Consider the following 288358-nt stretch of genomic DNA (forward strand, 5'->3'; position numbering starts at 1 on the left):
ACACAGTGAATGGATGGTTACACAGGCAGAAGAAATACATCAAAGCAGCGCTTCGCATCGGTCCTGCACTAATAATAAAGTGGATTTTTATTGAAACACAGATGAGATACTTTGTGTGAAAACTGTGTGTGAGACGGCCATACAAGGCCAAGTTATTATACAACCAAGTAAACAGATCAGAAATGCCGTGCAAGGCACAGCGAACAGAGGACGTTGGTTCATTCTGCATAAAAGTATGAAGATTGTTTTTGAGGGTATAAAGTCAACAGGTGAGCAGCACCGCCATTCTGCAGTCATCCAACCGGAAAAATGTAAACAGGATGTTAACACACTGTTAACATGTCATCACTGTATGTTTAACTGAGCTACCAGGAAAAATGGATCATCAGACGCGACACGCATGAGGAGGCGCTGAATCAAAACCTTTAGACGGGGGTTCAAACGTGGTGGGACCAAAAAAGGCTTCAGCATCCAGACAATGCTGAACTACTCACAAACACTCGTTCTGTGTGTGTGTGTGTGTGTGTCCAGTAAGTGTATAGCTGAGTCATTCCAGTCATACTGTACATACACCAACTGTTTTTCTGTAGTCAGCTGCAGCTTCACCCATTCATGTCCTGGGTAAAGGTTCATTTTTACAAAGCTATGCTGTAAAAGTGTAGCTCCTTACTCAACATAACAACCAAGGCACCAAATGTCACTCACAAGTGCTACAGAGAGGAAACGTGGGAATTTGTATAGAACAACATCAGAGACAGGTTTGTAGAAAATGTTGCTGATGGCAGGAACCACAGTACCTGTGCTAAATCTAACTCCTGTCTATGCAGAGAGACAGGACAAGCCCCGTGTGTCCCGAACACATGATTGAGCAGCAGTGGCATACAGTCGTGCCCAGATGTTCTGTTTGACACTTCAGCTTTTCTTCAGAACGTGTTTGTATGATATAGTGAAGAATACTAAAGTGCACCCTGAGGCAACATGTGTTGTGATTTGGTGCTACAGACGTCAAATTCAACTGAATAAGCTCAAAAAGTGTTATTGGCAAAGATGCTGGCACTGCTAAAACCTTTGATCACATCGAAATTTTCTATGTCTGAAAGGGTTTTTATGCTTTGTTGCATATCAGATCTTCTTTTCTGCATTCATAACTCCATCGATTTTGACGAGATCCCCGACACCACTGACTGAAACACAGCCCCAAACCATGACAGAGCCTCCGCCGTGTTTCACTGGCAGCTGTAGACACTCACTGCTGTGCCGCTCTCATGACCTCCCAGGTTGGATAGACGGGGACCTCCCAGGTTGTACGGAGTGGTGTTACTGTAAGCTGTCCTGCAGAAACAGCACTGTGCAATAACAACCGTGTTAATCAAACCCGCACAAATATCATTGCTCAACGCTCAGTTGTTTTAAAAAGAAAGCGGGACATGCGTTCACTGCTGGTAAAGCGGTTCAGAGGAACGGAAGAGGCGAGCCCGATTGTCATAATCAAGTAGAAAGATGAGGCTGGAATTGCAACACATGCCTCGAGCACATTTTCATTCTTCCCTCACTGACTTCAAAAGTCATTCCTTTTCTTTGCAAGCTCCTTTGACTCATTCCTTAACAGCAGAGTCGCGTTAGTACAGAAGAAGTCTGTAATAACAAAGACTTGATTATGCAAGCTTAGTACCAGTAAACCGTAGCACTTTCAAAACTTCACACGGCCAGCATGCTAACGCTGCAAAATGGCTTCAATTCTACTTTAAGCTGGAACAGGTCGAAAACAGCAAATCAAAGGCGTCTTGGTCTAGGTTACAGTTAAAGGTGCCAAAACGTCTACAGCAGCTAAGAATAAGATGTGTGACAGAAAGTCTGACGGCACCATGTTTCACAGCAGCTGGTGACAGTGGTCTTTATTCTGCAGCCTTCATGAAGCAGCTCTCCATCTGCTCCCGGGTCTGGTTAGAGTAGCCCCATGTCACAGTGTATCTGCAATTTAGGGATAGCTCAGTAGGTACAGTGGTCGGGGGGTCGAATCCACTGAGCACGGGGGTCAAATGCAGATTAAATTACATTATGTGTAAAAATTACCACCAGCTCAGGTCTAAGATCCTGGACGTTGGTCGTCCCTGAGCAGCACACGTGAGGTCAATACTGAGTCAGTATTTAAATGTAAATAAGTCTTTGATAAACTCTCCGTCGGCTTACTGTTTTGTGTTTTGTTCTTTTTTTTCTTGTTGGAAACTCTAGTAAAACTTTGTTTATGTATGTACACATATGCACTATAAATGCTGTTATGACCCAGTGATGTGTTTGTTGGTATTGTGCCTCCCACCGGAGGATGGTTGGTGGTATTTTCCCTTTTCTTTTTTTTCCCCCTCTCCTAGAAGGTGGACACCTAGGCGTGGCTGCTAAGTATCCGGGTGGAGTCTTTACCTATCCTCGGACTGGATAATTGATGGACCACCTCCAGTACTTAATGTCCGGATGACAGTCACCTGGCAGCGCTTTTGGGGAACCCCGTTGACTCGATCACGGAGTTGTGTGTTGTGTTATTGTAGTGCAGGCTGGAGTATTCACGTGTACCTCTAGCCTTGCCATGTAAATAATTGTAAATAGGTTAACAAGTGGCGGTCACTTTTTTGTTCCTTTGCTGTATGACTTTCACTGTCGCAGCCTAGTAGGCGTGAGAAGCCGTTTTCTTTTGTTGAACAAGTTTTCTCCTGTTTTTCGTTAGATAGTTAGGTAAGTGACTTGTCTTTTGTTTTTCTTTTTCTTTTTTTTGTAGGGAAGTGTAGGGAGTGGGTTTTAGGGGGTTTTGTTTATTGTTTTGGCATTGCTCACTGCCGATGAAAATAAATGGCTGCTTAAATACTTGAAAAAGGTGTCTTTGTTGGGGTTTGTGCGTGGGTGGGAGGTGAGTGGGGCAAAACTTTTGTTGCGTTTGATTACTTGCCGGGACCAGAACGTAACAATGCATTAAGACAGATGTGAGCTCACTGGGCCCAAAAATACATTTACATTATAAAAAAGACAGAGTGACGCAGAATAGAGAGATTTAACTAAATCGGAGGCCTTTTCACTGTTTTATGGAAAGCAGAATTTGAATGGCCATAACGAGGTTAAACACACATAGAAATATGAGAACTTGACTGATGCACCGCAGGAACAGACAACTGAACCTCTGCAAAGCTACAAAAGCAACGCGAGTCCCCACCAAGAGCCCGAAAAGCAGTAAGCCACTGTCTGATGATTCATCGCAGAATATTCAGTGAACTCTGTGGTCCTAACATGCCCTAAGAAATACAGCTACAGTCCAAACCTTCCTCCTCAGCTAGGACATTTATGGCCTGAGTCCTGCAGCATGCACTCAGGATAAAGCAGTGATTTATTAAGACATCAGATTAATGACTGAGTGCAGTTTATTGGTGTGGCCATAACTGTCCCAGTTTCTGGCCCACTGGGAAAATTAACCACACACCCCTGACATGGTATACTGTGCATAATTCAGATCTCAATTTCCAGTATTACCTTTTGCTGCTGGTAGTTAATGAGTGTTGTTTATAAAGAAACCTGTGTAGTTGCATCATCACTGCTGTAGCAGGAAGGTGTGAGTCAGATTTTTATAATGAAACAGAAAGACATGCTGGGAATGCTGAGCCACAGAAACTCAACAATCTCACCGACTTCATGCCTCATTGCTTTGTTCAAATTCAAAGGCAGAATTACTCTGTATAAAGCAGAGAAGACAATGAAGTTTACTTAAAAAGTTAATTGTAATCAGTGGAGCGTGTGTGTGTGTGTGTCTGTGTGTGTGTGTGTGTGTCTGTGTGTGTCAATTATATGTCTCTTCAAAATTTAACATACTTTCATTTTGTTAAAAGTTAAAGATGAATGAAAGGAAGCTTTGATGTCCACTCTCAGACCTAAACTTCACCTTTGACCACAGTGACAGTGGCATTCAAACACAGCCTGACCTCATCACACTGGACCTGCATCAGGGTCCAAGGCTGCTCCGGATGTTTCAGAAGAAAATAAACTTGTAAGAATCAAGTTCTGTAAAATTGTACAACCTTGGAGGCAAATTTTTTTACTTTGAGATAAAAAAGGTGGCAACAAGTCACTATGTCTGATATTCAACAGTGAACATGGAAAACAGCTGGGCCATTATTATAAATTATAATTTAATTCTATCTGGAATATGAAACATCAGTGCACAAAGACACACTGTGGATTTACTGCACCCTTTCTGTCACACAGTGTGACAGGATGACATCAGTCACACAGCTTTATCTGATGGAGACTTGAAGATCTCATATCTACTATCATATCTACTCATTTCAGCAGACAGCAGTCCCAGTGCAGAGCAGATGACAGCGATTCTCACAGGTGCCGTCATCGTTTTACGTGAAAGCAAGCTGAGGTCATCTCCTCAGCCTGTAAACTCCTTCGGCGAGCTCGACCGTGCACGTGAAGTTTTGGGCCCTTTCAAAGTGTCTTTGGAGAAACCTGCTCACCCTTCACAAGGTCTCAGCTACTAATCATCTGAGAATCACATCCATGGCTATGGCCAGCTATACTGCGTTTTTGTTTATCACAAACTTTATCTACAGTAAACGATTTGTGTTTGGGACGCCATAAACCTGTCTCAAAGTCGCTAGCATCTGCACGTCTAACGTTTTCATGGATACATACGTGATCCATGTCACTGCACACTAGTCACTATCACCTGCCAGGGGACAAAGGTCCATTCCCTTTCTGTGCCTGTTATGTGTCAAGGGAAGTGTGGCCCGTGAGTCAGTGGATTGGTATCCCTGTTAGCCCTGCCCTTGTTTGTTAAAGGTTAAAGCTGTGACCCCACCAGCACCCACGTGCTCTATCTTCTGTAGTCGGAGGAATGACTGTATAAGAACAAAGTTTCCATGAGGCTGGTAAAGCAGGTGACCCCACCTAAACAACATTTACAGACTTCTGTCTCTGCCAGTGCTCCAGCTGTGCTGCTTTACATCACCAAGCCCATGTAGTTCTGGTGGTTGACTTCTGCACGTGCTTGGCATGAGAAATAAAAATCCGTCTATTACTTACTGCCAATCTCTCTTGGGAAAAATCGAGCCTCGACATTTATGTTTCTTTTTTCCATAAACCTTGTTATGGAAGTCAGCTATTGGGGGATATTTTCCATGTTTGTCTGCAGAGGCAGTTGGGCAGGGCTCAGGCACTCTGGCACACAACATGGAAAACCTTTCAAAAGAGGCCAACATAAACGCTCCGTCCCAGAGCGAACTGATTACTATTATATTAGCTGCCAGTCTGAGAACGAACCCCAGAGAACCCATTTGGTTTTATCCCCACAGCATCACTGTCTCTGCATACTCATGGCCAACAAATTTAAGATGCTTCAGTTGCCACAGATAGAACTGGATGACATTTACGCTAACATCACCCTTATATCAGTACATCAGAGTGTAACAGTACAGTACATCACAGCAGGCTGTCTGCCCTGTCAGACATATTACAGTTATAGATTATCAGTACTGCAAACACTCACCATCACTCTGTGAGCAGTAGTGAAAGTGTGAGAAGTCGAACACAAATGGGAAACAATGAGTGTCTGCAACCTGCTAGCGACCAAAGCCAAACTGACAGCAACTATTCACCCACTACACTGGGAATACACATTTTTCCCCCAACATCCAGTGGTTGCCAACCAGTCTGTAGGCTCTGCAACCCGACTAATGCTGCAACAACTCATGCTCACAGACATCTTTGGAGGCAGGCTCCACCACACTGACTGTGTCATGTGCAACACTGGTGTGGGCGCTGAGGCCACGGTACATAATGACAGGTGTCGCACCTTTAAGGAAAATTACCACATCAGTGGTGGTAAAGGTGGAAAAGTTGAAACTAGAAACAAAACACATCCTGAAAGTTGCATCTTTTCAAGGTGCTGCAGCATCTGCATTATAATGTGGGAATCTCTGGGCTCCTGCACTGATGTATCACTGAAAAGGTGGGAAAACTGACAGAATCACACATCTGCGTCTTCAACCTGGCCTAGCCAGCCGCAGCACCTGGTTACAAAAGCTGTGAGATGGACAACCAGCTGAACTGTGCCAGTGGATGGAAGGTCACTTTTGGCTTGTACAGCCATCTCCAGGGCAACAACAGCAGGTGTAGTGGGCTCATTAGCCCCGTTTAGGCCACACTCTTACCTTTTAATCATTTATTTAAATTAGTTTACTTAATGTTTAAGGAATTCACTGTATAAGATGATTATAATAGTGCCAAAGATAATCATGAAGCAGCTTTAGATGTTCACTTTGTAAACTTTGCTCCATGTGGTTGGGATTGAGAGCGGGCCTACATTGTGACCTTCATCTTAGTTTGCTCCTAAAGCTTCTCAGGCAGATTCATCCATGGCCTGCAGAGTTGTGATAGTTTTGTATTTTCTCATTTTTTATTTTTAGTTCAGTTGTTATTCGTTCCCGTGTTTTAGTCTATGTGGAGGGCATATATCTGGGGCAGAAGGAGGAGCATCAGCACAGGCACCTATTACATATAAAAAGTATATCATATGCAGTATGATAACAGCCACATGGTGCAGGACAGTGATTACAACGTTTCTATTGCCGAGGGAGTTTGGGGCTCGCTGCTGCCATCTGGTGCAACGCTAAAAATGTCCGCAGGGCGCTTTAAACCTACGACAGACGTTACTGAAGCTCCTAATATCACATCTTTGTCGTAGCTTCTCACACTCAAGTGGTTATAACCGAGTGATAATCAGTGTGTTTAGAGACAAAGCGCCGTTTAATATCTCTCTGCTTATTGCTAAGCTAACGTATGCTAAAGTGTCCAACCAGACATGTTGTCCCAACAGCAAACGCTGAGTAGCACGAATGGTTCCGGCCCTGCAGAGTGAGATGTTCAGGGTCTAACGCAACGGTCCCCAACCCCCGGGCCTCGGACCGGTACCGGTCGGTGAGTCGTTTGGTACCGGGCCGCGAGAGTTGAGGCTCAGGTGTGAAATGTATAGTTTTCAGGGTTTTTATCGGTTATCAGCGTTATTTTGTTATCGTTTTTATCGTTAATTCGATTTTCCTGGGTCTTTTCACTGTGTTATGAATAAATCTTCTTTTTTTCGGTACCGGTACTAGTTTTATTTTGTTGTATTTATCCGCGACACCTTAAAGGCCGGTCCGTGAAAATATTGTCGGACATGAACCGGTCCGTGGTGCAAAAAAGGTTGGAGACCGCTGGTCTAACGGACACACCGCCGTCGGAGGCTGTTCTCCGGGGGACCATCATCAGCTGAAAGCTTCCTCTTCAGTGTCGCTTGTCTCTTCGGTTTCTCTGAAAACCCACTGGAGGGTTGGAGTTCTCCGCTTTCACTCATTTTAAATCAAATAAGCTGGGACTTTAGTTTATGTCTTATTGAAATAGAAGAATAACAAAATAATAAATATTAATAATAAAAATCGAGCTTTATAATCAAGAGTGTGATTTTGAGCCCCATAAGTCCTAATATACTGAAATAAATGAATGTTTAAAACATACCCGTGTATGACTTAGACACTGAAATATCCTTGAATCTAATTTTGAATCAGAAAGTATTCAGATCAGACATTTGTTTTTCAGTGATTTCATTCATCTGGATTATAATTATAATCAGAGGTCATTACATGTATTTTCTTAAACAATGGGCTCCTTATTATTAATATTATGATTATCATTACAAATAAAAAATATCCGTTTAACACTAAAACAGTTTCTTGCTTCAGTTTAGAATTCGTCTTATAAACACGAGGGGCTTGTGTAGGTGTCAGACCCCAAAGTGTAATAAAATCCCTCAGATTCAATGTTCTCCTCACCCTGCTCCACTGTGGGTTTGGTGTCCTCCTATCTTTTCTTTGAATTTGTACAGCCCACACTGAGGGTTGGGGTTCCTCACCTGAGACGTGCTTTACTCTCTTCTTCTTCACAAAGGTTAACACTATGAAAAAAAGGAGTTGGCCAGTCTGATTGTAGTTTGGTGCAGAAGCGCAGTCTTCTTGAGTTTTCAGTCATATTTCAGTCACATTCTCATAAAAAAATCAACTTTGGACCCCCACTGTGAAAATAAACAGAAGCTTGTTTTTTCTTGTGTTCTTTACCTTTATTACTTTTACATTGTTGCTCAAACTTCATTTACAGTACATATAAACATCAGCATTGGTGATTATAGTCCTGATCCCAGTAAACAATACTGTACTTAGCACTTACCTCTAAAGCTTTGAAAAATACTTAAAACTGACTGTATTCATGTATTCATGTGTTAAGCTATATATATATATATATGTACACCGATAATGTATCCGACTCGGCTCCAGCCATCCCATCCAAAGGGTAATCCAAGTAATCTTGGACTCCCAGCACCCTCTAGTGGTAGCTTGAAGAACTGCAACGTTGATCAGCTGTAGAAAGGTCAAATTCTGACGTAGGCGAAGCTGATTTATTAGCGACAGACTCATAATATCAATGGGGATGTAATCCACGAGCGTCCTCCAAGCTTTCTGGGTTCTTGTCTTCTTTCTTTGACGACTCACAGACGCAGTGATCCACAGTTTTATAACCGATTTCAAATGGTGCTAGAAGGCTTCAGCGGGCTCTAAGCACCAGAAGAAATCAGTTATCTTTTAGTGGCAACAGAAGAAGAGGAGGAGAGGAAGACGAGGCACTCGTGTACTGTCCTCCTAACACTCACCCACTGCTGCTGTCCTGCTCTCCCCAAGAACACTGATTTCAAATGGTGCTAGACAAGAGCAGCACACATCTAAACCACCACGTGAAACCAGCTTCTTGGAGAAGACGTTTGGTCACCACAGCTGCAGCGGTGAGATGAACTGCAGATCTCCGCCCTGATCTGTGCTTCGCCACTACATGCACCAACAAAGAGAGATAACTGCAGCTGATAGCATGGTTTATACACAAACAGGAAGCTAACCACAACGTTTGTTGCCACTGAAGGTTAACAGCTAGTAGTTATATAATATTTGAATGTAGGCAATTTTATTCAGACATGTTATAAAGCAAAGCCAATACAACTGTAGGAAAGTCCCAACACTTACCTCTCAGGACAGATCAGAAGCACTGACCATAATATTTAGAAATTTCTTGGGTCACAAGTAAGTAGTGATTTATACATATATATCGTCATGTTGTAGGAACATGAAAAAACCAACTCATTCACCTCCCAATAGAAAGACGATCAAAAGATCAATAAGTCAGATGTTGATCCAGAGTGCAGTGTTGTGTCGGACTGCTTCACGTGGACAAAACGACTCGATGATTAAATCAGATTCATTTGAAACCAAAGGTTGGTGGGAGAACAATGTCACCTTATTCTGCTTTAAAACTGCAGTTTAGAGATTTTAGAGATTAAAGTTTGGTTTCAGCACTTCTTCTTTGTGAAATAGTTCAACATTAAACCAAGGTGTGCTTTGCACTAGACTGAGTCAGGAATTTGACTCCAGCCTGGGATGCTCTGCACAGCAAATTCCTAATGTTCTAGACTAAACCATATTTACTGTCACAATATTACATTTTCACCCCACAACTATGAGCAACAACAAAGGAAATGTAAAGGTATCATTATCAAATCCACAGAAGCAAGGGAACTACACTGAACATCCTGTAACCACGTACAAAAAGAACAACTACATAGCTTTTTATTTATATTATTTCATTTTAAAATATTATTGCTATCAAAGCATATATCATACCTCTAGCACAGAAACCTGTCTACTCTTGTAATCCTGATTACAGATGCTAACATTTAGGAAAGGCAGGCGTGTCTGACGTCTGTGTGGATACCTGCAAACATTCACCTGCAACCATCAGCTTTCACTGCATGTGAACATGAGCTATAATCCACACAGGAAGTCAGCGAGCTGTCGTGCTCTGAAGCTGACGATTGGTTGCTAGCGGACATTCCAGGCTCCAGTTGCCTAGGTGACCCTGTAACATATTTACCAACCAGTCATATATCAGTCACCTGTATCCTGCACTCTCATTGGTAGTTGGTTCAAATGCTCACCTTGAAGCTGAGACAAGTTTTCAGTGCGTTTGTTTTTCACCTGTAGGTGCTTGCAGATAAACACAAGTTAGCTCCCAAAAGCCCAAACCAGGGTCAGCTATTATTCCAGCAAGGAAATACAAACCAGTTAGTCCAGCCTACTAAAAACCACTATTATAACACACACACACACACATCTGCTCATCAGGGTTATCTCTGCTGTTGCCATGCCAGTCCAGCATCATGAGCAGCTGGCACCTGAATACTTGCTTCCAGCAACGAAGATGAATTCAAACAGAACAGACGTCACATGAAAAGTGAGGCTGACAGCATAAGACAGGGACGCCTGCCACAGGAGCAATGCATAGAGCCTGCTGTGAACAGCGTTTGGAAGCACGGTGCTCGCAAACACAATGACGAGCGCTCGCTCCAGTCTACGTCAGCCTACGCTCACGACCTGCCACCTTCCACAGACACTACAGGAAGACAGAACCACATGACGTCAGAGAGGAAAACCAACGTGAATGGATGGATACGAGTATGCTCAACGTCAACTTTACAGAGCCAAATCTATGTGACACATCAGCTCCATCAGTACAGACGGACACATGGGTACCTCTACACACATTCATTGTTGTGGGTCCACAGCAGAAGCATTTCCAGGCTGTTGCCACAGAGACAGAGCGTGTGAAGAGAAGCTGGTAAATGTGAGTCTGCTTTAGGGTCACGAAATCTTTGGATTAAATCGAGGTTACACAGAGGATCACTATAGCACTTATTAGTCAAAGTACTGTGCCTGTCGCACACATGACATCTCAACATACAGACTGGAGGAGTTGTGAAGCTAACAGCCAATCAGAGAAAGTGTGGCCAAGCTCAAGAAATCAGCAAAAATCCAAGAAAACCAGCGAGCTCACTTCAGTTTTGGAGGGAACTGAGACAAATTTGCTGAATTACTGGAAAGAAACTGTGCCACCCAAATTCTTGACGTTAGACTGCAACAAAGTATCTGCCCCGAGTCGGCCACAGGCCTCACCTTAAGCACACGTGCTGCTGGCACAGGGTTACGGCTCATCGCTGAGGGTTAAATGGCTCGTTGTAGACACTGCAGGGTGACACGTGAGCAGCTGGAGGGACGTACAAACTGTGACCGTGTGCGTGGTTTCTAGTGTCACAGCACAGAGATCTGCGTGCACCACTGTTTGTGGGAACCAGAGCCCAGTGCTTACATAACCAACAAGGTCGTCATGACAACAAATCTAACAGTACATCATTGTCCCAGCGGCCCTCCAGGTGTTTGAAAGATGGGTGTCAGATGATCAGAGGTGTGTCCAGGCTACAAAGTCTTTACGCTGTCGGCGCTGCAGAAAGGTGGGGGCTTTGGAGGGCGGAGTCAACTAACAGCTGCCCACATCTGATGTTAGTGCTGACGTTCACCAGACAGTGTTTTGCATATTATTTAAAAACTCAGCCTGAATCCTGCAATTTTAAATTCACACACAAGAGGGCGACATTACATCTATAACACCCGTGCGGGTCCTCAAAGGGAGGGCTCAGCTTTGATGCACTTGTGTTGGTTAGAGAAGTCAAAGGGCAGAAGTAAATCCACAGTAGGGACCGAAATGCGAACATTTTTAATTTCATTTTTGCGTCGCAGTCATCTTCCCATCCTTTAAACACAGACTCACCAGAGCCTGCCAGCGCCTGAACCACAGCGCGTCCTGTCTGAGTTCAGGATTTGTGTAAAAACGATTCAAGTAGCAGGACGTGTGCCTGCTTTGTATGCCTGCACAGTGATGAATAGTACAAAGATGCTGTGTACGCACTAAGCAGGTTGCATTTGAGTCGCTCAGTTGGATGCAGCGTTTTAGAGCATGAAGACAAACAAGTAGAACAACACGTCTACTCATTAGCAGCTCTGAATCAGCCACGTTAGCACCTTAACACAGACATGAATCATCACAAAGCCTCATGATTAAAAAAGAAAACCAAAGCTCACGACGAGCTGGCATTTCAACAAAGCTTACTAACTTATTTCAGCCATTATCTTAAGAGAACACTTCAACAGGAAGAGAAGCTCTTCGATCTTCCTGATGACTCGCTGCAGTTTCTGAGCCGCAGCCACGTCCCTGCATTTTACAACAGTAACACAATATCAACAAATAGCCATATGAATAACTGTTGATCTGGTAACATGAGTGGATATTGAGGGTTTAACTGAGGGCTCTGTGCAGACTGAGTCAAACTGGACTTTTCCTGTTGGAGCCTTTTGGAGTTAAACAGAGTTACCTGACAAATATCTGAGGCTTACACCATTCAGCAAAAGGACTGATCAGAAATTATGGATGGAGCCCTGCAAGCTACACATGCAGCTAACCAATTTTCACTCTACCCTTTTGTCCAATATGGGAAAGCTCCAGCATAGATGCAGAGTGTGGCACCGGCCAAGGGACCGAGCCTCACCCCGACCCAGAGTCCAACACCATCAGGTGACGTCACAGTGGCCTCCACGTTTGTAAATCCACCCTCCTCCAAACACTGCTGACCCAGGGCAGCAAAATAAAGCCTGCAGAGGCACAGCTTACTGCATCTGTACCCATAAAGTCACCACTCTGACTTATTTTAACTACCGTTGACGTGTAAAATAACAAGCTCTTCAAAGGATTTGTTGCAAAAGGCTCAGACCTGAGCTCAAAGGAAATGAAAACAATCAGGGCTTACACAAATTCTGAGCCAGCACCAGCCCTCTGCGCGATGAATGCAGGAGTGAGCGAGGGACACAAGCGGACACACATTTTGCTCTCGGGGGAAAAAGGCTTCCTTGTGGAGGTGAGGGGAGCGCTCGTTGTCGGCTCTCGCGCTGGCTTCCTGTTCTATTCTCTCCCAGGAAGTGACACCAAGAATGACAGGCCCAGGCTCCCACGGGTAACAGTGATGTCATCCTCGTTCTGTCCGTCTGCTCCCATCTGCGCCTGCAAATATAGACAGGAATGATGTGAAGTGGTGACGATTATTTTATGTAAGCTTATATTCTTGTGCTACGTGTCACTCTTGCTGAGTCACGTAGAACACTCCACTTTGCTGATCAGTGGGCTTTCTTCTGAGTCGTGTGGTATTTCACATGACCTGTGGTTAACTTGGAGACAGGGACGTATAATTGGATGGACAGCCGGAGGGAGGGATGGAAGGCGAGCACAGGAAGGAGGAAGATTCATCAAACAGATGCACAGGATGTTCACGCCATTTAGCAACAACTATTAGTCACACTGCGGCACCGCTGTGTGCACCACCTGCCACAAGCTGCATCACCACACACCTTTAGGTGAGAACTGGAGAGTGAGCGCGTATGTGTGGGTGAGTCGCCGATAAAGAGATGGAGATGTGTTTGTTCTGCGGCCTCAGATTCGCTGAAAAGCAAAATAGCATCCACTCGTGCGGTGCGCGTATGAAAGCAGCTTCACCTTGAGAGATTGCAGCGACATCTTGCAGCCTCTTAGAGAAATGAGCTGATGCTGACTGTGGCGTCTGCTTTTACTTCACATGCAGATAAACAACCAAATGCAAACAACGCCCTCGCATAAGCACATCAACCTTCATGGCTTTTACAGTGCAGTTCACCAGCCAGCTGCATAATGTGCAACAATCAAAGCACCACATTCACATATAGAAACCAAGGCTGCGCTCTTTCCTCAGTCATGAAACTTGAAACTGGGAGTCAAAGGGCAGATGTTGTCCGTGCACATGCCCCACAGGTTGGATCAACTTCTGGAGGAGGTTCAGTGATGTGGCCCCGGGGCAGAGTAGTGACTGGAGCACACTTAAACGGACATGTTGGTGAGGGGGACAGTCAAGTCAAATTCATTTATAGCACATTAAAAACAACCACTGATGACCAACGTGCTGCACACTTAAGATAATCAAAAGTCTCTGATTTAAAAGCTGAGGAGTAAAAGAGAGTTTTTAGATTTTGAAAGTGTCCCATGTTGGTCCTGATGTGAAGGAGCAGTCACAGCTACAGGGGTAATGAGGAGGTGTTGGATAGGAATGCTGTTATGGAGAGAAATACAGAAGGACAGACGATACTGGAATTTGCAAATGGCTGTGATGAACTAGGAGGAACATAAGGTGGCACAAGAGAGATGAGCAAGTCGCTAAGAGGTGGACTGCATGCTATGCAACCTGGGAGCAATATCAGGCCATGAAAACTTTGGAAATCAAGAAGATGCAAGTGAAGGCAGAGGCATTAACTGGTTGAAGTTGAAGAAGGAAGAATTCCAGTGGAGATGAGACGAGACAGGATAGTAGGGAAGAATTACCAGATGACTGGGAAAGTACAGCAGTAGTACTGGAAGTGCAGGATTAGTACGGAGGAAGTGAAGTATCAAGAGAATGAAGAGTGGACCTGTGGAAGTGTGGAGATGTGCAGGAGACAGGGCAGTGGACTTTCTAACAGATGAGGAGTGTATGAGGGAAGCAGAAAAGGTTTAATGGTACCTACTTTCAAGAACAAGGGTGAAGTGCAGAAGTGAAGCAACCACAGAGGTTCATGAGCCACACCGTGAAGCTACGGGAAAGCAAGGTTAAGAAGAGAGGTGGCGATCAGTGAGCAGTGGTATGGCTTCATGCGTGAAAGACCTCCACAGATGTGATGTTTACGTTGAGAGTGTTGAGGGACGAGTACAGAGAACATCAGAGTGGCTCTGTGTCTTTGTGGATGGGACTGGTACTTATGGAGCACTGTTCTAAATACGTTAAGCACTCTTAACTACACGCCTCATTCACCCATTCACACACATGCCTAAGCACTTTTAACGTAACACTCTCACGCGTATGTGCCCAAGGATACTTGGATAGATGGATGTACAGGACACAGGGATCGAACCACCGACCCACTTCACTGGGAGTGACCCGGATGGACAGGATCAGAAATACGGATATCAGAGGCAGTGTTGGTCAAGGAACTTGAAAAAAGTAATCAGTAACTAATTACTGATTATTTCCCCCCAAAAGTAATCCCGTTACTTTACTGATTACTTATTTTCAAAAGTAATTAGTTACTTAGTTACTTAGTTACTTTTTAAAAACACGATTTCCAACCTGAATAGGTAACAAAGCGATAGATCTTTCAGCCCAATTCTACTTTTTCTGCATAATCCATCATACAAAATGTAATCAAATGGAAAAGTCTCTTTTTAAAACTTGTTTTATTAGTTTTAATCTTTTAACTTTATGCATCAAGCAAAAATTTAATTATATGCACCATTCTCTGACTGGAAGAAATTAGTTTAACATTTAAACCAATTTTCTGCACATTCCAGCACATAAAATAAAATATTTTTTGTGTTTACACTCAGTCTTTCAAATAGATGCAAGTAAAACACAGCAGAAAATAAATAAAGTCACAGACTCAGCGGTCCTGTTGCTCTATTTTCACCTGTAAAGCAGGAGTGGGTTAGGCGGAGGTTTACCCTGGTGCAGGTGTGCCGTGGCGGTCAGTTGAAGAATCCGCGAGTTTCTCTGTGAATTTCCCATTACGTCGTAGCTACTCGGTGCTTGCTTGGAAGTTTAGGGGTTTTTTCGCTGTAAAAGAAGTTTTCTTCCCACGCACAACGGACGCTAATGTTTTTGTCACTTTTTATGGAATCAAACTTAAAGTAAGGTCAGTACTTCCACGCTTTAAACGCTGCACGCTCATACTCTCTCCCACAATCGATATATGATCCATTGTTGATCTGCACACAGCTGTTGCCACGAACGTCGCGCTCGCTTACGTCACTGTCATGAGACACTCTCGCAAAAAAATCACAGTTTTAGTAACGCAGTAACGCAGCGTTCCTACGGGAAAGTAACGGTAATCTAATTACCTTTTTTGCAATAGTAATCCCTTACTTTACTTGTTACTCAAAAAAAGGAATCGGATTACAGTAACGCTGCCCATCTCTGATCAGAGGGCGCGCTCACGTTGAGCAGTTTGGGGACAAAGTTATAATTTCTCCAAATGATGAAATATGTTAATTACTCACATTTCATCTCAATTAAGAATCCAGTTACATTAACACAGATTTGGAAATTCCAACAAAAACCAAACAGTGTCTATAAACTATTAGTAGATGTTAGGAAACACAATCTAGCAGCCGCGCTGCGAGCGCTTTACACCAGCCGTCCCCAACCCCTGGGCCATGGACCGGTATTGGTCCGTGAGTCGTTTGGTATCTGTTTCCTGAAGGAGGTATGCAGTGTAGTTGTATTGAATGAAACCCCTCAATTATTCCTGCAACAGAGAATAACTACATAGTTCGACATGTGGTATTGAAAACCATTAATCACCCTCTGCTTTTGTGTCTGCTTGAAACTCTCCCAGCGGCCTACTCCTCTAGCAGGCAGCCTGTCAGACAGATCCAGTACCTCAGAACCGCCGACCCGACACTGATCTTCCCTTCCCGTCAACAATCCTCCCCCCTGTGAGCCATCTTACTGTTCAACTGTTTCCAGGAAAATTAGCGTGGTCTGACACTGACACGAACAGGCAAAGGCCAGCAGATTCAGTGTATGCATTTACAGGCGATGAATCACTGCACAGTCACTGTTTAACTGCCATTATTGATTAGCCCAATAATACTATCCAGGAGCGATTCCCTGAAGAGCACTAACATGCTGCCTTTATGAGTTTTTTCTTTTGTTTCCTGTAAGTTGCAAGTGAAACATTCAGCAGGGGGAGAAAAAACCACAATGTAAAGATCTCATGTGGTTTTAGCGCGCTAGCTAGCACGTTAGCTAGCACATTAGCTAGGGCACAAACTTTCTGACTGTGTCACCAATCCTCAGGAACGATGGAGGCCTCCACAGCTAATTACTGACAACATCCATAGTCCACCATAGATGGTTACTGACTGCATTCAAACCAAATATGAACCACTGTTTGCAACAATAGTTTACTCACTATTTGGTTCAACTTTATCATCATCAGAAAAGCCTCTTCCACAAAGAAACAATAGAAAAAAAGTAGATTTTTAGTCTAAGGTCAGTATCATGTCTGCCATCTTCAATGCAAACTATACAACAATATGACAAACGCAAAACTTATCATACCGCCAAGACTGTGAGAAATAACCTGAAGGCCTCCAGGAAATGTAACGGCTTATCTTTGGCACACTGATGATGGGTACGGGCCCTTTACTGCTGTTACACAACATCTGAATTAATGGATAGATGTCAGGGCACAGCCATTTCTCTCACCAATGACATTACCATAAAGCAGTTCATGCTGTATGGAGCGTAGCCCCGGGTTACCGTGTGTATTAATGTGCGTCAGTGGCGCGGTTCAGGTGGGGGTCGTGCAGAGTAAAAGCCCAGAGGGATGTGGGCACGAGCCCCAGTGAGGAGAGCTACTCTGATGGAGGTGATGGTGATGGAGTGTTGGAGCATCAATCTCAGGGGAGGAGCGTAGTGTGGCTCACAGTACCACACACAGACCAGTCTGTTTTACTGGAGCCTCAGGTGACTCTATCCTGGGACTTTATGAACAGGTTTTCAATTTCAATCCATGTTGTAAATCCAGAGGACAAACATGTGACAGCTGAGTTTGTAAGACGGTATACTGATTTTTTTGCAACAGGAGACTTCCTGTTTTTTTCCTGAGAGTGTCAGCTGATCGGCAGGTATAAATTAAAAATGAAATGAAATAAATTACTATTAGCCCAACCCCCAGAGTCCACTGAAGTTAGCTGGAGTGCATTGCATCGTGATGTTGGCTCCCGGAGATGTTGTCATTAGCTACAGTGGAGACAAACTCAAAGGTGTCATAACTGCTTGTCTTAGCCCTTTAAGACCTACCATAGAACCAAGGCCGCCAGAGCTTACTTTATATTTTTACACGTTGTAGAGCCATTTTAGGGAGCATTTCAAGTTGCTATACATCAATACAACCAATATAGCCCACATTTTAATAATATGTATGCATTAAGTCCATAGTAACGACATAAATTGCAAAAAAGTGCAATAAACTACAAAAAATTAGAAAATCGTTTTTGGTTTTTTTTTACATATATTTCTACTTGGAGAAATTTAAGAGGTTTATCCCTCAAAACTTTAAATACAAAAAAGTTGCAAAAAATAGTTTACAACAACAGGAAATTTATTTTGAGTGTCTTCATAGTTTTATTTTGGAGATACACCAATTTTTATATACTGCAGGAAAAACGAAAAACAATCCTATGATGCAAATTTGCAAAGAAAACAGCAGGTGCATCAAAATAAACTATTTCCAGCAGTGCAATTCAAGTTCTAAGCACCCCAGCAACTATTCAGAAAAGCATAAAGTCAGACATGACTTATAAAAACACCAGTATGGGCTTTTAAGGCCTACAAGTAAAAAACTACATTTTCCGTGAAAATGACATCACTTCCAGTTTCGGGCAGGAAATGGCGGACATGCGATCGTTAGCGCTGACATCTATTTCAATGTGGGAAGTGTTACGAACAGCTGATCGGATCGGCAAAGCGTGTTTCTGGAATATTATGTTTTTGTTCCTGCAAGCGCTTTTTATGCAGTTTTTGCAAAGCTTTATGTGGAAGGAAACCGTGACCGAGGACAAGCTGATGGCATAAGATGTAAGTACAACTCCTCCGGTTTCATATGCAAAAAAAATTATTGCGCTAGCTTACGTGGTTCCGGTTCTACAGGGATTTAAAAATAGTTACGCAAAACGGAGCGTGCTGCTCTGACCAGCTTTAAAGGGTCAATGCTGCACCAGTCAGAGCTTCTATATATGATAGATGGAAAACTGCAGCTTCCAGTTTGGAACAACCAGCTGATTGGAGCAGGGTCACCCACAGCATCAATGAGTAGATAACACATGTGAGGAAAATCTGTTTGTTTCATGTATCTGAGAGAAAGAAATCATCCAATATGATGACACTGGTGCAAAGTTAAAGAGTCCAGACTCCCATGGATGTTACCCTCAGCAGATTCTGTTGAAGCCCACATCATAAGAGAAACCTCGAAGTTCCTGCACTCAACCCATTTTCCATTCTGGAAGGGAGACGGGACAAAACAATAACTTCTCCTTCTAGAGAATTTCTAACAGCTGGCTTTGGTTGGACGTAGTTCTGGGAAGGGATCACTGCTTCAGACCACTCCCAGCGCCGTGGCCGCCAGCCGGGCTGTCCTGGCATGGAGGCCTTCCTCCCAGGACACAGATAAACAATCCTAACAGGCCAGTTTAAAGGGGGGTAAAAATAGCAGCAAGCTCATAGACGTGGCCTTTTTAAGCTTCCAGGAAGAAAGCAAGCATGAAGGAAGTGATGTCAGAGCCTCATATCAGATGGATGTACAGAAGCACGGAGAGGCTGATGTGGTATCGAATCGGGAAAATAATCTGATGTCTGTGTTTAAAAGAACGGCTTTCAGTCCTCAGAGAGCGGGCGCGGGGAGGGGCTGGTGGGGCTGACTGTGGAAAACAGCACCGACTCATCCCTGTTCACACACACACGTCGGGTGTTGCTGTCCTTGTGGGGACATCTCACTGACATAATGCTTTCCCTAACCACAGCCCAATTGTAACCCTGACACTAAAACCACAGTCTGAAATCTCCGTCCCACGGGAGCTGTTTGTCCCCACCAGTATAGTAAGACCCCGTACACACACACACACACACACACACACACACACACACAATGGCGATGTGGTGCCAAGAGCGGCTCATGACGCAGCTCGAACACTCGGGCCTCGCTGCCCGGCAGACACACAGCAGCTGTGTGATGGATGTTCTCAGGCTGCGGACGCTCACACACTGAATTAGTCAGCAAAAGCTCTAACCAGCACTTCAAAGTTCCCTGGCTCTGGTCCAGGGTAGCTTCCTAAAAACGAGCGTCACGTTTACAGTAAGAGCTCGTACATTCCCGGAATCCCCCGCCTGCCGACACATCGCCTTTTCCAAAAGCTCCTCATCTGAAACTAAATATCCCGTGCTTTCACATGCACCTCCTCATATCTGTTTGTGGCTGTTCTGTTAGAAACTGTAGGTGAACTGACAGCTAGTGAAAGATTCACGCCAAGGTCTGCTGGCAAGAGTGCAAACAGTCTGTGTGCAAATGAAGAGTCCTTTTTCAAAAAGAGTTGGCAGAAGTTCAGCGCTCGATATCTCTCTTTATACAGACTGGGATCTGTGAATGCATTATTAGTATTATTAATTCGCCTGGATTTCCAACTCTGCTTGTAAACAGGTTATGGAAAGTTTTTAATAAGCTGTCACTGAACCTTAGAAAAGTGTGATAGATGGGTCCACACCTACATGCTTCCTTTTTTTCCTGAGACCAGCTAAGATGAGGGGCAGATCTGTCCAAACTGCCCTGTTGAGACTTGTTTAGATTTCTTTATTCAGATTTCCATGAACTGAGGTTCTGTTGGCTTTTAGATGCCATCACTTGACTTTTCATAGAGTCACTTCCTGCGGTTTCCTTTGATTATCTACTGACAAAATGAGAGCTGTTGGAATTTGGCTGCCTTAAACAAACAAGGAAGCAAAGCTCCGCCTCCTACATACTCTAAAACCATTCACAACATGTTTGGACTTCAAGCACCACGTGTACATTGACCTCACTATAGTATTACTCTACAACTCGATTGCGGATGTTGATTTTAGCTGGAGAGAGGAGCTACAAGGACATTGTGCAAAGTCACATGGGATTAAAAAGTCATTAATATTTAGATGATCAGACAGGCTGTAAAAGCAAACACAGGTTTGTGGAGGTTGTCTAAACCAAACGCCGGTGGGGCTGAGATGTTACTGCATGGGAGGAAACAGCAGCCGGTCAAAGGAGTCCTCTGACAAACTACACTGCTCACAAAAATAAAGGGAACACTTAGACAAAACAATGTAAGTCAAACTGTCCACTTAGGAAGCAACAATCAGTGTCACATGATGTTGTGCAAATGGAACAGACAACAGGTGGAAATTATAGGCAATTAGCAGGACATCCCTAATAAAGGAGTGGTTCTGCGGGTGGTGACCACAGACCGCTTCTCAGTATCTCAGCTTTCTGGCCGATGTTTGAATGCTGGCAGTGATTTCTCTCTAGCGGTAGCGTTAGACAGAGTCTACAACCCACACAAGTGGCTCAGGTAGTGCAGCTCATCCAGGATGGCACATCAATGCGAGCTCTGGCAAGAAGGTTTGCTTTGTCTGTCAGTGTCCAGGGCATGAAGGCACTACCAGGAGACAGGCCAGTACATCAGAAGACGTGGAGGAGGCTGTTGGAGGGCAACAACCCAGCAGCAGGACCGCTACCTCCACCTATGTGCAAGGAGGAACAGAAGGAGCCAGAGCTCTCCAAAATGACCTCCAGCAGGCCACAAATGTGCATGTGTCTGCTCAAACGGTCAAAACAGACTCCATGAGGGTGGCCTGAGGGCCCGACGGCCACAGGTGGCGGTTGTGCTTACAGCCCAACACCATGCAGGATGTTTGGCATTTGCCAGAGAACACCAAGATGTTGGTGCATGACCGGTTTGGCAGCGGGTCAGTAATGGCGTGGTGTGGCATTTCTGCGCCCGCCAGAGAGCCTGACTGCCATTAGATACCAAGATGAGGTCCTCAGACCCCTCGTGGGACCATATGCTGGTGCGGTTGGCCCTGAGTTCCTCCTAATACAAGACAATGCCAGACCTCATGTAGCTGGATACTATGGACTGGCTCGCCCGTTCCCCAGACCTGAATCCAGCTGAGCATATCTGGGACATCATGTCTCGCTCCATCCACCACATTGCACCACAGACTGTCCAGGAGTTGGCGGATGATTTAGTCCAGATCTGGGAGGAGATCCCTCAGGAGGCCATCTGCTACGTCATCAGGAGCATGCCCAGGTGTTGTAGGGAGGTCATACAGGCACGTGGAGGCCACACACACTACTGAGCCTCATTTTGATGTGTTTTAAGGACATTACATCAAAGCTGGATCAGCCTGTCGTGTGTTTTTCCACTTTGATTTTGAGTGTGATCCAAACCTCCATGGGTTGCTGCATTTGACTTCCATTGATAATTGTTGGGCGGTTGGTTAGCATTGGTGGTTAGCACCATTGCCTCACAGCAAGAAGGTCCTGAGTTCAATTCCACCATCAGGCCGGGGTCTTTCTGTGTGGAGTTTGCATGTTCTCCCCGTGTTTGCGTGGTTCTCCCCGGGTACTCCAGCTCACGTGTGGTGTCAGTTTGAGACTCCTACATCGCCTTGTTCTCGAGTTATCATATACACAAGAGTTTTAGAAAGCTTGATCTCAAACTCATCAGAGACTTTTGCTGATACAGCGATGTTATCAATTTCAAACTTTATCGCATTCAAAGCCTGCGTGTCCATGAGGCCCTCCCGCCTGCAGGGTGAGGACAACACTGATAAAACTAGAACTTCCCTTTAGCCAGCACACTCAGTAAACACATCCTGAGCTGTGTGCTGTCCCTGTGAAAGCAGTGTTACAGTGGTAGGAAAATGTGTTTGCCCCTTTCAGAGTTCCTGTTTCTTTGTATGTTTGTTGCACTTAAATGTTTCCAATCAAAAAAAAAGAAAAAGAAAGAATCAATCAAAAATCGGCCGATAGATTTGACTTAAATCACCAAATACTGGTATCAGTTTAAAACAGATCTCTTAGGCTCTGATTGAGAACTTGAAACCTCTTCACAGTCCTTCAGATCACTTCCGTCAAACATCACCCTCCCAGTGACATGTATTCTGTTCTGACTGAACTATTTTTGCAGTTTTAGACTCTTTCAGCTCATGAGTTGGGTTTTGGACCCATGCACTGGGTTTCCAGCTGCGCTTTCAGATGTACCACCACTTCCAGCAGCAAACGGCACACGAACAACGTCTGCAGTTTTGTTTGTGTGGTGGAACATTCAGCAGCTAAAGAAACAGAAATGTTTCTCAGAGACAGCACACCACTCCCATGAGCAGCACTGCCAACTACGCCTGCATTTTAATAACTGTTGGACTCACATCAATAAGGACGGGATGTCGTTTATGTCAGAATTCATCATGTGAGAATCAGGCCAGAGCAAAGTTCTGTTCCAAAGGCCCGATCGTGAGGAGCGGGCAGCGTTCAGCACATATTCATTAATAGATAACAAACGGCTGCACAACACGCTGTGCTTCAAAGAATTTCAAATTGTATATAATATTTCGCAGTTACTATTCCTACATGATTAGGACTGAAACAGTGAACTGACAACTGTTCAGGCTACTGTAGGGGTTAAAAACAGACATACGGCTCAGTGATCACCAATAAGTGATCCATCAACCAACAACTGCGGGCATGTAGAAACCCATTATTTAGTGCAAAACGCTGATGATGAGCGCATACACAGTCATGCGTATAAAAGATGTTTTAAGAACACAAGTGGTGCTGTGTGTGTGGATGTGAACAGACAATATGCATGACTGTGTTCACCATCTTCAGTGCTGAGTGCTCTCACTGTCAGGACTCTCAGATTTGACTTGGAAATGAAGCGTAATCAAGGCCCACTCAGAGTTTCACTTGAGAAGCTATTTTACATTCTGGTACCTTTTCGATTAGTCTGGTGTGACCTGGACTGTACCGGCCAATGGGCAATCACTATCATGGTAACACCTTTATTTGAACCTGACACAAAGCGTCCTGTGCAATTACAAGGAGCAGCCAAGGATACATGACAGTCCAGACTGTGGTGAACAAAGTGTGCGCTGGCAGCAGGTGGAATCGTAGCACCATGTCTCCATTACTCCGGTTGCTTCTTACAAATAATGCCCCCACAGCTCCATCACATTCAGATTCCCCCCACAGCAGGAAGCAGTGGTATGCTTTCCATTACCATTTACATTATCATGTCATTACTCATCATAGATGAAGCTAGTTAAGGGTCACCATAACTATCCAATGAAAAAACTGTTACTATTTAGTCAGTGCAAACAACAAATCTAGAAAAACACTGTTTTAGTTTCTATACTGATTGGTTCAATTGTGTTTTTTATGTTGTAGAAGATGTCAAAACCAGCTGTTAACATTTAAGTGTAGGCCTGAACAATGCTAAAGCACACCAATGAACATAATGCGTCCCTTTTTAACCGGCGTTTATGCAGTCAATGGAGCATGTAGGCAAAAATTAAGCATTAGAAGTTGACACAGTGACTGCATTCTCATCTCCGTGTATGTGTCTGACTACTGAAGAGCCTGAATGTTTCTGAAGGCTTTTGGAAGGTCACAGTCCATGCACTTCACTTAGACAGCTCGCTGGCAAACACATGCAAACTCGTGTGAAATTATTCCTATAAATGGCTGAATAATACTGAAAGTGTGAAATTACTGGATGACTGACATGCTTAGCCCTAATAATGAAACTAGAACAAAGCACGGAGAAAGACACCAGGAGACAGAGTTATATTGAGAAATCTTTGTAGGCGTTCTGCCAGCAACAAACTGTACATCTGTCATGCTGACTCAGAAAAATTACACATGCATTAGGCTGTAGCTTCATTTCACTTTCTTGCAAACGTGTATTTGAGGAAGCATCAGGCTGTGGCTAATTTAAGACACAAAGGGTGTGTAAATAAAAGAAGAAGGACTTGTGTTCTAGCGAAGAAGGAACCATGAGCCTGGAGCCTATCCCGGCTGTGTTAGGGTGAGAGGCAGGGCTGACACAGACAACCATCCACACTCCCCCGTGCTGCACTTCTAATTTATGTTAATAAATATTAGTGTTGTGTTGGTGTGGCGTTTGTATGTTCTCCCTGTGTCTCTGTAGCACTGCTGCTTTCTTCATTTTCTTTTTCCCTGTTTTTTTGTAAATATAGCACCAATGAGTCAGATCAAGGTGCTTCACTGTAACGTAAAAACAATAATACAAAGAAAAGCCCCAAATAATCAGACCACCTCCTAAGAGCAAGCATTTGGCGAGAGTGGGAAGGAAAAAATCCCTTTTGACAGGAAGAAACCTCCAGTAATACAAAGGCTGAGGACTGTGAGGGGAGGGGAGTACGCTGCTTGGTAAGAGATGCCTAAGAAAAGCCTAGCTAGAACTTTAAAGTGCAGCTGAAACTAATTTGATGACTCAAAGGTTTCTATGATTCTAAACACTTTGGCAAACAAGACTCACACTAAAGAGGAATATGGCTGCGATCAATAAATAAACAAAGAAGATAAACGAGGAATAAGTAGAATCATTAACAGCACTGAAGTATTGTACGACAGCTCTGCTGTCTGAGACCAAGGACAGTTCGTGTACATCGTGTTTATATATTTACCGTCAACCTGAGAGAGAGCTCAGCGTTATGCAACAAATATACAGTGTGCTGTATCAGAAACATTATATAACTTACTGAGCCCAATGCTGTAGTTACATCACAGCCTCTCTGCTCTGGTCTTCTTCAGCTTCTGCCAGGGTAGAAAAACAGAGTCAATACACCTGCCACAGAAAGTGTCATTGCAGAGATGAAGAAGTAGGGCTGTGGTGCGATATGACCAAAATCTCATCTCCCGATATTAAGACATCTATCATCCGATAACGATATAAATCACAAAAATGTAACATTTTCTGTAAATTCTGTGAATCTCGGGCAGCTCGACTTGCATGAAGTGTTTCCAGCTGGGCGTCGTGTAGCTGGAGTCGAGTGTTTTAACTGATGCATGAAACGATACATTTTTAGACATAAGTTATAACGGCGCCGTTTTCTTTGTGAGTATTTATTACACGGCGTGCTGCGGGGAGAAGCCTGTTCTAACGGTTGAGTCTAAGCTTTATTTTTTAGCACCTGGCGGCTCTTTTTTACTTCTCATCCAAATAATCTGCTCTTTCACGTGATTCCGTTTATTTTGAAAGGTCTCAACAGGATCTTGAGCTTTATTGTGAAAGGTTTATGTGGAACTTAAACAAGCGGACACGCGATGGTGCTACCGTCGTTGTTGCTAACGACAACGCATGAAAACAGGCGCTTGTGCGTCCGTAGTGTGGTTATATTAAATATAAGAGAAAGAAGAAATTAATATAGCCACTACAGTGACCATCAGAACCATGAAAAAATATTGCTGTAAACAGTTTATTTTGCGACACCACGAAACAAACGATAGCGTAAAATGAAACGATAGACGTTTTTGTATCGTCATCGATATATATCGTTATATCGAGCAGCTCTATGAAGAAGAGTAAGAAACACTGCAGATCACAAGTTATTCATCTGCTTTTGACTGTGACACATACTCGCGTCTGATCTAAGGGACGGCCCGTGGCCATTAGTCAGGCTGCTTACAGGACTGGCCTGTGGACAAGCAAAACAGGACATGAGCAAGGAGCCGCACAAGAACCAGCGAAACGGTTCCATGTTCCTCATCAACCACTTGAAAAGCGTTTTGACCCAAAGCACCACCAGGACCACACATGAGTACAGCAGGATGAGATCACAGCTACAGACTATCAGACGCTTGACCAGCACAGAGACACGCCCCTCTGTGACACAGCCTCTCAGCTGATACTTCCAAGTCAAACAAAGCGCTCGGTCGCTGCCGGTCCCCGCCCAGCAGGAAATGATGAAAGGCCGCCTCGTGTCACACCTCTGGCTCCTGTCTTAGGGCGCTCCTTTGAACCAAATGAATGGTCAGGTGTCAGATTTTGCTGTGGTTGGTGAAAACAAGCGGTGATTTCTCACTTTTATCAGGCTAAGCAGGTAAAGTGAGAGGAGGCTGGGCAGATAAAACATCAGAGAGCTATGAGGTCACTCAGCTGACAAGTGGAAATTCCCTCATTAATTGAATGACATGGAAGGACAATAGCACTGCTTCCATCCAAGTTTCATTCATTTGACACCCAAGAATTGAAGTTACTGCTCAGAAATGACACCTGAGTTGTTGTGTCTTTAGGGTTTGTACATAGGATTATATTACAAGAAAGTCAGAATTCAAGATTTATGGTTGTGATGTCACAGATTTAGAAGAAAAACGGTTAGATTCACGTACAACAAGATGTCAGTCTAACTCTCCAAAAGCATGTGTTAGCAGCTCCGATGGACTCGTCCCAGAAGGAGGAAAAAGACACACCAGGACACGTCTGACTCCCTACCTGCGTTTCTCATCAAGACTCCTGGACTTTCACTTCTCCGCTCTACCCGACACGCACGCTGACACACACGCTGACACACACACACTAACACAACCCTGCTCGACAGCCTCTCTCCCTGTGCTGCCTACCTGGCATTGACAGCAGAGCATTACAGAGACGTGGCGGGTTAATTGTTTATGGCTGGGCTGGGTCATAGCAGTGGATCCTGTTACTTTCCACTGACGTGAGTTCATGGAGGAAGGCACGCAGGCAGGTAAACAAACCCAGGCGAGGTGAGTGCATGGGGCAGTGGAGCGCGCTCACACACACCCACCTCCACGGGCACTCCTGTGAAGAAGCCGAGCATTAATGACATCAAATCAGCATCAAGCTGCTGTAGTGCAGGTCACTCACCATCTCTTCTGCGTGTACAGCAGGTGACCCTTTAGTGTTTAGTTACAAGCCTCCTTTTTCTTCAGAATGCGGTAACCGCCTCCTTTAAATCCCCAAAACACCCACACTGTGTGTGCTGGCCCCATGTGACGCCATCCTCTAACTGAGCAGCTTCAAGTGTGATTCCTGGCTCTCGCTGTGTCCTGATAGTGACGGATTTACAGTTCCCGCTACTCTCTCCTTCTGTGTGTGTCTCTTGTCCTACAAAAATGGGTGTATCTCCCTGAAAAGAGTGAGACAAATGTGAGTAAGAAGCACACCCACATGAAAAGCTCACTTTCCCTCCCTCCCTCCCTTTCAGTCTGGCTGTCAGCATTTCCTCCAGGATGCACACTATGACTGTGATTTATAGTGTGTTATATACTTGTGTTCTCTATCCAAGCAGCTGGACAGAATCCCAGCAATGCTGGGGAATAACAGGAGAGATGGCTTCCCCCTCACATACTGTATGGGACTGCACGGGGAACTGAAGCCATGATCCCGGCAGCGTTGGCGGCGTGCTCAGCCTGTAGAGCTACACACAGCGGGACCACACACAAACCCCCTTTAGCTCTGTAGTAGTCAAATAACTCCCAGTTCCTCTTGTGCTCCGTTAGTCTCCAACATATGAACTGAATGGTAAACAGCAGGAGAATGAAAGCAGTCGAGGGACTCCATGAAAAGAGTCGCCGTCTCCATGGCAATGCCAGAGGCAAAGAGCGCCCCCCCCCGAATCGCCGCAATCCTTTCTGTACACATAGGGAATTGTGGGAAAGCGGATATGGGCCACATAACCTCTCTGTCGGGTACCAGGCACATCTCCACTCACATCACTACACTTTGACTACATGCAGGTCAGAGGTCATGGTCAGGACACCAGTTTGACTTGGTATGAACTGTTACAGACACAAATCCCACTTCTACAGCTGATTCTGACCCGACACCTTACCACTGTCCAAGGGTTTCAGTGTTGCAGGCAAATATCAATGAAACAGACACAAAATCCAATATATCACCTTAAGTGTTTTTTGTTTGTTTGTTTTTGCCTTTTCTCATGGAAATAGTGAAATTCAGCCAGAACTACATCCACAGCATTGCTCAAAAACACAACTGCAACCAACAGGTCCTTCTATCTCTCCAAAGTAATCTAGCTGTCGCTCTGCAAACAGCAACCTGGCAAGTTCCCCATCTTTGCTAAACAAATACTTGTCTTTTGATGTAGGAGAGTCTAATTCTAATGTAATGTAGTCACCAGGTTAGTGCCTAAAATGACCTTCTCTTTCTCTTATCACGTTCCTTTAACCTCGATGGAAAATGTCCCGAGGAAAGGCGCCAAGGAGAACTCACAAGACAACTGCAGCTCTTACAGGACACTGGGCTATTGGATGGTGTGATGGTGGTGACATGGGTCGTGCTCATGGCAGCAACACGCAGCACAGACCATAACTCCAAACTTATAGTTGGAGCTGCTGTGGCTCTGGTGGAGCAGAAGAGGATCAATCCCTGATACAAAGTCCGGTCTGGATGCCGAAATATCCTTGAGTCTGGACCCAGGCTGTATCCACTAAAGTGTGTGTGTGTGTGTGTGTGTTTGTGTGTGTGGGACTGGGTGAATGAGACTTGTAGTTGGAGGTTGTAGTGTAACTCCTGACTTTGTGAAGACTTTCTGTGACTGAAGTAAGTTACAGATCATCCTGAGAACACAGCAACTGATGGTGTGCTTATCCTGAACTCACTTTGATATACGCCGCTCCCTCGCTATTCACACACTGGTTCACCTTTGCGGCCTCGCTGTTTTGCTGATTTTTTTTGTGCAGTTTTGCATGTTTTTATTCCCAGCACATTGTGTTCTGCGTCCTGATTGGCTGTAGACCACCGTCAGTCTCGTGCCGTGTCTGCTGTACAGTACAGAAGCGTTCAGCTTGTGTAATTTACATAAATCTTCGATCCTAGCAGTGTGACTCTGAAGTGCTGCACTGCATGTTTGTAAGTTTTCTCCCCAACAAACAACAGTGTCGACGAAACATCGTCACCTGCGGGTTCCTTTGGTTTCTTTCTGTAATACTGGACTCATTTTCTACAAGGTTTGAACTTTGAGAGTTTAAACAAGACAGAAAAGTGTGAAAATGTTCATGCCTGTCTGACAAAAGTGTGTAAAGTGTGTCGTGAGGGGTTTTACAGCCTTAAAACATCTATAATAATTGTAAAAAATAAAGTTGGCTACTTTGCGGATTTCACTTATCGCGGGTTGTTTTTAGAACGTAACTCCTGCGATAAACGAGCGGCCGCTGTAACTCATAACAGCTTTTATGGATTTGTTTTTTGTCCCACACAGCAACCACTTCATACAGAGCACATGTTATTACAAAAGGGTAATGTTCACAGTTCACCTATAAAGTGACTTTAAGGTATGGGTCATGGCATGCAATGAAAAAACATTTCCATGATCTGCATCCCTTGTTGGTCATGCTTATGTTTATGGAAACAGTCAAAGAGTGTGTTGCTGTGAATTGTGGTTCAGCATTATCCGTCCAACCTGCTAAAGAAGGTAAGAAGGAAATAATAATAATAATACATTTTATTGAAGAGTGTCTTTCTAAGGTCACCTTACAAAGAGAAAAAGAAACTGTAGATTACAATAGATTAAAATTGACAACAAGTAAAATCTGTATTAAAGTGAGTAAGCCAGTTTAAACAAATGGTAAATGGCCTGTATTTGTATAGCGCTTTACTAGTCCCTAAGGACCCCAAAGCACTTTACACATCCAGTCATCCACACACTGGTGATGGCAGCTACATTGTAGCCACAGCCACCCTGGGGCGCACTGACAGAGGTGAGGCTGCCGGACACTGGCGCCACCAGGCCCTCTGACCACCACCAGTAGGCAACGGGTGAAGTGTCTTGCCCAAGGACACAACGACTGAGACTGTCCAAGCCGGGGCTTGAACCGGCAACCTTCCGATTACAAGACAAACTCCCAACTCTTGAGCCACGATCACCCTAGTCACAGCTCCAAACAAGTAGGTTTGGAGCTGTGACTTAAATAAGGGAAATGAATCTATATTTCTGATGACTGGATGAAGTGAGTTCCAGAGCCGAGGAGCAGAGCGACTGAGAGCCCCACAGTGGCAAGACGAGCAGAAGGAAACAACAAGATGAAGATCTGAGCGAGCGGGAAACTGTGGTGATACGAAGCAGATCACAGATAAGGAGGGGCAAGGTTATGGACGCACTTAAACGTGAGAGCTAAGATTTTAAAGTTTATCCTGGCTTCTATGGGAAACCAGTGTAGCTGCTGAAGAATTGGGGTGATCTGGTCTCTTAAGGGAGTCCGAGCTATGACCCGAGCTGCAGGATCCTGAAGAAGCTGAAGTTTATGGACGGACTTACTGGGGAGACCAAATACGAGGGAGTTGCAATAATCAATCCAGGAAGTAATAAGACTGGACGAGGATGGCAGCAGCATGGGGAGTAAAGAAGGGACGAAGTCGGCTAATGTTATGTAAGTGATGCAGACCGGGTTATGTAATTAATGTGAGACTGGAATGAGAGAGTACTGTCAAATATGACAATATTAATGCAGAAACTGTGAGATCTGGTTATGGTAGAGGCCGTGCCAACGAGTAAGACTTCTGCCTTATTACTGTTAAGTTTGAGAAAGAACCAAGATCTGATCTCCATAAGACAGTTAGAGAGGGAGGTAGGTGGGAGGGATGAATTAGGTTTGGAGGAAATGTAGAGCTGGGTGTCATCAGCATAACAATGACAATTGATATTATATTTCTGGAATATATGACCAAGAGGGAGCATGTAGATAACGAATAAAAGAGGCCCTGATACTGAACCCTGGGGCACACCAGCAGAAACAGGATAGAGACTTGAAGAGTGTGACTGAAGTTGGATAAACTGGGTGCGGTCTGAGAGATATAAGGTGAACCAGGCAAGGGGTGTGTGACTAATGCCAGTGGATGCTAATCTGCTCGGGAGGGTGTTATGAATATCAAACGCTAAGATCAAGCAGGATGAGGTCATTAGTAATCCTTAACAAAGCAGTTTCTGTTCTGTGATCGGGGCGGAAACTGTTGGTAGAGATTATTCACTGAGGTATGAGTGAAGCTGGGAGGCAACAACTTTCTCAAGGATTTTCAAAATAAAGGGGAGGGTTGATATTCAAAATGATTGGGATCTGCAGCAGGCTTTTTGAGAACTGGAGTGACAGAAGGAACAATTCCAGTGTTAGGGGCAGAGTGGATAATACTGATGATGAGGGAAGACCAGCTTTAGCTAACAGAAGCACAGAAACACTTTTTGTTACATGTTCACTCAGTTGGGTCTCGTGCCTGACATCCAGTTCCAAATGTGTGTCCCAGCCACAGCTTTCTGTCTCCAGGAGTATCTGGGCCACAGCAGTAAACATAAACACAGCTGGTAGCTGGTGCAAGGAGAAGGTGAGAGCAGGAGCACATATGCTGTGTCTCCAATTAGAGAGCATGATCCATGACTACAAACACACACGGCTGGGTCAGACCTCAATAAGAGTGTGTGTCTGAAACAGAGGGAAGAGAGCGCGTGCACACGCGTGGCCTGAGCGATGAGCGGGTTTCTCACTAATGAGGCTGAACTCTGCTTTAACTCCCGCAGAGATTCACCTTCTGATGGAATGAGGCTGTGTCCACACATGCACACGTACCGGAGAGCACAAACAAAATGGAAGAACAGGATGAAGACGTAAAGCTGCCAATCGCCTTCCCCCTGTAGGCGGGGATAAAGTTCCCCTGAATGGGATGTTGTTGCACTGCAGGGCAAAGACACAGCAGTGCCACACCCAGTCATTCACAGACCCCAGGCTCCAGGAGGGGAGAGAAAATGCCGCGAGACGTAAGGAGGTGGAATGAAACGGCGCAAAATAGGCAGAACTTCTTCACTGCACTGCCGACTACACGCACACGACCTCCACAAGGAAAACCGGATCTCAGTTTGAAACGGAAAAACTTCCAGAACAGCCATTTAGCTGTTTCATCCTCCACTTATGTACAAAACAAGCATCGTCCCCAAATTTGGTTTCAATCAGTTACATTACAAAGCATTGGTTTAGCTCACCGGGATGAGCGGGCCATATGGCTGAGAGTGAGGGCAAAAGTTCAAATCTGAGCCATGTCTCTGCTTTCCTTTAGAAGAAAGACAAGTGGATGATGTTTGAAGGCAACTCTTTAACATGAATGAAATGCGTGACTGGAGATCAGCATAAGAACCTGCAGAAGGTGCTGCTGGGGTGGATGGTGGGTGCACAAAACACTGAAGCCTTCTGCGGCTCGGTACATTAATGCAGCCCGTACCATACTCTGTCTGCCTCCAGAGTGTTTCTGTTAATGAACCACAATCTTTGTATAAAGAGTTAGCGAGTGTGATCCATCATGTGATGGTGTCACAACAGCCTGGACATCAGGGCTGCCACAAACGATTATTTTGATAGTCGACTAATCAGATCATTGGACGTGAAGCGCAGCGCTTCTTGCACCAGCAGCATCTGCTCTTATATAACTATCATTAGCTTACAGCTTGAAGTGTTTAAGGTGCTAACTAAAAATAAGGACAAGATGATAGTTTATTAAACTTTTAATGAAATTTGCAGATTGTTTCGGTGAAGTTTAATAAACTCCTTGCTATCTAAAATATAACAGGACACCGGAGTAAATTCTGGAGCATCTCACACTTCTGATAATCAGTTGTCTGCTTGATGTTTATTCAGCTGTGTAAAAACTATAACTTTAATCTCAGCCAAACTGATTTACTCAGGAACAAATAAAATACTAAAAAAAAGCCAAACAATAACATTTTTAAGTTATCTAAGTGACTTATATATCATGTTTAACCTGAGTAGCCAAAGACCACGGGGGTCAGAAAACCACATGCCAGGAGTTCGCTGTTCTCGCCGGCTCTAGAGACCCTCGAGCTCCCGGCTCGCTATCGAGCTAGTGGGTAACAGACGTCTCCGAAAAGGTCGGAGCGCTTTTGCAAATATATGATGTCTTGATAAACCGAGCAGATATTTGAAGTTTGCACAGCTACATTCTCGCCTGAAAATATGTTAAAAGTTTATTTTGTGACCCAGAAAGAATAATAAGAGTAATATTAAAACAAGTAGCTGCCGCCATTGTTGGAAACTGAGCTGGGCTGCGCTATGAATTCTGGGATAGGAAAACATCAGACGTTTACAGTGTGAAAGACGAGACTTCAAACTGGGAGTCCTGGGTCGGAGGAAACTGATCCCAACTGCGTGACTCAATCCGGCCTAAGCCAAACACACTGTACTCATGGCCTATTTTTCAGTAGCTCCCCCTGGAGTGGGTGTGTCCACATACAATCAAGGTGTAATAATACCTCAGTCACAGCTTAAGTGATGAACGTGTGACTTGATCAACAACTGTAATAAAACATACACAAATGTGAAAGGGGGTCATTCTACATATCAGCCATTATTTTGGTGTCTTTTGATGGTGATAATACTAGAACATATTTTTAGGATATGATGTTACTCCAAGTACTTGATCCACACAGGGAAAGAAAGTTAATCAGAATTTAGAGTCTTCAGTGGCCTAATTACATAAAAACAAGCTGTGTAAACCTGGAAAGTACAGACAGAACAATAAGTCATACACAGCGCCAACACTCACACTGCGTCCACGCTCCGCTCACTCCTCTCCCCTTCAGCCTCTCTGGCTCTACGGTGCCTCATGCCTGTGTGCTATCATTCATAGTGCAACACTACTCAAAGTGTCATCATACTATCTGTGACTCAACAGGCTAACCCCCACCTATGCCTTCCATCCATCTTATCTATCTGCACTCGGGATTTTAGAGTGTTTGTATGAGAGAGCTCTAAGCCAGCCACACTGCAGACAAATGCTGCGTCCTCAAATAACAGAACACTACACGAAGCATTAGAAGCATGCCTGTGGTTCACCCTCACACAGCGTGGGCTGCTGCGTGTGTGCGACCCAGTGTGTGTGTGTGGCAGGTGGGAGTACACAGAAGGAAGTGACTTGGAGATCCGGAATTCCATCGGAATTCAGTTTCGATGGTGGGAAGTCGTAAATTGCATGACGCAGACTCGATATAATCATCACCACACACCACAGCTGACCCTTTGTGTGTGTACACAGAACATACGTGTGTGTTTGTCCAGCCAGCCGTGCGCTCACGTTGAACCTTTACCCACTTTTGTGTCACTCCATCATAGTTCGGCTTCCATGATTTTCCTGACTCTTACACTGAAATGAAAAGCGCTCCGAGGTGTTAGCCGACTGATGTGTCGGGCACGCTCAAATAGAAATTCAGGTGAACGGTGATGCTTACGATAATTTCACGCTGGCACTATGGAAAACAGTGGATCAGACCACACCATCGCATTATTGCAATGATGTCCATGGAACGTGTGATTTCATTACCTGTGAAGTAACTATTTCAAAGACGTGCACCGGCTGGGTCTGTGACCTCTCACTGTCAGCAACCAGCTTCAAAGCGACGTTGGTGCATCGAGATGCTGATGAGATACCGATAAGGCCGAATCCGTCTGTTTGCTGCCGGTTAGCAGTAAAATACAATCCAGTCGGCATTAACGTGAAATCCGTTTGTGATAATACAGCGATTAGCTGCAATCAGTTATGTAAAAAAACAACACTGCATACACAGAAACTCAATTAAACTGAAATTCACATCAACTTCTCACATTCTCAGGCCGGCCTCACAGGTCTGAAGCACAAACAGTTACAAAAAGACACTCAGCACAAAGTCAGCTTACTTTTTTATATATAATCAGAACAAAACCAACTGGCAATCTGCTGAGACAAGAACGCCATCGCAAAGACGACGAGTTGAGCTCATTAGCACAGATCAGTTCAGATCTGTAAATGTTCAAACAGCAGCCATGGGTGTGGTTAGGTCTATAGGTGATTTTGAAAAGTTACAGAAGGGGTGGTTAGGGTGGGGGTGTCACACAGTTTGCATGTATGATTTCAATATTCTCCTCCTTATATTTTCACCTTGAGAAAGGAACTCATTTACACAAATACATATGCAACTAATCTCTGTCTCTCTTCCACAGCATGTCTTTATCCTGTCTTCCTTCTCTCACCCCAACCAATCACAGCAGATGGCCCCACCCCTCCCTGAGCCTGGTTCTGCCGGAGGTTTCTTCCTGTTAAAAGGGAGTTTTTCACACTGTTGTTGTGATTTGGCTGTATAAATAAAACTGAATTGAACTGAAAATCTTACATAATCTTGTAAATACTGGCAGTACTTTTATCCACGCCAAAACAGTTTCTGCGAGTCCAACACATTAGTAAATCTTAGTACAATCAGTTTTTAGGGGCTTTTTTTCTACCAGCTGAAATGAGCATTTTATATAAAAACAGTAAATTATTCATTAATTTCTCAGACCTGATGGATGGGTCCATCTTTCATACCGTCTACTTTGAACACATACTGTTCATGAATACAATCCCAAATAGTGTTAGCAGCTACAGCTAATATCTGCTGATCACTGTCAGCCCAGGTTGCTTCTGTTCAATGTGCTAATTTAGCATTAGCATCAGCCTCATATAGCGTTTATCATCCTTACTGTCACTGTTAGCAGAGTCAGCGCCTTAACGTTTACACCTGAAACTACCTGAAAGGCTCAACCCTGTGGTGAAAGGGTATATTACAATAGATGGACTATATATTTTCTAGCAGTTCTAAATGCTGTCTCTCATTATACAAATATAATCTCTAGGATTAAGCCATGAAACACCAGCTTGCACTTGTCAGATTATTCAGGTGGAGTGAGCTGTGGAATGCATCAAGAATAGTTTATAGATGATTTGGAGCATGTTTAAAACTGTGTATCTAATATATATGCATATTTGTGTTGTTCCTAATAATCACCATAATAACGCTGGTCCACGATCAACACTGTAACGTTGTGATGTCATAGCGTTGGAATTTGTAGGAAACCTTTGTTGATATAAAAGTCTCTTCTGGAACAAATAATGAGACTTTCGGGTGTTTTCTTTATTAATCTATGAGCTATAACTAATATATTATAATCCTGGGTTTCATGTTAGCCAAATTTAGGTTACTCCAGCTGGTTTTCTTGTGATGTTTTAAGAGCATTAGCTAACTTCCTGGCTAAAGCTAACAGATGACATCAGCTCCAGTGTTGATTCTGGACAAACACTCTGGTGATGCCACAGGAACAAAGTCGACACGGGGATCAGATGGCGTGATTGAAACCCTCTATATGTTTAACCACAAATCTGAAACAGCTCTCAGCTGTGATATACTGCGACCAGCATGCAGGGGAACAAACTGCAGTGCAACAGATGAGATATTTGTGCTTTTCTCCTGGCTGGTGAGGATCACTCGCTGCTGCTTTTGCAACACGCTGCCTGCTCTGTCTTGTCAGTGTCGACGTTACCACGTATGAATTTGTTCTTTTCACTGTGCGAGAAAATAAATGTGTGGCACTGAGGACGTGTGAATAGTGCCAACTGTGTGAGCTCTGTTTCAGTTTGCAAGAAACCCCACACCTATGTTTTACTGCAGAAAGGACCTACATACCCAGCTAGTATATGTCACTTCACCAACAGCTCAAGATAAATTTTAAAGCTTCAAACACTTTGATGTACTTCCTTTCTTTCACTTTATCTGTTCCGATCAGAGTAAACACCCACTAAACCAAGCCCTCAACACAATAGATTTGATGCTCCTCATTTCCTCCTGTCACTCATCTCCCTCAATTTATCTCTCAACATTCTCATCTTCCTGTCCAGCTCACGTGATGCATGCTGGCAAACACACACACCCAAAACTAAGCTGTAAAGGCCACGCAGTGTGGTAAGGAGGCAAAGTTCACAGTGTGAGGGAGTGGCATGCTGTGTAAGGGCCACGGGAACACATACACACAGTTTCACAACAGGTGGGATCACGCTGTTCGCCCACACACACATTCTTTTCGTTGCACAGCCAGGTAAACATCTTGGTCCAGAGAGGAGAAGCACAAAGACGTAACACACGTCAGGTTGAACCATGAAATGCATTTTCATCCTGGTGTTTAATGAACTGGAGATATGATTACAAGACGCGTATCGTACAAAGACGCTCAAACACACACGGACCTTTTAGCCAGGGGTGCGTCATTCCAGTGCCATTTGCTGATTTGAAGCCCAAAAGGCGTCTGCAGCATGCATTTGCCTCCAGCAGAGCCTGCAGAAAGAGAGAGAGACCACACGGTTACATAAGAAGTCGCTGTGAAACAGCATCTTTGTAGTGATCAGCAGTCAGTCAGCCTCGCTGAAAACGATGCAGACGTTACATAAACGCCATTCAACATAAATAAACAGACAGGGCAAGAACTGAAGCCATGAATTACACATAATGCAATCAGATTAAGAGAATCATATATCGGCTTCTCTCTTCAGATGGGATTTTCATGACACAGCTCTCCTCTACATCTCGACAGAATCACCAACTCGGACCTTTAACCTCCTCCCTGCTGCTTGGTCGTATATCCATTAAAGCACATGATGCAAATTGTTTAGGATGGGGACGTGGAAGATGGAAATGTGATGAGATGAAGCATGACTCATCGGAGTGTAACGTGTGGCTCGGGGGACCTTTGGACAGGCTTAATAAAGATTTAGCTTAAGCTAGCAGGTGAAGAGCAAAGAGCGACTTCCACTGAGAACACGTGTGAAGCTTAAACTAAGCTGTTCTCCAGTTTGAGCTTTTTTTGCACAACTTCATTCTAAAGGCAGAACAGCCTGGTTCTGTAAACTGACCGCAGCCTTATAACTCTGTGAGCTCACGATAGCACGACACTAAACCTAACCTTATGGTAGGGACGCTACAATAATAAAAAGAAAACCCCAACAATAAGAACACCCCCTGTGAGCAACAGGAAGATCCAAACTCAGCAAATTAGCACGAGTATGTTTCTGTGCACTCAAAGGGTTTAGGAATGGCACTAGCTAGCATAGCCTCAGCAGTAAGTCTGGCTCCAGGAAACACGATGGCGGCTGCTACACAGAGTCCAGAATCGATGAAATCACTCGAGCCCAGCTTTGCAAAAATGTTGTAATCTTTAACACGTGTTAGCATGATGTATAAACCTACAAATACAAAACAAAGTTTAAGAAATATTCATTAGGTTAGCTAACCATTCAATGGTTAGCTAGCAAGTGTTGTAAACCGGCAACCATGGCAATCTGATAGCAACTGAAGCAACTGCAATGAAGATTTGGTGCAAACAAAGCCCTCTTTGCAGGCAGTTTCACGCAGGGGCAGCAACAAGTCATCACCCACTTGGGGAATACACATTTTTCCTTAGCGACTGGAGATTGCCAGGGGTCACCAACTCGTCTCTAGGCCCATGTGACTGAAGCCTTAGTTTATCCAGAGGTCGAGGGAGCGTGCAAGGCTGTAAGACTGTAACGTCATTACAATGTTTCACTTTCTGCACAACTGAATTTTTAATTTCAAATGAAAGATGAAATCCTGTGACCAACAGCTGACACTTGAGCTGCTGACTGCTGGTTTCCCACACCAAGGGGACAAACCTGCAGAGTGTGATGGACTGAGGGAGAAGGCACACAGCCCTGGTTGCAGAGCAGCACAGAGGTAGCATTGTTCTCGTTGCCCTTGGACTCACAGACATTTATCCCCAGGGTTTGACAGAGAGGAATATCAGCCATGCACGAGAGTGAAATGTAGAGCAGCCCGCTGGCTCAGGGACGTGCCGCAGCTTCAGTGACTTTTGAGCATTAATGTAATGCAGTGTTAACATGAGCACAGCCAGGAGGGCATAGTCAGCATATCACTGGCTGGAGGGAGACGTCAATCACCACCAGTGCTAAATAAGGCAATGCTATGACAATCCTCCTTTTCCTCCCAGCCCTCTCGGAGCTGTGGTTAGGTGTGTGTGGCTGTGTGTGTGTGTGTGTGTGTGTGTGTGTGTGTGTGTGTGTGTGTGTGTGTGTGTGTGTGTGTGTGTGTGTGTGTGTGTGTGTGGTTTAATCTCAGGGCGTTCTGCTGCATCATGTTCTTGAGGTGCATCTGACAGATGCTCTGGAAGCTGCCAGGAATGTGCTTTTTGGCATCAGCGTGAAACTTTGACTGCACTCAGCACACACACACAGCCACACACACACACACACACACACACACACACACAGCCACACACACACACACACACTGACATGCAGGGCTTTTCTCTCAATCTTCTCACTGTGCCTGCCTTTTCACTTACGTGGCTATTTATCTCAGCACACAGCAACCCTTCACAAGCCCCACCTCGGACACCCATCTGTTGTTCCCTGTATTAAAAGTGAACAGTGCTGTATAACATAAACCTGCATCACATTTCTCATATTTCACTGTTAAAACTCCAACAGCTGCACTAAAATGAAGGGAAAACACCTCATTTCAATTCTGAAAGTCCACGACTTTCACAAGCAGTTACAGGTTCACAAGTTGAATTCATGTCTGAGGTTTGCTATGAAGGTTATTTTAATGTTTAAATATATAAGAATCCTTTCAGATCAAGTCAAAGACGACACATTCGATTCAGTCCTGCTAATTCATCTGGATAAATGTAAAAGTGAGTACAGTGAACACAACACATCCTCCTCGCCCAAACTGAAAGATGCTGCTATCAAACATCAGAGCAGAAACATCGAGAGAAAAATGAGGAATTAAATATTGGTTCCAGTAATTCTGATGAATCCTCTTTCAGATTTCTAGTCAGACATAATCCACCTACCTTGCTGCAGCATGACATTGCCGGCATGTGAAGCAAAAGAAATGAAACTTTCATCCAAAGAAAGCTTCAAGTATTTGACTGTTGAGGACAGCTTGCCGTGACAGACAAGTCCATCAGCATCTCACAATCAGTCACTGCGGTTACTTGCTCCACCTAAGGCATATCCTCACCCAAACTAGTGCCCGCATTTGCACTGCAGCTCCAAAGCTCGTTTCGCTAATCTGCAGAGTGAGGTCGTCAAAAACTCCCAAACTATAGCAAATATTTAAACGATTGGATGATGATTAAGATTGTTTGAGCAGAGCTCTTTAATAGTATTTCCCATTAAATGCAGTCAGGTAAAAGTCCCCCACTGGGGTATTTTTCTTGACTAAATAAGTACGCTTCGATACTGTGGTCAGTTGTGCTTTCTGACTAATTCTCTACATCGTCTATTTTCATGAAGACATGAAAGTACTGGCTGAGGTGAGCGCTGCCAACACTGCATGTGTTACTGAAATATTTGATGAATGAAACTGCGAGTGTGTGCGTAGTTCCACATCATCACTCGTTACTACTCTCAGGTGAAAACCCCACAGCAGGCTGTCGAACGGTCATTAAAACCATCGGCGCACCGGCAGTTTGAGTCATAGCCAAACAGACCAACGCTGACACTCATTACAATAGTTCTCTCTTGGTTATCTCAGAGTTTGTGTGCCTTCCTCCCACTGTAAGGACTAACCTGCTGAAAGCACGTCGAGAGGAAAAAAGAGAGAGAGAGACTTCTCATTTTCATTTCAGGGTGGAACGGAAACGAGACAGATGTGTATCAAGTGAGCCTGAGACATATTTGGGTTTTGTTGCACAAAGTGCAATTAGGACTGCGCTGCTCAACTATTTAAATGTGTGATTTCAAGTAACTAGTAGTAACTAGTAATTACTAAAGAGTGACAGTCAACCTGGCAACACTCCAATATTTATTTATTCAAACATGGAACAGTTCATTTCATCCAGAAAACGAATACGTGTAAGACTCAACCCTGTTTCAGAAACAACTTCATAAACTTAATAAACAGTAAAAGAGCAAATCTAGACCAGTTTCATGAGGATTTATGTGCAAATTGTCATGACCATCGCCACGACCCCTCCTCGGTTCAGAACCTACTGATGCATCCCTGCTAGATTTCATCCCTGGGGTTTATAAAGAAAGGCCTGAAAAACGAATGGATCCATCCTGCCTTGTATTAACGGTTCAGGCTGATAGTGGTGGTGTAATGGTGTGGGAGATACTTTCTTCCACTAATACCAAGTGAGCATGACAGCCTACCTGCTATCGTTGCTGACCGTGTCATTCAATCTATGGCCGACAGCTGCCTTTGGCCGAACAGCGTGTCACAAAGCTCAAATCATCTCAAACTGGTTTCTTGGACGTGAATGAGCTCACTGTATTCAAATGGCCTCCACAGTCACCAGATCCCAACCCAGCAGAGCGTCTTTGGGGTCTGCTGGAACGGGAGATTCATGTTGTCACGCAGTAACCATGTGACTCCCTATGAATCAAAATGTATCCATCTACACAACGAATTGAGGCACTTCTGAAACTACAAGGGGTCCAACTAGTAAAAGTGTATATAAAATGAAATCGAATAGAAACGGCTTGATTATATTTTCACATACTGAGGAAATCTTATAGACAGAGTTCTTGGTAAAAACACTCGATGTGGAAACTTACAGCATTATGTTCAGGTTTTCTCGCTGCTGCGACCTCAGTGATCGTACTCGCTTCCGCCCACATCGCAGCTTCGCCTACACCAATAAATGGACATCTTCCTGAAGTGACACCTTTGGGTATGAAAATGAGCTTCAGATCAAAGTGAAATAAAAACATTCTTCAAATTCAGTGACCAGTAGCGATAGATTTAACGCAGGAACAGTGAATACCAGTGAAAGTTTTGTTTCAGAAGCTTCATTTTCCTAACAAGGGGACAAGCTGCAGTTTATTGACTGACCCTCGAGACTGCGATACATTTGACCTCTGTTGGTATTAAAAAATATATATATTGCAAGTTCAAAAGATCTCTTTTGGGGACAATGGACCAAATTTATGCACGCACAATATACAAGAACATGAGAGCTCATGGTGTGACTGTATGTTTTATTTGTTACGTATCGGAAATAAAATCCACTAAGCAGAACCTCTGTAACCACTATCTACTAAAAAAACCACTGCGAATGACCTCTTCTCTGCTGCAGCTTATTGAAAAGTACAACAACCACATGAGCTCCTCTCAAACAAAGTGGAACAAATTTGTGTGAGGCAAATCGAGTCGCTGAGCAGGGCTTAGAAGTCAAAGGCAATGAGCATGACCTGAGATCATGCACAGATACATGATGTAAAACTCTGCTGTTCTCAGAGGATGCATCCTACAAACACGTGTGCACTTTGACCCCAGACCCTGCTGCCACGCTGCCTCGGTGGGACAGAAAAACAGTCCAGCAGCGAACACGATACTTTGATCTTTAAATAAGAGCCGGCAGGCAGACAAAACAACCTTGATCCAGGAATACTCACAGCTGGAATTTGGATCTTCTCATTTTTACTCTCCTCTCCTGGTTGATTTTGACATCACAGGAGCACTCGCGCTGCCTGGCATGATCATCAATGAAAAGAGGAGCATGAGTCAGAGGTAGCAGCCCACTCAACAACCACAAACGCACACGCAGAGAGTTCTAAGTAACCGACCATGCTTACGTATATGTATCTATATCTGTGTGTGCACAGTGTTCCTTTGAAGTGTTCACCTGGGTTACTAGATGAATCATAGCAACAAGGCAGATAAGGATAAGAGGTTATGGTCTCTGGCTTTGAACACAAACATAAATGCACATATTTTGTGTATAGGGGAGAAACATAATTACCGTCATCACTCTGGCAGACTGACGTCAAAAGCAAAAGATGTTTTTGAAAAAAAGAAAATGACAACGTGAAACTGAGCCATCGATCAGCCTCATCTGCATAACCTGAACCTGAGCTGGAAAGTCCCACACACAGTCAAAGTTTCTTAGAACAAGTGCTGAGAGCATCCTCTGAAGACACACTACGAAGAATATCAGCAGCCGCAGCCACAGATCTAACCCAGGAGAACCAATGAGCAGCAGGCAGGGTGCACTCTTGGTGCGCTGTCAGTAATATTACCCAACGTCTTGTTCCTGCAGATTGGTGGTGCAATCTGGTTTTATTAGCATCAAAACAGCAGGTTACACAGCAGCTCAGGGGTGAAAGCATGAAAATACCTGTCACTGCATTCAGGCCAAGTGGTCAAGCTCCAAAGCAAAGAATAAAACTGAATGAAGAGGTTATAATAATGAAGAGCTCCAGCAGTTTGAGAGATGATAGAAAGCAAGGGCAGAGAGAGACGGGCAAAACACGACAGATCCAGGACGTCAACAACAGGCATCACATTTCATGGTTCACACCCTAAAAATCAAGTTCCAATAGCTTAATGTGCTCAGTCACAAGGCAAAGATGTCGCTGCATATCTGAGTAGCAGAGTAACAAAGTGACAGAGTCAGTAACAGACTGAGTTACAGATCTGAGTTAACTGAGTCGCAAAGTAACTGATCGGCTAAAGTCACCAATTCATTGGCACATACTGTGTGTCATTTAAACCGAAGCTAGATTTACAGCATCCACACATTTTATGCGTTCACAAATTTGGACAATTTGGATTTCTCCTTTCTGTTTGGAAACGTTAGAAAACGCCGAATCCTTGAGCTAGTTTATCGAGCGCTGGCACGCCATGTGCCGATGAGCCGGTTCGTCTACAAGACTCGCCGAGCTGACGTAGCCCATAACGGACTTGACCGCAGAGATCTGCAGCTGTGTTCGGATTACTTGCATCTTCACAGAAGCACACTTCCTGCCACATATTTTCTGAAGATATTTTGATCCTATCACATTGAACAACTTGTCTTTGGCATCTCACGCAAGTTTCAAACCACTGCAAGATGACTTTCAGGACATTTCTACAAAAATCAGTGCAGTGCCTGACAGTTTCTTTTTAAATTGTGAAATATGCAAAGCCTCTGGAATCCTTTGAAGTGTATGTAGTGATGCAACTCACATGTGAAAATGCTGGATTTCCAAAATAAAAGCACTAAACGAGTAAGAATTCCCTTTAAAGGTCTTAAATGCAATTTCAATTCTTTTTAAAAAGTGGGTAAAAAAACAAAACAAAATGATGAGCTGACTTTCCTCTTCATGCATTCTTCTCCTGATTACACGTTTATGAAACAGCAAAAACGTAATGACTTGCACTCTGCATCAACGGCTCTTGAGCAGCGTGTGCTCGGCATCTTAACTGAACGACATCACCAGCTAAAAGCCGCATCAAAAGCATCGTAACTGTCCGTGTCAGCAGTGAGGTCATATCTCGATCCCATTCTGAGTATTTCTGATTGTTCCCCAAACACAAAGTAGGCATACAACAAAAAAGAGCTTACAGGAAAGGGCCCGAGGTTTGTCAGGTCTTTGATACTGATACACATTTCCAACTGGACGTCTCTCGGATTTTGTTCCCGTCTTACAGATGCTCCTCTTCTCCCCACTTAGTTCTCATCTCTTTGTCTGAAACTTTGAATAGTTTTTATTGATTGCTACAGTGCTGTCAGGTCATCAGTGTTCATTCAGGGTGCAGTGTTCAGGGTACTTGGTATTAACATGCGGGTGTAAGTGCATGAAATAATATGCATTAGGAACTGGAGAGTAACTGGAAGGAAAAAGGAGAACACGAGAACAATGGTGCACCGTGTCTTCATAAGCCAGTGATCAACCTGTTTGACCCTCATTCTCCATCATTCAGCAGTTTCATTCGTTATGGTCTATACTTATGTTTTTTAATAAACCTGAATATAATGCTGTGCCACGAAATTCAGATTTGGAATTTCAGGGATGGCAAATATGTCAACTAAAGCTGGGCGTCCTCACCTGCTCTACCAGCCTGTTAAACACGGTGATATTATAAATAATGCTGAATAATAAACACTTTAAAAAATGCCAGAAATCCATATGAATTCATGATATATCAGTATTGAAGCTCAGATATTCATAGCTTATATAGATGTTGACTTCCACCACAACAGCCAGGATGAACGGACCAGCCCACGGTGGGGAAACTGAGGCCTTCACACCTCACAGGTGTGGAAATTATAATAAAGGGTTTAGAAATCAGGATATTGTTCAGTGTCTGTGTTCCTATATGGAAAAGATATATATAAATCTTATAAAGTTTGTATCTGTCTTGTGTGAAACTTGTATGAAAAGCATATAAGAGTGAAAACACATATAAGATCCCTTGAAAGATTATATAAATGAAACTTGTATGTTTTGGATACTTACTAAAACAATATATGAAAATAATGAGAAAGTGGCCACTTTCATGAGTTAAATCATATAAATTTTTACTATTTCTTTTCCATATGGGTTACTTTAGCACTCAAGACACTTAAACAGAAACTCGACAATCGCCTGTTTGTCATTCGATTGCACATTGTGACCGATATCAGAAGTTTCAGTTTCAGAAAGCAGAGCTGGTGATGGTCTGTTACTTCTGCCGTACCAGGAGCTCAGCTATTTCTGTCTTTCAGCCAGCAGAGTTTCTGGTGTGGTTTAACCGGTAATTAACGGCTCCTTGAGGCAAACCCAGTCAACGGTTACAGATTTTCTGAGGTCAAGTATCAAATTGACTGCAATGTGAGGAAACCCTTTCAGAGCATATAACAGAGCTGCTTTCTTCTATGCGTTTACATGGTGTGTTTACATGTGTGCGCCCCGTAAACTTTAGAAATGTCTTCATTTCATAATTTCATTAATGAGATGTGCTGACTCGACTACATCTGCAGAGGCAATGATAGATTACTCCCCACTGGGCACGTCACAATAGTTCACCAACTTAATATGTCTAGCCTGATGGATGTGATCACATGTGCGGTCACATACAACACTTGAGCAATAATGAAAACTAAATTACATTTACCAAAATACAAAGACACCACCAACAGACAGAAAGCAGGATTTTGGTTTAGTGTCAGTTTCCTAGTACAGGATGTTCCCGTTTGCCAGGCAGTCTCCGTGCTTTGCTTTATAAGCGCTCTCTTTTTTGATCCTGGTCATGTTTTCAGATTTTGCCGCAGCTGGTCCCTCTGTCATCTGCTGGCGTAGCTCCATCATTTGATTACAGTCTTGTAGGGATTAATGGAGCATTTCGGTTGAAGTCGGTATTTCTGAGTTCCTAGTTGGAATTTTCAAGTGGAACTGGGAAAGTCGGAGTCACCCCACCAAACTTTGCCTTCCATTCTGCTAGCAACCATAAGGAGGTCTGCAGTCTTAAGAAATGCTCTGTTAGGGTAATATGCGGTCTTTAAGACACAGCAGGATGTTTAGAGATTCGGATGTGCAGGGAAGGATTTTAAATGCAGAGAAGCTAATGTGAGAGAAATGTGCTCTCTCTTTCCAGTCAGGACTCTTCCTGCAGCGTTTTGGATCAACTGAAGGGGTTTCATGGACCTTTCAGAGCAACCTTATAATATTAAATTAGAATAAGCTTAGAAGTAATAAATGTATGCTCTAGTTTTTTGACAGGATGAGTCTAATTTTCATTCAGATGAATAAAGGCAGTTCTGCACATTTGTTTAGTGTATGCTGAATGCTCCTGGTCAGAACAGTTTCTTGCAGGGTCACTAAAGAGCAACGTAATGAAATCTAAAGTCAGTGTTTGGACAGACGCCATGATTCTTTACAATAACCTCAGTTTGATCTGAATTCAGAAGTAGGAAGTCCTCTGCGTCTTCATGTCTGAAGTTTAACTAGTTTATTTGCACCATCCAGCTTCATGCACAGATAAAGCTGGGCATCATCTGCAAAGCAGTGCAAATATATGTAATGTTTCATAATAATATTTCCCGAGGGAAGCGGCGCGTATATAAAAAAGCCTGGGAAAAAAGCTCGTAACACTTCATGTTTTATAAATGTGTACGACTTCAAGAATATATTACACAACACTAGTAAATAACGAGTATGAACGATATATGTGGAATCATTTTTATAATACTTGTGTCCATGATCACTGACACTCGTGGACACAGAAATCAGCAGCTACTAATTATCAGCGGTGACTGTTTGTTCCATAGCTGTGGAAACAGCTTTTACTGGGTTTCTGTAACACGGAGGAAATTCTTTAACTCCGAGGCTTCCAAGGCAAGTTCTGAAAAAAATCATAATAACAAGGAGCTCACATTAGTCCTAAGAAAAAGGAAACATTGTTTCTTAGTCAATTAAGTAAATTTAATTTTGTACAATGTCTAAAATATAAAATGTGCTTATGTTGCAGCTGTAGCACTGTGCACAAAGCAGACACTATCACGTGCACGATGACTTGTTTGCATCTATCTGTGTGGGTTGTAGAATTCACCCACAAGAATTGAATTAATAGCTGCACCCATAAAATGAACGTATGACGTATGTCCAAAATGTCATAGCAGAGTAAGAGACGCAAAGATGTCCCCACGTTTAATAGAGTGAAGGCACAGTGGCTGACCGAACCTCACGAATGCAAAAACCGTCTGGTTCTTATAACCCCTCTACCTAAAAGTGCTGTATACAACTTCCATCCATCCATTCACTTCCGCTTCTCCTTTTCAGGGTCGCGGGGGGCGCTGGAGCCTATCCCAGCTGTTATAGGGCGAGAGGCGGGGTACACCCTGGGCAGGTCGCCAGTCTATCGCAGGGCCAACACAGGGACAGACAACCATTCGCACTCACATTCATTCGCACATTCACACCTAGTGACAATTTGGATTATCCAGTTATGTATACAACTTGCCTCTGTTAATACAAGCACGTATTCCTATGATTAAATGCTTTGCATCCAAAATGCTAATGATGCATCATAGATGCAATGTGGGGTTAACATTTTGCCCAAGGACATTTGGCATTCTGCGCGGGATCGAACCACCAACCTTCCCATTACAGACACCTTGGTTCTAAGTGTTGACTTGCTAGTTAGCTGTTAGGAATCCAGCTAACTCTGCTGGAGACTGGACAAAAAACACTTTTATTCAAGAATTATACCACTGCTTCACGTCTAACCACAGAAAACCACAGCTCTCATGTCCTCATGCAGATGGACCAACAGAATGTGATTGAAACAACTGATAAAAAAGTAGAATTACTAAAGGAAAAACCCGCATAAATTATCTGTAGAAGCTGCTGAGCAACAATGTGCCAACAGAGCAGCTCGGGTGCTCCTTGAGACTGATTTACATGGATCTGGAATGCTGGTGGACGTGTGGAATACCACTCTTCAAAAAGACATTGTTTGGTGTTGTGATGATCACTGTTGTCAGCTCTGTTTAATGGTTAAACTGTGGTCAAAGTGACGGTGATCATCCTCATCACTGTGCCCTATGAACAGGTCCTTACCATCCTGGAATAGAGCACTACCATCGGCAAATAACAGAATAATGACCAATGGAACCGAGGGGACGTGAAGTGAAGCCACACCATACTGCAAAATGTCCCTGACTCATAAAAAACCACCAGGTCCCATCAGTGTAGGGTTTTTCTTCCCCTTTCATTTAAGTCCAAATTTAATTGAAGTGTTCTTACACAAGTTTCAGTTTACTAAATTCCAAAGCTCTCTGTAATAAACACCAATAAATATGCTGAGATCATTTCCAGGAACTCCCTTCAGTGCTTCCCTTTAGTTTAGTTAATCCTGTGTGGAATTCAAGAAAGATCTATTTAGTGGGCCTTGCCCAAATTGACCGATCAATGCATCTACTGGGTTTTTATCTGTTTGTTTGTTTTAAATCAAGCTGGACTGTAGCTATGGTGGACCTTCAAGGAGGCTGGTGCTGGAAGCCACAGAGACACATAAAAGATGAACGCTGAAGTCTTTAATGAAAATGTTTTTTCTGGATGAGTCACCTGTGCTCATGTCGACTAATAAAGCAACTAACAATTCATAGCGGGAACACTGTTACAGAACAAAATGTCCTCGTGGTCCTGGAAAAGCTGCCACTTTTGTTTGTTCTGAAAGTACTGTTATGAGCAGGAGACTGAAAACAAAAGTAAAACTGTTTTGTGTAACTGAAATGAATCTCCCAGTCAGAAATCCATGCATTAAGCACTTTCTGGTTTCAGGTTCATTCTTGAAGACTCAGCATTTGCTTCCCTGCGTCACCAAAAAAAGAAACTTAATTTAATTCAGCAAAACTGAAGAACAAATCGTTCAGACTTTTGAATAGAAACATTATCTCCTTTACAGTTACTGTGGTCCACTGTGGCCAAAGTCGTTGTTTGGACCAGATTTTAAAGTTGTAATGTTATAAGTTGGAGATTTTAATATGGGACTCTATGGGGATTAATGGTTTTGGAGCCAGTCTCAAGTGGCCGATAAAGGAACTGCCTCCTGTGTTGGCTTCATTATTGAGTTCTGGAGGCTGAGGAAAAATGTTGAAGAAGGACAACTGATTATGTATGTCTGCGTATATATATAGTCAACAATTGAGCTCTAAACTCAGAGTGTTTGCTTGTGTCAGATGAGCATGCTAACAAACAGCCGTCAGGTTCAGGATGTGACTCTAGTCTATATGCATATTTTACGTCAAATTTAGGCTTGAGAAAATCCAAAGTGTTGGACAAATGTTGCAGTGAGTGGATGAGTAAAGACTTTTATGTAGTCACAAACATTTCTGTTGTGCAGATTTTCGACTTTGTTCCAATCATTTGCTGAAAAACATACTTGAAAGGAATCATCTGATATCCAGTATGAAAAGCAGGAATGATTATTGCTGGAAATCATGAGATCATGAAATCATAAGATTCCAGTTTTTCTATTCAATAGAAAAACTGGAAAAGAAAGAAGCTTGCCAATACATTCACCTTGTGTATTTATGAAGCACCTGCACTTCATAAACGCATGGCACAACATAAAAGAGCCACCTCCATGTGACTCGGCTGTCCATCTGCATCTGACCTCAGGAAATCACATGATAGGGTGGGGCTAGGTTTCACGATGAGCTCACCTAAAACCCTGGCTGATTGTGACCCACACCCATTTTCACACCTTGGCTTGTGTCATTAGGTGGAGGATCAATAGGTGGTCCATGACCCTCTTGGGGGGACACTCCCACAGGACTTAAATCTGGGACTCGCCACCATTTGACCCTAGAACTGAAGAAGCTTCTCGGATGAAACATCTTCAAGCAACTTAAAGAAGTCCAGACGCTTTTCTTTCCAAGCTCCTAAGGCTACGTCCACACTAGCCCAGATAAATGTGAAAACGGCGTTTTCATCTGAAAACGCCCCGCGTCCACACCAGCGTTTTCAGTCGTTTTCACAGAGTTGTGCGTCCACATTGAAACGGCCATAAACGCTTACGTTCCAGTCCTGCGCATGTGTGAAACGCAAGACAATTTGACCTGCCTCATTTCCGTCCGTTATTTACTTTCTAGGTCTTTGAAACGTTGCGGCAAAATGTTGAGGAAAAGCACCGAGTTTTTTTAAATGGACTCACAATGAGGTGGAGTTGTTGCTGCGAGTAACACAAAAGTATAAAAAAAAGTATAAAGTTGCAAAAGCGAGTGAGAATTAAAGAATTTGAAGAAAAGCTCTCTGGAGCATGTACAGACTGATATTAATCTTTAACAGGGCTGTCAAACAAAAGAACTGCTGTATAATGCCCTCCGCTACCTTAGTTTAATTGGTCACATGACTGCATCACATGACTAAAATGTGTCATCGTTTTCAAAAGTCTGCGTTTTCGCGTTTTCATTATAGACTGTGTCTGAGGCTTTGAGCTGTGCTGTTAATGACTGAAGAAGTTCTCGATTATTCTAATGGCATTTAGAAATGACTGAGTGGACAATCCCTGCCTTAAGCACAGATTCTGACCTTTACCGGGTATTTTTAATACTAAATACAGGAAGTACCAGTAGCTTTCTGTCACACACTACGTGTGTGTGTGTGTGTGTGTGTGTGTGTGTGTGTGTGTGCGTGCGTGTGTTTTCTAGTGTTTTTCCCAGTAACAATATGATAGACGACACATTGAAACAAGATTTACTGGCAAAATGATGGCAAAACTGGTAATGAAATACAGTCTGGTTAAAACCGTAAATGTGTTTAATTTTACTGAGTGTTTAGAAGCAAATTAAAGTGTCTCAAATGTCCTTTGTCTATAGTTTGCAAACTAAAACAGTTAGGACCATATACAGTGTGTATGGTTGGACACAGCTTCTGGAATGTAATCCACTAGTTTCTGAAGTCCGTTTTGAAGCCTTGGGATTAGTGATTTCATCGCCATCATCTTAGTTTAAAAACACCAGATGTGCCAAAAATGGGAATGTCTGACTGTGAAGTAACATGCTAGCCAATGAGCACACCATGGATAATCCTCCATTTGAACTACAGAATGAACGAGATGTAACACAATTAATTTTTTATTGAAAAAAATAATGAGTGACTGAGTCTATGGATACATTAGGAGATCATGACACAAAGGCATTTTCCTGTTGATTACTATCCGGTCTTTAAGTCTGACGTCATTAGCTGTTTCCAGGTCCAAACTCCGCTTCAGGTCCCAAAGTCAAACGATCACTGTGGCAAAACTGAGAGTTACAAAGTGTCTAAATTCTTTCATCTTTAATAAAATGATCAGCGTTGCTGCTTTACCAAGTGTAACAATTAAGTTTAACATCCAATTAGCAGAAGTTAGCAGGAAGTTAGCTCGCTAGCTTCCACCTAAACATGATATAGCATGTTCTGACTGAGAGATTTCTGAAAAATTAAAACGTACAGCTCTGCTATCACTTCCAACATAAATGAAGACAGAAAACTAAACAGCAGTGATGTTTGCAGGGTTACTGAAGTTGGGCTAGCTGGTATATAATGATGTGCTACGTGATCGCTAGCGACACAGCTATGTTAGCATAACATAAACAGTGAACCTGGAGGATGAACGCTAACTTTTTCCCACTCCAGCAGCAAAAGAAGATCCAAACTACGCTTCACATAAACATCGTCATGACTTTTGTATTTCAAGAACAGTTTCCCGTCTAAAAATCAGTTTTCTGCATTATTCGCTTGCTTGTTATGCACAAGTCTACCGTTGTTTACAGGCTATCGGCCGCTGTTTTTTTCCTTTTACTTACTTCCGAAAAGAAAACCTAATTTCTGCCGTTCAACAGGCTTCTGAACAAATTTAAACTTTTTAAAATTATGCAAAATGCAAAACGCTGTCTGTAACTTCAGAGGTAATGTTCATATGTCAATTAATGGTTTTCTTTCGTTTTTTGATGTACTGCAGAATATTTTTATAAAATTCCAGGCCAGGAAAATCACCTTCATGTTTTTCTGTGTTTTATCTTCAGCTACTTTGACACAAAGGCCTCTGCTGTGATGCTCACACCTTTGATAAAGACTTGCGAGGGTCAGCTTCCTTTTTATAGATACAAAAATATGTAAATGTACTGATCTGAATTATAATATTTCTGACTGTCAGAGGCAAAATTTCCCCGATTCGAATCGAACCGAATCGAACTGAATCGATTCTAGAAATCAGTGACGATACCCAGCCCTATTCAGAGGCTTAGCAGATCCTACCAACATAACGTTTTTTAAAAAGATGATCCATCAGCCAACTCTTTGTTTTATTAGTTTTCTTATCAACTGCATTATATTATGCTGTACTACCAGCTGATTAACTGACACCCACAGAAAAATAATCTGTAACCGAAGGAAAGCAGCTCATTTGGACTGTGATTTAAACCATTTCCAATATTTAGACTAAGATCAATATATGTGTCAACTTGTTTTGGATACTTATATTTTGTTTATTTAACAAATATTGTTATAGATTCAAAAAGCAAACTTTGCGTCTTCCTTGTTTTGTTTTGTTTTCAAATGTAAGTTTGATCCACACAGCTGGTTCATGTCATGTTATCCACACTTTGCTATCACTTGCATGCATTTAAGGTCTGCAGGCACAGGGGTCAAGGACCGGGCAACACTCAAACTTGGACAAAGTGTATGCAACATGAAACAGAGAGTAGACGCTCGTCCTGCATGAGTTCTACCTTCAAACATGCCTCACAGTCACCGTTTTTCATGCTTTAGGCTTTTATACAGTAAACAGAAGCACAACAAAAGCCAGTTTATTGGGAAATGGCTCCTGTGTGCTTCACCAGCGCCTGACCTCCTCATGCTGTTACTATGGAAACATGCCATAAGAGACGGTGCTTGTGCCTCTCCTTGTGACTGAGTCACCATGAAAAACCTGTGCATCACGGCTAATCAGACGCAGCCAGAAGTGCTGAAGGTCAGTTAGACACTAACATGTTTGTGCTTTCCTTCTGACTTGTCAACGTCACATAAGTGCTAAAGCGTTGATTTTGCTTTCCCCAGGTTTTTACACTCCTTCGCAGTGTCACCGTGACGCAGGTTAAATGTTCGTGGTAGCAGGCTGTTACTGCTCACAGGTCACTGCCACCTCTAATGTGCAACAATGAGGAAGTGATACAATAATAAATAGCTCACACGTTGCCTGGGACACCTGTCACACCAGGAAGAAAGGCGCTTAATCACATTGCATGCAGCTCGGATTAACAAGGTCCGCGTCAGGTGTTGAGGAACCAGGACACCCCGATGAGACCACCTGACCTGACCATATTCTGGACAATCTTGCTTTCTGACTCTAAGAATTAAAAAACGGACGACTCAATATGGTCATTGGGAATCTGGAAGATCAGGGAACTGACTACAGAGTGGAGATGAAGGCTGTTTTTCCATAGACGTCTACACAACCACAGGTGTTTTTGCAGGGCTGCCCCCTGCTGGCCAAGTGCACAGAATGCACATTTCAGACACTTCTGCTTTGACTTCACATTTCACAACCAGACGCTCCCGTCTCTTTTATACGCTACTGCCCATGTTTGTGGCACTTTCAGCAGTTTCAGTAGTTACAGACACAAACATGGTTAACATAACAGAATAAATGCAGAGACACTACAGTGATTACGCTGATTAGATGCTAAATATTTTTTTCCTTTTCTAAAAAGCTGAGTCACACAGCTGAACTCTGCTGACTCCAGTTACAGTCAAAGCTTTATTCCCAGTTGGTAGATAACTCCTCCAGAGACTTCAAAAAATATTGCTTAGTAGATGGGAATTATACCAGCTTTTTGCCAATAATAATAATAATAATGCTATTCTTAGTTAGTGTATCGTCTGTCTCTGTTAATGTTTGTTTATAATGGAGCACTGTAACGAAAAATAATTTCCCCAAGGGATCAATAAAGTATTCTGATTCTGATTATGTATAAAAAATATAGGGATGAGAGGCTACTACACTACTAACTAATCCTGAAACCTCTCATTAATTTTCTGTTGTTAATGCAAGATCCAGTTAACAATGTGCTTATAAGGTTCACATAAAACTGCAACAAATCCAGTTAAAACCAATTTAACTTGGCTAAGCAGGGGTGGAGACAGAGTGAGGGGCTGATTAATGGGCCCGAAGCCCAACAATCACGAGCTGGGCCCTGATTACACCACCGACCAGTGTGTGTGGGACCCTTTAGGAAAGAGTCAGCTCCATGAGCACTCAGTATTCCTGGATTTATCGAGGTCAGTTTGGTAGCATAAGCAGAAGGTGCCAACACAACAGACACAGCGTGGGCCATAAAGTCTCTAATAACAGCGTTCACTGCCGCGCTGCACAATGCCGCGCTGCACAATGCCGCGCTGCACAATGCCACACTGTACACTCAGATGAGGAACTGAGGGCTTTACTGCCGGAGCTCCTCACACACACAAGCAAAATATCCCGTCTCTTAGCTTTTCCCACAATTTTTGTTTCCTCAAACACGACACGCAGACCTGACGTCTACTTGAACCGTGTGTTTTAGCAATCTTAAGTGAAAGCACCCCCTCAGACCCATATTTCTGCCTTATAAATATGAAATGAGCTCAATTAGGGGCAAGCCTGATGCTTGGGCTCACTCCTCGACATGGCTCTAATTGAAATGAACAGCAGCTCGGCCTCCCCTACTGAGGCCTGCCCAGTGCCATTAGAGGTGATCTGAGGGCCTGGCTCTGTGTGTGTGTGATTAATCTCAGATGCCCACACACATCCACATCAACATTCAATCGCACACTAATCCTCATTCATACCACAAACACGAGCAAGGACACTTATTGAATGAAGCAGCCAGCGCGGGTTGCACACAGACGAGCGACGCATTCATCGGCAATGCAGCATCAGCACCTTCATCTTACTGATCAGCGCTTGCTCATCAACAACTTAAGCTGGCACTAGCAGACACATTTGGTGTTTGTTACTTGCACATTGTTCCCATCTAGTGGAAATGAAATACACTGCAGCGGTGTAAAATGAGAGCACACAACCGCACAAACAAACACAAGGCTCTATTTATGCCTGTGGCGCGATCAGTGTTAACACTATCAATAATGCGCTTGCAAGAACCCAAAAGCCTGAAAGCTGCATGTTTGGTTTCCCAAGGCCAGGGGCGACCGCAGGGACACATGCGCATGCACACAAATACGTGTGTCGTGGTTATGTAACCGATAGCCACGTGTTGCCGTGGGAACAGGGGTGGAGGGGAAGCGCAGGGAGACCAGATAGAAGCGCAAACAGGGGGAGAGGAAGGCTAAGAGGAGTGTCAAGTCAATGAAATGACACTGTGAGATTTCAAAAATAACATAAAGTCGGCCGCGCGTGCACAGGCCTCATGACTCGGCCAGAGGGCCGTGACGGCGATAACGAGCCTCTCGCTGCCTTCTCACACATAGAAACAAACACAAGTGGAGCACCTTATTCTGCACCAGAAAAGACTCAGCTGTGCTAATCTGATCAACCAAACGAGAACCGCTGCCCAACTCTGTACTTCCCCTGAGCTGTGTGATGACAGGACACTGTGCTTCTATCAAATATGATTTCAAGTAAAACATCAAAGGCATTAAAGGCTTCAGCCACGTTTGTTTCACCACCTGCACAGAATTCATGTGGAACAATTAAATATTGTTCCACATGGGAGCGTGCTCCTGAGGATAACATCACTGAAAGCATGATCTCAACATAGAACAGCATATAGTGGGTCTGATGCTGCGTAACATAATCTTTATTTTTACATTGTTTGTGTCCCTGTGATTGTGTGCTTCACCGTATTGGAATATGTTTTCTCTTAGGCTACGTTCACTCTGCAGGTCTTGATGCTCAATTCAGATTTTTTGATCAAATCCGATTTTTTTGTCTGCTTGTTCACACTACAAATAAAATGCGACAGCAAACGCGCTCTAGTGTGAACGCTCAAAGCGGCGCATGCACAAAAGAAGACGTCACACACAACGCGCTCTGTTTAGACCCAGACCAACAGTATTGTGTGACTGATGGCCTTAATATAAAGACTTGTTTCGGACTTTACGTTTCCCAATTTTGCTTTAAGTTAAAGTTATTTTGTTATTTACATTTGGTCTAATAATGATCCGTGTTGCTGTTTCAGAGGAGCGCTGCTTCAAAGGATAGATTTCTGTCAGAATCTGTTGATTATACAGTACAAATTAAATGTTCACGTTTCTCCAACGTTGTCTTCCCAGCAGTTTCACTGACATCTACACTGGATGGTCAGGAAGCGTTCACCATGTCTTCTCCGGCACTGATAATCGGCGTCTGTCTCGTGTCAGTGACGTAAAAGACGGATTTAATGCGACGTGACCATCAAACAGCAGTCGCTTTCTGAAACATCAGATATGTATCGGATTCAGGACCACATACGAAAGTGACCCAGGTCGGATTTGTGCCGTTCACACTGTCACACCATGATCGGATATGAGTCGCATAGGGTCAAAAAAGTCGGAGTCGCCTGCAGTGTGAACATAGCCTTAGAGTCAGATATCATAGTTTATGTGCTCGTTTTACATTATTTACTGATTTTCATCATTTTTAAATAATAATAAACACAAGTTGTGATGTAGTAAAAGTCGCCTCAAAAACCAAATTGGCTGACTAGATGATGGATGGGTTTATCAAACGAAGACACGTGTTTGCTTTTCCCTGTAAAAGGTTCTGCATGCATGTGTAGTAACATCCATCCCTGTGATTCTACCTCACCATGACTCAGCACAGAGGCAGCCCTGATTACTGCCCGACTCTTTTAAATGAAGAAATGATTTAAATAGAACTGGTCTGACCAGGAGGAGCAGGCTGAAAGAGCTGCAAAAGCAACAGGTCACGCCACGATCTGAACAAGCTCCAGAGAAGAAACAAAGTCACTGACATTTATCATGTTACAGAGCCATCTCCAAGGCTTTGGGATCCTAACCAATCACAAATCACATTCGCTGAGAAAATCTGGAACAATGTGTACTTCCCGGGAGTGTCTGGTCTGCCAAAATGACTTCAAGACCACATCGACAACTCATCCAGGAGGTCGCAAAAGAACCCAGAACAAGAACAACCTGCAGGGCACACTTGTCTCAGTTAATGTGCGATCGTGGAGTTGGGAGTTCGTCTTGTAATTGGAAGGTTGCCGGTTCGAGCCCCGGCTTGAACAGTCTCGGTTGTTGTGTCCTTGGGCAAGACACTTCACCCGTTGCCTACTGGTGGTGGTCAGAGGGCCCGGTGGCGCCAGTGTCCGGCAGCCTCGCCTCTGTCAGTGCGCCCCAGCTGTGGGTACAATGTAGCTGCCATCACCAGTGTGTGGATGTGTGTGTGTGAATGGGTGTGTAAAGTGCTTTGGGGTCCTTAGGGACTAGTAAAGCGCTATACAAATACAGACCATTTTACCAATGTCAGTGTTTACGATTCAACAATAGAAACAAAGTGTCGACCAAAGAGAACACAAAGGACTGTCCGACTCGTTACATCGGGCATCAAACCAGCACAGCGTGCCACAGTAGAGGTAGTGTCATGGTCCGGGCTGCATGAACTAGTATGTTTTTCTATTTTATCTAATCTTATTCTTTTGTGTTTTTCTAAAATTTTACTGCTCTTAACTTGTTCTCTCTGCTGTGACCAAAAACATGTCCCCCGTGTGGGACTAATAAAGGTTTATCTTTATTCTGATTGCTGTCAGAAAACCCTGAAGAGAACGTCGGCCCATCAGTTCATTAACTCCATCCTGCAGACACGAGGGCGCCGACAGTCTTGTCAAATAAATAATCACATTATAATAAACATGTATATATAATACTGTGCAGCATAGTTAAGCCTGTGCAGTGAAACTGAACAACAGAATGAGTGCATCTCTGTGAGCAAGCTTCTCCTGAGTGTCAGCTTGTCTGGCACAGTGGATTCAGTTGGTGTGTGTGAAAGTGCATTGCACAAGCAAACACAGCGTGTGAAGTCAAACTGGAAGTGTTTTACTTTTGGACAAAGTGATACCCAGCATGATGGAAAACAAAGCCTGTACAAGCGGTCTCCTTTCTGTTGTTCCGCGTCTTGGAAAGGGCAGCAGAACTTTGTCAGGGAACTTTGTGCTCTGCTGTTACGTCAGGGACCGGCACAGGAAAAAAGGCTATAAATGGCAAGTGTTCCATGTCCATTCTCAACATGTAGGTCAGAGTAGAGCTGTTGCATGTACAATCAACGTGTACAAGTGGAAGTGGCTGACAAGGGATGAGAGAGTGTGTGTGACAAACATCACAGTGTCAGCAGCTTCAGCAAGCCCACATCAAGAGGCTTTCTCAGAAACCAAAGCCTTCTTTGTGTGCCGTTTTTGTGAATTCACAGGAACCCGAGATCTTGTGTTATCCCCACGTAACCCTGCCGCTTTCTCTTGTGGAGTGAACTGGTATGGCCAGTCTATTTGGTTTCCAGCCACTGGGGAAACTGGTGTTCCCTCCTCACTGTACTTTACAGAGGCAGATGACAGAAAGCCTCCTAGACAACGATGTTCAAACAGGAATAAATCCAGCCGCGTCAGAAGCACCAGTTGGTTTTCCTATGACCTCACAACTGTTACTCTGACCAACCGCACTGCTTTATTATTTTCCCACAGCCTTTCTCACTAACCCCTCTGTTTCCTTGGGGATGCTTCTCACTTTAGCAGGCTTGCAGAGAGAGTCAGCGGCGGAGGAGGTGACAGCACGCTAGGCGACAAACTGACAATAGAGTTTTGTCGGTTTGGCTGCTGTGGCATTAGGGACCGGGTCAGACTTCCTGGGTCTCCTGTGGCCCGACATGAGAGCTGGACACTCACCCTAAGCTCAGAGAAATCCCTGTGCTCTGCTGACCTTCAGCACTAGTTAAAGTGGTTACGGAGAAGGTCAGTGTGGTTTCCAGGCCGACAGAAATGAGCACTTCCCCTTTTCAGCAGTGCGGTTTTGGGTGTCATGCACAGACGTCAAGCAGCATGGGATACATGACGCATGCTGAGTGCTCTCTCTCTCTCTCTCGGTGAGTGTCTCTCTTCCCATCTGTGGCTTGAACAAGACACTGGAGGATGGCTAACATAGCATTGTTGGTTCATGTGACACTCCCCTGTGCCTTTGGCCTACTTTGCAGAGCAGTAGCACTCGCTAGCTCACAGAAACTCTCCTGCTTCAGTAACATGTCCAAGTACAGCCTCACCATGTGACAAAATTCTCGAATGCCTCTTGTATCCTTTCACATATCGAATCAAAACCATCAAGGGACTCATCAAACCCTCCTGTCCTTTACTATTTATACTTTGTGGTCATTTGTTTCACTCCTAAAACTGGGAACTGAAATCAATATAAAGTTTCAGAGTGTAGACTGTATATAAAAGACAGACAACTGTCGCCATGTTGTTTTCCTGAGATCGGCTTTCAGCTGCTTCCTTATTTCCCAGTGGATTGCTACAGCTGATCCATGTTTATACTAGATGCCCTTACCGAGCCCACCCTCCCATTAGGAGGCAGTAGGCGGCCAGTTTGTGACTCCTCCCAGGCTTGAACCAAGAATCTTTTGCATGAATGCATTGATAACCACACAGTGCAGTCACTCGTCACGTCTCTGCTAATTAGTGCTGAACAACGACTAATAAAATACGAGATTTCACTCAACAAAACTGAGATTGGCTGTGCCGAACAGAACGATGTGTTAGTTAGATGATTAGAATAAATGCTTAACAGTACAAACAGAGAGGAGAGGTCCAGCTCAGTGTCGATACGTCTGTCAGTCAAAACAGCAGATTATTCTTTGACAATGGAAAGTATCCATAGAGACCAAAAACACTTCTTGTGCTAGTCTTTAAATATGCTTTTTAATGTTGTGTGAGTTGGTCATTTTAACGTGGGACTCTGTGGGGCGTCATTCACTCTTGGCGCTAGCTTCAAGTGGCCGTTAGAGGAACTGCAGTTCCTGAAACCCCAGTGCTAGCTATTGTTTTCATCCTCGTACGGTTCATATTACTCCTATCACTTTGTGGGGGTGGGGTCACCAACAAAACCATCCATTAAGATTTAGGTGTGGACAGAATCCAAAGTACCATCAGGGTGTACACCCCACCCCTGGCGTCGTTGCCCACCTGTCAATGTTAAATACACGTAGACATTGAGGGCTAGCAGGAGGGACCATGCGCTTACCTGCTGCTCTCTGGCAGGTAGCTCCATGCCCTCCTGGGTTTTAAATGCACCTTAGAACACACATGCATCAACACTACAATGAGCGGGTGGAGGGAGGTTTGGAGTCTTCTCTCACCCCCATTCTCTGCGACCTGCTGGAGCGGGGGGGCTAGGAGGAGGAGTTGGCCGTCCGACTGCGGTCTGAAGTGTGGGGCCTCCCTGCTGCTGCGGAGTCGGGGCGGTCTGCCTCCCCCCACCGCAGGGAAAAGGGTAACACCACCTGGGTCTGGGTGCAGTTCCCCCCTCCAGGGGCAAGGGTACCTAGACCCGGTTTGTAGAGTACGCTTGGGGAGTGTGATTGTGTGTACAGCGTCTCTTTATGTCTGTCTCCACGTTGGTTGAGTGTGGAGTAAGTGCATATGAGAGCATGAGGGTGGGAATGGATGTTTGTGTCTGTGTGTGCCTGTATGTCTGTGTCTATATGTCAGGTTGGGTGTCAGGCGCCACCTCTCTGGGGACATCTTAGGCCCTCCAAGGTTTGGAGGCCTATCTCCCCCTACCACCACTTCCCCTGCCAGTGGCGGACTCCCTCAGACATCGGTGCGTTGGTGGTTCTTTGTGTCCGGGGGTGGGCGTCCAGGTACACACCGGCTCACTCCTTGGCGGCTGCTTATCGGGGCCTGGAGCCTGGGGCTCGCTCGGGCCACTTCGGAGGTGGGGTGCCCCCAGCCTCACGGCCTGGGGCTCGGTCACTCAGGCACGGCTGGCTGCCGGCGGAGCTCACGGGCGCGTCACTACAACTCCCCCTGGCTTCTGCTCCGCGGCTGCTGAGTGAGCCCTCATCTGGGACTCTCCTCAGCTCTTACTGGGACAGTGGCGCGGCTGCCCCTCTGTTGGTCTTCCTTGGTCTCTTGTGTTCTGGGGGCCTCTGGATGTCTGGAGTTTTGATCTCCTCCACACCTGCTTCATGCCCTGGAGGACGGGGCTGTGGCCCCCCCACACCCTCTAGCAGATCATTACATGAAGGAACCTTTTGAAAAAACAAGCGCGTCCATGCTCACAGGTGTGCACACGGGTGATCACACCCACAAACTACACCCTTTTTGGCTCCTACCTCAAAGCACACTGTGTTCTGTTGATCTTATGTGCTGCACAATAATGTTTAATATTTAGTATTTACTGTCATATTCCCATATATCATTGTGATGTTGTTTATTCTATTACTCTTGTTCTCTTCTGCTTGTTTTCTTTTTTCTTTCTCAGCAGGTGATTGATATATGCATTTTTTTTTCTTTTTCTTTTTTCTGCTCATTCTGTTGGTTTTTGTCTTTTGCCCTTCTCCCCCGTCCCTCTTCTCAGCTGTTTTTCTTTCCCTCTTTCTTTCTCCCCTTTCTTTCCCCCAGTCAAGTCTGTCCCGTATTCAGTAAGTGAAAATAAAATAAACAATAAAAGGTGAATCAAATGGACCATTACGGCAAGGCTGGGATGGTCAATTTGGTAAAGTAAATCCGTTGGGCATCTTTCTTTGCCTTTAGACAACAATTCTGATGGCAAAAGAGCCAAACGGGACAGGCAAAAAAAAAAAAAAAAAAAAAGATTTAGGTGTGGATTCTTCTTCTTCTTTATTTGTCGCTCTGTGCTACTGTCATCGCTTAGCAGCAAAGCTCTGTCTGCTGTGTCCTGCGATCTGAAGGCCTTATCCAGGAACAGCGCAAGCAGAAATGGTGTGAGTTGTATGCATGTGGCTGAAGTGGAAAGGTGGAAAGACTTGTGAAAGGAAACAGAAGCACAGAGTTTGTGGACTCTTCCAGCTGAAGCCCATCTATGACCCAGACCATCACTCTCCCTCTTTACGTTCCTGTGTTTATATCTCACCCCCGCCGCACATTTCCTTTCCCTGTGTTGTGTCATTGCTCTGACCAGCAGACATATGGACAGTGGGCTGTTACCCACACGATGTTACATCTTTGTTAAAGGCAGACCTGATGTTCCCACAGTAAAGAGGCGCTGCCAAACGAGAGGAAGTAGAAGAAATTCACTTAAATAAGACTTTTGTCTTTTAATACAAATCTTTTATTTGCGTCTGTGTCTTACCTCTCTGATCCTCCCTAATAAAGCTGTGGGCAGTTTTCTCCTCCATTACCCGAGCCCTGCTGAGGCTTCGTTTCACGTCCTCCCCAGGCCGGTTGTATGCCAAGCAGCTTGGTGCCGGGCCAGACTCTCGCTGCCAATTCAGCCTCCATCCTGCAGACTGCTCAACAATGCAATACGCCACTCACCTCTGACCAGACCACCTCCCAGTTCAATCACAATGCATATCCCACGGCAGTCATAAGTGAAATAAGAAGCGATTGTAAATTGGCCGTAGGTGTGAACGTGGCTGCGAATGATTGTCTCTCTGTGCGGCAGACTGGTGTTAAACAAGTGTGTAGCTGCTGCGCAGCATCTTGGGTCCAGCTCCAAATGCAAACCCATGTCATGGAAATGCAGTGCAGTACCGTGAAGTTTCAAGCTTCAAGGATAAAGCCTTTACATTTCTGATGGTACAACCCCAAACTGTAAAAAGCTGGGAGAGCCTACATTTGTGGATGGCTCAAAATGATTAACTCACCAAATGATTTCCTTCTACTTCCTCAGAGCTTCTTTGCTGTATGTACCGAGGAGCCCAGAGATCAGTGTCATTGTAGCGCAACAATCTGCAGTTCTCAGTTTGAACTATGCCGATTTCCAACCACAGAGGTTTCTTCAGATTTCCAAATTTTTAGAATTGTAGCTTTACAGCAGGACAAGTTGTTAATAGAGGAAATCAAGTATTTCTCAAACATCTGCTCAGCACATTCAGCCACACTGGATATGAACTCTCTGGACTAATAATTAAAGGAGCTGACCTGCAGTCATAAAACAGGCTCCACAGAGGATAGACCCGGTTCTCTTTGCCAGTGTTGGACTATAATGTGTTACTTAAAGTAAAATCACAGAACGCCACTTAATAAGCATACTTGTGCTCCTCGTGGGATGAACGCTGTTAATTTGCTATTAAATGTAAGTCAGCATCTGATATAAGAGACATGTATTTACAGGCACAGCTGTGCAGACTACATGAGGAAGAAAAGAGGAAGAACCCAGCTGATCGTGATGACCCAGTTACCTCTGCTGTCACGCCGCTCACATGGGTGGAGATTTGGTGATTGAAGTACAACCTTCGTGTTTGTCTGACTATAATGAATGCTGCAGTCTCTTGGGAACACGATCGGTGATTTACAGTACGATATGAAGAATCCACAGAAGGACCCAGATTCGATAATACTGCTGTCAGTCAGGGAAGGTCAGCACAGCCTAAACTCATTGCAGAGTAACCTGATTTTGCTTATTCCTTTGCCACGTCTCTCGTTGTGTTAGATGGCTCGTTGGGCCTGAGATACATCTGAGAACCCATCTTCCCATGTCCATTTCCCATCCCCTAGGAAGACCTCCGTTTGCTGAGGAAATATTTGAGGAGTGTCCATTACTGAAGCTGTTATGAAAGTCATTTAACCGACAAGTAAGTTGCAGTCAGCTCGAGTCTGAGAGGGCGGCTGGCCAGCGAGATGATGAGGTCACTTTGAACAGCGACTAAGGAGGTTGGCTCCGAGCAGGAACGAGCACAGCTCTGGACAAACAAAAGCCTGTGCCACTACTTTTGTAGTGAGCTGAGCGTAAACACATTTCATAATCAAATGCGCACTCGCCCAGCCCACATGGACACTGGCTCATTTTTACTGCATGTTTGCATTTGTTTACGATGGATCCAGCCACAGTGCAGGCCAGCGAGCACGCAGTAACCAAGAAAGCGATCGCTCGTTAGCTTCTTTGTTCCTGTCTCACCTTTTTATCTGTCTGTGGTTTTCCTGCTCCCCGTGCTCTCACTCCTTTCTCTCCCACTCTGCAGCAGCATAATGTCTGCCGCTCTCACCCCTCCGCTGCCGCCCGCGTCACTTCCCTTTCTGATCGGCTGTCATGTAAACACAAGCATGCCCCTGCTCAAAGGCATGCTCTTACATACAGGCTCAAACACACACGCACACATCACTGAGTCACATGGGAGCTGCTAATTATGACCACATAAAGCCAGCGGAAACACAACTTTCACAGCTGGCTGTGTGAGCTGCTCTCACACTGTAGCTCATTGTTCACAGGAAAAAAACATACACCATTGACTTCAGATCACAACAAAGGGAAAAAACATTTCTCAGATTAGCCTCTGATGCTGGGGATCCAAGTAGCACAGACTGCTGTGTGGCAGCAAAGAGACTCAGTGGATGGTGCAGTTGAACAAATCGGCTTCTGCGCTGACCATTTACACAAGCTAGCAGAAGAAAGGATGAAAACAACACATGTATTCAAATGAAACAGAGCTATTTGTTGAGACAAGGCGAGCACAAACATCTGACAGACGTCAGGCACAGTCTGTGACGCAGATTGGAAAGTCTGTCTTCAGTCAGCACGTGTATGCACCCACAAAAACAGTCACAGATAAACAGGAACCCACAGTAACCCACAGTAACAGGGAGGCCATGCTATCGCCGCTGAACACCACTGACACACTCCAGCCATTTCCAGCATGCGGCTAATCCCAGTTCAAATTCACTTTGCCAAGTAATGCTCTCGAGGGCGGAAATAACAGCTTAGAGCTGCGAAAGTTTGCTTCAAAAGGATGATGGATTTGTTCTCGTGTTCTAATAAGGCCAAACACAGCAGGATTAATGCGGTTAATGGTTAATGCTGTGGGATTATTGCAAATTTCATTACTATACAACTACTGGAGGACAGCAGAGGTTACGTTTTACAATGCTTATACTTGTCAGGGCGCAGATGCTGTTTATCAGGAAGCCGACCATTCCTCGAGTCAAACAAACAGAATTTGGTTGGTTTCATTTGAACTTGAAAGAAATGATGCAGTGGCAGATGCACGAATCACAGCTGATGCAGTCCCGTAAGTTTGTACTGGAGCAGGACCTGCGGTACCAAATTATTAGTGAACTTGATGTAATTTGAACAGAGGAAACATGATGTCAGAGCTTTGTTATTGGTTCGCTGTGCACTACAGAATCACTGTGTTACTGTTATGTAATGTCTGCCCTGGATTGCAAAGCTCAGGCCACATGCTCCACAGTACAACACTGTGATACAAACGTTAATGACAGGTGTAAGCTGGGAATCCTGTCACAGCCTTAAAGGTTTGCTTTGTGAAAGTGGCTCATTGCAAGTGAAATTGATTGTTCGCCGACCTCTAGCAATGCATCGTAACAGCATACTGCACCCATCCTCCAGCGGACGTGATAATTGTGACAGGAACAAAGAAGGAAATCAAATAATGTCTTACGAAGCCACAGAAGCAGCAGAGGGACGATGGATGGACAGAACGCTGGACTTTAACACAGCACACTTTAGCTCACTTCCTTGAAGCAGAACCAAGTTTATCTTATTGGACTTTTTTTAACGAAATAAATTATTAGGCTAGCGCTGTCACATCATAAAGAAAGAGTTTTCCTTATCTCCTCTGGGTTGTACTGAAGCATAGCAGCACTTGTGTCATTGTATATGTTGTTATAATTACTGCAGTCAGTGTTTGAAAAGTTAAAAACTCTTTTGCACTCATTCTGTTTTTTACATTCTTGAATTAAACACCATCTGTAAGTTGTTTCATTCTTTTTCACTATAAACAAAGAGAAACAGTGGACACACAGGCAGCGTTGCCAACCTGACTTTTTGTTCCAGTCAAACTGTCCACAACTTCAAATACAGACTGCTGGTGTTATCAGTCTTTAGTTTCCTGTCAGTCGACAAATTTGTTAATTTCCTAATAAAAATATTTCAGCTCTTCTTCGGTGCTACAGTAACAAATAGTTTGAATAAATTGCTACTTCTTCTGTATCATTATTATATCAAACGAGTAAGAAATGGAAGAATCTGATTATTTTAGACACTACAGTCTGGAATAAGTCGTGATTACATATTATAAAGAGTTTACATACGTCTTTAGGGGTTTTCTTGTCTGCTCTGCTGATCGGATCTGGACAGCCTTTTGTATCAGCTGCTTCTTGGAACACTTGGAGAGCGACTCCGGAAGAGCCTCTCGCATTAAAATATTGAAGTACTTCCCCTTTCTGGGTGAGACGGCGGCCAAAATAGGACGCTCTTTGAACTGTGTGTGTCATATACACAATGATGTGACTGCCCAGTTATGAATCAGCAAAACGCTGGATGGTGTGTGTGTCTGAGGGACAGGGAGAGGGAATGTGTGTGTGTTTGCGCAATAACCAGAGCAGCAGGCAGGTGTTTTCTTGTTTTCCTCACCAGTCAGTATTGACACAATGAAGCGCTGACGGCACCTCGCAGGCATCCCGCAGGGAAATTGGGTGGCTTTATTAAACAAATAGGACCGCTGCTTTAAAGCGACGCTCTCGTAAATGAGCACCGGAGCCAGAAAACCAGCACAGCCAGTTTGACACTCGGAGTTTACAGAATGTCATCCTTTTGGGCACATCTCAATGTTAAGTTGGAGAACTGACAAACACTGCGAGCCCTCATCAAACGGTGAAACATACAAATAATCCATCTTGCTGTAAAAGCCGCACAAAATCACCACTGACAACTTCACTTGCTCTTGGCACCTCGACTCCGAGCTTCGGGTTCGCCACAGAGGCGCGGGATGTTTCCAGTCCAACATGCTCAACGTGAAAACGCGTTCTCAAAGCACCGGAGTCGAACCCTTATGCCCACTTGTTTACTTCAACTTCAATTTCTATGTGCGCAACACCACCTGGAATGCGGACACTGGCAAACACGCACATGGCCCGTGATCAAGACTCCCCTGCAGGGTGATTGCGCTTTCTTCAACAAACGCACTATTCCAAAAGCCCAGAGATGCGGGTCCTCACTAGGGTACAGCAGGCTGGCTACCAGGCACAACTCAAGCGCGAAAACGCACCTGCGGCAGCAACCCGGAGCCGATCCCCACACCAGCCGAGCTATTAGAAATAAGTTCACTCACACCGAAGGGCGCTCCTCCTTTGCTCCGGGACTGTGCGAGATACGCGCACAGGCGACATTTTCCTCCTCTTTTAAAGTGCGCGTCACAGCTGGCAGGTGCAACGGCGAACACAGAGGTCCCGTCCGATGAGGCGCAGTCTGTCCGGCTCGGCCCAGCCCGGTCGAGATCGGCAGCGTTCGGTTGGGCTCGGCCCCGCTGGCCCTCTACACTGTCGGCAGATGACTGCGTACATTTCTGCTCCCTTCTGCTTTAGCAAAGAGCCCAGCGCACTCACTCTGTTCCTGCCTTTTCATTATATCATGTCCATGTGACACGCTCAGGCCTCAGTCGATGGAAACTTAAAGGGACCTCCCACGTGATGGCGCGCTCACGACAGAGAGCGCGTCCAGGAGAATTAAGAAATAAGATGCAAGGCAGCAGGAACCAGACCCGCTCGGGCTGGTTGATAACTTGTTTGGGGGGTTTGTCTGTTTTTTATCTGGAAGATTTTGCCGCTGGCTCTAATGGTCATTGTAGTAATGTCGGTCATCTCTAGTAACAGTAATGATGATGAAGATAAGTTGATGCTGCTGCTGATGAAGATGAAAATAGAGCGTGGTGTTTTATTGTAACGACAATGACAACTGCTATAGTCAGACAACCATTTGTGGTTATGATGATGATGATAAAGAAAACCTGATGGCAGCGATGAAGATAACTAAATTTGGCTGGTGAAGATAACGATGATGGTCGTGGTGATGAATGTGAGAATGATGATGATGATGAAGATAATCCTCACTGGTTATAATAAAGATGATGATGATAAATAAAATGATTATCATGATAGTAAAGAGAATCCTTATTAGACGTGACAATGATGATGAAGGTAACCTTTGTTATTCTTAATGAACAGGCTGATGCTCTCTGTTAGCTTTTTTTTCCATCAATGAGCTCATGGCCTGTATGACATCATCACAGGGTGACTAACGTTGTGGGGAAAACACCTGATCTCATATCACAGGCAGATTACCGAAACTGGATGTAAAACTGTGTGTCTAGGTCAGTGGACAGAGGGACACTTTGTGTGAATCTTGCTCTATTTACACTGACTTTACATTTAGATTATTTTACATTACATTTGCATTTTTTTATTTTTTTATCCTCTGTGAATGTGTTAGCATGGCTGAATACAGGGGTTTAAATCCCTCATTAACACATCTGACTGAAAAAGCTAATGTTGTGAATATAAACAAGGATGTTTTTGGAAGCTGAGGCCAGCAGCACGGTAGTCAGAAGACTTAAAAGTCGTGGACTTTAGAGCTGATCTGAAAAATACTTTTAGTTTTACCACAGATCAAACTGCCATGTCAAATGTAAAGGGTCCCCTCACGGTGACCATCACCCCACTCTACCACTGAGGACCAAGAGACAAAAAAATCGTTTCTTCCTTGTTAATTACAGCTGAACAGCAGCCGTGCCCGAACGGTTGGAACGACATTAAAGCTTAAAAAAACTGAAGTTATTCAATAAAGTTATATTTAAAAACAAAATGAACTTTCAGTTTCACATTAAGAGATGCACCTCATCCACCTGGGTAGCTAGTCAGCGCCAGCTCTAAAGGCTAATGCTCTAAACCAATGTTCCATAAACTGGTGGATGACTTCACTGTGGCCACAGCCATCCTTTATATACAGTCTATGTTGCTTCTTGCCAAGGCAGCAGGGAACACTCTAACAAAGCCTGTGTACAACAAACACATTTACTCACTGGCGGCTTCACGCAGCGAGGCATTAACACTTCCTTAAGGATTTCTATATTTCACTGAAGAGTTGTTGGAAAGCAAAGGCCGAGGAACCGCAGGATAATGAATACTGGATGCGAAACAAACCTGGAGACAGTGCTAATGTTTCTCTTTGTCTGCTTAATGTTGGCTGTAACACATTATGGGCCATCACTTTATATGGTTATTCCACAGTGGTAAACCACGTCTCACTTGTGTTCCCAGTTTACATCCATGCACAGGAAACTTGACGAGCGTCCTTTTCCATTTCTAGTAAGTGGAAGTAAGTGTTTGCCAAGAGCTGGAAGTGTGCTTAAAAGACACACTGTTATCACTCTGCACACCATCATCATGCCTGGATGGAGTCCACTGGTGGACGAGTCATCAAAAACTAACACTTTTGCTGAGATTTGAGAAAAATATTCCAAAGACAGACTGGGCCATGTCGGGTAGCCGTGGGCTGCCGTTTTTCATTTAGTACATCTTTATGTCTTTAAAGCATGTTTTTGCAGAGATTGATTTAATGAAATTGCTATAGAAACCAATAATGTAGTACTCACTGCCTTACACTGACTTGAAGAAAACGCCTGAAACAAGACAAAAACTGTTGTTAGCTCTATTATCTCGTGTTCGCTGTTCAGCTTTGGTGCGTGTGTTGTCTTTGCCCTCTGTAATGTTGGACTCTGGATAGCTGTCAGTGGATGGGTGAATACTAAGGACAACAATGAGAGCCTAGAACTTCATCCGCGTATCAGATGTGATGCTCCGTGGTGTTGTTGAATATTGGACTAAATTATAAACACAGGTTGATAAAGGTATCGTGTATTGCAGCTGCCACAAGGTTAGCGAGTACAGTAGATTAGGCTCAGTACATACGGCTCTTTGAAGTCTATGTGTGATGTGTGATGGAGGGACTTGGTGGCAGTCGGGACCGTGTGAAAATACCAGAAGTCTGAGGGTCTCTGAGGCTCACAGACCCCCTGTGGTTTGAATTAGAGTGGATTACAACTCTCAGCAACAAAAGACACCTCTCGGCTCCCCCTCTGTGCTCGTCTGAACGAGTGACACAGCCTGCAAAACGTGGATGCTTTTATGCAGCAAAGCCACAGTGCACTGCGAGTCTAGCAGGACGTCCATCGCCGTGCGCACACTGCTAACTTTAAACTATCAGGCCGAAACTCACAATCGTTGGTTCGTTTATTTTAAGTAACCAATCTAGAAAAGATGAAGCATGTAATCAGCTGTTGAAGCAAAGCTTTTCATTGCCAATTTTCACTTTTATGAACTTATTTAAAACGTTTTATTTCAAATACATCATATAACTGTTACGGTCCTGGGTCAGTGACCCAGTGTTTTGTTTTTTTATTTTCATCATCATCATCATTATTATCATTATTAATATTGATCTTGCTCCCCGGTCATTCGTGTCCCTCTGTGTTCCTTTTGTTCAGATCAAGTCTGCGTCTCTGTGTTATTCTTCCTGTCTCATGTCGGTGTGTATAGTTTTGCTTTCCCTTGTCTTATGTGTGATTCCTCCCAGCTGTGCTCTGCTCCGGTGTCCCATTCCCTGCTTATCCCTCAGTGTATTTTAGCCCTGTGTTTCGTCCTCGCTCCACGCTGTGTGCTTCTCCTTCCATGCGTCCCTGAGATTGCTGTCCGTAGTTTCCAGGTTTCCCGTTGTCTTTGTTATTAGTTTCTAGTTTTGGTTTTGTAAAATGATGCTTCTGCGATGAAGCAGCCTCTCCTCTGAGTGTTTTGCATCCTGCCTGTCACACAGCCGTATCAAGACAATAACATCATCGCAACAATTTGTATTGATTGTTTTAGTCACCATTTAACTGTCGCTCTGGAAATGAGCTTCGATTTCTTTTTAAGAACAAAATAGACTGAAAAAACTTGAATTGCATGATAGCAAGTGCATGCTGCAACAACTGAATATCAACTCAAACTGATATGGACAATAAAACAACGTGTGAAGTGAATGGGGAACAAAGGGGGACGAGGATACAGCTGACTGATATATGCAGGGTTGGTTAATCCACAAAAGGGTTAGCTAGGCTGCCAGAGGCGAGAGCACTCACTGCACCAACTGTTTGCTACAAAACCATGTGCCGAATGAGGCCCATATGAATGCTACAGCTTTCCTTCTAAATAGGCAGGAACTGGAACAGGTCAGCAACTGGTTTGAAGGTCACTGGTTCAATCCCCGACATTCTCCAGCCCATGTCTTGAAAGTGCCCTTGGCAAGATGCTGACATTATCCCCGGTGGAGTGTTCCAGCATGTGTGTAACTGTTAGAAAAGCTTCTGTGTCCATGGATGAATGTGGCTCGTAGTGCAAAGTGCTGTTCGATGTTCAGCGAGAGCAGAAAAGCACTCCATATGTACAGTCCCATGCACCGTGTTATCCCCTGACAGTCACTGTCAGGCCTGAGACTTTGCTTTAAAAAAATCTTTGATAGCAACAAATTATTCTGGCACAACTTCACCTACTTCCAAGGTGCATGGAGACAAACATCGGATGACGTGAAGGCACCAGGATACTTAAAGCAAGAGGAAACAGCTTTATCAGGTGACCAGCGCTTTCCGGGGTCTGGCCTTTAAAATCTTTGGGCAGAGCGAACCAGCCCAAACTATTCATAGATCTGGAGTGTTAGTTGGTACAGAGCGAGTATTATGATGGTATCACTTTGATCTCAGAGACTATTTTCTACATTTTTACAAAGTGTTGCTCTCAGGTCGGCACAGATATCTGTTAAAAACAAGCATCCGGTTACAGAACTTAGCTGCCATGTGACCTTTTTGAGTGTCTTCAGTCAACTGACAGTAAAATGTCCAGTTGCAGCAGAGCAGCTTGTGGTGATCCAACATAACCGGTCAAGAAAACCAGTGTTTGACGTTATGGCAGCTGTGAGCAGTTGTATGTTAATTCGTGGAGGTAATTTATAGCGTTTAGCTCAAAGCAAGACGCACAATCAACTACATACTGGCTTAATGACATTAAGCCAGTATGTAGTTGATACTGGCATACTGGCTTAAGCCAGTATGTAGTTGATTGTGCGTCTTGCTTTGAGCTAAACGCTATAAATTATGTCTTGAAAGTGCCCTTTCATTTTTTCAAGATGAAAAAATGTCGAGTCATCTTCTTTCAAAGTGTATGCTGCAAATTAGGAGGCTGAGTAGCTTTGTCTAACCGGAATAAAGCGCATTAGTCACCAGATGACTCACCCACTCTCTAAGCTACAGTGACTTCACATATAGTAAAACACTACGCTGTTTGGAAAGGGACACTGCTGTCTTTGTCTCAAAAAGGAAACACTGCAGTCAACTGTATGATACTATATGATCGGCTGATTATTTCTGTGGGAGTCGTTATTCTATTTATATGTATGCATTAATTTCGAAACCCCTACTTATGGATCAGGTTTAAAGAGTTTTGGTTAACTCGACTTCCAGTAGCTGTGTGTGTGTAGCTGTGTAGTAATTAGGGCTGATGTACATATTTAGGAACGGGGCTGTAGAAGATCATTTTGGCCTGTGGCCTCAAAGCACATTAATGTGATGGAGGTATTGTTATTATTTTATTATCATTCGCTTTTTATGTTTTATCGATGGAAGTTAACATGTTTCAGCTGTAATGATATTTGGAAAAAATGATAATTTAAAAAAATACGAGTTTTGTTACGATGAATATGAAGAGCTGACGTGATAACTGTATCGTGCAGTGTGTTCATGCTACCGAGGAGGCTTCGTAAACAACACAAATATGTGTACTGTCTCTTTAAGAGCTGTCAATATTCGCTCCTTGCTAACCTCTCGCTGTCTGTTATTTTCTGCAACAAGATGGCTGTCGCTCCCGAGAGCAGAGTCCTCACTTTCAGCGTTTTTAAATGGAGCTCTTACTCGTCTACATATTTACCTGAGTGAGTATCTTTCCCATCCTCTGGCCCAGCGTATGCATTAGGTTTTGCGGTGGAAGGTGGTCTTTTGTCATCTCGGCGCACTTGTGTTTCTTCCACCCTGCGCGACTGGCCTAGCTTGTCTGCGAGCAAGCTAGCGCTAGCTACCGTGTGGGGCGTTTGGTTTCGGATATTTAGCCGCCCGATAATGATAATGTTGTTTTTCCGCTAAACGTTTGTTGGAAGCAATAGCTTACGGTGTACTTTCTGTGTGATGAAATGACGCTCAGTAATTTCTGTGAAATGTGTGGGCAACTAAGGGACAGTTTCCCACTTCAGTGTAGGATATCAATTGGAGCGTTATCTCAAAACGTAAACAAAGCAACTGAATGGTGTATTCTTCTCTTATAGCTATATTATTCAAGAGTGACAACCCCGAAAACTTGGCATTGGAACACGCCCAGATCATTCTTTGTTACTTCCGTTGTCACAGCTGTATAATATTTTACGCTTTGATTACGTAGTGTACACTTCGGTATCTTAATACGTGAAAAACGAACGTCCACGTTAGCTAACTGGACTCCAGAGCTGAAGTAGGCAACTAGCTGTTGTTATCTAACCATAGAGCTTTGCTTTAGCAGCTATGCTAATGAGCTTGGTTATAGGCTATCTGAAACTGTTGCAACGAAAGGAAAACTTACTTGTCGCTCACGCCAGCACCCATGTTTTAATCTAATATAAACGAAGTCACCCATAGTTCCGCGGCTTTCGCCTGTTGCTGGTTCAGCACTCAGTAAACAGTTCGGCAGTAGCTGACTTAATGCTAGTTGGCTAACAACAACAGTTACCTAAATGAGCTTTCTAACAGAATGTAGCGTGACTACAAGAAAGTAGTTTTGTTATGTGATAAATCTACTGTCATAAGCTTCCAGGACACACAGACCTGTATTCGGCCCAACCTTGCACTGCTGTCTTTCCGCGTTTTCTGCTCACTTGGTGGGATGGTATTCCACTGTGGGTAAATACTTGTCTCTTTATTTTGTTTAGGAATATCTTGGTGGATAAACCTAACGATCAGTCCTCCAGGTGGTCTTCTGAGAGCAACTATCCTCCACAGGTAGGTTCATTTCTGGTTGAGATGAGCTTTAATTTTGTTGACCTGGAACAGCAGTTGTCCATGAAAGTCGTGATTTGTGTAGGTTCATAGGGTCACAGTTCATGGGTAATTGGCTTGGCTAATTAATTAACATTAATATTTTAGAGAGGGTGCATCTTGTGAAGGTGCATAAACAGGAAACTGTGCAGTCTGCACAGAGAGGCCAATGGGATTGAGAAACCCTTTGCTTTACTGGGAATGCTCTTAATTCTTTGGGAAATTTTGACATTTTAAGATGGGGCATTTGAAAACATGTCAATCACACTTCTGCGTCATGTCTGTGTTATTACTGATACAATAACCAGTACTCCATTTTCCCATTTTCTGTAACCTTCTCACCAAAAAAGTAACTACATGTCAGGTCACCGTACCTCAACAACTTTAACGGTTTGGCAGGTACTTGAACGTGTCAAGTAAAAGTAAGTGAAACATTCCAAAAATGATCATTAATAACAGTGTAATGTAGTCAAAGCTTAGCTGTGTTGGGAAGTTTGTAAGGGAAAATCTACCTGAAAAAGAAAGTGGAAGGTGTGGGTGCTGCCTCACCTTTGCCTTCTCTTCCTGTGTGCCCACCGTTTGTTTGTTTGTTTGTTTGTTTGTTTGTTTGTTTTAAACAGGTAACACTTGTGGGAATTCTTCCTTTGCATTTAACTTAATGGGTTTTCATCAACTTCTGTAACTCCACTTGAACACTTACATTCTTTGGCTCGACCTTGCTCCAGCTGTTGCTGGTAGACCATCATTCATCATGTCTGGTGCTTTTCCTCCTTATAATAATAATAATAATAATAATAATAATAATGATGATAATAATAATAATAATGATGGATTGGATTTATATAGCGCTTTTCAAGGCACCCAAAGCGCTTTACAATTCCATTATACATTCACTCTCACACTCTCATTCACTCTGTTAAACTTATTTTTCTTGCAGGTGTGAATTCTCAACAGTTTATGCCGTTTGTGTTTTACAGTTTAATAAAAATGAATCCAATGTTGTTCAGTAGAACTATTAATGTTTATTTACACAGTGTTGTTTTCTAACTGAATGGTAAAGTCATCTGAGAAGCATATCTATGCTTTCAGTTGTTTGGGGGGGTTGGCCTCGCTTACAGTGTCTTGCTGGGCTTGTTTATATTTGAGTGCTCAGTACATGGAGTATCTCAAGGCTGACCTTGATCTGCCTGAATGTAACATGGTTTTAAGTCAGGTCTCAGTTACTCAAGTTGATGTAAGAGTAGTGAGTGGATTTAAAGCTTCTCAGCAAGTGTGAATGTGCCTAAATGTGATATTTTAAAAAAGTCAGTTATACACAAACTAACTGAAATAATAATTCAAAGGGTTGGACAAAGATAAGAAACATTAAGTGAATGTTTGTAATTCATAGTAAGGAGATGAGATGCAGCTCTGTCATCAGTTTTTACTTTAGGTCAATCAAATGTATCAATCTTATCAAAAAAGACATTTATTTTGTCGATTACAAATAAGATGATAATAAAAAAGTGAATAGGAATTGTCTTGATATAAGAAAAACCTAAAAAAAAAAACCCAAATAGTAATGTTTTAATACCAGATGAGACAAATATGACATTTTTGGCAAAAACGATTCTATGTTTGGGCAGAATGAATGCCAGTATCTAAATTTCGCATGTGAAGCATCATGGTCTGGGTCTATTTCAACTAGGGCTGTGCGCTATGACCAAGATCTCATATCCTGATAGAAGACATTTATCGCCCCGACAACGGTATATGTATCACAAAATTTCACATTTTCTGTAAATTCTGTGGATCTCAGGCAGCTCGACTTGTGTAAAGTGTTTTCAGCTGGGCGTCGTGTAGCTGGAGTCGAGTGTTTTGACTGTAACGGCCGCCATTTTCTTTGTATTTACTACAAAGCGTGCTCTAACCTTTGAGTCTGAGGTTTATTTTGAGCACCTGACGGCTCTTTGTTGCTTCTCATCCGTAAACTCCCTCACATGATTCTTGCGTAGGTGTAAGAAAAGGTTTGTCGTGTTTGAGTCTGAGGTAGGGCTGTTCGATATAACGATATATATATATATCGGGATATGAGATTTTGGTCATATCGCACAGCCCTAGTCTGAGTTGGGGTTCGTTTTCCTGCATAATTTTACAGTTTTCTGGTCCGTGTCAGACATAAACAAACCATATGTTACAGAGGGAGCCCCTCGTTTAGGAGTAAGGTTAGAGAACTTTAAGGAATGAATGTAGCCACTACGGTGACCATCAAAACCATGAAAAAAAAACAAATGATAGCTTAATATGAAACGACAGACGTTTTCATATCGTCATTAGATATATGTCGTTCCTTAAATCGAACAGCCCTAATTTTAACTATGGCCTGGATGACTGAGAGCCTACACAGACGATGTAGATTAGCTACTCTTAGCTACTCTCTTATTTCCCAGGGGTTTACCACAGTGCACGGATCCCCATTTCACACCAAATACAACCTTCCCATTTATCCAGGTTTGTGACGGGTCCTCGAACAGCAGCACGACTGCAGGAGGCTTCGTCTTTAAGGCTTCAATTCCAAAGAGTTCACTAACTTTATCTTGCAGCTGTATGAGGAGGTTCCACCTAGCAGTGAGCAGCAACAGCAACTGTTTACGTTCACACTTCTGAAAGAAAAAGTTTGCCTTCCTCTCTCTTGAACTCATTGACTCCCTTTGACAACACCGTCATAGATAGTGTTGCACGACTTTGAGGTTAAATCTGAAAGTTTGCATTGACTGACAAGAGGAAGTGAAACATTGCAAAACAATGGTTAACCACTCACTTGGAGGACTGAGCACCCCAGACTCAAAATACTCTGTTTCTAGTACAGCAGCTGGGTGTTACGCAGGCTTCACAAATTCTAATAATTCTGCAGCTCAGGTATGTCCTTTATGCTTTAAATGAAGGAAAACTGCAGGAATCTGCCTGTAATTTAGAGTAGGAGTAGGCGGTGTTTGGATGGTAGAAAACTGCTGGTTAAACAATTGATTTGTCAATCTAAAGTAACAGTTCCCCATGAGAAATGATGCAGAACATTTCTTTCCATTTTTTATAAGACGTGGAGCATAAACTAAACAGTTTTGGGGCTTGGGGGGCATTCTGTCCTCCCCCTGGGAGATTGCATCCTTGCCGATGGGATCTGTTCATAAAGAAAACAACACTAAGATTGTTCATTTGTGCTGCTTCTGAAAACCACATGATCGAATCCCAGAGTGGAAGCATTTTCACACGAATCCACACTGACAGCAGCAGGTCAATGTAGCTCACCGTCCACAGGGAAACCTTCAGCGTTGGGATACGTTTTTAACCCTTTAAAGCCGGTCAGAGCAGCACGCTCCGTTTTGCGTAACTATTTTTAAATCCCGGTAGCACTGCAACCACGTAAGCTAGCGCAATAATTTTTTTTTGCATATGAAACCGGAGGAGTTGTACTTACATCTTATGCCATCAGCTTGTCCTCGGTCATAGTTTCCTTTCACATATAGCTTAAAAAAAACTGCATAAAAAGCGCTTGCAGCAACAAAAACAATATTCCAGAAACAGGTTTTGCCGATCCGATCAGCTGTTTGTAACACTTCCTACGTCCATCAGCGTGAACTATCGCATGTCCGCCATGACCTGCCCGAAACCGGAAGTGACGTCATTTTGTGGGATTTTTATTTCTTTATTTTTTTTTGCAAATTTGAATTATATTTATTTTCGTTTTTCCTGCAGTTTATAAAAATTGGTGTATTTCAAAAATAAAACTATGAAGACACTTAAAATAAATTTCTTGTGGTGGGAAACTATTTTGTGCAACTTTTTTGTATTTACAGTTTTGAGGGATACGTTTTTGTAGTTTTTCGCAATTTATGTAATTACTATGTACTTAATAATAATAATAATAATAATAATAATAATAATAATAATAATAATAATAATAATACATTTTATTTAAATAGCGCCTTTCAAAGCACCCAAGGACACTGTACAACAGATAAAAACTGGAAATATACACAATGATAAAAATAAAAGATAAAAGTTAAAACATACAGAAATTTAAGAATAGGCAATTTTAAACAGATGAGTTTTGAGGGTGGACTTAAAAAGAGAGAATGAACTAATATTTCTGAGGTCCGGGGGTAGGGAATTCCAAAGTCGAGGGGCAGAGCAGCTAAAGGCCCTCCCTCCCATTGTGATCAGACGAGCAGAGGGAACAGAGAGAGAAAGAGAAGATGAAGATCTGAGGCAGCGGGATGGGAGCTTCATCTGTAATAAGTCAGAGAGGTACGGTGGAGAGAGAGAATGAATAGCCTTGAATGTATACAGAATTATTTTAAAATGGATGCGAAATTTGACCGGGAGCCAGTGAAGTTGCTTCAGGATTGGGGAGATGTGGTGGGTAGAAGAAGTCCTAGAAATAATACGGGCTGCAGAGTTCTGGACACGTTGGAGACATGCAGACATATTATTAAAATTTGGGCTGTAATGGTTGCAACTTGAAATGCTCCCAAAAATGGCTCCACAGCATGTAAAAATATACTATAAGCTCTGGCGGACTTGGTTCTATGGCAGGTCTTAAAGGGTTAAATTCAAACTGGTGTCATTGTCCAAAACATGATGTTCAAATCAGTAGCGTACCCCCACCTCCATCGACTAATTAAAAAACTGTGTGCCAAATTACTGGTGAGTAAATTATAACCTTGGATGTGAGTCGTCACGGGAGGGTGATGAGAGGAGCCCATTGTTTCATCACACGTTATCTCATTACAAACACAAAATGGAAAGTCAACTCAGTATTGCTACTTTTTTATTTACCATAAAGGTGGGGAGTTTGTGTGCTTCATTAATGCTTCATTTCAGATTGATATTGATGCTTTCACAGCGGATGTGAACATGTTGGTCTTTGTGGATTTAAATGTTTTCACATTTCCTGTTTAATCGGTGCTGTGGCCTGTGGCCATGGGTGGATTGTCATTTGATGTCTTGGCTTGTTAGAGCACCAGTGACATGTGGATGCAGTTCATAGTGTGTGCTGCCACTTACCTGATGCTGTAGTCGTTTAGATAATGAGAGAATCCCTTCACAGCGACAGGGCAGGCATAATTGCAGGCAAATTTCCTGGAGCTCTCTACAAGCACTAAATACGTCATAACTCTGTTCTGTGCTTGCAGTCCGTTTCACCTGTCTTGATCTCTTTCCACAGTTTTTAATCTTAAAATTGGAAAGGCCAGCAATTGTTCAGAGCATCACCTTTGGGAAATATGAGAAGACTCATGTGTGCAACTTGAAGAAGTTCAAAGTGTTTGGTGGGATGAGCGAAGAAAACATGACCGAGCTTTTGTCCAGGTGAGATGCCCCTGTAGCTTCAGGGAGACATGTTTCTGTGTTTGTCTGGTCCTGTAGTGTCTTTATTGGTAGACACAATACCAGGAGAATGACAGTGCCATCAGAAGTGCTCTCAATTGTGGCTGTCGAGACGACTTCTAGTTGACAGAAATTCACTGGTTGAACAGATTCTTTTTTTTTTTTTTTTTTTTTTTTTTAAATTGTCTTAAGTAACAAATTGCCTCAGGTGTTATGTTGAATTTGAACTTCAATAAATACAAATTCAAAGAACAGAGGATTGTAGTAGTTGTAAATGTGCAACTTCAATTGTTGCAAATTGTTTCTGGAGAACCTGCAACTGGCAAATGAGTCCATCCAGCTGAAGAGCTGCATTAGCAGGCTGCATGTTTGTTAACAGCCTGAACTGCAGCTGCAAGGCCACACATGAAGTCTAGTTAGCTGCCAGAGGTGGAGGGCTGTCCAGCAAATGGATTCAGTCGGTATCTCAACTCACCAGTAGGATTAGTGAAACAGCTGTGTCATCTTGATTGTCTTTCTCCATCTGCCAGTGGCCTTAAGAATGACTACAACAAGGAAACGTTCACCTTAAAGCACAAGATCGACGAGCAGATGTTCCCCTGCAGATTTGTCAAAATAGGTGAGAGCAGTTTGGCACGCTTTGTGTTGTCATGTGTTTGTTGCTGTTAACACTTCTTACCACTTGTTTGTTTAACTTCAGTGCCTCTGATGTCTTGGGGTCCGAGTTTCAACTTCAGCATCTGGTACATTGAGCTGCATGGAATTGAAGACCCAGATGTGGTGCAGCCCTGCCTTAACTGGTATAGCAAGGTAGGCCTCAGCCTGGATGTTAGAGGGGTGGGGCAGAGGTGGAAGAGTGGATTTGCCTTCCTGCGTAATATCAGCTTGAATGAAAACTTCTGGGACGTCAGAGGTGCTGATTACATTTGGAAACCCACAAACTCAGTTTGTCTCTGGGACAGTTTCTTTAATTGCATTCACATAGTTTCACTTCTGTCTTAAATTCATGTGTTGGATTCCATGTAATTTATGAATATTGTCGTTTATTACTTAATTACAAAAGATAGTTTGGCCTCTGTGGATTTTAGGCCATGCCTTTCAAATGTAAGCAAAGAAAAACCTGCTTTTATCTGCTGATTCGAGTTTAGGCTTAAATTTATGTTCTAATCCTGTAAAGGCAAAGAGCTGCAGTTTCTTTTGGTTTCTCCCGCTGGTTGTCTGTCTCTGGACATTTCCCGTGATGTCTCCAGTGTCGGTTGTCACCATTTGCTTCCACACACATTAGCAGACTCATTGCAGTTTGCGTTTGGTTAGGACTTTAGATATTTTACATGAGACAAATGAACTTTTTCTCAGTCGTCCTCCTCCTCTGACGATGTAGCAGAGCCGAGCTGGCAGGCTCCTTTACTTTTGTTGTCTTAAAATATCTCCAGACTGCTGACAATTCTCATCGTCCGCCTACCTGCTCACATGAGTTAATGTTGCTGTAAAGTGGTATCGTGTGGTCTCTGCTGTACATTTGTTGCTAGCTTAAACTTGCATATGATGGAGCCGGGACATTATACCCGTGCTTCTCACGACCACATCGTTTCTTGTATATTTTACTACAACATGAAGAATATAAAAAAACTGTACCTGCTACCGTTCGAGTTAACCAGCAGCAGCCGTGTTCTGATCAGGGAGGTTCCTGCAAACAAAGAACTAACAAACTGCTGAAATGACATCTGACCCACGTTAAAACATGGACTGAACATACACACACCCACAATGGACAACTGTACCCTCAAACACACAATAATAACATGGACTGAACCACCACTCACAACCACCAGCACTTTATATAGCCTCTGTAGAAATTATCTACATATCTCACTTATCTTAACTGCACTACTGTATAGCTCTGTGTAAATAATCATTCTGTACATTCGATAATCTTTAATCCTACAACTGTTTACAACTTGCATAGTTCCCATTTCTGTATAGCTGTATATCTCAGATTCTGTAAAGTTATTTATTTCATATTCTGTATAGTTTTTCATATTTATATCCTGTTCATAGCCTGTACATAGCTTGTACTCACTACAGCCTGTACATACTTATAGTTATAGAATATTCACAACATACTTCATACCGTGTACATTATAACATACCATAATAGACCCATTTCTGTAATATACTCACATATCTATATTATTGCTAATATATATTGTAATATATCTATATCACTAAAGCACTTCTGGATGGATGCAAACTGCATTTCGTTGCCCTGTACCTGTGCATGTGCAATGACAATAAAGTTGAATTCTATTCTATTCTATTCTAAATGTGTGGTGCTTTTGGATTAGTGACTAACATTAACAGTGCTAACACAAGCCATTCCTTCCCTGACCCGTAACCATCAACATATCTGTGCATGTGGTTTGTTGCTGCTTCACTAGTTCAGCTGTTTCCAGTTTACTTTAGTTTACAAATTATAGCCGATATACAGCTGTTTATTTAAACATCTCAGAGTGCGCCCAAATGCTTGATGGAGCTGCAGACGCTGGTGATAGCGTAGCATACTCCGCCGGATGGTGGACGTGTAGATGCTCATGCAAGTTAGTCGTGTTTGAGTACTTTGCTCGCACTTTACATCTGCACAAGCAGCACACCGCTTTGAGTACATCCTTAGGTTTACCCCTTTCATCCAAAATTCGCGACTTTGTATATTTTTTTAATGCTGTCAGTGTTAATGTGCCGTCATCACGACTGACACGATTAATAATTAACCCATCTGGAGCACGGACTGAGTCAAAATCCCCAAAATGTCTCTGTTAACACATTTCAGGCAGTTTGTCCAAAGTTTGTTCTCTCTCTCTCTCTCTCTCTCTCTCTCTCACTCACACACACACACACACACACACACACACACACACACACACACACACACACACACACACACACACACACACATATACATGTATATGTGTGTATATGTATATCTTGTTCAGTTTCATGTCACTAAAAGAAGCTGTAACTTAGATGTTCTGTCTTGTTCAGAGTCTGCTGAAGGACCAACGACATCACACAGCAAAAAGAATTTCCCAGAGACTCAATGTTCCATATATTTTTGATGCTGCCTCCTTGTGACAGTACACGGCCACAACATGGTTCAGTGCACACGCTTTGTGTAGGACCAATGCACAGATACACCGGTCCCTTAACAATGGCAGAAACATTTAGCTAACTATATGAACCAGTCGTGCACAGGACGACAGTAGCCGCTGCTCTGAACAACAGTATCCTGCAGGTTTTGGCAGGACTACACCTGTCGGGTGTTTGCATGGCTGAGCGGCTGCATCTAGTCCTCCAACTGTAAAGCATCCAGTGCGGTGGTGCAAAGCACCCACCCCTAGACGCTATAGAGCAGCGGACACGTGTTCTCTGGAGTGATGATTCAGGTTTCTCCATCTGACAATCTGATGGATGAGTCTGGGTTGGTGGTTGCCAGGAGAATGCTACTTGTCTGACTGCGTTTTGCCAAGTATGAAGCTTGGTGGAGGGGGATTGTGGGGTGGGACTGTTGGCTCAGCCCGTTAGTGAAAGGAACTCTTAATGCTTCAGCAAATCAAGACACTCTAGACAATTTCATGCTCTCAACTTTGTGGGAACAGTTGGGGATGTCGCCGTCCTGTTGGAACATGGATAAGGGAGTTTGGTGTGGAAGAACCTGACTGGCCTACACAGATCCTGACCTCGACCCCAAAAAAGCACCCTTAGGATGAATTGGAGTGGAGACTGGGAGCCAGGCCTCGTCCAGCATCACTGTGTCTGACTTCACGAATGCGCTTCTGGAACACGATGCTCATAACCACCGTATGGATTAAGAATCGAACGTCGCTTGAGTTCATATACGTGTGAAGGCAGTATAATGTCAAATACTAGACTGGTGGCATCATGCGCTGCGTTGTTTTTGTTTTTTAAAAAAGCTTTGAGGCGTAATACTCAACCTTCAGTGTCATTTGGTTTCACACGTGTTTGATAGACCTGATGCTGAGTCGGGTGTGGTCCAAGCATTCGTGCAGTGATTTGAACTCATCAGTTTGCTCTCCATCATGTCCTTATAGTACCGAGAACAGGAAGCCATCCGCCTTTGCCTGAAGCACTTCCGACAGCATAACTACACAGAGGCCTTCGAGTCGCTGCAGAAGAAGACTCGAATAGCTCTGGAGCACCCCATGCTAACCCACCTGCACGACCGACTGGTGCTGCAAGGAGACTTTGATGCCTGTGAGGAGCTGATAGACAAAGCTGTGAGAGGTATGCAGCCATAGTGTTTGTTCTGACTGAGAGAAATGCTCATGGGATTACGCTTGTTTTCTTTCTCATATTTGATTCATGTGTCCTCTTGCTAGATGGCTTGTTTAACCAGTACATCAGCCAGCAGGAGTACAAGCCCAGGTGGAGTCAGATCATCCCCAAATGCAACAAAGGTACAAGCGCCCAAGAAATCAACCGCGACGACATGAACAGTGAGACCATCTTTCCAGTGGGAAATGTTCCCGCTTATCACACATTTCAATACATGCTGACAACTTTGCCACCTGTCTAAAGCAGCGCTGTCTTTCTTGTCTGTTTGCTGCCCCGCCCATCCCTTCGCTCCACCCCATTTTGCCTGATCCACGCCTCACCTCTCTGCTTCGTCGTCTGTCCCCCCCCACGCTCACACTCCATCTTTGTCTTTTCCATCCTCCTTTTCTCTTTGCAGGTGACGGTGACGACAACAGGCCGGGGATGAGGGGAGGACATCAAATGGTCATTGACGTCCAAACTGGTGAGACTCACACAGCGCACTGTTATGACTTGGCTATGACTCACGTCCTCCTATGCACACTGAGCTCGCAAAGCTCTGCTGCCGTTTAATCAAATGAACCCTCCACAGTTCCTCCACCTCGAACGTTCTCCTTCCAACCAAACCGTTCTATTTGTAAAAACACATTAATCTCGGCTTTTGTTTCGACAGACGCACCGCTGCTTTTTAATGAATTAATTAATTTTAACCCTTGGATCTGACAACATTGTTGGCAGTGTACTTCCCTGCTGGCTGCCAGGAAAAACAAAAGCCTGCATTGTTAGTGTGTGTATGTGAGACTGAGTGATGCAGTGTCTGCAGCTCGTGTATGAGCTGGGAGAAGGCAGCATCTCTGCTCTGCATCAGGCAGCACACACTGACCTCTGTGTCCCACCACAGGAGTCGTGGTGCAGGACATCCCCAGTGATTTCTCTGTCCGGTGCCTGATATCGTTTACATTCTCGTAATTAGTGTTATTTTATTTTATTTAGAATTTCTTGTCAAGGAGTTTGTTTTATTTATTTAAACACAAGGAAGGACCAGTTAAGCTATGGCGTCACAGCCCCTGATCTGAGTCCCTTTACTGGCTGTTGGGATTTGTACTGTACATTCTGGTTATGATGAACCGCTCTCTATTTGAACACACAGCTTATCTGGTAAATGTTTACGGCATGAGAGGCACAAAGGGACAGAACACTTGGTTATCCAGGGTTTTCCTGAGGTTTCTGGATGATGTGCAGCATTTGTTGTGGTTGTGTGGGAGGCTGCACTGATTGTGTTTCAGTAAAGCCTGTTGGTTTGGACATTTTTTTGTCATTACAACAATTTACATGAAACAATACAAACACAAAGAAAAACTCTGAAAGACCTTTTAGAAAGCTTGCACAAGACAACAGTTTAAAAAATGACAGTCTGGCTGCTTGGAGGCAAAATACAAAGAATGCAGTAGATTTAACATTTAACAGTACACTTACAAAGTTGATGAATATATTTTACTCAGTAATTTAACAATAAACTTATACCATATAAAATTATATTTCTATCACATGAACCTCGAGTCCTTTCAGACAGTTGCCACATGGTGGGAGTTATTATAGCGTGACACGTGGAAAGCTGCAGTTAATAGTAGGGCTGTGCGATATGACCAAAATCTCATATCCCGATATAAGACATCTGTCGTCCGATAACGATATAAATCACAAAAATGTAACATTTTCTGTAAAGTCTGTGAATCTCGGGCAGCTCGACTTGGTGAAGTGTTTCCAGCTGGGCGTCGTGTAGCTGGAGTCGAGTGTTTTAGCCGATGCATGAAACGATACATTTTTAGACATAAGTTGTAACGGCCGCCGTTTTCTTTGTGAGTATTTATTACACGGCGTGCTGCGGGGAGAAGCCTGTTCTGACGTTTGAGTCTAAGGTTTATTTTTTTAGCACCTGGCGGCTCTTTTTTACTTCTCATCCGTAAATAATCTGCTCTTTCACGTGATTCCATTTATTTTGAAAAGTCTCAACAGGATCTTGAACTTTATTGTGAAAGGTTTATGTGGAACATAAACAAGTGGACACGCGATGGTTTTACCGTCGTTGTTGCTAACGACAACGCATGAAAACAGGCGCTTGTGCGTCCGTAGTGTGGTTATATTAAATATAAGAGAAAGAGAGAACTTTAATTAATATAGCCACTACAGTGACCATCAGAACCATGAAAAAATATTACTGTAAACAGTTTATTTTGTGACACCACAAAACAAATGATAGTGTAAAATGAAACGACAGACGTTTTTATATCGTCATCGATATATATCGTTACATCGAGCAGCCCTAGTTAATAATGTGATTAACAAAACACAAACTAACACCTGAAACATGTCAGCGGAAACCAGTTTGTCTTATGTTGAGCTGAGGATGTCAGCAGCTCTCAGCTCCCACGCCAGCTGGTCGAAGTTTGCAATGCAAACATGGTGCCAACCAAACTAAACCAATCATACTCATGTCATGCTAGCTGCCTTCATCTGACAAGACCTGCAGTCAGCAAAAAGATGGACTGACAGGAAGGCACGGAGGCTGTTTTTGCAGAAATGTTGATTTGCTCTGTAGTTTTAGCTCGGCCTCTAGATGATGATACAAAATAACATTTTTGTTATGGACTTTCAAATGTTGCTTTATGGCAGAATTATTAATTATTGGATATAATTACATATATTTGCCTCATTCCAAGTGCTCATTTGTAGCCGTTTCGAGGCTTACAGTGGGGCAAAAAAGTATTTAGTCAGCCACCGATTGTGCAAGTTCCCCCACCTAAAATGATGACAGAGGTCAGTAATTTGCACCAGAGGTACACTTCAACTGTGAGAGACAGAATGTGGAAAAAAAATCCATGAATCCACATGGTAGGATTTGTAAAGAATTTATTCGTAAATCAGGGTGGAAAATAAGTATTTGGTCAATAACAAAAATACAACTCAATACTTTGTAACATAACCTTTGTTGGCAATAACAGAGGTCAAACGTTTACTATAGGTCTTTACCAGGTTTGCACACACAGTAGCTGGTATTTTGGCCCATTCCTCCATGCAGATCTTCTCGAGAGCAGTGATGTTTTGGGGCTGTCGCCGAGCAACACGGACTTTCAACTCCCGCCACAGATTTTCTATGGGGTTGAGGTCTGGAGACTGGCTAGGCCACTCCAGGACTTTCAAATGCTTCTTACGGAGCCACTCCTTTGTTGCCCGGGCGGTGTGTTTTGGATCATTGTCATGTTGGAAGACCCAGCCTCGTTTCATCTTCAAAGTTCTCACTGATGGAAGGAGGTTTTGGCTCAAAATCTCACGATACATGGCCCCATTCATTCTGTCCTTAACACGGATCAGTCGTCCTGTCCCCTTGGCAGAAAAACAGCCCCATAGCATGATGTTTCCACCCCCATGCTTCACAGTAGGTATGGTGTTCTTGGGATGCAACTCAGTATTCTTCTTCCTCCAAACACGACGAGTTGAGTTTATGCCAAAAAGTTCTACTTTGGTTTCATCTGACCACATGACATTCTCCCAATCCTCTGCTGTATCATCCATGTGCTCTCTGGCAAACTTCAGACGGGCCTGGACATGCACTGGCTTCAGCAGCGGAACACGTCTGGCACTGCGGGATTTGATTCCCTGCCGTTGTAGTGTGTTACTGATGGTGACCTTTGTTACTTTGGTCCCAGCTCTCTGCAGGTCATTCACCAGGTCCCCCCGTGTGGTTCTGGGATCTTTGCTCACCGTTCTCATGATCATTTTGACCCCACGGGATGAGATCTTGCGTGGAGCCCCAGATCGAGGGAGATTATCAGTGGTCTTGTATGTCTTCCATTTTCTGATGATTGCTCCCACAGTTGATTTTTTCACACCAAGCTGCTTGCCTATTGTAGATTCACTCTTCCCAGTCTGGTGCAGGTCTACAATACTTTTCCTGGTGTCCTTCGAAAGCTCTTTGGTCTTGGCCATGGCGGCGTTTGGAGTCTGACTGTTTGAGGCTGTGGTCAGGTGTCTTTTATACAGATGATGAGTTCAAACAGGTGCCATTCATACAGGTAACGAGTGGGGGACAGAAAAGCTTCTTACAGAAGACGTTACAGGTCTGTGAGAGCCAGAGATTTTCCTTGTTTGAGGTGACCAAATACTTATTTTCCACCCTAATTTACGAATAAATTCTCTACAAATCCTACCATGTGAATTCATGGATTTTTTTTTTTTTTCTTTTCACATTCTGTCTCTCACAGTTGAAGTGTACCTCTGGTGCAAATTACTGACCTCTGTCATCATTTTAAGTGGGGGAACTTGCACAATCGGTGGCTGGCTAAATACTTTTTTGCCCCACTGTATGTACACTCGGTCATATACGTCGGTCCTCTGCCACAGATGCTGACAGAGGTGGGACCAAGTCATTGTTTTGCAAGTCTCAAGTAAGTCTCAAGTCTTTATCCTCAAGTCTCAAGTCAAGTCTCAAGTCAAGTCTCAAGTAATGTCATTCAAGTCAGAGTCGAGTCTCAAGTCACTGGTGTAAAAGTCCGAGTAAAGTCACAAGTCTGAAATTTTGAATTTCAAGTCCTTTCGAGTCTTTAAAAAAAAGAAAAAAAACGAAAAAAGCATGTTGCAGTTATATGCTAAATGTAAATATTAGACCATGTAATTTTTAAATCTGTGTTTTTCTCAACACATGACCAAATAGTGAACTTAGAAAATATACACAAATTGTGAAATTGCACCTCTTTAAAATGCAGCTCAATTAAACTTAGCTCCAAGAATAATTTTCACCGACAGTTCTGAGATAAGCTGCATGTTATTCTTGGATGCGGTTGTAGGACCGGTTGTCGTGCCAAAGTAGGTATCCCCGACAGAATTTGTTTCCCCTGTGCTGGGAGCACGCAGGAAGTACTGATGTTTTCATTTTGTGAAAAATTAGTATCATTACATTACCATTCAGTTTGAGGGTTACAACAGAAAATTATATATTTATTGCTCACGGGGTATCAGATGGGATTATTTTAATAAACCATAAACATTTTGGCTAATAACTATTTTTATTCTCCTGTAACTTTATTATATAAAGAGCTAAATCCTCCAAAGTTTCAGGAGAAATGCGTCATAATAAGAAGTGTTTGTGAACGAAAAATCAGCAATGTGGGATACTGTTTGTCCGTGATTTACACAGGGGGAACAAATTGTGGCAGGACCAGCCTGATATTATTTGTATCCCACTATAACTTCGTTGTATAAAGAGCTAAGATCTCAAAAATGTCAGGAGTAGTTAGTCATTATAAGAAGTGTTTGTAAACTAAAAATCAACAATGCGGGATACTGTTTGTCCGTGATTTGGACAGTCCAGCGTGTGCTCCCGACTCAGGGGAAACAAATTCTGTCGGGGATACCTAGTTTGGCACGACATAGTAACTTCAGGTCACTGCAACAAGCCCAGGTACAGTTTACCGACGGATGGGTACAGGACCTTGAAATGCACCGTGTGGAAAGTAAAGACCATCGTACATATCATAAGTTTACCAGTCTCACAAATCGTCGTCATAAATACACATTCGTTAACCGTTTATTAATAGGACCTTTAAGCTCAACGGTAATTAATTAGCAGTGGAAATAATTTCTGGTAGCATCACAGAAATGTAGCAGTGACAATAATACTGTATGTTGTAATCGTACTGGGCAATTAGTGATACAAAAAACCTGTTTTATCCTGTGAATAAAAGTATATGTTTTTGTCAATGTACCATAATAACAGAAGCGAAACGCAATATTGTGTCAGGATAATTCACTATTTATGCACAATAAACAAAGGAGCGACAATTTCTGTTCAGCGTCAGACTTGCTTGTAACCTATATCACCAATTATGTTAAGAAAAATGACGCATTAACTACAAGAGCAGACTGACCTTTGTGGGAATGCTTGGAGCAGACTAACCTGTGAGCTGGAGGGTTCTGGGACGTTATATTTTGTCTTTGAATGGCTGCAATCCAGGCCATCCGTCGCCTCTTTGTTACTTCGGAAACATGGCTTGAACAATTTCTCTTCAACGACGTAATCCGATAACAACCGATCTCTTTACCCGTCGGCTTCCCGTGGCTGTCATGCAACCGGCTATTGCAGTTAATAATACAACAGCTTCTTGACATTTTTGTGTTTCTTTTTTATCGCTGTGTGACTGATTTCAATTTTCAATCTCTATATAATATGCATGTTAAATTTTATATTTGGGGTGAAATATCAAGTCTTTTCAAGTAAACCGGTTCAAGTCCAATTCAAGTCCCAGGTCATTGGTGTAAAAGTCCAAGTCAAGTCACAAGTCTTAGAACATTTTTTCAAGTCAAGTCTAAAGTCATAAAATTAATGACTCGAGTCTGACTCGAGTCCAAGTCATGTGACTCGAGTCCACACCTCTGGATGCTGATATGCTTAAAAAGAACTTGAATAGGGGATTTCCACTTTATATGAAGCAAACACATCATGATCTCATGGTGAAACCAGTGTTTTATAAACACCCTGCTCATATATTCCTTTTCTCTCCCGTCACCTTTGTTATGTTTTTGACAGCTTTATCGCCCTTCTGGCACAAAACGGGCTTTTTAACAAAGCTGTTGCTTCACGAGCTGCGTATTTACCTCCACACAGTGTGTCACTTCAAAGGGGGAATGTGATCTGAAAGCACTTTAAATCCCAAATTCCTGCTAATCCTTTACACAAATCAACCGATTGTTGGTCGTTTCCAGTGACTCATAATACTTTGTGTCTTTACAACTCATTCTCGCAGCTTCCTACATCTCCCATCTGCCTGAGCTACACTGGCCTGAATTTGACCCAAACAAAGTTTCACAACAAAGAGAGCGCTTTAAAGAGCCATGCTACATTGCAACGCGCCATCTCTCGGCGTGCTTGTCAAATCATGGAAAATGTAGCTTTAGCTTTACCCTGTAAGCGAAAGCATAAATCATCTCAATTTTGCATGTTTGCATGCTGACCCCGTCTGACCGAAGAGTCCGCTGTGCAGAGTAGACCACCGTTTGAACCCCCACCACCATGTGTTATTGATAAAACGTAGTTCTGAACAGAGACTTGTGATGGTGGGTGCTGTGAACTGCAACATGATATCTTTTCTGATTTTATGTACAATAAGAAAACAGATTCTTATTTAACCTCCTAGGACCATCCACATATGTGAACGTCACATTTTGGGACGTCTAGACCAAAATACTTAATTTCTCTCTACAAGGGCCTGACATCCACTTACGAGGACATCATGCTGCCACTGTTCTATCAAAATTTGAAACAAATGTCCTCATATGTGGATCTCATTTTTCTCAGAAACAAAAATTAGGTAAAAATCTGGTGATTCTTTGTTTTTACATTCTTTAGGTCCCAATCAGCCCAAATAGCAAAGACAAATTCAAAATGCTGCCATGAAAGAGTTCGGGTCGTAGGAGGTTAAGGGAAAAACAACAACCTTCTTTGCAGGAGCATGGTTACAAAAGGCTCAGTGCTGGTCATTTCTAACCCACAGAGACGGTGTACCTGTTTGGAGGCTGGGATGGGACGCAGGATTTGGCAGACTTCTGGGCCTACAGTGTGCAGGAGAACCAGTGGGCCTGCATCTCCAGAGACACAGAGAAAGAGGTGATCAAACACTCACCAGTGTCTTCTGATTGTTTTTGACTAGAAAAGAAAAATCACTGTCTGTGCATGTTAGACACACGTGTAAGCATGTCTCCTGTGTAACAGAGTGGTCCGAGTGCTCGCTCATGCCACAAGATGTGCATCGACTCACAGCGGCGACAGATCTACACGCTGGGCCGTTACCTGGACTCCAGTGTCAGGAACAGCAAGTCGCTGAAGAGCGATTTTTACCGCTATGACATAGACGCCAACACCTGGACGCTACTAAGCGAGGATACGTCGGCCGACGGAGGGCCAAAGTTGGTGTTTGACCACCAGGTAGCTGCAAAGGCAAAACGATCTCTTACACTCCACTTTCCCTCCATATTCAACATCCCTGTCCCGTCCATTCACCGTTCTTCCTCTGTAGATGTCCTAAACCTTTAAGCCGTCCTCCTCCTTCTCTGTCTGCAGATAACTCGACCTGACCTGTCCCTCTGAGTTAATCATTATCAATCCTGTTCCTTCCTGTCACTTCCAAAAACAAAAATCTTCAACTGTGTCACCTCCAGCTGCTTTTTGTTAGTGCCTCCGTCTCCAAAGCAAACATCATAACAGGTCTCACTATCATCTTGGGCACCTTCCTTTTGACTCTTGCTGCTAACCTTCTGTCACACATCAGACCTGACACTCAGCTCCACTCACCCCCGTCAGTTGCTTAGTTGACTCCAGTTCTTTAAATACGTGTACTCACTGCATCTTCCTCGTGTTTGTCCATTGTGTCCGAACACTGTCGGACACAACAGGGGCCTCCACTCCTGAACCAACAGGAGGTGAGATGGAGGGGCTGTGTGTAGTCTGAACCTGGCTTAAGTTTAACAGCTCAAGGAGAAGCCTTACCTTAGCTGATTAGTAATTGCAAATCTTTAGTTTTAGCTCTAAATGTCTTTCATTTTTGTTCACACATTTTAAAACATTTCCAACCTTCATGTACGTGGAGTAAAAGTATGTTTGCACTAGGTGTTCACCCCGTGACGTATAACTAAATACAACTCTTGTATTCGGTGCATCGTTTCCTTGCGTACGAGACAAAAGGATTCAAAAATGTTTTCATCAAACCTCCACATAAATAAAGACCACAGGGGGAAAGGGTAGGTGCACCTTGTGTAGTTTCCTTGTGTATGTCAGATAAAGGAAAGTGGAACAGCTAATGTTAAATATACATTGGTTTCATTTCACTGCTGCGTTGGTTTGAAAGGGCTTAGTCTTGCTGCCACTTTTAGTTCCAGCAGAAGTCAACTTCAGACCTGGCTAAGCCCAAGCTGAAAAACACGAGCAGCTCTTTGTGGTCATACTCTGTAGCTACTGCTGGCGTTCATGTTTGTTTGATCGACAAAGCTGTGACGCACACGTGACCTCACAGCAACAGTGGAGACTTGTCTGTGCTGTGACTGCCAGCACTCTCCTCACTCTTTGAGAGGCAGCGTTTAGATGCTGCAGCTTAACTATTTTTAACATCATCCAAAAGCAGCTCTAAGATGTCACCTTGGGGTTGGGGTGAAACTAAGGCAGATGTTTGTCACTTTGGACCAGGGATGTTGCTGGCGACCAAGAAACGTTCAGGCATCAAGTTACACTTGAAAACCAAGAGCATTTTAAACCATTTTCCACATTCTTGCTGCTTCACTGCGCAGCACCTCACATCCTGCATTATCAACATCACATGTTCTACTAAAATATGATATGAACGTGTGTTACTACAGAAGAGCTTAACTTATTATTAAAATATACCAAATATAGATCCGAAAAATCCAAAATATCAAAATGATAAATCATCCATCCATTTGCTCCCACTTATTTTGAAGTTGGATCTTGGGTGCAGCAGGAAGCCCAGACTTCCCTCTGGGCCCTCCTCCTCCAGGGAAACATCGCCTAGGCCAGTCGATAGGTGTAATCTCTCCAGCGTCTCCTCCCAGTAGGACGTGCTGGGCCTGAACACCTTACCCAGGAGTTGACAGCCTTAGCTGTCTCCTCCTGATGTGGAGGAGTAGCACTAATAGAGAGCCCATCTCATTCTGATAGTGTTAACAAAAATATCAGCCTATTAACAGATTAGTTTTTTTAATACAACGATGCGCCATCTGGTGGCAGATGTCTGCATAACATTTAGGACAATAATTGACCAGCATTGGGCATCAAATTTAAATTTCAACAGTTAGATTAAACGACTCATAAGAACAGCAACGAGCAATCGAGTAGTCGTGTAGTCGCACACATCCCCACTTTGGACATTTGTTAGGCAGAATGATTTTAAAGCGGAGTCGTGTCCAAGAAAACACAAGGCAGTTAAGAAGCTTCTTCAACTCAAAAAATGCAAATGGAGAAAATGTAATGAAGGAAGCTTTGATTTAATCTGAAGCATTTAAATCAAAGTAAATTAGTTTCAGCTCAGAGATGCATTTTGTATTAACAGTGACAAACTGCTCTTCCTGCAGATGTGCATGGACTCTGAGAAGCACATGATCTACACGTTTGGGGGTCGGATCCTGACGTGTAATGGAAGCGTGGATGACAGCCGGACGTCGGAGCCGCAGTTCAGCGGCCTGTACGCCTACCACTGCCAACTGGGGACGTGGAGCCTCCTGCGGGAGGACTCGTGCAACGCTGGCCCAGAGGATGTTCAGTCCCGTATCGGGCACTGCATGCTCTTCCACACTGTGAGTGCGTCATTGGATCCATTTCTGAGGACAATCCCGTCAGCGACTGACTTTAATGTCGGCCATTATTTCTGTTTCTTCGCCAGAGGAACCGCTGCCTCTACGTGTTTGGTGGTCAGAGGTCAAAGACGTACCTCAATGATTTCTTCAGTTACGATGTGGATGGAGATCACGTAGAAATCATATCTGATGGCACCAAGAAAGACTCTGGGATGGGTAAGAACGGCTCATATTGGATGATGAGGTCCACTGGTTTATAGAGCTGCACACAGGGAGAGACGACACAGATTAAGCTATCAGTAACAACAAATACAGGTGGCCTGTAATCATAGTAGCGTATTTTCAGACCTCATCAGTTTTTTACACTGCCGGGTTTCAAAAGTGGTGATTTAGATTTTAGTGGTGTCCCTCATCAGTCACCGAGTGTCAGCTCGACTCGGTTCACTTGAACAACGTAGCTGGTACCAGGTATTATCACTTACTGAGAAACCCTGAAAACCAAGTTGAGCCGCGGAACCGTTGGAAAAGGGGTATTCGCCGTTTTCTATTAGAGGAATCACAGATCCTGTATTCAGGGCAGTGCTCTACTTTAAGCGTATATTAAGGGTTTGTCCCAACCCTGAAAACGAGGCGCTACTGAACACATCCCTGGAAACAAATATCACCCTTTTATTAAACTAGCTCGCTAGCTTCAGTTCTGAAACGTATTGATAAATTCATACTAAAAACCTACAGCTTTGTTTGAGAGCACTCCTCTCGTGGTAGATATTCATTTGCACGTTTGTGGTAGCTGCCTCGTAGTCTTCTGGGCTCTGTTTGACTCGGCTACATTAACAATATGATAAAATGATCGAGGCTAATAGATTCTGTGAGCTATCAGAACAGAGATGACGATTGTCTGGTTAAGGAGCTCCTCCACTCTTCAGACACTTCCTGCCAGATCGACTAAAATGTCTGCTACAGTCTGAGCTTCACCTCAAAGCCAGTATAAATAGACCTTGTCTACCCACCACTTACCTCTGTCTTACCCTGCTGGAGCTATCATCAAATCTGTATGATTTGATGATGCACAGGAAAGAAAAATGTGAGCAGGAAAGAACCGAAAGGATTTGATTATGAAGCCAAACACGTCTCATGTTGATGTGAGCTCAGCACTGAAACGCCAGCTTGTCCTGTTGTGCTGACTGGTAACTGTAGACTATATAAAAGATGTAGTTTGCAAGGTGAAGCTAACACATTCAGTTCTTGAAGTTGTTGGAGGTTTTTTGTTTGTTTGGTTGGGGTTTTTTTGAGGGCGGTGCAGGCAGGTCGTGTTGGTTTGTGTGTTTGCTGATGTTTGTTGAGCTGATAGAAACGTTGCATTTACAATGACCTGACAAACAGAAAACGTCACTCCCTTCATGCACGCTCCTCTTCGGTATCGCCAACTAGATGCTGAACTGCAGTCACAACATATGCACATCTGCACTTCTTCCAGTGTTGTGCCAAAACACCAAACCGGCCGACCCCTGACTGCGACTCTTCATCTGTGTTTGTGTGACATCCGCTGCTGATTCGTACCTGAACACACCTGCCTTTCATAAGGCCCAGTGACCTGAAAGAAGTCCAGTCAAAAGCCAAAGTATACGAGCCTGTTTAAGGAGTACAAAGTACAGATATGTGTTTAAAAATTTAAGGAAAAAAAGTATAAATAACTTATATTATTACTACTCATTGACCCAGTATTGGCTCCCCTCACAAAGCTTTACAGTCTGTTGCTCTGTCGGAAATATCATTAATAATTCATTAAACACACATTTGTTGAGTCGATCATTTGGATCAGTTGAATTTCACACATTTAAAAGGTAATTTTCCAGAAATGAAATCAGCACATCACCACAGCATCTCATCCTGAGTCAGCTGAGTGCTGAGCTGTCAGCAGCTTATTATGAATTTCATGCTCTGCCCATCGTGTGGACGATTCAGGGAGGGAAAAGCAGCCGTGCTGACAGTGGAGTCACGATTCCATGTTGCTGCTGTGAGCTGAGCTGTGGCTACTGTTTCTACTGGACATTTAGCATGCGCTGCATTAGATTGACCTGCCAGCGTCATAACGTGTGAACTTTTTGTTATAGCTGACCCAGAACTCCACATTTGTGGTTTTAATTGAATTCCTGATTTTATGAAATGGCGCAGTATGAAGATGTAAACAATGCGTGCTTCAGGCCTGCAGGGCCTGATCGTAGAAGATCAACCGTGTGTGTTGGGATGTCTGATCACACCGAGCTGCATTTGCATGCTGTTCATTGTTTCTTTCTGTGTCAGTCCTTGTTGCCATGGTGCTCGTTGCTATGTTATCGAGTAGTTTTCTTTGATAGCCCCTAACGCTGCCGCTTTCTTTCATTTTGTGGAGACAGAAGTTTTGCTATTATCAGCATGAAACCCTGACCTGATTTAGCTAAATCAGACCTGCAGGTAAATGTGTTTGTCTTTGACCGTCTGTTTGCTCCGCTTGTGTATGCAGTGCCGATGACGGGCTTCACCCAGAGAGCCACCATCGACCCTGAACTCAACGAGATCCATGTCCTGTCCGGCCTCAGTAAAGACAAGGACAAACGCGAGGAAAATGTGCGCAACTCCTTCTGGATCTACGACATCGCCCGCAACAACTGGTAGGAGACGGAGAGATAAACACTCGCTTCGTCCTACTAAAAACTTCCTCTGATCATAACCACAACAACACTCACAGGAAGTACTTTCACACACCAGCTCTTTGTAGCCAAGATGTTCACCACAACACACAGCAGAGCATGCATGCAAACACTACTCGCATGCGCTTCGCACTCAACATTTCTATACAAATGTCAGCACTGCAGAGTATTTCACGACCTCTCCACACACAGCGCTGGTAATCCCTGAGAGGTGTGTGTGCGCGTGCGTGTGCGCGTGTGTGTGCGTGTGCGTGCACGCGTGTGTGTGTGTGTGAGAACAGGCTGCAGGCCTCCGTGTTCCTGAACATTGAGTTCAGTAAATGTTCTTGTACTCTGTGTCCAGTGAAATCCTTCAGTGAGACACCTGCAGCATCATGTGAGCGACTCCCATTTCTTTGAGACAGCCAACTTTTAAACGTTGGGGCGTAAACATTTTTCTTAACTCGATCAAATGGTTGTTTGAGGTTTCACACTTGGCTTTATGATTCAGGTTTAGGTTGGAGTTGTGGGTTAATGTGACTGGAAGGACTTGGAAATGCAGTATTGTCAGTAATGTTTCTCACAAATGTGTGTTTGTGCTGTAACAAACAGTTGTTCCCGAGGGCTTCAGGAAGTGTTGTGTATCTTTACCGCTGATGTAAATTGTGTGTGTGCTCCTGCTCAGGTCTTGTGTGTATAAGAACGATCAGGCAGTGAAAGAAAACCCAAGCAAGGCTCTGCAGGAGGAGGAGCCATGTCCACGCTTTGCTCACCAGCTGGTCTACGATGAGATGCACAAAGTAAATGTACACTGTATTACACAAACACAGCCCAGCTCCCACTGCCCATTCACACATCTGGCAACACGAAGCGCTTGCGTAGAATTTCAGTGCTTGCAAAGTTGAAATGTTTACAGTAAAAAAACAAAAATTCAGTTAATGATGCTTTAAACTGTTTTTTTTAGGTCGTTCCTCTTTTCCTTAATAAAGAAGGAGAATCACTATGAACAAACAACTATGTCACTTGCAGAATGATTTTTTTGTTCTAACACAATTTAGATTTACGCAGCTTGACTGAAGTCCAGCATTTTTCCCTTTGACATTCTGACCGATGATAACCTAACAACAAGTCTGACCTTTCTTTTTATTTTAAGTGCTTCAAACTGTATTGTAAAAGTGAGACTTCCTGTGTAAACAGACAGCAGGTAAATGTGAAGGAAGTGTGGATTAACAGTGGAGTGGAACGAAGCCTAGTACAGGCCTGGTTCTTTTGCATCGGGCCTACAGCTCGATCATATCAACACATATTTTAGAAGCTAAATTCAGATGAGAGCGGTGTGTTTTATTCATACGGCAGACACCAACAGGCAGATTTATCTTGTGCACATATCTAAAACATACTAAAGAGTGAATGATAAATGTATTTTATCCTTGTTTGTGTGTGTGCAGGTGCATTACTTGTTTGGGGGAAACCCCGGGAAGTCTTGTTCTCCTAAGATGCGCTTGGATGACTTTTGGTCCCTCAAACTGTGTCGGCCCTCCAAGGAATACCTGCTCCGCCACTGCAGATACCTCATCAGAAAATACAGGTCTGTGCCTTTAAAAGCTACCAGCAGCCAGCAGTGTAGTCTATAGCTTGAACCCTTTACCTTGGAGCAGTAATGCTCAGTAAGTATTCCATCTCTAAAGTGAACAGTTTATCAAGTTTAACATGGAATCTTCTGGATTTCTCTCCCGATCTAAGAATCTCATGTTTAATTTTTTTTATTGAACATGAGATTCTTCTTCTACTTTCATATTATTTCTTACTTCACATATAAGCTGTTTCTCACTGGCTGCAGCAGAGAGCTGCCTCTTCATGAGCCCAGCACTCCTGGGGGCTTCTTCTTGTTAACAAGAGTTTTTTTTTTTTTCTTCCCGCTGTGATCAACGGGATAAACTAACAATAAATAAGATTTTTTTTAATTGCTTCATTTATAGTTATAAAGTTATAAATTGGGGCAGCTTTTGTAACTGTGGTGACATGATTTGCATACGTAAAGTTAAAAAGAGTAAGTGTAACTGTTTTTAGTAGCAGGAGCAATGCAGAGGTGCAGATCTGTGTGAGAAGGGATGAGTACTTCCTGTCTAGCACCTTTGACTTTACTCATCTTTGGGAATCTAGCATGCACTTAGTTGCTTTGCTTCTGTTGCCATCAAGTTGCCAGTAGCTGTAACTGCAGCCTCCTTTGTTGGTATTCATGCCATCACTGTGTGTTGGTTTCACAGGTTTGAAGAAAAGGCCCAGTCAGAGCCACTGAGTGCACTGAAGTATCTCCAGAATGACCTGTCTCTCACTGTAGACCACACAGACCCGGATGAGACCAAAGAGGTACAGGATTTCCCTTAAACGTCTACGTTTGTATACATCCCAGTCTTTTAATGCATTCATATATGTGCATATAATAAAACTGAAAATATTAAGTAGTGCTGTCAAAATTAACGTGTTAAAATTAATCCGCCATCACGGGCAACGGGATTACAATTTTTAACACCTGGAGTGCAGAGCGACTCAGAATCCCTGCAATGTTTCTATAAACGCATTTCGGGCAGTTTGTCCAAGTAGAGTCAGCTTCGCACATGCGCACGGGGCAGCTGGTGTGTAGTGACGGGCAGCTGAACCAATCAACTCAATGTGGAAGATGATAAACGCGCTTCGGCCCTCTCCATGGGAAATTTGAGCATTAAAAAAAATAAGAGGGAACAGTCGACCCACATAAGGTATTTTGCACGTTGTGCAAGAAGGAATTCTGTTTTCACCGAAGCGCTTCCAGCTTAAAATATCACATTGACTCGAAGCACACGTTAGCCAGGATGCTGCTAGCACTTTGGCTAACGCCTCACCCAGCTTGGACACTCGCGGAGCATCGGGGCCTCAGGAAGTCGACCTCGGACACATCGACTGACGCCACGCGGAACAAACTGCAGAGCTGTTAACTAGGGCTGGGTATCGTCACTGATTTCTAGAATCGATTCGATTCGAATCTGGGAAATTTTGCCTCAGACAGTCAGAAATATAATTGTTTAATTTATATATTATTTCTAAATAATATTTAGAAATAATTCTAAATATAATTCAGATCAGTATATTTACATATTTTCGTATCTATAAAAAGGAAGCTGACACTTGTGAGTCTTTATCAAAGGTGTGAGCATCACAGCAGAGGCCTTTGTGTCAAAGTAGCTGAAGATAAAACACATGAAGGTGATTTTCCTGGCCTGGGATTTTATAAAAATATTCTGCAGTACATCAAAAACGAAAGAAAACCATTAATTAACATGAACATTACCTCTGAAGTTACAGCGGTTTTATTAGAGACATGCTAAGCGTTTTGCATTTTGCATAATTTTAAAAGTTTAAATTTGTTCAGAAGCCTGTTGAACTGCAGAAATTAGGTTTTCTTTTCGGAAGTAAGTAAAAGGACAAAAACAGCGGCCGACTGGTTTGCTGCTGGTTCGGTCAATATTGTTTGGAGAGAGTGTGGTGGGGCGTGGTCTGCGGTGCCGTGCAGGGAGGGCAGACGCACCTGCACGGCATCCATAATCACACCCGCTGGGTTAAAACACGGGGACTCAGGTGTGTGTGGTTGTTGTTGTGGTGAGTGTGAATAAAAATGGCTCGAAAGGATATTCCGTGGTCCCGCCGTGCCTTATTCTCACCACAGAGAGATCAAACTAACAGCTTTAGAATCAGCGCAAAAAGGGCGTGAACACAAAGCGCGGACCCGCCGAAACATCAGAATCAGCGAGCTGTCGGTGAGAAGGGCGACATCTCACTGATTCTGATCCGCGGGTCGGCGCTGTGTGTTTACGTCTTTGTGCAGAAGCCGTGTTCCTGCTCTCATTTACAGTTTTAAATGTTTGGTGGTTGTCAAAACTTTGTGACGTTTCACTTGAGATTCTGGAATTTTGGGCAAAATACATTTATATTAAAAAATCGATTCAGGATTTTAATGAATCGATTATTAAAACCCGCCCCTACTGTTAACATCACTGAGAACCTTTACACAGCTTTGGTTCCTCGTTCAAGCACTTGAAGCCTCCCCAAGAGAGACAGAGAGAGGATGCATGTTTACAGAGTTTTTACATGAATGTTCAACATGTTAAGTGCGATGTTTGCCCTTTTTTCTCGAGTCTGTTTGCTCATGCAAAATGAAACGTGATTAATATAGAATAAAAATAAATGATGTTTAATCATTAATCCAAATTAATCCACAGTTCCCCTGTGATCAGTCTGCATAAACATTTTAATTGTTTGACAGCACTAATATATATATTAGTGTATACTTCCCTATTAGTATCTTGTAACTGCATAAATGTCAGTTACAAGCTTAAATATAAAGTTGAAAAAATTTAATTTCAAACACGCTATTGATCAATTAATCGCGATTAATCACGATCTATTGACAGCACTGCTTTAAACACTTGCTGGTTTGTGAGTAATGCAGGCGTTAAGCCTCTGCTGCAGTTTGTAGGTTCAGTCTGTGTAGACAGACGTGAGCTCAGGTGTATCCTGCCCTCATCTGTATTCAGACCGGCGCAGCACCTGCTGCAGCAGGACTCTGATCAGTGCGTTTGTTTGTTCGTTGCTGTTGAACGTTAAAGTGACTCAGACGTTTGTTCTGTGTGCTTCAGTTCCAGCTGCTGCCCTCGGCGCTCTTCAAGTCCAGCTCTGACTTCATCCCTCTTGGTAAGAACCTGTTCAGAGTTCATAAAAGCACACGCTCTGCACACATGGGAAACATCAGGTTTATAGTCTTTATAAAAGTGTGACAGAAACTGCAAGTGGAGAGGTTTTCAGAGTAAAAGTTGCACTTAATGAAACAAGTTGGTTGCAACGCTGAGGCACAACTTTTACTTTGAAGGCAAATGGTCTTCGTTTCACAGTTCCTCTCCTGCGCAGAGTGCCAGTGTTTGTAGAAAAGATTCTGCCAACCAGTAGGGCTTAGGCATTTTTCCCTAGAGACGGGTGGTTACCATGGGATGGGACCATGGGTCACTGACTGGTTTACAGTGAGACTGAAGCTTTACCAGCGACTGCCATCCACCTCCAGCAGCCACTCACAGTCTGTTGGATAATAATCTTTCTTTTCCCCTCACTGGTGCTCGTTATTCCTGTGTCTCTGGAGAATGATTCATTGATTGTCACATGTCCCAAATGCTGGACAAGTTGATGTCACATGGTCACCAGTCATGTGTCTGCAAAACCTCAGTATTTCACTTCAGGCAGCACTTTTGTTCAGGTTGATGAAGGTGCAGGATTACCAGATATCTGTACAGCCTGTCTTCACTGCACACTGACTAAAACCAGCTTGTGACAAACGTCATCAAGAAGGTGCTGAAATGATATTTTATTGCTTCCTGTCTGTGTTTCACAAACTACATCACATAAACAAAAGAGGGCTGATGATGTAAAGCCATATATGTGTCTACATGATTACTTTGAGAGGTTGTGTGCTGAAGCCTGATTCTGTGCATTGAGTCTACACAGATGGTTTCCAGTCAGACTATTCTAGACCCGGCCTGAGGAGCAGAAAGCATGGCGCTCTGCTCTGTACATGCGTCACATGCGTCTCTGCTCACCTGCGTTTTCTTTCTCCCCCTCAGGTTTCTCAGACATAGACCAGACGTACGCTCAGCGGACACAGCTCTTCGATACGCTCGTCAACTTCTTCCCAGACAGCATGACTCCACCTAAGGGCAACTTGGTAGACCTTATCACGCTCTAGCCCCTCCCAGCCTGCCGCTCGCCACACTGCTCTGACTGAACGCCCAGCCGCACACACCGTGTGGAGACAGAGACCAGTTATTTTTCTATTCTGGAACGCCCCCTGCTGGTGGGATCACACTTCACCCGCCTCCACCCCACTGATCTGCTGCTATCACGGGCTGCATTACCATGACGATGAGGGCAGCAAACACACACACACACTGCTGTCCTTGTTGAATACGTGAAATTTCTACAACAGCCTGTGTGTGTGTGTGTGTGTGTGTGTGTGTGTGTGTGTGTGTGTGTGTGTGTGTGTGTGTACGTACACCTGTGCACACCTGTGCTTTTTTCCTTTTGTCTTGCTGATGGAGACTGCAGGAGCATGCCAAGCCCAGCGCATCACTTTTGTTTTTGTTTGTTTTTTGTTGTTGAAGCTAAACAAAAATAATTTGTACATTTGTTTGCTGACTCTTCTTCGATCTGTGCTTTCAGAATCAACCACACATGTCCATTCACATGTTTACATCTGAGGCCAGTTGTTAAAAATTTAAGTTTGTGTTGTTTCTCCTATAAAACCACATGTCAGCGTCATTTTAATGAGTTGGTAAGCTGGCTTTCCTGCAGCACCTGCCCCTATTTATGAGCGTGACGGCTGCACAGGCTGGAAAAAGTCAGCAGTTTTAAGCATCGTAGGAACAATAGAGGAATGATTCTATGAGATAAAGTTTAATATATATATATTAAATATATAGGTATATAGGTTTTGGTTGCTATCCCTGTAAAACTGGCTGATAACAGTGAAATTATTGGCCTGTCGTTTAATTCTGAGTGGATGTACAGAATATGTAAATATACATATAGGAATTTGCTCCACGTGTCCTGGGCTTGTGTCAGGTCATGCTCTTTCTCCCCATCCTTATCAAAAAATGTCAAAAACAAAAAAACATCAGGGTCCAGTCACTCTGTGGCTCCACATTTAGCAGTTACTTATTAAGGACAGTTTAAACAAGACGTGTGAGTGAGGTGCTGGTGCAGGTATCCACCGTGATCTTTGCAGAGCAGCTAAAGGTGTTTTCAGTTTGGCAGCATGTTCCTTCAATGGGAGGATGAAGTGCATGAAGCTCTGGTCTGATTATCAGCCAGTCACATATACAATCATGGAACTTCCAGCTTATAATCTGTGTTGAATATTAAAGTCTGGGTTATCAACTTTTCTGTACTGATAATAATTAGTGCTGTGAGCGTTAATCTCATTAAAATGATGTTAACGTCATACCTGAATTAACGCGGCAAATCTCCGAGTTAGCGTGGCTCGCCCGTGCGTGGGGCTGGACAGCACTAACCCGTTGGTGGCGTGCAGCCCAACGAGCGAGCCGCGTTAACTTGCTAACGGAGATTTGCCGCTTCAAAGCGGTTATGGCGTTAACATGATTTCAACTGGATCAACGCTCACAGCACTAATAATAACTCAACTGGGCTACAGTTATGATCTTCATGACTAATCTCATCGTGTAACCAACGAGCTGCTGGCTCGGCCCAAGAAAATGGAGAGCAACTTAAAAAAAGAAGCACAAACCGGTATCGCTAATTAATCTTCTGTTGACTGAGTTCCTGTGGTTGACCTGGATGTGCTGCAGTTACAGCTAGAAACTATCCCACCCTGTTCTTTAGGTTCAGCAGAGTCTGTGACATAAATGCATGCTGATTGGTCAGGTGGCAAAATAATGTGCTGGGGTCACCTTTCCCACCTTTGTTGTCGTGAACACACACAACCTTCCTTCATCGGCTGCTGTACCTCCTGATCACACAAACGCAGAAAGCGATCCTGAAGCTTCTCATTGTGCGATTAGCCTCGCTGAGGACTCCTTGGTCCACTGCTAACGAACAGGCGCATCTTCAGATCATGGAGACATTTGCAGTTTGTAAAATTTGATCCTCAGCTGCTTCGGCTTATTTTTATTATACGCCTGAGACTTTCTTACCAACCATGTGTAACACACAGACCTGATTGTAACCTCACATACGGAAGGAAAACATTGAGCTGGGAAGTTTGGATAAAATGCTTTTGGAGGATGTCGAAGGATATGTGTAGCAGTGTTGAAATGGACTGAAGCTGTGGTAGCTGCAGTTTCTCTGTCACCTCTGAGGGATCAGTGTTTCATGCAGGTGCTTACTCCCCATTCGCTTTCCTGTTTGCCGTCTTCCCTGACTGAGTCACTCTCACTAATTGTATTTCACAGGAAACTTTTTCGCTTATATTTCTTCCAATGCTTTGTTTCTGATAACTGTGATGCAGTAGAACACTACAGACGCAGTCACACAGCTGCTGGGACTCTTGAGCACCGTCCATCGAGCGTATGCTGTACTTGAACAGACTTCTTCCTGGGAGATTCAAAGAACGTTCGGCACAGTTTAACGAACGAGTGGATTCTTTTACAGTCGTGTAACGCAGGCCAAATTTACGTTTCACACTCTTTCCCTCATAGTTTGAATCAAAGATGCCAACTGAATCAATCTCATTCATTGGACACATGAATTATAGATAATGCTCTTATTTTGAAATTAAAGAACCTTAAGAACTTTTCTGTTTGTTTTTATTTTTTTAATAAACTTCCATAATTGAATTTCCTGAGCTGTGGGGCTTAGTGTTGGAGAGCTGTTAGTCCACTGATGCATCAGAAGTCCACGGCAGTGTTCTTGCTTCCTTTGTGCTTCAAACTTAAAAGCCCTGGATTTGTCATCGCCTGCTCGTTTCTTTTGTAGCTCCAAAATGTGTTTTAAAATATGAACAAATCAAACTCATTCCTAAAGTGAGAGCAGTGAGTGAAATTATAGCACACTCGACCACCACCTGTGTTTTTGCCCCATAAAGTTCCCGACCTCCAAACAGCGTGATGATAACATGAGCTGCATGTAACTGCTTCCATTGACTTCCTGCTGCTATGACGATGTTACTGTCATTGCAGTGTATCTTTGCCTCAGAGGATACCACACTATATCTGTGCACTACATTTGACATGTGTTGATAGAGTGATACACTCTAACAGGAAGCTTCACTTGCAACACTGTTACGAGCTTTGTAACTGTTAACATAGTCAGCATAGTTTTCTGGTTGCCTGGCAACCATAATGGTAGGAACATTTACTGCACCTTCAACAAGGTGCAGTAAATGAATAATCTTAATCTGAGCACATAGCAAGTGTTTGTCCATAGGAGCATAGCCACTGCGCCACCACACAGAGATGAGTTTGGAAATGTATGGGTGGTTTGGGTGGTGTCAGGACACCTGTTAAGCAGCTAAGCCCCTAACTCAGCCTCACCAGTCTACACCTGGGACGAGCTATGTTGTCATGGAGGAGGAAGTGTCCATAAAGGCCAGAGGTTTTCAATGCTGTAGAGATGAACGATGGCGAGTGTGTGGAGACGGCCTCCAAACAACTACATTTTATTGGCAGTTCTTCATTGACTTGGTGCTTCAGGCCTGAAAGTTGATGTTTGGTTTTACAGATTAAACAAAAGAGACAAAGATTTAGTCTTTGAGCGTTTGGACAGACCAGCCGAGCTGCTTCCCTCCACACTTTGTGTCAGCTGTTCTTTCACGATGTATGGTTTGTAACAAATGGCCTACTGTGTGTGTGGTCACGTTAATGACCTAACAGGTGATCCTTTCAGTTTCTGACATCAACACACCACCTACAGGTCTCAATGTGGAATTTGTATCCAGTTATTTCAGCCAAGACTCGTCACTGTTCACCCTTTATTCCTTCTATGGAACCTTCCCAGGATGGAGATGCTCTGTTCCATGTTCATGTGTGACTAATCTCAGACAGGTAGCAGGGATCAGCAGAAGTGGCCTAAATTTACATACTGAGGAAGTGTAACGGTTTACACTAATAAATGTTCTTTTTGTGTGCTAATCTGTTTCGGACGAGGAGAAATGTGAAGAAGTAAGAAAATGATGACATTTTGATAACATGCAGGGCTCACCACACTGGCTGTAGCATTAGTTTTGTGTTCAAGACTAATTCAAAGCACCTTTGTAAGAACACACAATGCCAAATACGACTTTTCTTTGTCTTTCTTTGGGTGGGACTCAGGAGTTTTAAAGCTGGTACTCTATGATCAGTGAGCACTACTCTGGATTACAGTGAATGTGTAGAAAGCCTTGCAGTATTGCATTGTATGTACTGTATATAATGAATAAAGATTGTATTTTGTTCAAGTTTTCCTAACTGCCATCTTTGTGTGGTTCATTTTAAAGGAAAGTCTCCAAAGTGGGGGAAAAACGATTTATTTTCAGACCTGAACAGGTACAACAGAATAACAGTCGAGACCATCCGTGTTTTACAGCTTCCAGTGTGTCAGACCCCTGCTGTTTGCCTTCTGCAGCAAACAAACCATAAATACATAAAATCCTGGTACAGTAACGTGCGTGAGAAACTATACACAACTATGATAACAGTGGCAGACGCAAACACTCACAGCAGTCAAGCAAACATACTGGCTGGACTGGAGAGCCCAGTGTGATTGAGTCACTTGCACATAATATAGGTTGAAGTGAAAGTAAATATATATTAATTGGAATTATTGGACTGATGAGAATTTCAAAATAAAAGTGTTAAGTTGGGGTTCTGCTGTGAGGGTTTAGCCCGACTCCGTCCAGCCTAACAAACAAAGCGTGCAGCTATTTACAGCGTGGCTCAGCTGACTGAGAATGGGTGCACGTCTGCTTACTAATAATGCAACTAACAGCGTGTAAAAGGTTCTTTACGTGTAGTTAAAAAGTAGTTTGGCATGATTATAGCTTGTGTTTATTGTACAACAGCCACAATTGACATGGTAGAGTCCAACATGAGCAGGTCACCATGAAATTAGATTTCAGGGTAACAACTTAAAACACACTAACATAAAAAGATGTGGGCTTTGCCTTGTTGGCCCTAGAAACAACTTCATGGCTCTCCTATGCAAACCCGAATACAGGATTTCAGATGAACAGAAATGACGCCTGTTTGCATCAGAATGACTTTAAAGGACAAGAATTTGTCGTCTCTGGCTTTCCATACACAACAGAGTCAATATGAGGCACTTTGGATTCAAACCGGTCCTTTGTCCGCCCAGTGTAAGCAGCATCTCTGTAGCCGTGTCCTTTCTTCTGTAGGGTTAGTGCACAGCCTCTATCTTTAAATCACTGGGGGCTTTAAAGTGCCCCCTGATCACATTTCTATGTTAGTAACTCTAGAGTGGTCAACACAGATGACCTCTGTTCCTCAAGAGCGAATGCAAAGTGATTGGGTTGTAATATTGCCGCTCCTTCGTCAGATGCAAGAAAACACTCAAAAACAGGTCACAGTGTGCAACCTCTTTGTTAGTACAATAGCGAACAGGCACAGAAATATGTGTAAAAACCAATATGAAAAGGTTGTGCTCCACAGGAAGTCACACGTATGGAAAAGTGCAGCATAAACACAACAGTGATTGATTTGGTGCATTTTTCAAACATGTTTCATGAAGTTTGCTACATCGAACCGAGCAGCTTCTACACGCCACGCCGTTACCTGCTCTGGAGGAAGTGTTGCCTGGCTACAAGGGCATGAGAGACAAGAGTTTAAGATGCGTGGGTATAGCTCGATTTGTTGTGGCGTTGCGCGCCCTGTGACCCGCCCCTCTCCCACCCGTCCTTACAGGTGGGTGTCCTCCTCTTCGGGGTGGTCCTCTTTCGACAGGTGGTCCAAAGGTACCATCCAGCTGTCGTTGAACTCTCCGTTCAGCACCATCTTCTTCTCCAGCATCTCGGGCTGCACTTCCATCACTTCCAGCGTGGGGTTGTCATGGTAACCGTTTTCCACAGTGTGCAGCTCTTCTGTTAGGTGTTGCTGTGGAGATTGAGAGGGCAAAGTAAAAACATGCCCACTGTTACTTCCTGTTACACAGACCCAGTCTTAAAATTCATAAATCTGAGTGGAATCTAACTGCTCTCACACGTCTGTTGTTTAACTTCTAAACATACTCCAAAGTCCACAAATCCAACAACTATCCGTGGATGAATCAGGGATTCAGGCTACCACAGCTTTAAATGAATGCACTGCACGATATGACACTTTCCTTTTGGAAAAGTATTTTGGCACAGAAGGAATTTTGGCTAGAAGAAGAGGCCAGAATCAAAACGGATAAAAAGGAGGCCTTTGCTCCTGCCCAGTCATCGTCCCCACACGGTCATATGTCCTAGAACGTTTGCTAAAAGTTTTCTCCACAGAATATTCAGAAAACCAATTAAACACCGAGTTTTGATCCTGACACAGTTCTGAAAGTGTCAGGCACCCCCGTAGGTCACCGCTGCTGGAGCTCCTGTCAGGTATTTGGTGGTTCAGTGGCTAAGAGTAAAATTGGTTTCTGCTGAAACGATAGTCCCACCACATCGATGCAAAATTTTAAAAAAGGAAAAAAAAAAAAAAAAGATTTGAGGGGGTGAAAAATCAGGGGAAACAAAAAGCCCAGAATTCTAACCTCTCTGCTCTTTAGCTTCCAACATGTGTTAAAAAGTACTAAATAGGCTGAAAAGGACGGGAATCAAATCCCTATTAGTGGCATTAAAGCATGAACCAAACCAGCAGGGACACAGAATAAAAAGTTAAACATGAATCGATGTATCATCGTTTTTCTATCACCGGTTAGCTTAGAAGATATAACGAATAATACCATGTCTGGAACAACCCAGGCCAGCACTCATCAAAGATTTTATAAGCACCTAATAAGCACATATGATTGGCTGATGTAGCCTTGAAATGTGAAGCATCTGGAACATCTCTTTTCCTGTTTCATCATCTCTATTCCTCTTTGAAAGAGGTCAGATTATAAATGAAGAAACAAAGCGAGCAGCTAATACGTTCACTAGTTCTGGAAACTCAGACTATAATGGAAGCATACTGGGGATAGTGGGATTGGATGTCTCTTCTTACCTGGTTCTCATTGTAAGGCTTGCGGTGGTGGGAGGCGCAGGCACCGAGGATGACGATCATGATAAGAAGGGCTCCACAGGAGGCCAGGATAGCGATCAGGGTTTTGTTATCGGTCTTTATCTGTTCTTTCTAGGAGAGGAACAAACAGAGGAATAAGTAGTTGCTGTAGAGGCCGAGGGTCCCGAGGCTGATCTAAAGAGCCGAATCCTCACCTGGGCGAGCTCGTCATAATACTGCTGCGCAAGGCTTTCGTTCACTGAAAGATCAGGATCACATTGATTGATTTCCAGAGAAAAATAATCTGCATTATAAACTCAGTGAATGTCCCCTTTCTGAACGGACTAGGATATTCTTTTACCTTTGCCATTTATCTCCACAGATTCGATTTTTACTGATCCGTTTTGGTCGAGCCAGTTCAGGGTGCAGGATCCGTTGTCCATGCTCTCCATCAGCCTCTTGCACACTTTCCTGAAAATTTTCTTGTCATCTTCTTCCTTGGTCTGCGTAAAAATGACACGTCTGTAAATGCTGTTAAACAAAAACATATTGATGCACGTAGCACAAGTCCTTTTTTGTTTCATGAACCAGAAAGCGCTCTTCTACGCTGCTGTGCTGCCAGTGGGAGGACAGGAAGGTCAGAGGCCACAGCCAAGGCCGTATTTTCCTGTGTTGTGATGTGTTGCTTATTTCTGGTGTACTATTAAAGGGCACAACTGAGGGACTCAGAGGGTCAAAGCTGCTTCAAAAAGAGTTGTGGGAACAAAGGAAACTAGAGAAAGGCAGGAAGGGTTCCCACTAAGACACTTTTTCCACCCAGTGACTGAAATGGTTGTTTTGTTTTAATAGCAGGCTTCACTGCTTCACTCAGACAAAGCTCGCACGCCTAACAGATCCACCCAGCGCCTGTCTGAACACAAATGGTCATCAGCTGTTGAATCTTGTAAAGTGTCGAGGCTCAAAGGTAAAAAGTTTCAGTAATGCCTTCAACTCCTGGAACAGTACGAGTGTAAGCACAGGAAATGCAGCATGTGACTGTGCATCCACAGATCCCTCAGTGATTCGTGATTTTACCCACTCAGACTTTAATAAACTCTGCCCTGCATAGATACAGGTAACGGCATTCAGTCTGCAGGCTTCAAATGGATCAGAGCAAAACAAAATCTTACCTCCACGTTGCCTTTGTGGAAATACTGCAGAGAAAAACAACAAGCATCTCATTCAAAGGCACTGACACTTCTATTAGATGCAAGTAATAATGATAACAACATAGAAGCTGTATGTGCGCCACTTCAGTGCTTACAACAAACTTCTGGGTGGATGTTGGAGTCTTGATAGTGGCCGTGGTGGCTTGCATGGCTGAATCTGTAGTTGCTGTATTAACTCCTTTTTTCACACTGAAGGAGGTGCTGGAGGAGGTGATGGAGGAGGTGCTGGAGGAGGTGATGGAGGAGGTGCTGGAGGAGGTGATGGAGGAGGTGCTGGAGACCCCTGGGTTTGTAAGCTGAGTGTTCGCTCTGGCCTCTCCAGGTACTATTGTAGATTCAGGGATTTCGGTGGAAACTTGGACCAGAAATAACAACAAGAACAACAAGAATAAGGAAGCGTCGTCGTAGTGATGCAGATCCCTCTGAGCCAGCCAATCAGTGACAGCCACGTCACATTTTAAGGTTTGGAGGAAGTATTAAAAGAACAAAATACACCACAGTCAACACCACCTCCTTTAACTTCCCAGCTACTTGAAGAACTGAGCAGATGGACCAACGCTTGTACAATACCAAGTTTAACAGGGTCAGGACTGTGCGTGGTCTCTGTCACATTAGGCAACAAATACTTAAAGTAGGAACACTCGAATAATAATCAAAAATGCATACCATGAAAGACAGAAATACTGCTTTCCCCAAAATTACTAAGGAATTATGAAGTACTTAAAAGTATGTAAAGTGCAAACTACGTCTTCTTCCCTGTAAAATACACGACGTTAAAATCATTCACATGGTACCTAAACCTGCGCACGCCGTGCTTCCACCTGGAAACGAGATCTTTAACCCTTTTTCACAGCTGTTCACATCCAAGTTTTCATGTCATTGGAGCGCAGTTTGAACGCCACGCTCTCACAGTCTTATTTATACTAGTTCGGTCAGGTTTAAGTATTTGTTGTGGTGTCTTCTCACTTTAAATGTTTCATTTTCAGATTCACATCCAGGGGACAAAAGTCCTTACCTGTGGGAAGCGTCTGTGCCGTGGCTACAGTGGTCAAAGCTGGAGCCCTGGATGTTGGTACTGTGGGGCTGTTTGTGCTCTCGCGTTGATCCTCCTTTGGTGATGACACATTATGTTGTGCAGTGAAATATGTTGATGCCGTTACTGTGGAAGGCTTAGTGCTCAGCACTGTTGCGGTGCTGGGGGTAGTGACTGTTTCTGATGGGGCTGGCGTGGATGTAGCAGCCAAGGTTGAAGTGGTGATCGTAGTCGTAGCCTCTTTGGTGGGAGAAGTGAGAGCTGTTGTGGGGCTTGTTCCTGTTGTTTCTGCTTTGAGAGTTGGTGTGCTCTGAGTTGGGATAGTCTGTGTTGTCTGCACTGCTGTGCTCTGTTTGTCGGCGTTATTCTGACTGGTAGTGACTCCCGCTGCTTCTGTTGCTCTTGCTGTTGTTGTTGTTGGCGACACAGTTGTGGCTGTAGTCTTTGTAGGTTTATCCCCATCTGTGGCAGCAATACTTGCGACATCAGCAGGTGTCCTAGTGGTTGTCTCTGCAGCAGTATCTGCATAGACGCTGTGACACAGAAAGCCTGAGGAGGAAAAGACACGAGCCGTTACCTTCACAGCACAGCTGCATGAGGCACTGCATCAAACCCATCAGGGGCAAAGACAGCATCTTATAGACCTGCATTTGTAATAGTCACTTGGGGGCAGTACAGTCATATTAGTGCATACAGTAGAGAACTGTAGCCTAATATATTGGAGTATCCAGAAAATGCAGATCAAATAAGCACTCACTGTTTACCTGTATGTCTATTTTAGTCTCCGCCTACTCTGAAGATAAATGTTTGGACCACTTCCTGCTAAACATCAGAGCTCGCGGTCTGCCTGCTCTTTGCTACTGACCACGTGGTCTGCTTGTAATGTAATGAACATTATCTGCTGCTGCTGGCAACAAACGAGAAACTGTAAAGCAAAAAAAGTATGCATCATAAAAAAGCTCGAATTGAACATTTCTTTCTCTGTGCTGTTGTTGTTCACAGCGAGTGGAGCCGCTCTCCTCAGCTCGAAGCAGCTACTCCTGGATTTCCTGCTGTGCTGACAACTGTAAGCTATCTTTTTCTCTTGGTCTATTTATAGGGACGAGGACAGGATGCTGTACACAATAAACTTGGAGGCACCACACCCTTGACCACAGCCTGTTTGGAGTGCCCTCTGCGAACACTCCTCAGCACCAAGAAAACAATGGCCTTATACACCCTCGTATGACCTCATGGCAGCTTCGCTCCATGCTCAGTCGCTGGAGTTTCACCATAGATCTCTGCTGATACATTCAAACACACACACATGCTAAATGAGAGACAATGACCAAACTGTCCTGAGTAGATAAGACATGAAACAAGGGACTAACTTGTAGTTTAGTTTGCACATCGTGTTCATTATTTAATGTTTGAGCAGAAAGGTTGTGGCGTTTGTACGCTCACATCCAGCTTTCAGTCAGCTGACTCCTCTTTAGCATCGTCACTGTATAGAAACTGGGCAATACATTTCTTTCATATTGCAATATTGCATCTGTGTTTCAAGCTTCTCATGGCCTACAATTCAGCTTCAATGTAAGTTTAGTAACAACAACCAGGTGCTTTGTATCGTAAGATAAAGACAATCCTGAAAACCCATCGATCAGATGACTCCAGTGAGCCGGGCAACGGTGGGAAGGATAAACTCCCTTTCAACAGGAAGAAAGCAGAACCAGGCTCAACTTGTGGGTTAGAGGAGGGACAGGACAAAGGACGGACCCTGGAAAAGAGCCAGAGATGAATAATACCTAATGATTGAATCCAAACTGGTGCATAAACAGACAAACCAGTAAAGTGCCGTTTACATACAGTGCACGGCCTATTTCCCAGACAAACGCATCATCACGTTAATGATCAGTTTGTTTGGTTCATTCTGAAATTTTGCTCAACATATAATTTTGTGTTATAATATCAAGCAGATGTGAGCGGTCAGTTTACCCCGTGAATCTGCTGCATCCTCTCGGGCAGACGGAGGCTGGTAGAGCCAAGCCTGGCCTGTCTCCTGTCAGCCCGCTGCCTTAACACTGCTACTCAGAGACTAAGAGTGTCAGCGTTATCTGCAGCTAAGTCTCCTGACAGCAGATAACCTGCTTTTTCTTCACTGCATTTCAGAGTTTAGAGGCTCTCCTAATAGATGCTCGTATGTTTTCTTACTTTGTGTGGCAGAAATTGATCCACAAATACAAAAATATCAATCAGCTGAACCACTGTTACACGAGTGCAGTCAGAGGTGAGGCCTGTCTGCACTGTTCACGTCTTCATAATCCACGCGCCCCCTCCCCCAGATGTGCTGTCTTGTTGGTCTTGACCCCGGCGACCCTGTCACTGATGTATCTGCTTCTTAACATGTGACGGCAGCAGCTAGTCCTGCTGTTATCTGCACCAAGCCTCTGTTTACCTCAGCCACACATTCCTCACCACACACACTACCTGTTAATCACATTTAAACATCCACACAAAGAGCTCACACCACGAATCCCAAACGCTCGCTCACTATGTGAAACGATCTGCTCATTTTATTCATCATATTTTATTAAATATAGTACATAAACAGGTATTTAAAGTGGGACATTTTCTGTCCTTTCATGATAAATACTAACTCATTTTGAATTTGATGGCAGCCACACGTCTCTAAAAAGTTGAGACGGAGCAACAAGATGAGAGAAAGTATGTAGAGCTTGAAAAAGAAGCAGGATGACCTGATTGGTTTCCTGGCATCGTGGAGAGGGAGACGGAAAGATGCTCACTCAACCTAAACTAAACTGCATCTACAAATTGTGGAACTATGTAAAACTGTGAATATCTCGTCATCTACAGCACATGATGTCATCTAAAGATTCACGAGACAAGGCCACAGATGATTGTGGGACAGCAGTGATCTCCAGGAGACATAAAAACACGACTGTCATGGAAATCGTTGCACAGTTTGACAGACCAGCCACAAAAGAAGCCATGTGCTAATATTAATAAGAAACGCCACTGTGTGTTGTGGAGCAAAGTTTGTTTAAAATGGACTGAAAGCTATTCTGTCGTGAAGCTTGACGTTTCTTTTTGAGAGAACGTAGACGGCCCATCCTCAGGACTGTAGACTTTACAGCGCATACAGTGAAGCTGTAAATACATTGTTTGTATTAAATGCCAAATTTTGTATTTATATAAATAAAATGTTACAAGCTGTCACAATCTTTCATTTGAACAGCTCTCAGTAACAGACGTCCTTTCCTGTGCTTGGACACTTGTCGAGCTCTGAATTTTAAAATATCACCTCGATCTGTTGCTGTTTCCTCTGAGCATCTTCCGTCGTCTGAAGCTGTCTGACCTTTCTGACCTTTCTGATCTGAATTTTGTCATGACTTCCATCAGCCAGCTGACTCTATGCTTCAGTGATCTCACACTGTCAGACATCACTGGGCGTCAGACGGCAGCCTGTGTGGGAAATGACCTGCTGTCCTTTCCCTGGCTCTTCGTTCTGGCTCCCTTCAGTGAGGCAAAACAGCTCAGTGATTTGGGACTTTGTGAATTTGATCAACATCAGTATATAAATAAATTTGGGTTACAGGAAACCATGGTACCTGAACCGACACACCAGTGCTACTGGAAAGGAAGAGCGCGATCAGGGCGGCTGCAGACGTGTTTCTGTCTGCTGACCGTGTGTTGGTTTTTAAAGCCAATATTAATTTAGCATCAGTTTAGGAAACACCAGAACATCTGTACTCGGATACAAACATGTAACGGTCGCATGCAGTGGGGTGAAAAGCTCCTTCTTCCTCAGTCTGTTCCAGGAAATGGGAAGTCTGAAGCACATTATTCCCCGAGGTGTTGCCTGAGAACCGGCTAGTTTGGGATGTTACCGACACCTTGCTGGGTTAAAGCAATAAAGCTCCTCCAACCGTCAGCAGGTCATCTGTGCTGCTTTGGGCTCAAAGCGTCGTTTTTACCACAATAATATTTTATTTAGTAATTAATGTGAAATTTGGGTGTAGCATCATGACTGACAGCTGCAGAGAAACCTCCGCCCGTCTTTACTTCTGTTTAAATAAAACTTCAAACTGACAACATGAGAAAAAACCAACAGCCGAGTCATCATCTTGGTTTTTCTGTCATTTTAATTTGTAAAGTGAGGAAAGGAAACGACTTGGCTGACCGCTTACAGCAGCGGTCGTTCGCTGCGGCGTTTGCTACTCATGGTGTTTTAATTTGAGAACATTATCCGAGCACATGACTGAAACACCGCCTGTGCTTCATCTCGCTCCACTCACTCCTGGCTGAGAGAACATTTAATTGTTAAATAACTATTTATTAAATAAGTAGTATTAGCTAACATTAAAGGGTGGTGGAGGATTTTTTAGAGACATTCTTTTAGAAATGGGGCAATGAAACAGTATGAAAGCGCCTCACCACACAGGAAATGGCTTTATTGGCAAATTGTAGATAAAACATTAACGGTCAAAGCAGTCTTACATGGATCAGTATTACTGCTCTAGACTTTTAACCCTAAATTCTATTTATTCTCTTTAATCTCCAGTAGTGTATAATATTCTATGTGATCATGTTTGTTGGCTGTCTTGTAAGGACCACACAGTCTACACGCTGTTTTTAAAAGGTGGATTCAGAGTATTAGAGCCTGATCTTAAGGATTAAAAATAAAGATTAAGGTGGCGTAACAAAACAGGACAGCAAACTTGTGCCTTTATTTAACCAAGTGATTTATCGGAGAAATGAGTTCCATCAATTTGCTTGTTTTACTGACCCAAACATTCGCTGATGTCATCGAGACAGTTTTTAATAGAAACTTCTGCACTCTAACTTGTCACCGAGGTTCCGAACATAAATCTCGATGTTTCCACAGATGCACACGTGGTAACCGAGCAGAGCCGTGACAGCAGAGCCACCATCGGCTGGTCCACCATGACGGCCTCCCATCATTCTCCTGTTAAAGATCAGCGGTTTGGCCTCCGGCCTCGACAAACAACCAGCAGTGATATAAAGGATGATGCAAAAAGAAGGTTCATGACGAAAGCTGTTGGAGATGAAACTGGGGGTTTAAACTCGTCTGTGGGTAAGGTTGTCTCCGTGTTAGCCTGTCACCGTGGCCAGCACGTCTCCGCCTCTCACCCTACGGCAGCTGGGATTGGCTCCAGCCCTCCCCTGTCATCCCACATTTGATAAGCTGAAGAAAATGAATGGATGGTCCAGAATGTGTTTATTGTACTAATGATAGGAATTAATTTTTTCTATTCTGAAAGTAACCAAAAGCTTCATTCGAAGTTATTATGGACTGTATCAGGTGTTCATTTTTCACTGAATGTGCTGTCGTCTTTGGCACAGCTCCCATGATTTATGAAAACGTGTCTCCTGAGCAGCTGTTCACGTTTGTATTCCTGAAAACATTTCTCCTCAGAAAACACTGATTTCACTTTGTATTTATTTGTATAGCACCAAATGAAAACAACAGTCGCTTCAGGGCTTTACGTTGTAGGGCACAGACGCGACAATCATACAGAAAAACACTCAAGCCAGCACTTGGCGACAGTGGGAAGGACAAACTCCCTTCAATTACGTAGAAACCTCTGGCAGAAGCAGGCTCGGGGAGGGCAACCAGCTGTGAGGGAGGAAGGCGGGACAAAAGCCACACAGTGGAAGAGAGCCAGAACTTAGTACACGTTCATCTGTGGGCTTAGAGAAACCAGCAGGCTGGCCTTTTGTGTGAGCGTCAGCTATCGCTCCATCATGCCAAGCAGTCTGACTGTAAGCTCAGCCTGATGTGAACACGCCAAACTGAGCCAAGGGAATAAATGAATGTGGCTGTCACTCCAAAGCGCTGGTAAGGCAGTGCTACCCCATTAGCTTGTTGACAGTCCACACAAAGGCCCCTCGTTCGGTCGCGCACGGATGAGCCACCTCCTCGCTGCAGACCGCTGCAGCTAGGCCCCCATCTGTGTCCTATTGAGAGAGCTATTTCAGCTCTCTGTGGGTCTGGGGTGGGCTGCTGGTGGTGCGTGGGTAAGGAAGCAAAGGGAGTCCCTCTGCTTTACTGAAAGGAGGCGAGAAGCTGTGAATCTAAAAGCACTCGGTGAGAATAAAAGACAGAGACGAGCCAAAGGGAGGAGGGAGGGAAACGGTGAGAAAGAGGAATAAGATGAAGAGCGGTAATTCCACCAGCCACATGGTAATGACTGACCACACACACATTATCCACAAACAACACACTCCCTATCCTTGGAAGCAGACTGGTATGTGTGTTTATACAAGTCGGTGCTCTCATTGCAAAAGTTGAGTGTTAGACATGCGTCAGCTCGCTCCTCCTGTCACATGCGAGTACACTCAGTTTCTTCTGTCCTGTAACCATGTCTGAAGCCTAACCTCCTCTGAGGTCAGAACATACGTGACTGAAGGATGCATACATGTTTATTTATCCTCAGACCAGTTTGGAGCCAAACCTTTAGTCCAGGTGTGACAGTTATAATGTCATCAATGACACCGACCTGTACTGATGATCCAAAATATCCCTTTTTGCTGTTGTACTAATTTAAAACCCCCATTATCAAATAAACTTGGTGTTGGAAAATAATGCATATTATTATTATTTCTTTCTTTTTCATTTACTGTTAATGATTTAAACCCAGGCAAGCAAATTAGGCTAAAACCAAACGTTTGATCTTGTTGAGCAGAAAGTGAGTGTGTTTCTTATTGAACGAACAAATATTTTATTAGGAGGGTAAATCACAAACAGTTTGATCCCAGCTAATGGAGCAACAGCAATTTTGTGTTTGCTCTGAAAGCTGAGACGTGAGGGGAGTGCTCGCAAACTGATGAGGCAGACGAGAATCGTGCTGAGACAGTAAGGAGTGAAAGACGAAGAACGAGGAGGAGGTAAGCTCACGTCCTTGATGGTACCAGCCACAGGGATGATTAATGGACACCTGGGTGCCAGCGTAGCATGGAGGGAAGGAGTGTGTTCTGGAGGTGAAGCTGAAGGCTGCAGCGATGGACAGTTATGAAAGGCTTGGCTTTACCGAGAGTAAAAGTTCCTCCCTGATAAAACCTGCACGTGGCTGCCAGAAGTGTCTGGCCTTTAAAATCAGCTCGTCTGAGAAACGCTGGTTAGCTGTTTCTCAGCTATTGCGTTTGTGAGGTGTAAATGTTATGACATTTGGCATATGAAAGTTTATATCTACAAAAACCTCATTTTTTTCTGTCTTTACATATTTACCAGCAGCAGCCTTTTACCTTCAGGCTTCGTGGGTTTTGCACCACAGGGCCGAGCACACAGGAGGACACTGGGATGACATCGCATTCATTTCTTGTGAGCAGGGACCAGCAAACACAGGCATGTACAATATATATTCATTTAAAACTAAATAATATGTCTGTCACTAATGAACAACTTCAGTATGACAATAATGAAAAAACCTGAGAGCTCACGTGTTTCCACAGCACGGATCGCATGTTGGGAAAGCGCTCTTCTTGTAGTGCATGGACATCAGAGTTATTACTGCGTTTGAATGCAGCAACACGAGAGACCGTAACTTAACTAGTTAGTCAGTTTAAATCAAACCAACAAATTGTCCGTATCTACTTAATTAGCATTCACTGGTTCCACTGGTTTGGAACTGGGTGCACAACATTGTGGAGCCCCACCCATCTATTTCCCTCCATAATCCAACCGAGGGGTGTGGATGGGCCGGACGCTATGGCGGCAGCCTTAGGGCAGGAGGCGAGGTCCACTCAGGACAGGTCGCTGTCCCGGGGCTAACACAGAGAGACAGCACCCACTCAGTGTGTGTCTTTGCACTGTGGGAGGAAGCCCGAGGACCTGAGAGAACCCACGACACAGATACAAGGAGAACGTGCTTCACACAGAAAGGCCAGATTCAAACCCAGGACCTTCTTCGCTCCAGTTTCAGTTCATCTTTATGTTAACATTCATTTGAACTGAAACCACAATGACTTAAAAACAGTTCTGTAGAAAAAGGCCTGATTGCAACAGGGTGCTCAAGGTCATTTCCTGTCACCACACCCTCCTTGGGAACTGGGATGTTGATAAGGTATTTTCCCCCCTTCTATTGTCACTCGGTTTTCTCCCATCGACTGGCTGCTGCAGACTCAGACGAGTGTGCCAGGCAGACAGCTTCTTCGCTGGTGTTTGACTGAACCTGGAACCCTGACTGTCTGTTCTCTTGTAGGAAGTTATAAAGGAAAAGCAGATGGTGTGAGAAGAAGTTAGGAAGTCCTGGAGCAAACTGAGAAGAAATTATACCTTCTTCTTAAATTCCATCTTATTTATTGAGTAAGCACTGATATCTTCAAGTAATAAAATGTATTGTGCAAGTTATTTTTCAGGGGAGAAATCACACTGATGATGTAACGGTTTCAACATCTTCTCACGCATCAAACATGATACAGTTGGTGTTAAAGGGTCAAAGACCATGGCAGCATTACTTTACAGGCAAAGCTGCGTTTGAACAAACCCGCTCATACTAGCTGTGAAGCTTGGTGGTGGAGAGCTGATGTTTGTTTTGCAGCCACAGGACCCGGGCACCCTGCAGACTCCACTCTGTCTATTATCAGTCCCGTAGGACAGCGAACACTCGGCACAAACAGGACAATGATTCACCAGCATTAAATTCAAATCTGCAACTGACAAAGAAACTAATCAAGGTGGTGCAACGCCCCAGTCAAAGTCCAGACCTCCACCTGCTGCAGTGGGACCCCAAGAGAGCTGTGCATTGATCACTACCCACAAAGCTCCATGAAATGAAGGAATATTGTAAAGAAAACCCTGATTACTTCAAGTTCTTAGATTCCATTTAGTGACTCCTGTGAAAACGTTTCTTTTTCACATCACTGGGCCGAGTTTTCATTGTTGTTCATATTCTGGAGTTTAGTTTCACTTAGTGTTCAAAGAGTTTGTTTAGTTTTGATTCATTTCATTGTTAACTCAGGTCTTTTTAAATATATATGCTTGGTGTTTGTCAGTGGCAAAGGTTTGTGTGCTGTAATACAGTCTGTGAATCCAGACCTGCACTTAAAGGTCAGTGATTCATATTCATGGAGACGCTCCCATCCTGCAACGTGTGGCCACAGCAGGCTGCTCTGCAAGCTTGAGTTTTACAGCGGACTTTGTGCAAACCACAGCACCACTGAAATCTCATATATGTATAAAAACAATAAGACATCAGGAGCGCTCACTTTAGAGTGATCTCATAGAGCAGAGACAAAAGCAGTAGGTCTTGCACATGTGTGGAGCATTTACTTACATGCACATAGTGTTAAACAAATAGACACAGGTGGCTGTTCACAAGCACAAAAACATGCCAGCGTTTATCTTTAGAAAAAAAGGTGCTGACAGCCTTCGGGTGGAATTTTGGGGCTGTGTCGCTTACTCTTTTTCACACGCTTACAAGAAATAAATAAATAAAAGCCTCCCGTCTGAAATCACCTACTGCAGTGGTGAGAAAGCAGCAGGTGCGTAATTAAAGAAAAACACTTTTGTGGTCTTTCAGCCCTGGAGGGGGGTCAGGGGTTGCACTTCATTATTCAGGCTCCTTCTGTCTCTCTGCAAAGCTCTGAGTGGACTTTGTGTGTTTTTGGAGGGAGGGCGAAGCAGTGGTGAGTCCTCGACTGTGGGGGGTGGAGGGCAGATGTTTCAGGTCTGAGCCCGAGTGCGCCACTTGGTCTGCGTTTGTGACTGTTTTACTGCAAGTTTCAGACAAAAACGGTGGAAAAACGGAGCAAAGAAGAAAAGAGCTCTTATTATTAATGCTGAGACAGAATCTGAGTTTGAAATAAAAAGCATCTATAAAAAAGCCTTAAAGTGTTCGTCAGTCCAAACTTACTTCTTCATCTGTCACTGTTCGGTTCACTGATCCTGAGCTCATGTACCATTTACACTTTTCTAGTTTCTACATTAGAGTGTTGCAGTGTTTGTGTGATGCAGCATTACTACCTAACCATAACCTGCATCCTACATATGAGCATATGAGTTTGTTGTTCTACAACCAAATAATATATCAGAGGGGATGAGAAGAAAGATTAGAAACGAACTGGCATTTATGTAGCTACAGTACGCACGCACACACACACACACACACACACACACACACACACACACACACACACACACACACACACACACACACACATGAACATGTTTTTTGGGATGAATTTACACGACGAGGGGAAAGAAACAACTCTGCAGTGCCAACATGAGTAAATAAAATGTTAGATTTTTACAAGTGACAACGCTGTTTTCTATTTTAAAGGTTACACAAGACTTTTGTGAGGAGATGCTGCACACTTCCACCTACAGACGATTGCAGTCAGTAATTAAGACCTGACCTCAAATCCCCAGAACATGAGAAACAGCCAGGTTTATTTATTGTTATTATTATTTTATAGTATTGTTCTGTTTATTTTTATCCTCCTGCTGCTAAACTAATTTCCCCTTGTGGGACAATAAAGAAATTGAATTGAATTGAATTGAATTGAATTAACTAACAGAATGCAAAGCTAATGAAACAGCCAGTATTCCTTTAGGTTTTAGTGTTTCTGCTTTGATGCTAATAAGTTTATTCCACTGATTTCACATCTTAATCTCATAGTTGTAATGCACTGTGTACTCCGTGTGCTCCATCACTGTTAAGGCGTGATGTATTTATTTACAGTAAAAGAGTCCAGCACGTTATGCACATGCAGACGACTTTACATTTGACTTCTGTGTTTGGTTATCATCTACAATTTATGTTTCCTATAACTTAAGCATGGCTTTGTTAATTTTACCAGACTGTTAGAAGTAAAAGGAGTTTTAAACGCTTTAAAAGCTCACTGGTTCATCACTGCACTTAACCTCCTAGGACCTGGCGTCCACATATGTACAAGGGCTGATATCCACTTGCGAGGACGTTATACTGCCCCTGTGCTATTGAAATTTCAAATGAATGTCCTAATACGCTGATATCAGCCCTTTGTAGAGCAAAATCAGGTAAAAAAGATCATTCTTTGTTTTTCATTCGTCAGTTTCCAATCAGCCCAGGTAGCAAAGAGAAATTAAAAATGCATGCCGTGAAAGAGTTTGGGTCTTAGGAGGTTGAACAAACAGACAGCAAAAGTTTAAAAAACGTGTCACACAGACCACCGGGATCCAGCACCTGTTGCTGCAGCACTCTTTCACGCACAATGAAGAGATAAAGAGACATAAACGATAGAAAAGCCCGAATTCTGACAGAAAGGCTGAACAAACAAACCAGTGTAGCTGTCTGATGTGAACGCGTGGGCTACTCACCGAGTAAAACTATCAGCCACTTGATCCGCAGAGTCGCTCTCATCCTGTCTCTGATGGTCTCTTCTCCCGGATGGATTTATCCTTCATGCAGCGCTGCGCTACAATCCCTCACTTTGTATCGGGAGATGTTGCGCTAATGGTAAAACTGAGTCCTGCAGCCGGCTGTCACGCCTTTCTTCTTGAATTTGTATCTCAGAACAAATGATCGCGCCCCGCGTATTGTAATTTTCTTCTTCTTCTTTTAAACTGAAAGCCAAGAATGTCTTTGTGTGTGTGCACCGCGTCTTTCTCCCCTCTCTCTCCACAGAGTCGGGGATTTGGGGGAAGAGTGTTTCTGTGGTCTCCTTGGCTGCACCGTTGTTCCTCAGGCTCTCTCTCCCTCTCTCTCTCCCACTGCTGTATCGTCAGTTCTCACTCTTCTGCAAAGTGTTCAGCTGTTTGCAGACCAGAAGCACTGCCCTGCCTCCCTTATCATGAGAAAACAGGGGCAGATCCAGTCCCACAACTCACCGCTTCTCCTGACACTTTGGATAACATAGGAAGCAGTGAGACAATGTGTTCCACTGGCTTTGATTCATTAGTTAAAATGATCAAAATTGACTGGAGGACGCGGGGTGAAGTCACACATGCAGCCGGATCAAAGGAAATGCCTGCTTCACTGAGGGGACCCTGATTCTTGTGTGTGTGTGTGTGTGTGTGTGTGTGTGTGTGTGTGTGTGTGTGTGTGTGTGTGTGTGTGTGTGTGTGTGTGTGTGTGTGTGTGTGTGTGTATTGCCCAGCAGACAAGCCACCTCTTGGACTGAAAAATGAAACCTGTGTAAGTGCCACGAACTGGAGTGTCTACTGAGGCTCGCTTTAATAAAAGAGAAAGAGCAGTTTATCTGCTCAAAGTCTTTGTTGGTTTATTAAAGGTCTACGTAAACTTGCTTAACTGATAGTTGTTTTGAACACCAAATAACACCAACAGTTGAACATTGTTGAAAAGTAAATATTCTAATAGAGAAATATCAGAATCCGAATACTTTAAGACCGTGAGATCTTCAACGCACACCTCCAGCAGAGCTTCAACAGCATTCTGAGGGAGGCTGGGGACACTGAGTCCAAATGGACCATGTTCAGCATCTCCATTGCTGAAGCTGCTGCACCAAATGGTGGACACCAGAGGTGAAGGGAGCCACCAGGCTGAAGAAGGAGTCCTATCGGGCTTGGTTAGCCTGTGGGACTTCGGAGGCAGCCGACAGGTACCAACAGGCCAAGCAGAATGTGGCTCGGGCAGTGGCTGAAGAAAAACTCGGGTGTGGGAGGAGTTCGGAGAGGCCATGGAAAAAGACTTTCGGACTGCCTCGAAGAGATTCTGGCAAACCGTCAGGCGTCTCAGGAGGGGAAAGCGGTGCTCTACCTGCACTGTGTAATAGTGCTAGTGGAGCGCTGCTGACGTCGACTGAGAAAATTGTTGGGGGGTGGAAGGAATGCTTCCAGGACCTCCTTAATCCCACTGACACGTCTTCCAAGGAGGAAGCAGAGTCTGGGGATGAGGGGGATGACCCGCCAATTCCGGGGGCGAGGTCACTGAGGCAGTTAAACAACTCCTTGGTGGCAGAGCCCCTGGTGGTGGTCCCCATTTTTAAGAAGGGGGACCGGAGGGTGTGTTCCAACTACAGGGGGATCACACTCCTCAGCCTCCCTGGGAAAGTCTATGTCAGGGTGCTGGAAAGGAGAGTTCGTCCACTAGTCGAACCTCGGATACAGGAGGAACAATGCGGTTTTTGTCCTGGTCGTGGAACACTGGACCAGCTCTTTATCCTCTCGAGGATACTTGAGGGTGCATGGGAGTTTGCCCAACCAGTCTACATGTGTTTTGTGGACTTGGAGAAGGCATTCGACCGTGTCCCTCGGGGTGTCCTGTGGGAGGTGTTGCGGGAGTATGGGATGTCTGGCCCATTGCTACGGGCCATTCGATCCCTATATAACCGTTGCAAGAACTTGGTTCGCATAGCCGGCAATATGTCGCAGTAGTCCCTTTGTCACCGATTCTGTTCATAATTTTTATGGACAGGATTTCTAGGCGCAGCCAAGTGGCGGAGGGCTTTCGCTTCGGTGGCCTCAGAATCTCATCTCTGATTTTTGCGGATGATGTGGTTCTGTTGGCTTCATCGGGTGGGGGCCTCCAGCTCGCACTGGAACGGTTCGCAGCCGAGTGTGAAGCAGCGGGAATGAGGATCAGCACCTCCAAATCTGAGGCCATGGTCCTCAACCGGAAAAGGGTGGAGTGCCCACTCCGGGTCAGGGATGAGTTCCTGCCCCAAGTGGAGGAGTTCAAGTATCTCGGGGTCTTGTTCGCGAGTGATGGGAGAAGGGAGCCAGAGATCGACAGACGGATTGGTGCTGCGGCCGCAGTGATGCGGACGCTGTACCGGTCTGTCGTGGTGAAGAGGGAGCTGAGTGTAAAAGCGAAGCTCTCAATTTACCGGTCGATCTACGTCCCTACCCTCACCTATGGCCACGAGCTGTGGGTAGTGACCAAAAGAAAGAGATCGCAGATACAAGCGGTGGAAATGAGCTTCCTCCGAAGGGTGGCTGGCCTCTCCCTTAGAGATAGGGTGAGAAGTTCAGCCGTCCGGGAGGGGCTCAGAGTAGAGCAGCTGCTGCTCCACATCGAAAGGAGCCAGCTGAGGTGATTCGGGCATCTGACAAGGATGCCTCCTGGGTGAGGTATTCCGGGCATGTCCCACCGGGAGGAGACCCCGGGGCAGACCCAGGACACGCTGGAGAGATTATATCTCTCGGCTGGCCTGGGAACGCCTTGGTGTTCCCACGGATAAGCTGGAGGAGGTGGCTGGGGAGAGGGAGGTCTCTGCTCCTCTGCTTAGGCTGCTGCCCCCGCGACCCGGCCTCGGATAAGGCGGAAGAAGATGGATGGATGGAGAATACTTTAATAATTTACAATTACATGGGTTACAGTTGCTCCAAGACAATAACAGTAACAGTAAACCCCAATAATCAACAAAACCTTATGAACAAGCACTTTGGCGACAGTGGGAAGAAAAAACTCCCTTTTAACAGGAAGAAACCTCCGGCAGAACCAGGCTCAGGGAGGGGCGGGGCCATCTGCTGTGATTGGTTGGGGTGAGAGAAGGAAGACAGGATAGAAGACAGATTTAAGAAGAGAGCCAGAGATTAATAGTAACTAATGATTAAATGGAGAGTGGTGTGCGTAAAGATGTGAGTGAAGAAGAAACACCCAGTGCATCATGGGAATCCCCCAGCAAGCTACTGCAGCTTAACTAACGGGTGATTCAGGGTCACCTGGTCCAACCCTAACTATATGCTTTAGCAATATATATATATATATATATATATATATATATATTGATGATCCAAGATGGCGCCGCGTATGGATGCCCTGGTGCTTCGGTGCGTTACTTCTGTTTTGTTTTTGTGCATTTCTTCTGTGTCTGGGCACTCCTCTGGATATTCTTACACCAGAGAAGAGCTTCTTAACTACAGGACTACAACACCTGTGGATCTATTTCCAATATTTGTCGCATCTGCGGCAGATTTACTGCAGACTCTGATCAGGAAAGTGAGACGCCGAAAGAGAGGGAAGCGAGCCGGCGCACTCGTGCGTCTGAGGAGACGCGGACTGCGAACTGCTCTTCCTGGGATCTTCCTTTCCAACGTACGCTCACTTGGGAATAAGATAGACGAACTGGCCCTGATGAGAAGCATGAACAGAGACGTTGCCTCCTCCTGTGTCTTATGTTTTACGGAGTCGTGGCTCAGTGAGGACATCCCGGACAGCACGCTCAAGCTGGAGGGCTTTCATCTGCTGCGCGCGGACCGGCAGGCCTCTCTCTCTGGTAAGACCAAAGGTGGAGGTGTCTGCTTCTACATTAATAGTGGCTGGTGCACAGATGTAACAGTGATTGCTCAGCACTGCTCTTCCTCTCTGGAATACCTTTTTATTCACTGCAAACCGTTTTATTCTCCGCGGGAGTTTGCTTCATTCATCCTGGCCGCTGTTTACATCCCGCCAGACGCGGATGCGCAGGCAGCTCAGTGCGCACTCGCGGAGCAGATACTCCACATGGAGCGGACATTCCCGGACTCTCTCATCATTGCTCTTGGGGACTTTAACAAAGCCAATCTGAGCCATGAGCTTCCGAAATATAAGCAGTATATTAAATGCCCGACCAGAGAGGAGAGGACATTAGACCACTGTTACAGCACGATCAGCGGGGCCTATCGCGCGGTGCCCCGCGCTTCACTCGGACTTTCTGACCACGTCATGATCCACCTAATCCCCGCGTACAGACAGAGGCTGAAGCTCTCCAAACCTGTCGTGAGGACCAAAAAACTGTGGAGCAACGAGGCTGTGGAGGAGCTTCGCACGTGTTTGGAGTCTACAGACTGGGACACAATGAAGGCTGCTTCTAACAGCTTGGACGAGTTTACGGACACTGTCACCTCCTATATCCACTTCTGTGAGGACAGCATTGTGCCATCACGCACCAGGGTGAGTTATAACAATGACAAACCCTGGTTTACTCCTAAACTCAAAAAGCTGTGGCTGGAAAAGAGAAAGGCGTTCAGAAGCGGAGACAGGGACTGCTACAGAGAGGCCAAGTACAGGTTCACTAAAGAAGTGGACATTGCTAAACATCAGCACTCTGAGAAGATGCAGCAGCAGATCTCAGAGAATGACTCGGCCTCTGTGTGGAAAGGTTTTAGGAATATCACCAACTACAAGCCTAAAACCCCCCACTCCACTGATGACTTGCTCTTGGCCAACACCCTTAACGACTTTTACTGCCGTTTTGACGAGCCATCAGGCAGCCTTCACACCTCCAACAGCCCCAACAATAGAGGCACTTTGGACACTAATTCCCCCACCTCTCCCCCCTCCATAGAGCCATCACCACCTTCAAACTGTTCACCTACAACACCCCCCTCCTCACCCCACACAAAAGAGGATTTCACACCACCTCCTCCCACCACAACTCTTCATATTCATGAAGCAGATGTGAGGAAGCAGTTTAAGAGTCTGAATGCTCGAAAAGCTCCCGGCCCAGACGGCGTGTCTCCTGCCACCCTCAGACACTGTGCAAACGAGCTGGCCCCAGTGTTTTCTGGCATTTTCAACTCCTCACTGCAGGCATGTCATGTGCCTGCCTGCTTCAAGTCCTCTACCATAATCCCTGTCCCCAAGAAACCTAGGATCACTGGACTAAATGACTACAGACCCGTGGCTCTGACATCTGTGGTCATGAAGTCATTTGAGCGCCTAGTTCTCTCCCATCTCAAGACCCTCACGGCCCCCCTCCTGGACCCCCTGCAGTTTGCATACAGAGCCAACAGGTCTGTAGATGACGCCATCAACATGGCCCTACACTTCATCCTGCAGCATCTGGACTCCCCAGGAACCTACGCCAGGATCCTGTTTGTGGACTTCAGCTCTGCCTTCAACACCATCCTTCCAGACCATCTCCGAGGCAAGCTTTCCCAGATGAATGTGCCTGATCCCATCTGCCGGTGGATCACTGACTTCCTGACGGACAGGAAGCAGCATGTGAGGCTGGGAAAGAATGTCTCGGACTCTCGGACCATCAGCACCGGCTCCCCTCAGGGCTGTGTTCTTTCTCCTCTGCTCTTCTCCCTGTACACCAACTGCTGCTCCTCCACCCACCAGTCTGTCAAGCTAATCAAGTTTGCAGATGACACCACCGTTATTGGGCTCATCTCGGACGGGGATGAGTCTGCCTACAGGAGGGAGGTTGAACGTCTGGTGTCTTGGTGCAGCCACAACAACCTGGTGCTGAATGCCCAGAAGACAGTGGAGATTATTGTGGACTTCAGGAAGCACACAGCCCCACTCCCCCCATCATCCTGACTGACACCCCCATCACCTCTGTGGACTCATTCCGCTTCCTGGGTACCACCATCACCCAGGACCTGAAGTGGGAGCCCACCATCACCTCCGTCATCAAGAAAGCCCAGCAGAGGATGTACTTCCTGAGGCAGCTGAAGAAATTCAACCTGCCAACACGGACGATGATGCAATTCTACACCGCAATCATCGAGTCCATCCTCACCTCCTCCATCACCGTGTGGTACGCTGGAGCCACTATCAGGGACAAACAGAGACTGCAGCGTGTTGTGCGCTCTGCTGAGAAGGTGATTGGCTGTAGACTCCCATCTCTGCAGGACCTGTACACCTCCAGGACACTGGGGCGTGCAGCTCGGATCTCAGCTGACCCTTCTCACCCTGGACACAGTCTGTTTGACCTGCTCCCCTCAGGCAGGAGGCTCCGGTCCATTCGCACCAGAACCTCTCGCCATAAGAACAGTTTCTTCCCCTCTGCTGTTGGACACATGAACAATAAACGTACGACTGTCCCCACCACTAACTCATGACCCTACGCTGTGTTCACTGTATCATTCCATGTTTTGGCACTGATCACCACCTGCACTCATGTATATATCATGTATATATCTATCTACGTAGCACTTTTAATTCTTATTCTCATGTATATATCTCATGTATATATCTCATGTATATATCTCATGTATATATCTCATGTATATCTCATGCATATATCTTTCTACGTAGCACTTTTAATTCTTATTCTTACTTTTATTTTTTCATGTCTATTTAAGCGCAATTTATGACAGCATGTTTGCACTGAAGCACTGCAGCAATTTCCTAATGTTGTAAACCTGCTCAACATTTGGCAATAAAACCCTTTCTGATTCTGATTCTGATTCTGATATGTATGTATGTATGTATGTATATGTATGTATGTATGTATGTATAGTTAACTGTGATATAAAAAACAGACTTTAAAAACTGCAAACACTGATCAGCCAACTGCTTGCCTTTATTCTTATTCAGCATTCAATCAAAAGCACCAGACCCTGATTATCACTGCCATTCTCTCCCACTGTGGATCTTTAAACACGTTTTAGTTGTTTTTGTTCAAGCGGAAGTCTTAAAAGAATATTTATTTGGTCCCTTGGTGTTATCCTCCAATAGCACCGACTCTAGAAAGGGTCACACTGGTCCTGCTGGTGCTGTGTTTGACGTTTGGATTCAACTCTGGCTGCTTGTTGGATTCTTGCCCTACTGGAACCCCGGAGTCGAAGTAGCCACGATGACGAATATTTACAAAGGTTCCAGGAATTGCTTGCAGTACACTTTTACTATGCCTCCATTCATAAGTCCAAATCTGACTTGAATGGCACTGGATTTTATCCAGAACCTTCTGTGAATGCAAAATGAAACTACTACAGTATAAACTTCACTTCTTTAAGTGAGACTAACTGCTGTGACAGTGCACTCGGGTGTGTATGATGACTTATTCCATTCTGAATGTGTCGGTTTTATGTGGAAGTGTAAATTGTCTCTTTTATGTTCTTTAATCTGCAGTTTCCAAAAGATGACTCTCATTTAATGTAAGAATTTTCTGATCACAGATCGAGTCCTTCACTCTGGTTCCACATGTGAAGCACCTCGGCCTGTTAATCTTTGATTTCCCACAATGTGTTGAGCAGTGAACACGATGTGTTCTGTGCTCTGCAGCCCCGGTCAGCTCCAGAATATTAAAATCCAATGCTCTCTTTTGGTTAAATGAGGAATTAAGACATTTACAAAATGAGACAAAACGGAAAAAGAACAAAGTCAATGCTTCCTGTCTGCTTTTAAGATTGTGATGTTTGCTCATGACCTGAAACTCGAGGAAGAAAGAAACACTTTTCTTTCACAACCTGTCACAATTTCAAAATACTTTTTATTTTAACTATGTGTGATTGGTACCCCACAACTGCATCCTGTTCAATCTTGAGTGGACAAGCCTGAATATGATCAAATTATTGACGTATGCACAGCTCCACTGCACACTGTGGCATGCTCTCATACTTTCATCTGCCCATCCGACTGTTTCCCCACCAAGTTTTTAAAGCTCTTTTTCAGTTTGTTGGTTCTGATTTACTGATTATCATAAATGACTCCCCATCACCTGGTTTTTCCTTCTGTTTTAAACATGCAATAGTCTAGCTCCAAACCCCAAACTGATTTTTATCCAACATTTTAGACAAACCTTTGGCCACTCGTGGCAAACACTTTGGTTCTAATGTAGCACTTTTTTACTCTACTTGAGCGCAGTATAGTACACAGGGAGCACATTCATTCATCTTTCTATCTAACATTAAAATGAACAGAGTTATTTGGGGCACACAGACTGGAGAGCCAAGAATCAAACTACCAACCATCTGATTCTTAGATGTCCTCCTCTCTACCTCCTGAGCAGCAGCCACCCCATTATTCAGCTGATTACTATTACAGCTCGCTCAGGCATCAGTTATAGTAATGTTACCTAGTAATCCCATTACACCTGTCCTTACACAGTCTGGCCCCGCCTCTACCTGTGACATGCTGCCTATGTTCTGGGATATTGGCATGTTCTTGTTGCCTTTTCAGTCTGAGCTCAGCAGCTCTGGAGTCTCCTGGCTGACGACCTCAGATGCAAATTTTGTAACCGTTTTTTAAAATCTCTTCCTGACACATCATTTTATTATTTGGCTTTCTATAAATGCTAGTGCCTTTATCACACACAAATATAAGTATGTTGCTGTTTTTCTTCTCTTTTCTTACTCGTTCACATTTTAAATAGTTCTTCGTGTCCTTTGTCTTTATTTTAACTTCTCATATTTGTCGCATTCATTATTGTTAATCATTTTGTAACTGGAAAATGATTTGCACATAAAAATGAAGTCAAAGTAAACCTTCAGGCTCTGCCGCCTGTTGATGGGAAGCGTCTGTAAAAGGAAACGTAGACAGGAGAGATAAGATCAGGGGTGTGGAGGTTCTCAAGGGTGTTTCCTACCATGGAACATTTAGAAGTCATTAATGAAAAGCCTGAGCATCAGAGACATAGTCACCAATCAGGAGTCACGCTCGGACTCCAAGACAGTGAAAATTACACTAAATGATGTCAGGATTGCAACTGTGTGAGTACGTGTGTGTTGCTATCACTCCTGTGAGCTGTGGTGTATCCTGCTGTTAGCCTGTTTCTTCATGAATATTTACCTAAAGACACAGAGAGCTGTCAATGAGGGAAACCTCAACCCCTGACCCTCCGATCCCTGTATGTATATAGCACTAAATCACAACAGCAGGCACCTTATAATGTCAGGTGAAGACGCTACAATGACACAAGACAGTGTGATGCCTCCGCTACACTCTGGGCTGAGTTGTGCCCTCAGGGTGAAAAGTCCCTGTTAGTTGATACAAAGTTGCTCTGACTGATCTCCTATGATGGAACGTTTCCATGCTGGTAGAGTTTCTTCCAGGGTGTTCACACAGTATGATGGGGCATTGAATTACTGCAGCAGAGGTTCCCCGTACACTGACTGTGATCAACCAGTAGATCTCAGTTAGTGTGAATAGATCATATGACAGTTTTCTTTTTTTAGATTTGAGTCTGTCATCTGTGGTTTAGAAAATGAACTCCACCCTCTTCTATGGGACAAAGGCCATCATGTACATCCAGTTTATATCTACCAACGACAGGATATCAAGCATGTAGAAAGGATGCAACAGTGACCCCCTATGAGCAAGCACTTTGGCGACAGTGGGAAGGAAAAACTCCCTTTTAACAGGAAGAAACCTCCAGCAGAACCAGGCTCAGGGAGGGGCGGGGCCATCTGCTGTGATTGGTTGGGGTGAGAGAAGGAAGACAGGATAAAGACATGCTGTGGAAGAGAGACAGAGGTTAATAACAGATATGATTCAGTGCAGAGAGGTCTGTTAACACACAGAGAGTGAAGAAGAAACACCCAGTGCATCATGGGAATCCCCGGCAGCCTACGTCTATTGCAGCATAACTAAGGGAGGATTCAGGGTCACCTGGTCCAGCCCTAACTATATGCTTTAGCAAAAAGGAAAGTTTGAAGCCTAATCTTGAAAGTAGAGATAGTGTCTGTCTCCTGAATCCAAACTGGAAGCTGGTTCCACAGAAGAGGGGCCTGAAAACTGAAGGCTCTGCCTCCCATTCTACTTTTAAATACTCTAGGAACAACAAGTAGGCCTGCAGAGCGAGAGCGAAGTGCTCTAATAGGGTGATATGGTATGGCCAGCAGGTGGATGAGGGAAAGGGGAGGCAGGAGGAGGAGGAGAGATCCAAGGCGGCCGCCGGTCTGAGTATCAGGTGAACTGAACTTCAGGTATCTGGGTCAGATATAAACCAAGTTTAGGTGGAGTTTATTTTTGTTATGCTGACAGCTACAATGGAAAAGACACAAAGCTGGATTTATTCTGTGTCTTTGCTGCACAGCTGCCTCTTCTTCTCTCATTCTCTCCTCGCTCTCCTGTTGCTACTTCAATCATGAAACTGATCAGTGATCAGCTGATCGTCTCTCTTGTTTGTTTATCGCCCACTTTGCGCCAGAAAGAGGAAACCAGCCGTTGTCGCGCTAAACAACAGCAGCACGTTTGATCAGCTGTTGTTAGAATTTATTTAATATTACTTTCTAGTATCAGCTGATGTTTGCTGGAGCCACAGCTGTAAAGCTGCTGGTCATGATGTCGGTTTGGATATGTGGTGAGAGGGAAACATGAAGATGAAACCAGGAGATGTCCTTACTGAATCATCAGAGCTGAACAGGTGATGGAGAAACAGGTTTACCTTTTAGGTCACATGGATGAGTTGAAGTTATGAACTGTTTCTGAGAGACAAATAACACCAGGATCCTTTTCTAAGTAGCTGACAGCTGGTAACTGTGCAGGGGCAGGTCTAGCAAAGTGTTGCCAGGGGGCCAGGTGGGGCATTAACAGGGAGAGGGGGGCACAAAGAAATACTTTCTTATTCTCATTTAAAATGTCTGGCTGTTATTAAATAATTATGTGAATCTTACAACAAATGATTGATAGATTGATGCATATATACCAACAGTGTACATCACTGTCACAACAGTGTTTGTTTTCATTCAAAGGCTTTATGATTTTTCCTATAATGGTGGGCCAGTCTCTAGTCAAAACGTCCGGGACGATTTTCTGTCCCAGTCCAGCTCTGTATGCAGCTCATCTGCAGTCTGGTGTTACCTACATCTTCCTACTCAGAAGGCAGAATTTCTGAGTTCTGAGTACAATCGAAAGCACCACGACTGCAGTTTCCGTGTTGGATGTAAAAAGCGCACATGACGCTGTGACGTAGGCTAGAATCATGGCGGCGGTCAACGACGGTCCAGGCGTGGGATTTCTCCCGTGGAAATATGCACATTATTTTTTCCTTTCTGTTGGTAGGTGGCACAGTGCACTGTGGCAAGTAAGCAAGCTAGAAGACTGGCGGTCTGGCTGGATATCCAGTTACGGAAGCAACACATTAACAAGACAATTCTGAGTAAAACCAAAGTTACTTTCCCTAGTAACTAGTTACTTTGAAAGTAATGAGTAACTTGAAGTAACTGAGTTACCTTTGATAGAAGTAACTAGTAATGTAACTCAGTTACTAATTTAAGGTAACTTACCCAACACTGCTTGTATGTGAGGGGTATGTCTGTCTAATTTAGCCAGAATATAGTAAAACCTACACTTTCCCTCACCCCCCTGCATCCCTTCATGCTGCAGTCGACTTAAAATAGAATAGAATAGAAAACAGTTGTATTTCCACTGTCTGCCATCAGATGAGCACTGGCCAGCATACAGCTGGCAGTCATGCTTGATGTTAGCTTTAGCCTCTGCACAGCATGTGGAATTCCACATAGGTCCACATCGCTGTGCATCACCTCTGTGTGGCCTCAGAGAGGCTCATTCATGCTTCAGTAAACTGAGTGATTGTGGTTGGGGGAAAGGGAAGGATGTGTCACACAGCTTCCTGACTGTGGTGGAGATATTTTCTCTTGTCACTACTCTCCCTGCTGTGATCTAAAAGTTGAAAGGATGTTCTTTATCCACTTTGATGTTCACTTTAGTTCCCTGCAGACTGCTGATCATAACCCATTTAAAACTGAGGAGGCCCACACTGTTGCTGATGTGTGAGAACTGCAAAAACCAGATAAAGCATTGAGGGTACCATGTTGTTTCTGTTACGCTACGACAGACATTAAACTTCACTGGAACTGTGATATTTACTGTGATATTAACACATATTGCCATAAAAGTTTGAACAAAACTGACTCTTTTCATCTGCTGAGCTGAATTACAGTTTTTTACAGACGCTAGGACACATTTCTCAATACTTAGGTCACGTTTGCAAAACTCCTCACACAGTGAGCACAACAGAAGTCTATGTGGGCTAAACTGAGGACCAGTTATCATTGTTTTGGCACAAAATGCATTCAATGACTACATCTCTCAAATTTCATGAATTATCTTCTCACTCAGACACAACAACTGCCAAAAATCTTTGTACGGACAGGACATTTTGCATGTGCTTACATACTGTTTTCAAAACTGTTAAACTTATGGCCAAAACAATAACACAATGCAAAACTTAAAAAGACAGCAAAATCCAACAGCAATATTTTATTGAAACATATTTTAAATCTAAAAATGCAGTTTAACCAGCCACAGCTGATTCTCATTGTAGATGAACATCTACACAGGTGTTACTCCTTCAATTGTTCAACTCCTTCAATTCTGGCAGCCAGAAGATTCTTTCCTAGGTGTGTTGCCCTAGATGACATAAGATGTGATGTGGATGAGAACCTGTGGCCAAATGGAGAAGACCGAGTAGATTAGCATTACTATTGTATGTGTATCAGTGGATGGTGTGTATACAAATTCTTGCATTTTGGGATTACTTAGTGCAAAAAAATAAAAATACATAAACAAATATTAACGAATTCTGCATGATGTTTGATTCATTCCAGTAACATATATTGAAATTATAAACAGAGATGTGTCCTTGTTTTACACAAGAAAACACTGTGTAATGCTACATGTTGTTAGTGTTTTTTAGGTCATTGTTTTGTGGGTGACAAAGTGTGTTTGTCGGCTGTCAACCTTTGCTAGTGTTCTGGAAGAATGAGTTTATTTGAGACCTGAATAAAGTGTTTTGGTAGTTGTAGTGCATTTTGAATGTGAAATGAACTGCTTTGCCAAGCTGACGGTCAGTTAGGAGGATTGTGTGAAGAGTTTTGCAAAAGTGACCTAAGTATTGAGAAATGTGTCCTAGCGTCTGTAAAAAACTGTAAACATCAGACTTTCCTCGGATGTTATTCCCATTTTAGTGCACCGTGTTAACTTTCTCCAGTGGCATTTCCACTCAGGGAGTCAGTGAAAGCCCTCTGTCTCCACCATCCCTGCCTCCTTCAGTGTGCAGACAGCCTCTGGATGTTCTGCTGCTCTGCTAAGAGAAAAAGAAACACTTGTGAATCAAATGTGTTTGTTTGCTTGTGATGATGTGTGATTTTGCAGAGCAGCCCAGCTTTGCTAAATCCCAGGGTGAGAGATGCTGGCATGGAGCCCGCGCTCTCATGTCCGGTGTTTGGAATTCCTTCGCCGTGAGCTCAGACGCCCTGTGCCGTCCGCCACTGTCCACGTTTTGTCCTGTCTCCGGGCTTGGAGCAGCACCATTCGCTCCCTCCCTTGCCTCATTAGCCTGCTACAATGAGGTGGGCATTCCAGGAATGTGAGAGTACATTTTTCCTTACACTCCCCTTGCTCTCGTCCCCACAACTCCCCCCAGTAACCTCCTCAGCACCTTCTGGGTCTCCTTTAAACACTCACAGTCTGATTCATACCCCCACCCTACCATCCACTCCCCTCACACACATACACACTCCCCTGCATCTTGCATAGCATCCCTCTCACACATCCCCTTTTGCCCCCCTGGTGTCCCCCTCACCAGGCTCAAACCTCCCACCTCGGTGCTGCTCCCTGCTTCTCTCCAGGGCTATCATGTAGCTTTCTGACATTCTCTTGAGACATGGTACCATTCACAGGGAGATAAGATGCTAATCCTCCCCGTGATTTAAGGCATTCTTTGCATCACCTTTGAGCAGATTGATTGTTTACCAATGCTCTCTGGACATGTTTCTCATTGCTTTTTCTTGAGCAGATAAGGTGTGCGAGCTAAATTTTAATCAGTAAAAAATATGAGGAAAAGGAAATTAATCACAGAAGCACCTGATTACGCAAGTAGGCAACACGAAACACTTTCACAGGCTTGGAAAAGTGCAGCGACCCCCTCACAGCCAGTTTACTTTTCCTGATAATTGTTTTATGTAACATTTTCCATCCATAGTTTTACCTAAAATAAATCAAGTCAATGACAAAATCAAAGCAAAAACCATTCCTGGACTCCTAGAGTGAGACGATCCAGATGCTCTGGTGATGATGAAACGTTTCTTTCCCAACCACAGAGGATAGCAAATCACCCCGCCCCCTTCACTTTGGTGGATTGTCATATTCACAGCCGTGCCACTGACAAAAAGATCTGGCAATGATCATCAAGTGATGAGGACACGGTTTCCTTCCTGTGTCAGAAAGAGTGGACACTGGGGTTGAGGCTGGTTGAAATAGAGAGGGTAAATGGGTTTGCTTATGGTCCCAGTGACCAGCTCCTCTGATACATGCTGCTGATTTGTTCTTGTTTTGTTACGCAGGCTTTCACATTCTGTTTAGTTCTCTTTTACTTTTGAAACGTTTTTTTTATATTTTGGAGTGAAATAAAAAAGTTTCTTTAAACAATATGTCTGCACCCAGAGCTGGGCAGTAACACGTTACAAGTAATTTCAATTCAATTTATTTACACAGCGCCAAATCACAACAACAGTCGCCTCAAGGCGCTTTATAATGTACAGTAGACCCTACAATAATAGATACAGAGAAAAAACCAACAATCATATGACCCCCTGTGAGCAGCAGTTTGGCGACAGTGGGAAGGAAAAACTCCCTTTTAACAGGAAGAAACCTCCGGCAGAACCAGGCTCAGGAAGGGGCGGGGCCATCTGCTGCGACCGGTTGGGGTGAGAGAAGTAACGCATTACTGTAATCTGATTACTTTTGTCAGGTAATGAGTAATTTAAGGGATTACTATTGCAAATAAGTAATTAGATTACTGTTGCTTTCTTGTAAGCACACTGTGTTACTAAACCGTTGTGATTTTGTTTGTGAGAGTGTCTCATGACACGAGTGTGCAACGTCCGTGGCAGCAACAGACGCGTGCAGACCAACAATGGATAATATGGAGCACAGGAGAGAGTACGACCATGCAGCGTTTAAAGCTTGGAAGTACTCACATTACTTTGAATTTTAGACAAAAACATTAGCATCCACACTCTGCGTGGGAAGAAAACTTCTTACTACAGCAAAAAATGAAACTTCAAATCTGTGTAACTATGTGACTAATTACTTTTGAAAATAAGTAACGGGATCACTTTTTTGGAGATGTAATCAGTAATTAGTTACTAATTACTTTTTTCAAGTAACTTGCCCAACACTGTGTGTACCTGTGCGTCCTTGGACTGCGGGGCCTCTTACATGAATAGAGCAGGATTCAAAGTAAACAGCTGTTCTTTTTCATGGTAAGTTTATAATCTTATAGTTGATATTATAAAGAGACCATACTGTATGCCATAATGAGATCCATCCATGTAACAGACATCTTTGGACTTCTTTATAAGTGGGTGATGTCTGCTTCAAACCACAGTCTAAACACACACATCCAAACTGGCTGTGTGTGTGAATGTGTGTGTGAATGTGTGTGTGTCTCTGGAGCTTATCTCTGCTGTCATAGAGTGAGAGGTGGGTACAGGACAGGTCACCGGTCTATCACAAAGCATTAAAAACTGTGTTGGGCTTGTGGTGATGTTACATATTTTATTTTTACATATTTTGACCTGAAACATACAGAAATACTGTGTAACCTTAAGAAATGCGTGCTGCAGATGGTGGCCTCCCTGGACTCCGTGTTTCTGCAACTTCCTGTTTTAAAAAAACATATTCTGTGTAATAAAGTGAATACAGTGAAGGGACGAGAACTACAAGAACTTTATTTATTGATGTATTTATTTTTCAGTTTGGATCAAAACTGATTAAAAAACCCAAACAAACAGAAATTCAAAAGAAACCAAAATGTTATGTCTGGTATTTCTGCAGCCTTTGACTCTGTAGAGTCTTCTAGGACTCACTGACTTTCTACCAGCCTGCGGAGAGTTTGGCCTTCAGGACTCACAAACGTGACAAAGCTGGCACACTGGCCTGGTTATGATGGACGACTGGGTCACACATAAGTCCAAACCAGGAAAGGGACGTTTACATCCCACGTCAAGCCAAAGGTCAGCTGACGTATCATTTTCAGGTTTCTGTCTTTGTCTGTGTCCTAAAGGAACATTCTCCATAAGCCAGGTCAAAGAGGAATCTATGTGATTATGAAGAGCAGCACAGTGCAAAGGACATTGGACACCACTGAGCAATCCTACTGGCAATGGCAAAAATCACATTTATTTTTAATTCACTAAATCATTAATTATTAATTCTGTAATTATTTTCAAGTTCTCAGTTGTTTTCTTTGATTAAAAACAGGCCTTAGCACCTAGAGTGTGAGCACTTTGAGTGCAGACAGCAGAAAAGCAGGATCTAAGAACCAGTCAGTGCATTCGTGTTTACAGATGAGACATATGCTGGCTGGAATGTACACAGCCAGTACTTCATGCTTTCAATGATTAAATGCCGATAGACCTGCATGGTGTGGGTGAGGTGGTGACGAATCTCTGAGCTGTTTCAGTCTGATGATATTAACACTTTCCTAACTGCAGTATCTCCGTCACAAACTGGTCTCTTTCAAGTAATGCTTAGTGAATCTCTCAGGAGCACAGCAGTCTTTGAAAATGAGTTTAAACATAATTACTTTGTTTATCTGTCCTTCCTGCAGGTTTTGACTCTCAGTAAGCATTTTACAATCTGCTTAAGTTTCATCTTCAGAGATTTTTCATTAGGGTGAGGGATGATGTGTGCACTGCAAAGCTTTCATCAGGAAGATGTTCTCCATTATTTGTTTCTTTGCTCTGCACAGGATGTCTCGTGTGGGAGGAGGTATGAGAGTAATGATGCAAGGCAGAACACCCCACACCTTGTTATCAGAAGCGTGGTACCAAGTGGAGCTGCATGCGTAACATTAACCGCGTGTGTGTGAAAAAGATTTTTTGGAAAAGATTTAGTGTCAGGGGGTTCTGCTCCGGGTAAATGTGTCCTTCCTGTGATTTGTGAAAAGCTTTGATGATCTTTTAAGCTACAAACCGTGCAAACATCTTTGCTTGCAGAATAGATGGGCAGGACAAGGGGTCGAGGGTTAAAGGGAGGAAGGAGCTGACGTAGGATGACCTAAAAAAGGAGTGGAAGGATGGAGAATGTGTGTGTGTGTTTGTCCTGAATGAACATTCTCCAGATGCAAGGTCTGAGAGGACGCTATCAGTCTGCGGAGCCTCGGAGGAATGAGCGACAGCAGGGGTCCAGCTTGTGGACAGATGCTTCAGTGTGAGATAGAACTTATCTGCAGATGCTGCTAAATGGGCACATCTCTGAGTGACACCACCAAGTGTTGACCTGATCCATGAGCACGCAGAATGACCACCATGTGTTTCTCAAACGTTTTAATGGGAATCCAGCTCTTTAACAATACCTTTTTTTTTACAAATGTATCTTGTAGCAAAAAAAGTTGTCTCTGTCCAAATATTTATGGACCTGACTGGAAAAGGCCTCCTTGACTCCCCATTCAAACAGCTTTCCTCTCTGTCCAGGTCGTCCACAAACATGCACAACACTGAAAGAGTGGTCACTGCACAGTGTAGCTGGACTGCTTCTCTATTGCAGCATAGACCCAGCTGTTGTTTGATTTCCTCAATTTCTATCCAGTTGGTGCTGAACTGCATACACTGTATCACTGTGCGGTTAGACCTGATTCCTGGGGTGGACCAGTTTCTGGTTTAGAGTATGTTGGGGTTTGAAAGCCACAGACATCCAGCATTAAAGAAAAATCCATCTCAGCTGGGCTGATACTTTTGACACATGAAGGTTCACACTTAGCAGTCATCCTTCTTCTCTCATGGATCGTCTGGAGCATTCTTTAGGCAGCTTCCCAGCTTTGACAAATATCCAGCTGGGGTAACCACATTCACTCAGGTCCTGTTTGATATGATGCTGTTCTGCTTCCTGTCAGCGCTGTCTGTGGGGATGGTGTTCCCTCTGTAATGTAGCTCCTGATGAGACCCGATCTGTACTTCAGTGGATGATGACAGTCAAACCACCCAATTTCCTTCAGACCGAATTTCCTTCGGGGCCAACCTTTGGGATCAATAAAGTTTATTGAACTGAGTTGAAATTAAAAACCTTGACTCTCATCAAAGTCTGCTTTGTATTTGAAGATGGATGGATGATCATGGTGAAACATTTTCTCTTCAAAATGAAAAAATTATATCACAGTTTGCATAATGTTCATTTTCTTACAATGTGACAGCAAACACAGACCACGGTTAGGCTGAAAAAGACTTTCTAATGTGGCATTTTGTTAACGCTGTGAGGTCTAACCTCAACATTAACTCTGTCTGTGTCTTTGCTGCCAGTTTTGACTTCTTCTCTTTCTATATCAGAGCTGATGTGGCAGGAGGAATACTCATTGTTTAATGTCTTCAAATGGATTAGAATTCCAACATCCTGAAGTCAAACTATTTTTAAAAAGCGTCAGTATTTTAGTCCTTTGATAAACTGGGATGTAACATCACATTTCTCTGCAGTATATTTAGCATTTTGAAAAGAGGCCACAGAAAAACTTGAACTTCATTCTTCTTCTATTCTTAAAAGATTGTTTGCTCTTATTTATGGTGTCTGAAGTAAACGGATGGGTGGAGGGTGGAGGGAAGGATGAACAGACAAATGGGTAAAACTTTAGAAAAGGAGGAAAAGGAAAGGGAGGAGACAAGGTTGTGCTGTTATGTGTGCACAGATCTGGGAACAGCTCCTTAGACAGAGGATTGCTATGCAGCCAATTTATAATGAAAGTAGGAGCCTGTCTGTGTGTCAGTCAAGCAACATGAGAGTCTGCGGGTGGACACTGAAGTATGCCGTTTATTCGTGGAGTGGGAGCGGCTCAGGAAACAGAAGCTTCCTGGGGAAAAAGACCAGGGGCAATCCCTTCAATTCTATAGGAGGAAATGAGCCACGTGGGCGTGGGTCTGATGTAGACAAGCCCAGGGGCCCTAAGGTGGGCCCACCCACAGGAAATATGAGATTTACATGAGCTTTACATGTATACTTAGTTATTTATCTTATTGAGAGTAACTGAGTACCGTCTCCGAGTAGCATAATGTGACAGATTCATCTTGATTAAAAAGAAAATTGACGGGGTAAATGGTACTAAAAAATCATTTTAGAATAGACAGAGCTGTAAGCTTTATTTTACTCAAAGCCCAGTGTAGGACGTTAAATCATAATTTCATTTTGATTTTAGCCCGACCTTCTTCAATGCCAGTACCACTTCCAGTTGGCAAAGAATTCCCAGGAGAGAAGCAATGCAACAGTGATTGGTTGCAAACGCAGCATTTTATTACAGCACCATGCTCAAATTCAGTTTTGTCTTTAGAGGAATTCTTTCTTTCATAAATATCTGTAAAGGCAGACTCCATGGCTAAGCACTTGGTTTTATACTTTGAGCTCGCTACAAAGTCGCCACAAAGCCTCGGGTCAGTTCTCTGTACTTCTTGTCGTCCCCATCAGTGATGAGGTGACTATTGCAGAGTCATCAGAGAACTTCTGCAGGAAGCACTGGGTGGAGTTGTGGGAGAAGTCTGCAGTGTAGATGGTGAAGAGGAACGGAGCCAGAACCGTTCCCTGTGGGGCCCCCGTACTGCAGACGACCCTGTCCGACACACAGCCCTGAGTTCTCACATACTGTGGTCGGTCGGTGAGGTAGTCCAGAATCCAGGTAGTGAGGTGATGCTCCACTCCAGTGTTCTCCAGCTTGTCCTTCAGGACTGTGGGAAGAATGGTGTTGAAGGCACTGGAGAAATCAAAGAACATGATTCTCACAGTGCTCCCAGCGGTCTCCAGGTGAGCGAGGGAACGATGTAGGAGGTGAATGACGGCATCATCCGCTCCAATGCCAGGCTGGTAGTCAAACTGAAGTGGGTCCAGTGATGAGCTCACCAGGGGCCGAAGCTGAGCCAGGACCAGCCGCTCCAGGGTCTTCATCAGGTGGGATGTCAGAGCCTCCGGCCTGTAGCTGTTGAGGTCCTTGGGACGTGCAGTCTTTGGCACCAGTACCACACAAGAGGTTTTTCAGAGCTGTGGAACTGTCCCCAGTCTCAGGTTGGATATGTGCTCCATCACCCCACACAGTTGATCTGCACAGGACCTAACAACCTTTGAGCTGATACCATCTGGACCTGCTTCCTTCTTGGCTTTAATCCTCCTCAGTTCCCTCCTAACCTGGATAGTTGAGAGAGACAGGCTGGAGCCTTGTGCTGGATGCTGTGGTTGGAGGTGTGGAGGAGCCAGGTGTGTGGAGGACGTGTGAAGTGTCTGAGGTGTCAGGGGTAGAACAGCAGCAGTGGGGGTGGGTGAGTCTGCAGCCGATGTTGAAGACTGCATCCTGGATGAATCAAATCAGAATCAGAAGGAACCTGTAGGAAACTAAACAGAAGAAAGAAGCATAAACCAGTGACACACTCCAGGGCCTGATCAACCCTGGTAGGGCCTCCTTGGATGAGGGTGACTAGTGATAATGGCCGAAACACCCGATGAATCCAAGGTCCACTACTGATGATGTGTCCCAAATTTTTAAATGATAATCTAGATCGATCTCTAATCCCTAAACCTAACCAAGAAAGGAAAATGGCAGATTAGCCTGGGTAAAAGACCGAAAGTTGAGGCACACAACGATGTGTTTCTGGGCTGCCTTTCCTCATAACAGCCATCCCTGAAGAGTCTCTCCATCTAAAGCAATGCTTTACCAGGGACTGTAACATCTAGTCCTTTTTACTGAATCAGAATACTTTAATAATCCACAGGCAGGAATGATTTCCTGTGTCGCAATATGGGTAATCTCAGTCTCTCACTGAGCATGCTGCTGTGAGTAGCCAGCCCGTCATGGAGTGGGTGGGAGGTATTATCCAGCATTGTCCTTATCTACACCACCCTAACGGAGCCCAGCTCCATCCCCACAACATTATTGGCCTTAGAGATCAGTTTATTTAGTCTGTTGGTGTCTGTGACCCTCAACCTTCTGTCCCAGCATGCAACAGCATAGAGGGTCGCACTGGCCACAACAGACTCATAGAAAATCCTGATCATTGTCATTGAAAGACCTCAGCAGCCTCAGAAAATAGAGACGACTCTGGCCCTTCCTGCAAAGTGCTATAGTGTTTTTAGCCCAGTCCAGTTTATTGTCCATGTGTACTCCAAGGTATTTGTAGTCCTCCACAATGTCTACGTTGACCCCCTGGATTGAAACAGGGGTCAACATTTTCCTGGTCCCCCTAAAGACCACAATTAGCCACATTGAGCTGCAGATGATTTTGCTCACACCACGTGACAAAGGGTTGGTAAGCTGAAGGGGACCCAGATGTTGTCTTACTATGGGTCGGAGCTGGTCAAGGGTTTTTTTCAGGGTCTTCATGATGTGGGAGGTCAGTGCCACAGGCCTGTAATCCTGGGACGTGATCTCTTTGGTACAGGGATGAGGCATGATGTCTTCCACAGCACTGCGACCCTCTGCAGACTCGTCATGAACAGTTTATGAAAGACTCCACAAAGCTGGGGGGCAGAGACCTTGAGGACACGGGGACTCACCCCGTCTGGTCCAGCAAACTTGCCTGAGTGGACTCTCCTCATTCTCAAACTGTTTAACAGTGATTCAGTTCATTTGCCCACCTCACATCAACCCCCCAGCAGAGAGTTTTGATCTTTGTGGCCTGAGATGGTTATAAGGCCTCTCCAGACCTCGCTAACAATCTTCTGCCTGTAGCTGTCCTTCCCATTCCTAATCAGTCCTTTCAGCTCTCTCTGCACCCTTTTCAGCTCCTCCCTGTCTCCAGATTTGAAGGCCCTCCTCTTCTGCTTGAGGACAACTTTTATTTTTAGTGTAATCCGAGGTTTGTTGTTGGAGAAGCACGGCACGGTCCTGGTGGGTGATTGGTGGCTCTCTGCACACTTAGGGTTCGTTCGCAGGGACAAGGTGACTCAGGTTGTGATCAGATCTGCCCAGGGGTGGAAGAGGTGATGAACTGTATGCCTCTTCTGCGTTGGCGTACAGTAAGTCCAGTGTTTCATTGTCTCTGGTGGGGCAGGTCACATACTGTGTGAAGGTGGGCAGTGTCGAGTTGAGTAATGCATGATTATATTAAAAGAAGGGCTCTCGGAGATTGCATTTGCAGTCTGCTGGCCACAGAGTGGAGAGAGTCACAGACTGCCTCCATGTTGGCCGACGGGGGGACATACGCCGTTATTGCGATAACATGCGACACTGGGGAGTGTGGTGTAGCATAACTTAAGCAGCAAGGAAGGTGATAAGTAAATAGCATTTGCAGACAACTGAAGTTCTTTTAAGCCTACTTTATTGCTGGCATCTCCATTCTACCATAAAACAATCAATCAGGTATGCAAAAATCTAGTGATGGCCCGCTTGAAGCTGACGCTCCGGAGCGTGTGTCGAAAAAAACAACACACTGGTTCAGAAGCACTGTGTCGAGGCTTGCTTCGTTTGGCAAAAGTCACGTGACCAGTGACGTCCGAAGCTTCATTACGCACGTAACTGCTTCGGTACCTGATTCAAACGGATATAAGGAAGTGAATCATCCACGGGATTCGTGGAGTGTGTTGATGGTGACAGATAGCGACGAGGTGATCATTCCACTGACAGATATGGAGCCAGCGAGGAAGAGAGGACGTTCTGGCGTGTGGGAATATTTTGAGTTGATTTTGCTCAATTCATTTTATCTGCCGAAGTGAAAAACTTGAAATGTCCAAAATCATGTTTTCATAATGTAAATATCATTACAGCATATGACTTTAAGAACACTTCCATGTGAATTAAAGCTAATGAAGACTACAAAAATGTATTTGACACTATACGTACATTACATTGCTACAGTTTAGAAAATCATTTTGTTTATTGTTTTTAGGTGATAGTCTGCAGGACCCAGGAATACCTGCATATCTACCAACTTACAGTGTAGTTCCTGCACTCCACAGCCTCTTCTGTTCCATGCAAGTGGATTTTCTCCAGGGCAGGAGAAACTATTTCTAAGAAAAGAAACAGACTCAGCCAGCGCACAGTAACACTAATCCTCTTTTTAACTGTAAATAACAAAAGGGCTACCTTACATAGATCATGTTTTTACTTTGCAAGTTCTTGATTAGGGGTGGGTTTTGATTATCGCTTTTCTGATTACGATCCATGCTAAATTGAATAAAGTGATATTGATTCATTACAATCCCGTGTCGATTTGTAAATTAACGTTATTATGCCTGAAACGCCAGCATCTCCGGTTAAACCTCACAACATGTCGTCAAACACCATACAGCTAAAACAGTAACTGCGAGCAGGTTTACGGATTCTGCATACAAACGTGAACACAGAGCGCGGACCCGACGCGTCAGAATCAGATTTTGATGTGTCGTCGGGTCCGCGCTGTGTTTGCCTCTTTTTTTTCGCTGGCTTCTGCAGCTGCAGGTTTCATAACTCTCTGTTTACATCTCTAATTAAGTCTCACATGTGTCAGCTTTCTTTTAATAGATACGAAATTATGGATATATACTGTTAAATGATCAGAATTGTAATATTTCTGACTGAGGCAAAACTTTCCAGATTCCAATCAAATTGAATCGGATCCTGTATCGAATCAAAATGATTCTACAAATCAGTAACGATGCAGCCGTACTCAGCCCCCTAAGCATTTTCCCTTTCCAGTTCACAATCAATCCCACCCCTAGGTCAAAAATATGTATGGGACAATTGGTCTAATCTAATATTTTGTATGAACCTGTCCAGCTGTCCAGTGATTAAACGACAAGTAGATGGAGGCAGGACTTCACAGCAGGGGCATACTCCATAATGTGCTGTGCATTCTCATATGTATATTATATATATATTGCTCACTTATTGTATTTACCAACATCAAGGAGTTATGAGCAAAGAAAGGCCACACCATAGTGCATGTTTAAATAGGGAAAGCTTATTGATCAAAATGTATTACGCAAATACGCATTACATTTTTTTCAGCCCCCCAATCGAGAAAACAAAACCAATTACATGTTCAAAGCAACGGAACGGTGGCCCAATATCAGAGAGAACTCCACTCTTGAGTGAGCAGTGATAATTGAGCAGTCCGTTTTATTTTGCAGATTCAAGCTGCTCTTCAAAATTTTCACCACCAGATGTCACCGGAGAGGACTGTGTTGAAAAGCTTCGAGTAATGAACCGTTTTTCAATACAAGCTTCAGTGCTTCGGAAAGCTTCATTTGGCCATCACTACAAAAATCCCACTTGCTTTATACACACCTGACCTCGTTAGTCTCTACCATTGAAACAAATAGGTCAGACCAAACAATACAAGTCTAAACAAAGAACAGGAATAATGCATGAAACTGACAAACTCATTTACTCAGCTAAATGGTTTGTAAAGTAAAACACTGCATACAATATAACTCAAAAGGCTACTTTAAAGAAAATAAACAATACTATACAAAATGAAAAACCCTCCATTTGGTTACACCCAGTGATGCAATCATTGACCTCATGACCCTATATAAACAGGAAGTACTGGGCGGCCCTTCCCATATACCCGTCTTACATATAGGACCTGAATAAACAACATGGACACCATGGTAACCAAAGCAACATAAAGAAACATAATTTACCAGACATTTGCCTGTAAACAGAAGAAAACTCAGATGACCTGATGGTTAGTAGTGTTTGCTTTAAAACACATGCATGGATGTAAAGGATGTAACTACTGCTACCACAAACAAAACCCGGGATAGTGTGTGTTAAGAGAAGTTACACCAGCAATGTCTAAATTAAAGCATTATGGCTGACTGTAAAATAACAAATAAATAAATTATCAATGTGGTTAAGGGACAAGTGGTAAACGAGTTCATGCCTAACCACTTTGTCACAGGGAGGAAGTATGAACGCATGCTAACGGCTAACAGCTCAATGTCTGTGCTGCAGAATAGTTTTTTCACAGTGATGTGCCCGGGGTTACACCACCTGTCGTTCACAAACACCGTCAGTCCCCCTCCTTTCCTCTTACTGCTCTCCCAACACATATCCACCCCTCGATCAGTCAATTTACATCTAATATACACCAAGAGGAGGTAAGCCTGCTAGTACAAAATGGCTCCTTGCCCTCTGTGGATATAGTATATAAAAGGGAGGGAGAGGTTAGGAGTGTGAAGCAGGGCTCCCTACAAAGAACCCAATCAAACGCCACCTGCCACTGCTCGGTCCGCTGGACCACATCTGGACCCTTTTGGGTGAGGTCAGTGTTGACCTGGTCAGTGTTGACCTGGTCAGTTCCGCACAGTTTGGGATGAAGCTGCGTAGTACCCGATCAGAACAGTCTCATGGGAAGGATGTAATTGGTTTTCTTCTTAGGACCATTACATCCTTCTGCCCACCTCCAAAGTGGTACTCCAGATACCGTACCTTTCTCTGTCCAGCAGCCCACTCCTTTAGGTTCACTGTGAGCATCACCTACCTGAGAGACCCCAGCACCGTAGCCACCTGCTGCATATGCTCCTCCCAGGTGTTGCTGTGGATGTTAACATTATTCGGCTAGGCGGCTGCCTTTATAAAAAAAAAAAGTCTAAATTCTGAGCATCCTGTTAATTACCTAGAGCCTTTTATTGTGACATCTTCAGAGCCTTAAATTAGCCAATCTCCATTCAACCACGTGATATGTAATTGCTGGCTTTTATTTTTGAATAGTTAGAACAGAATCCTGTTCAGTTCCTCTAACTATCCTTCAGCTCTTACTTTATAAATGAGACTTCTGGCAAGTTCAAAAACAGAACTATATACTCAATGGCCAAAAGCATCTGAGAACGCACTGCATTGAAGAGAGCAGCAGAAGCTGCTCTGGGTGCCACTCCTGTCATCAAAGAACAGGGAACTATTATTTGCATGGCTCAAAAGAAGGTTGGAAAAATGCTGGGTTTGTCATAGATGGCTGCATGGCAGGGAGCGCAGGACCCATATTCAGGACTCGCAGAAAAGAGGATTAACTGAAAAGCTTTAGAAAACTCAAAATACAAAACCTCAGGAAAGAAATTAAACTACGCTGCTACAAGGAGGACACAGAAACTAGAGAGCAGAGAAACAAATAACATGAGCAGACAATACAATAGAGACCAGAGGGAGACACATGAGGAGACTGGGGCAGAGTAGACACGCCTGGGTAACACAGCTGACCAGAATCAGACGGACAGGGGAAGCAAAAATGAACATAATACGTATGAAACGGGAGACTAAACACACTGTGAGTCACACATGGGCTTGACACTAAGACGAGGGATAATCAGACATGGACACATGAGATGCTGGGGGAGCAGCACAAACACACTCTGTTTATTTCACACCTCAAACCTTTTGCAAATGATTAAACAAATAAAAGTAAACTGCAATAAAATAAGCTGCTACCTCTTTTAGGCTACGTCCACAGCTAGATGGATATTTTTGAAAACGCAGCTTTTTGGGCCTTTCGTCCACACGGAAAGGGTGTTTTGGATCACTGAAGACAGAGACCTTTAAAAACTCCTGCCGGGTGGAGGTGCGTTGTAGCGTTTGTTTGATGTGTGCGCCTTGTTTGATGTCACGCTGTGCGCCACGTTATTGTTTACGTAAGATGAATTTCTACAATGGCGGATAGAGACAAAATGCTGTTACTGCTAATCTATCTGCAGTTTCTACACGTGCACATAGACACACAGTTACTGTCCCTGCTTTTAGAAAGCGTCAGAGTGAACTTTGTGGCATCTACACACAGACGCTCTCACAAACAAATCCCGACGCCAACGAATAAATGTCTTTTTTTTTTATTAAATTTGCTGTATGCATTTTGTCCAAAGCTGTCAGTCCACACCAGCCGTACTTCACAGCGCCATGAGAGCCTGTGAGACAACATCTAAAATACAGACTTTAGTCATTAACATTTAAATGATGAAGGCACTTGAAAAGTAACACAGCTGCCTTTGCAGAAAAACACAAAAACCTTTTAGAAGTGCTTCAGGTTTGGTGAGGCGCCCAAATGCTGTTTACTCTCCCCCGGCTGCTAGACTTCTGATTGGCCAACATTTCTACACGGTTAGGATTTGGCATGTTCTTAACAGCGTTTGACTTTGTTTTTTTATCATTTACACGTGGACAGAATTTTATAAACGAAAATGGAAAAGTTTTCAAAAATACTCATGTATGTGTGGATGTAGCCTTAAATAACAGAAATACATCTTTATGGTGTGATTATTTTACGTGTAGTTGTTTTTTTCCTGTGTAATAATATTCAACATTGCTGTCAATACATTTTTCAAAAATGCCTCTCTGTGCAAAATGGGTTCAAAAACATAAACGACTGTGAGATACTTTGTGTCCCCAATTTGGGCAGGGGCAACAAATCGTGGCAGGATCACCGTGACATTATTTGTATCCTCCTGTAACTTTACTGTATAAAGAGCTAACATCTCCAAAATGTAGGGAGTAATTAGTCGTTATAAGAATTAAAAATGCAGAGAGTGGATATTGTTTGTCCGTGATTTGGACAGCGCAGCTGCTGCCGACGCAGGGGAAATAACTTCTGTCGGGGAGCCCTACCTTGGTACCCACGTGCAGGTGAAGACAAAGGCAGGATATGTCACCATATTTTCTAGTCTTTGACTTTAAGGAAGCTCGTTTTGAAGCATGTTTGGTGATGTTTCGTCTTCTGCTTTGTGTTTGTGTGGGAGCCTCGTCAAAAACCTGTCCATTGTGCTAGCAGTGTCCAAGCATTTTGTTTAATTCATACTCCACATTCAAACCCCCCCTGCAATGGACCTGCCCCCCCACTTTGGAAACCACCAAGTTGTACTAACTCACCTGTACCAACTTTGCTAAATGTTCTCTGACTCCTTTTGTTAAAGTTAAGCCTCTCAACAGATCAGCTGCACATTAACCTTGCACACTGATTACCTCAGGTTATTAAATTATTTTCCAGTCACTCAAAACCAATTTGCACAATTATTTTTAATAGGTTTTTGTAGGTATTTGCGTGTGTGTGTGTGTGTGTATATATGTGTGTGTGTGTGTGTGTGTGTGTGTGTGTGTGTGTGTGTGTGTGTGTGTGTGTGTATATGTGTGTGTGTGTGTATATATGTGTGTGTGTGTGTGTGTGTGTGTGTGTGTGTGTGTGTGTGTGTGTGTGTGTATATATGTGTGTGTGTGTGTATATATGTGTGTGTGTGTGTGTGTGTGTGTGTATATATATGTGTGTGTGTATATATGTGTGTGTGTGTGTGTGTATATGTGTGTGTGTGTGTGTGTGTATATATATGTGTGTGTGTGTGTGTGTGGAGTGAGAGAGAGATTTTTCAGGCCATGCATCCATGTTTGACAAGTGATAATGTTTTGTGTGTCAAAGTTTCCCTTTCCTTCTGCATACTTTTCCAACTCAGTTAATCTTGGTGTCACAGACTTCTAGGAAAGATTTTGGACAAAGTGTAATCTGCCTTCCTGTTACTGATTGTTACCAGTGGTTTACATATTGTTTCAAGCCCTCTGTGTGCCATGATGCTGGGTCTCAGACCCAGTATTTTGAGCTTGTTCTTTCTCATACTTCTGAGTTGGTTATTTTGTAGTTCTTGGTTTCTTGTCTGATTATGTTACTTCCCTTTCAAACCCAGTGTGTCCCAGTCTTGTCTCTGTTTCGTCATCATCTCCTGTATAAGTCAGTCATGTCTCCATGTTTTGTTACTCTTTCTGCCTCCTCAGTCGTGTCACCATGCCTGTCTGCTCTCTCTGCTTCCTGTCTCCATGCTAGTCAGGGTTACCTGTCTTGCCTACAGAGGTAGGAAGTAACAAAGTACAATTAATTCAGATATCTAAACTTTACTTGAGCATTTTTTTCTGAATACATTTTACTTTTACTCTCTACATTTTTAAACAAACATCTGTACTTTCTACTCCTTACATTTTCAAAACATGCTCATTACTTTTGTGGGTCTGGGTGGAGTTATACCAGCTTGACACAATGAACCCGATGACCACAGCATTGTAGTTTGTCCTTAAATTTACAGTTTTAAAGCTGCAGCTTTCCAGCTGCTTCGTCTCTGCAGCACACACCGCTCTCCCTTCCTATCGTGGCAACATCCTTTGAAGAGGAAACATGATTAGATGATGAGGTCAGGTGTGTGAGTCAGCCTCCACCACACCCTAAACCCACTGAAGAAGGGAGTAATATTAGCACTCTGTCTCCCGTTTAGAATTGCCAGAGTCTATCCACTCTGTTGTACAGGCGCTGCTGACTTTGCTGGGCCTGAAGCAAATTTTCTCATGATAACCTTCCCAATGTGTAGCTTTAAAGTCTTATTCAGCCGCTCCACAACCCCCATCGGTCTGGGGGTGGTAGACACTGGTCCGAACAGATTTAATTCCCAGTAATTCACACAGTTCTTTTAGTGTGCAAGACATGAAAGAATTGTCCTGGTCAGTCAGTATCTCTTTTGGGATGCTGACTCAGCAGGTGACCTGAGAAAACCCCCAAAAGTTGACTCTGTTCATCTGGATGTTTTCAGTGGGAAAGAACCTGCAGTCAGCTGAGCCTGAAGAAGTCACCTGGATGAGTGACGAAACGTGTCTCCCACTGAAAACGTCCAGATGAACAGAATCAACTTTGCAGGTGCTACAATGGAAAATCTTCAGTGGAGTGAATAACTGGAGCTGGCGGGGCCTCATAAGAAGGCTGTGCCATATCGTCCTCCCCAGAGTGTCGGGCGACCCCATGTCCATGTCCCATGTCCTCCCCATGTCTCTGCTGAGTGCAGCGCAGAAGCTGCACACCAGTCGGGAACACATCCCCGGCCAATCTGTCCAGAATATTAAGGGGTGTGTCAGGCGTGGGCTAACTGCAGCCTTTACTCTATATGTATTGCTCTTGTATTTAATTTGCAGCAGCACTTTGGGATATTTGTGTATTTCCCCATGCAAGCCTCCAATAATGCCCCGGGTCCAACCAGGGTTTGCATGCACCCCGTATCCACCAAGACCTGGCGTATATCGCCTCGGCACCTCACCGGTATGCTGTATGTGTCACGGGTGTATACTAGAAGGGAAACCCTTTCAAACGGGAAGAGCAGCAAGGGATGATCACGGCATGTGAAACCCAGTTAAAATAGTTAAAAAATAAATACACTTTATTTACAGCATAAAAATACCCTGATCAGGGAAGGGAATAATAAAAAAAACATAAAACTCAGCACAATAAAAAAAAGAGCCTCAGTCAGCGAGCTAAAGTCCCAAGGGTCCCAATCGGGCTCCGCCACACTTCTTGGCCATTAAGGGTCCGTCGAGTCCACCAGTGGGAGCCCAGCCGACACCGTCCTCCGTTGTCTCCTCTGTCACACCACTGCCGCTAAGCACAGGAGAGCAGTGGCAGTCAACCTTCTTAGTTTCCCGGGGTGTCTTATGAATCTTAACGATTGGGACTTACCCTGCGAGGGCAGAACTCTAAACTCTGCCCGCCGCTGCTACGTGCTCGAATGTATGGTTGGCGTCAAATTGGCGTCCTTACTGCCATCCTCTGGGCCTACTTACTTCGCCCAGCTCAGCTCAGCTCAGCTCAGCTGCTTCCCACGGCAGCTACCTGTTACCACTCCATGGCTCTGAGTCCTCTCTTTCATCCAACCCGCCAGCCCTCTTATTGGCCTTTGGCAGCCACAAAGGGAGCCCTGATTGGTTGCAGTCCTGTGTGGGATGACTGCTAAGTGTGCAGCCTTAGTCCTCAGTAGGTGAGGGGGCGGGAGTCTCCCCGTCCACATCAAATAAACACAATAAAAGCATGCAAAACTGTAAAGATAAAACATTCAAGAGAACACACCAAACCCACACACAGCAATACATGCAAAATAATAAAAACCCAGGTTAAAACATGTCAGTTCCACCCTGTGACATCTCAACCTCACAAAAATGTTAGCAGTCCCTGCTACGTGCACCGTTTCCAGTCATGCAGTTATCAGGGGTATCAGCGACAGTCTCCAACCTTATCATGGTCTCGAGTTCCTTTTCTACCCTCCCGAGCAAAAATATAACCAGGTGCGTCACTCCATCCACTGCCACAGGAAGCATGAGGCATAAGCCAAACTTAGCTGGTCCTGTGGGGGCCTAACCTGGCTTCATGCTGAATCCCAAGCACCGCTGGCTAGCAGCAAATCACGACCTCACAACCCTGCAGCTAACCTCCCATGACACCTTAAATTTGACCTTTTTCTGCTACTCTTCTCGTGGCCTAACACTAATATCTGCACACACACTGCCCATCACCCTCTGCTCGGGTGGCCCTTTAAACTTCGACAGCCCTGGGACATCATCATCTTTCTGCTCCCCTGTCACCTCAAACTGTTTGAAAACACGTATCCTGAATCGGGTGTATGCTAGAAGGGAAGAGCAGCAGGGGATGATCACAGCAACAGAAAAACGTGAAACCCAGTTACAATAAATACACTTTAATAAATAAAAATAAACTTTATTTACTGATTCGATTCCAATTCACAAGGTCCCGATTCAATTCAATTTGATTCCATTCAATTCAATTTGATTCCATTCAATTCAATTTTGAATCAGACAGTGAGAAATATTATAATTCTGATCATTTATCAGTACATTTCCATATTTTTATATCTATGTATAAAAACGAAGCTGAGACTTGATCATGCACTCTGTATAGCTGTATATCTCAGATTCTGTAAAGTTATTTATTTCATATTCTGTATAGTTTTTCATATTTATATCCTGTTCATAGCCTGTACATAGCTTGTACTCACTACAGCCTGTACATACCTATAGTTATAGAATATTCACAACATACTTCATACCGTGTACATTATAACATACCATAATAGACCCATTTCTGTAATATACTCACATATCTATATTATTGCTAATATATATTGTAATATATCTATATCACTAAAGCACTTCTGGATGGATGCAAACTGCATTTCGTTGCCCTGTACCTGTGCATGTGCAATGACAATAAAGTTGAATTCTATTCTATTCTATTCTATTCTATTCTATCAGAGGTGTGATCATCACAGCAGAGGCCTTTGCGTCAAAGTAACGGAGGATAAAACAGAAAAACATGAAGCAGATTTTCCTGTTCTGGCTTTTTACAGCAGATAACCTTCAAAATATTCTGCAGTAGAACAAAAGTGGAAGAAAACCATGAATCAACATGTGAACATGACCTGATGCTGCTGAAGTGAAGCAAAGTTACAGAGCTGAGAGTTTTGCAGCTTGGCAGAATTTAAAACAATTTAAGTGTCTTCGGTTTTGAAGAACAGAAATGAGGCTTTCTTGTTGGAGGTCATTTTTGGAAAAAAACAAAAGCACCTGACATTGCTGCACACAGCTGTAGACCGGTGCGTAATAAGCACCAAAGCACCATAAGCAAGCGAGTAATGCAGAAAATAGAGATTTTGATGGTAAACTGGTCTCTGAGTACACTGAGAGAGAGAAAGCTGTGCAGGAAGTAAAAGCACGAGTCAGAGGGAAGTCATCTTTGTCAAACGCGATGCGTAGTTTTGATCTTTTGCTGCTGGTTCAGTGAATTTTGGTCAGAGTGACCAAACCTGTGAGACGTCTGCTGTCAGCACCCAAAATCGATTTGAACTGCACCCATAGTTACTGTTTGGTCACTTTGATGGACAGTTCAGGTTAATGCGTTAAACTGAGTTACACCATGACAGCGCTGTTTTAAACCACATTACAAACTGAATCAGGATTACTTTACCTGAAGAAATCCTTAAAACAAAGGATTCTAAGGCAAGTTCTGTGAGTGTATTACTTCCTGTTTTACTTTGATAGTCTTCCGTATTGCGCGTGAGCTTCCAGCTGTATGTTTCCCAGTTAGTTTGCGTTGTTACTGTTTTATCTACTCCACCTTTTGTGAGCTAGCTGAGATTTTCCGTTTGCTTCTTTATTGCATTCTGGGTCAGTCTCTCTGCCTGCACATGCCCCTGACATGACACTGTACTTCTATTTATGATTGTGTCTTATTTTTTACCTCACAAAGAGCGTTTTTCCTGCCGTTCCACTGTTTAGTTGTCCACTTCAGTTATTTTTTTCTGGTTTTTCAGACCTTCTGGTGTTAATGAGCCGTGTACTGCATACTTTGAACATTTTTAACTTGGTGACTCTCACTGGTACATCTAGATTTTTCAGCTTAATGCTAGCCTTCATCAGCATCTCTTTTGAGCCAATATTGAGGCCAATATAAAAATAATTTTTTATATAAAATTTACGTAGAGGGAAAATCGAGAATAACGCTTCAGAAGATATTACGACGTATCTATTGAGATCTTATTTTTCTGTCACTAAACAGTTTAGGAAAAACAGAGAGAAACCCAAGAAATTGACCTGTGCAAAGGTTAACTCGTCATACAATAATTCACCCACAGCTCAGTGCTCTGGCCCCCACCTTTTTTCCATGCCGTCTGTCTCACGGTATGGTTAACTATTAGCATGAGCTAGATGGATAATATTTTACATTTAAATCTTCATTGCTCAGCAGATTTAAAATGTATTTAAAGGATGCCAAGGTTTGCTTTAGTCTAGTCTCAGATCGATCTCTGTATGGTGACATACAAAAGTCCGTCTGATACCAACTGCTGACATTTTCCAGTAAAGTCATTCCAGGATCACAACTATGACTTCCAAATCCAAGGGTAGTGTTCCAGGTGACAAGGCGTCCTCATCTCTACTTCTGTCGTCTCCACCTTATCAGCGCCTGATCACCAAAGAGGGACGCTGTGCTTTTCGTGTCCCTCTGTCTTCTTCAGGCTCATGGAGAAAGTCTTTGCACAGAGCTTGGTTGCTGGCCCTGCAGGACCTGTGGGGACTGCTGGTAAATCTTCGCTGGAGATGGACTCTTCTGGCCTTCTGCAGCTCCTTCGTGGCTCACTGGTTGTTTTTTGCCTGTCTCTGGTATTTGTTGGCTCATCTGAATGGAGACCTTGATGTGCAAGATCACGATGCCCCACCACAGGGGCATGTTGTCTGTGTAAAGTACATTACAAGCTTCTCTGCTGCCTTTTCTTTCTCTTTGGAGACACAGCTAACCATCGGTTATGGCACCATGTTCCCCAGTGGAGACTGTCCCAGTGCCATAGCGTTGCTAGCTGTACAGATGCTGCTGGGGCTCATGCTGGAAGTATTTATCACAGGTAAAGCGCTCATCAGGTATTCTAATTCTAGTTTTAACGTATAAATTGTAAGACAAAAGAGAAGGTAACAGTTTTTTTACTTTGTAAAAAGTAAATGACATTTACAATTTCAGAAGATTAGGCCTTTTCATGAAATCTTGCAATGATTTACTCGTAAAAAAGCGCATTTTGAAATTTTCCTCGTTAAACCGAGTCTATGGTAGCAGTCTCAATTCAATCCCTGTATGCTCACATAGAGCACATCTGAAAGAGGCATGAAAAGAATCAGGACTTTATTCCAAAAGTGACGTCACTGTGATTTTATTTATTATTATTTAGTTCAGTAAAAACGTTATAAAAATTGGTCACTTTGTTATTTCACTTGCTTTGAGACTTGCTGCCTTGCCTTAAATAACAGCAGATCAAATCATTGCATAAGCATGCGTATTTATTCCTGATGATGTCACAGTATGACATATTTGTTCATGAATGATGTCATTGTCTTAACATTCAGGTGCATTTGTAGCCAAGCTCTCCCGCCCCCAGAAACAAGCAGGAGCCATCCAGTTCAGCCCCCAGGCAGTGGTAGGTCAACACCTGGGCCAGACGTGCCTCATGGTTCGAGCCACCAATCTGCTGAAGCGGCCTCTGGTCGATGTAAAGTTGAGTGCTGTGCTTTACAAGTGTGAAGGTCAGGCTCTCCACCAGACCTCTCTGGACTTCTATTTGGACCATTTGGGCCAAAAGGCATGTCCTTTGTTCATATTCCCACTCACCTTTTACCACCCCCTGGAGCCTCAGAGCCCGCTCTATCCTGCCCTGTGTGAGGGGTCCTCCACTAACTTTGAGTTGGTGGTTTTTCTGTCGGCCTTGCAAGAGGGAACTGGTGACTCATGCCAGAAGAGGACCTCCTACCTTCGCCAAGAAATCAAATTAAACCACTGCTTTGCCCCTGCTTTCAGGATAGACTCCCGCGGGAGGTACACAGTGAGCTCCCAGCACTTAAGCACAGCCCCTTCAAATGAGCCTGTGAACAAAGACTCTGTAGTGCAGATCAACAGTGATGGGATGGAGTAAGGATGCTGAAGGAAAATCTCAAGAGATAGTCATTTTCTTTTTTCTCAGGAGGTATTTCACTGAATCTTGTAAACATTAATATATGATTAAGCATTAAAAAAATCAAGTGCATGTCAGACACACTGTCAGTGCTGGTGCAGGCTCCATCACCATCAACTCCTCGGTGCAAAACCTAAGGAAGCGTGTTCCTGAGGTCCATATGTAAAGATTTTGTACTTGTAGGAAAATATCTGGAAATGTTATGTTTGTGCATCCATACAGGAGAACGTGTGTGCTTGTAAAAATAATTACACAAGTTGCTTTTTCATTGTTGTTTCGGTCTGTTTGCTCATACAAAGCAAAATAATAGGTGTAAAACTCTGCGTTCATGTTCCGTGTGCGAGTTTCAACTTGCAAGTGCAAGATTGACTAGATTTTCTTCCTTTCAGCTGATTGGTCAATGTCATGGCAGTCACAAATGTAACAATCCAATCAGAGAACAGATTTGACTATCAGAGTTGTGCTTTACTGAGCTTCAGGTTCTGGGAGGGTAATACAGTTTGAAGATGGATGATGGTGACAGCGCTTCTGCGGCTCAGTGTGAGTCACTCTGTGGTGTGACTCACAGCACTGGTCCTGGCAGCCAAGCTCATCTGTTCTCTGATTGGACTGTTAAATTTGCTAGCTCCCCTTCTGATTATGCCAGTAACTTGGGCATATTACTGGATAGCTCGTTTAAATTTGCCAAGCAAGTGTTTGCTGTACTGTGGTCTAGTTTTCATCAGCTGCGCCTCATTTCAAAGGCTAAGCGCTATATGCCGCATAAAGATCTGGAGAAACGTATTCATGCATTCGTGACTCCCAGGTTGGACTACTGCAACTCTCTTTACATTGGCCTTTCCTCCTCCCTTCTCCTTAAATTGCAGACTGTCCAGAATGCGGCAGCACGCCTTTTGACGGGTAGCAGGAAATTTTTCCTCCATCACTCCTGTTCTTGCTGGCTTGCAATGGCTGCCAGTTAAGTACCATATTCAATTTAAAACACTACTCTTCATGTCCAAAATTATCAATAATTTGGTGCCGAACTACCTCAATGAGCTTCTTAGGTTACACACTCCTGTCAGAGCACTTAGATCTGCTACCCAACTTCTTCTGGAGCAACCTCGCTCTCGGCTGAAGTCTCGGGGTGACCGTGCGTTTGCTGTTGTCATTATCATTTAAAGTCAAAGTGATGTGGCACCATAGCACCATATAAATAATACTGAACTGAATACATCACCACAAGCCATAAATGAAAGTGTTACATCTACAAGCAGTGTGTTGGTTTCCCAAACAGTTATCTCTGCAGCACGAGTGCAACACTAGCAGAATGTATCAGCACATTTTCACTGAAGATGTGAAGTTTAATGTAAAAAAGGAGAAACAAAGATAAACAAATAATATGCTAATTTTACTTTGAGAGCAATTAAAAAACGTAGAAATCAAAGTAGAAAACTCTCACTGTATTTTTTAACTGTGTGGTTATAAATGAATGTCTCCAAACTAACGGTATAAAACAAGCATCTGTGTACAGTACTGTGCAGAAGTGTTGAGTACTGATACTGAGTCATATTTTTAAAGTGGTCTTGAGCAATAGTTTTCCAGGTTTTATTTTCCCAGTATATCTTTGAACATTGGCTGCTTGTTCACTCTTTTCCAGTCCCTGTAGCTGAGCTATTTCACAGGAAAGCGTTTTTTAATCCATTTAACACTAATCTGTAACTCTGTTAATCAAAAAAGGCACCTAAGTCGAGGAATGAACCAGAGTTGTATCAACACATAACACAACTCAGAAAAGAACCAGTTTTAAATGATAACTTTAGGCACCGCTAACAGCCTGCTGCAAAAACAAGTCGTTTGTTCCTCTTCCTTTAGTTGAATCTCAGACAAACGCCAAGGTTAACACAGTTTGACAGACATAAAATAGCACTTCTGTAACAGAAAAGAGCTATTAGCCAAAACCCTGACATAGCTCAGCATGGTTGTGATTTAAGGACAACATGCAGTATCACCTGGACACCACCGGCAACAGCTTTATTTAGCATGGCAACATTGAGGAAGAAAAGCCCAGCATGCAGATGCATGTAGACAGATATAACACAATGCAAAATCTTCATTTAGGTTGAAAGCAAAGTGCAGACACTCAGAATCCATGAAAAGGAAACAGCAAACTAAATGCTTTGATGTAGAGGACACAGGGGGAAATAACACTATGACAAAAACAAGGACAAAGGAAGGACTGCGTCTATAAAGATATATTAAAACATGTCAAAGTAAAGTGATCTTTCTCCTTTCACCTCAGACGGCTCAGTCATACGGCTCCTCACCAGTTTGCATCAATCCTATACATCACTGCACCAACTGCTGTAGTCAATACTGAACTTCAGCTGCCATGCAGTTCAACCTGCCACTGCTCTGCTTTCAGATTCTCTGAGATTAGTTACAATTTGCACTTTTATGGAAACAAAAGTATCACAAGCATCAGCAAATAGTTATTATATAGGGAAGTGTGACAACAACAGAGAGGCCTGGTCTAATAAAACAGGAAACATCTTTGAGAAACTTTTTAAAAACTATTTTTTTCCAACTCTCCTTATTTTATTTTTTTTCATTAATATTTTTAGCCACTGACAGTTAACCATGTAACACACTGCTTGAGTCTTTCAATTCAGTTGCTTTTTGTTATTAATATGTTTTAAAATACATTTTAAAACTAAAGATGTGGGCTGTGTTTCTGTGTTGATACATTAAATTGCCAAAAGTATTCATTCACCCTCCTAAATCATTGATTTCATGTGCTCCAATCACTCCCATGGCAACAAGTGTATCAAATCAAACACCTAATCTGCTTCTACAGATACTTGTGAAAGAAATGGGTCGCTCAGTGAATTCCACAGATGGGCGCACCACCGTTTCTCAGGATGACAAGTTTATTTTCAGTGTCTGAGTGTTCAGAGCTCATCTCGGTACATGCTCATTTTGAGAGGACGTGTAGAATTTTTATTAGTCCTTTATTCATCCAGGTAAAAAAAAATCTCATTTCCAAGAGAGACCTGGCAAAATACACAGACCACATAAGGTTGTGAAATAAAGGTTACATAAAAACAGAGGGATGGAGTGACCAAAAATGTAAAAATTAGAGCTGCCAGCGTTAGAATGACGCTAACGCCTACCCGCATTAATGCAGCAAATCTGCGTTAGTGAGTTAGCATGGATCGCCCCGTGCGTGTGGCTGGACGCGGTTAGCTCATTAACGTGTAGCGCAGTTAGCTTGTCAAAGCGTTAACACGTTAACGCCGTGCAGCCCCACGCACAGGGCGATCCATGCTAACTCGCTAATGCCGATTTGCTGCGTCAATGTGGTTATGGCGTTAGCATCATTTTAACAAGATTAACGCTGACAGCACTAGTAAAAATCAATTAAAAATGAACACTAGAAAACAACTCATACCTCAAGTTTAAACATTCATGTTTATTTTCCCAAATGTAAAGTACTCTCACTGATGCACTGCTGCAATTTCTTCTTCCAAACATGTCCAACATTACTGAATGTCAGCCGTACACCACCCTGATATTTAATCTAGACTCACATTGAACTCTGTAACATTATATATGAAGCATTTATCAACTTATTTCATTTGTAACAGCAGTTTCACTTGAACACACACACACACACACACACACACACACACACACACACACACACACACACACGATGTCTCCTTCCTTCAACTTCTCATCTTCTCTCTCTGATACAATCAGCAGTGAAGGGGAAACAGATTAATAACTTTGTCAGTCTGACAGGTTTGCTGTACGGTAGAAAAACAGGACTTCCTGAAACAGTGAGTTTATTAACAGCGGAAAAACAAGGTGCAAAAAACAAAACACGATTTCCCAGTGTTGATAGTTCCAGAATAGCCTTTATTGTCATTGTACATGTGCAGCAAAGTTGTGGGTTCTCCACACCGACTGTGCCAGGAAATAGTGGACTAAAGAGAAAACAGGAGAGATACACACAATCAAGAGGAATGTAGACAAAACAAGAGAAACAAATACTAAAAATAAAACAAAGGCACACAGAGAACAAAAAAGTTTCAGAGATGCGAAGAAGCGACTCGGTCTGAACAGAGTTGGTGTGTGAGGGGCTTGAATGATGGGAGTCAAGCTGGGCAGACACTGTGCGACTTTTTCAGTCGCACGATTCAGCTCCTGCTCAACCTGCACAATTGACTCGCAGGGGTTAGAAGTTCGTAGGTCACGATGCAGGGTCTCACACTATACGGCCCGATGAAAGTTTATTGTCCTAACATTATGCTTTTCATGTTTGTATAATATAATATCACATTATTACAATATATATTGTATTGTATTGTATATTGTAATAACGTGATATTATATTGTACAAACATGATAGTATATTGTTAGCACGATATACTTTTCACATTATAACGTGATATACTTATATTTCTATCTTGCCTGGGTGGCAGCTCTACGCTTCCGTGCCAAATAAGCGAGAATAAAGTAATATTATATTTGAGAAAAGGCACCTGCTAGCTTGATGATGGAGGCTTCATAGACCGGCCACCTTTTGGCTCCTTGCCGCCACTCCACGAAAAAAAAGGTCAGTTTCCTCCATGCCGGCTAATTATTCATCCTCATTAAAATCTCGTATATGTTCAGTTGGCAGAATTTTACATCTTCCAACCACTTAATTAACACGAACATAATAGACCCTGTGCACAAGAAAATGCTAACTTCCTGTTTTAAGACCGGATGTAGGGTTGTACATTTCCGGTAGCTTTATTTTGCAGTCAATCGCTACTGCGAAGGTGGACTCAAAAATCATGTCCAAAATACGAAAACGGAAAGATTACGTTAAGTTACAAAGAGCAGGAGGTGGGAACACTCACCACTGCTGTGTCATAAAAAAATCTAATGATCAACTTTGACGTTTAAAGAGTTTAGATCGATCAGTTGTTTACATCACTCAGCACAAGCAGAACTGCATCACTGCAGCAGAAGACACATCGTCCACATTCAGAAGCACATCTCTGTATAGTGACTGGTCTCATGATCTAAACAGGCAAATGTTCAGCATTCAAACTACAGGTGAAGAATAGTCAAACCAGATGTTTCTCTGTTATGTCGATACCAGTGCACACCTACACAGCATGTTAACAAACCGTGAAAAAAAGCCACAGGATATAAAAAAAATACATGAATGATTGCTGGTAACGGTTTCTATATATTAGTATTTATGAAGGGTATGTTGTGACCTATCTTCTCAATTACAGTGGTCCCTCGCTATAATGCGGTTCACCTTTTGCAGCCTCGCTGTTTCGCGGATTCTTTTAGTGCAATTTTGCATGCTTTTTTTTTTTCTAAGCGCATTGTGTTCTGCGTCCTGATTGGCTGTAGATCACTGTCGATCTCCTCCATGCCATCTCTCCTGTACAGTACAGAATCGTTACATCGATCACTAGCAGTGTGACTCTGAAGTGCTGCACTGTTTGTTTGTAAGTTTTCTCCCCAACAAACAACAATGTCAACGAAACGTTTTGCACCGTCAAAGGCACCTGCGGTAGCACCATGCACAAAACGTTGGACTTCTGGTCATACTAATAATGGATTGGATTTATATAGCGCTTTTCAAGGCACCCAAAGCGCTTTACAATGCCACTATTCATTCACTCTCGCATTCACACACCGGTGGAGGCAGCTACGGTTGTAGCCACAGCTGCCCTGGGGCAGACTGACAGAAGCGAGGCTGCCATATCGCGCCATCGGCCCCTCTGGCCAACACCAGTAGGCAAGTAGGGTAAAGTGTCTTGCCCAAGGACACAACGACCAGGAGAGAGAGGCCGGGGATCGAACTGGCGACCGGTTATATTTTAGATAGCAATGAGCAGACGGCAGAGTTTCACTCCACCGAGGGATCTCGTGACGCACTACCCGGCTTTCTTTAGACCGCGAAGGCCGCGTCCTCAGGTGGAAGCAGCCTCTGAATTTGGACACCCCCACTGTTTCCGGGCCGGCCAATAATAACGGTGACATTTAACGTATTTTATCCGATAAATAAACCCTGCAAAATGTATTTAACACCCCCCCCCCCTAACAGCCATTTTGAATGTCTCCCTATTATGGCCACAACACCTCACTCTTGGAGCACTTTTTTGCCACATGTATCACAAACCACGTCTCAGCTGTTTGTGGAGGTAAAATACGTCCGCACATGACTCCAATTACGCTCAGCCATTGTTGTGAGTGCGCACGCCAAGGGGCTGCGAGACATTTATACAGCCGTATTTCGCACATGACTATGAAATGCGGAAGAGGAAGTAGTTCCTTTGAATGTAGACAATCCGAATGTTATAGTTTCTTTCCACTGTGTTCCTGTTAATGATAAACTACAAATTTACTCTAAATTACTAAAATATCGATATTTTAATGTGAGAATTGATTCTAGAACATAAATGATTGGTATCGGAGGAATCGATATTTCAGGATCAATCCACACATCACTAGCTTAAATTAAACAATTAAGCTTAAAGTTAAATTCATTAGTTCAAAAATCTGTCATTATTATTTATAGAAAAACAAATATACTGTATGTTTATTTCTCAAATAAATGTTTGGGACTGAAAACAGGTTTTGATCTTTGGTTTCATTCTATAATGGAAACAAGAGAGAAAAGTGTGAAACTGTTCATGCCTGTCTGAGAAAAGTGTATAAAGTGTGTAGTGACGGGTTTTACAGCCTTAAAAAATCTAAAATAATTGTAAAAAATAAAGCTGGCTACTTCGCAGATTTCACCTCTCGCTGGTTATTTTTAGAACATAACACCCGCGATAAACGAGGGAACTCTATATACAAATACTGAGAATTTTCAATCCCTTTTCTCTTTTGCTCTGAGGGGCAAGGGAAAAATATCGACAAGTCGATGAACATAATCTACAGATATATTTGGTAAATGCCCAAGACATCTTGAGAAATGTAACTCGCTGCTTGATTCGTCCATTTGGTTGACTTTTTTTTGGAAAACCCGACCGTAAACAAGACGCGAATATCACACCGGAAACGAAGCGCCCTACAGGAGTTTCCCCACCGGAAGTAGCATATGGTAAGGTGCATAGTCTATCGGCTTGTTTCTTCCCGTCTCCTGTATCCAGCCGTTCCTCTCGCTGTCGGAATTCGCGCCTCAGAGACGAAGTTATTTTTCAAAAAAAAAAAGAAAGAAAGAAACAGCAACAACTAATAAACAGAGTTTTTGCACGTTCATTGCACATTTGTGGGAATATTTAAATCTGTACTTTTTATTAATTACATTTCATTTTATCTTTATTTTTAAAATCACCATGGTAATGCGCATGCGCATATTCTCCTGCACGCAAAGGGCTTTGGAGTTGACGTAACGCCGCAATGCATTGTGGGAGCGCAGCACCATCTTGGCAGGCCACGAATCAAAACAAGATTGTTACGAACCATTCTGAAAAGTAGCTCAAAAGAAAAAGGACGGTATTGGGCTTTGGAGTTGACGTCACACCGCAGTGCATTGTGGGATCGCGGCGCCATGACAGAAGGCCACAAATCAAAACACAGTAAGTGTTGGAAGCAGGACTGCCAGAACCATGCTTAAAATCAGCGCAAAAGACAAAGGGCTGTATCGCGACCGATTGCGCCCAGACGCCAAGAAATGGTAGCGTGCATTGGTAATGTGGACCCGTATGAAATAAGGCAGCGGAGCGGAAACCCAGACAGCCTACTGCCGTTGTCCTATCCCGATATTTTCGCGTACCTTGTCTGTGGAGTCAGCGCATACACGGCGAATCATTTTCGGAATTATAAATTCCTGGAGGCGCACATCTAATTCCCAAACGGTTGGGTACAAGATTTGGCCGTTTTTAAGCCTCCACATTGTGAGTACGTTGACCATATGACCAAGATACAGCCACAGGTTGCACATAACATTGACTTCTCCTCAGTAGCTGCCCCAAAAATTGCTCTAGATGAACGATTCACCATTGGTGCCAGCTGTGCGTTGCCATGTAAATAGTTTGCATTTCATGTGTAACCGCACATGTATTTGCTAAGTACATGTGAACAGATCTTGAATAATAATAAAAAAACAACAACATACTTTTCATTTCTGTTGTATTGAAACCACTTCACAGAAAGTACAATTATTTACAATGAACTGTACATGCAACACAGCAGTTTTATGAATATTCAACAAGAGCAAGCTTCATTTGGCCCTGGTTTGACAACCACACTGGGGCACATGTTCACCAAAACACACCTTAACATTCTTATCAAGCAGTGTTGTGTCTTCACCCTCACATGATATGAGTAACTCCTGTCCGCAGCCTCCATGACATGGTGATTTTGTTGTTGGTCTTCTGTCAGATCTTCATCTATTACTTCTGCACGGCGCACACCTTCAGACTCTGCAGCTGTATAATGAAAGCCTGTAAGATAAAATTAGTGCATACACATAAGGTAAATGTACACCAGTATTCCAGGTGTGTGATTCATCTGAAAGTTATGTGCAGATTAGCGTACAATGAGCAGAATTTTGTATGTTTTTGGGGCGGGGGTCACCGCCGATGGGTGCTCTTTTTCGCTTTCGTTGCACTTGCCTTGCGTGCCTGACGTCTTCATTTAGTAATATCGGATACATGAGATCCCTCCCGTTGCCTCCAGGAGAGGAAACGATGAAAAGAGAGCCCATTTTCCAGCTTCTTGCCTTCCCTATCATGTGATCTAACGTTGCAACTGACCACGCAGTACGTACGAACCATAGCTGACGCTTCCGTGTGCTTCGTTTGGCCTACTGTCATGGCCCCCTCCCGTGACATCACGCTCCAAAGCCCTATAGAGATTGAAAATGTGACGTTATTCAGGGGTAAAACCGCAAAGGATTCTGGGAATGAGTGGCAAGCAGTACTAATGCACGCAGGCTTTCACATGAAAAAAGTCACACAGCGATAAAAAGAAACACAGAGTGGCAAGAAGCTGTTGTATTATTAACTGCAATAGCCGGTCGCATGACAGCCAGGGGAAGCCGACGGGTAAAGAGATCGGTTTTTATCGGATTCCATCGTTGAACAGAAATTGTTCAAGCTGTGTTACTGAAGTAACAAAGAGGCGACGGATGGCCTGGATTGCAGCCATTCGAAGACCAAATATAACGTCCCAGAACACTCCAGCTCACAGGTTAGTCTGCTCCAAGCATTTACACAAAGGTCAGTGTTTTGTAGTAGTTAATACGTCATTTATCATAACATAATTGTTGATGTAGGTTACAAATAAGTCTTAATTTGAATTGAATGCTGCTTTGTTCACTGTGGCTTTGCGGGCTAATGTTTGTTGTGTTTTGTAGGAAAACCAGCCAACAAAATGCTGGAATGCGATCCAGACTGGGCCCCTCTATCAGCCTGGGTCAGACTGAGTTTAAAGCTGCTACCACAGCCAGATTTGATTGGTTAAGAGAGTGAGAGTGATATCAAAACAGCCACGAAACGTCCCGCCAACCTTTTTCCGGTATGTTGTTTTGCAATGGTTTTTTTTTTTTTGCATTGTTGATTTGTTTTTCACCGAAGCAGCTAATAGAGCACGGTCGATTTTTACAATTTTGCCTCTTTCTTGTAAGATTCTATAACAGAATGAAACAATAATGCCAGTTATAAATAAAGACAATAATTGAATGAATTACGAAACTCATTTTATTTCTATTAGATCTGAAAATGTTGTGTAACACTACAACCTGAAACGACAAATAGATGCGTTTGCCTGTACAGGAGATAAAGGAAAAAATAACAGCTGTGAGATGGAATCGTCCAAATCACCAAAGTAAACTGGACCTGGGCTTGTTGCAGGATCTGAAGTTACTAAACATGTTGTGAGTGTATGCACTCACACTTAGGACCATATAATAATAATAATGTGCGTGATGAAAGTTGGGCAGCACGCTAATGTCCTTACTCCACTCTGTATGCTCGTGTGGGTCTGACCCAATGACTGTATAAAAGATGGACGACGCGACCCCGCCTCCTACCATTGTGCAAAAATGAAGCCAAAATATCCCGCTTGTGGAGGCTGCCATCTTGCAAATTTGGAGCCAGAGTCTGCGCAGTAGTGACTTGAGGTGGAGCGACTGTGTAACACTCCCGCCCACACACCCGCTGGACGTGACCGCAAACACGCCCCCCTACACTTTTTACGTAGCACCTGTGGCTCGAGTTTTTTGCTGGTTTACCGCGACTGACGACTCGTTTAATTAAGGTAAATATACAACCATGTCACTGTTATAAGAAAAGACACACAGCTTATCGTCTTATAGTTCTAAAATCGGTCTGTTGTTAATTCATTTGCTAGATTAGCCGCTAGCATACGCACTGTGTTGGAGGCTTGTTGCTAGCTAGTTAGCGATGCTACAAAATCAAATCAAATCAAATCACTTTTATTGTCACATCACATGTGCAGGCACACTGGCACAGCACATGCGAGTGAAATTCTTGTGTGCGAGCCCCACAAGCAACAGAGATGTGCAAACACAACAACACAAACGAGCAAAATACAAGAATGGCCAACCTGAAACTAATAAATATATGTACAATATATAATAGTGTATGCATTTCTGGATGTGTATACTAAATATTTTCCTACGTGTGTGTGTGTGTGTGTGTGTGTGTGTGTGTGTGTGTATACACATTTTTACAAATTAAATAGTAAAAAAAATAAATAAATAAAAAAAAAATAATAATAATAATAATAATAAAATATATAAAAATATACAGAGTTGAATATGTGCAAAACAAGTGGCATTTATATACAGTGTGGAGTGCATAATGTTGAAGTTCCAGTAGTGAAGCTGAGGTGTCTATGACGTGTTCAGCAGTCTGATGGCCTGATGGAAAAAGCTGTCTCTCAGTCTGCTGGTACGGGACCGGATGCTGCAGAACCTCTTTCCTGATGGAAGTAGTCTGAACAGTTTATGGCTGGGGTGACTGGAGTCCTTGATGATCCTCCCCGCTTTCCTCAGGCAGCGCTTCCTGTAGATGTCTTGGAGGGAGGGAAGCTCACCTCCAATTATCCGTTCAGAGCACCGCACTACTCGCTGGAGAGCTTTGCAGTTGTAGGCGGTGCTGTTGCCATACCAGGTGGTGATGCATCCAGTGAGGATGCTCTCAATGGCACAGTGATAGAAGGTCCTGAGGATGCGGGGGCTCATGCCGAATCTTTTCAGTCTCCTGAGAAAGAAGAGGCGCTGCTGCGCCTTCTTCACTGTTTTGTTTGTGTGTACTGACCACGTAAGATCCTCAGCCAGATGTACGCCAAGGAACCGGAAGCTGCTCACTCTCTCCACAGCAGCGCCGTTGATGGTGATGGGGGTGTGTACTTCTCTGCACCTCCGGAAGTCCACTATCAACTCCTTTGTCTTTGCGACGTTGAGGGTGAGATGGTTGTCTTGACACCAGTGGGTCAGGGCGCTGACCTCCTCCCTGTAAGCCGTCTCATCACCGTTGGTGATAAGACCCACCACTGTAGTGTCGTCCGCAAACTTCACAATGATGTTGGAGCTGTTAGTGGCTGTGCAGTCGTAGGTGTAGAGTGAGTACAGGAGAGGGCTCAGTACACACCCCTGTGGAGCACCAGTGTTCAGTGTGATGGGGGATGAGGTGATGCTGCCCAGTCTGACCACCTGGCGTCTGTCAGACAGGAAGCTAAGGATCCAGCTGCAGAGGGAGCTACTCAGTCCTAGATCCTGCAGTTTCCTGTCCAGCTTCGAGGGAACGATGGTATTGAATGCTGAGCTGTAATCTACAAACAGCATTCTCACATACGTGTCTCTCTTCTCCAGGTGTGACAGGGCAGTGTGTAGTGTCAGGGCTATGGCATCATCAGTGGACCTGTTGTGGCGGTATGCAAACTGTAGAGGGTCCAGTGAGTCGGGTAGTGCAGAGCAGATGAAGTCCCTGACCAGCTTCTCGAAGCATTTGCTTACGATGGGGGTCAGGGCTACAGGTCGCCAGTCGTTCAATGAGGAGATGGTGGAGGATTTGGGTACAGGGACGATGGTGGCCATTTTGAAGCAGGCTGGGACTACAGACAGAGAGAGGGAAAGGTTGAAGATGTGCGTGAACACTCCAGCCAGCTGAGCCGCGCATGACTTGAGGACGCGGCCGGGAATCCCGTCCGGACCAGTAGCTTTGCGCGCGTTCACCTTCCTGAAGCACTTCCGCACATCCTCCTCAGACACAGTGTACGCACTGACGTCATCCGCAGTGCGCACACTGTCCGGTCTCATGGTGTTCGCTGCGTCGAATCTAGCGTAGAATACGTTTAGATCCTCACACAGAGAGGCCGTGGTCTGCGGTGTGCTGGTTTTCCCTCTAAAGTCTGTGATCGTGTTTAGTCCCTGCCACATACTCCGAGGGTTGTCAAACTGTTGCTCCACCCTGTCCCTGTACTCACGTTTGGCTGCTTTGATCGTCTTCCGGAGTTGGTAATGTGCATGTTTGTAGTCCGATGTGTTCGCGGAGGCAAAGGCGATGTTCCGTGCCGCCAGTGCCGCGCGAACATCTCCGTTAATCCAGGGTTTTTGATTTGGGAAGGATTTAACTGTTCTGGATGGGACGACATCTTCCACGCATTTCCTGATAAATCCACAGACTGAGTCTGTGTATTCATCAATGTCCCTAGCGGCCACGTGAAACATTTCCCAGTCCGCGTGATCAAAACAGTCCCGCAGCGCAGACTCCGATTGGTCCGTCCAACAGTGCACCGCCCTCCGGGTTGGAGCTTCCTGTTTCAGCTTCTGCCTGTAGGCGGGCAGGAGCAGGATGGAGCAGTGATCTGATTGGCCGAATGGGGCGCGGGGGAGGGCTTTGTACGCATCCCGGAAAGAGGTGTAACAGTGGTCGAGTAGCCGGTTTCCACGTGTGTTAAAAAGGATGTGTTGATGGAGTTTTGGTGAGACTTTCTTCAGGTTTCCCTTATTAAAGTCTCCGGCTGTGATAAACGCTGCCTCTGGGTGTGCGGTTTCCTCACTGCTGATCGCGCTGTACAGTTCCCTGAGTGCTCGGTCAGTGTCGGCTTGTGGGGGAATGTAAACAGCCGTAATAATCACTGCTGTAAATTCCCTCGGTAGCCAGAATGGCCGGCACTTAATCATCAGGTACTCCAGGTCCGGTGAGCAGAAGGATTTGACCGGGTGCACGTTCGCATAATCACACCAGCTGTTGTTGATCATGAAACACACACCACCGCCTCTGCTTTTCCCAGTAAGATCCTGTGACCTGTCCGCGCGATGCACGGAGAACCCCGGCAGTTGTATTGCGGAGTCCGGTACTTTGTCCGATAGCCAGGTTTCTGTGAGGCAGATCACGCAGCAGTCCCGCATCTCTCGCTGGAATGAGATCCGTGCCCGAAGCTCGCACAGCTTGTTCTCCAGAGACTGCACATTAGCCAGTAATAAACTGGGTAACGGTGGTCTGTAAGTGCGCCGTCTCAGTCGAACCAGAACGCCAGATCTTCTCCCTCTGCGTCGGCGTTTGCGGCCTCCAGGGCCAGAGAACAAAGGCGTCTCAGGTGAGATGAATGGGGGGTCTGCAAACGGAGCGTCCGTGTTGCAAAACTTGAACTCCGGAAAGTTATAAGAAAGACCGTCTTTTATGTCCAGTAAGGTTTGTCGGTCGTACACAAGGAGACAAGAGCTGCTTGTGAAAAAATAAAGGAAAAGTAAAATTAAACACAGAAGAAAGCCGTTGCTTGGGGGAGCTCGCGACGAGGCTGCCATACTCGGCGCCATCTTGAAACAACAGGTACACACCTGTTACTCTAATAGTCTGTGTTATTGAAGGATTCAGCACTCATGTTTTTTTTATCCATTTTTAGACAGCGATGAGATCGGCTGCACACTCCACAGAGGCCCATAGTTACTGTTAATATCAAAAATATAATGCTGTCCTTTGAGATTTTAACATTTAAGACTGAGTGTAATGGATCTAAAACTGTTTAAATCTCTAGTCTACATCCTGGTAACATGGAAACTTTAAAAACAGCAGCAGAAGGTTTCAGTAGTGTAGTCTAATGTGTTCTTTTTATTTAATAATAATCCATATTATGTATAACAGCTACATTCACCCTGGAGAGAAACTAGTGAGGGAGACCATCAGGACCAAGCTGGGTTTCCTGGGTCCAGAGGTTTGGAGAAACTTCTTCCCTTTCTTTCATCACAGCTGTCCTGTGCCAGAAGTTCTGTTGACCCACTGAGAGAGGCATCATTTAAGAAACACCAGGAACACTGAAGCTCGTCGCATTGATCAAGCAGGACTCGTGATCTTCACCAGCAGCTCCCTCACAGGGAAATCTTCAGCACTCCTCTTTAGGCCCGCCCCAGAAGATGGATAAACCCAGCATTTCATGAACACTGTGATGGAGACCTTTGGTTTGAGTAATGTTATAAATACTCGGATACTCCCCAGAGGCTCTGGACTTTTACATAAAGATATTATATTCAGTCCTGTAGAAAGTTATATATTTAAAAATATATGATCCTCTCTGGTTACTCTGGTATGAATAACTCTGCATCACTTTATGGTAAATAACACACTATGTGCAAAAAACTGCAAAAAACTGTGAAAGAATTCCAGATCACAAGTTTGTAGTTCAACATACAAGTGACGACCTTTGACCTTCATCAGGTTTTATTTAATTGTGTTAGAGAAACTCAAGCATGCTCTTTATGCAGCTGAGTACATCAAGTGTTTAAAACGGAAGCTGTGCAGGTCTGAGATACAAACTGAGGTCCTGTTAATGCTGATATATAGTGACACAGTTACAGGGGTGATTAATCCTTTTGTTTTTTTGTCTTTAACTTTATCAATAAAACAGCTGCAGCTTTCACTACAGCACATGTGGTACTTTAACCTTTGTACTGTTTTCATCAGTTCATTTTGCAGTTAAAAATTTAAAGATGCCAAGGAGCAGCTCAACAAAACCTTAAAAGAGCTGAAGGCAAAAGAAAAGCAAGCCGAGGACAGGAGGGGATTCTGGAGCAGCCTGCTGAGGAAGAACTGACCCAGCAGCATCCAGTTTGAGGACATCAATAGTTTCTTCCTCCTCTCTCCATCTTTCTTTCACCCCATCCTTCTTGGGACGTTTGTTTTTTTTATAAAAACTAATCTAAATACATGTACTGAAACACACAAATAAAATTGCCATAACTTGACCTCATGTTGCCTGCTTCTTTTCTTGTGTGTCTGTGGATGTAAAACAGTAACACACCTCCTGCTCTGTGTCTTTAATTGTAAATAAATGTAATATGTTTTCATTTTAAAATGCAGTGCAAAAAACTTCTGCTCTAAATCTTTTTTTTAGCAAAAAGCTTTTTTTTTGCCTGTTGTGGAAGTTTTCCATTTAAATAAAGCCTGCAGACGAGCGGTGAGCGGTAGCTAACATTCTTTAATCAAACACACAAAGAACAGACAACCAAGCTTGATGAAGTCCCTGCATGACCGCGGGACTGACGGTCAGCAGAGTCTGAGCCCAGCATGGCTCTCAGTTAAATACCTTCTCCAGGAACAAAAGGCAGTACACAGCTGTTTCACACCTTAAGGTTCACACTCCCTTGCTGCCTCCCAGAGTCCTCGAAGACACAAAAGACTCTTCCTGTGGAGTTGTCTGCTTCCCCCAACTTCCTTACTACACCCCCACCATCTGTCTTACTGTATGGGTGTGAGACATGTTAAAATCCAGTGGCACCAAGGTATCATACAATAAAATAATGTGATTAATACATAAGTAAAAGAAATTCCTATACATGCCCCTTCCTGATTTCTTATGTTTTAACATGTTTGTTACACTTACATGTTTCCAAATGTTAACACAGATGTTCAGAGTAAATACAGATTGTAGTTTTTTAAATGATGATTTCATTTAGTTTGGGGAAACAGCTCCAACTTTACCTCATGTAGAAAAAGTCATTTCCTTCTAAACCTAATAAGTGGTTATGTCATCTAGCAAGAACTGCAATCAAGCATTTGCAATAACTAATAAAAAAGCACTTGGGACAATTGTGTTGGTGACAGCTTTTGTTATAATATCAATAATATTTCTATGAATATGGGATACTGTTACATGTTTGCACAGACTTTTGTGGAATATGGAGACACTCCTGGCATTATATGAGCAAAGTGAGACTCATTTTTTAGGGTTGGTGGAGATGAGTGTGAAGATCCAAACAATCCCTGTCAGTGATGGAGAAGCTTTGATGAAAATATTTGGTAAAAAGTTCACCCGCATGAAGGAAATGAAGTTTCAAACTTTCCTTAGGAGGAGCCCAGCACGCCTGCTTAAAGAAACGTAAGTGTGGCGATGTGGATGCTTGCAGCGACTGCTGTATAGAGGCCATCTGTCACGGTCCGCTGTGGCAGACCGTGTGGAGAGTGTGTGGAGGACTCAGGTGCAGACACAGGCGAGGACACGAAACCGAGTTCGAACAAAAAGCGAGCCTTTATTGTGGCTGAAGACAAGGAGTGCAAACAAGGCAGAAGCGCAGTGACAAAACTAAACTACAACTAAACTGGGAAAGTGATACCAGGATAAACTATGAAGACACAGGAAACCATAACTATGACTACAAAGGACTGGCTGTGACAACATGGAGGGTGGGAACACAGACGACGCGACACAGACTGTATGAAACACAGAGACTAAATACACATGAGGGATGATCAGGGGAAGTGGCCACACATGGGAGCACAGCTGACACACATAAACCTAACGACAGGACAGGAGAGGTGACACTAAATACACTGACATTGAATACAGACTTTCAAAGTAAAACAGGAAACATGGAGATCAGACATGACATGAACTAAACACAACCACGCAGACATGACGCATGAACCAGGGAGACTTAGTACAGGGGGAGATGACATAAACAACTAAGGAACAAGACTAAACAGCAATCTAGTAATTAACTAGGTGAACTACGCCTGGCACAAATGAATACAAAAGATACATAAACTCAAACACTGGGTCGCTGGACCCAGGACCATGACACCATCCTGCTACACATGAAACACATCAGAGTCATAATTGTTATTTTAGTCACGTGTTTGTTTATTATCCTTATTGTTTTATCTGGGACTGTTTGCAGACATCTCAGAGAGAGGAGACACCAGCATCTGAACAGAGACTCAAACCAGCAACCTGCAGCTCCCTGCTTGGCTGCTCCAGTTTTCTCCTCACTCATGTTGCCCACCAGTGATTTCTAGCTGCCCACCCACACAGCAGGCTAGAATATGCGCTGAGCCTCAGCACCCAGTACTTGGACATCTTTTCTTTATTAAACAATGAACCAGACCCCAAAAAGTAAACAGCTGTTATTGCTAGGCAACGGGAGCAGCATTTGGCGATGCAGCACCTGACATTCCTGACCATGTGGGCGGAGCACGCATGGAATGGAATGTTCAGTAGAACTGTGCAACACAAGCATTTAGTTACAGCATGTTTCATTGTATCCAGACACAGCTAGAGACACATCTACAGCAGCATCTCTGTGCAGGACAAACGACGGTTGACGAAGAAACATCGAAAACTTCACTTCACTCCTCTACAAAACGTTGGCTCCTTTGTTTAAAAGGCCAAAATGAATCGAGGGAGAACGAGAAGAGGATCGGCGAGTGCTTCACCTCACAATACAGTACAGCTGATTCATTTTAAATTTCAAATGATACAGGCTGAAAATGTCAAATTAAAAGAAGAGGCAGAAAAATCCAGAGGAGAAGCTAAAAATTCAAAGTTTGAAACTGAAGTAGTATTGCAGGAATTACTGCATGTGGGTCTCAAACTTAAAGGAGAGAAGATGAGAAAACAACAGGCAGAAAACGAGAATGAAGACATGAAGAAAGAACTGTTGGAAGCTCAAAAAGCATTGGAGGAAGAGAAAAGCACAGCACAAGAAGCCAAAAATAAATATCAAACTGCAAAGAAGGAGGCAGGAAATGTGATTCAGGAATTACAGGAGGTGCAGGAAGCTTTTGGAGAGGAAAGAAGGAAAATGCAGTTGGCAACACAAGAAGCTGCAAATGTAACGGCTGAAGCTGAAACACTAAGGAAGGAATTACTGCATGTGAAGCACCAACTTGAAGAGGAGAAAAAACGTAAACACGAGGCAGAAAATGAGATTGAAAATTTGAAGAAAGAATTGTTGGAAGCTCAAAAAGTGTTGGAGGAAGAGAAAATGAAAACACAGGAAGCAAAGAAAGAAATGGAAGATACAAAGAGTTACACTCAAAACATGAAGAAGGAACTGATGAAAGTGCAAGAAGAACTTGCAGAAGAGAAAATTGAGGTGAAGGCATTCAAGAAAGAAACGACGGTGACCAAGAAAGGCTGCAAAGATGCACTTAAAGAAATACCAAAGCACAAAAAGGAAGCTAAAGAGCTCCTCAAACACAAAGGGAAACTGGCCAAACAGCAGCTGAAAGAAACATTTAAAGATGCCGAGGAGCAGCTCAACAAAACCTTAAAAGAGCTGAAGGCAAAAGAAAAGCAAGCCGAGGACAGGAGGGGATTCTGGAGCAGCCTGCTGAGGAAGAACTGACCCAGCAGTTTGAGGACATCAATAGTTTCTTCCTCCTCTCTCCACCTTTCTTTCACCCCATCCTTCTTCTTGGGACGTTTGTTTTTTTTTTTTATAAAAACTCTAATCTAAATACATGTACTGAAACACACAAATAAAATTGCCATAACTTGACCTCATGTTGCCTGCTTCTTTTCTTGTGTGTCTGTGGATGTAAAACAGTAACACACTTCCTGCTCTGTGTCTTTAATTGTAAATAAATGTAATATGTTTTCATTTTAAAATGCAGAGCAAAAAACTTCTGCTCTAAATCTTTTTTTTAGCAAAAAGCTTTTTTTTTGCCTGTTGTGGAAGTTTTCCATTTAAATAAAGCCTGCAGACGAGCGGTGAGCGGTAGCTAACATTCTTTAATCAAACACACAAAGAACAGACAACCAAGCTTGATGAAGTCCCTGCATGACCGCGGGACTGACGGTCAGCAGAGTCTGAGCCCAGCATGGCTCTCAGTTAAATACCTTCTCCAGGAACAAAAGGCAGTGCACAGCTGTTTCACACCTTAACACTAGAATTACTGAGCCTTTTTTTTCCCTGGTGCGAGTCCCTACTTATGGAATACATCCGCACAAGTTGAGGAAGTTCACGCCAGACTTTATTCACCGTGCCCCATAACGGCGTTTTGCACTGCAGCAGTCTGTGCGACAGTGATAGTGAAGTAAAGAAATTGTCTGTTGTGACGTTTCTCCCATCATCCAAAAACGGCTCCCTCAGTTTCATGACCACGTTCTCTGCCAGCCTCTCTCCCTTCTGACGACTGGGGTCTTTTCCCAAGTAAGGAGATGCACTGCAGACATATTTGGTGTCCAAGTCCGTGGCCATCCAGAACTTGATCCCAAATTTGTCTGGCTTGGTTGCATTATACTGTGTGAATGGACAACGAACCTTGGTAGGGAACAGCTGTTCATCTATGGTCATGTGTTCTCCTGGAGTGAAACTCTTAGCACAGTTCTTGTTGAAGCGTGTCCAGATGTCGGAGATCACCGCAAATCTATCTGTTTTCACCCGTTCTGCCCGCGTGTCCTTGTCATCAAATCGAAGGTGTTGCATAATTGAAATGAATCTATCTCGGGGCATTGTCTCTTTGATTACTGGCACCAGAAATCTTTCTGACCAGCAATCCACAATGGCACCAACAGGACACATGGTTGCTCTTACAAACAGGATTGAAATGAATGCCATCAGTTCATGAACTGACAAATTCCAGTCCGGCTCTATTCTGCGGGCTCGATGGACCGTACACTCCCTGATGGTCTGCAGCATTCCCACGTCTAACAGGCAAAGGAAGCGTTGGAGCACACTTGTAATCTTACGCTGTCAGAAGATAAACAAATAGAGAATGGTAAATTTACATGGACCTCACTCTAAATGGGTTTATATAAATATCATATGTAATATGGCAGTGACAAACCTTAGCAGACTCTGTGGGTCCAGCTTGTGCAGTGAAGCACGAGCGATTTGCTGCTGCACTGGGCTGGAAAAAACATTGGACATTGGAATATGTCCAATGTCCAATGTTTTTTCTTGAGAACCGAGACCTGACAATTTTTTGTCTGATACCTGACAACTTTTTTCTTGAGACCTGACGATGTCCTAAAATGTACACCGTAGTCAGGGTATCTGTTAAGATGTTAAGAATAACAAGTATCTCTTAAAATGTTTCCGATAATGAAACATTTCAATATAATGTAGACAAAAACAAAAAATAAAAAGATAGTTACGGATCAGGACTCCCCGATCCTTACTGCACATGTGCAGGGGTTTTCTTCTTCTTCTGTTCGTTTAATGGCAGTTTACTCCCCAGTGTGCGAGGATACTGCCACCTGCTGACGGAGCAAATGAACCCTATTGTAAACTGAACTAGCGTCATTACAAACATGTGTTAAATTTGATTTAGTGATAGTGGAGTGTGTTTATGTGTGGAGAGGATTGCTTGGAATAGTGATGATGATGTCCGCTATCACTGTCAGTTGTCAGTAAACACTTAATCTGGCTGATGAATCTTCGCGTCACATATTACAAAGTCTGTATTATTAACTCTGTAATTATGCGCCATTCTTCTTATTTTACGGTGCTGTTGTTCAATCGGGGAACACTCTGTGTTGAGGAGAAAAGCATGAATTTGTTTGTATATGAAGGTATCCATTGTTTAAATATCCCGGTAGTCGAAAAGGAGGCAGAGCTGTTGAGAAATGCTAGGTGCTAACTGGGCGCTAACCGTATCATTCAAATATATTGAATGTTGCAATGCTGGCAAAGAGAGGAAATGATGTAAGATTTGTGCATGCGGGGTACCAATCGGGTTTCCGGTACGGATCAGGTAGTGACACTGTGCACGCTTCCTGGTCCCATATATTCCACAATTCATAGCGCAGCGGTGGGTGTGGATAATTTTGCCGCAAAATGCGGCAGAAGGGAGCGGCTGAAGAGTGAACTGTCAAAAGTAAGAACTGAATATTATGTAACTTATTTTTGTGCAAATGTTTAATAATGAAGAACATTAAAACATTGCTGTTGGCCACATGTCGGCGAAGTTACGTGACATTAGTGACGTTTGTACTTTCAGCGTTAACTTGGTTTTAAAGCCTCTACTTCAATATATATATATATATATAGTCGACCTTAATCTCACAGAGAATGTGATGATTTTATGGATAATTAAAGTCAGTCTGTGGTGTGGGTGTGGTCTCTGGCCAGCTGCAGAGGAGGGGTGACGCAGTGAGCTCCCAGGGTGGCGCAGGGGCGGGGTGAACAGTTGTGCTGGGATCTGACAGTGATTGTGTCTCTTTATATGTTGGCAGTGACAGTCGGAGGAGGGAGGCGGACGTGACAGCAGAGAGAGAGAGCGGGAGTGTCTGTGTCCCAGTACAAAACCACAGTATTAAATAAAAGTTCTGCTGTCGTCATATTCGCTCCAGCTTATGTTTCTTGGGTCCAACGTTACACAGTCATATATCCACAAACACAACAAGCTGAAAGTCAGTGATGCTGCTCGGTTTGCAGTCCTGAACATCACGGCACAAGCAGGATTCACTGCACTGTTAATGTGAGCTATGTTATATTGCTGCCTCTGTTCGGTGGTGTCGAGCCAAACGGACTTTAACGTGTGTTTGAACGAGCTGACGGTTCACTCGTTAAGCTGAAAGAAAGATGCTTTAATCACAGCAGTCACACATGTGTCCACTGCACCATCTGGAACTCTTCTTGTTTACACTCGTAATAACACAAACACTAAATCCTCCTGTTGTGTAGCAGTGTGTACACCTGAGACTGTCACCTGTCTGTCTGTCCTGCACTCTCTCTCTGTTTCTTTCTCTCTGATTGTGGAATAAAAGTATGAACATGTGTTTATAAGTTACACTTGTGTTTGAATCCTGCAGCTTATCACACATTTGATTTCCATGTGTGACGACTGCAAGTGTCCAGAGTGAGGACAGACTGAGAGACCCACTGCTGCACATCATCTGTGAGGCTTTGCACCCCTGATGATCCACCAGGACAAACTCAGCAGTGTGTGAGGAAGAGGAGGAGCCAGCAGCAGTTGACAGATGGAGAGAATAGACAGACTGTCCCCTGTTTGTGAAGGACTGCTAGGAAAGTTTAACATAACTGTCTGTCCTGAATAGGGATGGGTATCGTTTAGGTTTTATCTGATACCGGTGCCAAATCGGTACTTTTGAAACGGTGCCGGTGCTCAAACGGTGCTCAAACCGGTGCTTAAAGAATGGAGAACACAAAATTGGTCCAAAAACCTCTCATGTTCAGCTGGTTTTTGTACAAAGATAACAATGTTAGCCTTTTCTGCAGCTATGGGGCATATATGGTATCACTCTTGGCTGGAAGCAGTGCTTAAACACAAACTTTATCCAAAAACCTCTCATGTTTAGCTGTTTTCCACTTTTTCTTTGGTCATTTTAGCCTTTTTGGCCAGGGTGAAGGGAGTATCTGCCATCAAACAAGAAGACAGCCGCATGTAGCTATGATGATGTTTGCTAGTTCACCTTACATGCATTAATGTAATAACGTGGTTAGCCTACTCAACGTAAATCACACACGAACAACATTAAGCTACTCACGCAGAGAAGAACGGCTGCTGCTGCCATCATCATCCTCATCATTTCTGCTACACTGGCAGGGCTAGGGGCCAGGACTCTCCTCTTCGTGTTTTTGGGGATGTTGCTAACTCCGGGTCTGATAACAGGCACCACACCCGCAGTAGATGCGCTCGGTGTGAGGTCTCGCAGCAAGCTATCAAATACAGCGCATTTCTTGGCTTTTAAAAAACCCCGCTATGCGTCGCCAGGTGTTTCATCGGATTTGAGGTGTTGCCTCCTTTGACAGTATCACAGTATCAGCTTAAAGCACTTGTTGCAGGCTGCTGAGTTTGCATATTTTGCTGTGAAGTACAGCCAGACTTCTGACCGCTTCGCCTTGGGCATTTTTAATCTGTAGCTCTGCTCTAAAAGAACGTACGTACCTGGCCCCGCCTACTATCCTCTGAAACGTAAAATGATTGGCTAGAAGTGTATCACAGCTCAGGAAAAAAAAGCACCGAAATAAAGCACCGAAATGTGCGCTACTTTTCGGTCTGGTTACTACCGTTTATGTCAGAACGATGGCACCGGACACCGGTACCCATCCCTAGTCCTGAATCAGTCTTATTAGGTAATGTTCAAATAATGTTATCATCCCAGTGTTTCCAGTGTGGGAGAAAGTACTCAGGGCCTTCAAGCTACACACTATGAAAGGCAGCAACAAGTTTAATGTTCAGAAACCTAAAGTATGTATCAGCAGCAGAATGGAGCTAAAAATAAATGTTGGTTTCAGTTCTATGAAGCTTTGAGTATTTTGGATCAGTAGCACTGCTGTGTTTGTTGCATCATATTGCTGTAATTGTTTATATGCTTTATATATTCTGAGCTAAGTTGATCTATAGTGTTACATCATATTCTATAAGGATGTTATGTGTTTGTAGACTTTCTGCCCAGTTTGACCCATTTAGCAGACGTCAGCCTGTTTAAGGCTCTGATATCTATTCTGTGTGACTTAAAGCAGTTATGACATGGTCTGATTTTCTCACCCAATAAAGGAATATTTCATATATCAGTCTACTCTTCATTCTATCAGACACAGTTATCACAGCTCGTATATTTTCATTTTTACACATGTATGTAAGCATTGAGCCAAATGTAATAATGCCAACATATTAAACAAACAATATTTGTCTCTTATGTATAATACATCTGTATATACACTGTCACAGATACTTGTCTTTGACTGAAGATTTAAGGTGATAAGAAATATAAATAACTGCAACTTGAATCTTTGACCCAAAGTTCAAGCTCACTGCTGTAATATATCCTGTAATATGTATATATATATATATATATATATATACATATATATATATATATATATATTCGGTTCGATACTTTGGTGTCATGGTTCGATATTTTTTCGATACAAAAAATTGTTCATGCCTTTTTAATTTGTCATTTATTAAAATTATAATTATATATTTTAACTCAAAAGTACAGTTTTTAAATTTAATGTTGCTGAAACAACAAAGTAATAAAAAAATAAATCTCTCTGATTGAGGAATCCCTCATCTTTGGAAAAGAGAGTTTATTACAGAGAAATGGCTCTTTCAAAATAAAAGCTATACTATGCGCTTCTTCTCGGCTATATTCTCAGCAGCATATTAAACATATCAGGTCCCCATAAGGAGAATCAGGTGCTAACGGCTGTCTAAATGACTCGGGTAAAGTTTGTAGCATGCGTGCTTGTTGTTTTTGTCTGCTTCCACTTGTCTTTGCACTAGGATGATGTCGGAGTAAATGTGCAGTCATATTCGTTGTGTTCCCACAAGTGCCGTCAGCATTAATCTCGTTAAAATGACATCAACGCCACAACACGGCAAATCTCCGTTAACAAGCTACCGCGGATCGCCCCGTGCGTGAGGCTGGACAGCGTCAACACGTTAACAAGCAAACTGCGCTAACACACTAGCTCCCACCCATGTAATTGAGCATTGCGTGGCACATCTGACATACTGTTTTACTTTAGTCCATGACGCGCTTACCTTCAGAGTCATACTTCACATGAAAACCAAAATAGTTCCAAACGCCAGATCTGAATGAGAGTGGGGGAGGTTCAATTTGCCGTGTTGCAATGAGCTTAGCTTCTGTCTTGCTAGCTTGCGCTGCGCTCAGTGGATCTGTGCTCGACAGTGCAGCCTAGGCGGATTAGTCGAACGCAGATCCACTGAGCTCTCAACACAGACAGCATCGTCAGAAGAAAAGTTTTGTAAAATTTTGTATTGTTCGATACATATGCGTACCGAACCGAAAACACTGTATTGAACGGTTCAATATCGATACGAGTATCGTTGCACCCCTAATATATATATATATCATAATAATTTGACAATACATATAATATTGGCCATATTATATTTACATTACCACAGTGAGATGATTTTAGTCTGAACCACATTAGCTAATTGTTATTTACTAACTAATCTGGTAAGCAGGTGTGTGATGATCAGCTGATGTGTGATAATCAGCAGGTGTGTAATGATCGGCCCTGAAAAGTTTAGAAATATGGTATCTAACCAGATTCTTACTCTGGATGGCATTACCTTGGCCTCCAGTAATGCTGTGAGGAACCTTGGAGTCATTTTTGACCAGGACATGTCCTTCAACGCACATATTAAACAAATATGTAAGACTGCGTTCTTCCATTTGCGCAACATCTCTAACGTTAGAAATATCCTGTCTCAGAGTGACGCTGAAAAACTAGTTCATGCATTTATTACTTTCAGGCTGGACGACTGTAATTCATTATTATCAGAAAGTCCTAAAAACTCCCTGAAAAGCCTTCAGTTAAACCAAAATGCTGCAGCAAGTCCTGACAGGGACTAGAAAGAGAGAGCAGATTTCTCCTGTATTGGCTTCCCTTCATTGGCTTCCTGTTAAATCCAGAATTCAAAATCCTGCTCCTCACATACAAGATCTTAAATAATCAGGCCCCATCTTATCTTAATGACCTTGTAGTGCCATATCACCCTATTAGAGCACTTCGCTCTCGCTCTGCAGGCCTACTTGTTGTTCCTAGAGTATTTAAAAGTAGAATGGGAGGCAGAGCCTTCAGTTTTCAGGCCCCTCTTCTGTGGAACCAGCTTCCAGTTTGGATTCAGGAGACAGACACTATCTCTACTTTCAAGATTAGGCTTCAAACTTTCCTTTTTGCTAAAGCATATAGTTAGGGCTGGACCAGGTGACCCTGAATCCTCCCTTAGTTATGCTGCAATAGATGTAGGCTGCCGGGGGATTCCCATGATGCACTGGGTGTTTCTTCTTCACTCTCTGTGTATTAACAGACCTCTCTGCATTGAATCATATCTGTTATTAACCTCTGTCTCTCTTCCACAGCATGTCTTTTATCCTGTCTTCCTTCTCTCACCCCAACCGGTCGCAGCAGATGGCCCCGCCCTTCCCTGAGCCTGGTTCTGCTGGAGGTTTCTTCCTGTTAAAAGGGAGTTTTTCCTTCCCACTGTCGCCAAAGTGCTGCTCATAGGGGGTCATATGATTGTTGGGTTTTTCTCTGTATCTATGAAGCGCCTTGAGGCGACTTTTGTTGTGATTTGGCGCTATATAAATAAAATTGAATTGAATTGAATTGATCAGCTGATGTGTGATGATCAGCAGTTGTAAATGATCAGCAGGTGTGTGATGATCAGCAGGTGTAAATGATCAGCAGATGTGTGATAATCAGATGGTGTAAATGATCAGCTGGTGTGTGATGATCAGCAGGTGTGTGATGATCAGCAGGTGTGTGATGGTCAGCTGGTGTGTGATGGTCAGCTGGTGTGTGATGATCAGCAGATGTGTGATGATCAGCTGGTGTGTGATGATCAGCTGGTGTGTGATGATCAGCAGATGTGTGACGATCAGCAGGTGTAAATGATCAGCAGGTGTGTGATGATCAGCAGGTGTAAATGATCATCAGGTGTGTGATGATCAGCAGGTGTAAAGGATCAGCTGATGTGTGATGATCAGCAGGTGTGTGATGATCAGCTGGTGTGTGATGATCAGCAGATGTGTGACGATCAGCAGGTGTAAATGATCAGCAGGTGTGTGATGATCAGCAGGTGTAAATGATCATCAGGTGTGTGATGATCAGCAGGTGTAAAGGATCAGCTGATGTGTGATGATCAGCAGGTGTGTGATGATCAGCTGGTGTGTGATGGTCAGCTGGTGTGTGATGATCAGCAGGTGTGTGATGATCAGCAGGTGTGTGATGATCAGCCGGTGTGTGATGATCAGATGGTGTGTGATGATCAGCAGGTGTGTGACGATCAGCAGGTGTAAATGATCAGCAGGTGTGTGATGATCAGCAGGTGTAAATGATCATCAGGTGTGTGATGATCAGCAGGTGTAAAGGATCAGCTGATGTGTGATATCAGCAGCGGATGTGTGTGATGATCGCAGGCAGGTGATAGGAGGATCAGCTGATGTGTGATGATCAGCAGGTGTGATGTGTGATGATCAGCCGTGTGATGTGATGGTCAGCTGGTGTGTGATGATCACAGATGGTGATGATCAGCTGGTGTTGTGATGTGTCAGCCGGTGTAAGGAACATGATCAGCAGCCGGGGTGTGTGAGCTGGTGTGTAATGATAAAAACCGTAGCCGGTGGTACGTTTAGCCATTAAAAGAACACAGTGCCCCCTGCCCCCTGAAAAGAGCCTTGAGACTGTGAGAGTGGAGCTACTTTCAGTGGTGAATTTTCAGATAAAAATAAAAATGCATATAGATGATATGTTGTAGTATGTGTCACACTGAAGGCTTCCAGTAAGGTATGTATTGTGAGGTATGTATTCAAGGCCGCAGGGGGTTGGAACCCAAGGCCAGGAGGCGGGGTACACCCTGAACTAGTCGCCAGTCTGTCGCAGGGCCTGCAGCTTAATTTGACTCAACACAGGAAACCGCTCCCAGCCCAGACACAAAAAGGATCGACAGATTGATAGCTCTGTCTCAAGTCTGGGTGGTGCATGGATGCTCTTATTTGCTGAAATAAGTAGTTTACAGTTGTTTTTGGTAGATCATTGTGTTAAATATTGACTATGTTCTACTGCCTTTGTGAAAACTGACTGGTCATAGTGAGTTGTAAAAATATTTATTTTTAACTTGTGGACGATTTTATTCCTTTTATTTTTCATTATTATTATTTTTATTCTTTTATTCCTCTTGTTGCACCTGAAATTTGTAATGAGCACAAACTGTATATCAAAGACTTTGGTAGATTTAGACGTCACAGACAAAAGTGTCAGACTGTCACACTTTCCTCATGGTTTTTTTGTACAGGGTGGGCCATTTATATGGATACACCGTAATAACATGGGAATGGTTGGTGATATTAAAGTCCTGTTTGTGGCACATTAGTATATGTGAGGGGACAAACTCCTCAAGATGGGTGGTGACCATGGTGGCCATTTAGAAGTCGGCCATCTTGGATACAACTTTTGTTTTTTCAATAGGAAGAGGGCCATGCATGATGATATGTTTCCCTCTTTATGCACTGAAGCTGGCACGTTCCCTGAGTTTTTCCAGCCCATTCTGCAAATTCTGTGCAACGTAACTTTATTCTAACTCATGAAAGAATAAAGTTACGTTGAAACCAAGCACACCATTGTTTTTCTTGTGACATTACCAATAAGTTTGATGTGTCACATCCAGTGGCCTTGAGGTTTCCATTGATGAAGAATGGACCCACTATCGTTGTGCCCCATATACCACACCAAACCATCACTTTTGTTGTTCCAACAGTCTTGGAGGGATCCATCCAATGTGGGTTAGTGTCAGACCAATAGCAGTGGTTTTGTTTGTTAACTTCACCATTCACATAAAAGTTTGCCTCATCACTGAACAAAATCTTCTGCGTGACCTGAGGGTCCTGTTCCAATTTTTGTTTTGCCCATTCTGCAAATTCTGTGGCCGATCTGGGTCATCCTCGTTGAGATGCTGCAGTAGCTGGAGTTTGTAAGGGTGCCATTTGTGAGTAGCTAACATCTGCCGGAGGGATGTTCGACTAATGCCACTCTCCAGTGACATGCGGCGAGCGCTACGCTGTGGGCTCTTGCTGAATGAAGCTGGGACAGCCACTGATGTTTCTTCATTAGTGACAGTTTTCTTGCGTCCACATTTTGGCAAATCCAACACTGAACCAGTTTCACGAAACTTAGCAAGCAGTTTGCTAACTGTAGCATGGGAGATGGGTGGTCTCGTAGGGTGTCTTGCATTGAAATCTGCTGCAATGACCCGGTTACTGCGTTCACCGGATATCAACACAATTTCGATCCGCTCCTCACGTGTTAACCTCTTCGACATGTCAATGGCTGTGAACAAAGAGAGACTTGTAAATAACTCATGAAAGAAGTTACGTTGAAACCAAGCACACCATTGTTTTTCTTGTGACATTACCAATAAGTGTGATGTGTCACATGGCCCTCTTCCTATTGAAAAAACAAAAGTTGTATCCAAGATGGCCGACTTCTAAATGGCCACCATGGTCACCACCCATCTTGAGGAGTTTGCCCCCTCACATATACTAATGTGCCACAAACAGGACTTTAATATCACCAACCATTCCCATGTTGTTACGGTGTATCCATATAAATAGCCCACCCTGTACTATGGTCTCATTAGTGTCAAAGGTGAATAAATTAGTGTATTCTCAGTGGCTAACGATTTTCAAATAGCTAATGAGCATTTAATGCCTGTTGTTTCACAGGCAGAGCTGCCCTGCACTAATGATGTGTGGTTTAAAAGGAAGCTGAAAGTAGCAAAAATTTCAAAACAGAAATTCCCTAAAGGCCTACACACTGAGAGTGCTGCAAGTAAAAGATACACATGACATGCAATTCCTCACTTTTGGATCTATAAATGTTTTATAACACATACACACACAGAAAACTTGATGAGATGAGATTTTTCTTTTAAAAAATTGTTCTCATAATAAAGAAGTGTGAAAAACATGAAGTCAGGCAACAATCAGCTGGTCCTGATGTTATTTAGAAGACGAGGATGAAACTGAGATTCTGGGTTTATCTGGGTGGGCTTACCCCTCACTCCAGCTAGTTGTGCCAAATGAATTGAATTCTCACAAGACAGCAACAGGGAGAATTTCATAGCGTCATCGAGGAGGTGAAGATGTTTAATGACCACTTTGGTTCATGTTTGAGCTCTTTTTGGCAGAGTTGGGAATCTACAGCTAAGAAACCGTAAAGGATTATGTGAATGTGTGCTGGTCAAATTAGAGTTTCTCAGAGTATTTTTTGTTATAACTTCTCTTTTCAGATGAATGCAAAGTTAAAGCGTATTACCACGGTGCCACTGCTGCCCAGATTTCTCTCAAAGACAGATGTGCTATCTGCCAAACAGCTGTTTAAAAAGCCAAGATTATAGGACAGGAAGAAGACTGCAGAGTGAAACACATGGGCCAGGTAAAAATACTTGTATAATTTGAATGAGCTTGATGTGTAATCAGGGAGCTCTGCGTTTACCTCAACAAAGATCTGGATGATTTAGTGACAGAGTATGTTATGAGCATTAATATAGAGCATCAGTACTTATTTTATATGCCACAGTTTCACTTTTTAATAGACATATTTTCAAAACATTATCTACTGGGGTCTTGCTATTTAAGAAGCTTTGCCTTGTTATGTTACTCAAGCTGTTGAAAAAACGCGGGAATTCAAATTTTGAACTGGATCTGAGGTTCTGAGGATCACCACGAGCACATTAGGAAGCCACCCCCAAAAAATATCAGCTGTCAGGGAGCATTTTGACATGTTATCGCCCAATAATAACATGAGCCTTAAATCAGCCTCAGAGAGGCTGGTTAGTTAGAGGTGTGTGCATGTATATCATACAGGACCTCATATGGGTATTCTGCAATTGATACATCATTATGTTTATATATTCAAACTAGGAACTATGGAGAACACACAGCTAGAGGGGACGTAACACAGAGCAGAGAGAGGCGCAGACAATGTATACACAGCAGGAGATGAGGACACACACAAAACTGAACATAACATACATGACAGGAGACTATCAAAATAAAGCAGGAAGTAACACACACTGAGACTCAGACTAAGACGTGTGGGTTTGGCACTGGGACCGGGGGAAACACAGAGAGGAGACAGAAACCGGTACGTGGCCGGGGAGACCGAAGGAATAACAAAACACTGAGATGAGACTAAGATGAACAAATCAACACCAAAAATGTATATAGTAGACTTTAAGCCCGCCCATCCAAAAAACAGGAACTTTTCTATTTAATTATCTATTCCCTAATTACTGTGGTGCAGTATGAATGGCCGTAGGGGAGCTCCATCATCTATGGACATTATGTTACAGAGACTAACATTAACAACAGTAATGTGCGATACAGTTTTTTGCAGAGGTGGGACCAAGTCATTGTTTTGCAAGTCTCAAGTAAGTCTCAAGTCTTTATCCTCAAGTCTCAAGTCAAGTCTCAAGTAATGTCAGGCAAGTCAGAGTCGAGTCTCAAGTCACTGGTGTAAAAGTCCGAGTCAAGTCACAAGTCTGAAACTTTGAATTTCAAGTCCTTTCGAGTCTTTAAAAAAAAAAAAAAAAACGAAAAAAGCATGTTGCAGTTATATGCTAAATGTAAATATTAGACCATGTAATTTTAAAATCTGTGTTTTTCTCAACACATGACAAAATAGTGAACTTAGAAAATATACACAAATTGTGAAATTGCACCTCTTTAAAATGCAGCTCAATTAAACCTAGCTCCAAGAATAATTTTCACCGACAGTTCTGAGATAAGCTGCATGTTATTCTTGGATGCGGTTGTAGGACCAGCTTTAAAATCGCATGACAAAAATATCATACACATTTAAAAAAACTGCATCACCAACGTAGCCTGGACAACATTTGCTAGTTAGATGAAGTCAGCTATCTCATCTTAGCATATTTATATGCATATTTATAATCATACGGTTCTTGGAGTGAGTGCATACACTCGTGAAGTTTAGTAACTTCAGGTCACTGCAACAAGCCCAGGTACAGTTTACCGACGGATGGGTGCAGGACCTTGAAATGCACCGTGTAGAACGAAAGACCATCGTACGTATCATAAGTTTACCAGTCTCACAAATCGTCGTCATAAATACACATTCCTTAACCGTTTATTATTAGGACCTTTGAGCTCAACGGTAATTAATTAGCAGTGGAAATAATTTCTGGTAGCATCACAGAAATGTAGCAGTGACAATAATATTGTATGTTGTAATCGCACTGGGCAATTAGTGATACAAAAAACCTGTTTTATCCTGTGAATAAAAGTATATGTTTTTGTCAATGTACCATAATAACAGAAGCGAAACGCAATATTGTGCCAGGACAATTCACTATTTATGCACAATAAACAAAGGAGCATAGCGCGACAATTTCTGTTCAGCGCCAGACTTGCTTGTAACCTATATCACCAATTATGTTAAGAAAAATGACGCATTAACTACAAGAGCAGACTGACCTGTGTGGAAATGCTTGGAGCAGACTAACCTGTGAGCTGGAGTGTTCTGGGACGTTATATTTGGTCTTTGAATGGCTGCAATCCAGGCCATCCGTCGCCTCTTTGTTACTTCGGAAACATGACTCGAACAATTTCTCTTCAACGACGTAATCCGATAACAACCGATCTCTTTACCCGTCGGCTTCCCGTGGCTGTCATGCGACCGGCTATTGCAGTTAATAACACAACAGCTTCTTGACATTTTTGTGTTTCTTTTTATCGCTGTATAACTGATTTTAATTGAAAGCCTGCGTGCGCTAGTACCGCTTGCCACGAGTTCCCAGAATCCTTTGCGGTTTCTACCCGTGAATGACGTCACATTTTCAATCTCTATATAATATGCATGTTAAATTTTATATTTGGGGTAAAATATCAAGTCTTTTCAAGTAAACCGGTTCAAGTCCAATTCAAGTCCCAGGTCATTGGTGTAAAAGTCCAAGTCAAGTCACAAGTCTTAGAACATTTTTTCAAGTCAAGTCTAAAGTCATAAAATTAATGACTCGAGTCTGACTCGAGTCCAAGTCATGTGACTCGAGTCCACACCTCTGCAGTTGAGTAACCAAGTAAAATTCAGGCTGAGCTGACACTTTGTGCAAAAAGCATCAATGTGTTTGGAAAATCAAACATTATAAATGACGCCTTCATAACCAATAAAAGACTCGTTACATTTACGGTTCAACACTTTTAAGGGGAGTTATTATTTCACGTCACTGCGGGCCTTCAACCATTAAACCGGTGTGATCCTAAACATAAGACATGAAAGGCAGTCCTAATGGCGTGTCAATAACCAGGCGTTATTACATACGAACAAGCAAAAACATATCATTTATGAATAATTTCAGCACCAAAGTGGGCCGGTGGTGTTTTTCTCCTTTAAACAAGTGTACATGTTAATAAGTTATGTTTGCAATACTTCAGCATGTAGTTAGCCCTACGGAAGAGGGGCGAGTACTCTGAGTCCTGCATGTTGGATCCTAACCTGCCTGTTGCAGCAGGCAGTCAGATGTACCTTCACTGCTGCCCACATAGCTGCCAGCTGCCTGTTAGGCTCTGAAGCTTGTGCCTAAAAGTGCAAACTGCAGGTGCTTTATGTGATGAAATAAAATTCAGTCTGAAACATCGCTTTTCAAATTTTATTCAAAGGATTTTTATGACATTAAAGCACATGGTAAACTGTCAACTTACAAAAGAGCTGCATAATCTAGTAAGACAGTAACAACACGGCTCCTCTTGATTCAAACAGAGAAGACATGAAAAAAAAAAGCATCCAATGCAACATTTCCCTTTATAACCCCGTCCATCCCAGCCCTACCCCAGAGAAGAGGAAGGAAAAAAAGGCATAAAAGCAAATACATTAACACGAAAGCACAAACAGGAATTCATCACTAAATCATGTACGAAGACTAGCCTTTAAAATAAAGCCTTGAATTTCCCAGCTGCTCTGGAAGCTCCAAAACATCTGGAACACTGCAACTAGAAACTACACTTTCTACTAAACAGGCAGTGCTTCTCTGTACATGAGGGATTCTGCAACACCCCCTGCTCTCTCTCTGATAACCTTCACCCGTCGGCCGGGCCAGATGTCATCGGTGATCGGAGAGTGTGCACGGAGCCGCGGCGTTCAGGCTGGGAGTGATGGAGCCTCGTCATGAAAACTGGATCTGCTGTACAGTGGGAATCTGGAACAAAGAGAAGCGAGCATCACCAACAAAATTCCACTTTTCACAAAAAACAATCACAAGATAAAGAATACGAATCAAAGACCACGAGACAATATACAAACTATAACGAGTACTCGGCTGTGTCCACACAGAAATGTAAAATGTATTCAGGCACACCTGTGCAGAGTTAGCCAAAGAAACCTGTCATCAGGTTTAGCTTCTGCTTTTATTACACAATTTTCTGTCGAGCTGACTGCAAAGAGTTTTCCAAAATTAGGATAAAACAATCCAACTACATGACTGATGTGTTTCCTCTTAGTAGCAAGATAAAGGGACAGCACAGCACTTATGTGCTTTTACCTGTTGATATGATGTGGTGTACACCATAACGTTCTGCTGCTGACCATCTGCTGTGATAATCCCAGCTGGCAGTGGATTTGCTGATGAGAAAAGAAGTGGAATTGATTAGGACTGTTCATTAACGGGGGGACGCTGCTTGTGTTTCACTTACTGAAGCTGTCCTCTGAGAGGTCCTCACTAAGGCCTTCTCCCACAGTCACACCTGCCATTCCTTTCTCCCCCTTCATTGCCTGGAAGAGAGCAGAAAACATTTTCACGTTATTCTGTGCAGTGCTACGAAACACCAATTACACGTACAGCATTTACAAGAGTAGAAGCAGCCAGGTGCTGCCAAACTCGTGTGTTTGATTATCTGATCATCAGCGAGCAGGACCGCTGTATTTAACAGTCATTACAAGTAACGACATCAACTAATTAACATGGCAAGAACCCAGAAGAAACTACAACATGATTTAATTACCAATTTCTAAATAATATCTCATCTATAAGCTTACATGAGAAAACGCTTTAATCAGCACACACATTCCAGAAATGACCACGGCTTCATTCACAAACATTACTGGTACTAGCACTATGTTGCTTTCTGGAAAAAAAAAGTTTGTTGGAGTTTATGGATTCCCTGATTCGACTGAGAATTCCATTCTACAATTTTTCATTGCTTAACAGCATCTATCCCAATCCCTCCACTTGCACCACTTCAGTACTGGTCAGAGGAATCCAAGTAGCTGTGCAAACTTACATTTTTCAAACTAATTAATCAGATTTTGGGTAATCAAATTAGACTGCAAATAAAAATCTGACTGTACTGGTGACACCTGTGAACACAGCTGCCTTATGGTCCTGATAAATTGGACTGTTGTGAATCACACAGGTAGATAAAAAGGGCATAAGAACAGTATCATGTTCTAAAACTCTATGTGATCATCAAAGCTTTCAATGCATTCATAGCTCTCGAGTTATTTGAGGAGTTTGGATCCATCAAACAGCAGTATTAACAATGAAACACAAAACTTGAGCAGTGAGCAATCACAGAAACATGACAATATTCAGAATCTCAACTTAAATATCCAAATAAATGGGAAGCTGCGCCTCACCTCTCTGAACTTCTGCAGGTAGAGCTTCAGTGGATCCACATACATGTCAAAGCCCAGCGTGGACATGGCAAACAGGATGTCCTCCCCATTGATGGTCTTCCTCTTTTCCTGGTGACAACGCTCACTCGCCTCAGATGTGATAAAGCTGATAAACTCGCTCACGCACTCCTGCACACACTCTTTGGCATCTTTTGCAATCTGTGCAAAAAAGAGACGCAGACGTTACAGACGATTCAAAGCTGGCCTTCGGAAACTGCATCAGGCCAAAGAAAAATAGTTAAAAAGAATGCTGTTCTTAGCATTCGTTTCCACGTCTCACTATGTGATGTGTCTCCCTGCGTACTCCTCATATACTTTGAAGCATATCTTAACTTGCTATATGACAGTGTCCTGAGCCCTTTTCAGAGGGGTGTCAATCCAGGACATCTGTGCAGCAGTGAGCTGGTCTTCACCTCTCACCTTCGTCTGGTTTTACAGGCTGGACGTCTCCACTTCAGGTGTAGCTCGAGCAGTGCTGGCACTGGGTCCTCATGTGGATAGGTGAGCTGCTGGCTATTGCAGTGATTGCTTGAGATAAGCTTGTCTGGCATTAATGGAGTCTCCATTTCCCATAGTGAGACATCCAAACGAACGCTATTCAGCTCAATTCAATTTTATTTATACAGTGACAAATCCCAACATAGACCACATGTCCATGCTGCTGATCCCTGCATACACTGACCCCCCCCCGCCACAAAGACTGTGAAAACCTGTCCAGAAGATGCATCAGCACATCAGGGCCGGTCTGCCTCCCACTCTGGACCCCCACCAATTTGCCTACAGGACAAATCGTTCCACCGAGGACGCTATCACCATAGCGCTCCACACTGCGCTGAGTCACCTGGAGCACCGAGGAAGCTATGTGAGAATGCTCTTTCTGGACTTCAGCTCAGCATTCAATCATATCATCCCGGAGATCCTGGTCCAGAAACTGTCTCACCTGGGACTCTCCACCCCCATCTGCCTCTGGATCAAGGACTTCCTGACAAATAGACCACAGTCTGTCAGACTCGGCCCCCACCGGTCCAGCACCATCACACTCAGCACCGGGTCTCCACAAGGATGTGTTTTGAGTCCCCTCCTGTTTACGCTCTACACATCCGACTGCTCCCCTACCCATCTCTCAAACACCATCATAAAGTTCGCGGATGACACCACAGTGGTTGGACTCATCTCAAGGGGGGATGAGTCGGACTACAGAGATGAGGTCAACAGACTGACTGAGTGGTGTTCAGTTAACAACCTCCAACTGAACACCACGAAAACTAAAGAACTTATCTTGGACTTCAGGAGGGGCAGAGCAGACCCGGCCCCACTTTACATTCACGGGAGCTGTGTGGAGAGGGTACACTCCATGAGGTTTCTGGGCGTGCAGATATCTGATGACCTCTCCTGGACTGCAAATACTACAGCGGTGGTTAAAAAGGCCCAGCAGCGTCTCCACTTTCTGAGAGTGCTCAGGAGGAACAACCTGGAGGAGAGGCTGCTGGTGACATTTTACAGAGCCACCATAGAGAGCATCCTAACGTACGGCATAACAACATGGTATGCAGGGTGCTCAGCTGCGGACAGGAAAGTACTGCAGAGGGTCATCAACACAGCCCAGAAGATCACTGGCTGCTCTCTGCCCAGCCTGGAGGTCACTGCAAACTCTCGGTACCTCAGCAGAGCTGGCAATATCATCAAGGACCACTCTCACCCCAGCAACCAACTGTTTGAACTATTACCGTCAGGCCGACGGTACAGGTCACATAAAACCAGGACAAACAGATTCAGGGATAGCTTCTTTCCCAGAGCTATCACCGTAGTAAATAAGCACAAAAACAATTGAACCTATTCCATACCGTCACTGTCATTATATTAATGCTGCTATCCTGTATATATTGTACATACTATTGTTTGAGTACTTACGATTGTTTTTTTTGTACTTTTTATATTTTACATTTATATTTATTATTGAAACTTGCACCAAGGGAGTGGCACTCCAATTTCGTTGTACTCTGTACAATGACAATAAAGGCTATTCTATTCTATTCATCACATCAGCTGCAGGACTGCTTTGAAAACACAGACTGGACTGTGTTTGAACACCTGGACCTCGAGAGCCCACATCAGTGCTCTCGTACATCAACTTCTGTGTCAACAGTGTCACTGTGGACAAATGTCTCCGGGTGTATTCCAACCAGAAACCCTGGATGACTAATGAGATCCAGGTCCTGCTAAAGCAACGTGACTCTGCCTTCAGCTCTGGTGACAGCAAGCAGTACAGTGCAGCCAGATCTGAGCTGAAAAGAGGCATCAGAGAGGCCGGGGGGTCTTCACTAAGATCTTCACGCTTCACTGCCCCAGTCCTGCATCCTGCCGTGCCTAAAGTCGGCCACAATCGTCTCACTGCCAAAGTGTACCAACATCAGCAGCCTCGACGACTGCCGCCCAGCTGCTCTAACACCTGTTATAATGAAGTGCTTCGAGAAACTGGTCCAACATCACATCATGTCCTGCCACATACGGAGCTAACAGATCAACTGAAGATGCCATTGCTACAACCAACACACCACCATCTCCCACCTGGAACAACAGGGCCGTTACGCCAGGCTGCTCTTTGTTGACTTTGGCTCTGCTTCTAATACGATACTCCCCGACAGACTAATAGTTAAACTGCTGGATATCGAACTTCCTCCGACCACCTGCTGCTGGATCGGAGACTTCCTGCCAGACCGTGTACAGCGAGTTAGAGTGGGCCCTCAGCCTTAACACCGGCTCTCCACAACTCTGTGTACAGAGTCCCCCACTGTACACTCTGTACACACATGACTGCGTCAGTACCCACCCAGATGATACCATCTTAGTGGGGCTCATCTCTGGGGGCGACGAGACGGCGTATAGAGCTGAGGTTCAGAGGCTGTCAGATTGGTGTGTAGACAACAATCTGGACCTCAATACCACCGAGACAAAAGAGCTGGGAGTCGACTTTAGAAGGAGGAAGTCTGAGCTGCATCAGCATGAATGGTTAGTGTGTGGAAAGGGTCTCCAGTTTCAAGTTCCTGGGTGTGCACATAGACTCAGACCTCCAGTGGAGCTCAAACACCTCAGTGGTTGTAAAGAAGGCAAAACAGCATCTCCATTTTCTGAGAATCCTCAGAAAAATGGACCTGAAGGAGCTGCTGGTCGTCTTCTACCATTGAAAGTGTGCTGACATCCTGCATCTGTGTGTGGTTCTCCAGCTGCACCATGGCACACAAAGAAGCACTTCAGAGGGTCATTAATATGGCCCAAAAATCACTGGACATCCTCTTCCCTCCCTGAATGGTAAATGGCCTGTATTTGTATAGTGCTTTACTCAGTCCCTATGGGCCCCAAAGCGCTTTACACTACTTTCAGTCATCCACCCATTCACACACACCCTGAAGGACTTGTACAGCACTATTGTACTAGGTATGACTGTGCATTGACATTAAAGAGTGATCTCCCATCTCTAACGATGGCTGTCAAAGTAGCATGAGTGAGACATCTCACCAGACGGCCCTTCTTGCTGAGGCAAAGCTAGAAGAGGTGCTTATCGTAACAGTGAAAGCTATTTAAAGGTGGCCAGGATGAAAGTGAAACTGAGGAGGTTAAGAATCTCTTTGTGAGCTCAATAACATACTGTGTGAAGGCGTTATTATTTCTGTTTTCTTTCTCTTCCCTTTCATCCCTCACAAACCTTTCCAGTCTGAGGAACAGCATTCTTCATGATGCGAGCCACATTAGCAATGGGAAGATATATGTCCTGTTCCCTGTAGTTCTCCTTACTGCTGCCGTCTTCATGGTCATTCAGATTCTCATCTCCATCATCTATGAAACACACAGAGAGTCAGCTCTATAAGAACAAAGCCAAAATGCACTTCGATGAAGATGATGATTTTATACTGACACTTTGTTTTTTCCTTACCTTCCTGAGGCTGGAGAACATAGTGACTGGAAGCCATGTACTCTCCAGTGATGCCCAGCTGGGAGGCGTCGGTGGTCGAGCTGTCTCCGTCCATCTGCAATACCACACAGCTGGCTTAGTTATTTGGAGCTGTAGCACTACAGTAAACCTATGAAGCCTGAATGTAGCCAGCTTCTTAGAGCCACACCTTAGGCATGATCTGAGTTATTTAGAAGGGTCCCAGCATGCATGCTCCTCTAGGAAGGAGAAGATGTTTTCCTTTGGGATTCAGCCACATGCTGTTTTACTATGCTCTGAGCTATGAAACAGAATAAATAATGCCTGCTTGCTGTTTTTCTCCGTAGCTACACTGTGACTCCAACACTCAGACTGACCTAGATATGTCTGACATGGGTGAGCACAAAAGAAAGTGCAGCTATGACCTGTTAAACAAACCATTTATCCATTTTATTTATTGATTTTTTGTTTGACAGTAGCAGACCTACTGTTGTATTGAGTAGGGTAAGGTGTTGTTTAAATGAACACAGAAGCTTTAAAGTTTAAAGTAATAATACTTTTAAATGGATCATGATAATGATCAATGCTGACTGAGTTGAGCATTTTTATCATAATGTTTTAGGCCATATGTCAAACCCTGCAATCAACAGCGAAACATACATCAAGGGTTGACCTAACAAGTGAAAGATCGCTGGTTCGATCCCGGGAGGAGACACAAATCCCTTTGGGCTTGTGTCAGGAAGGGCATTAAAAATAATACCAGCTAAAAGAAGCTGTTACTGTAGCGACTCTTTGTAAATAAGGGGGCAGCTAGCTTTAATTGTTGCAGGTTAGGACACTTTAATTATTTTTTTCTTTTATTACGTATTAATTAACGAGGTCATTCCGCTATTCAATCAACTGGTAAGCTAAAGGCAAAGGCTACTTTATTATAACATCGCATCTATCAGGGAGAGAAGGCCATCGCAATGTTTTTATAACGTAATACTAAGTCATTCAACATTTCAATGTACACTAAATATCAGTAGGTCTTATTCGGTGGAGGTAGCTGGCCGTTAATAGTGCGCCAAACGTGTTTTGTGTTGTCACCCAATCCTGATACATGCGTGTGTTTTTGTTTTCCAGCAGACTGACTTGGCGGGTTTGTTGCTATTGCGTCTTGGTGCTTGTTTTAGAGGGTTTATCTGCATCATGAGTTTCTACTAACGACTAGCTTGGTTAAGTAGCGTATTTCGGTACTCAGGCGTGTATAAGGAGGAATGCCACAATAACAGCGCTCCCTCATACTGTGCGCACTTTTATATCGGCCTGTGTGTTTGCACTGAGAAATGTTTAACTTGGCATGACACAGCTAGCTACCCACTGGAACTGTTAGCATTTATCTGAAAGGGAAAACGTAAAACAGCTGTAAGCCAACGGTGAGGCCAGCTTACGTTAGCCACATGCTAAATACACTGGCATGTGTTTGGCTACCGTGTGGTAAGTAGCGGTTATCATTTGTGACATTTTTAGCTAATGTTAACCCGGGGATGGGGTTAGCCCGTGGCCTCGCCAATATTGGGGAAACCAGTGCTTTTAACGTAATGAAGAGAAGCTTTCCAGTGGACTGTTACCTTGAGTAGTTAACCCTATTCAGGCACTGAGTGTCCCTTAAATACATTCTCACTGCAGATCCAACGCAATTCGCGTCCGCCTTGGCCTGTTCTTTGTGGTGCACAGCACAGCAAGACGTGACCAGGGCCGAAATGTTTAGTAGTCATTTTTAAACTTTCACCCGCTGGATACTTCCTGATGAGCAGCCCTCATTCACCCAGACAACAAATAAAAAAATCAGACAGAGACGGACATTTCCATTCGAGCTAACGAGAAATCGGTTAGCAATCATTGGCCGGAGCCAGGAACAAACCTGCAATGAAGCCCTGGTTGGTTACCTTCCTGAGACGGCTGTTTGGTTGGACAGAAAATGGCTGCAAAAGGACCAGTCCCAGCGCGGAGCCGCGGCTGCAGTACCCCATCTCAACAGCAGAGGCCCGTGCTGCGTTCAGGACCTTCAGTACCGCACAAGCCCACATCTACATAGGAATGGTAGTTGGTACTGTTATCGAAACTATATGTCCAAGAAGTAACATAAACGAAGTAGAAAACCCTTACATCCTTAGATAAAGTACACATTGGTTATAATGTAATATAATGTAATCTCACAGAAAATGTAGTTCCTACATCTACGGCAGCAAATGAACGCATCTTGTAGCGCGTGGATTTCCAGAAAACGTCTACGTGGTCTGCCTACCGCCGCTGGCATATGGTATAATAAATTAATAATAAAAAAACAAGTAAAAAACGAACAAACACACACAAACCCGAAAAAAACAGCCACTCGAATTTTGTTTTAAAGCGGTTGAAAGGCGCAGCAACAGTAATAGTTCCAGACATTTCTGACTGAGATAGGTAGGCTTTTTCATCTCGGGGAGCATTTTTCAACCAAGTGCGACAACAAGTCACTATATGGTTACCTTGTGTTACACTTTATGGTTGTTTGTTTTGTGTCTGGGGCTTTCGTATGTCTGGGTCATTTCGTGTGCACTTGCTCAGAATCCCCAAACCTTGTTTTACTGCTTAGTGGCGCCTGCTGAGTTGAAAATGTTATTCACAATTTTCACCACAAGATGGCGCGACAGTTAAACAGTCCATTAAAAAACCCCAGGTAGAGCTATGACACTAATTAGTTGTGATCAATTCTGATTGATTTTCATTTAATAGAAAAATAGTACCTAGGGCACATGTGTTTGGTTTTTCATTAATGAGATATGTCTTGCTTTTTGCTTTCAGATAAACTAGACAAGAAAGAAGGCGGAAATGCATATACTCATAGATATTTATACTCTTTATACAAATTGTTTTATTGAAAAGTTGAATTGTAAGATATTTGATGTTGTTATCCTAGCTATGTATAGCTTCAAATGAAGGAGACTTCATAAAAACTGGAGAAGGTAGGAGAACAAATTTATTACTTACAACATACCACTATTAGGAACCTTTGCAATGACAGACACATTATTAGGATTTGTGGCATTGCTCACAGATAATGTGGAAAATCTTGGTTCTGCAAATTTAAAGTTTAAAACTTCTCATTTGGATTAGATGTTGTTCAGCATGATTGTTGTGACCTGGCCTAACTACCACTGTGACTGTGTATTTCCAATCCCAAAGAGTCTGATGTAAGCGGTTGCATGAGGTCAAAGGTGTTAGGAAGATGATATTTAGTCAAGAATTCAAAGATTTTCCTCTAGAATATTTGCAACATCGTGCTGTACCAGAGAAAACACAGCATCTCAAAGTCTCTCTCTCCCTCTGTCACACACACACACACACACACACACACACACACACACACGAGATCGGCATTATAGACAAAAACTAGAGTCACACGTCTGGGAAAAGGAAACTTTCATCTAAGCTTATGCTATAAACTCACACACTTCAATGAGGCGACAAGCCCAAATGACTTTTAGCACAGATAAAATATCTGTAATGTCTGTAAACATGAAACAAATGAGACGTCACAGGTCTTCAAAGACTGACTTAATGAGTCACTATACAGGGTGGGCCATTTATATGGATGCACTGTGATATTAAAGTCCTGTTTGTGGCACATTAGTATATGTGAGGGGGCAAACTCCTCAAGATGGGTGGTGACCATGGTGGCCATTTAGAAGTCGGCCATCTTGGATACAACTTTTGTTTTTTCAATAGGAAGAGGGCCATGTGACACATCACACTTATTGGTAATGTCACAAGAAAAACAATGGTGTGCTTGGTTTCAACGTAACTTTATTCTTTCAATGTGCCACAAACAGGACTTTAATATCACCAACCATTCCCATTTTATTACGGTGTAGCCATATAAATGGCCCACCCTGTATAACAAATGCTTATTTCTAAAACTCCTCATTCCTCAATAATCATTCTGTTCGCTCCTTCTCTTTTGAAAACCTCTTTTTAACTTTGATTACTAAACTTAATTTAAAATAATACTGCACTAGCTAAGTACTCTATGAGCACGCTCAGAAAAAGTATTTTTACACATTTGTTTAACAGGTTTGCAGGCACTTTATACAACCTACGTACATATACTGCATTTAAAAAAGGTTAGTCACAAGAGTGTTATCAGATCCAAGGGTTCAACTCACCTCAATCAAATGAGCCAAATCATAACAACAGTCAACTCAAGGTGCTACCCTACAATAATACAGAGAAAACCCCAACAATCAAACAACAACCAAGCAATTGGCAAAAGTGGGAAGGAAAAACTCCATTTTTTACAGGAAGAAACATCCGGCACAACCAGGCTCAGGGAGGGGCGGGGCCATCCGCCTGCAGCCAGTCGGAGGTGAGGGGGAGGAAGACAGGATAAAAGACGCACTGTGGAAGAGAGCTGGAGATGAATAACAATAATAACTAATGATTAAATGCAGAGAGGTGTGTAAACACATAGTGAGAGAAAAAAGGTGAGCGAACAAGAAGTGCATTATGGGAAGCCTAGTACAGCACAGTCTAGGCCTAGTGGTGTAACTTGGGCTACATCCACACTAGCCTGGATAAATTTGAAAACGTCGTTTACGTCTGAAAACGCTCCGCGTCCACACTAGCGTTTTCAGTCGTCTTCACAGAGTTGTGCGTACACATTGAAACGGCCGTAAACGCTTACATTCCAGTCCTGCGCATGAAGAAGAAGATTCGACACAAAAAGATTCGACCTGCCTCATTTCTGTCTGCCGTTTATTTACTCTCCGGCTCTTTGAAACGTCGCGGCAGAATGTCGAGGAAAAGCACCGAGTTCTTTAAATGGACTCACAATGAGGTTGAGTTGTTGCTGCGAGTAACACAAAAGTACAAAGTTGCAAAAGCGAGTGAGAATTAAAGAATTTGTAGCATATACAAACTGATATTAATCTTTAATAGGGCTGTCAAAATTGAGAGCAAACAAAACAACTGCTGTATGATGCCCTCCGCTATTTTAGTTTAATTGGTCACATGACTGCATCACATGACTAAAATGTGTCATTGTGAGAGTTTTCGAGAGCGTTTTGAAAACGCTGCGTTTTTCTTCGGGAAAAAACGGCGACTCAGTGTGGACGGGAGGCCAAAAAGGAGAGGAAACGAGTGTGGATGTAGCCTAAGGGAGGGTGTATTGTGACCGGATCCAGCCCTAACTACTGTAAACTTGATCAAATAGGAAAGTTTGAAGCCTAATCTTAAATCTAATCTCCCGAATCTAAGCTGGTTTCACAGAACAGGGGCCTTAAAGCAACAGGCTCTATCTCACAGTCTACCCTAGCAACCACACAGTACCTTCTATAATTACTATTCCCAAATATCAGTCATTATATGACTACTATAAGGCATAGATTGCTCTCCTTTTATTCATATTTGTGCATCCCCACGTTCCTTTGTATGCATCCAGCATTAACTCCTGCTGCGCTCCCAGTAGTTAGAGGACACTTCACCAACTGCACCTCATAATTACTGCTAATCTGGTCAATGAATGCACTCTTTGCCACAGCCCAGCTCAGATAATTATCATATTAATGGGCTTCATGGTAATGGGATGATGTGTGAGCAGCTCTCTACACGAGTGGAAATGAGATGAAGGGACAAGAGCTGGGACTGTTGAGAAGGACAAATGCTTAGGCCGTTTAAATATTTAATTTCTCTCCTTCAAGTTGCTCTCTGACTGTTTTCCTCTCCTCTTAATCATTCAGGAAGCTGCAGCGTTGGGGAAAAAGGTGCTTGTCTTTGACCTCATGGCCACCACTCCAAGAGGCACCAGGGGCGAGTGTTCAGTTTTTTGAACCAGAGCTATGATGATAAATATTAAGTCCTTTCCTTTCCTTGCCTTGGCTTTCCTTTAATATTGGGAGCTTTGTTTTTCAGGATTGACAGCATCAGGAAATTTGAACAAGCGGCATCACTGCTGGGAGAGGCCAAGACTCTACAAAATATGGTTGGATGTTTAACCAAGAGGGAATGTTTGTGAAACAGAATATGTTTTGGTTTTAAATGGTAAAATGAATTATTTGACCCCATTTGTCATTCAATTATAGATAAGCACTAGATTTGTTAATCGTGCAAACATTCCAACTTCACATGAAATACAAGCACTTGAGTTCTTGTATAACTATGTGTAAGTCCAAATGCAAATATCCAACTCTTGATTCATTTCAGTGGGACACACCTGGGTGCAGTTTAGAGCTGAAGAGGGCACTGCAGAGCTGTGGAGTCACTGTCCTCGATCTTTGATAGAATCACTGCAGAGAAATCATCAGTAAATACAAATGATGTGCTATTTAACAACAACAACAAAACAAACAAGCAGACAAAACCCCGGATGGTTTCTGACATTTGTCACAATGTTATTATTACATGCTCAGTGCCTAATAAGATTTCTCATACTTTCAAATATCTGTTGACAGTAATGAATTGAATTGTGTGTGAAGTTGAAAAACATATATATTTAAAAAGTGAGTTTTGAGAGATTTTTGCATTTACATCCATGCACTGGTAATATGTTTGGACCGCCCTCCAGTGGCCACTAGATGAACTGCAGCACAGAAAGATTGTCTGTAGCATTAATGTGCTGACTATTTATTGCTGGGAAGCCAATTACCTCACTGGTTGTCAATATTAGTCATTTCTATTAAAATATAAAACTTCTGTTATAATCTAAGCTGCTTTCCCAATTCCCAATTCCCAATAGTTTAAGGTGCAGATATGGATGTGAGAAAAAGCCACCTGACAGCAGACCTCAGTATCTTGGCATACAGAGACAGAGAGGTCAACTAACATCTCTACAGAAAAAAACATCTAAAATGTATTGACCATCACCTTAAAATACCTTTCCTTCTGTCGCCAGTCCAGCCTCACTCCCCGGGTCGAACCCTGGTGATGGGCGGGTCTGTTGAGGGATTGGAGCGTGCTGGCTTCCTGTCGGGTCTCAGACTGGCGGTCACCGTCCTGCTGCAGCCTGGCCTCCTCCGAGGCTGAATAAGATCTGAACTATCCGACTGTTGGAGGAGTGGACTTCCTTTATCACTGTTCTCTCACTGAGGTATATGACGATAACAATATGATAATTTTCTGTATAACAACACATCATCAAAACTTTCAATGCCTCTCCTTGTCTCTTAGGTAGAGCAGACTTTGGATGTCTTTTAGGGTATGGTAATTTCTTTTTTACTTATTAGAGTTCAGTTTTATTAATAGCAGCAAATCACAACAGTCACATCAAGGCACTTTATATTTTAAGGTAAAGACCCTACAACAATACAGAGAAACAGAATATCAATTATAGGTTATATTATAATAAAATTGCTTAAGATCCTAAAAATAGTCCTTCTAACAGTTTGAGGGATGTTTATCTGTTTTCTTAGAGAATTTTACACAGCAGACATGTAATCAACCCAAATTATGGCCTAAATACATCCAAGGTTTAATATCTGCAAAGAACAAATAATGGTGGAAAGCAACTGAGCAATCAAGTACTCGAGTACTGTACTGCACTACAACAGTGACTGCATGGTGTAGTGGTTAGCACATTTTCTTTGTATGTGAAAAAGTCCCTTGTTCAAAACTGGAGGAGACACAATCCAGCCTTAGAGCGTCAGAAGCTTGTGCGCTGCGAGTGCTGGTCCCAAGCCAGAATCAATTCAATCCAGTTTTCTTCATATAACCTAAAATGAAATCAGCAGTCACATTAAGGTGATTTATATTGGGTCAGAAGGACATACTGCGATACTGTCAAATCAGAAAACTACTGTAAAATCTAATAAATGTATTTAGCCTCAGAGTGAAGAGGGACATGTGATTTTACTGTTAGAAACACTGAGTTTGCCCAATCACCAATTTTTACACTTTCTTGCTTTAAAGACATTAAGAAGGGGTGTGACGCTTTCCTCTGATGATAGAGACTTGGTAGTAAAAAGTACGGCGTCTGCTATTTCAGGCTATTTGGTCAGTGTACAGTGGATTTCAGATACTGGCTTGGATTTATATAGTGTTGTTCTCTTGTTGCTGACCACTCAGAGCACTTTGGACCACAAACCCCCATACAATGCTGTGCATACTTGAAGAACTTTATCTTTTTAACATCCATGGCCAGCTTAGAATCATCAGGTAACCTAACAGGTGTCTCTGGACTGCGAGGTGGTGGGAATACCCAGGGGAAACCTGGGTATTTCCACCACCTCTGTGTCTCAGGCAATCGGTGGTTAAATGGATGAATGGATCCTTTTTTGTTAATGGCTGCTGTTCAGATTCAGCATTATTATCGACTGGTTTGGGTTTGATCCCGTACAAAAAGACAGACATAAAATTGTTAGCATTTTATCAGAACTTTTGAGAAACTTTTCATCAAATAACCTTTTAAAAGTCCCCAAAAACAAAAATGTCCACTAAAGCAAAGAGCAAGGATTAGATAAGGTCCCCAAACTTAATGTTCTCTCCCATTAATCACCTCGAGATCTCTGAGATTTATCTTCTGCCCCTTTGTCACCACAAGGCTGTGGCAACAACACTCGAATAATAAAATGTATATAAAAGTAATATATTAGTCACAGAGGCTATTTCTATACAGACTCAGTTACTCAGTTTGATGATATTTGTTAAAATGTGCTTACATATTTGTAATACACACACATGCACAATATTTTAAGATTCATAGATTAAAAACGTCTTTAAATAATTCTTTAGGTCACTGGTTTGACACCAAACCCTAAAAATGAGCTTCTCAGTCCTAATCCAGTACCCAGTAACTAAAAAATATCATATAATGATAAAAACTATAATATGATGCAATGATAATCTGTAAAAAAAAACATAAACAGAAAAGCATTTAAATCCAAATTGAGTGTGTAACAATAAAAATGTCACTGGATTGGAAAAGAGAGGATCATGTTAGTGAACCAGCGTCTCCCACTAACAAGTAGCCTGATTTATACAACCTCTGTGGACTATAGCCGTCACTCTTATTACTTTAAACATACCAGTGGATTTGACTCAGGCACACCTACATCACCCTGCATGCTGGAATACTCACACGTGTAGTCAATGTTGATTAATCACCGTGACTTTTTTACACTGCATCTCTTATATGTCAGCTATGACTGCTGCTTGAGAATGAGGCACGTTTTATGAATTGCCCTATATGATAATCCATTTACCCTTTACCATTACATCTAGTAAACTTAATTAAAGTTCAAGCTCTGATATTTAAATAAACTCCACTGATTACGGCTTTCTGGTAATACCTTAGAATTGCAGTTTGGTAATAACATATTGGATAAAGTGGGGCGATCGTGGCTCAAGAGTTGGGCGTTCGCCTTGTAAGGTTGCCGGTTCGAGCCCCGGCTTGGACAGTCTCGGTCGTTGTGTCCTTGGGCAACACACTTCACCCGTTGCCTACTGGTGGTGGTCAGAGGCCAGTGTCCGGCAGCCTCGCCTCTGTCAGTGCGCCCCAGGGTGGCTGTGGCTACAATGTATGGGTGGATGACTGGATGTGTAAAGTGCTTTGGGGTCCTTAGGGACTAGTGAAGCGCTATATAAATACAGGCCATTTACCATAAAGTGGCCATAAAGTGGTGACAATCCTGCAATACTATGAATTACTAAGGTAATAACAAGTAATAGTTTGATGCTAAACATGGTTTTTAGCAGCGTAATATTAGACTGAAAATTTTGTATTGGGTTAACAGTGAACCAGGAGCCGGGACAATAATGTGAAACAACAAAACAAATCCTAAGAAGCAAAAAAAAAAACATTTGGTAAAGTTTTGGTGGATGCATGAGAAGCTGCAGCCAATAGGCTGGATATACAGCAAGTTATTAATTTCTTGTTATGAACGTGGAATAGAAACAGGCAGTTCTGCAGCCTGAAGAGTAATCACTACCAGTATTTCACACCACTGTATTAAATATATATGTATATATACATATATATGTACATATATAAAAATCCCCATTCGCCCCTGCAGGCGGTCAATCTTTCAAGCTCGGGTCCTCTACCAGAGGCCTGGGAGCTTGAGGGTCCTGCGCAGTATCTTAGCTGTTCCCAGGACTGTGCTCTTCTGGACAGAGATCTCCGATGTTGTTCCCGGGATCTGCTGGAGCCACTCACCTAGCTTGGGAGTCACTGCACCTAGTGCTCCGATTACCACTGGGACCACCGTTACCTTCACCCTCCACATCTTCTCGAGCTCTTCTCTGAGCCCTTGGTATTTCTCCAGCTTCTCGTGTTCCTTCTTCCTGATATTGCTGTCATTCGGAACCGCTACATCGATCACTACGGCCGTCTTCTTCTGTTTGTCTACCACCACTATGTCCGGTTGGTTAGCCACCACCATTTTGTCCGTCTGTATCTGGAAGTCCCACAGGATCCTCATTTTGACCTCGGGACTTCCAGGTTATACTCGGCACAGATGTTCCTGTACACTATGCCGGCCACTTGGTTATGGCGTTCCATGTATGCCCTGCCTGCTAGCATCTTGCACCCTGCTGTTATGTGCTGGATTGTCTCAGAGGCATCTTTACACAGCCTGGGGTCTTGCCTGGTGTGATAGACCCCAGCCTCTATGGATCTTGTACTCATAGCTTGTTCTTGTGCTGCCATGATTAGTGCCTCTGTGCTGTCTTTCAGTCCAGATTTGTCCAGCCACTGGTAGGATTTCTGGATATCAGCCACCTCCTTTATCTGCCGGTGGTACATACCGTGAAGGGGCCTGTCCTTCCATGATGGTCCCTCGCCTTCCTCCTCTTTCTTGGGTTTCTGCTGCCTGAGGTATTCACTGAGCACGCTGTCAGTTGGGGCCATCTTCCCAATGTATTCTTGGATGTTCGTTGTCTCATCCTGGACTGTGGTGCTGACACTCACCAGTCCCCGGCCCCCTTCCTTCCGCTTAGCGTACAGCCTCAGGGTGCTGGACTTGGGGTGAAACCCTCCATGCATGGTAAGGAGCTTTCTTGTCTTGATGTCAGTGGCTTCTATCTCCTCCTTTGGCCAGCCTATTACCCCAGCAGGGTACCTGATCACGGGCAGGGCGTAGGTGTTGATAGCCTGGATCTTGCTCTTACCGTTCAGCTGACTCCTCAGGACTTGCCTGACCCTCTGCAGGTACTTGGTGGTTGCAGCTTTCCTAGCGGCCTCTTCATGGTTCCCATTCACCTGCGGGATCCCCAGGTACTTGTAACTGTCCTCTATGTCTGCAATGTTGCCTTCTGGTAGTTCGATCCCCTCCGTTCTGACTACCTTCCCTCTCTTTGTTACCATCCGACTACACTTCTCCAGCCCGAACGACATTCTGATGTCATTGCTGTATAGCCTGGTGGTGTGGATCAGTGAATCGATGTCTCGTTCACTCTTGGCATACAGCTTGATGTCATCCATGTACAGGAGGTGGCTGACAATTGCTCCATTCCGTAGTTGGTATCCGTAGCCAGTCTTGACAATTATCTCACTGAGGGGATCAAGGCCTATGCAGAACAGCAGTGGGGACAGAGCATCTCCTTGGTAGATCCCGCACTTGATGGTGACTTGTGCTATGGGCTTGAGGTTGGCCTCCAGTGTTGTACGCCACATCCCCATTGAGTTCCTGATGAAGGCTCTTAGGGTCCTGTTGATCTTGTACAATTCTAGGCATTCCAGGATCCAGGTGTGGGGCATTTAGTCATAGGCCTTCTTCTAATCAATCCAGGCAGTGCACAGGTTGGTCAGCCTGGTCCTGCAGTCTCGGCTGACTGCTTGGTCTGCCAGTAGCTGGTGTTTTGCGCCTCTGGTATTCTTGCCCATCCCTTTCTGTGCCCCGCTCATGTATTGACCCATGTGCCTGTTCATCTTAGCAGCTATGATGCCTGACAGGAGCTTCCACTTGGTGCTGAGGCAGGTTATTGGTTGGTAGTTGGAGGGGACCGGTCCCTTCTGGGGGTCCTTGAGGATCAGGACTGTCCGGCCTTTGGTTAGCCATTCCGGGTGTCTCTCATCAACTAGCAGCTGGTTCATTTGTGCTGCCAGACGCTCGTGGAGTGCAGTCAGCTTCTTCAGCCAGTAGGCGTGAACCATGTCGGGGCCTGGTGCTGTCCAACTCTTCATACTGGAGACCCTTTCCTGGATATCTGCCACTGTGATGGCTACTGGACCCTGTTCGGGGAGGTCGCTGTGGTCTGCCCTCAGATCCACTAGCCACTGAGCATTGCCGTTATGGGTTGCGTCCTTCTCCCATATGCTCTTCCAGTATTGTTCTGCCTCCAGCCTTGGTGGTGCTGTTCTCATATTGTTCCCTTGCCACTGAGAGTACACCTTGGCTGGTTCTGTGGAGAACAGCTGGTTTATTCTCTTGCCTTCTATCTCTCTGGTGTACCTCCTCAAGCAGCTGGCCAAGGCTATGAGTAGTTGCTTGGCAGTTTCCAAGGCCTCAGGTATGGACAGTTTCCTGTACTTCTTAGGCCCCTTCCTCATTCGTAGAATGAGGAAGGGGCCTCATTCTACGAATGAGGCCCCCTAACGTAGGCCTCACAAACGTACTTAGACTAGAACCTCTGTCTAAGGAGCTTTTAACCTTTATTTTTATTGCTGCAGCTACCAGTGTCTTCCAGTTGGGTGATTCTCAGCTTCTTTCTTCGACCTCCGGGGTTAGACCACCCTTTAGTCATTGCACAGTTCTGGGGATTATTCTGCCCCGATTTCAAACAAGGATCTGTGTGTTTTGGGGTCACCGCCGTGTCCCCCTTTTTGCCAAGAACCTCTTGAACCTCGTTGGTCTGGTGTTCCTGGTTTTCGCCAACCCCTTCATGGTTATTGCTGTGTTTGTGGGATCCATCTTCTCCAGGAGCCCAAACGCCATGACACTTGACCCCAGTTGCTGTCTCGGCAGTCCCTACATCTGTCTCTGCTGTGAAGGGTCCTCACATCTCCGTGTCCCCGTCTGGTGTCTGTTCCTTTCTCTGCAAGAGACAGAAAACCAAAACACCTCTCTCCCTAGCCTTGATAATCTAATATTGTTATCCATTGTTGTTCTAATGATTCAAATTTGGTTTAAAATATTATGTTCAGGACTCTTTGACCCAGGGACTTATTCTAATCATAATCTATGTGTGTGTAAAAGAAATCAAAAATTAGTGAACCCTTTCTAAGTCTAACACATTATAAGCTTAAGTTTTACCATAGCTAAATTATTAAACACAGAAATAACGTCATAAGATGTTCATAAAACCATTGTTTGATGTTCGGACTCAACTCCCCCTTTTTGACACACTCCCATGTGTCAATTCATTGGAGCTAGACAATTAAAAGAGAAGGTTAGTGTCATCATATCTCAGAAAGTATCAGAAATTCTTCTCTCGAGTACCGTTGCTCCAGCCTTGTCATCCCTGTGGATCTTCAATCCCGAAAATTTCCCTTCTCCTCATGTAATAAAGTCTGTCATCCTTCCATACCCTGGTAACTGGTCCATCCAGAGCTGTAACATTTTGAAATGTACATACAACAAGCCAAACCACACCTTGGTCACACCAACCCTTTTCTGCCCTGAAGATGTCCAACGCCATCTTAGTCTGGACCAGGGTTGTAATAGTTTTGCAATTTTCATTAGTTTTTATTTTTATTTAGCTTTGACTTCAGATTTTCAATTTTATATCAGTTTTAATCAGTTTTTATCAATTGTTTGCTAGTTTAGTTTTGATTAGTTTCAGTTATAGTTTTAGTTGTGTCTGTAATAATTAAGTGTAGCAAAATCCCAGTCCCATCATATCAGTCACGCTCTTGTGCTTATCCTTGGGTATTGTGACTATTAACTCTTGTAGCACCGAGTGCTCCTAATTTTGGTTCAAGTGAATTTACAAACTTTGTGAAGGGAATTGACTCCTCTGCACACTGGAATAAACATAATCAACATGATCCACATTTTACTGCGTGTTATTTCACCATCTTATTGATTCAAATGCTCCATCCTTATGTGGTTTGCGACATTATGTTTATCCACTCTGTCTCTAAATGTTTGAAGAATTTTCAAGTTTGGGGTCAAATTTTAAGAATTTGACCATAAGTGAAAGTTATGGTGTCATCACCCCCTTCGGGGCTTACCTTTCCCAGTTTTGATGATATTCCTCCCTATTCTTTGCAAATACCCCCTGTTGGTGGCGAGAAACTGTTGGTGTGGTCAAGTGGGTGCTATAGAAACAAAAGCTCAGGACAGAACAGTTATCAGTCATGTACTTCATACAAATTTTGCATATGTTTTATTTCATATTGATCCTCTGAGTGTAATGGTACATTTTAATTTGAATTTATCCAAACTAAACACAATAGGTTTTCTTTCTTTACTTTGCTCTTGTTCTTTTTCAGTACCACATCCTATCAAATGTCCCTGTCGATTATATTCTACTTTTAATAACCTACTATTTCAAGCGAGAACCTAAATCACGTGGCCCAATGTTTGTTATTGCATATCTCTATTCTGAATGTGGCCAGTCATTCATAGGTATTGTTAAAGTTTTGGCGATTTTCCTCTATAAAATTTAATTGACTTTTTTACAGTGGCCTGCTATGGTTAATAGTAACATATTCCAGTCATGAGTGATATCAATAGTTTTCCTCCACTGTAGCATTTGGCATTCCCAATAATATCACATGATACCTTAATCAAAACACAGCTAATATAGCACAGTTTTCTTAATGCAAACGTCAGTAACTCAGAATTAGCAACCCAAGAGTTAAGTCTGCAGTTCATACTTACGGGGCGACCGTGGCTCAGGGGGTTGGGAATCGCATCTGTAACCGGAAGGTCGCCGGTTCGATCCCCGGGCTCTCTGTCCTGGTCGTTGTGTCCTTGGGCAAGACACTTTACCCTACTGGTGTTGGCCAGAGGAGCCGATGGCGCGATATGGCAGCCTCGCTTCTGTCAGTCTGCCCCAGGGCAGCTGTGGCTACAACTGTAGCTTGCCTCCACCAGTGTGTGAATGTGAGAGTGAATGAATAGTGGTATTGTAAAAGCGCTTTGGGTGCCATGAAAAGCGCTATATAAATCCAATCCATTATTATTATGTGAAGCTACAGTCTCCTCCTCCAGTCTCTCTTATCCTCCTGCTCCTGCAAAAACAAAACAAACAAAACGAAGCATCCACCCTTCTCTTGTCCGCTGGGTGAATTGTTTATTGGCATTTACTAATCCTAAAGTGGGTGCAGTCATTGTCTCAGTATCAAGTCAGTCAAAGCTTTTAGTCGTCAGTCCATCCCAGTCCATTCACATGCATACCTCCACACACATTCATACCAGATGTTGCTGATAATGGAGTCTCACGCGCAACCTATTCGAGCATCCATCATCAGCAAGATGACGTCATCATTTTAAAGGAAAACAATTCCTTGTTGTTTTTTGGGCCGGATTGACTCGGTGCAATCCTTTTAGACTCAGAACTTCTCAGTGTTCCCTATAAGTGAATTTCTCCCAAGCCAATTACAATCATGGAGAAGCACACTTTGCAACTGTTTACAGTAATAATATTTTATAGCGCTTTAAATCTCAATCTTTCAGGCCTGGTTTAAAGAGCTGATTGTTAAATCATGAACTCACAAAATATCAACATATCACCACCGGTGGATCACACCTCTCATTTGTTTTTCTTCAGTGCACTGTAACAAAAATGAAAACAGACATAACCAACAAAACACTAATAAAAATAACACAAAACTAGGGCCCGTTGCAGACATGTCCAAGCATAAAACTATCCCTCTCTCGCTTACGAGAAAGAACACAAGCCAAAGCTCACTGATAAAATCAAGCTAGCGCTAAGCAAAGCCACAAAATCAACCAGAAATTCACAGGAACGTTTTGCTTGCTGCCGGGACAATATTGTGTGGGAATGAGAAGCTCAGGTGCCGTAACACCTTTTGTTCCTCCTTGAATTAAAACTCAATCACAGAAAATGCCGTACTCCGACCTAAACTTACACTAATAATTCATCATTTTCACTCTGTGCCACTGTTCCTCATCAGGGCTGTGTGAAGCACAGCAAAGAATTCAGTCAAGGCCTTGAGACATAAACAGACATCACGCACAGACATTGTTTTCATAACCAAACCGTTTTAGACCTTATTAACTTTACATAAATGCCCTCTAGGTGACATATAACACATTCTAAGTAATCAATGGTAATCAATGGCTCCTCATAAAAATTATGTATCGGGATGTTTGTGTGCAGCATTTTGCATATCAGCATAAGCAAAGCATTCTTCATTGCATCAGCGTGTGTGTGTATGTGTGTGCATCACTTCTCAGTGAATCAGCATTCCAATGTGTGTGTGTGTGGGTGTGTTTGTTCATCACTTTCCTGTTCTGGTGTTCTGGGTAAACCACGGCCTGAAGCATGCCCTGGGGTCCTGCCCTCCTCCTTTTCAGTTTGTTTGCGACCATTGCTGCTGCTACTGCTCAAAGTTCAGTCCGTCCTGGTTCTGACCCCAATTGGGGCAGTCCTTTCTCCAGTGTCCATGCTCACCGCAGGTGAACCTGCATCTTCTTCTGTGTTTTTTGTCCATTCTGAGGTGCCTTCTGTCCTCAGTTACTCCTTCTGTCTCGGTCACGCCCTTTTTGCTGCCCGATCATCCATGTTGGTCCATCACTGTCCTGCACAGTGTAAATGCAGAGTTATCAAGGTCAGCATTCTTTCGCTCGGCCTTACTTTTCCTTCGGGCTTGGCGGGCGTCTCGTCACAGCTGAGCTCTGTCAGCTGACGCAGTCTGGGAATTTTCCCCCGTGTAGTGAAACGGGCCTTAGGTTTAGTGCCCTCCGTCTCTGCTGCATGAGATCACATTCCTGCAGCACTGTTGACATTTTCAGGTCGTTGTTGTGGGTCCAGCTATTACAGCATTTGGTCAGTGTCACGTATAGGGGAGAGCAGGAGTCCAGTCAGCCTCGGCTTTCAGGGCCGGCAAAGCAGCCTGTAATTAAATATATATAGAGAAAAACAAAAAACAAAAACAGACAAAAAACAAAAGCAAACGAACAGGAAAATGATGTTGTGTTGGCTGTATTACAACGAGAGGGGAGAAACACCGGGACCAGGCCCTGTGTCAGCCTTCTCTCCCCCTTTTTTTTTGTTTTTTCTCTCCCGATATAATCAACTGCTAACCCACCAAGTTGACAGGACAACATGCACCTGTTAAAATTCTTAAGATCATGTTTAAAAGCCCAAAAATGGAATTTTCTTTCATTCAGTAATCACTTTTATTAATCAATCAGCAGAAAACATGTCACAATTTGAATCTTTTAACCCCTAAATTTGTCGTGTCTTCACTGGTTGGTCAGACCAGTGTCTTTTTCTTTGAAGTTAAATTGTTGTCCTGCAACCCAGAGAGTTTATTTGTCAGTAATGTATTTATCCTTTAACAACAGGTGTATGTTAAGTTTCGCTGCTTTAGCCTTGCTGGAAAATCTTCACATGTTCATGAGTGTAAGCTGTTTCTTCATTGCGTGTGTGTGCATTTGTAGGCAGGCAGGTTAATTTTATCTTTTTCTCAAACTAGGCGTTACCTTAAAAGGAGCCTTTCTCTCAGATTTCTCTGCTTGTGTGTGTTTTGTTTCACCTTTTTGTTGTGATGCTCCGGACGCCTTCCCAACCTCCACAAGTCCGTTGGCCCCAATTTTATGTGTTAAAACTTCTCTTAATTTCTCCTCTAATTCTCTCCTCACTGCTGTCTTTTTCACAGCTGCTGATTCGTGCTGGGTGTGGTTCCCATTACTTATAATTTTGCTTCGGCCGCTGTGCTTGTGGGGGCAGTTGGTCCAGGTCCGCAGCTTCCTGTATTAACACACTAAGAGATTTATTTTAATTTCATTTTCATCACTTTTAAACAGATAAGCAGGCCACACGCCTACCTTGACAGCGTAAACTGCACGCCAGTCTCCCAACACATTCCTCTCTCTACTCCTCCATAATTCTCCACTACACACCTCTCACCCTTTCTCTCCTTTTTTATACTTTTAAAAAGTCACACCACAGAGTAATACACCCAATTAAGCCCGTCTATCTCTATGTGGCTCCAAATTCCCTCTTTATTTAATTTCACTCGTCAGGGGACAGGCACACAACAATTTCAACCACTGAAACGAGGAATTCAACCTTTTTATATTTCTTTACTAATCTAGACTCAACCTTTGTTCGCAAAATGTGTCTTGTTCTAGTCCGGAATAAATGTGAACCCGTGATTACACGGCCGTTCCAGTGTTATTTCCGTAGCTAATGCGGGAGTCCTCAGTTCCCAAGTTGCCACCTTGGCATCCAGACGCCGCTGGGCCTGGCCGCGCCACACCTTGAACAAAATTATTTCCACAGGTACACTAGGCATCAACCTTTGATCCTAAAATGTGTCTTTGCTCTAGTGTCCTCCTAATCAAACACATCAACCGTCACTGTCACTGTGTTCACGCTTCACACTCACAAAAAACACACTCAGAGCGCGCCTCACTCACACTCAAAACAACACCTAGAGCGCGCTTTACACACAAGACAGCACCCAGAGCGCGCTTCGCCGCTTCGCAGCTTCGCACACACTCACTCAGAGCGCGCCTTCACACACACACACACCACTTTTCCTCAGCGGAAATTTTACACAGAAACCTCTGAGCTCAACTGTTAGATCTTCTTAAAGCACACTGCACCATAGACCAAAATACCCCTTTCTCTGCGCTTATGGCCGCCACAACGGGGCAAAGTCGCATCATAAAAGTGATGCCTGCCTCCCCTGAAGTTATACTGATACCATAAACCAGGTTTTGCTCTATGTACTTCTTGGCAAGTAAAATTTTACTTTGTTTTATGACCGCAGCCCTTGAGACTCGACTGACGCCACAAACCACCGTCAAACCTCTATTCAATGTGCTAAAACTAGCACCAACCACTACTGCACTCCACGGCCGTACCACCGGAACACGGCCGTATCATAAACCAAACCTACGGACGTGTTTCGCTCTCGCGTTGCCAGCGTTCAACTGCACCGTGAGCCAGCATCTGCTTTTCCTTAAATCAACTTCTATTTCATAGCCGGCAAGAGCCAGGACTTTACCGACACCATAAACAACTTCAAAACCTCGACTTCAATGTACTGAACTAATGGCCGCGTCTTCAGAAGAAATTCTAACGTATTAATCCTACAGAAGCCAGTCTTAGACAAAATTAAATGTGGAAGGTAAAGTGGCTGCAACTAGTCCAATGTAGTATGTTATTAGTATCTCGGTAGAAGAAGTTTATTTAACACACTGGAATTCAGCCTCAACTTATGTTGTTAGTATCTTGCGCCAAAAACCAGACACCGACAAATTTACTGTGAAAATACGTGTGACTCAGTGAACAGATTAATTTGGAAAGCCCAATATGCACATTTGGTATTTATAATACAACAGGCTGTGCTTACCTTTCTCTTTTAGGCCGGCCTTCTGTTCACCTTGCCCCGCGATCTCTCCAAAAGCCAAATCTGCCCCTCCTCAGCACACCAAAGATCCGGGTCACACGGCACCAAGTTGTTGAAATCTCCCAATTCTTTGAATCTTTGGGCTGAAGGAAGGACAATACTCGGTGTATTTATGCTCAATCAACAATCATTTATTTCCATACAATTCAACACTTAAGAGCATAAGGACCATCATGATGGGGAGACATGCCTGAAGAGGGTCACAGCAAGTCTCCAAATGGTGACGGGTTGCTCAGCTTTTTATAGTCTCTAGTGGCCCCCATCTAGTCGTAAAAGCCAAAACATCACATTCTTTCTCCGTTACAGCGCCTAAGTTATGACCTCGGCAGTTGTTTCTCTGCTTTCTGTAAGGTGGGGGTATGGAATGTGGTCTGTCTATCTCCCCTGTCTTAGACACAGAGTCTCCTGCTTACAAGCTTCTCTTCATGATTCAACAATTAAGCATGTAATACATTCACAGCAGATCAAGGATACAGAGTGATGCACACTTATCTAATAAACTAATAAGTGAATATGTTCTGTTAACTCACAAGTATAACGAGAACTAAACTACATACAGCTCACACACTCTATATTAAAGGGTATAATATGATCTACAGCAGTATTCTAATTCAACTACTTTGATTACATATATAAGGTAACATATAATAACAGAATAATCTAATAGTATCGAAGAATCCATAGGTCCCTCATCCTATTCATGTAGCCCCTTCCGCCAGGTTTACTTGCGTAGTAGCTTTCCAACAATGCCCTGTTTTCTTCTCTTGCCCACCGATGCCTTCTTGTTCCAGTAGCCCACTTCTCGTCAGGGTGCCCTGGTTCCTCAACACCTGACGCGGACCTTGTTGATATTACCTTCAAACAAAGGAGAGTGTCTGGGACATCCGTCCACCCATCCACCCATGTCCATCTATTCAGTGTTCATGATTCAACTATAAGAAATTTACTGGGACAAAATAACATCTGCTGACCAAAAACAATGGCTTGTCTCACATTTGCTAAAAAAAAAAAGACTTTTGTGAAAATATCCTGTGAAGTAATGACAAAAAGTTTAACTTGGTGGAAGATTCCATTTGTTTTCAGCTAACACAGCATTTTATGCATTATAGCAGCTGTCAAACAGAATGTGACAGCGTGATGGTCTGGGGGGTTTGGGACCTCGATGACTTGCTGTAATTGTTAAAACTGTGAAATCTGCTCTCTCCTGGAAAATTCTGATAGAAAATATCTGCTCATCAGTTCGTGCCCTCAAGCTCCGGCACACTTGGATTATGTATCAGCACAACGATCTGAAACACGCTGGCAAGTCCACCTCTGAATGGTTCAAGAACAAGAGAAGAAAATTAAAGAAAAATGAAGGTTTTGGAGTGGCTTAGCCCAAGTCCAGACTTAAATCTGATTGTCTGAATGAGATACTTTGGTCTGACCTTAAACAGGCCAGTCACACTCAAAAACCCTCCACTATGGCCGAATTAATCCTGCAGAGAAGAGTGGACCTAGATTCCTCCACAGCGATCACAAACACTTAACTGCAGTTCTTGCTGTCAAAGTTGGCATAACCAGTTATTAGGTTTAAGGGGTGATTACTTTTTGAAATAAGGACGGGTAGGTTTGGATAACGTTTTTCCCTTACGTCATGAAATCATCATTTAAATACTGCATTTTGTATAAAAATGTTTGATGATCTGAAACATGCAAGTGTAACAAATATGCAAAAAAAAAAGAAATCAGGAAGAGGACACACGTCAGCTACATGTGACATATACAGTACCTGCCTGATGCTTAGTGGATCTTTTTTCATCAAATAATACATTTGCATTGGTTTGACCACAGATGTGGTTTTCAGGCAACTTTAACACCTTCATCTAAGTTTTATGATGTTTTCGATGTATTCCTGTAGATCACTTTGTTAAACACACCTTCTTTATCTGTTCAAAGGCTTTCTTCATGTTGACCAACAAGCAGGTTTATGATGCTCAGTTATCTTTAGCATAATTTAGGCCATTGTTCTTAGTGGACTCACATTAATTATACTTAACATTAATTTTGCATTAACCTGCAATATAAAGCAGTTATGCATTTTATGATGAGGTTTAAAGGCTACAGAGATGCTCACATGTTTGTCAGTCTGACCACTACTGTAACGAAGGCCTGCAAAGCAACAAAGTGTAATGTTAAATTGGTGGATCAGTCATGAAGCCAGTCAACTGCTCAGCAGTCTCTGCTGTCAGTGATCTCGGTCACGGGAGACATTGTGCTAAGTGGGTACTGCAAAGCTTCACGTGGAGATATTCATCTGATACTGGTGAAGATGGATCATCCCAGTCAGGATGTCCACAAAAGCACTAATGTCCATGAATGTGATAGCCCCTTCCTTTGGATAGATCTGGGTTGGAAACTGAGACAAGTGAGCTAATAAGCTCCTCACTCCTTAGACTTGGATCAATAACTACTACTGACTGTGTCATTATTTATACGGTGCAGCAGAAGACATCTACATGAACCAGGTCATTCTGTGAGCTGGGCACGTTAATAAAGCTGCTTCTCTCTTCTGCTTTCATTTGTTAGCAGTTGTGTATTCTTCTGGTGTCTGAAAGAACAAAATATACACGAGCAATATACTAGGAGAGTTCACAGAACCAGTACTGGGTATATTTTCTCAGAACCTCCACTATGTGCATCCTCAACAGACACAAGCACACAAATTCTGCATAAAGGTTGTGTTTGGTTCAAGACATTAGGCTGAAGCGGGTTACCATGTATCTGGGCAAATTATATACCTCTGGGAGGGGGGGGGTGGGGGGGGGGTATGTACCATGTGGGATGAACCAACCTGTATCTGCCTGACTGAAGCTGGAGTTCGGGAGTTTGACTCTAAGGGGCTCCAGCACATTAAAAACATGATAGTATCTGACTTTATGTCATTGTGCAAGGTACCAAAGATTCCCCTCAGTGCAGCCAAGGACACCAGTAGCTACAAGGATAAAACAAGAAAGCAATTAGTTTGTTCACATGCTGGTGTGTCAGGGTAAGGTTTTCCTTCATGGATCAGTAGTACAAGTGTTCAAACCACTCAGCAAACTTCACGTTAGTAGTGACTTTAACACAGGGCAAAAAAAGCGGAACGAAAGGAGCACTCTGAAAACACATCAGATCTCAATTGGGGGGGGGGCAGATGGGTAGTTTCTCCTCCTCAGGATGAGACTAAACCTCCTGTATGGGAAAAAAAAAGTCGGGCTACTTCCCAGGGACCAATTATTAGATTTTTTTTGTCAACTCCTATTTGGGGAAGTTCATGTCAGATGAATTTATTCTACATTACATTTCATTTTGATTCTTTAAAATGGCCAAAAAACTGGTCTAGTTTTGCCCAGTGTTACAATGATGGTCGGTAAAATGTGTGTATGTGGTAATGGCAGGATGCTGGTAAATGAGAGGGACCAGACCAGCGTGGATTAGATTTATGCCACTGGATCAGTGCAGCGTGGACGCCTCTCCACTGCAGGCCTTTCTGTGCATTGTGGGAAGCTGCTGGTCATGTGACTTTATGGAGGGGAGAACGTCTTGGTACATTAAAAAAAATCTGAACATGCAGTTTGTATAAATGTGTGATTTCTACACGTCTATCAAACTGATTTTAGAAGTGAGATAAATGTTGCATGAGAAACAGTCGGTATCAGTCTTTTGGTCACAATGTGATTACGCTACTGTACCCACTGTTCTTCTCACTCCACTGTACGCAGCCTTCGGTCTGTCTGAGGACAAAGCCTGTATGACATCTGGAAAAGCCAACACACAGCAAACACTCACACACACACACCTAAAAAAGGCATATTTATTGCAGGTGTACCACAGCTTTGCATGGTTAGATCTTAACAAGGTTCCAAGTAGAGCTTTCAACATGCAACCAGAAGAAATGGGAGTGAGATAAAACAGCATGCAATTTATAGAAAACAACACTTAAACTGAAACAGGCTGTTTTACAACTGATCCAAAGTTTAGGACCACACCTCCAAAAAAAAAACCTGTGACCCCCCCCCCCCCCCCACACACACACACACACACACAATAAAAATCCAAGTTCCAGCGGGCATTGTGTACTGTAGCGCTGTCCTGTTGAAAAACCCAGTGGTTACCACACAGATGAGGGCCCTCAGTCATGCGGGATGCTCTCTGCATCATCTGGACATAGCCAGCAGCCGTTTGACGCCCCTGCACCTCCTGAAGCTCCGTTGTTCCACTGAAGGAAAAATCAATCCAGAAGAGCTCAACCAATGACGAACTGCTGTGCTTCAACAGGAACATGTGATTGGTTTCCATATTATGGGCCCCAATGCTGGAGATATCCTCCAGGGTTTTGTGGCAGCAGTGAAATGTTGTCTCACCAAAGAACAACTAGATGCTGCTGTGAGCATCCACCCCGATCAGCCCAGGTCAGTATTTTTCCACAATATTTTAAAAACCGTTTAGAAAGAACAACTTAATCTGGACGCTATTAAGGCACCAAATGACAAACTGCTGCTTCTGACACCTGCTAATAATTTTTCTTAATTATTTTTGTTATTAATCCTCTGTCTTCTGCTTGATGTGCTGTTACACTTGGTTTTGAAGAGCTGTGCTGAGAGCTCACTTTGGAGATATTACAGTGTTCATGCCCTAGAAAAGCTCTGCTGTTTGGGGTCATTGCCACAGCAGCACATTTAAATGAGTTTCCCACTTTGGATGCAGCCAGTCTGAATTATTCATAGACAATATTTAATTAAAAAACAAAAACCTGTCGCTCAAGGCAGCAGAGATTGACCCCACAGCACATGAGCCCGTAATAGTTGACATTTTCAAAAGTTAATTAATAAGACATTCAATGAAGTGGTAAATAGAGGTCACTGAGCCCGCCAGTGTCAGCTAAGACGAGGTTCGGGGAGTGATGGCTAACTACATATCACCTTGTGGACTACGGATTGATTGCTCTGCTGTAATTACTGAATGTGACTGTGTGTAATGTGAAATGTGTCACAGTGATGAACCAGTAGTAATTATGATTCGACGCAGACGTCTGTCTGTCTGAAAATGAGCCAAAACAGCTCAGTTTATTTTATACACAGGCCGAAGGTTATGTTTTAGGCTTAGATTCCATCTAAATGAGATGACATCATTGGTCTTTGCAAAAAGTGTGTTGTTGCAAAGACAAAGTGAAACATTTTCTCACTTTTATGGATTTTGCAGTGGAGTGGTGCTCACCGCTTTGACCCAGACACAACGTCTGTCTGAGGCCTTGATGCTGAGAGGAAACTGCTGAGGTTAGCGCCCCTGCTGCGCGTCACCGTCTCTTACTGCAACAGGACAGCAGGCACACGTTTGTGACCAGCTGATTAGTGGAGGTGGCAGAAAGGCTGGATGATCCTCGAGTGATGTTTTCACCTGAACCCTGACAGACAGGCGGGTGACGACTGTTAGTCTGCTGCTAACACACTCTCTCTTTTTGTCTTTTTTCTGTTTGTTTGCTTTTTTTTATGAACTGGTTGCTTTGAGTATAACTTTAAAATATAAAGTCCCACTGAAGCACTTTTTTTTGCTTCGTTGCTTCAGGGAAGATAAGATGCTCCCTAAGGTTCTGCTTTTGAAAGCCTCTGTAAGCTTAAATTTAGTAGAATATTTTAAAGGCTGCAGCATAGTGATAAGACTGGGATTTGCTGCATTTACATGGAGTAAAAGCTCTGGCTTATACTCTGTGTTTTTATTGCCTGGTACGAGCCTCGGGGGTTTTACAGACTTAATTTCATGTAATGAACTAGACGGAAGATTGTGGAATTATCTAAATTAATGGTATTCTTGGTGGAAGCTAATGCTATAGCCTTTAGAGTTCCCTATTTTTACTCTTATATTCCAACTCAGCATCACAGAGCACAACATCTGCTTTAAAGCAACGGCTGAATCTTGGTGCAGGTCATTGAGTGAAGCACATAAAGTATCTCTCTGAAGAGTTCTTTCATCCCTCATCACCTCAGGTCTGCACTCTGCATTTCGATTACATTTTTAAAAAAAAGTACAGACAGACCTGTGACAGACCTGCCTGCAAAAGATAGATACCCTCATTAGAACAAGTGCACAGGACTGCCTCTTTCTGGCGTGTGCTTGAAAATGCAATTAGAGCATAATTTGATCAAAGCAAAGCAGCTTCTATGACTTTGTGCAGGTCTCACAGCAAGGTGGAGATGCCATGTAGGAGTCTATTTATCACCGGCCTCTTGGCTTGGACTTGGTTTAAAGGTTTTGCCTGACCTTCTTACAGTATGCTCTTACTCCACTAGGTGGGACTGTAGCTGAATGAAGTGAATGAAGCAGTTCTGCTTGCATTTAAGTCACAAACTGAAAAGCTGTACTGGTTGATTTCATGAGAAGCACAAGTCCTCATATTATCAGCTAATGTCATTAATATATGAAACAGCGTTATATTGCTAATACAGATCTATTCATGTGTATAAGCAGTAGTTTAGCTTTGTAGCTCTTCAAGGTGGAGCCAGCTCTAATTCCACTGCACACAGCTCACTAGTTTAGTCCAATGGTTTCCAGCCCATGGAGCCCAGGAACCTCCAAAGGGTCACAGGATGAAGCTGCTGTAACATGATGAAGAGGGCAGAGTGAAGAGTAAAAGCACATCTGTGTGCTCAGATCCATCTTTTTTCTTTGCTTTGTGAAATACTCGATCATTGAAGCCTAAAACAATCATTTACAGTGCTTCTAGTTCTCTGTCAGAAAAACAAATCAATCAGCTGAGACATGACAAAACAAACTACACACTTTGAATGCTGAATGACTGTTTTTGGATTTTTGTTATGTTTTGGTTCGAGCTGTTTCACATTTTGTGTTGTTATCACTGGTTCCTGTCTGGATGGTAACTTTTTAGACCTCGATAACTGGTTTGCCCAGTTTCACAGTTATACATTTGATCCGTTAGCCACCCGCAGGCATATGTACTCCACACATTGCTCTTGTTCTTGTCAGTGTTTTCCTCATCGTGTTTGGCATTTTTTGGACTGTTTAAAGGCTCCTGTGTGCTCCTCTTGTGCTTCTTTGGCACACTGATAGCACTAGATTCACTTTTTTGAGGCTTCGCTTGTGTTTCATTTCATTCCTTATATTATTAAAGTTTTAAAATCCTAATGTGCTGTAAAGTAACAAAACTATAGTGTTCAGAGTTAGAGCACTTACCTCTGCACTAATCAGACGTCAAAGTGAAAAGCAGCATAAAATGAAAAGTATACTGAACTGTAAGAAAGTGTACTTGGTTACGGTGCACCACTGCAGTATAGTCGACTCAAATGTAAGCTGACATTGTGGATGTTCAAAGGAAGTTAAAATGACTAGATGCTGTTGACTTAATTTTATGTTATGCATTTCGGAAGGAAGCACTGTACTTTTTAAACCCACAATACATCTATTTAACTAATACAGACAGTTACAGGAGTAGAACTGACACCCAAAGCACGCCATCGGGGTATAGGCCCAATACACAATGTTGCAAACGTTTAACCTATATCGATCTCTGTTGAGACTGGTGATATTTTTATACTTTGTTCTTATTTTAAAAGTTTCCTTGTGTTGGTCATACAGCCACGACAGACACGGCGCCATAACAACAAACAGCAGCTTGGAATTATGCTCATAAATTCAAGTGCACACGTGGACGCGCTCATTCGCTCCGAGGACGAACCACCCCTCTTTTAGCCCAGAAGTGGTACGCTCCATGTTGGATGTGTTCAGCTCATTGACCGGCGGACAATCCTCATCAGTACCGCCAGAGCCCCGGAGCCTCCGACAGACCGGCCCTTCATTCCCGCACAAAGCGCGCGGCATCCTCCAGCCTCTCCGTCCCGCCATGAAACAGACTCTGAGCGAACTGATGAGGATGAGCAGGATATGCCGGATGATATTTGCCACTTGTTTGGGATCCTTTATTCTGGTCATCTTTTATTTCCAAAGTATGTTTCAACCAGGTAGGATCTCGCTGCTCTTTCTCTCGGGTGTGTGAGTGTGTGTTGATGAATTGCATCCTGCCTGGTAACCTCCTGGCGCGCCGACACACCGATTTGTTCTGGCTGTACAGTAATGCGCCCGATAAATAATTGATACTTGCGCGATGTAAAGGCGTAAATCAACCAGAGTGAGTACGGTGGTTTAAATCGATCTTCCACGTGAGACCGGTCGCCTTGTTGCGCGTTCCGGCGTTTGCTGAGCTGCTCTTTTTTGGTTGAAGTGTTTCTTGGTTTGTGTGTATGTGTGAGTAACCTGGGGCTGGCCACTCGCTTCCCTTCAGCTGACAAGTGGCATGGTGGCAGTAGCGGTGGGGGGCTTTTTGTCTTCACAAACGCGGCTTGGCGATAGGAACTGGTGTACGGGGCAGCACTTAGGTCTGGCACGCAGCGTGGGCTGTGGCATTGTGCTCAAACGCTCCCCAGTGGTTCTCGCTGTCAGGAGAACAAGGAGTTACTTTCATGTGGAATCCATATCTAAAACGGAACTGTCTTTGGGGAGCGTTTAGGACGCGTGTCCTGTCTGGAGACCAGCAGGTAGTAATTTCTTGCACAAGAAAAGAGCTCCTCTCCATCTCAGCGGGGGCTCGGTGATAGAATTTGCATCTAATTATGTTAAATTATGTAATCTGATCTATTGCTTTGCCAAATCTCCGCTGTCTGGATGGATGGAAGGGCTGTACAGCAGCGTCTCTGTGCGCCGAAATCACACAAGTCTGCGCGTCAAGCACAGGCGCAGCGACTATTCAGGCTCAGGGCTGCCGACCTGCTGCACAACAGGTCTACAACGCTCTGAACGGACGAGCATACTTTCGGAGTATTTGCTTTCTCTTAATAAACTGAAGCACCAGACATTTAAATCCCAGAAAAGTCCCGGTGTCTGCGCGGCTCAGCGGCTCATTTCAGATTGACTGGATCAGGCAACGATACTTAAGGTTATAATAAACATATACAATATCTACAGGGGTTTAATGCCACCATGTCCACTGGTGAGATCGTGTAGAGACGTGGATCGGTGCGCAGGTAATGATTTGGAGACATCGTTGCTCTGTGTGGGTAATGGGGCTGCGATGAAACATGAGATAAACAGAGAAAGGCTAATATCATCCATGGGGATATGAAACTGAACTGACCTGCTGTTTTTTCTGTACACACACTGCCACTGTGTGAGTCACCAGTGCAGGTGCTGCTGCCATAGATGGAAAATCATTTCTATTTCTAATCCGCTCAGAAATATTACCACAATACACGTGTTCTGTGTATTAGTATGTCACTGGGCTTGTTATCCTTGAGAGTTTGATATCTTTTATTTATATAGATTAAAGTGTCACTGATTTAAAGTGTCTTTTTCAAGGATAACCTGACAAAGATGGCACCAGGTGACATTTTTAAACATAAGGAAAAAACACAAATACAAGTGAACACAGCAGTCAGACTATATGACATAACACATTAGGCACACAACTGTTTCAAATGAATTTCATGCACCATTCAAACCAACAAAGAGTTCTTTTAAAATTTACATTAAGTCATCCACAATAACCAGTTGTGGCAACGCATCCAGTCCACTAAGGCTAAATGCCAGTTTCGTTACTTAGAAGGAGAAAATACATTTTATTTAGGCCTCTGTGATAACTTCTGATCTATAATTATGTCTAAATACTACTAAATATTTGTCAACAATTCTATTTCAACCCCTTGACCACACTGTAAAAACAAATCCTAATATAAAAGTATTTTACTGTGTGTTTTAGTTTTGTACTGTTCTTCTAGAATATCATTAAATTTACATCAATAGACTGATTTCACATTTCAAATGTAAATTAACGTAAAATCACTGTAAATGTAATAAAACATTATAAAACAATAAAACAATTTCCTTGTTTTTTAAATGTATCTGTCTGTACATGAGCATATTTAGATTGTTAAAATAATTCACAAATGCATCATAATTTCACAAATATCTGTCCGTTATTTGAAAGATTGAACTGTTAAATTCAAATGTGATGCTATGGAAAAATATATAAAATGATTCGTATAAACTTTTTTTTACATCAAATAATAATTATTATTATTATTGTTATTTAGGGCGATCGTGGCTCAAGAGTTGGCAGTTCACCTTGTAATCAGAAGGTTGCCGGTTCGATCCCCGGCTCGGGCACTCGGTCGTTGTGTCCTTGGGCAAGACGCTTCACCTACAGGTGGTGGTCGGAGGAGAATTATAAAGTGGAATTGTAAAGCGCTTTGAGGGTCTCAAAGAGCGCGATATGAATGCAATCCATTATTATTTTAACCAACTGTTAACTGTATATTTCTGTACATTTAAGTATTATTATTCATATTGCCGCATTCATTGACCTTGTTTATAGGTAATTTCATTGTTTAATCACATTAAATTGTTCCTAATTTAATGTTTAAAAGCACTTGAAAAAGGCAAAATCCCATGTAAAATTCGGGCAACAACTTGTATTTTCATTACTGGAAATAACCGTATTTTCATGAGTAAGTTATTTTCTGTTATTTTACGGTATAATTTTGGCGCCCCAGCTGCTGGAATATTACTGTTTTTTTAAGATGTTTTTTCTAACAGTGCAGTTTTGTTCTTAGAAAGAGCAGAGACTGTGTAAAAATGTGTTGTATATAAAACTGGTCCAACTTTAGTCTGCTGGTTACTGTGACACTGAGCTCTGCTTAGTTATGATGATTTCTTATTTTCATCCAAATTGAAATTAAGCAAAGCAGTTGTTGGTCATAGCTTTATAGTTAGGAAGGAGTCACACATGGAATAAAATGCAAAGATTAAATTCTACTCAAAAAATAATGCAACAGTTATGACAATGATGATGATAAAAGGATGAAATGATGTCTTTATTAGGGATGGGTATCGTTTAGGTTTTATCCGATACCAGTACCAAACCGGTACTTTTGAAACGGTGCTTAAACGGTGCTCGAACTGGTGCTTAAAGAATGGAAAACACAAAATTGGTCCAAAAACCTCTCATGTTTAGCTGTTTTTTTGTAAAAAGTTAACAAGTTAACATCACATTGACCTGTCTCTGTATTGTATGTACGGTCGGCAAGGTCTGTCATCTCGGTTGTGGGCAAAAGACCTGCAACTGACAAATAAAGGCTCATCTCATCATCTCATCTCATCTTTTCTGCAGCTATAGGGCATATATGGCATCACTCTTGGCTGGAAGCAGTGCTTAAACAATGGAAAAAACACAAACTTTGTCCGAAAACCTCTCGTGTTTAACTGTTTTCCACTTTTTCTTTGGTCATTTTAGCCTTTTTGGCCAGGGTGAAGGGAGTATCTGCCATCAAACAAGAAGACAGCCGCATGTAGCTATGATGGTGTTTGCTAGTTCACCTTACATGCATTAATGTAATAACGTGGTTAGCCTACTCAACGTAAATTACACACGAACAACATTAAGCTACTCACGCAGAGAAGAACGGCTGCTGCTGCATCATCATCCTCATCATTTCTGCTACACTGGCAGGGCTAGGGGCCAGGACTCTCCTCTTCGGGTTCTCGGGGGATGTTGCTAACTCCGGGTCTGATAACAGGCACCACACCCGCAGTAGATGTACTCGGTGTGAGGTCTTGCAGCAAGCTATCAAATACGGCGCATTTCTCGGCTTTAAAAAAAAGCGCTATGCGTCGCCAGGTGTTTCATCAGATTCGAGGTGTTACCTCCTTTGACAGTATCACAGTATCAGCTTAAAGCACTTGTTGCAGGCTGCTGAGTTTGCATCTTTTGCTGTGAAGTACAGCCAGACTTTTGACCGCTTAGCCTTGGGCATTTTTAATCTGTAGCTCTGCTCTAAAAGAACGTACGTACCTGGGCCCGCCTACTATCCTCGCAAAGGTAAAATGATTGGCTAGAATCCAAAGTGTCTGACATCTCAGGAAAAAAAAAGCACCGAAATAAAGCACCAAAATGTGCGCTGCTTTTCGGTCTGGTTACTACCGTTTATGTCAGAACCGGTGCCACAATGGCACCAGATACCGGTACCCATCCCTAGTCTTTATATAAGATGTTGGGCTGTTTGGTGCTGCCAGAAGAAGCTCAAAGAGCCTTGGCTTGATTCTGCACGTCTCTATAGAAAGAGATACTGAGGGGCTGAAACACAACACATAATTGCTGTATTGCCCAGTTTTCTGTGCAACTCCAACTTTTATAGGGAATCAGTCAAATTAAAAGTAGTTTGCAGTGTTGTGCAAAGGTGCATGCACACTGACTCTGGATACAGATGCTCATGTTGAAAACTCAAGTGAAAGCTCCGGTGTACTGGGTAGCAGCAGAGCTGTACTGCCTGGCTCCAAGTGAGAGTCAAATTTTTGTTAATATGGGTGAACTGACCCTTTAATCGTCTTGATGCACGCTCAATCATCCAGGTTAGTAAATCCCAGAAAGGTTGATTCTGTTGATCTGTATGTAGAGTTTCCAGTGAGTTACTTCAGTCTGAACTAGACTTTGTGACCCTTTATGCATTTAAAATGTCTTTTTAAGACACCCTGTTTGCGAAGATCCTGGTAGAATCATAAGATTTATTTAAAAATTACGTAACTGTAACCTGCTGCAGGAACACTGTACACAGAGAGACCTCTTGTCTATTGTGTATCATTAAAGGAGCTTCCAGGGCAGGAAGTGATTGTAATAGTTGAACCGAGCCTCCATAAAACTGTTCTCAAGGACCCCGGGATCATGCTCCAAGAGTTGTGCCAATCGCCACAGATGTTGCATCAGCTTCTGCTCAACACACACACACACACACGCACACACAGAGAAATATACAGATTACAAAGTGGATATTTGATGTCGTCATGGCAATGACGTGGTCTGGATGCTGTGATTAAAGAGGACACGTTTAAAGCAGGGTGTTTGTGCAGGAGCTTGGTACAAGTTTAAATGCTGGAGTGTGTGTCTGTGCACGATTACACAGCTGAGACGGGTACTGCTGACTAGCATGTGTGTTTACTGTTGCTGACTTCCTTTATGACATTTATCGTTATCTCTATCTTTGCCATCTTATCCCTCTTTCTGAAATGACTTAATCACCCTTTTGTAAGCCCTCTGTCCTTCCCCTCCCTTTCACTCCTTTACATTCCTGTCTTTTAAACACACACCAGCACTGTCATTGTTCTTCCGATAAAGTTGGAAGCAGCGTCTCCGTGGTTCAGGCATGTTTAGCTGGTTTAGGAATCACACTGGGCCTCCCAGTGTAAACTCTCACCTCTCCTCCAGGGCTTGCAGGATCACGACCTCTTGTAGAAGAGACAAAGGAAGGGGGATGAGGGTAGAGTGGTGGTGAGTTGGGTAGGGGGTTTACAGTGGTGTCACACTGTAGTCTTTGCTAATATCTCTACAGAATAAGGCTTAAGAGCTCAAGTGTAGTCTGAGGCAAAAAGGTTTTTGTGTGTTCACCGTGTCAAAATGTCAAAAACTGTCAAGTTTACGCTCAAAAAGAAAAATCATTTGGCATGAATGGAAGTGTGAAGAAGCATTTTGCAGCTCTCCAGAGACTGGTGTTTTACCTGTGGTCTTTTCTGCTCCCAGTGCAGTTCATAATCTCTGCAGTAGAAGGAGATGCCCCGGTAATGCTGCCAGTACACTGGCATTAGCCTGCAGCTCTGTATTCAACAGCTTTTTGAGCGCACGCCAAATGAGATTCTGTTTGGCGCGTACCGCCAGCCTAGACAAAACAGGCAGAAAGCATGGCGGCAGGGAGAACATTACCAGTTCTCATGCTCAGAGTGAAGTTAAGCTGTTTGCACCTGTGTCAGACACGACGACTCTTTGTTAGGTACAACTGTCTGTATCTACGAGTGAATCGGGAGAACAAGCAGACTGTCGTTCTAAGGTTCTGTTCTCAAGGTACATAAAGAATAAAATAAAGTTGTCCCCAAACCTGAAAAATGTAAATTCTCCCACATGAAGGTCTTTTATAAAGTCTTTTTACTGTACCATTAAACTTGATTTATAGTGAGTACGGTTTGCACTCATGCACATGTGCTTGTTTGTCAGCGTTGCTCTGCCAGCAGGACTGATCCTGCCTATCGTCTCAGCTGAAACACAGGAAAGACTTTTGACTCGACACACTCGTTAGCGCTTCAAAATGGAAGATAAGGACCATACTGACTATTGCATTGGCAGTGTGAGCAGTCAGATATTAGAGCCTCACAGCACATATTACAACCAAGCAGACCAATCAAAACGGTTATGGTCTTTGTTGCTGGAACATATAATTACTGTTTTGGGTCCATACAAAGGAAGTATAGGTAGTTACTTTGATTTAATGCTGTACTTTTATTCAGGTTTAAGGAGTGTTATTTGCATGGCTCATAACGCTCATGATGCTCAGAACCACGGCCTCTCTGCTTCTTCCATTTACTCTGGCATTTAGCCTCATGACACACAGTCTCTAAATGATTTATCCAGGATACCATGTTAGGGGCTCTCACTAATTGTTAGCAGTATTTATCTATACTGACCTAATACTGATTACATGATCTGTCATTATACACATGCTTGTATTCTACACACTACAGCAGCTGAATTCCTTGGTGCATTTGCCAAACCTCTCATCACACGCTGGATAAAAAATGGCAAAAGTTCTAAAAGCTTTGGTGGAAGCTCTCAAGGCTTTTCTTCCACACTGAAATGAAATATCCAGAGTCTGGAAAAAGGCAAAGTTAATCTGACAAAATGACTACTGGCATGATAGAAAAGCCCACATTAGGATGTCGCTCAAATTATTTAGGATGCCTACGGAGAACAGTCCTGCCTGCCTGCCTGAAATATGGAGTCATGAATTTCACGCAGCAAAAAAAGGCGGTGTAGGGTTTTAAGAAGTATACGGTAGATTATTGGTGCAATACGCATCTCTGTGATCACAAATGCGACAGCCAGACGGGGAAACATAGGCCTTTCCTGCTGAACGGAGACTGTCACAGCTCTTGTTGTTGTATAGTTTAGCTTGCTGACAGCCAAGAGCTACAACCTCTGGCCTTCCACCTTAATCCTTTCTGGGGGCATTCACCTTCAGCCTTCATTGTGCCTGTGACAGATCTCATCTGCGTCACCACACTGAGTTGCTGCTGGGCCTTTAAAGGCATCGTAGCTGCAGAAATCAGCACGGCTAATAAGGCCGTTTGCTTCGTGGGCTTCTTGTCTGGGATATTTGGAGTGTGTGTGTGTGAGGCTGCAGCCCTGCTCGCCCACTGCACTGTCTTTGCTCAGCCTGTGAGAGGTAACCTGCTTGTGCACCCAGGCTTCAAAGTTGCGTGCTCACATTTCACGTCTGCTACTGGAGCAGCCAGCTGCTCGCTGAGACAGACCTCAGTGACCTCATTAGAAATCTCAACATTATTAGTTTTGTTCCTCATGTGTTTGTGTGGGAGAGAGAAAGCTCCATGATAACAACAGAGATGGACGAGTGAACTGATTCTGTCTCGAGAAAGAACAGAAAATCCTAGAATGTCTACAGGAAACTCAAAATTCCTCACCTTGGTTGCTCTGTGGCGTCAGCTGTGGTAAAGAGGCTGAGTCACTCGGGTCAGTGACCTCAATTATGGGGCCTTGTAATCTGAAAAAATGGAGAGCCTCTTTAAGAAACTTGCAACAAACTGAGAAGAATAGAAGAATGCCTTTGCAAAGGCTGCTTTTGTCTAATAGTTTTATTATTTAACATGTTATAAAACAGAGAATATTTCTAACCAATTCTTATCTGTGACCAAAATGTGCCTCTTTTCACCTTCTTCAAACAGACAAAAGAACGTTTTGTCATCACTGTGGCATCATGATCCATGAAGACAGTTTCTGTGTTCTCCTTATCAAACCAGCATTTTTAAGATGACATCTTTTCCACCCTAACAAGACATTAATTGTGTTCTTAGGGTGGAAAGTAGAACAGTGAGATTGCTCAAACTGTCGGGCTGGAATGGGAAAAGAAATGCGCTCTCAAGTCCGAGCTTCTGAGTTTGTCATGAGCTACAAGTTGCAATTTGGTATTTCTGCGTGTACAAGGCGATTAGTCTTTACTTTTGAAGAACCGAGAGACACCCTCAAATTTTCTATTCACACAAAAACAGAAAGAAAAATGCATCCAGCAGTGTAAATCATCTGGCTGTGTGCGTGTCTTCTAGCTACTGTTATTGATTTGCAGCTTTTTTCTTTTTATTCTGGTCAGCGTGCAGGTTCATGCTTGCTCTTTGCAGTTTTGGTTTCAGGGGGGGCTGTTGGCCTTGTCTGATTTGTCTGTTTTAGGAAACGTCTAGAGCAAAGCATGTGTGTTTTTGATGCTAACACCTGTGTGCAAGTGAGACAAGCAAGAGCAAAAGCTTTGCACCTGAGCCATGAATTCCCATCAAGCTTGCTGCAGTTTGCTGGTCCAGTTACCCAGAGCAGGTATCTCTGTTCCAGCAGCCTGTCTACTAAAAAGCATTCAAGAGCTTCAGATGTAAAATGTGAGAAACAGACTCGAGTAAACTTTGCAGTTTACATGTGTATGATCACTTCAGATCCTCGTTGTGATGACTGATCACTTTAGCGCTTACAAAGCCGAGGAGCTGCATTAACATTTAAATGCACGGTACTCAAAGGTCAGTGATGTTTTCAACATGTTGAGAAATCCTCAGAACAGCGCACAGATTCACTTTTCTTCTGAGGACAATAACTACCAGCTGCGGCGACTGCAGCTCAAACCGCTGCTGTAACAAATGCTGTCACAACCAAACTGCTCCCTTTCTTTTAGAGCCTGTTGCCACTTCTCAGGTTTCCTGTGTATCCTTCCTGTTTAGGGTTCCTCACAGAACCCGGCTGATGTTATCACACAGTGCGAGGAGATGATCCAGATACACAGCAAAACATAGCTGCCTTGTTTGGATTCAGCCTCATAGCTGTGTTTGTGTACCCCCTTCTTTACCTCCAAACTGTGTCCCCTTTCCCACCTCTCTGCCACTTTATGTCTGTGTGTGTTGTGAGAGTGTATCCCAGAGTTCCTGTGTGTGTAATCCCGGTTCTGCTGCTGTTTTCCTGCTCTGCTTAAAACATCCAGTGCATCAGAGGCGGGGGGAGGGGAGCAGGGGATCCCTGTTATGGCTCGTTCTCTGATCCCAGTGCGCCCTGATGAACTCCCACACATAACGTCATGATATGTGTGATGATCAGGGATGTTCAGAGTAGACTTAATGTCTGACATTGCTCTTGATGCATTCTTACAAAGTGCAGGAAAGTCTCCACAAACGTGAACCCAAGGGCCAATTTTTGGAGCTCATGGTAACTATGGCGCCTCACTGAGGGCCAAAAAGGTGCATATGGACAGTAAAGCTAGACATATCATTCCGTTTAGCCACAGGTGCAAAAAATAAAGCAACAGAAATAGAAAGAGTGGCAATGAGACTGGAAATCCTCTATACAAACACTAATCTATTTTCATTTCGTAAAATTATGTACAGCAGTCGCTCGTTTATCGCAGGAGTTACGTTCTAAAAACAACCCGCGATAAGTGAAATCCGCAAAGTAGCCAACTTTATTTTTTACAATTATAATAATAATAATAATAATAAATTTTATTTATGAGCGCCTTTCAAGTCACCCAAGGACACTTTACAATAGGATAAAACACTTAGTAAAACAATGGCAGAATAAGAACAATAAAATAAAGCACAAGATAAAATGGACAAACAGTGGATTCACAGTGAATATGCAGATTTGAACAGATGAGTTTTGAGTTGGGATTTAAACTGGGGGAGAGAACCAATATTTCTTATTTCAGGGGGCAGAGAATTCCACAGCCTGGGAGCAGAGCAGCTGAAAGCTCTGCTTCCCATGGTGGTGAGGCGGAAGGAAGGTACAGTAAGCTGGACAGAAGAAGAAGAACGAAGTGAACGGGCAGAACAAGTGGTGGTTAACAGGTCAGAAAGGTAAGAAGGAGCGAGGTTATGAAGGGCCTTGAAGGTGAGCAGAAGAAGTTTGAAAATTATCCGGAATTTCACAGGGAGCCAGTGAAGTTCCTGAAGAACAGGGGTGATGTGCTGGTAGGAGGGGTTCTGGTGATAATGCGAGCAGCAGAGTTCTGAACCAGTTGAAGCTTATAGAGGGATTTTTGGGGGAGACCATGCAGAAGAGAATTGCAGTAGTCAATACGGGAGGTAACAAGACTATGTACAAGAATGGACGTAGACTGGGTGGAAAGAGAAGGAAGCAATCTGTTAATGTTACGTAGATGGAAGTAGGCAGAACGGGTGAGGTTACTGATGTGTGATTTATAAGAAAGTGTACTGTCTAGGATGACACCAAGGCTCTTAACCTGAGGAGAAGGGAGAACTGTGGAGTTATCGATGGTGAGTGAGAAATGGTTTGCCTTCAAAAGGTTGGATTTGGTGCCAATAAGGAGGATCTCAGTTTTATCCTCATTGAGCTTTAGAAAATTAGAGGTAAACCAGGATTTTAACTCGGATAGACATTCTGTAAGGGAAGAAGGTGGGAGGGAGGAATCAGGTTTGCAAGAGAGATATAACTGGGTGTCATCAGCAAAACAGTGAAACTGAAGATCAAATTTGCGGAAGATGGTACCTAGAGGGAGGATGTATATTATAAAGAGAAGAGGGCCTAAAACTGAGCCTTGGGGTACACCAGAGATGACGGGGAATAGACGAGAGCGGAATGATCTTAGTTGAATAAACTGGGAACGGTTGAGGAGATATGATTGAAACCAGGCGAGGGGTGTGTCAGAGATGCCGAGAGAGGAAAGTCTGCTTAGAAGGACAGAGTGAGAAATGGTGTCAAAGGCTGAGCTCAGATCTAAAAGGACGAGAATGGTGAGAAGACCAGAGTCAGCTCCGATTAAGAGATCGTTAGTGACTTTAAGTAGAGCAGTTTCGGTACTGTGACATGAGCGAAAACCAGATTGAAATCTCTCATAGATGTTATTATTAACCAGGTGTAAATGAAGTTGAGCTGCAACCACTTTTTCGAGTATCTTAGAAATGAAGGGTAGATTGGAAATCGGACGGAGGTTGTTAAAGTTGTTAGGATCTAAAGAAGGTTTTTTCAGTATAGGAGTGACTAGAGCAGTCTTCAATAAGGAGGGAACGATACCGGTGGTGAGAGAAGAGTGAATGATAGCAGAAATGAGTGGGAGTAAAGAAGAGAGGCAGGATTTCACAAGCCCCGTGGGCATGGGGTCAAGATGACATGTGGCAGGTTTTGATTTACATATTAACTCGGAAATATCAGATAAATCAGGAAGATGAAAAGTGGAAAACGGCTCAAAAAGGAGAAAAGGTTCTGGAGAGGGCGTAGACACAACATTTGATCTGAGTTGCTGGTGGATGTTATCGATTTTCGTAGTCCAGAACAGCATCAAGGAGTTGCAGGTTTCAGAGGAATAGAAGTGCGGTGGTAAAGCGTTGGGGGGTTGAATTAGTTTGTTGAAAACTGAAAACAGAGTCCTAGCATTACCCTCATAAGAACTGATAATACCAGAGTAGAAGCTTTGTTTGGCCTTGTTAATGGAGTCTTTATACTGAAGTACATGGTATTTATAGATTTCTGAATCAACAGTTAAACCAGATTTCTTATATTTACGCTCTAGCTGCCGAGCTTTGGCCTTCAGAGCTCGGAGGTCAGAGGTAAACCAGGGAGCAGAGCGAGTGAAGGAAACAGAGTGGGTTTTTACAGGAGCCAGAGAATCAAGGACAGTGCGTAGACAATTATTATAATATAACAACAAATCATCAGGAGTAGAATAGAAGTCCGGAATCTGAACATTGTCCAAACTGGTAGTGAGAATGTCCATATCAATGTTCTTGATGTTGCGGAACGAGATGAGATGGGTTGGCTTGGTAGAAGAGCAGCAGAGAGTGAGGTTAAATGAAAGGAGGAAGTGGTCAGTTATGGGGATTTCAGTAGCAGAAAGATTCGAGGGAGTAAGACCAGAACAGCAGACCAAGTCCAGGGTGTGTCCTTTAGAGTGAGTGGGGAAGTCGATAAATTGTTTAAATTCAAAGCCTTCGAGACAGGAGGAAAAGTCTCTGGTGAGCAGAAGGTCATTATTGTCCATGTGAATGTTGAAATCTCCCACCAAGATCACATTTGGGGAGAGAGATGAAAGATGGGTTAGTAGATTAGCAAAGTCACTGAGAAAGACAGGGTTAGGTTTGGGGGGGCGGTATACAGAAGCTATGATAGTGGGAATGGGTCCAGTCAGCTCACATGCAAGGACCTCTAGAGAACTAAAGGTATCAACATTAACCGGCAGGACTTTCAAGTGCTGGCGAAAAAGGATCGCGAGACCACCCCCACGACCTGAGCAGCGGGGTTTAGAAAAGTAAACAAACCCCAGAGGAGCAGATTCGTTTAGCTGAGAAAAGTCATCAGGTTGTTGCCAGGTTTCAGTTAAGCAGAAAAAGTCAAACTTACGGTCAGATAGGAGGTCTTGGATGAGAGGTCCCTTACTTGTCAATGAACGAATGTTTAGAAGACCGAAGTTGAGTGGAGTATCTTCTTTTTTGCTAATCGCGGTGTGCGCCCTGGGCAGGTGGGCTAGAGATCGATGGTTGACAGCCCGATCAGGGTTCCTGCGAGGGCGGCGAGTAGCAGACCAGAACGATTTAGTTCCATTGAAGTTATGGAAAATCCTGCGGGACCCGCGATGGATGTATCTCTGGCGAGGCTGGAAAGTGATGCCCGGGTGGTAGTGAAGCTCCGCCGGCGACGGCAGCGATAGCTGCCCGCGGAGGCACAGGAGCTCAGCGGCTGTATAGCAGAGCAGTCCAGCCGTAGGATGGTAGACGAGCGTCAGGAGAATCCAAAATAGTGCCGACCAGCTCAGGAACATCTTGGTCCTGAGATGTTTTAAGGCTTTAAAACCCCTCACGACACACTTTACACACTTTTGTTAGACAGGCATGAACATTTTCACACTTTTCTGTCTTGTCTCTCAAAGTTCAAACCTTGTAGAAAATGAGTCCAGTATTATAGAAAGAAACCAAAGGAACCCGCAGGTGACGACGTTTCGTCGACACTGTTGTTTGTTGGGGAGAAAACTTACCCCCTAACCCTATCCCCAGTCTGTCAGTGCGCCCCAGGGCAGCTGTGGCTACAATGTAGCTGCCATCACCAGTGTGTGAATGACTGAATGTAGTGTAAAGCGCTTTGGGGTCCATAGGGACTAGTAAAGCGCTATACAAATGCAGGCCATTTACCATTTCACCATTTACAGGACTCACTGCTAGGATCGAAGATTTATGTAAATTTGACGAGCTGAACATGTTCTGTACTGTACAGCAGACACGGCACGAGATTGATTGGCTGTAGACTATTGTCAATCAGGATGCAGAACACAACGCGCTGTAAAAAAAACAAAAAAGCAATGGAAAGTTGCCCCCCCCCAAAAAAAAAAAAAAAATCTGTCAAACAGTGAAAGGTGAACCTTGTTATAGCGAGGGACCACTGTATAACAATTTATTAGTAACAAAAAGTTCATATTCTGCTTGGCTAACTTTAGACGAGGGCTAAATTCAGGGCTAAAGGACAATGAAATGTATTGAACATACACCAGCTAAACACAAAAGAGGGATGGGTCTTTATCATCTAAAGAGCCATCGCTGTGTTACTCTGCAGTGTAGGCCGCACCTGTCCCCATCACAGCTGGAGGGACGTTACAGTAACACTCGAACAACATATATTTATAGTCAGATATATCAGGCAGTCAAACGTGTTATAAGAATATTTAGAATGTTTCCAGGACACTGATCTGAGTTATAAAGTAACAAAGATTACATTCAGACATTAAAATGGTGTACGGGGCAGCTGACTGCTCCTTTAAAATGTAAACAGTGTATATACACTTATGTTTGTTGAAACCTAATATTAGACAAAGGTAGGTGACTGTCCTGACTCTTTAAAAATCTTTAGTGTAAAACTCTGAGCAGCCGGAGCCCTGACACTGAACACTCATTCACTAGAGTCGGTCACCATCTGCACGAGCATCTGGACTTCATTAGTGAGGCGATGAAAGGACTGCCACAAAGAAAGACACTTGAAATCACACACACACACACACACACACACACACACACACACACACACACACACACACACACACACACACACACACACACACACTCTTTGAGCCTTGATTGAGATTTACAAAATCATGTGATAGAAGTTTGCCACAACCGGAAATATTTCCTTTTTGACATTTTGTATCAGTAAGAAAACAATTTGCACACGAACAATAACACAGCTTTTATGGCCATTATCAGACACAGTGAGACATTCCCATAGCTCGGAACAACAACCAGGCCTATTCTGAGTGCAAACAATGGACAGACAGATACTGTCAGAGCCAACAAGTGTGTGTGTGTGTGTGTGTGTGTGTGTGTGTGTGTGTGTGGTGGTGTGTGTGTGTGTGTGTGTGTGTGTGTGTGTGCGTGTGTGCGTGTGTGTGCGTGTGTGTGAGGCCTTTCTAGACCAATTGGCATCTACGTTTACCTCCCCAATAACTTCACTGGAGCATCATCAGCAAGGCCTTGGGGGATTTGAAATGCACCATCCCTCGCAGAGCAGACTCATACTTGCAACATTGCACAAAGGGAACTCTGCAGTCACCCAGCTTTCTTTCCCACCCTATAAAAACCACCTGATGTCTGGAGAACCAAAGTCTGCTTCATATGTGGTCCTCTGGATTCAAGTCTGTGACTGCAGCTGGAATACAACATAAAACTGTATGGCAGAAACAGGCACTCTCTAGTTGTGCACTTTTCATTTGCACAAACTGGCAGGAGGAATCAAGCAGACTATTATCTGAAGTGCATCCTTTGTAAACTTTGACTCATGGAGAAACAAAGAAAATGACTCGTGGTGATCAAAGAATCACTTGTCAGACAGGGAAGTGCTAATGTTAGCCTCAGCGGTGTGGCCTGCACATAAACATCTGCCCACCATGCATCATAAAAATCACAGGATGTTTTGATGGGTATTCATCCATCTTGTGTTCAATCAATTTACCAAAGGCAAGATTGTGTCCAAAAATTCTTCTCTAGAGTCTGTGTTCTCAGGGGGATTATAGAGCAGTAAACTGAAACATGGTTGTGATGTGCCACACATCCATGTTCTGCAGTGACGTCTGGATCGTCTGTAGTTGTCTTTGTTTGAAAAGGATGCGTGCTACACTAATGAAGAGGCAACACCGCAAATGAGATCTTCAGTTCACTTCACTGAACAGCTATATTTGGTTATGGATCTATCTACCTGTCTATATGCCATGTTTTCCAAGCTAATTGTGCTTACTTTGGATTTCTCTAATGTTTAGCTAACATTGGTGTTTGAGCAGAACAGGAAGCATTGCTTTAAATGAGTCATGCAGTAATACGAGAATGATCAGTGTTTAATGTTTCCATTTGTAAAATTGGTCCCATTCTTTGGGATACAAATGAATAATCTCCTTGCATGCAAAGCCAATTCACATCTAAGAATGACCCTGTTTTGTTTTATTAGTTTGTTCAAAGATCTGCTCCTCCAGTTGAAGTAACTGTGCCTGAAATACCACAGAGGTTTTTTTTCCTTTAAATAAACCGTATAATTAATTATTACAAATTGCAGTAAAATATAACATCTCAAGTATGTGGAATGACAGCTGAGACTGTTTAATACAGACTGATACGAATAATTGTGTAATTACAGGAAAATCCAGAGCAGCTTTAAATGAGATGTGTCTGACTGGAAGTGGGGGGTTCAGCATCACTGGGTATGTGTATTTACTAGCATGTTGATTACAGTGTAGCTTGTAGTGGGAGTGGATGGTTCCAGTGGCTCATGCACAGCGGCCCCTTGTGCATATGCTGGCACAGAACAACAGCAGCAGCGGAGATGGGAATATAATCACAGCACCGCTGCAGATAAATATCGATTCGGTTGTTATGTTTTAGCCCCAAGTAGGACATCAAGACGTCTGTGTTTGCCACATTTAGGCATTAGAAGTCGCAGTCCAGGACTGGGGCATATTCAGGAGGTGACAGAAGTGCTTTCAGGCCTGATCTCACAGTTAGTGTTTACCCTGGAGTGCAAGGAGCCAGAGGAGTGTGTGTGGGTTTGTGTCTGTGCTCAAGATGACCCACTAGGTATACAGTCGCTCCTGCTGCTTCCCCAGGACAACTCAGCAAGTGTATGCATACATGTTTCCCTGTGTGCCTCGAATCCTTGTCTTTGGAAAGTCAGTGAGTTAATTTAGGAATTAGGTAAAGTAACTGGGCACGATGAGGTGCTGAGCTCTTTGAAAGTCAGCAAAGTGCAGCGTATAGAGCATAGGCTCTGTACACGTGAGCAAATAAAGAGGGTGACAGTGTGTTTCTGGCTGCCAGATGTACTGTAGACTGTGTGGCATACGAGAAGTGAATCATGGCTTTAATTAAGTGGAGGAAGGCTGAGTCGTGTCTCATTAAATTGCTGGTGGAAGAACATTTAAACCTGCCTGTTCTACATCAGCTACTGGGACACTTTACAGAACAACGGGAGGGAATTTCCACTCCTCCTCCTTCGACTCTTCTTCCTCTAGCCTCTCCTGACTCACTCCATTTGCCAGAGAAAAGGAATTATCTGCCCTGTGTACTCTTTGAACACTGCTAAATGTCATTGCCTTTAGAACTTTCATTGTATGATAAAATGCTGCATTTCTTTAAACGTAAGTCATCCAGGTCTACTAGGAGCTTTTTAAATGATTAGTAATATATACAGTTTTAGCCCTGGCTTTCTCTGAGCGTGGCAATCCCCCAGGTCTGTTAACCCTGCCACGGGTATATTGCTCATCCTAAAAATAAATAAATACATTGTAAAACTGTGGCTCTGCCTTTGTCAAGCCTGAGAAGACAGTCACAGTGTAGCATAGCATAATGATAACTACAACAGTATATAATATTAGACTTAAAGACGGTGGATTTTTAGTGGGAAAACATGGGTGGTGTATATATAGGTGGCCCATATTAGCACTTACATGCTACATGAATGAAAAAGATCACCATCCAGATTAGCAGAACTCCGGTGTGGACGGTTAAGTCCGCCATTGAGGGTCCCAAGCCCGGCTGAGAAAGGAGGAGGGTTGGCGTTGGGCTAGCGACCCACCCTGTAAAGATCAACTTGCTACCGAAATGGCAAATCAAAGTTATCATGACCAAGATGGCTTCAGGATACCTTGACATCCATCAACACACCTGAAGGACCTCGACTTCGTGGATGACATCGCTTTGTTGGCCGACGTCCGGAAGAACATGACGACCATGACACCAAGCTTGGAGCAAGAGGCAGCCAAAGTGGGCTTGCAAATCAGCGGGAACAAGACCGAGGTCATGAGGATCAGTTACGTGATGACTCAGGATCCCATTGTAGTAGGATACCAACCGCTGGAGGAGGTGAACCAAATCACCTACCTGGGCAGCATCTTTGCAAGCGACAGAGATGCTGATCATGACGTCGTGTGTCAGATTGCGAAAGCAGGTGCGCTCTTCGGCCGATCTGGTCGAACGCAAAGATCGATCTGGCGAGGAAGATTAATCTGCTCGACTCCATCATTATACCTAACTAGCGATCTACGCTTGTGAGACGTGGAAAACAGCAGCCAAAATCACCAAAAGACTCAATGTGGCCCAACAGCCATGGCTAAGTCAGATCCTGCCTGTCTCTTACTGGGACTACACGTCCGCTCCATGACATTTTGACTAAGCCACAGGACGTCACATTCTGCACCAAGTCCTGCACCAACTGCCCAAGATCACGTGGAACCCACTCCATGTCACGGACCGCCGGGGCGGACCGTGTGGAGTGAGTAGAGGACCCAAGAGCAAACAGAGGTGAGGACACAAAACTGGATTTAACAAAAGGCGAGCCTTTATTTAGGGCCGAAAACTCATGGAGAAAAACAACTAAGTAACTGAGGTAACCTGAACATAGACTGGGAAACTATGACTCTACTGAGATTAGACTGTGACTAAACAAAATGCAAACTATGGCTGGGAAACTATGACAAGGGGTGGGGGAGATAGCACAGACGACACGACACAGACTGTATGCAACACAGAGACTAAATACACATGAGGGATGATCAGGGGAAGTGGCCACACATGGGAGCACAGCTGACACACATGAACCTAACGACAGGACAGGAGAGGTGACACTAAATACACTGACATTGAATACAGACTTTCAAAGTAAAACAGGAAACATGGAGATCAGACATGACACATGGACCGGGGAGACTTAGTACAGGGGGAGATGACATAAACAACTAAGGAACAAACCTAAACTGCAATCTAGAAATTAACTAGGTGAACTAAGCTAGGTGCAAATGAATACAGAAGATACATGGAACTCAAATACTGGGTCGCTTGACCCAGGACCATGACACTCCATGGAAGACACAAACCAGGACGCCACCGTACAACATGGCAGAGGACAATCGTTGATGATTTACACGCCTTAGACATTGCATGGGATGAGGCCGAAGCAGCCGCAGCTGCTGGCGGAGATCTGCCGCCCAATGCGCTGAACGGTGCAGCAGGACCTAAGTCTAAGTAAAAGCATATCACATGACCACACATGTTTACTGGACTTGTCTCCTGAGCACAAAATCAGTAGCAACATGATAAATGATAACGGTCATGCAGAATGTAAGTGCACAACATCTGCTATCGTAGACGGCGAGGGTAATAGATAGTAATAATTTGTTACCCGTGTCGTAGTCAAGGCAGAGTCCATAGTTTTGTTCGGAAAAAGTCCATGTAAATGACGTGAGTGAGTGAATGTGTGTGACTGAAAAAATATGCTTTTTTGGTAGTGTAAAGGTGCTTTCAGGGGTCAGTGACACTATAATGTTGCTGCACAAGTAGCAGTTGGCCATATCTTTAAAGCCCCTTCCTACCAGCTGTCAGGTGACTAGGCCAGTGTTAGCGGTCCTCGGTATCATTTGGCTGCCTCTTCAGAGAGCCTGTGATGGTTGGATAGACAATGGAGTAAATGTCTCTGAGAGTCACTGGGGAGATGGCTACTTATTGCCACAGAATATATCTGTACTTGACAAAAAGCAAGCAAAGGAACATCTTAATAAAGTGTTATACAAGAGTATATCCCCCTTTTGCATGCATTCTTCCTTTTACTACTATATAGAAAATGACAAAATAGCTAACAGGACAATCCGAATACACGGACATAAAGTCATTATGTGTATTACTGCTTGACTGATTGTACAGTCACTAAACATTTTACCAGGCACTGATATCACTTTTGCTTTTTACCACAGCACACTTGTTTCAATTCCTCCACAGAGCTCTCTTTGCCACTCTCCATCTGAGCTCAGTGTTGCATGAGTTTTTCCAGCCTTGTTTGTTCTGCCAGCGTGGCCAGTTTGGCCCATGGAGCTGGTGGATGGTGCCACTGGCCTTGTTGCAGATTCCACTGTGCAGCATGGCAGTACGCAGCTCAGCGGCCGTTCTGATGGAGTCTCAAAGACTCTTCTCATGTCCCTACATGGAGGTCAGGGCGGACACGTTGGCAAACAAATTTCTTCTCATCACTGACTCAGCAAGAAGTATGAATATGCATACAGACACACACACACACACCACTCGCCTCTATAAACCTTGAAGACAGAGCTGCAGAGCAATTTTACAAGACAATCTGGCTGCATGAGTAAACAGAAAGCTTATTCCTTTGCTGGAGCTGATAGTTAGTGAGTTAGCAGTGTGCTATTCTTTTGGAAGTTATCTGTGTTTGTGGCAACTGTCAGATAAATACAACCACAACAAAGTATCGCAACGACAAACATTACATGCAAGCAACAAAATTCATCACCAATAATCAAAGTACCACGATATACAATATCCCACGCCTCCCATGTGACCTGGTCTAAAGAGACATACTAGAAGATACTCTTGTATGAGTAGTTTACAGTGTGTTGCCGTGTACTTCTGATCTGATGGTGGTAACTGTCACACTGTTGCTGCAGACCTGCAGTTTTACTAGATATAGTTACGGTTTGAATTGAGTTTTTCCTACAGGCCAAACAAGTTTCTAGTTAAAGAGAAATACTTGTATTCATTTACAACTTCAGTGCAGTAAACAGCTACTTTTATGGGTCTTTATTTTCCTGATGTTTAACTGAAGAAAACTACTTAATCACACCAAGGAACAACCGTATCCATCTTTTTTTCCCATTGTCTGCAGTCAAACCAGCAGCCAATGCATCATCAGCAAATGCCAAATGAAATAAAAGAGTGATATAACACTCCCTGTAGTGACAGTAGATGACACTGCAGCATTTACTCTACCTCCACCAAAAACCTGTAATGGGACAGAAACGGACAGCGAGGAATCGGATAAGACTTATTGCCGGGGTCTCTTGCATGCCCCACAGCTGAGCCCTCACATCTTTCCACACTTAACCCCACTGAGGCTGAAAAGATTGTCCCTGAAATGAGTGAGGGACAGATCTACAATGAAGAGTTACACTACAGAGAACAAGACCATGGAGCTCAGTTTGATTTTATTTATACCGTGTGTGAAGAAGACTCCCCATGCATCTGATAGATATGACTCAAACCAGTGCAATGTAGCTGCTTTAACACCAATGGTGTTTAATCTCTGTAGCGAAACACTGTGATCAGTGGTACTGAATGCTAAAATGTAGCAGAACAGCCAGAGCGAGATGAGGCGGCTGTCTGAAGACTGAAGCATTAATTAACGGTGAAACTTCTTTGAGCAGTCTTGTTGAAATGATTGAATTTAACTCTGAAAAATCGATAGGAGCAAAAGCAGTTATCAAAGTTGCTGCACGTAACGATGCATCTGTGGGACGGCTGTGAATATTGCTCCTACAGTTAAAATCATATTTGTGAAGTTATTGCTAGTTAAGGTTGCAGGGATACTTGGACTGACTGAGCTCTGAGTCTGTGTCAGCTTGGCTGCAGAGCTGCACAGAAACCTGGGTGCTTCCTGTTTTCCTCGATCTGTGCCAAATGTCCTAATTTCACCGAGGGCGTATTTGTTAAAGAATAGAATAACAAAAATCTTTCAGGCCAAATGAAGAACTTTTGATTGAGTTCAGCAACGTTTCCTTTGGGAGGAAATGGTGTTGCTTAAAGATGCTTTAAGGCGCATGTTTGAAAGTTACACAGGGGAGTCAAGCATCTCTGACTTGTTGCATACCTGAATGCTATTAATGCAATGCCCAGGTGGTTCAAAAGAAAGTGTGCTCTGATAAAGAGTATGTGGGTTACATTATAAGATACATTGCAATATAAAAGTTTGTAATTAATCAAAACACAGATTCCTTTGAAATGCCTTGTTTTAATGTTTACCAAGGAAAACATAAACTGTTGATCACACGTATGTGTTTTACTGGGCGGAGTTTCAGATTAATTAAAGGTAAATGAGTTAGTTCAAAAGTCTGTATAACATGCACACGTTTGAGTGTAAAAGGATGGATTATGTCAGGGCTGTTTATGAACACAGTCACAGTAGTCTGAGTGCTTCACTGATGAGATGAAAGCCCAAATGTTCCTATTATATTTCAAAGTGCTCAAACGAATGTCCAGGAACATGATGTGTTTAACGCCGGAAGATGTTTTCTTCTATATGAAGAAACTTTAGAGGAAAGCTGACATGACAAAAGCTAAACCTGGAAGTATGTAAACTTAGTAATAATTATTTTATATTTAGACAGAGATATGTGTTTTTGGAGGCAGGCCTATGGTGGAACTATTTATTTACAACTTTCTGTAATCTTCTTTTTCCCAAGCTAACTGATTCTTAGCATCTAACTTTCTGCAAGAAGGCAAATAATTGTTGTTTCAAAGTGTGGAACTGTAGTTTGATGCCCACAGAGCCAATGGCTTCTAACAGGCATATTTAAGGTGTGGCCAGCTGTTTATGCAAAGTCTTGAAAACATCATGGCTCCCTGAGAAAATTTTCAAGTCAGACTTGGCCAAAGATTTAGCCCTCAGCAAACATCTCTGCAACAGTTTCCCACTGCGGTGATTATAGTAATTAATATCTCAAAATGAATGTGTTTACGCCTTGCTGACATGGCAATGCTACACGCAGTACCAAAGACAAGGCTGAGTCTTTGTGAGTCTGCTTTCTGTACAGAGTCAGAGCCAGACTGCAGGCAAACCACATGCAGACAAGCAGAGCAGAACATCAGAATACCAACAGCTGTCTGCTCCTCGGATCCCTGCTGTAGTCTGCTGACACTCGTCTCTTCTGTTGTATTTGCTTCTCTGCAATATTTCATTTTCCACTATGTACATATCTCTCGAGTGTTAGGGCCACATTAAAGCATTTTAATATTATTAAAGACAAAAGTCAAAATGTGGAGACCAGCTGGCACAGTTGCTTCAGAATCGGTTTTAGGAACAAGGAAAGGATTTCTCTCTGAGCACATAAACACAGTATGATGTCAGGATGAAGATCAATAATATTGTTTTCCTTAATGTGGCCCCAATACTCCTTTATACTTTCAACTATGTCTCATTGATATAAATGTACCAACATTAATGATTAAACCAGATTCTGAACTGGACTATGCTCAGATTTGATATGAATGCGTAGTAGTTAGTGTCCCTCTGAAGCATGAATGCTGATATATGACCTCAGAGCCTTCATTTTAAACACCTGCTAAATATAGAAAAGAAAATCCAGAAAGCTATGTCAATGTCCCCGTCTCATTAAAACCACCACAGCAGCAGGCACAAAGCATAACTGTGGCTTAAAGGAGTCCAGAAGTTTAAAGCTTTTCTTTAAGTACATATTCAGCTCCAGCAGTTGTGACTCGGAGGAAAAATGGGATTCAAACGTCTGTACAACTTTGCAGAACACCTCTGCTCCGTATCTGCCTCGTGTGCAGCTCACCGACCATAAATGGTCAAATACTGGTGCGACTGCATGTGGCTGAAACTGATACTACGTTCTCCTCTCATATTTTCTGTGCTTGCCTCTGGCTTTTCCTGCTCTTTCTTTTATTCTCCACTTTGATCCCCTTTGCTTCCTTTATCTCACCCTCTCCTGTCCTGCTGCTTCTGGGTTTCTGGTGCTTACACCATGCTGCCCAGCAGAACCTCATAGTAGTGTCTCTGAGAAGGCCCAGCTGTCCTCTGCATGTGTGTATGTGACAAAGCTGTTTATGTAGCCAAAGGTTATCCATCTGTGTGCTTCATGAATCACTGGTATTGGTGATTAGGAGATATTTATGAGAAGGCTGGGCATCTGTTAACTGCTGACAAAAAGGGGGAAAGGATGGAGGCAGTGATGGTGGAAAGAAGTGCAAAGAATGACAGCGAGAGATGATAGAGGATGGAGAGGAACAGATGCACAAAGCGTTTACACCTTCCTCCTACTACCAGCTTGCTTTTTGGGCAGGATGGGGTTGCCATGGTGATGGGCGTCCCAGTTGGCTGGGGGTCCTCTTGACACAGTAGCGTAGCAGAAGTGTGACTTCTGATAGTGTGGAAAGGCTTTGTTGGAATCTGTTTGGTTCAAACACATCTAAGATGTGAGAAGATAGAGACAACGAATAAATCACAGAACTGTGCCTTTAGTTATCGTCACTGTCAGGAACAAAGCCTCATGTCAACTTGCCCTGTCTACTGCATGACCAAAATGCATTTGTGTGTTCACCTAATAGGGTTTGAAAGGCTTTCATCAGCACAAGCTTATATTATATATTCTATAACCTATAAATAACAGTTGAACATGTTTTACTTTGGGTTAAAATAGAAATATGACCACATTTAGGAGCACGAGGTTGCCATGTAACAGCTAGAAAATGACCTTTGAATAAGAGGTCTATACGGCACATGTTGTATGGGCCAAACCAAGACTGTTTCTGATCTACGACCTTTTAAATTTACTCTCACAGTTTGCTTTTACTGCAGATTTGAATCTTTCCATGAGCAGTGACTTCCTGTTTGTTTTAAGGTAGTGCTGTAAATCTACATAAGCCCAGGCCGCTCTGTCACTTCATGTCTTAATCTGACCATGGGCAGTTCAACTCTGACATTTTTTTGATCCAGGTTATGCAATTAGCTAAACTGTTTTCTGCTAAACTGCTTCTCATTACTACCATAAAACCAAACCTCGAACCAACCAGAGATAAGTGATAGAAGCAGTGATAATGTCTTTGTTATTCCAGTCATTAATCCTCTTTGTCAACATCTGTCTAAATTACTCACAGTGCAACTTGATTGCATTATTTTGGTTTGGACATAAATTGTTCAAAATATTTAGTATATAACCAAGAAAAGCTGCCCCCAAACAAAAACATAAAAACATTTACATATAGATATAGTCAGGCTATAACTTGACAAGAAGGTTCATTTGTTTTTGTTGTTGTGGTGGTGTTATCACCTTTGTTATCTCTGGTTTATAAGAACAGTGCCATACTGGTATGGACTTCAAACTCCTGTGCTTAATTTTATCTTCTCATTGTAGCCATGGAGGCTCTACACTTGCCATCTTTCTAAGACCATAACAAAATGTTTTCAACTGGTATGAGCTTGAGAAAAACACTGTAAAAGTGGGAACGCTGGGCTGTATGGGTACTGCTCTGAGTGACAACTTGCAAAGATAGAGCAAGATATTTAAATTGTTGTCAGTGTGTATAGAAAATACTGATGTTGAAAAAGAAGGGTAATTCAGGATTAAAAGCCAAAACTGCTTCCTTGCATCTAAACACCTTTATTCACAAAGCTTCTTGTTTGTTTGCATCTGTCCTTTAACACACGGCCAAAAGTTGCACCTTCACATTTAACGTTTTTTCTTTATTTTTACTACTTTCTACATTATAGACACAAACTAAAGGCATCACATCTAAAATAAGCAAGATGTGTGGGATGATGTAGCAAAGAAAATTGATAAATAACCCCTAGATATGTTTTATATTTTAGATTCCTGAAAGTAGGCACCCTTTGCTTTGTTAACAGCACTGCCAACCCTTGGCCTCCTTTTAACGAGCTTCATGATGTAGTCACCTGAAATGGTTTCACGTGACAGCTGTTAGAATTCATATTACAGGAAGAACCAATCAGCTAGGTAAAGAAACAACAGTCCATCGTTACTTTAAGAACTGAAGGTGAGTTAGTCTGGAAAAAGCTTTGAATCTGTCCCCAGTCACAGTCACAAGAGTGTCCTTTATCCTTAAGATGCAGATGGACTGCTGAGTCTAGACTCAGCAGTCCATCTGCATTCCCTCCCCAGACGCCTTAACGCCCACTCACATCCTGGGCCATCTGATCTCAGGAATTCGCATGATAAGGTGGGGCCAGGTTTCACAATGAACTCACCCGAAACTCTGGCTGATTGGGACCCACACCCAGTTTCACACCTTGGCTCAGGCGATTAGAGGATCACCAGGGGGTCCTTTTGTCCCTCTGTGGGGGGAAACTCCCACTAGGTTTATATCTGGGACTCTCCGCCATTTGACCTTAGAACTGAAGAAGCTTCTCGGATGAGAGGTGAAACGTCTTCAAGCAACTTAAAGAAGTCCAGACGCTTTTCTTTGCAAGCTCCTTTCAGTGCAGTCACAAAAACATCGAGACTACAATGAAACTGGCTCACAGGAGGACGCCCCAGGAAAGGAAGACCAAGAGTCCCCTCTGCTGCTGAGGGTAAACTCATCCGAGTCACCAGCCTCAGAAATTAGCAGCACCTCAGATTAGAGCCCACACAGAGGTCCAGCAGCAGACACCTCTCTGAGGCAGCTGTTAGGTCAAACAGCTGCTAAGAAACCACGACTAAGGGAAAGCAACAAACAGAAGTGATTGTTTGGGCCACGAAACACAAAGAATGGACATTAGAATCTGTGCTTTGGCCTGATGAGTCCAAATGTGAGATCTTTGATTCCACCTGTGTGTCTTTGTGCGATGCAGAAAAAGTCAACTATTGTAAAGAATTTAAAATATATAAAATGTTTTGAGTAATTGTACACTTTCTTTTTTACTACATGATTCCATATGTCTTCATTCATAGATTTGATGCCTTCAGTGAGCATCTACAATGTAAACAGTCATGAAAATGAAGAAAAAAGCGATAAATGAGAAGGTGTGTTCAAACTTTTGACTGGTAGTGTGTGCAGTGGACAAACTTCTGGCTGACAGGAAACTGGCACGCTGGACAAGCTGCTTCTGGGTCTGATTTCACTGTTCTGAGATCAGTTATAATCTGTACATTTGTGGAAGTGCTGCTAGTGTTCCCGTATTTCCAAATCTTTTCTTATATTTGTAAATCTCTCTGATGTTGAGTTGTAATGAGTAGCACACGTGTTTGTTTGTCTTGGTGCCATTTCGAGGTGCTTTCCGATGCAAAGTCATGGCTGTGTCTGCTGTAGTCCTGAATGGCAGAGAACCGAAACATCTAAGATGCAGCTTTTATTCTGTCGCTCACTGAATCGTGCTCACTCACTCACACACATATACTAACACATGGGCACACAGAACCATAATTTCCCCTGCCATCTATTTTAAGAGGACTTGGAATCCTCAGAAAGAAAACACACACACTGTAATTTAGCGGTATATAACTGTAGTGTTGGAGGAGCAGCCAGTATTAAAGGTATCTGAGTGCACAGAGAAAAGGCCAGCCAAACAAAAAGAACAGAAGAGCACACATCCATGTGTGGTTCATTTATGCTGTAGTATATTGTTCCAGATTATGTCTTTGTATTTACTGTAAGTAGTTTTATAACAATTAAAACTGCACCGTCCCCTGAAGTAGTTGTTCTGGTCTTTTGCTCACATATGAGTCAAGAGCATGTCTAGGAGCCTGTCTTCCTGTTTCTGTGTGGGTGGGCATCATCAGGAAACAGACATTTAAACAGAAGCACAGAAATGAGCGCTTGTTCTTTTCCTCTGCACACTTTTGTGTCGTGTTTTCTCTGTATGGGAAAGTCATGCATTGAGGGGTTGACACATAAAAAGCAGTGAGTTTCATAGTGGTGACAATGAGCCTGAGATCTGTTGGACTCGACTTGTGTATGTATAAAGATCGAGTCACATGTTTTCTTAGCCTAAATACAGGCAAACACTCTCAGTGCTCACTGTTACACCATCATTAGCTATTTTTACCATGTTTGTAATAAGAGTTTAACAAAGTCAAAAATACCACTTCAGTATCAGGATGCTAAATATATAACTGGGGAATGTAGTGACTTTATCAGCCAACCCAGTGAGACAGGTTATATTTGTAATGCATGTGAGAACTAGGGATAAGTAAAAAGCCAACATCCACATGTAGCAAGAAGCACCTGGTTGCTTAGTGCAGTATGTTAAGGGTTCAAATATTGAGGAGGGATACAGGAGGAATTCCAAAATAACAACACTGATCCGGCCGGGTGAACACGCGTGGGGAGATGTACACTGCAAAACATCAACTGCAGATCTCCGCCCAAAAAGAACCTTCAGATTGCTTTTGATTCATCAGGGTTAACGCCCCCTCATGCGTCATCAGATACAATACATGCATACGTCAAATCAAAACCACAATGACTTTTAACACAGCTTGAAAAGAACACCGCCTCGTCTCCATCCCAGGTGTCTTCCTGTCGCATGTCCTGCCCGCTTATCGTCTGGAGCATCAGGCCCACGTTCTGCAACAAACTGTCACTTGTGCAGACATCAATAAAAGGAGCTACTATCAAAGCTGGTGATCCAGAGGCTACAACACTGTTGGAACAATAGTGAGCAGTATGGATATAATTTAGATGATGCCCGGCCATCTGCAGTGGCAGATGTGTCTGCTGATTGGAGAAAGTTGTGTCCAGACTCAAGGTAGGCACCTAACCAAGAGCACAACTCAGAGTTGATGCTTGCGGATGTGAACAGTACACTATGCACCAACCCTATTTCAATTATCACTGAAAACAATGTGCTCCAATGAACCTAGGAGCACTTGGGTGTACGACCAAAGAGGCCTCGAGAGAAAGCTCCCATGAAAAAGAAGTCTGGGGGTCAAAATCAAGAAACCCAGAAATATATTAGTCATTTAACTAAAGAGCAGAAAGGTATCACAAGAGACAGTTCCCACATGATTAAGGGGCACAAGAAACTGTCCTAATCCTAGTCCAAACTAGTCCAAACAAAACCCAAACAAAACCCACTAATACTAGGCTAAAGAGATGTTGAAGAGGCCAGTAGAATAAATGACCTGTTCTCCAAAGACCCAAGTAGGATGTACTTTCAGCTACAAGGGAACTATAGCAATAGCAATACATCTGAGAGAAAAGGGCATCACACAACACCAATGCCAAGTACCTGGTGGACCACAGAGCAGACCACAGCAGCTCCGGAGAGAAAGAATCAGTCGTTATCACAAAGGCAGATTCCTAGCAATCAAGGAAGAGCTACACGGCACTAGGACGACATTATCCACACCTACTGTGGAAGCTGAAGGAGCTGACAGCACTATATGAATTCCTGGCAGCAAAAATAAAGGGCTGCTAACACGGAGCAGAACAATTCTGGTCTTAAGGGATCCTCAAAATTGTATTACACCATGAAACTACTGGCCAATTACCTCTTTCCAAACCACTGAAGAGTCTCTCAGGCAACACAGCAAACAAACAGTGTATGCAGTAAAGATGTGAGCATCACTGAGAAAGGCATCGGAAATGACACCAGAGGGCCAAAGCACCAGCTTATTGTTGATAAAGCATCAGGACTTAAGACCAGGCAGACAAGCGTGAGCACCACGCACAAACACATGGATACTAGATGGCCTAATATTATCAGGTATGGTATACACCAAGGTGATTCCCTGCTGCTGTTCTGCACACAGCAACATGGCAAAGGTCCTGTGAGACTTTGAGTTACAAACCAACAAGCAGCTGCTGACCAACCGACCAATCGTAATGGTGGTTGACAAGTAATTATCACAGTGGGATGGCAACATCAGGAATAACGGGAATAAGGAAAAAGAAGTACTAGGAGCTGGAGGAACAACTAGAGCAAGTGCAGAAGGCAAAGTCCAAAGTGGTCCTAGTGATAATGTGAGTATTAACTCTGAAACTGAAAGAGTGATTCCAGCAGATTCCAGACACAATATCGGAGGTCTCTGTCCAGAAGAGTGGAGGCCTGGAAAAAAGATGTTTTACAGAACCCGAAAACCTCCAGAGAACCTGAGGTTGATGATCACACACAGCTCAGAGGAGTTGTGTCTCCTCTGAGGGTGGTAGTTTGGGTCTTCTTCCTGACTGTGACAAAGTGGTGATACATACAACTGTTTGAGCTGTGTTATTTTAGGGGTTTCCCCGTGCAATATAAGGGGCAACCTGTTGTGATTTGGTGCTATATTGATCTGAAATGACAGGAAGAGGGCAAATACATGCATGTGGTTAGATAGATGTTGTGTTACCATGCTTAGTGCTGCCTGTGAGATATGTTTTTGCCTAACCGGTTGATTATGAGTTATTAATCCCAGAAAGTCAGTACTAGTACGCAACATTCAAACCTCTATCTCAGCTATTTTACTTGCATTTTTGTTTAGCTAACAATAGCAAGATGTTGTTTCCTCCCTAAGACATGACTTCATGATGTGCTTTTACCTTGTGCGTTTGAATGGAAACAGTATCCTGGTATAATGAAGAGACGATGAAGAAGAAAGCCGAAAAGGTAATAGGTTCATTTCATTTGGTGGCATAATGAGGAATAGATTTCCCTAAATGTAAGTGGAGCTGAAAGCAAAGTGGCAGCTTGCTGCTGAGCCTTGCTGGCCTCTGAAGAAACTAATGAAGAAGAAAATGACAACATGCACTCCTTCATGTGAGGGCGAATGCTGCGAGATAAACAAACTATTAAAAGAATTACGCTTCACGCACAAACACCTATATGCAAATACACAGTGAGGAAGGTTTTTTCTCACCTGCCTAGAAAACAATTTAAAGGGAATGATGAAGACTATGAATAAATTATATGACTCATCTTGTTGTCTTTATAATGCACAATGCACACTGCTTTATACCCAGATATTTGAAATGCACACGCGCTCCTTCACACACACTATTCACTGATCACTGCAAACACACAAATGACCACAGACATGCACTAATACAAACCCCCAGACCCACACTGTCATAGTGCACACACAGACACATGTAATCACATCAGGGCTTTTTTGCAGCCACACAAACACACACATGCCTGTGAACACACACACATCCTCAGCCACATACACACCATCAATTTTAGCTCTGCACAGCCATTTAGGAGTATATACACAATGCTATAGCCTCAGAGACATACACACAGTCCAACACTTTTTCCATTTTCAAACAGGCACCCCCACATGCATCATCCTAAACCACACACACACACACACACACACACACACACACACACACACACACACACACACACACACACACACACTTCCCTCTGCTCCATGCTGATTATGGCTTTTATAATTACAACCCTCCAACTGCCCAACTTGTTCGCACTTCAAAGCTGCATGTCCATGATTGGAGAAGGAAAGGAGCAGCGGCGTTACACAAGACTCATCCTATGATTTCTCTCCAATCAGTCTATCATCATCTTCTTCTTTTCTTCTTTTCTTCCTCTTTCCTGAGCCTAACATGTTTTTATGGTTCAGACCTCAATGAATGCAGTGATCACAGAATTAAACACACAAGCCCACTTCAAATATTATTCTACAAGCTGGCAAAAAGATAATGCAGCAGCAGTGAGAGGATGTTATAGAAAAATCTGTGCTTGGTTTTATTGCTAAATTTAGAGCATGTACATCTGTTTCAAATCCTCTTACAGAAATCAACATTCATATTGTTGCCTCTATTATTCTCCTTTGTCAATGAAACAGTTATACATAAATACTATACAAACAACTTTAGTACTTAACTAATGAAAAAGTGTAATGCTTTAAATTTCATGATGTTCGGCAACAAACTTGAGTCATTAGGTTAACCCCAGATATTAAAGTGGTATCATGGATACCTCATCATGGATCATCCTCGTCTTTTTGAAGTTGAACTGAATTCAAAATCCTGCTCCTCACATACAAGGTCTTAAATAATCAGGCCCCATCTTATCTTAATGACCTTGTAGTACCATATCACCCTATTAGAGCACTTCGCTCTCACACTGCAGGCCTACTTGTTGTTCCTAGAGTATTTAAAAGTAGAATGGGAGGCAGAGCCTTCAGTTTTCAGGCCCCTCTTCTGTGGAACCAGCTTCCAGTTTGGATTCAGGAGACAGACACTATCTCTACTTCCAAGATTAGGCTTCAAACTTTCCTTTTTGCTAAAGCATATAGTTAGGGCTGGACCAGGTGACCCTGAATCCTCCCTTAGTTACACTGCAGTAGGTGTAGGCTGCTGGGGATTCCTATGATGCATTGGGTGTTTCTTCTTCACTCACTATGTGTGAACAGACCTCTCTGCATTGAATCATATCTGTTATTAACCTCTGTCTCTCTTCCACAGCATGTCTTTATCCTGTCTTCCTTCTCTCACCCCAACCAATCACAGCAGATGGCCCCGCCCCTCCCTGAGCCTGGTTCTGCTGGAGGTTTCTTCCTGTTAAAAGGGAGTTTTTCCTTCCCACTGTCGCCAAAGTGCTTGCTCATAGGGGGTCATATGATTGTTGGGTTTTATTGTAGGGTCTACCTTACAACATCAAGCACCTTGAGGCGACTGTTGTTGTGATTTGGTGCTGCATAAATAAAACTGAATAGAATCTTTTTCAATTACACGTCTTTCTTTGAGTAACTCTAATCCAACAAGTTTTCATCTTAAAGTTTCTTGAGTTAAATATTTTGAGTTAAACCCACAAAATGACTGAGTGAAACAGACACGTGATGCTGTAAGGCGTGGCACAGCTGTTTGCGTTCCTGCATTGTGCTGCAGGTCATTTAGTAGATGACTAGGACGTCTCTTCTCCTCTAAAGTCCGTCTGGTTGCTGAGGGAGCGCTTGTGTAAAATCAGTCCCATTACTCTTCATGTCAGCTGCATCATCACTGAAATTTGTAGTTTTTTTTCTGAAAATCTTTGATTGGTTGAACCGGGTTGCTTACCGCTTCCATTTCTGCTTCAGCAGCATCAGTTGCACCACAGCACAAATAGAGCTGACACAGGAAGTTAGCTGCCATTGCCACTGCTGAGTCGCGAAAGTAATCTGAGCTAAGGGCAGATTTCATTTTGTGTTTCTGCTGTTGCGTTTCGATGTTTTTGGCATGAGTAAATGTGATTTTCTAACAAGTGTTTCGTTTTGTTTTTCTCCTCTTCTGGGTTATTTCTTTTGTGCTCATATGGAATGTGGGGATTTTTTTTTTTTCTTTTAATAGCTTATCAACTTAGAGTTGGAAAAAAAGGACATAGACATTCATAGACATGAAGGTCATTGTGATTTTAGCCTTTCTGTTATTTTTTTAACTGTATTTTTCCCAAGGTGGAATGATTAACCACTGAAAAAACAAGAATTGGATGCACAAATTTGTCACTTTCAGTAAGTGGTGCTGAATGCTCTGCGATCTCTTAACTTGACAAGGCCATGGTCTGCAAACTTCAGTTAGTGATAGTGATTGAGACAGAGTTTCATAGCACTCATTTGCAGATTTACACAAGTTGGGAAGGTCTCCTGGAGACATTTCCAAACAGCTGAATGAAAGAAGTTCATAGTGATGTGCCATCACTTTGCCAAAGCCTGAATGAAGACCCAAACTGTGACTCTGAGATGAGAGGAAATGTGGTTATGTTGTTCAGCAACAACCTAGGAACCATGTTGCCTGCCATGAACTGGAAACTGCTGATACCTGTCCACAGTTTCATATTTCCATGAACTGAGAGGGTGCTGACCAAGAAGCAAACCCTTTGACTTGACTGAAAGTTTTTGGCTGCCCAAATTGAAAAAGCTTTATGGTCAGCTAAGATCAAATGTCTGGCTATGCTGATAAGAAGTATGTTTAGAGTTGGAAGGGTGAGGCTTTCAAACCTAATAGCACTATACCAACTGTCAAGCATAGTGGTGGCAGCACCATGCTCTGTTTTGGTGCCAGTTGTATTGGTACACTGCACAAAGTGGATGGAATATGAAGGACTACATAGAATTTCAGCTCAAATCAACAGCTAGACAGCCGAGTCTTGTATATAGTTAGGTGTTGGATCAGGTAAACTGATTTTGGAATGGATAAAGGAGGCTAACATTAAGCTTGTGAAACAGCCTTCCCAAAGCCCCAATATCAGCCCTGTTGAGCATTTGTGGACTATGTTCAACAGGGTTGAGTTTGGGGCTTTGTCTGTGCTAGGAGATCAACTCATTTAAATGCAGCCTGCTATCCATCCTCTTCCACTTATCCAATCCCACATAGCAAAACTGGTATGGCCCAGATCTGGCCCACACAATGTGCTTACACCTGGGCCACATACCGCAAAGAATGACGGCCCTTTGGTGGCCCAGATCTGGTTTGCCAGCGGTGGCCCACACGTTGGCCAGCACAAGGCCAATTGGAGACACACTGGTGGTCCTGTGCTGGCCCATGTGTGGATTACCTCTGGCAAACCAGATCTGGGCCAGATGTGACATGCCATCACATAAACAGTGCCGTCTATGCCAGGCCTGGCCCATATCTGGATGACATACCACTTACCGTGCCAGAAGTCAGCCAGCAATGCCGGCTTAACACCAGATCCGGGTCAGACCTGTCTGCTATGTGGGAATGGAGCCTATCCCAGCTGTCTTAGAGTGAGAGGCAGGGTACACCTTGAATAAGTCGCCAGTCTGTAGCAGGGCTAACATATAGCGACAGCCAAACATTTGCTGTCACATTCACACCAAAAAGCAATTTGTGTTGTGGAATTTTCTGCAAGCCATTAGAACTGAGGTTAAACCATAAACCATAAATGTATATAAAAACATTGTAGTGTGGTTATTAGGGATGGGTATCGAAAACCGGTTCTTGTTGAGAACCGGTTCCCACTGTTTCAGTTCCTTGGAATTGTTTGCCATTTTTGCAAACGATTCCCTTATTGATTCCAGTCGCCCCGAATGACGTCACCACGTTGCGGAGCGTCATTTACCTGGCAGGAAACATGGCGGCTCAAACGCTCAAAAGTTTGATTGTACTTTATGAGAACGGATGACAACAGGGCAACTTGCAATGCTTGCAAAGTAGATATTTCATTTAAGGGAGGAAACACTACGAATATGCAAAAGCATTTGCTCACAAAACACGCGATGACCTTAAATGAATGTCGTGTTTTTACTTCCGGACTCGTGAATCTCAACCCAGCAGCAGCGGTAACGTTTGCACGTCCATCCATCCATCCATCTTCATCCGCTTTGTCCGGGGCCGGGTCGCGGGGGCAGCAGCCTAAGCAAAGAGGCCCAGACCTCCCTCTCCCCAGCCACCTCCTCCAGCTTATCCGGGGAAACACCAATCTCTCCAGCGTGTCCTGGGTCTGCCCCGGGGCCTCCTCCCGGTGGGACATGCCTGGAACACCTCACCCAGGAGGCGCCCAGGTATTGCCAGTCTTGGCAGCCGGGGATCAGTCCGCCAGGGCCTCCGCTCCTGGCCGCCACCCGACACACACGTTTGCACGTCCTCTCCCGTTAATGCGGCAGGTAAATAATCAACTAACAGTGCATATTATGTTAGCGCGATCTGCCTTATTACAAACCTGCCATTACTGTGCATTTAGTGACCATGATGAGAGAGACAGAGTCTGGCTCAGATGCTGGCAGTTCTCCCTGCAGTCTACCAGTAGCGTCTCCTTTCAGGCCAGGATAGACGAATGTCACCGAGCAGTGACTCAGTTTGTGGTCAAAGGCTTGCACCCGTTTGCCACAGCAGATGATTTTCAGTAAGTGAATGTGTTTAATTGTAGGCAGGGACATTACTGGATATTCTTGTGTAATTGCTACAGAATAATTTATGTTATACTTTGTTATTGCTACAGAAGAATATTTATTTTATTATTTTACATTTACAATTTTTTTCCCCGGGGACCCTGTCACACCCCATTGAAGAGCCGTAGGCTGGATCTCTTAAGATCTCACTGTTGGGTTTGTAAGGCCATGTTACTCCTAAATTTCTATCTTGTTCAAAGAGAAGATATAAAACAAAGTTCTGAGCTAATCAACCTTAGTGTTCTCCTTTTTTAAAAAAAGAATCGATAAGAGAATCAATAAAGAATTGAATCGTTAAACAGAATTGAAACTGGAATCGGAATCGTGAAAATCTTATCAATACCCATCCCTAGTAGTTATAGTCCAACATTGCCTGGTGCACATAAAAGCCTCTTTTAGTAGCTAGGTACAGAGGTTGGAGTGCTGATGCTGCTGCTAGGAGCCACTGAGGCTTTTCGGCCTTGGGCCAGAGAGCATAGATAGATAGCGTGACCAGAGAAATCCTCAGCATGCACCTTAAATCCCTTTAGTCCACTGTGGAGGTCAGGATTACAAACCATGCCCTGTTGGGCTCTCAGTCTCTTCTCACTGTTTTTATTATATTTCTTTACCTTCCCTCTCTGTAATAAACCTTAAGGGTGTTATCTGAATCGATCTTCCCTTCCTTTCTCTTTATCTTCTTCAGCCTCTGTTTATTTTTTTCTCCAGATTGCCAAGCCCCAAGCTCTCTCTCTATATTTAGTCCCTGAGGCCAGCTGTGGCTCCGGAGAGGGGTGATCTGGCTAAGAGCAGCCCTCACTATGGCTCAGCTCTCCCACAATACCCTTAATCGGATGGGCCGCACCCCAGACAGCAGCATGAATGAGATGCTGGAAAGAAGAGAGGGAGAAAGAAACGGCTGCAGACTGTTAGGAAAAAGCTGAAAAGTAGATTTGAAAGAACAAGTGTGCAAATGGGGAAAATAAAGAGTGGGAGAGAAAAGTAGAAAATGAGCCCATAAAAGCAGCTCATTAGCTTTGTGTTGAAATCTCATTTTCAGAGGAGAGAAAAGAAAAGTACTGGCAAACAGATCAGCGAGGTCTACCATAGGAAAAACACAAATACTCATTTATACTTGTGAGGACTTCACCAGGCTTTTGTGCAGCTCAAGTAGCTGTCTTTTCACTGCAGCTAACTAAAGCCACCGTCAGACACTTGAGTCATTATTATTTAGTTATTCTTTAGTCTAGTGTCTTAGTTTGGCTTTCTTGTAAGGCTGGGCGATATGGCCTAAAATTCATATTGCGATATAATTTGAAGCATGTGCGGTAACGATATATTCTTTTCTTCTGTATAACGTATTTTCCACACTTAAAATTCTTTATTTTCTCAAAAATAGAGAAAATCCGTGACAATATCTGTATTTGCAGTTACTAGTGATGGGATTTCCAGCTCTTTTTAGAGAGCCGGCTCTTTCAGCTCCCAACCGGCTCTTCAGGTTGTTTTGTTGCTTTAATTAATGTATTATTAACAATAATATAAAATTATGCACAAATGGAATTACTAATGTAAAAAAAAAAACACGTGGTTTTATTTATATATATTTATATATAAATATATGCGGTGGTCCCAAGAGACAAAACATGTACAAACTCCAAAACACATTTCTAGTGTTAACTGAACTTCCAAAGATCACTTAAATTACACAATTGAAAGCATGTGTGCATTGTTTGTGTATTTATACACAAGCACTCATATATATTCAAATAATTAAAAAAAATGTTCATTTACCTGTTACTACCACACACTAAATCCGCTCGTTGGTACTTCCTGGCTTGTGTAGCCACGAGGTAACAAAAGCTCAACGCTGCCCCCTAGCATCCTGGAGCACCTCTGTCGTGTTTTGTACAGGTGCTTTGTCTCTAGGGGCCACCTTCAACTTTTAACTATTTAAATTTTCAGCTTTTTCCTTTTAAACAAATTTAAAATGAAACAACACAAAACACTGCAAACCACAACACAATTAAATATAAATTAAATATGAAAACAAAAAGAAGATGCACATTCTCTGTCATATGGGCCTGCATGAATAAACTTTCTGAATCCTTTATCATCTGCAACTGAAAATAGTTGTGGATGATTACTATACCTTTCTAATGTGACGTTGTTGTCCCTGGCTCTCTCTCTCCCTCCCGCTCTGTTCCTGTGCTACTGCGAGTTTAACTATCGCCCCTCCCTCCTCCGCCCAGCAAAGCACAAGGCTCGCGTGCGAGTGAAGCGGGAAAAAGTGTGTGAGAGAGAGAGAGAGAGAGGGTGAGAGAGAGAGAGAGAGAGAGAGAGGGTGAGAGAGAGAGAGAGAGGGTGAGAGAGAGAGGGTGAGAGAAGGTGAGAGAAAGGAAAAAAAAAACCCAGCTCCCAATAAGGAGCCAGCTCGCCTCGTTCACTTCAAAGAGTCGGCTCTAAGAGCCACACATCACTAGCAGTTACTTCAAAACACTTTGCTTTAGAGTGTGTTGGCCAGCTAACCTGACTAACATATTCTAGCTTAGAAGGACGTGAAAAAACTAAAAAAGTTTTTAGTACGAGCCCAAACCTTTCTGGAAAAATCAACAAGTATTAAGTTATAAAATCCATCAGGGAGGGTGCGATCAATGGCAGGTGAGCAGACCAGAACACAACAGTTATTCTAAAGCAGAAAACTGTTTCTGTCATCACTGCTGCTGCTTTCACCTACATACCCACAGCTGAACGGATCTTAGGGTGTCTAAAAGTTTCTATGGATACAAAGCCAAATGTCTTACTCACATTTGTTTCCATATTTAGATTGTGTCATGACCCAAAAACTGTCAACCGCTCTGCGCTAACATTCATCTATATTTGTTCTTATATAACATTGTTGAAGGACAGCATCTACATTTAAGTGTCACTGAAATACTCTCATAGGTCTGCAGTCAGTCATATTAAACCCCACTAAAAATCTGAGTTATATTCTTGTGGTCAGGGCCTACACTGTGTGGGCTGATGAAAAGCATTCTGGGAAGTGTAGGAAACCACTGAGCTGAGGCAGAAACAGATGAGGCAAGTTGAGGTAATGTGGGTACCTCAAAAAAAGTTAATTATAAGGCTTCGTTTCATAAATAACTCTTGGAATGGAATGAAGATCACAGAGGGATTGTATACCAGCACATGTTCAACATACTGACTGAGTTTTCTCTTCGTGTTCAGATGATCTGGAGCGAGGGATGGCATAAATTTGAAGCCCTGCATCTGATTTTCAAGCAGCAGTGTGTGTGTAGGCTGAATAACTAGAATTGTCAACGTTTATCATCATTTTCATCCACCCACCAGCCCACCTACATACTGTCAATTTCCCAAATGATTTGTTGCATTTGTACGTTCTTTGTCAGATATTTTCTCAACTCTTGGTCCGACTGCATTGAATAACCTACAGACCTGTCAGCTAATCCCATTTCAAATGTTATATTGGGAGACTGATCTTCTATGACGAGAAGAAGATGAAGACAGACCAAACCTTGTGAATGAGTTTCTTGCTGGTTATTTCCATCATTTACTGATCACCTGTAAGACAGTGCGGATGCTGTAGACCACAGAAATGACTTGTAGTCAAGTACTGTATCCACTTGTGTTTGCTTTCTAGGGCCATTTAGTCCAGTGCATCTCTTTGACAATAGCTTTGAGTTGCTTAAGGTTTGTCCTTACAGGTAAAATGCTCTGAGATCATTAGATAGAAGTATCATATGATTATAATGCTGTACACCCAAAAGCACAAGAGCATGGTGTTTCTTGTAGTTACCAGCTTTGCAGACATTTTAGGGAGGATTTGGTCCACCTCTAATTCTTTCGCTTTCCTGGCTTTCCTGACCTTTGAGGACTAAGGTCTGAAGACTGACTAGGCCACTCCATGACCTTAATGTGCTTCTTCTTTTGCCACTCCTTTGTTGCCTCGGTGGTATAATTTAGGTCATTGTAAAGCTGGAAGACCCATCCATGACCCACCCATCCATGACCCATCGTCATGGATGGGTGGGTCATGGATGGGTCATGGATGGGTGGGCGATCACGGCTCAAGAGTTGGGAGTTTGCCTTGTAATCGGAAGGTTGCCGGTTCGAGCCCCGGCTTGGACAGTCTCAGTCGTTGTGTCCTTGGGCAAGACACTTCACCCGTTGCCTACTGGTGGTGGTCAGAGGGCCCAGTGGCGCCAGTGTCCGGCAGCCTCACCTCTGTCAGTGCGCCCCAGGGTGGCTGTGGCTACAATGTAGCTGCCATCACCTGTGTGTGAATGTGTGTGTGAATGTGTGGATGACTGGTTGTGTAAAGCGCTTTGGGGTCCTTAGGGACTAGAAAAGCGCTATACAAATACGGGCCATTTACCATTTACTATCCATGAGTTCTGAGGGAGAAAGATTTTACAGTCCATGGCATCATTGGGCCCTCAGTCCTTTGGAAACATGAACCTGAGATCAACCTCCACCAGAACGATGGCAAGAAAAACGCATGGAGATGGAGTGGAGCAGCTCGTGATCCAGAGCATACATCACAACATGTGTAAAACACGGCACAGGCAGTGTGATGGCTTGGACCTGCAACAGCATACCTAGGTGAAGTGCATGTGTTTAGCTCGCATTATAACTGAGCTAATCTCTGGTGCTTATTTTACACCCTCGTGTCTTGATGTGTCAAAGATTATACGTCAAGAAGCCGTTAGAGAAGTGTGTGCTTTGCAGAGAGAGACACTGCATACATGCATCTCTGTGGTCTGCAGACCACTGTTACCCTCTGAACTTCCCACATGGTTTCATTAACATGACTCTATTCAGCCCTAATTTCACACTAAAATCAAAGATTAGACCACCATTTTGGAAACCATTGGTCTATTTTTACATGCAGCTTCTGTGCTGCACTTCATCACCGATCAAATAAACCTTTGTCTTGGTAATGCAGAGAAATTTCTCTTGGTTTGAAGGACAAATGATATTTTCTTCCCCTGAGATTCAAACTCCCTGTTGCATGTGAAAATCATTAAACAAGCCGAACGGGCATTCAGGTTCGAGCTGCAGTCTGAGAACATGCAGTGTGATTTAGTTTAAAGCGTCACACCAGCACCGTCCATTAAGCCCAATTAATTCCAGTTCAACTTCATTTTCACCCCAGCTTCAGTCTGGGGATCAGCAAACATGACCTCCAGTTCGAGCTGCTTCTCACAAGGATAAAGATACAAAGTGAAAGGAGACTTGCTTTGACAATGTTTACCTCCCTGCTGCTTAGCTCTCAAACACAGAAATAGACTTTGAGAGACAGTGACGAACTTTAAAAGTGTCCTTCAGGTGACATATGGAGACAAGATCCCTGCAGCATGAGAGCAGAATAATCTGTCTATGTGTCTATGAGCCGTCTCTCCACCAGAACGACTGAAGCGACATTGGCTTCTGACGGGGAGAAATACTGTCTGCTTCACTGCCTTGTAGTGCCCTGAGACACACACTCTGTGCTTTGTCAGGATGTCATCAGATATTTTACACCCAGCTTTTCTGCTGACTCGGGATTTCCACTCCCCTTCTCTCACTCCCTCTTTTGCTCTTTCCCTTCTGAAAGACTCACTTTACCACAGCCGGTGACGTCGATCAAGGCGTCGTGTCAACAGACCGCTAACGCCAAGGTGACGTCAGCCAAACAGGCTCTCCCACAAGGGACAGTTTGTCAGCTGGAAGCTTTGTGCCCCACGATGACTCTGTTAATGGTTACGTATGGATGTCCTGTAGTTCATTAGGCCAGAAAAATCAATAAGCTCCAAGAAAGTTACTTAATTAAGAAGATTTTGCACATTGTAGCCCATTAATTACAAATCATGAACACTTTACATAAATCTAAAGTACTTTACAAACCGTGCTCTGCAGTTGGTTTCCATTTATTTCATGTGTAAAACACATTTACACAGAGTTCCAATAGTTTTACTGCTTCAGCAGATTTAATACATATATTTAATGATAAATGTAATCCCACTTCTTCTGTCTTCTACAGCCTTACTATTTAATCATGTGTCATCCCGGTGTAACATTTTCTTCTCCCACTGCATGAACTGACTGAAACTGTATTGAAATGTACAGCATGATTATATTTGTAAGGCTCAAACGCTGGCCGCTTAGGAATCTTCTTAATTTGTATGATGTAGTTATGTGAATATTTACTGGGGTAAAAAAACATTAGTTTTGGGAAAATGCAAAGAAACTTAGTTCAGATGATGTCAAAGGAAAGCAGCTTTAGCAGTAAAATAACCACGATAACCTCAAACTGCGTTTGAATCTCGCTCTAGGCTTGGATAGAAAGGATTACAATAATCTTCCAAGGGGAGCTGACTTTCCATTTATCATCTCATCATAAGCATCCTGCTCTGCATATAACAAAGATTATTTAACTTTTTCAATTTTGAGCGGTTTGATTCATATAACATTTATGGGAGTATATGAAAAGTGGTTAAAATGCTGCGAAGCGGAAAAAGGAGCAAGATTTCTTAAATGATAATGATCATTTTATTTGTACGAAACCATCTGAAACTCAGCTCAGGTCAAAGGTCTTATTCATAAGAAAGAAATGCAGTCAGGGTCATTTGTCTACCCTCCTGGTTTTGGTGTAGATACAGAAGCCTCTGCTTGAACTCAGCTTCTATTTTATAACAAAATCCAGGAATATTTTTTCTTCCCATGTTGGTTAAGGCTGGACCTATTATTAGCATTATTCGGCCTAACAAAACTTCGACCTTTAAATGGAGGGTCCATCAATCAAGCCAAGTCATTAACTTAAGCTGGGACTCATGACCTCCAGAGTCTGGCAAGGTGTATGAAGAGCTGCTTATATCATCCTGGCCGTTAGCTGATCTTGCCACGTGGACCAAAAGGAGAAATTCACTTTTTGAAAAATGGCACCTGGTACCAGTGTTTGAAGCTAATGGAGTCTACGAGCCATTACCACTAAAAGTATTTAAGACGGTCCCCACTGGGCCTCTTACAGGCCTCTGTCATGTCAGAGGTCTGATAGATGGTGCACCTGGCTGCAGAGTTTCAAATAGTCATGAGCAAGCACATTTTAATTTGATGTTCCTGTAGCAGCAGCTTTTTATGAATCCTCTGCAGAAGGATCAAACTCAGCTGTGGATTTGCCTGAAGGACACTCCAGCAGCGCACGGACGTGGGAAACGTTCTAGATAAACTATGATTTTGCAATGATGCAATTCAAAAGGTGCTCTTACGGTCCTGTTGTTGGAGACTTCCAGCGTGGCAGATGGCTTGGACTTACACAGTGCCTCAGAGCACTATGGGAGGCCTCCATGAAACAATGCAGTTCTCCACAGGGTGCAGGTCATAAACACAACAGCTCGATGGTTTGATCCGAGGAGCGTGTGAGCATGTTTGCTCTGCTGGGCATCAGTAACAATAACATGGCCTCATAAAATGTGAAAAAAAGTTATGTGGTGTACAAGAACTGACAAAAATGCATTTCTACACCCTTAAGGGATTATGTAGCAGAGACCTGGGCACAAAGACGAGCCTGGCACTGGAACAGTCTGGTGCAAACATTTTTCATGTGTGACAGTAGGTTTGCTCATTGTGACCCAAATTTCCAAAAGCCTTGACTGGGCACTGGGTCCATTTTACACTTGAAGGTCAATCTAATCATTATAAATGTTAATTATGCATCTGTGCAGGAAGCTGTTCAGTACATCTGTAAATTCACTGCATCTTTAATCCGTCTGTGTTTTAGCTGGCTTATAGTGTCATTGCAGACTTGCCTGCTTGTGAAGTTTTCAAACTGCAATAAATTTCAAAATACACAGTCTGAAAGTCAGCAAGTGTAGTAAGTTTACAGGGATGTTGGGGACAGAGCTGGAAACCTTTCCTTAAACATGCACTAAAGCTGTTTTATGTGTATACAATGCTGAGCAAGACCATTGTCTTCATTTCTGAGACTGAAGTCACACCTTTCAGTGAGTATAAGCCTAAAAGTTCTGGCTATGCGTATGCCTCCTTAAAAATACAGAAAATGGATCTAATTGCAGTGTGCAAACTGCATATTTTAGCATTTTCCAGCTCATTGTTTCTTTTTTATTGCCAGCCATTTCACTCTTTAGATCCCCTTCCCTGGCTTTCATCAGCTGCCAGTCACAGCAGGAAACTATTTACAGTCAAAATCATTAAACTGTCTGTACACTGCCCACCCAGGAGTAAAGAGATCAGGGACAACGTTATCTACAAGCAGGTAAAGATGTAGTTGTAGAACCTTTAACGGTTAAATTAGGAAACAGCCTAACTGCAGCTAAAGGCAGTGTGTTTGCTCCATCCCAGTCATGCATGCATCTTTCTGTTTAATGTGAGCTAACAGTCTGAAAGAGTCCAAGTGGAACTTTTGCTATATACATATCTTTGCTTCGGGGGTTTGAGCGCTTGATTTCTGCTGCCATATGGCTGACACGCTAATTTAATTTCAGTGTGTACTGGTCTGTACTGTATTTCACATATGTTGCCCCAGTGGGAGGATTCATAACTGCCATGTCCTCAACCCATTAAGTCATTGACCGTCATTAGGACTATAAAGAGCTTTGTGTGTGTGTGTCTTACAAAGTGCTTATCCCCAGTTCCTGATGCGGCTGTTGTGTGGGAGTCGTCTGGGTATTAACCAGCATCGTTTTTAATTATCCTGTAATCAATGTGTCCACTGAACCACATTAAGAAAGACTGCAAGGTCAGATGTCACAGCTCCACTGAAGTACACAGAGAATGTGGTGAAGCACAGGTAGCCTCATTTTACAAACTGTCGAGTTCTGGCATTGTGTATCCTTTGGGTTCTGAATGACTTTAATGTTTCTCAGACCACACCTCAGAATGCTGATAAAGCTGGCTGTAATGTAAGCATTAGAAACTGGCACACTTTGGCTATGTTGAATGAATTGCATGAATCTTTCATTACCTAACTCACTACACTTTTGATTGATTAAATGCTGGGCATCCACAATTATCCGTCTTTTACCACAACAACCATTCTGACACAGGCAGATGCTTAACTTCCAAAGGATGTCTGTAGTGACTCTAATGAGTTGCACCTCTGTTGTTGTCTGATGCTCACTGTGAAATTGCTGCAAGAAGACTTAGGGGACAAAGCAAATGAGTGTCTGCGAGGGTTAACGAACTGCTTTTACCTGCTTTTTGATTCCCTTCAGAGGAGTCGAGCTATGGGCTAGTGTTGGACCAGGTGTCAGGCCCAGCAGGTGTGGGCTGTAGAGCCAAGCTGCCCATCGTTTGCCAGTAGGACAACAGAAGCCAATTAACCGAGCCAGGCTTAGAAAACCGTACCCTTCAGCAGCTATTACACCTACACTTGCATTTCTCTCACTTTCTCTTTGCCACCAGTGACTTTTCAGCTGTAACATTTTCTAACAAATGTGATCAACTATAAATTTCCACTGCACCGAAGCCAAAGTTTTCTTTTTTCTGTGTTCTGCAAACTGCAAAAAAGTCCTGCGTGATGTGTGTGTGTTTGAAAGGAAGAATAACTTATGTATATGTTGAATTACAACAATAAACAAAACTATGGTAATTCAATCATGCTTGGTGCCAGGGATCAAATATCTCTAGGCTGTGTGAATTGTGTAACTAGGAATTGAATAACTTTATGTATATATGTTGAATTAATTAACTAATTAATTAATTAAATTAACCACCTGATTTATCAGTGAGCTGATATTATCGACCAGTATGAGCCATTTGCTGATCTGTTGAAACACATAACAGTAAGCTAATTTCATGGTGACTGACAGGACCTCCAGAAACCAGTTGCAAGTGGTCTGGGAATATCCATTTTTTCCCAGAGACTGGTGGTAACCATGGTGGTCACTAGCCAGTTTCTATGGCGGTGTGACTACGGCCTACAGTTGAAGTCACAGATCTAAAATCAAAGTATGATGGGTTAGTGTCAGGGGCTGATCTCTTTTGTTATATGTGGAAGATGATGGAGAATGCTTGGATTATTAATAGGCTTTAAACTTTTAGGTTAGTCTGTGTATCACCCAGGCCTTCTGCGTTACTTGTTCTGTATTTCTTGTCTGCGTGTTTCATGTTTTTCAAGCCTGTGATGTCAAGTCTACGTCTCAGTGTTTCCTGTTTTATTTTGAAAGTCTTGTGTTTCTTTGTTCAGTGTGTTTTACTCCTCCCCTGTGACGTCGTTATGTTCATTTGTGGCTGTGTCCCAATTCAGAGACCGCACGCTTGAAGTACGCATTTTGAGTGCGATTACGTCACCGCCACGCGACGACGGCTGTCCCAATTCAAAGTGTACTTCAAACGCATACTTCAAATGCGTCGTCGATTTCCCCAAATATCAAGTGTGGTCCGGTGCACGCTCCGTGATCCCATATATCCCACAATTCATAGCGCAGTGGGTGTGGAAAATTTTGCCACAAAATACGGCAAAAGGGAGCGGCCGAAGAGTGAACTGTCAGAGGTAAGTACTGAATATTATGTCACTTATTTATGTGCGAATGTTTAATAATGAAGAACATTAAAACATTCCTGTTGGCCACATGTCGGCAAAGTTGTGTGACATTAGTGATGTTTGTACTTTCAGCGTTAACTTGGTTTTAAAGCCCCTACTTCAATATATATATATATAGTCGACCTTAATCTCACAGAGATGTGATGATTTATGGATAATTAAAGTCAGTCATATATCCACAAACACAACAGGCTGAAAGTCAGTGATGCTGCTCGGTTTGCAGTCCTGAACATCACGGCACAAGCAGGATCCACTGCACTGTTAATGTGAGCTATGTTATATTGCTGCCTCTGTTCGGTGGTGTCGAGCCAAACGGACTTTAATGTGTGTTTGAACGAGCTGACGGTTCACTCGTTAAGCTGACAGAAAGATGCTTTAATCACAGCAGTCACACATGTGTCCACTGCACCATCTGGAACTCTTCTTGTTTACACTCGTAATAACACAAACACTAAATCCTCCTGTTTGTAGCAGTGTGTACACCTGAGACTGTCACCTGTCTGTCTGTCCTGCACTCTCTCTCTGTTTCTTTCTCTCTGAGTGTGTAATAAAAGTATGAACATGTGTTTATAAGTTACACTTGTGTTTGAATCCTGCAGCTTATCACACCTTTGATGTCCATGTGTGACGACTGCAAGTGTCCAGAGTGAGGACAGACTGAGGGACCCACTGCTGCACATCATCTGTGAGGCTTTGCACCCCTGATGATCCACCAGGACAAACTCAGCAGTGTGTGAGGAAGAGGAGGAGGAAGAGCCAGCAGCAGCTGACAGATGGAGAGAATAGACAGACTGTTCCCTGTTTGTGAAGGACTGCTAGAAAAGTTTAACATAACTGTCTGTGCTGAATCAGTCTTATTAGGTAATGTTCAAATAATGTGATCATCCCAGTGTTTCAGTGTGGGAGAAAGTACTCAGGGCCTTCAAGTTACACACTATGAAAGGCAGCAACAAGTTTAATGTTCAGAAACCTAAAGTATGTATCAGCAGCAGAATGGAGCTAAAAATAAATGTTGGTTTCAGTTCTGTGAAGCTTTGAGTATTTTGGATCAGTAGCTGCTGTGTTTGTTGCATCATATTGCTGTGACTGTTTATATGCTTTATATATTCTGAGCTAAGTTGATCTATAGTGTTACATCATATTCTATAAGGATGTTATGTGTTTGTAGACTTTCTGCCCAGTTTGACCCATTTAGCAGAAGTCAGCCTGTTTAAGGCTCTGATATCTATTCTGTGTGACTTAAAGCAGTTATGACATGGTCTGATTTTCTCACCCAATAAAGGAATATTTACTATATCAGTCTACTCTTCATTCTATCAGACACAGTTATCACAGCTCGTACATTTGCTTTTTACACATGTATGTAAGCATTGAGCCAAATGTAATAATGCCAACATATTAAACAAACAATATTTGTCTCTTATGTATAATACATCTGTAGATACACTGTCACAGATACTTGTCTTTGACTGAAGATTTAAGGTGATAAGAAATATAAATAACTGCAACTTGAATCTTTGACAGCTCACTGCTGTAATATATCCTGTACTATATATCATAATAATCTGACAATACTATAATATTGTCCATATTATATTTACATTACCACAGTGAGATGACTTTGGTCTCATGAACAACATTAGTTAGTAAATAACAATTAGTTAATCTTAAATGACTGTTCAGCACAGAAAGGAAGCCCAACAATCATGTTTTACAGTCCCGTGGTCTCAGCCTCAGATACTCAACTAATCAAAGTGATGTCATGACAAAAATGAATGACCAACAAAACATTTTTCTCCTTCATTTCTGTCACACAAAGCTGTATGAAACGTTTCTCGCGGTTAGTATCATGGTTCACAAGCCTCCCACTTCCGCACTACTCGTACTTATAGTACGCACCGTATGTAGTGCGCATACTTCAAGCGTGCGGTCTCTTAATTGGGACACAGCCTTAGTCTGTGTGTTTTCATTCAGTTGTCAGGTTGTCTGCTTTCCTTTCATGACTCAGTTCAGGTCATACCTCATGTCTCATGTTCATGTGTTTTTCCCGCATGCTCCTGCTCTGAATTGTGCTCATGTCCTTTTCACAGTCATCAATCCAGTTTTTCCCAGTTTAGGTTTTAGTTTTCACCAGTGTTCAGTTTTGGCTTATTTTGTATCCATGTTTTTCGGCCCAAATAAACGACTCGCCTTTTGTTGTAACTCAGTTCCGTCTCCTTTCGTGTCTGCACTTGGGTCTGCATCATAATTACACTGGCGTCCCCCGCCCCGACAGGTTAGGTGGAATTAAGATAAATAGGATGGTGACTAGTGGTTCAGGTTCAGCACTCTTGAATATAAAGGGATTCACAGACATGGAGCTAAAAAAGCTCCATGTCTGTACGGCAGCACTGCTCGTATAACACATCCATCTTTATGGATATATTATACCTTCATCCAATTCCCCGTGGAGAAATTTGGGTTACATCATCATAGCAGTGGTAATAAAATGTGTTCAGGGTGGCATAGTGTGCAACTCGGTTTCATGCATTTACATTTAAATCAGCAGCATAGAGCCTGGTAGTTTCACACATTACTGGCTCCTGGACTTTTGGAAATGTTGCCGTTTGCTTTGGTTCCAGCACTTCTTCAGTTACCTTTCAACACTGTTGCAGTTGAAAGATTTCATCTGTTATTGAGGATTTTAGCATCACAGATCATTTAAAAGCTCCACATGAGGGAATGTCTTGCAAAACAGTGTCTTAAATCTAGTTTTCTTTTAAGTGATGCTGAGACAATGCTCCAAGTTAAAGACATGGAGTACTGACATAAATTGTGGTTTGGAAATGCAGATTTCTGTACAATATGCTTGAGTGCAAACATGTAAAAGCGTTCCCCGCTTTGTGCTACAGCACTCCAGACTTAAGGCGATCTCTTCAGAGGGACACACAGATCCGGGAACACTGAGCGATATGAATTAGATTGAAATCACAGCACGCAGAATGGAAGCTGTGTATGTTTGTGTCTACATCACAGCGAGCTGCATATTGCTGCAGGGAAGCTTGTTTAGATTGGACAGACAGCTGCAATACTCTGCTGTCCAATATTTCAAAGGAGGTTGAGGCTCCACTTGTGGTATGAATCAACTTTATTACTTGACCAACACACTTTGGCCTGTGGCCTTTGTCAGGGTCTGTTAAATATTTCATGCAGCCACTTATAGACCTGGGTACAGATAACAATAAGAATAAAAGTCAAAATCTCAGTATTGCTCCCCAGAGGCTGAAATCTTACTAAATTAAAAATGCTGAGAAATATAATTTTTCACAGGGTCTCACTGTGATGAGGGAAACAAGGTCATGAATAGTAAAGTTTACCCATCAGGCAGCACGATACAACTCAGTATTTCTGAGTTACTGTTAAAGGTTAATCAGTCACATCAAAACATTATATTGATTATGTTGCATGTGAAGATAAGCTCACAGAAAATGATCTCCTGACTCTGCTGCTTCCCGTAGCTCCCTCAGGCCAAAGACAGATCTCACAATGGAGATTCACTGTTTACTGGGTGTGTTAGTGTTTTATCTTTTACAGCACAAAATCCATGTAGTTTTAAGTGTTTTTGAAGACCTTGGGTTTCTCTGAGGACGGTTATAAACCTGCCTCATACCCATGAACTTTGTTTAATCACACATCAGATCTTTGACAAACATCTATCACTGCAGAAAGGAACAGTGAACATAGACATCACAACATCACCCAGTCGAGGCCTGTCGTCTCATCTCTCCAAGGATGCTGAGATAGAGATGCTGTGCGTGCACGTGTGTGTCTGCTTTCTTGTGTTAAGCTGTTTGCTGGTCAGTGTGCTGTGTAAGGTTGTAACCAGTAAGTGCTGTCGTACTTACGCTGATGAGGCTGATGACTGTAATGAAAGTGGTTTTGCTTGGTGTGTGATGTGTGTGTGTGTGAGCACGCACATGTGTGTGTCTGTTTGTGCGCTACAGACCGCAGTATCTTTGGATGGTTCTCTGTTCCTGTAGCTTTTTTGTTTTAAATACCTGCTGGATATTTTTGTGTGTGTCAGATCTAAGTTAGCTGTAGTTCAGGAGGTCCTCTGCTGATTGGAAGGTTGGTGGTTTGATCCCTGGCTGCCCTTGGGCACGATGCTAACCCAGAGTTGCTCGCTGATGCATCCATCGGAGTATGAATGTGCGTGAATGTTAGTTAGAAAGCACTTGAAAGCATAGAAGTGAATGCGGCATGTTGTGTAGAGTGCTTCGAGTGCTCTGGGAGAGTAGTAGTTACCAATTAGCACTGCTTGTGTCGGCCTGTGTTTGTATTTTCATTGCAGCAGTGCTGACCTGTCCTACGGTTAACCTGACACAGTTAACTGAGCTCAGTGTAAAGACTGTTTAGCATTGGCGTCCACCACAGTATTAACTGGTTCTGCACTGTGGAAACATCATGCACACACTTTCATCCATACCATTCTGTAATGGAGCAGCCTTTTATTTTTAGCATGAGTGGCCCCAGTGGACATAACAAAAGCAGAGGAACTTCAAAAAATGAAGAAAGATGAGCTGAAAACATAAAACCAAGCACTGATGATTATAAACCAACTACCAGGAAATGTAAATGCCAAGCAGGCAGTTCTTAAAAATGGCATACTGAAAGGCTGGGTCTTAAAAGATGCTTAGACTGATTGACAGAGGTGTAAAAACTGGATGCACAAAGCTGATCTATGAATACCAAACACCATGGTCTACTGTCCTTTAATGGCCAACATGCATAAATCAAAGAACATGTAGAGAAACCAGTGTTCATAACTCCAAAACGCTGCACTGGTGGATACAAGCTTGGGTTCTGTGGCACAGTTTTCTCAGACTCACACAGTGTTGTGTTCATTCTGTACACACTGTATTTGTTACTACATAACGAAACTAAATATGAACGTTTAGTTTTAACATGTTTATTTAAATCTAGTAACTTTGTTCCGTTTAATATTGATACATTGACTTCATTTAGTGAACAAGCATGTTATAAAAGATTGGCTTCCCTGTGCAGAGCTGCTAATATCCATCAATTAGTCATATCAGGAGGACGCCCAGGATATGCTGGACAGATTATGTCCCCTGGTTGGAAGAGCTGCCAGTCCAACTTGGGCTTGAATAATTGGTACCTCATGGGTGGATTAAGGGAACATTTTTAAACAAAAGCAGAGTTGTGGTTGAATCACTGATAAAGGCATAAACATCTGTAATACACATGGATCCTTACCAGGGCCAGATTCCTAGAAAGGTAGGAGCAAATCCATCCGTCTGTTTCCTTAACCACTCATCCACACTAGAGCCTTTCCATCTATCACTATGCAAGATGCAGGGTACCCAACTACTCACGTTCACACTTCCTGCCGACTAACATGCATGTGTTTGGGATGAGCGGAGAAAGCCGATGCAGGCACAGGGGAAATATGCACTAAACAGAAAGACCAGCGACCACCGTGTGACCATCAGATTTGAACCCGAAACCTTTTTCACATGAGTGTTGAACACTGCACCACCATGCTGAAAGGTGAAAAAGGATGTTCAAGAAATTAGAACTCTTAATTTCATATCTTCAGACTGTCAACAGTAGTTTGGTCGCTCAGGAGGCAGAGCAGGTCATCTACCAATCAGACAGCTGGTGGTTTGATCCCACGTATCCTCGGGTAAAATACTGACCCCAAGTTGCTCTCTGACCCTGTTATTGGATGTGACTTCTTGATAGAAATCATTCAGCTCACGTCTCCAACTATGATGCTTTCAGAATAAATGCAAGGCAAAGTTTTTCCTTTTAATATTCATGCAAATAGAATCACTGGAGAGTTTTGGGGAAGCTAAAAATATTCTTCCCTAACGGCCAACAGGAGAATCAATTTACAGTAAAATATTCACAACTTACCAGGAGGTCATATAATTTTGCTCTCTTTCCTCACGTTCATCCTCCATTTCTGACAGTCAGGGGCATCATGACGGTCCACAGCACAGCTACGGGAAAACCTGTGCTGATGGACTTTTGGAGCCCAGCAAGAAAGCTTTGAATGAAAGCAGAGTCACAGAGTCTGGCATAAATTTGTCTCTTTACCTTCTACCTCATACGAACTCGTCTGGCATAAACACAGTAGCAGATTGGCTGTTACTCGGCAGACTCGTTACTCGTTGTCCGTCTCTATTACCTCTCCACTACACAAAAGTCCCAAACTGAAGAATGAGTTTAGGAAGTGTAGGACATCCCTGTGTGTGAGGGGAGTGGGGGTGTCTCCAGTGCATGTGGCCTTTGTGGGAGCTCCAACCTCCCATTAGCAGATGCATTTAACTCTGAGCTGTTAGCACAAATGCAGCTCTCACTCAGAAGCAGTCGCTGGGCCATTGCTCCACCTGGGCCTCGTTCGTCTTACTCTTCTTGCCACAGGCGAAGCTGCAGTCACTCCTTATGTTCAGTTTGAATGGATAACTCCTCTCGTTACCACTCACGTCACGTCTGCTCTGACTCATCTGTCTTCATGTGGCGATCCTTTGTCTCACTGAGGACACTCAAATATTCACTTCTGCTTCGTACATCTGTTATCACACCCCTGTGGCTTTTCATCCTTGGCATCTATATTGTGAGTCGGTCATTTGGGGAGAGTCACGGCTTCTTTAAGCTTGCAGTTTCTGTTAAATTCTCCTGACGCTGTACAAAGCTGGAATGTAATGTAAATGCAATAGAAGCTCTACTTGTGAGACTCCCTCAGGTTTCTGCCTCCAGCCTAGCAGAAAACTTTAGGAAGAAGAGTTTTTCTGAATAACTGCTGGTGATAAAAACAAACGTATCCTGGAGTATTAGCACAGAATTTAGTGCTATTGTCAAGAACACAGTGTTAGTGTGTGTTATATGAGTGGGATTCGCTTGGCGAGACTGTTGTGATTGGCTGTAGCACATCTTTAGGTGTGTTTGCAGCGTGGCTCTATACAACATCTGCTAACTGCTTTCATGACTTTAAGTTTAAGTTTTGCAAACAACAAATGTCAGTTTTCTCCATCCTAACATTCTGCTATGTTGTGCTTGTAAATCGTGCCCTTGATAACAGAGCACAACTTCAGTTATTTGAACCAAGCGCACACGCCTTGATTATTGCAGCTCAATATCTGCCCTTCTTGAAGGATTCTCACAGTTACAAACCCTCATGAATTTCTCACCAGCTTCTCTCTCCTGAGAACATTTCTCCAACTTAAGATGTTTAATGCAAAAGACCCTGGAGTCCAGGCAGTGAGCACCAGGGAAGACGAAGATCATTTCACCCCGTAGCAATGTTGGGAATTTAGTGGCATTGCTGGTGCCTTTTCCTGTCTGAATTATTCATCTCCTTGCGTGCTGCCTGTGTCTGCCGGTGTGTGTGATGGTTTGCAGATGACAGCTCAAATTGTCAGCTTGCTTCAGATGCCTCCGTCTGAGCCCAGCATGCCTTTCTTCTTCACTTAGTTGACGTTTGCTTACATACATGCTTTTTTATTGAAGGGTGGAGTGTGGGGAGGTGGAGGGTGAAAGTCGTGAAATGTGTGGGTGTGTGACTCCCACAGGGCATGTGTGAAGAGGTTCAGTGAGTTCAATTTGAGCTTTCCAGCCTGTATCCAGGCAGAAGTGTCTCCTCCACTGTCTGACTCACTGTCTCTCTCTGTCTTTGTCTCCTCATGACTCTGACTGTCTGAGCCCGGCGAGCTCCGAGGCCCCTGGTTGGCCCCCATGTGACTCGGTCTGTCTGCACACTTGGCCACCTTTCAACCAAATTACGCTGTGTGTGTGTGTGTGTGCGTGTGTGTGTGTGTGTGTGCGTGTGTGTGTGTGTGTCTCGAGGGAGAGGCGGAGTATAAACAGTCATCACTTCCTGCCATTCATCAAAACCTTGAGCTATCTCCATCTCCCTCCACCTACTGAAATCGTTATTACATTGTAAAATGATATGATGGAATACTCTCATAAACTTTCTGTTATTTGCATATTTATTTGCTAACTTGTTTATTCAATAATCATTTTGAAAAAAGTATATGATTTCATTTGTGGGAGATTTCCCATCATGCACTGGTCTAAATTCAGGTTCCAAATCTTTCCTTTGTAAATAATTAAAGTCTGGAGCCTCTAAAAGTCTGGCATGCAAACCATCAAGTTTCCTCTGTCTCACTGACTTATGCTCAGTTTCCATGCTGACACTTCCTCAACACATACATTGCTCGACTATGATACCAGCAAAACACATGTGGTCGGTTGCCAGGCAAAGACTTAAGTGGACGTTTGAGGTCTTCGTTCCCATCTGAAGGCCACTGAGTACGAATTCCTTCCCTTTTTTGTCGAGGGAATGTTGAGTCAGGCAGCGAGCTGTGACTCAGGGCTTCTGGAGCAAATGTGTAAGCAGCATGGTGGCATCATGGACAGTAGTCTGCAGCTGCACGTGGGCTGGACTTTTAATACTGACGTGTGAAGGTTTCATAACCGTCGGATTCATATGATAACAAGAAATCTCACCAGAGGCACGTGAAAGTTAAAAAACAATGAGGAATATTTGTAACATATTTTTGGTTGAATGGAGCTTTTAAATTTGCATTGATAACACACACGACCAGTGTGTGTTCACTTCCAGAGAAAGCTCCACTGACTGAATTAGGTGTGGGTGGCTAACAGCAGTGAAGTGAGGAATACTGACACTGAAACATGCACCTGCAGGCTCTGGCAATGAAGTGGTGGAGCTGCGCCTTTATGGTTACATCCCAGCATGTGGTCATGACCTCACGTTGCAGGTGCAGGTGAGTAAAATGACTCCACAGAGTCAGAAGGTCACAGGGTGCTTTTGTAGTGGTTGGTCCCAACAAAAAGGAAAAGCTTATGGCCAGTCAAAAAGCTTTTGAAGCCTTCTACTTGTTGTACATTTAAGATGAAAATATGATTTTGAACACATTTTTGAAAGATTCTAATACTTGTGTTGCCTTTTGCAGCGGCTGGATTTACAGTGAGGAAGACCAGGAGGTGTTTATTTGCCCGTATATAAGAGGCCATGGCGCTCACTCTCCTGTCTAATGACAACTGGCAGCCTTACTGTCAGGCGAGTTTTCCAAATTCCAACCTTCCACCAACAGTCGACAGCAAACCTATTAAATACATATATACATGCATTTTACATTTTCATATGATTCAATACAGTGTTGGTCAAGTTACTTGAAAAAAGTAATCAGTAACTAATTACTGATTACTTCCCCAAATAAGTAATCTCGTTACTTTACTGATTACTTATTTTCAAAAGTAATTAATTACTTAGTTACTTAGTTACTTTTTAAAAACACGATTTACAACCTGAATAGGTGATAAAGTGATAGATCTTTCAGCCCAATTCTACTTTTTCTACATAATCCATCATACAAAATGTAATCAAATGGAAAAGTCTCTTTTTAAAACTTGTTTTATTAGTTTTAATCTTTTAACTTTATGCATCAAGTAAAAATTTAATTATATGCACCATTCTCTGACTGGAAGAAATTAGTTTAACATTTAAACCTATTTTCTGCACATTCCAGCACATAAAATAAAATATTTTTTGTGTTTACACTCAGTCTTTCAAATAGATGGAAGTAAAACACAGCAGAAAATAAATAAAGTCAAAGAGTCAGCGGTCCTGTTGCTCTATTTTCACCTGCAAAGCAGGAGTGGGGTAGGCGGAGGTTTACCCTGGTGCAGGTGTGCCTCGGTCAGTTGAAGAATCCGCGAGTTTCTCTGTGAGTTTCCCATTACGTCGTAGCTACTCGGTGCTTGCTCGGAAGTTTAGGGTTTTTTCGCTGTAAAAAGAAGTTTTCTTCTCACGCACAACGGACACTAATGTTTTTGTCACTTTTTATGGAATCAAACTCAAAGTAAGGTCAGTACTTCCACGCTCATACTCTCTCCCACAATCGATATATGATCCACTGTTGATCTGCACACAGCTGTTGTCACTAACGGCGCACTTGCTTACGGCAAAAAAATCACGGTTTTAGTAACGCAGTAACGCAGCATTCTTACGGGAAAGTAACGGTAATCTAATTACCGTTTTTGCAATAGTAATCCCTTACTTTACTTGTTACTTGAAAAAAGTAATCAGATTATGCGTTACTGCCCATCTCTGCACACCACCGTCACACACACTAAATATGCACACCGTGCTGCTTTTCTTATCAAATGTCTTTATTGACATGTCAGCTGAAAGCTTAAACCTTAGAGCCACTTCGACACGTGGAAGCACGCGAGAAAGCTCCACTGACTGAATTAGGTGTGGGTGGCTAACAGCAGTGAAGTGAGGAATACTGACACTGAAACATGCACCTGCAGGCTCTGGCAATGAAGTGGTGGAGCTGCGCCTTTATGGTTACATCCCAGCATGTGGTCATGACCTCACGTTGCAGGTGCAGGTGAGTAAAATGACTCCACAGAGTCAGAAGGTCACAGGGTAGGACAGTGGAGATGGTTTAGGGCAGCGGTCCCCAACCCCCGGGCCTCGGACCGGTACCGGTCTGTGAGTCGTTTGGTACCGGGCCGCGAGAGTTGAGGCTCAGGTGTGAGATGTCTGGTTTTCAGGGTTTTTATCAGTTTTCAGCGTTATTTTGTTATCGTTTTTATCGTTAACTCGGTTTTCCTGGGTCTTTTCACGTGTGCTATGAATAAATCTTCTTTTTTTCGGTACCGGTACTAGTTTTATTTTGTTGTATTTATCCGCGACACCTTAAAGGCCGGTCTGTGAAAATATTGTCGGGCATAAACCGGTCCGTGGCGCAAAAAAGGTTGGAGACCGCTGGTTTAGGGTGCCTCTGTGACTCCTGTTCTGGGCTCATTCATCTGGAATAAACTGACTGACTCCGACTGTGTTTGTGTGCTTCCTGCCTGGAAACCTTGGGGATATCAGCCACCTGTACTGATTGGGGGAGTTTTTCTTTCAAAACTGGGATAATATGTGGATAAAGTTCTCACGGATACGTCCGATTGCAGGGTGGGGCTGTTAAAATTCCTTGTGTGAAATGGTGCCTTGTATATGAATGAACTCGTCAGTGTCACTGCATAAGATGGATAAAAGGCAATCAAAAACAAAAGAGTGTTACATGTTGTTCACTTTTTCCACTCACTGCCACCTTAGAGATGTCAGCATTACCAAAATATGAATCTATAGTCGTTTAGTGCAAATTATTAATATTGTATTAATTCCCCCATCGATTTTTAATTATTCAGCTAATGAATAAAACTGGCCTTGAAGCTATAAATGTAATATTTATTATTTCTCATCTGAAAGCTTCTAACATAACGACTTTATTTATTAATCCTGTAGTTCAGGATCAATTCTTCTGGTAGATGCTTTCCTTTTTGGTGCATTGAGGTGAGAGTCAGTGCAGAAATGACAGCGATCAACATCAGTACTGGATGTAGAAGCAACACATCAGGATTTGATTGTGGTTCCATGTGCATCATCCACATGCGCGTACTGCAGCAGTGCAGCTCATGTTCCTGGAGTAATGCATCAGGAATGGGATTCCTCGTGTTGAATGACAAAACACTGACGGTAGGATGATGCCGAGGTTATCTGCGTGCTGCGCTGTGGTGCTCTTTCACCTGCTGCCACTTCTTTGTGTTTCATGCTCTGTTAAAGGAGGCCTGAAAAGTCCGGTCCACTGTTCATGTAGTACAATGTAGATGTGTTTAGAAGCTGTCAGGTGCTCTCTTTGTCCTTGTGGATTCAGTCCACAGTTTTCCTCAGTTTGTCTCAGGGACATCTGGGCTGGAAGTGATGCAGAAGACTACTTGGTACAGCAGAGTAGGCGGAACAACGATCGTACTGAGGGCAGCTCTCCAGAAATGTTCAGCTTATTTTCTAACGTAATATGATAATTGTCAAGCTAGATTTGTTTTGGATTTTTAATGTGACTTTATTAGAAGTGTTCTTGATTTTTGGACATTCTGCAGAGACCCCATGAGATGGCTCTTGTGACCCTCCTTTGTGGCTGTCCATAGAACAAAGCATAAATGATGGCTAAAGTAATTTGAACTCTTGAATAAATGTGAGTGGAGTCATTTTTAACTTTGGCTTTCTGAAAGTCTGGACATTGCTGCTCTTCCACTCATTTTCAGTCCGGTCTCTACAGAAGACTTTCATATTGTTTGTTTCTTAAGCCTCTTGATGACACTGACCTGTGGATCATGTAAGCATAAAGTGGCACCTAACTTAAAGAACCAGTGCTGTGCCAGAAACCTAACACATGATCTGACAGATGCGTCTGGACCTGGATCCATCTAATCAAAGCCTGATCAGAAATGGGCTCAGTGGCAGGGCGGCTGTCAGGAAGCTGCACTTAAGGATAGAAACAAGGCTGAGGATGCCAAATTATAAAAGAACAGGACTAAAGACCAGTGGCAGCCGGTCTTATGGAGTGATGAATCCAACTTTGTTTACAATTCTTACTGCTAAGGTGTTAAGATGTGAAGACATTTCATAGAAGGCTCAGGGTTCTCGCTCCACAACCTTATCCAGTCAGCTGCTCTGTTTAGTTTGAAAAAGAAAAGGAGAATTAAACTAACTGAGATTCATATTTTCTTTATAATGAGAGAAACTCTGAATGTGTCTCCGTGATAACTTGATTATATCTTCAAACGTGGTGATTGGCATTTCTTGCCTCCTGCTGTTCTCAGGATCAGTCAAAGCTTATTATGATGCATACTGATAATAAGACTGAGCAGACATGGAGTTTGGAGAAATATTAGATCTTTCTTTTCCTCCTGACTCTGCCTGTGAGCCTCAGGTGAGGACTGTCACAGACATAATTGCTTGTGTATTATCGCCGTGTTAGTAATCATCATTAAGGGGATTAGACTGAGCGCTCCAACCAGGAAAAGACACATGCAGTCAATCATCACTGGAGACTTGATTGGTTTTATAGCCTACCCACTCACGCTGGGAAAATCACTTCCCCAACTTCTTATTGAGCTTTGTTTAATGAAGTTGTGCCAACATTGCTAATCACCTGTATCTCTACTTCTCTGCTCCAGTTGCATTGTTCATTTAAATCCCAATTACACTGTGGCACTTCACTTTGTGTAGGACGGTAACACACACACACACATAGATTCATATATGTGTGTGTGTGTGTGTGTGTGTGTGTGTGTGTGTTGGCTGATTATTATGTGCGGGCGGCCCAGTGTGAATTGTCTCTCCTTCCTTTCCTACTGTGAAGGTAAGATTAGTGACGAGTTAATCCTCCAGTGGACCATAATCCTCTGCTGATAGATGATGGCAGATGTTTTGCTTGATTGCAGGCCCGTACCGAGCATGTGCAGAAGCATCCCTGCTGTTTATAAGGTGACTCATTCATAATCAGATGGTGAGAAAACTGAATGCAGTGTAATACTTTCTAGCTGCAGTGCTTGTTTTGCATTAGGCCACTTTAAAGCTTGTCCGCTGAGACTGTGCATTAAACTGCAGCCTCATTTTTAAAAAGACATAATTTTCTACACTGTGCTTTTATTTTTGAACCATATTAGATTAACTTTCAAAGAAAAGTAAATAAATCTTAACCAGATCTAACTCTCAGAACCTGCAGAAGGATACAGATGTTTCACATGCTGATGTGTGTGCATAGTGCACATGATAATGTTTGACCTAAACTGAAAAAAGGTAAGCTTGTTTTCTTTAGCATTATTTTTACGGGTTTACCGATAGACTTCTGGTCCTATCCTGTGATGACGTATGAACCCTGCTTCTGGACCCAAACTGCTGTGTTTATTAAGGCTCGTGTCTTGATGCATTCTCAATCATCCAGGTAAGTAAATCTCCAAAAGTTGATTCTGATGATTCTGCCCATTGTTCCATCAGTGGGCTGGTTTCAGTCATTGTGCAAATGTCCTGTTCATAAGATTGAAAACCTGCAGACTGAAGAAGTCACTTGGATGAGTGAAGCGATTCTCCCACTGAAAACGTCCAGATGAACAGAATCAGCCTTTGGAGATTAAGGCTGGTGTGTTTTTAACTTGTTTGAATGGTTTCCATCTTGTTCTAGTTCATCTGAACGAGCCCCTAAAAAAGGCCGTGATTGCCGTCGGCCTCGCTGGGATTTTATTACCACTGTTCATTTTAAAGCTCAGTTTAAACCTTACGATGTAACTACAGCCCAGCCCATGCAGCAGCATAGTTACAACATGCTCTCATCCCAACGTCTAACACACCCACGACTGTGACAAATCGTCCGTATGTTACACGTTGGGAGGCCTGAGAGCACATCATTATATACCAGCTAGCCCAACCTCAGTAACCCTACAAACGTCACTGCTGGTTAGTTTTCTGTCTTCATTTATGTTGGAAGTGATAGCAGAGCTGTACGTTTGAATTTCTCAGAAACCTCAGAACATGCTATATCATGTTTAGGTGGAAGCTAGCGAGCTAACTTCCTGCTAACTTCTAACTCTGTTAGATGTAATAAATTCTGTTTTCATGGATGCCTGGATGTTAAACTCAATTGTTACACCTGGTAGAGCAGAACGCTGATCATTTTATTAAAGATGAAAGAATTTAGACCGTTTTTAACTCTCAGTGATGCTGCAGTGTTCGTTTGACTTACGGACCTGAAGACTTAGACTGGATAGTTTTGGGCTGTAAACTTTAAAAAGCAACAGGACTTAAATTACAATGCGAGTACACATAAGGTGCTTTAACTTGATTTTTCAGCACATTATAAAACCAAAACATAACTATATGTAAAGTGAAAGTTTCCAAATGTAGAAAAACTAAGCTGCAAATGTCATTTAAAAATTAATTTCAACCTCATCTCCCTTTTCACTCTTAATCTTTGCCTTTCAGAGATGAATCCAGTTTCCGTTTGAACAGACAGGCTTATGAAAGCCCATTTCAAATAAAGTATATATACATGAATAGTTCTGATTTTCAAACGGCACATTTTGTACTGGTGTAAAGTAGCACACACCATTCTGAGCACTCTCATGCTTGTCTCTGCTGACAGCCTATTAAATCCTCTCACCTGGCTGAGAAATCGCTCCATGGTACTTTCAGACAAAAACATCTTTTAGCAAGTCTTTTGTTCTGTCTTTTCAGTAAATTGTGAAATGAGTTTGTTTTTTGTTGCCTATTTTAGAAAGCTGTTCCTCAGGAAGCAGCATGGAAACATTGTTACTGGAGAATACTTTCAGTGATTTGGCTTTTTCTCCACTTGCTTTTACAAGAGTGCACACTTGAAATCAGAACATTTTTGGAGCATTTTCACCAGTGGGATGATGGTGACAGCAAAGAGGAGGAGAGGAGGCGGCATGTCACAGTGACAGAATGCTGAATGCTGTGTGCACTCTTTATCTGTGGTGCGTATGGATGTTTGTTCAGTGCGCAGAGCGCCTCTTAGTTTCGAGGTAACGCTGGAGACTGCGTGGGCTGCTGCCATTTGGGCTGGCAGGGGAGTGAGTGTTACTGAATGAGGAGGAGGCAGGAACCATGTCAGTGGTGGAGGCAGAGCTATGTCTCAGTCTGCCTCAGCACCTCTGATGGGTTTCAGCTGTTTCTAAGTTTTCATTCATGTGTGTTGGCATCTCCTACACTCAATCCTGGCTCTAAAAGCACGTCATGTAATTAAAGTGCCAGTTTGGAGCTGGTGCCTTATCACACACCAGTTCTCAGCCAGCAATGCTAGTTTGAGAATAACACAGACTGGATCATCTGAAATCTACTAACAGGAGGCACTGGAGAAGGGATCGTTGTGACCAGCAATACCAAAATATGGCAACCACCAACTTTAAAAATCTAGCAGTAGTTTATTGTCTAATATGTCCAAGAAAAAGATCAAATCAGGAGCTGTAGTAGAAAAGTATACATTTAAATAACGGTGTGGCGGGGTTGACTAAGTAAAATAAACCAATTCGAAGTTCCAGGGGCTATCAGACCTTAGCTGGGGTTTGATTTAAAAGCACATTTGAACCCAAAACAGTGTTAAGTTCGCTGACTCATGCTTGATGAGACAGCAAACTTAGAAGAACTGCATCTCAAGGGAAATGAAAGTGAAATAGCATCTTAATGGCTCAGCATGTTCTGCCCAGATCCCCTGAGAGCAGAGGCCAAATGAGGCAATGTCCTCAAGCTACAGCAGAAGAACGGACGATCTCACGGCTGTAGCCTGCTGCTTATATGCCATATCATAGACACTATAACTATATAACTTATATTCCACTTGTAGTTTAGACCTTATGCTCTCAAGTGGAGCACTAAAGTACTCAAAGTCACACAAACATGCTTTTACCTAAGCCTGAGCTTTACACAGTTGTTGTAGTTTAATGTGGAACTGAAGTCTGTCTGCACACACACAGTGTAGCCCACAGAGGTACGGCTAAAAAGTGACCTCATCCAGGAGATACTGTTGGAACTAATTCAAGAAGACAGAGTAAAGGCTATTTTTGAAAGTATATTTTAACTGGTTACTCAATTAATCAGTGGAAAGATCAATACAGTACTCAATTACTAAAATCACCAGTAGCTGCAGTTCTCTTGTGCTAATCCACCAGAGACTAATGGACAGGAACTGGCTGCAGTATTTTCAGCTTTGGTCAGATAGAAAAAACAAACCAACACTATTTCTGTACCTTTATTGTTCTGGACCGAGATCTCACTGCAGCGGTACATGCACTGAATTGCTTGCAACAGTGGCCCCCCCCTCCCCAGGCCGGGTGCAGGGTGAGCCCCGGTAACCCTCTTTTTTGAAGAAGAAGAAGATTTTGCAACAGCTTGAAGAGAAAAGGGAAAACTTTGCAGCTGTGTGACATGCAGAGTGCCAGTATAAACATGACAGCTGA

The 288358-nt window shown here is 43.3% G+C and overlaps 5 protein-coding genes and 1 long non-coding RNA gene across 16 annotated transcripts in view; 3 read left to right on the plus strand and 3 right to left on the minus strand.

The window, feature by feature from the left end:
- Nucleotides 1-8115: 8115 nt before the first annotated feature.
- Nucleotides 8116-68416, minus strand: LOC120745638. Of its 5 annotated transcripts, none has more exons than XR_005698683.1 (4): nucleotides 67931-68416; nucleotides 37675-42137; nucleotides 25373-25427; nucleotides 8116-13005 (listed from the first exon to the last, which is right to left on the minus strand). It is a non-coding gene; the product is annotated as an uncharacterized LOC120745638 (long non-coding RNA). The 5 variants fall into 5 exon arrangements; XR_005698680.1 differs by having other exon boundaries at nucleotides 37675-37762; nucleotides 66912-68409; XR_005698682.1 differs by lacking the exon at nucleotides 67931-68416 and adding an exon at nucleotides 42868-45649.
- Nucleotides 68417-73478: 5062 nt separating this feature from the next.
- mkln1 (muskelin 1, intracellular mediator containing kelch motifs) lies at nucleotides 73479-107428 on the plus strand. 3 transcript variants are annotated; one of them, XM_040050668.1, is made up of 18 exons: nucleotides 73479-73611; nucleotides 74635-74704; nucleotides 79944-80086; nucleotides 80635-80723; nucleotides 80805-80914; nucleotides 84211-84403; nucleotides 84499-84615; nucleotides 84852-84917; nucleotides 91981-92093; nucleotides 92199-92411; nucleotides 94568-94789; nucleotides 94876-95005; nucleotides 97293-97440; nucleotides 98144-98258; nucleotides 98907-99046; nucleotides 99726-99828; nucleotides 102132-102186; nucleotides 103104-107428. In XM_040050668.1, the coding sequence occupies exons 1-18, from the start codon at nucleotides 73532-73534 to the stop codon at nucleotides 103223-103225; spliced, it is 2229 nt and encodes a 742-aa protein (XP_039906602.1). In that variant the 5' UTR covers nucleotides 73479-73531; the 3' UTR covers nucleotides 103226-107428. The 3 variants fall into 3 exon arrangements, with proteins under 3 accessions (XP_039906602.1, XP_039906603.1, XP_039906604.1); XM_040050669.1 differs by having other exon boundaries at nucleotides 84499-84576; XM_040050670.1 differs by lacking the exons at nucleotides 98907-99046; nucleotides 99726-99828; nucleotides 102132-102186; nucleotides 103104-107428 and having other exon boundaries at nucleotides 98144-98900.
- A 55-nt stretch (nucleotides 107429-107483) lies between these two features.
- Nucleotides 107484-124349, minus strand: podxl (podocalyxin-like). 2 transcript variants are annotated; one of them, XM_040050672.1, is made up of 8 exons: nucleotides 123721-124349; nucleotides 112383-112949; nucleotides 111463-111722; nucleotides 111329-111352; nucleotides 110521-110662; nucleotides 110375-110418; nucleotides 110163-110291; nucleotides 107484-109079 (listed from the first exon to the last, which is right to left on the minus strand). In XM_040050672.1, exons 1-8 carry the CDS (start codon nucleotides 123761-123763, stop codon nucleotides 108885-108887), a joined length of 1404 nt encoding a protein of 467 aa, XP_039906606.1. In that variant the 5' UTR covers nucleotides 123764-124349; the 3' UTR covers nucleotides 107484-108884. The 2 variants fall into 2 exon arrangements, with proteins under 2 accessions (XP_039906606.1, XP_039906605.1); XM_040050671.1 differs by having other exon boundaries at nucleotides 111463-111728; nucleotides 123721-124348.
- Nucleotides 124350-157605: 33256 nt separating this feature from the next.
- Nucleotides 157606-159187, plus strand: LOC120745899 (inward rectifier potassium channel 13-like). The gene is given in 2 exon segments (XM_040051107.1): nucleotides 157606-158122; nucleotides 158616-159187. Coding segments are annotated over 2 exon segments (1089 nt in total).
- Nucleotides 159188-192568: 33381 nt separating this feature from the next.
- On the minus strand, nucleotides 192569-200560 carry nfyba (nuclear transcription factor Y, beta a). 3 transcript variants are annotated; one of them, XM_040050799.1, is made up of 7 exons: nucleotides 200438-200560; nucleotides 198535-198628; nucleotides 198307-198437; nucleotides 194565-194762; nucleotides 193622-193700; nucleotides 193471-193550; nucleotides 192569-193128 (listed from the first exon to the last, which is right to left on the minus strand). In XM_040050799.1, exons 2-7 carry the CDS (start codon nucleotides 198626-198628, stop codon nucleotides 193096-193098), a joined length of 615 nt encoding a protein of 204 aa, XP_039906733.1. In that variant the 5' UTR covers nucleotides 200438-200560; the 3' UTR covers nucleotides 192569-193095. The 3 variants fall into 3 exon arrangements, with proteins under 3 accessions (XP_039906733.1, XP_039906735.1, XP_039906732.1); XM_040050801.1 differs by lacking the exon at nucleotides 200438-200560 and adding an exon at nucleotides 200145-200422; XM_040050798.1 differs by lacking the exon at nucleotides 200438-200560 and adding an exon at nucleotides 198722-199067.
- A 25231-nt stretch (nucleotides 200561-225791) lies between these two features.
- chst11 (carbohydrate (chondroitin 4) sulfotransferase 11) overlaps nucleotides 225792-288358 on the plus strand; it is a 97079-nt gene continuing 34512 nt past the window's right edge. Inside the window, exon 1 of one of the 2 annotated variants that reach the window (XM_040050322.1) lies at nucleotides 225792-226020. In XM_040050322.1, the coding sequence (XP_039906256.1) occupies nucleotides 225918-226020 (103 nt within the window). In that variant the 5' untranslated portion in view covers nucleotides 225792-225917. Of the gene's footprint in view, nucleotides 226036-288358 lie in introns of both variants that reach the window. The other variant, XM_040050321.1, reaches the window with a different exon arrangement.

Source organism: Simochromis diagramma, unplaced genomic scaffold (assembly GCF_900408965.1).
Source record: "Simochromis diagramma unplaced genomic scaffold, fSimDia1.1 OVJJ01000131.1, whole genome shotgun sequence".
Classification (NCBI taxonomy): domain Eukaryota; kingdom Metazoa; phylum Chordata; class Actinopteri; order Cichliformes; family Cichlidae; genus Simochromis; species Simochromis diagramma.

What these genes read in the sequence shown, in the direction of transcription:
- nfyba (XM_040050798.1), bottom strand. An exon ending in CTGTTCCTCAGACTGGAAAG is followed by an intron (nt 194,763 to 198,306) that starts GTTTGTGAGGGA and finishes TTTTTTGCACAG; the next exon opens with ATTGCAAAAGATGCCAAAGA. An exon ending in ACCTGCAGAAGTTCAGAGAG is followed by an intron (nt 193,701 to 194,564) that starts GTGAGGCGCAGC and finishes GCTCTCTTCCAG; the next exon opens with GCAATGAAGGGGGAGAAAGG.
- mkln1 (XM_040050668.1), top strand. Translation starts at nt 73,532, where the DNA reads ATGGCTGTCGCTCCCGAGAGCAGAGTCCTCACTTTCAGCGTTTTTAAA. An exon ending in GATAGACAAAGCTGTGAGAG is followed by an intron (nt 84,404 to 84,498) that starts GTATGCAGCCAT and finishes TCCTCTTGCTAG; the next exon opens with ATGGCTTGTTTAACCAGTAC. An exon ending in GGTCATTGACGTCCAAACTG is followed by an intron (nt 84,918 to 91,980) that starts GTGAGACTCACA and finishes TCTAACCCACAG; the next exon opens with AGACGGTGTACCTGTTTGGA.
- podxl (XM_040050671.1), bottom strand. Translation starts at nt 123,763, where the DNA reads ATGAGAGCGACTCTGCGGATCAAGTGGCTGATAGTTTTACTCG. An exon ending in GTGGCTGATAGTTTTACTCG is followed by an intron (nt 112,950 to 123,720) that starts GTGAGTAGCCCA and finishes TTTCCTCCTCAG; the next exon opens with GCTTTCTGTGTCACAGCGTC. An exon ending in CATCCACCCAGAAGTTTGTT is followed by an intron (nt 111,353 to 111,462) that starts GTAAGCACTGAA and finishes TTTTCTCTGCAG; the next exon opens with TATTTCCACAAAGGCAACGT.